The following is a 288,358-nucleotide window of genomic DNA, read 5'->3' as shown; positions in this document are numbered from 1 at the left end:
ATTAGCTGGCATATCTCACTGATGACCTCCTTTTGAAATCGCAGCCTCCTAAGGCACATGTTATCGGATAAGTCCAGGTATGATTGCTTATCCCTGTAAATGCATTGGGTGTAAGGTCTCCTCCTCCTCAGCAGTCTGCCACCTCTGTGATTGGGCACATAATGCTCTTCAATTAACCTTCTCCCATTTCTAGTCTGCAGCATGTGAGTAGTCATCAATACAGGCTGAGAAATTACAGGCCCCATTACTATAAATGCCTTATTATGTCTTCAAAATTATTAAATTGTCCTCTAAAAACACAATAGAAACTCAAAATTCACCACAATGTGATTAGGTGGTTATCAAGAGATTTTAAAAAAACCTTAAAAGCACTCACGAATTACTTCAATGTTCCTATGAACTTGAAGCAGCCTTTTATGAAAAGTCCTCCGAATTACAAAATGGCGTCCATACCGCTGGGTTAAGGTCAGGTGAGTGCAGCTTTTTTTGAGCGAGCGATCATTTGGGCGGTATATGGGCGAGATGTCGAAAGTAGCGCTCAGCGATAATTTGGGCAGTATTTTGCCGTTAGTTTCCATTTTAAACAGTCTTCTGGGCGGTGCACGAGTGATGATGTCAGATTTTATTTTAAAAAATATGGGTGGGCGGTTCAGCTAATTCCCGGTGTAAATTGTATGCTGAAAGTTACACCGGCAATAAATGGGCGATAATTGGTGTTAGTTTCCATTTATAATCAAATATGGGCGTTAAACTCAATCTCAGCGGTTAAATGGGTGGTAACTGGACAATCCTGATGGAAATCCTAGCCCATGGTCACCATAACTGATACTAACATTTTTTATTCCAGATTTATTTAACTAACTGAATTTCAATTCCCCAGTTGCCGTGGTGGGATTTGAACTCATGTCTCTGGATCATTAGTCCAGGCCTCTGGATTACTAGTCCAGTAACGTAACCACAATGATACTGTACCACTTGCAATAGACCTCAGAGGCGTATTCTTTTTTATTTTAATTGCAGCTCGGACTGAACCTGAGGTACATGTGGCCGAGTTGAAGATCACAAGGCAGGAAGAGCACAGACGCCTAAAGCGAGAGCAGTTCTGCCAAGTGATATGCCTTCCAAACTGGACTCTGTACAATTACACCTGTTATCGAAGTTTACCTGGGCTTTTTACATGGTTTGATGCCGAGGTAGGGTAGGCTGCAGGATTGCTTTTGTTCTGCTTGCACATGAGTGAAGGCGGGGGAGGTGGGTGGGGGGGAAGAGGGTGGAGGAATGCATCTACACACAGGAAAGAACAAAGTCATTCACGATTGAATTCACACACACACTCACACTTTTACTATTGGTCCCTCACTCAGTTATGTTCACACTACTATTGCTAAGTATAATTTACACAACTACTCATTCTAGTTTGTTGCGACTTTTATTTGCTTCTTGTTTCAATTTACTACCCTTATCCTTTCTTTCCTAAAAATGCTGACACAAGATCCAGTCACTGGTACTTTGTCCAGTGCCTCTCCCTTGACAGTGAGTGTGGGCAGACCATTCAAACATGGGGAGTAAAACCTTCACAGCTGATGCCAATTCTAACCTCATTCACATTTTCCAGCAGTGCTCATTGGATAGTGAGTGGGAGTAGCAATTCAGATGGACCTTTTTCCTTGGGTAGCCCTGTTGAGGGGGCGGTTGTTGAGCCGACTGACGTATGCACATTACTGCTGCAACTGAGATCAGCTAACAGAGAAATGGCCTGAATGGTTTCGTACCACACTGTTATTTTTAAATGTGTATTGAAGGAGCATGGAATTCTACGCAACAAAAAACGTACAAACTTCTGCTTTACGGGCCCGAAATTCAGTACGGCTGGAAAGCTGGTGCTCTTCCCACCTTTTTGTGGCCATTAGTGCCAAAATTCTTTCATGGCTGGATCACCCCATATTCAGCTCCAAAAGTGAACAAATAGGTTGCAGTGCTAATGAACCCTTCCAAAATGGATTTTTCAGCGGTGTGGCTGTCTTACTTTGAGCGTTATCACCACTGAGAAATTCAACACGCAGGTAAAGATTTGTAATGAGCAAGCTGCTCCCTGGCATTTTTAAAGGCCAGTGTTTGCAGCAAGGCCCTGAGGGGGGAAGGAGGTTGGAAGGATGGCTGGTGTATGAGCTGCAAGGAGAACCAACAGGTTCACTGATATGGAGCTGGAGGCACTGATGGACGGTGTGGAGGACAGAAGAAGAATACTGTTTCCTGACGTGGGGAGACCTGGCAGACAGGCAGTACATAATGCATGGAGGGAGATTGCAGGGGAGGTGTCAGGCACCTCGATATATGTGAGGACGCACTCTCCCAGGAGGGTGCTGGCTAGTCTACACCTGCCCTACCAGGGTGGCGATGGGTCGATGCCTCCTAGCTCTGGGGCAACAGGGATCCTTCTTCTCCTCCTCCTCCTCCTCAGGTGGTACTGCTGGCTCAACCTCCAGCGGCTGTCCCCTCATGATGGCCAGGTTGTGCAGCATGCAGCAGACCACGATGATTATGGAGAACCATTGAGGAGAATACTGCAAGGTGCCACCAGAGTGGTCCAGGCACCGAAACCTCTGCTTAAGGATGCCTATGCACTACTCGATGATACACCTGATGGCACAATGAGCGTCATTGTATGAATGCTCCGGCGCTGCCCTGTGGTTCCGCAGAGGAGTGAGCAGTCAAGTGGACAATGGATATCCCTTGCCCTCAAGCAGCCAATCGCAATCCTGATTTGGGCTGGTGAAGACGGCAGGCACACAGGTCTGGCACAGAATGAACAAATCATGGCTGCTGCCTCCCTTGCCCACTGCCTCTCTGCACGGTGCTGACGGCGACGCCTTCTCCTGCGTGCCGCCCTGCTTCTGAATAAGTGTCGCCCTCCCAACACTCCTCCCATTCTCAGGGTGAACTCTGCCAAGCAGGTCTCTGCAGCCCACAGGACTCCACTAAAGTGTCAGACCTGAAAGTTGTACAAAAGTACAGGGGTATGTGCAAACCTCTGAGCAGCACTCAGCAGGTTTAATGGAGCCAAAACAATTAATACAATTATGTGAAAGTTAAATACTGCACATGCTGGAAAGTGAAATAAAAACACTAATAAGTAATAAAACTATTTACCTACCAAAGGGTGTTGCGTTCGAGCACCGCATCGAAAACCTCGCGGGGGCACTGCGGGAAAAGTTCTATCTTTTCCTCGGTGAATTTTACTGTGGTAGTCCGTTTCCAGCAGCCCGCACGGCGGAAGTGAACACCGCTGAAATCCTCCCCGAGCTGACCACGGCGGCCGATCGATTTTTTTTTTACTTGACCGCCCAAACTCCGCAGTAACCGTCCCTTCGGGCACGGTGAATTTTGGGCCCTACTGCTCACCGGCATTTCTGTTTCACACACATTTTACATGGAGGGCCCTAAAGTATGTAGACCCTTTTAAAGGGGTGGAAGTGTGATAGGGTGGGTATAATGTATTTGCTTCAAAGGTTCTTTGCTTAAGAATTCATAGCAACACAGTGCCATTAAGAACTAGTTGGTTTATTAGCAAAGGTTTAACAATCACACTACACATGACTAGTTCATCCATCAGGCTCACAACCACCTGCCTCATCGTGGATCCCTCGAACCCAACTGGCTGGGGCTTTATTGACTCTTGTGAACATCACATGACTGGCTAAGCCACTCCCAACTTAACAGCTCAACAACTCTTTTGGGGGGGGGGGGGAACAAAATAGACATTAGATCAAGTGCCCCCCCGATCTGGGGGACACTCCAGACACTTTTAACTGCCCTCTTTTTTTATATTAACAGCTCAACAAACCTGTGAGCATACTCACAGGTGCGTACATTACAGTGGAACTTTTGCCCACCGCTTTGGCCTGCCCTTGACCAAATGATGGAGGTGGAGTCATTTATATGCTCAGAGCAGGCAGCCCATGCCTGTCTAGATGCAGCAGAAGTGTTCGCCCTGCCATGCCATGGGAAACTCACAATGGCACCCAGCCATTCCAAGTGAGGGAACCGAAGGCCCTTATCAGGCTGAAGATTTAATTAAAAATAAACTTCATTCCCCACAGGGAATGGTGCAGGTAGCATTCAGCAGGTAATCGATTACTTTTGGTCCACATTTTCTTTAGGAGGCATACAACAGTGGGATCTACTGGACCCAACAGGAATGAGCCAGGCAGAATTCCTGAAATAGCTGAGGGTTGGAGGAGGTCAGGTGTAATATTTCTTCCTTCCCTCTCCCAATCAGCACAGCAGTTGGGGCAGAAATCTGGTGGGTCCTGGTTCCACCCTTAATTGTGCCCCTTCTCCCTCGACAGAATCGTGCCACTTTTCTGTCCTCCCTTGCTCTCAGAATTTTGGGCCCAAAGTTTTTTTTGGCTCTGGTGGACTTTTTGATATCTCTCAAAATCTTTCCCCCAGCCACATCAAATTTTCATATCTTACAGAGAGACAATGCCAGTACATTTAATTCCTCCATGAATTTGGTTCGATAGTATTTTATCACATACTGACGTCCAGCTCTCCAGACTGGTCAGATGATTGCATACTCAGCAATGGTCTCCCTCAACTGGTGTGATGAACGCTGATATCTATATTTCTCTCCTATCTCAGCTACGCTGTCAGAAACTGGTTCTTGATGGCCACCTTGTCTCACTTCACAGTTTGGAGACAAGTGAGTTTGTTGCCGATCTGGCAAAGAGTACAATGAATGCTGATTATATTTGGGTTGGTGCCTCCGAGATATACAAGGTAGCTATAATTATTATATGGCCTTAGCCAATATAGTAGTTTGTTTCATATTTCATATTTAATTGCACAATACTTAACATTTTTCCCTTTTAACATTCACTCTAATTCAGCCAGGTACCTTCTTCTGGACAGATGGATCTCAGTGGGATTATTTCAATTGGCAAAGTAACAATCCCACCAGCGCAGAACTAAATAACTTCTGCATTCAACTCTTGTGTTCCGGTCTTGGTATGTTTTCTTCATTGAAATATGGGGACATGGGACCAGATTTTACATTTTTGTGCAGATTGCCTAAAAATGGGCGGTATTTCCAACGTGTGCGGTAAAAAGGGGTTTTCAGATCGTCGTCTTGTCGTCCATTCGCAAAGCCCCTAGTCATTTTTGAAATTGGGCGTTACCGCGAGCGATATGAAATGGCCGGTAGCGTTAAATCTCTCTGACCTCCTCCTGTAAAGTGTCGTCATCCTTAGCAACGGCATGGCGATGCTCCATTCCCGCGATTCAGGAGGTCAAGGGTCATCATGACATGCGCAGAAGAGGAGACGGATAGAGAGGAAGCTGAGAGGGAGTGAAGGCGTGTGTGGGTGTGGTGTGGCTGCTTTGGGAGGAAGGAGGAAGAGTTTTGAGTTTTAAGTAAATTGGAAAAACAAAATTAGCTGTTACCAACCAGATATTTGCCCAAATTTGGTGCCTATAATGGAGGGAGAGGAGGAGGTGACACAGCACGCTGTGGAGAGAGCAGTGAGCTGGGAGAGGAACACATTGGAGGGCGCAAAAGAGCGAGGAGGTTCTCGGACGAGGCAAATGCCTCCCTCCTGCAGGAGGTCGAGTTACGCTGGGGTGATTTGACCCAGGGAGGGCCTGGGAAGCCCACCCCAAAGGCCTATCAGAAGACATGGGCCGAGATAGTCGAGGTGGTCTCGTCAGCGACCAACGAGCTGCATGAGGGCAATCAATGTCACAAACGATGGAATGACCTTGTGGGATCCGCAAGAGTAAGTATTACACTTATTAACATGTACCTTATGTATTTATATAATTTGATTTGTAACAGTCATGAGTGACTATCATCAGATGTGAGGTCTTTCACTTTTACCAGGAATGTAGTCAAAGCCGGCGGTCATGGTGTACATCTTCAGGTAAAGACTGATAATTATCATAATAATCATGATTACATCTGTCGGTTATATGTTGTATCAGTCTCTGTGACAGTATCTAGCAATGATATCACGCAATGATCTCATGCCATGTCGTCCTGTCACCTTTTACAGAAGAAGCTATCGACGATGAGGTCCATGCAGAGGCGAACGGGTGGGGAGCCACCAGTCCCCAACAACATCACTGAGATGGAGGAGCGTGTGCTCACACGCGTGAGGAAGCACCCCCGGACAGCCACGCAAACATCTGCAGACCCTGAAGTGATGCAACGTGAGTAAAGTTTACAGCATTGCGTGATGTAAACTCAGTAGATGCCACACCCACTGATATCCGAACAATCATATATGAAAGATGATTTCTAAAATTGTCGTATAAATAATACCGGCCTAATGAAAATCATTGCAATGCAGAATGTGTTGATGATCATGAAATTTGATGTCTGTGATGATTTTGAGAGCGGTGGTGCTTTTACATAAGAATTAGGAACAGGAGTAGGCCATTTAGCCCCTCGAGCCTGCTCCGCCATTCAACAAGATCATGGCTGTCCTGGCCGTGGACTCAGCTCCACTTACCCGCCCACTCCCCATAACCCTTAATTCCCTTATTGGTTAAAAATCTATCTATCTGTGATTTGAATACAATCAATGAGCTAGCCTCAACTGCTTCCTTGGGCAGAGAATTCCACAGATTCACAACCCTCTGGGAAAAGAAATTCCTTCTCAACTCGGTTTTAAATTGGCTCCCCCATATTTTGAGGTTGTGCCCCCTAGTTCTAGTCTCCCCGACCAGTGGAAACAACCTCTCTGCCTCTATCTTGTCTATCCCTTTCATTATTTTAAATGTTTCTATAGGATCACCCCTCATCCTTCTGAACTCCAACGAGTAAAGACCCAGTCTACTCAATCTATCATCATAAGGTAACCCCCTCATCTCCAGAATCAGCCTAGAGAATCGACTCTGTACCCCCTCCAAAGCTAGTATATCCTTCCTTAAGTAAGGTGACCAAAACTGCACGCAGTACTCCAGGTGCAGCCTCACCAATACCCTATACAGTTGCAGCAGGACCTCCCTGCTTTTGTACTCCATCCCTCTCACAATGAAGGCCAACATTCCATTTGTCTTCCTGATTACCTGCTGCACCTGAAAACTAACTTTTTAACTTTTTGGGATTCATGCACAAGGACCCCCAGGTCCCTCTGCACCGCAGCATGTTGTAATTTCTCCCCATTCAAATAATATTCCCTTTTACTGTTTTTTTTTCCAAGGTGTCGTTCATACGCTGTGTGTAGCGCTGGACTCACCTTGTGACCCTAGCACCGCCTTCTCCTCTTATAACCTCATTTGTGTTTTGCAGCTCAGCCAGCAGCACAGCCCCAGGCAAGACCACAGAGGCCAGAAGGTGGGGGCGCGGGGCCAGACTCGCTGGACGATCCTACATCTGGTGCTGAGGAGCTCCGATTCTCGCCTGTTAATCCGCTGGGTCTGTTCTCTACAGATGAGAGCCCGGACGTCAAAGAACCTGCATCACCATGTTCCAGAAGCCATTCCACCCCAAGGCCATCTAGTGCTCCTCCAGTCATTCCCGCCTTCACTCTGGAGGTACTGGCCCCAAGAACCTCGCCACAGGGAACCCCATTTCTCCCCAGGCCGACGGCAACCCCACGGAGGTTTTGTGGATGTGGCAGGTCTGGTCCACGAGCGCTGAATGAGAGCGGAGAGATGGTACAGTTGTCCAGGAGGACTGCAGATATTGGTGACCAGATCCTCGATGCACGGGGGGGGGGCATATCCCGACAGCTGGCCACCATGACTCAGTACGTTCCACGGTTAGTGGAGGCTCTGGAGGCGATATCCAGGAACACTGCTGGCACAGGTCTCCCAGTGCTCCCGGAGCACAGCACTCCACCCCTAGGTTCCGCACCACCACTGCGAACGACAGATGAGAGGCAGGACCAAGATCCTGCTTCTGGATCCAAGAGGGTTCCCCCATCGGCACCCCCCGCTCCCGTACCCGTCCAACCACTGCCTCTGCCTTCATGCCCCCAAAGAGGCACCGTCTGAGGAGCTCCTCGGCTAGGTGGCGTGGAGCGAGGAGGGGAAGGGGTAGAGGTGGTGAGAAGAAGGCGAGGGGGGAAGGAAAGTGAGGTGCATGTCCGGAGGTGTTGGCTGTGTTATATCTCCACCTGGGTGTATGCAATTTGTTGTAATGTATGGGGGGAGAGGGCCACCCTCCTGCTTTGCCTTTGTATTCTGTGTTGCTGGACATGTTAACCATTTGATTGATGTTAACAGTCGAAAAAGTGGGGTGTGGGCGGGGGTTCTGAGTTTTTGCCCATGATACTGACCAATGGTCGTATAAAAAAAATATTATTCAACATAACGGGGAACAAAGAAATGGCAGACCAATTGAACAAGTATTTTGGTTTGGTATTCACTAAGGAGGACACAAACAACCTTCCGGATATAAAAGGGGTCAGCGGGTCTAGTAAGAAGGAGGAACTGAGGGAAATCCTTATTAGTCGGGAAATTGTGTTGAAGAAATTGATGGGATTGAAGGCCGATAAATCCCCAGGGCCTGATGGACTGCATCCCAGAGTACTTAAGGAGGTGGCCTTGGAAATAGTGGATGCATTGACAGTCATTTTCCAACATTCCATAGATTCTGGATCAGTTCCTATCGAGTGGAGGGTAGCCAATGTAACCCCACTTTTTAAAAAAGGAGGGAGAGAGAAAACAGGGAATTATAGACCGGTCAGCCTGACATCAGTAGTGGGTAAAATGATGGAATCAATTATTAAGGATGTCATAGCAGCGCATTTGGAAAGAGGTGACATGATAGGTCCAAGTCAGCATGGATTTGTGAAAGGGACATCATGCTTGACAAATCTTCTGGAATCTTTTGAGGATGTTTCCAGTAAAGTGGACAAGGGAGAACCAGTTGATGTAGTGTATTTGGACTTTCAGAAGGCCTTCGACAAGGCCCCACACAAAAGATTAATGTGCAAAGTTAAAGCACATGGGATTGGGGGTAGTGTGCTGACATGGATTGAGAACTGGTTGGCAGACAGGAAGCAAAGAGTAGGAGTAAATGGGTATTTTTCAGAATGGCAGGCAGTGACTAGTGGGGTACCGCAAGGTTCTGTGCTGGGGTTCCAGTTGTTTACATTGTACATTAATGATTTAGACGAGGGGATTAAATGTAGTATCTCCAAATTTGCAAATGACACTAAGTTGGGTGGCAGTGTGAGCTGCGAGGAGGATGCTATGAGGCTGAAGAGTTACTTGGATAGGTTAGGTGAGTGGGCAAATGCATGGCAGATGAAGTATAATGTGGATAAATGTGAGGTTATCCACTTTGGTGGTAAAAACAGAGAGACAGACTATTATCTGAATGGTGACAGATTAGGAAAAGGGGAGGTGCAACGAGACCTGGGTGTCATGGTACATCAGTCACTGAAGGTTGGCATGCAGGTGCAGCAGGCGGTTAAGAAAGCAAATGCCATGTTGGCCTTCATAGCGAGGGGATTTGAGTACAGGGGCAGGGAGGTGTTACTACAGTTGTACAGGGCCTTGGTGAGGCCACACCTGGAGTATTGTGTATAGTTTTGGTCTCCTAACTTGAGGAAGGACATTCTTGCTATTGAGGGAGTACAGCGAAGGTTCACCAGACTGATTCCCGGGATGGCGGGACTGACATATCAAGAAAGACTGGATCAACTGGGCTTGTATTCACTGGAGTTCAGAAGAATGAGAGGGGATCTCATAGAAACGTTTAAAATTCTGACGGGTTTAGACAGGTTAGATGCAGGAAGAATGTTCCCAATGTTGGGGAAGTCCAGAACCAGGGGTCACAGTCTAAGGATAAGGGGTAAGCCATTTAGGACCGAGATGAGGAGAAACTTCTTCACCCAGAAAGTGGTGAACTTGTGGAATTCTCTACCACAGGAAGTTGTTGAGGCCAATTCACTAAATATATTCAAAAAGGAGTTAGATGTAGTCCTTACTACTAGGGGGATCAAGGGGTATGGCAAGAAAGCAGGAATGGGGTACTGAAGTTGCATGTTCAGCCATGAACTCATTGAATGGTGGTGCAGGCTCGAAGGGCCGAATGGCCTACTCCTGCACCTATTTTCTATGTTTCTATGTTTCTATAACCTTGTTGCGCATTGTCTCAGATAGCTGGACCGTTACACACTGGTGATTCCTTAACATGAAAGGGTTAAATTAAACTTAACTTCAATCAACTTAAACTTTAACTGGCACCAAGGTGATGCCCACCATTGATGTCCGAGCTGCACACACACAGCAGTGTGTCAGCATTGTCACTCACAGCAACGTTCTTTCAGGCAAATCGTTCAGTTATGAGCTCCTGATGCAAGAGTCTTGGAGCTATGTAGCCACCACGGGCCCTTTTCTGCGGTCTGGAGGGGGTCGTGGGCATGGTTGCATAACCAGCCTGATTGTCTGGCCCTAGGTCAGCGTCTAACACCGCGTCCTCCTCTTCCTCTCTTTCCTGAGGTGGTGCATCAGTCCCTTCTGGCAATTCTTGTCCCCTCCTAATAACCAGGTTGTGCAGCATGGAACACACGACCACAAATTTAGCTACTTGCTCAGGGTCATATTGTAGCTCCCCTCGTGAGTGCTCCAGGCATCTAAAGCGCTGCTTAAGCACAGTTATTGTTTTCTGGACCACATTGCATATGTCTCTGTGGCTCTGGTAGTATCGCTTCTCGGCCTTAGTGTGGGTGTCACGCAGGGGGTCATCAGCCAGCTGGCTAGGCCATATCCTTTGTCACCAAGCATCCAGCATTGTCCTTGTGGCTGACTCTTAAACATGTCAGAGACAGTGCTCTCACGCAGGATGTGAGCCTCATCGAAGATGCCCGGACATTTGGCATTCGCTGCCATTATGATCTGGTTGTGGTCGACAACTAGTTGGACCTTCAGGAAGTGAAATCCTTTTCTGTTACGAAAAAGCTCTGGGTCCTGAGAAGGTGCCCGCATGGCGATGTGAGTGCACTATATTGCTCCCTGCAACCTGGGGAACTTAGCAATGTGGTAGAATGCTTCAGCCCTGTCAGTCTGAGCCTCCGTGGTCATGGGGAAGCTGATAAAGTCCATCCTACGAGCATACAGGGCCTCCGTGACCTGTCTAATGCAGCGATGTGTGGCATGGTGAGACAGAGGGGAAATGTCGACCGCGGAGGCCCGAAAGGAACCGAACGCGGTGACCTTGACCTCGACCGACAGTGATGTCCTGATGGCAGGCTGCATATGTGGCCTGATGAGCTCACATATTTCACTGATCACCACCTTGTGGAAGCGCAGTCTCCGAAGGCAGGTGTGCTCGGGCACGTCGAGGTAAGACTTCTTCTCTCTGTAAGTTCGGGGTGTGTATGGTCTGGACCTTGGGGACATAATGATGTGCATCAAACATTGAGCCATTTACACTCTGCAGCATCTGCGTATAAATCGATGCAGGCTGAGAAATGGCTGGCCCCATTCCAATGAAAGTATAATAGCGATTGATCAGAAGCAATGATTTCCTCACTAAAAGACACCTACAGTAAACCCCCAATAGTCCAGAATCTGAAAATATGTCTGTTGAGATAGTCACTTCACCTGAGAAGAACTCCAGAGTCAATCCAAACTCCCCCGAAGTTGAAGCCGCCTTTTGAATGAAGCGACCTGCGATTTAAAAAAATGGCACCTACACCACTGTGACTCATTCAGAACAGTTCCACTTTTTCTGAGCGGTGTTTTGGGTGAGCAATATTGTGGCCGATATGTGTGCGAGGTGGTGAAAGTGACGGTGGGTGATCTCCTGGGCATTAGTTTCGGCAAATGTGATCTTTACGACAAAAAAACGTGGGCAGTTGGTATTATTGAATCTCGGCGTTAATTATGTGCGGAAACTAACGCTGGCCGATATTATGGGCGTTGGTTTCGCCCATTCTGATGATTCCACCCCAAAAAAGTGGGTGGGCGGTATTATTTTCTCCCGGCGTTACGCACATGGGGAAAGTAACGCTAGGTGATAAGTGTCCGAAAAATGGGCGTCAATTTCCATTTTGTGGCTAAATGGGCGATATCTGGGCGTTTTACCTCATTTCAGTGGTAAAATGGACATTAAGTGGGCGTTATGCATGCAAAAAAAGTGTAAAATCTAGCCCTTCAACATTTATAGATACATGGGCTGATTTCATGAATGTCTTTTGCCGGTAGCTCACAATTTTCCATCCATAATGATCAGTAGCATGCATTTGTAAAACCAATCCCGTAACAGAGTAATAACTGTACTCTCTCTATTTGCATCCGGCACTGATATCCTTTCGCACATTAAACCACGCCCCTTCACTCTCTATTGTGTAGCCTTCTTTGGTTGTGAGTTCAAGTCCCACTCCAGGAACTTGAGCACAAAAATCTAGAGGAACACTCCAGTGCAGTGCTGAGGGAGCGCTGCACTGTTGGAGATGCTGTATTTCGGATGAGACATTAAACCGAGGCCCCGTCTGATCCCTCAGGTGGATGTAAAATATTCCATGGCACTATTTCGACAAAGAGCAGGAAAGTTATCCCCAGCTGAGAAACGGCTGGCCCCATTCCAATGAAAGTATAATAGCGATTGATCAGAAGCAATGATTTCCTCACTAAAAGACACCTACAGTAAACCCCCAATAGTCCAGAATCTGAAAATATGTCTGTTGAGATAGTCACTTCACCTGAGAAGAACTCCAGAGTCAATCCAAACTCCCCCGAAGTTGAAGCCGCCTTTTGAATGAAGCGACCTGCGATTTAAAAAATGGCACCTACACCACTGTGACTCATTCAGAACAGTTCCACTTTTTCTGAGCGGTGTGTTGGGTGAGCAATATTGTGGGTGAGATGGCCAATATTTATCCCTCAATCAACATAAAAACAGATTATTTGGTCATAATCACATTGCTGTTTGTGGGAGCTTGCTGTGCGCAAATTGGTTGCCGCATTTCCTACATTCCAACAGTGACTATACTTATATAAATACAAGTTGTTGTTGGTCAAATGTGTTTCATTGGCTATAAAGCGCTTTGGGTTGTCCGGTAGTCATGAAAGGTGCTATATAAATGCAAGTCTTTCTTTCTTTTTTCTTCTCTCTCTCTTATTCTATATCACTCAGTCTCTATTTTATAGACCTGCAGACTCATCTGAATCCTATAAATGCTCGGGCTCTCTCCCTATTCCACAGACCCTCAGACTCTCACTTTTTCTACAGACTCTTGGCTTCACACTCTATTCTACACACCTTGGGACTTGTTCTCAATTCCATTATAGACTTTTCATTCACTCCTTATTTTACAGATTCTCAAAATTGTTTCTTTTTTTACAGACCCTTCGATTTGCTCTTCATTCTATAGACTTCCCATTCTATATTCCTTCAACGAGATCAGGGAAAATGCTTAAGGTATTCATTAGGGATACACTATATGACTACTTAGACAGAGAAGGATGTATCAGGGATATCAGGGACACCCAAAATGGCTTCAGCTAAAAGAGGTTCTGGCTAACTAATTTGATTGTATTTTTTTGAGAAGTTATCAAGATAGATTCAGACACAAAAGCAAAATACTGCGGATGCTGGAATCTGAAATAAAAACAGAAAATGCTGGAAATCTCAGCGCGTCATCGACCTGAAACATTAACTCTGTTTCTCTCCACAGATTTCCAGCTTTTTCTGTTACGGTAGATTCAAATTTGGGTCTCTACACTAGGATTAGCAACTCTGGTTGGCGGCATTCCTGGACGTTTGATTACTTGTTATTCTGACCACGTGATATCTACAAATGTTATTGCATTTACCTTATAAAGGTTGGGTCCCCTGTAATTAAGTATCTTTGCACGTGGTTTCATGCTAGCAGCTGTTGTGCGAGAAGTTCCAAGAATCGGGAGACCGACCAGAAGCAGGCAAAGAGGGGAAGCCAAGGGTGGGAAGAGGAGAAACCAAAGGTGGGGGAGTGAGTCACAGATGGGAAACCAGAGTAGGGAGGAACTTTGATACTGATAACACTCAGATTCCCCTCATAATCTATAGTAATAGAAGAACTCATCGATAGTCTATATGTAACTGGTAGTAATAAGTGTAATGTCCCGATATAGTGGCAAGTAACATTCGTGCCACGCAAATGCCAGTCAATGACTATCTCCAACAAGCGAGAGTTTAACTACCTCCCCTTGACATTCAATGACATTACCTTCGCTGAATCCCCCATCATCAACATCCTGGGGGGTCATCATTGATCAGAAACTTAACTGGACCAGCCACATAAATATTGTGGCAACAAGATCAGGTCAGAGGCTGGGTATTCTGCGGCAAGTGTCTCACCGCCTGACTCCCCAAAGCCTTTCCACCATCTACAAGGTACAAGTCAGTAGTGAGATGGAATACTCTCCACTTACCTGGATGAATGCAGCTCCAACATCACTCAAGAAGCTCAACACCATCCAGGACAAAGCAGCCCACTTGATTGGCACCCCATCCACCACCTTAAACATTCACTCCCTCCACTACCGACATACCGTGGCTGCAGTGTGTACCATCTACAAGATGCACTGCAGCAACTCATCAAGGCTTTTTCAGCAGTACCTCCCAAACCCGCGACCTCTACCGCCTAGAAGGACAAGGGCAGCAGGCGCATGGGAACACCACCACCTGCAGGTTCCCCTCCAAGTCGCACACCACCCTGACTTGGAAGTATATCACCATTCCTTCAACATCGCTGGGTCAAAATCCTGAAACTGCCTCCCTAACAGCACTGTGGGAGAAACTTCACCACACAGACTGCAGCGGTTCAAGAAGGTGGCTCACCACCACCTTCTCAAGGGCATTTAGGGATGGGCAATAAATGCTGGCCTTGCCAACGACGCCCACATCCCAGGAATAAATAAAAATAAAAAATACATCCTACCTGTAACTAGTGGTTATCCTGTAATTCACTAATATTCACCCTGAAAGTACTAGAATCCCCCTACATTGCACCACCTGTGGTCAGGCTCGCCAGTCGATGCGACTTTTAGTAGGCCCAATCGCTCTCCCTATCTCCTTGGACTCTGGTTTGGACTCAGATTCCATATGAAGGTGACAACTCTGAATTGGAAATCTCAGTCAGGGCCGTTCTGTACTTGGACTTCACACGTCAAAACCGGTCGGCACAGATCAACCTGACCCAAACCAAGAGATCACACAAAGGGCAGTGGGCTCGGTGTTTGGGGTGTTTCTCACAGGACACTTCTTTCTAATCTCAGCTCAGCACTAACATTTCTAAACCACTCCCTGGGCTCAGATACAATAAAGGTGAGTTTTCATAGAATGATAAAAATTGCAACATAGGGGGAGGCCATTCATCCCCTGGTGCCTGTGCTGGGGCTGACGCTCTATCCTGTAACACCATTCCCCCAGATTGTTTTATATTCCTCCTTTTAAATGATTTTTTAGTCTCTTCCTCAATAGCCAAATAGCGAAGGATCCCCTAGTCCAATAGCCTTCAATAACCTTCTCCCTTGGTTCTTCCAGTGAGAATCCTCCCGCAATCTTCGGTCCTCTGACTGACTTTTTGTACATCCCCTCATTTTTTCATGGTGGAAGAGCCACCAGCTGCCTCTGCCCTATTGGTTTAAACCCCCTAAACTACTTTGGCACTCTTTGTCTCTCTCCACCTTTACATACCTTCACAAAATCCACCTTTTCAACCATGCTTTCGATCAGCCCTCCTAAACTTTGCATCTATCGACTGCATCCATTCCCTTATTTGTTTCCATCTATTTTCCTCGCTGTAAAGGCCTTTAAAATTATTTCTGTGTTAAAGGCATTAAATGGATATAGTTGTTGTACGTTTGTGCTTGGCAATATCTTTGTGTGTGTGTGTGTGTGCGTGCGCATGTGCATGTGCATGTGTGTGTGCGTGTGCATGTGTGCGGTGTGTGTGTGTGTGTGTGCGTGTGTGCATGTGAGATGTGTGTGTGTGTGTGTGTGTATGCGCGACTGTTTACGTCTGCCTGTGCAAGTCTTGCTTGTGTGCCTTTCTGGCTGATAATAAAACAACAAACAAGTGATCAATATTTGCAGACGGACTAACCAAAATTATTGTATGTCGTTTGTTCCATGGCTCTTTTTAGATATTTTCAAAATGAAAAGCATGAATTGTGAAGTACAACTTACTGCCGTTTGCGAGTACAAGCCTAATTTTGATTAGTCTACTTCTCCAACAGCAAAATGCATCTCTGCTGACCAGGCAAACCTCAGCTCAAAGACTCATCACGCTGCTTTATTAGTTACAGTTTCATCTCTGATAAGAACCTGTGCCAATTAAAGGCACCATGCCATCTGACGACCAGCATGAGTAACAAGTACAAATATGTAACGGATAACAAAATGCTCAGCTGCTAATGTAATGATTCTTGCCATGTACAAACAAGGGCAGTACAGGCAATGTAAGCTCCAAACCTCTATAAAAAGCTAACACCAGAACTAGCCTACCCCCTTCAAGCCATATAGTACAAAGTACTCAAACACACAATAAACCAGTAATAGAACAGATACAAATATCTCTCTCAGCTAAGAGAAGTGTAAAGCCTGTTGAAACAACAACTTGCATTTATATAGCACCTTTAATAGAGTAAAATGTCCCAAAGGGCAAATTTTCTGCTAAACTGCAGAATCGGACCAACATAGTAGCATCACGGTTAACGGATCTCGATGTATATTTTCTGCTGTTTGCTAATTTTAGCGAAAAAGTAGAAGCGAACATAAAGCAGGGAAACCCATCATCATCCCCTTTTATCTCACACGGCATTGACAACGTGCTGCAACTGAAAAACAATTACAATTAAGTCCAATGGTAAATTTGCCGATATTTCCACAATAGAGGTGTTTATTGTTCTACCAACCAAGTCTGATTCCCCCCACTCATCCCCTCACTACCATCATTTCGAGGCAATTATTTCTGACTGGATTTAATTTTCAAAGAATATTCGATGGCTCAAACAATTAATGCACTTCCTTATGTAGTACGCAAATCCAATGACCAGGAAGATTCCAGGCTGATTCCTGATTTTTCCTGACTGAGATGAATTCAGGCAGCCTCATGGTGGAGGAAATACAATTGACTTCAGTGTTCTGTGAGATACAGATTGGACAAATGAAGCAAGGGTTCCTGCTCCTGATCACTGTGCACTGGCACCAGCTGGAAAATTCACAGGTTTAGATGATCTTGTCATCAGCGTTCAGCTCAGCTGTGGGCAACACAACCTGTCGACATGCACTGCCTAGACTGACCTTATTGGTGAGGTACCAGAGGGCCACTCATGCCAGTGGAACCACATCCATGGATAAGGGAGAGCTTCAGGAGAAGAAGGGAGAAAAATGAGAAGATGAAAAAAATAAAGAGTGGAACTTGGGTGGGCTGCAAGGAGAACATTGGAGTCATTGAGCCAAGAGATGATGATGATGAGAAAAAGGTTTTAATGGCAATGGGAGTGAAGTAAGGGCAGAGACAGGTGATGTTCCACAATGGAAGTAGATGGTCTTGGTGGTGACTAGAAAGTGGGGTTTGAAACTCAGTTCAGGACATCAAGGTTGCACACTGTTAGATTCAGTCTGGGGGGGGCCATCCATGTGAGGGAAGTGGAAGCAGAGTTTTTGTCAGAATTGAGCAGAACTGCTGGGTTCTTGACATTGTTTCTTTGAAAAATGTTAACAGTTGGGCAACATAGTGGGGGTCGGGAGTCGAAGGAGATGTCAGAGAGGTAGAGACCAGTGTTAGCATATATGTGGAAGCTGACCCCATGCCAATGAATGATGTCACCGAGGGACGGAAAGTACATGAGGAAGAGAAGGCGGCCAATGATGGAACCCTGGGGCACAGCTGAGGCATGTGACACAGCACCACATGATCACACTGTACACTAAATGCTGCTCTGTGCTTGGGTAAGCTGAAGCATTAATCTCACAACGTTTCTCCACATTCCCATGTGTTTCAAAAATGTCTTAACTTCACTGTACTGTAGATCAAATAAATATTTGTAGCAATCACTCCCAGTTTTCAGGTCTCTTCTTTACTGGATTCAGTTTGGCAACTTTTTACTGGCCACATATAAACCCAGATTTATTTTCTGGAAGTGCTCCAGATATGGGTTTAGATGCAGTGCCATTGGATGGTGTATTTCATAAATATTCCATAACAAAATTTAAAAAAATTATGTGGAAACCAGATCAATCATAAACGGAATGCAGTTGAATGGATTGCTGATGTCTGCCTACACAGATGGATCAGTAACAATACCTCAAATGCACAGACAGGCAGGTGACAGTGCCCCTGAATGTATGGATGGATGGCTGATGGTGCTGCCCAGTGCACCGACAATATCTCTGAACAAACGGATTGGTGCCAATAACTCTGTGTATAGATGGCACAGAGAAGAGCAATGACAAGTAAAATACTGTTCAAGATAATCAACAAATGTAGTCATTATTGTTCCTACATTACAACACTTCAAAAAGTACTTCATTGGCTGTAAAGCATTTTGAGATGTCCAGTGGTCGTGAAAGGTGCTATTTTAGATTTTCTACTGGCGTCCGACCATTTTTGGGTTATGAATGAAGTGGGTGGCAATGAGAAATGAAGAGATCTTTAATGCCAGATTTATGCCCACTTTAGTGTTGGCTCCATTTTCCACCATCATTGCCAGCAGCTGACGAAGCACCTGCCCATTTTTGGATACATGCAGTGAGGTGATAATGGTTTTATAGTCTCATACATTCCATTAGTATTAAAACACTCTATCTAAATGCACGCAGCATTCGAAATAAAGTAAATGAGTTGACGGCACAAATCATTACAAATGGGTATGATTTGGTGGCCATTACAGAAACGTGGTTGCAAGGTGGCCAAGACTGGGAATTAAACATACAGGGGTATCTGACGATTTGGAAAGATAGACAAGAAGGGAAAGGAGGTGGGGTAGCTCTGTTAATAAAGGATGATATCAGGGCAGTTGTGAGAGACGATATTGGCTCTAATGAACAAAATGTTGAATCATTGTGGGTGGAGATTAGAGATAGTAAGGGGAAAAAGTCACTGGTGGGTGTAGTTTATAGGCCCCCAAATAATAACTTCACGGTGGGGAGGGCAATAATCAAGGGAATAATGGAGGCATGTGAAAAAGGAACAGCAGTAATCATGGGGGATTTTAACCGACATATCGATTGGTCAACTCAAATCGCACGGGGTAGCCTGGAGGAGGAATTCATAGAATGCATACGGGATTGTTTCTGAGAACAGTATGTTACAGAACCCTACAAGGGAGCAAGCGATCTTAGATCTGGTCCTGTGTAATGAGACAGGAATAATAAACGATCTCCTAGTAAAAGATCCTCTCGGAATGAGTGATCACAGTATGGTTGAATTTGTAACACAGATTGAGGATGAGGAAATAGTGTCTCAAACGAGTGTACTATGCTTAAACAAAGGGGACTACAATGGGATGAGGGCAGAGTTGGCTAAAGTAGACTGGAAGCACAGACTAAACGGTGGCACAATTGAGGAACAGTGGAGGACTTTTAAGGAGCTCTTTCATAATGCTCAACAAAAATATATTCCAGTGAAAAAGAAGGGCGGTAAGAGAAGGGATAACCAGCCGTGGATAACCAAGGAAATAAAGGAGAGTATCAAATTAAAAACCAATGCGTATAAGGTGGCCAAGGTTAGTGGGAAAATAGAAGATTGGGAAAATTTTAAACGACAGCAAAGAATGACTAAGAAAGCAATAAAGATAGGAAAGATAGATTACGAAGGTAAACTTGCGCAAAACATAAAAACGGATAGTAAAAGCTTTTACAGATATATAAAATGGAAAAGAGTGACTAAAGTAAATGTTGGTCCCTTAGAAGATGAGAAGGGGGATTTAATAATGGGAAATGTGGAAATGGCTGAGACCGTAAACAATTATTTTGCTTCTGTCTTCACAGTGGAAGACACAAAAACCATGCCAAAAATTGCTGGTCACAGGAATGTGGGAAGGGAGGACCTTGAGACAATCACTTTCACTAGGGGGGTGGTGCTGGACAGGCTAATGGGACTCAAGGTAGACAAGTCCCCTGGTCCTGATGAAATGCATCCCAGGGTATTAAGAGAGATGGCGGAAGTTATAGCAGATGCATTCATTATAATCTACCAAAGGTCTCTGGACTCTGGGGAGGTACCAGCGGATTGGAAAACAGCTAATGTAACGCCTCTGTTTAAAAAAGGGGGCAGACAAAAGGCAGGTAACTATAGGCCGGTTAGTTTAACATCTGTAGTGGGGAAAATGCTTGAAACTATCATTAAGGAAGAAATAGCGGGACATCTAGATAGGAATAGTACAATCAAGCAGACGCAGCATGGATTCATGAAGGGGAAATCATGTTTAACTAATTTACTGGAATTCTTTGAGGATATAACGAGCATGGTGCATGGAGGTGTATCGATGGTGTATTTAGATTTCCAAAATGCATTCGATAAGGTGCCACAAAAAAGGTTACTGCAGAAGATAAGGGTACGCGGAGTCAGAGGAAATGTATTAGCATGAATAGAGAATTGGCTGGCGAACAGAAAGCAGAAAGTCGGGATAAATGGGTCCTTTTCGGGTTGGAAATCGGTGGTTAGTGGTGTGCCACAGGGATCGGTGCTGGGACCACAACTGTTTACAATATACATAGATGACCTGGAAGAGGGGACAGAGTGTAGTGTAACAAAATTTGCAGATGACACAAAGATTAGTGGGAAAGCGGGTTGTGTAGAGGACACAGAAAGGCTGTAAAGAGATTTAGATAGGTTAAGCGAATGGGCTAAGGTTTGGCAGATGGAATACAATGTCGGAAAGTGTGAGGTCATCCACCTTGGGAAAAAAAACAGTAAAAGGGAATATTATTTGAATGGGGAGAAATTACAACATGCTGCGGTATAGAGGGACCTGGGGGTCCTTGTGCATGAATCCCAAAAAGTTAGTTTGCAGGTGCAGCAGGTAATCAGGAAGGCGAATGGAATGTTGGCCTTCATTGCGAGAGGGATGGAGTACAAAAGCAGGGAGGTCCTTCTGCAACTGTATAGGGTATTGGTGAGGCCGCACCTGGAGTACTGCGTGAAGTTTTGGTCACCTTACTTAAGGAAGAATATACTAGCTTTGGAGGGTGTACAGAGACGATTCACGAGGCTGATTCCGGAGAAGAGGGGGTTACCTTATGATGATAGATTGAGTAGACTGGGTCTTTACTCGTTGGAGTTCAGAAGGATGAGGGGTGATCTTATAGAAACATTTAAAATAATGAAAGGGATAGACAAGGTAGAGGCAGAGAGGTTGTTTCCACTGGTCGGGGAGATTAGAACTAGGGGGCACAACCTCAAAATACGGGGGAGCCAATTTAAAACCGAGTTGAGAAGGAATTTCTTCTCCCAGAGGGTTGTGAATCTGTGGAATTCTCTGCCCAAGGAAGCAGTTGAGGCTAGCTCATTGAATGTATTCAAGTCACAGATAGATAGATTTTTAACCAATAAGGGAATTAAGGGTTACGGGGAGCGGGCGGGTACGTGGAGCTGAGTCCACGGCCAGATCAGCCATGATCTTGTTGAATGGCGGAGCAGGCTCGAGGGGCTAGATGGCCTACTCCTGTTCCTAATTCTTATGTTCTTATGTTCTTATTTTCTATATATTCCAGCCTATTTTATATGGGTATGCAGGGATGTTGGGAGACATGGAGAAGGTGGAGGGAAATATTAAGGGCTCAAATTCAACATTAACAGGGACAGTTAAAGGGTTGTTTGTAAGTTATTTTCTTGATTTTTTTTTCAGCAGTTCCTAACTGTTTTGTCATCTGCCTTTGCCAAGCGACTGCCAATCTCCCCTCATTGTGAACAAACTTGCCGCCCATTTAAAATTGAGATGAGGAGGAATTTCTTTTCTCAGAGGGTTGTAAATCTATGAAATTCTCTGCCCCAGAGAGCTGTGGAGGCTGGGTCATTGAATATATTTAAGGCGGAGATAGACAGATTTTTGAGCGATGAGGGATTAAAGGGTTATGGGTAGCGGGCAGGAAAGTGGAGCTGAGTCCATGATCAGATCAGCCATGATCTTATTAAATAGCAGAGCAGGCTCGAGGGGCCAGGTGGCCTACTCCTGCTCCTATTTCTTATGTTCTTATGTAAAAATGAACAGGGCGATGCCAACCAGTCCATCTATATATTGTGCAGCCTACATGTACCATCAGACCTGCTCCTCCCACCCATGCACCACTCCCCCCAACTGTGGAAGAGGCAAGAAGGCAGAGGAAAAAACGAAGACCAATTTAGGTAATAAACTCCGGATCCAATTTTATATCAAAAACATATTGGGGGTGGTTTTCATTTCACTACCTGTTTCTCTGTGTGAACAGGGTGGTAGCGAGGCAAAACATTTTCTTAGCAATTACTGCTGACATCTTGTCTGAGACCTGCTCCACATAATTTTCGAGTGCACCTCAATTTAGGCAGCCAGCACTCCATCCCCAAACAGGCAAGAGCCTCATTAAAATATTTATAATCAAAATCCTAAGATTCATTTAGCACCCTGATACAATTTTGGTCTGCCTAGTGGATATGAGCATTGAGTGACCAAACCAACGATCCTTAAAAATCTTTTGCCACTATTCGAAGAAAAGCAAAATGTTCTCCCGAAGTCTTAGCCAACATTTTACCTTCAACCAACACCACAAAAACAAATTAACTAGTCATTGATGTTTATGGAACACAGAATGGTTGCATTGTTTACATACACAATAGTCAGAACACTTTGAAGTAACTTATTGTGTCAATGTGATAAGATGCTGATATGAGTACAGGTATTTAGTTAACTTCCAATACAGAGAAGTTCAAGCCACATACTTAACAAGTTATAGCTCGCCTAATCAAATGTAGGTCTGAGCCTCATTTGTATAGTTGTGACTTTACATTTACATTGACGGTGACTCTGTGATGAGTATTGTATTTCTCTCATCCTTTCCAAAAGGGGGCGCCCTTTATCCAAGTATCATTTCAATCCAAGTGACAAAGTAGTTCCTGTTTATTAACATGTACAGTGCAGAAGCACCCCCCCCAAGGAACAAATGATATGGGTTATCCAATAATCACCTCCCAATGTAAACAACCAGCCTAGCTCTACCATACTTAAAACTTAACAGCATAAGGGCTGGATTTTTGACTTTGCTCATTTCGGCGCAGTAATAGCAGTAGGGCAGTAAAGTTTGCGCCTGGGAACAATTTGCGCCTCAGTCAGCAAAATTCAGCAGCTGGGCCCTGAGTGTGGGGTGGAGTGCTAAGGGAGGCGTTACACAGCACTCTTAGAGTTCTAGGCTGGCTGAGCATGCAAAACTCCCGAACTAGACAGCCAGGTCGGAGCACTCGAAGAGAGACCTGGGGAGAAAAAACAACCTGAAAAAAAAACACCAAAAACATTCCCAATAAATAACTCATGCAACACAACATAAACCGCAAAAAAAAATAAAAAACAATCACACTTACCTGAGGTGGACATTATTTACCTCACTGCAGCCGCTACAGCTTGAACTGCCCATTTTCACAGGCGGTCTCAACACGGCACTCTATGGAGCGCTATGGATTGGGCAGAAGCCAAAAATGGAGCCGGTGTCACAACCAGAAGCATTGCACACCAGTCCGCCTCTCCCGGGCGGTAACCCGCTGTAACTGGCCCCGAAAATCCCGGCAGGGTGCTGGAAGCTGGCCACTCACCGGAAGAGCTTACCGTCACCATTGCCACCCCTCTGAGGTGAAAACAGAGGTGGCAACATGCTGAAAATCCAGCCCTAAATCTTTACAGGTATGTGCTAGAAATTGCAGCATCCAATTAATTTCATAAATTCATCATTCATGCATTCCCATATGTAAGAATATTATCAGGGCTGTGGATAAATGCTGATTATTCTGCTTCAAGAATTTTAATGTAGTGTTAATATCTATTTATAATAGATCTTGCTTGTTAAGAATCAATTTCCTGAAACAAAGAATTATCAAAACTACAGATTACAAGGGGCTCCCTGAGGGTTCAGTGGATTTGTCTACAGAGTTACTGAGCCAGGCAGATTGGGAGGGTCCAGATTCGAGCCTCACACTGTGTCGAGTTAGCTGTTCTAGGTTGGGGCAGCAGTATAGGCACTGAAATTAGCATCAGTACCCATTGGTTAGAGAGGGGAAGAGCAATCAAGGCACCTGCTCCTGACTACACCCTTCTCCCCTGCCCCCACCCCCCACCCTCAGTAGTGCACATCTGAATATTGGACTTGCCAGTGATACTCTCCACTGTTGAATAGCTTGCTTACACTCACTATTGCATCTCACATATGAATAACGGCCACTTGGATAAGATGCTGGGTGTCAGCTGGCATCCCTGGAATCTTAAATCAGTAATAAGTCAGTGTCTACAGGATAAGAGAGAGAGTGAGAAAATTGGCAAGAAAAATAGATTGCAGCAAGAGATTTATTCACCATTTTGCCAACAGATCGATATAGTGTCCACCTGTAGAAGAATCTGCTTCCTGGATACTGACCCTATGAGGTTTGTTTGTGAAAGGTTGTTGCTGAATGGTGGGCCTTCATTGTGTGAAAAGAAAAAAGAAAGACTTCCATTTATGTAACGCCTCTCACAACCACCGGACGTCTCAAAACGCTTTATAGCCAATACTTTTGGAGTGTAGTCACTGTTGCAATGCAGGAAATGCGACAGCCAATTTGCGCACAGCAAGCTCCCAACAAACAGCAATGTGATATTGACCAGATAATCCATTTTTGTTATGTTGATTGAGGGATAAATATTGGCCAAGACACTGGAGATAACTCCCTGCTCTTCTTCGAAATAGTGCCATGGGATCTTTTACATCCAAATAAGAGAGCAGACAGGGCCTCAGTTTAATGTGTCACCTGAATGACAGCACCTCCGACAGTGCAGCACTCCCTCAGCATTGCACTGGACTATCAGATTTATGTGCTCAAGTCCCTGGAGCAGGACATGAAGTCACAACCTTCTGAATCAGAGGTGAGGGTGCTGCCCACTGTGCCACAGCTGACACTATGTTCTAACAGTATGGTGATTGGGTCCAGGATGCAGCACATAATGGAAGGCTCCCTCAAATGTGTCTTAATGCAAGGAGTATCCTTAATAAGGTGGATGAATTAACTGTGCAAATAGATGTTAACAGATATGATGTGATTGGGATTACAGAGACGTGGCTCCAGGGTGATCAGGGCTGGGAACTCAACATCCAAGGGTATTCAACATTCAGGAAGGATAGAATAAAAGGAAAAGGAGGTGGGGTAGCATTGCTGGTTAAAGAGGAGATTAATGCAATAGTTAGGAAGGATATTAGCTTGGATGATGTGGAATCTATATGGGTAGAGCTGCAGAACACCAAAGGGCAAAAAGCGTTAGTGGGAGTTGTGTACAGACCTCCAAACAGTAGTAGTGATGTTGGGGAGGGCATTAAACAGGAAATTAGGGGTGCATGCAATAAAGGTGCAGCAGTTATCATGGGTGACTTTAATATGCATATAGATTGGGATAACCAAACTGGAAGCAATACGGTGGAGGAGGATTTCCTGGAGTGCACAAGGGATGGTTTTCGAGACCAATATGTCGAGGAGCCAACTAGGGGGGAGGCCATCTTAGACTGGGTGTTGTGTAATGAGAGAGGATTAATTAGCAATCTTGTTGTGCGAGGCCTCTTGGGGAAGAGTGACTATAATATGGTGGAATTCTACATTAGGATGGAGAATGAAACAGTTAATTCAGAGACCATGGTCCAGAACTTAAAGAAGGGTAACTTTGAAGGTATGAGGCGTGAATTGGCTTGGATAGATTGGCGAGTGATACTTAAGGGCTTGACAGTGGATGGGCAATGGCAGACATTTAGAGACCGCATGGATGAACTACAATAATTGTACATCCCTGTCTGGCGTAAAAATAAAAAAGAAAAGGTGGCTCAACCGTGGCTATCAAGGGAAATCAGGGATAGTATTAAAGCCAAGGAAGTGGCATACAAATTGGCCAAAAATAGCAGCGAACCCGGGGACTGGGAGAAATTTAGAACTCAGCAGAGGAGGACAAAGGGTTTGATTAGGGCAGGGAAAATAGAGTACGAGAAGAAGCTTGCAGGGAACATTAAGATGGACTGCAAAAGCTTCTATAGATATGTAAAGAGAAAAAGGTTAGTAAAGACAAACGTAGGTCCCCTGCAGTCAGAATCAGGGGAAGTCATAACGGGGAACAAAGAAATGGCGGACCAATTGAACAAGTACTTTGGTTCGGCATTCACTAAGGAGGACACAAACAACCTTCCGGATTTAAAAGGGGTCAGAGGGTCTAGTAAGAAGGAGGAACTGAGAGAAATCCTTATTAGTCGGGAAATTGTGTTGGGGAAATTGATGGGATTGAAGGCTGATAAATCCCCAGGGCCTGATGGACTACATCCCAGATTACTTAAGGAGGTGGCCTTGGAAATAGTGGATGCATTGACAGTCATTTTCCAACATTCCATAGACTCTGGATCAGTTCCTATGGAGTGGAGGGTAGCCAATATAACCCCACTTTTTAAAAAAGGAGGGAGAGAGAAAACAGGGAATTATAGACCAGTCAGCCTGACATCGGTAGTGGGTAAAATGATAGAATCAATTATTAAGGATGTCATAGCAGCGCATTTGGAAAGAGTTGACATGATAGGTCCAAGTCAGCATGGATTTGTGAAAGTGAAATCATGCTTGACAAACCTTCTGGAATTTTTTGAGGATGTTTCCAGTAGAGTGGACAAGGGAGAACCAGTTGATGTGGTGTATTTGGACTTTCAGAAGGCTTTCGACAAGGTCCCACACAAGAGATTAATGGGATTGGGGGTAGTGTGCTGACGTGGATTGAGAACTGGTTGGCAGACAGGAAGCAAAGAGTAGGAGTAAATGGGGACTTTTCAGAATGGCAGGCAGTGACTAGTGGGGTACCGCAAGGTTCTGTGCTGGGGCCCCAGCTGTTTACATTGTACATTAATGATTTAGACGAGGGGATTAAATGTAGTATCTCCAAATTTGCAGACGACACTAAGTTGGGTGGCAGTGTGAGCTGCGAGGAGGACGCTATGAGGCTGCAGAGTGATATGGATAGATTAGGTGAGTGGGCAAATGCATGGCAGATGAAGTATAATGTGGATAAATGTGAGGTTATCCACTTTGGTGGTAAAAACAGAGAGACAGACTATTATCTGAATGGTGACAGATTAGGAAAAGGGGAGGTGCAACGAGACCTGGGTGTCATGGTACATCAGTCATTGAAGGTTGGCATGTAGGTGCAGCAGGCGGTTAAGAAAGCAAATGGCATGTTGGCCTTCATAGCGAGGGGATTTGAGTACAGGGGCAGGGAGGTGTTACTACAGTTGTACAGGGCCTTGGTGAGGCCACACCTGGAGTATTATGTACAGTTTTGCTCTCCTAACTTGAGGAAGGACATTCTTGCTATTGAGGGAGTGCAGCGAAGGTTCACCAGACTGATTCCCAGGATGGCGGGACTGACATATCAAGAAAGTCTGGATCAACTGGGCTTGTATTCACTGGAGTTCAGAAGAATGAGAGGAGATCTAATACAAACATATAAAATTCTGATGGGTTTAAACAGGTTAGATGCAAGAAGAATGTTCCCAATGTTGGGGAAGTCCAGAACCAGGGGTCACAGTCTAAGGATAAGGGGTAAGCCATTTAGGACCGAGATGAGGAGAAACTTCTTCACCCAGAGAATGGTGAACCTGTGGAATTTTCTACCACAGATAGTTGTTGAGGCCAATTCATTAAATATATTCAAAAAGGAGTTAGATGTAGTCCTTACTACTAGGGGGATCAAGGGGTATGGCGAGAAAGCAGGAATGGGGTACTGATGTTGCATGTTCAGCCATGAACTCATTGAATGGCGGTGCAGGCTCGAAGGGCTGAATGGCCTACTCCTGCACCTATTTTCTATGTTTCTATGTTTCATATGTAGGCTTGCTGCTGCTAGCTTGGATTTCCAACTATGTAATCTTTTTGTATCTGTCCAATTTTCTTCCCTTCATTTGTTAGTTAACTCTCTTGTTGAGCTATAGTTGGGCAGCAATAGGCTTCCTTCACCTCGCCCAATTGGCCATTGTTCATGCATAAATCATCATAGTGATTGTCAGCAAGCTGCTTAACAGTCTTGCACGGCAGACTGGTGGGGATGAAATGCCAGTGTGATGCAGGTAAGTGGGACAGGTGATTCCTAGGCCCACTGTTGTTAACATCCACAGCATGATTTGGAAGTGTTTCCCTGGGAATTAGAAGAAACATACCCCCAATCCCATGTGCTTTAGTCTCTTGTGTGGGACCTTGTCGAAAGCCTTCTGAAAGTCCAAATATACCACATCAACTGGTTCTCCCTTGTCCACTCTACTGGAAACATCCTCAAAAAATTCCAGAAGGTTTGTCAAGCATTCTGCCCTCACTCACTTTTGTTAGGCCTAGTGGCTCCCATGTCTGCAGAGGGATCAATTACCTTCAGAATGCAGCCTTTCTGGTCCCCATGGGCTTGGAATTATTTATTTTTGAGTGATCTTAAGCCCAATAATGGCCTCTTGCTCCCTCCTCCAGAGTAGGTGAGTGCTGCTCTGAGTTGCCATGGCAAAGCAGGGCAAGCACCTCTGTTGCATGGCTACAGATACAGGTCACTCACCTCAAATATTAAATATATATATAGCTGAGATTTGGGATGTAGCAATGGGAAGGTCAAAGCAGAGTTCGGAAGTCCTCTCTACCACCCGAATAGGTTTGGGGAATTTGAAGCTTCACGACTTTACCAATGCTGGTAGTAGAAGTCCTAATGGTGGTCGATCTAATGAATCTGTGGGTCTTTCAATTTACTTCCCTGTGGCACTAATTTGGCAGGCTCTCTCCAAATGGTCACAATGATGGCTGGTATTGGAAATAGTGTTGCCAACTCTGGTTGGGCGCATTCCTGGAGGTGCAGAAGAAAGTTTACCTTTTATCTAGCCTATAACCTGACTTAGGAGTGCTTAATGTTGTCACTGGGGCAACAGTGGGAAAATGTTCCATTCACCAGCACCTGTACCTATCACAGTGCATAAATTTTCCATCTCCCCCCCCCCTGAATGTTTTTCAATGTTTATATATTTGGGCCTCGATATTTACTCGGAGACACGTTGGGAGCGGCGGGGGGGATCCAATACCACGTGGGAAACCCAAAAGTAAGTTCAGCTCGTCTGTCTGTGGCTTTTTAACACACACACCTCATTATCATTTTATTCTGGGCTTGCCGTACAATCCACGGCAGCGAGAATAGGTTTTTTATTCTGGGCTTGCCGTACAATCCACGACAGCGAGATGAGGACGCACGTGATGCAATCGCAACTTCAGTATTTAAAAGGCCAATCCAAAGATAGAATTTGGAGGAGTTTGGAGTTGGAAGCAACAGAGGAAGCAGTGTCCGTATGGAATCAAGACCCTCAAAGGCTGCGCCCTGCTTTAATCATGTCGCCCTTGATATGCTGCTGGGGTCAATGAGGAGCCAGAGAGAGATACTCTTCCTCAGCAATGAGAGGGAAAAAATCTTCTACTGACACCAAGAAGATGTGGCTGAAGGTGACCCAGGAGGTCAGCAGCAGTAATGTAGTGCCACGCTTATGAATTCAGTGCAGGAAGTGCTTTAATGACCTAGCCAGGTAAATGGAAAGGTGAATACAGTTGTTCATTCATCTACATCCTGCTGTGCGCATCACCCCACCCCGCACTCTGCCTTCTCAAGCCTACCCCATCACATCACTTACCTCGCATGCCTACCCAGCCTTCTCTTTCTATGCACTTCCTCAAATCCCATCTATCCATCCACCACTCCTAGTCACCCTCATCCTTATGTAATTTCATGCCCTGCCCTGATAGTCAACTCTCATCAAATGCACTGCATCCATCAAATGAACACTTGCCATTACACTCACTCATAGGTCTGTTCTTTCCCTCATTGCAGCAGAAGAGAGCACAGAACACGAGGGACAAGGAGCGAACTGGAGGTGGGCCTCCACGCATTTCCCAACTTACAAGTGCAGAGGAGGAGCTGTTGGAGATAAGTAGAGTTTTGTTCTCCCTAGCCATCAGAGATGGGTAGACAGGGAGCTCCCATTAAATATTAGCGACGCCCATGTCAGGTGACACCATTAAATATTAGCGACGCCCATGTCATATGGCACTCAGTCATGCTGACTTGATTTCAACAGTGAGTAAAATATGATTATCTTCATAATGATAACTTGCAACATATTCTTACCTTGCCAGGACTAATTCATGTCTTTTATCTCTGACGGGGCCTTTACACGTGTAGCAGAAGTCGCTGGAGGTTGCCGACGACAATTGCTCAGACGAGCTGAGTCCTTCTAAGGGTGCACCATCACAGGACTCATGCAGACCATGCACCAACTCAGATACTCACACTTCAGTGGGACCACGTAGAGAGACAGTTGAGTTTTCGCCTGGTGACTCGCAGGTGAGCAGCAGCAGATGGTGGAGTCAAGGACCAGTGGAGAGGCCACGTTGGAGGGCTCAGCCATCTCCAAGCTTTGCACAGCTGGACACAGGAGATGTACCCCTGGGGCCGTCGATGAAAAAGATGATTATTGAGCAGCAGCAGAGATTGTGTGATGCACTGACAGGCCTTCTAAGCACATTGACCACAATTTCCACACAGAATGGAGGAGTCAAGCATGAGTGGGTTGATGTGAGGATGTCTTCTTCCATGGATAGAATGGCCAACTCCATGGAACATCAATCGCAGAAATCAAATGTGTCCATGCACACCTTGACCATGTCCTTGCAGACTCTGGATGCCAACATGTCTGTCACCTTAAATAGGATGACAGATAGCTAAGCCTTTGCCCTACAGCGCTGCTCTGATCTGCTCCAAAGTGCTCTCCACCACAGTGGGAGCAGTAAAATGCCACTGTGCCATGAGAGAGATGAAGGCGAAAGGGATCATGGAAGTGGGGACTCCACTCAAAGCGCATCTATGTCTTACCCTATGCCACTGTCACCCCCCCTAACACCCTCTCAGTCAATACCTGACATGTTGCTCATCTCCCAATGGCTGAGTTGGCCCCTGCACTGGAGCAGTCTTTGGCAAGGCCCTATGACTCTCAGCAGTCATAGCAGGGATCTAAGCAGCCTGCCTCTACCTCTGCTGAAGCAACAGGGGTTGCACCATGTAGGAGTAGTCAGAAATGGAAGAGGAAAGCTTTGTAGTTGAGCAAGGGTATGCACAAACACACAGACACACACAGACACTCTCACACACACAGACACACACACAGACACACTCTCACACACAAATATACACACACAGACACACACAGATACACACACACATAGACACACTCACACAGACACACACACTCACACAGACACACACACTCACACAGACAACACACCCACACAGACACACATGCATACATAGGGCTCAATTTTCCCCAAAGCATTTTTTTGGCATACTTGAAGAGTTCTGCCCGATTTTTGGGGGCCTAAGTACGCCAAAAAAACATATTCTAAGTTTCCCCGTTGGATGTTTTCATTTTGGCGTGGCATAGCCCGACCTTTAGTTTTGGGGGTGGAGCCTCAGACTGCCATGGTAACCAGGGACACAATGCGAGCTGAGGCTGCAAAGTGAAGCATACAGCCAGCTCCCAACACATTAAAAGAATTGAAAAACACATTGCAGCAACTTACCTCCAACCCTGCCCGAAGGGCTTGCCGGTCTGGTCCCATTCTCGGTCCCTGGTTCGGTTCTCAAATATTCTCTCTCTCTCTCTCAAAGAACTGACCTAAAAAAAATCGTACTAACTGAGTTACGCTGGTGCAAATTGATTGGGGAGACTGTGGTTTTTCAACTTAGGCCAAAAAGAGCAGCCTGCTCCAAAAAAACGGCACAAATCACTGGGGAAAATTGAGCCCATTGATACACACATCGACACACAGATAGACACAACCCCACACAAACACACACACTCTCACATAGACACCCCCACACATAGATACACACACTCACACATACACACACAGGCACACACACACACAGACATACACATCGACACACGTAAATACACACACTCTCACATAGGCACACACACTCACACAGACACACATACACTCTGTAGTCAGGCCTGCAGGAAGAACACATTTAATGTAAAGTAAACCGACAGTTAAAGGTTTAACAGGCTGTACTATAAAGGCAGTTTTTTAAATTGAACAGCCTCGTATGAACATTTAAAAAACAAGCTGCCAGCAGGAAACAAATGCAGGAAGAGACACAGACATGATTGATTGACTTTATCAGACTACACAATGACATGTGTTTGTTTTAATGTAAAGGACTACTTGTTGATTGACCTCCCCCGGTGAGGCTGTTGGCAAGACAGGACAGGTGCTGTTCACGGTCCCACCAAGTCTGGAGAGGTCACCTTACCCTTTTGAAATGCTAATATCATCCTTGTTGCTGGAGTGGAAAACTAATTATAGACCCGAAACTGCCCATCAAAACACTTGCCTAGAAATTGGCCTTTTGGTGATAGCATTTGTTTTCTGGCATTTTTTGCCAAAAATCCCATTAAAAATACCGTTATTTTTTAAAGGGGTAAAATTGGCAACAAAATCGCCCGGCAGTAAAAATTGGCTTTGCACGAGTATTCGCGGTGGAATCCGCAGTTCGCATCAACTTTAGCCCGAGGCCTATTACCGCCAAAAAGATTTGAATCCAAATGTTGTAAGAACACAAGAACACAAGAAATATGAGCAGGAGTAGGCCATTTGGCCACTCGAGCCTGCCCCGCCATTTAATAGGATCATGGCTGACCTGATCATGGACTCAATTCCACTTCTCTGCCCACTCCCCATTATTCCCTTATCGCTCAAAAATCTGCATATCTCCACCTTAAATATATTCAATGACCCAGCCTCCACAGCTCTCTGGGGCAGAGAATTCCACAGATTTACAACCTTCTGAGAGAAGAAATTCCTCCTCATTTCAGTTTTAAATGGGCAACCTCTTATTCTTAAACTATGTCCCCTAGTTCTAGATTCCCCCACGAATGGAAACTTCCTCTCTGCATCCACCTTGTCGAGCCCCCTCAGTATCTTATATGTTTTAATAAGATCACCTCTCATTCATCTAAACTCCAATAAGTATAGGCCCAACCTGCTCATCCTTTCTTCATAAGTCAACCCCCTCATCTCCAGAATCAACCTAGTGATCCTTCTCTAAACTGCATCCAATGTAAGTATATCCTTCCTTAAATAAGGAGACTAAAACTGTACGCAGTACTCCAGGTGTGGCCTCACCAATACCCTGTACAGTTGTAGCAGGACTTCTCTGCTTTTATACTCCATCCCACTTGCAATAAAGGCCAACATTCCATTTGGCTTCCTGATTGCTTGCTGTACCTGCATACTATCCTTTTGTGTTTCATGCACAAATACTCCCAGGTCCACCTGTATTGCAGCATTTTGTAGTTTCTCTCCCCATTTAAATAATAATTTGCTTTTTTATTTTTCCTGTGAAAATGGATAACCTCACACTTTCAAACATTACACTCCATCTGCCAAATGTTTGCCCACTCACTTAGCCTGTCTATATCCCTTTGTAGATTTTTTGCGTCCTCCTCATAACTTGCTTTCCCACCCATCTTTGTATCATCATCAAACTTGGCTACATTACACTCGGTCCCTTCATCCAAGTCATTAATATAGATTGTAAATAGTTGAGGCCCCAGCACTGATCCCTGTGGCACCCCACTAGTTACCGTTTACCAACCAGAAAATGACCCATTTATCCCCACTCTCTGTTCTCTGTTAGTCAATCCGCTACCCAAACTAATATATTATCCCCAATCCCGTGAACTTTTATCTTGTGCAGTAACCTTTTATGTGGCACCTTATCGAATGCCTTCTGGAAATCCAAATACACCACATCCACTGGTCCCCTCTTATCCACCCTGCTCGTTACATCCTCAAATAACTCCAGCAAATTTGTTAAACATGATTTCCCTTTCATAAAACCATTCTGACTCTGCTTGACTGTATTATACTTTTCCAAATGTCCTGCTACTGTTTGCTTAATAATGGACTCCAGCATTTTACCAACGACAGATGTCAGGCTAACTGCTCTATTGTTTCCTGCTTTCTGTCTGCCTCCTTTTTTAAATAGGGGCGTTACATTAGCAGTTTTCCAATCTGCTGAACCTCTCCAGAATCCAGGAAATTTTGGTAGATTACAACCAATGTATCCACTATCTCTGCAGCCACTTCTTTTAACACCCTAGTATATAGGCCATCAGGTCCAGGGGACTTGTCCACCTTTAGTCCCATTATTTTACCGAGTACTTTTTCTTCAGTGATAGTGATTGTTTTAAGTTTCTCCCTCCCTATAGCCCCTTGATTATCTATTATTGGGATGTTTTTAGTGTCTTCTACCGTGAAGACCAATACAAAATATTTGTTCAAAGTCTCTACCATTTTACATAGAAACATAAAAAATAGGTGCAGGAGTAGGCCATTCAGCCCTTCGAGCCTGTACTGCCATTCAATAAGATCATGGCTGATCATTCCCTCAATACCCCTTTCCTGCTTTCTCTCCATACCCCTTGATCTCTTTAGTCACAAGGGCCATATCTAAATCTCTCTTGAATATATCCAATGAACTGGCATCAACAACTCTCTGCGGCAGGGAATTCCACAGGTTAACAACTCTCTGGGTGAAGAAGATTCTCCTCATCTCAGTCCTAAATGGCCTACCCCTTATCCTAAGACTATGTCCCCTGGTTCTGGACTTCCCCAACATTCTTCCCGCATCTAACCTGTCCAGTCCCGTCAGAATCTTATACGTTTCTATGAGATCCCCTCTCATCCTTCTAAACTCCAGTGAATAAAGGCCCAGTTGATCTAGTCTCTCCTCATATGTCAGTCCAGCCATCCCTGGAATCAGTCTGGTGAACCTTCGCTGCACTCCCTCAATAGCAAGAACGTCCTTACTCAGATTAGAAGCCTAAAACTGAACATAATATTCCAGGTGAGGCCTCATCAATGCCCTGTACAACTGCAGTAAGACCTCCCTGCTCCTATACTCAAATCCCCTAGCTATGAAGGCCAACATACCATTTGCCTTCTTCACCGCCTGCTGTACCTGCATGCCAACCATGACACCCAGGTCTCGTTGCAGCTCCCCTTTACCTAATCTGCCGCCATTCAGATAACATTCTGCCTTCGCGTTTTTGCCCCCAAAGTGGATAACCTCACATTTATCCACATTATACTGCATCTGCCATGCATTTGTCCACTCACCTAACCTTTCCAAGTCAACCTGCAGCCTCTTAGCGTCCTCCTCACAGCTCACACTGCCACCCAGTTTAGTGTCATCTGCAAACTTGGAGATATTACACTCAATTCCTTCATCTAAATCGTTAATGAGTATTGTAAAGAGCTGGGGTCCCAGCACTGAGCCCTGTGGCACTCCACTAGTCACTGCCTACCATTCTGAAAAGGACCCGTTTATCCCGACTCTCTGCTTCCTGTCTGCCAACCAGTTCTCTATCCATGTCAGTATATTACCCCCAATACCATGTGCTTTGATTTTGCACACCAATCTCTTGTGCGGGACCTTGTCAAAAGCCTTTTGAAAGTCCGAATACACCACATCCACTGGTTCTCCCTTGTCCACTCTGCTAGTTATATCCTCAAAAAATTCCCGAAGATTCGTCAAGCATGATTTCCCTTTCATAAATCCATGCTGACTTGGACCAATCCTATCACTACTTTCCAAATGCACTGCTATTTCATCCTTAATGATTGATTCCAACATTTCCCCCACTATTGATGTCAGGCTAACCGGTCTATAATTACCCGTTTTCACTCTCCCTCCTTTTTTAAAAAGTGGTGTTACATTAGCTACCCTCCAGTCCATAGGAACTGATCTAGAGTCGATAGACTGTTGGAAAATGGTCCCCAATGCATCCACTATTTCTCGGGCCACTTCCTTAAGTACTCTGGGATGCAGACTATCAGGCCCCGGGGATTTATCGGCCTTCAATCCCATCAATTTCCCTAACACAATTTCCCGCCTAATAAGGATATCCTTCAGTTCCTCCTTCTCACTAGACCCACTAGCCCCTAGTACATTCGGAATGTTATTTGTGTCTTCCTTTGTGAAGACAGAACCAAAATATTTGTTCAATTGGTCTGCCATTTCTTTGTTCCCCATTATAAATTCACCTGAATCCGACTGCAAGGGACTTACATTTGTCTTCACTAATCTTTTTCTCTTCACATATCTCTAGAAGCTTTTGCAGTCAGTTTTTATGTTCCCTGCAAGCTTCCTCTCATACTCTATTTTCCCCCTCTTAATTAAACCCTTAGTCCTCCTCTGCTGGATTCTAAATTTCTCCCAGTCCTCAGGTTTGTTGCTTTTTCTAGCCAATTTATATGCCTCTTACTTGGTTTTAACACTATCCTTAATTTCCCTTGTCAGCCACGGTTGAGCCACCTTCCCCATTTTATTTTTACTCCAGACAGGGATGTACAATTGCTGAAGTTCATACAAATGATCTTTAAATGTTTGCCATTGCTTATCCACCGTCAACCTTTTAAGTGTCCTTTGCCAGTCTATTCTAGCTAATTCACGCTTCATACTATCGAAGTTACCTTTCCTTAAGTTCAGGACCCTAGTTTCCGAATTAACTGTGTCACTCTCCATCTTAATAAAGAATTCTACCATATTATGGTCACTCTTCCCCAAGGGGCCTCGCACAACAAGATTGCTAATTAGTCCCTTCTCATTACACATCACACAGTCTAGGATGGCCAGCTCTCTAGTTGGTTCCTCGACATATTGGTCTCGAAAACCATCCCTAATACACTCCAGGAAATCCTCCTCCACCGCATTGCTACCATTTTGGTTCGTCCAATCAATATGTAGATTAAAGTCGCCCATGATAACTGCTGTACCTTTATTGCACACATCCCTTATTTCTTGTTTGATGCTGTCCGCAACCTCACGACTACTGTTTGGTGGTCTGTTCACAACCAACATTTTTCTGCCTTTTGGTATTCCACAGCTCCACCCATACCGATTCCACATCATCCAGGCTAATGTCCCTCCTTACTATTGCATTAATTTCCTCTTTAACTAGCAACGCCACCCCGCCTCCTTTTCCTCTCTGTCTATCCTTCCTAAATGTTGAATACCCCTGGATGTTGAATTCCCAGCCTTGGTCACCCTGGAGCCATGTCTCCGTGATGCCAATTACATCATACCCATTAACTGCTATCTGCGCAGTTAATTCGTCCACCTTATTCCGAATACTCCTCGCATTGAGGCACAGAGCCTTCAGGCTTGTCTTTTTAACACACTTTGCCCCTTTAGAATTTTGCTGTAATGTGGTCTTCTTGTTTTTTGCCTTGGGTTTCGCTGCCCTCCACTTTTGCTATTCACCTTTCTACCTTTTGCTTTTGTCTCCATTCTACTTCCCTCTGTCTCCCTGCATAGGTTCCCATCCCCCTGCCATGTTAGTTTAATTCCTCCCCAACAGCACTAGCAAACACTCCGATTAGGACATTGGTTCCAGTCCTGCCCAGGTGCAAACCGTCCGGTTTGTACTGGTCCCACCTCCCCCAGAACCAGTTCCAATGTCCCAGGAATTTGAATCCCTCCCTTCTGCACCACTCCTCAAGCCACGTATTCATCTGAGCTACCCTGCGATTCCTAATCTGACTCGCGTTTTAGTGATGTTGATCAAATGAAAAAAATACTGGCCAGGACACTGTGCATAACTCCCCTGCTTTCTTCGAAATAGTGCCAAATACATCCACCTGAGAAAACCTTGTGGCCTCAGCTTAACACATCATCCAGAAGATCTCACTTCAGACAGTGCAGCACTCCCTTGCTACTGCACTGGAGTGTCAGCCTGGATTTTTGAGCTCCAGTCTCTGGTGTGGAACATGAACCCACAGCCTTCTGACTCAAAGGCAAGAGTACTACCCACTGAGCCATAGACAAGGAAAAATCAGCCACAATTCCTGCTCCTGATTGCTGTTTAACAAACCTGCTAGAAATGGTTATGGTGGATGTTCAATGAGGGGCAAACATCCTGAAATCATTTAGGAATGAGTTGGATATGGTGACGGTTTGGGTGATGATGGCGTTGCTTATTTCAGGATGGATGAGCTGAGATATGTCAAATGTTCTTCTTCATATGTGTATACTTTGTGATTGTGTAATCTTGTGATAGCTTGTTGACAGTTTTTAGGTTCAGAAATTGAGCAGGATATTACATATTTAAATGGTGAAAATCCTGCCACCACACCAAGGCCTGGAAAAGGTCCACATTTCACATTGCAATGGGAGAGAATCAGCAGGGCATTGTGTGGTAAACTACAACTCCTGATAACCACTGCATTATATCCTTAGAAATGCTTGGCAGGGCCCAGCTCCTGCCTCGCTCTGATTTGTGACTTCAGGCATACAGTGCATTTACTATTGGACCTTATTGCTGTCAGTGGCATTGTGCTATTTCTAGTGTGTTGGTACAAAACAAAGAAACTGCAGTACAACGTATGTAAGGATGTCATTGGAGAAGGCAGCCATTTAAAAGGCTGCATTTTCCAACACGTCATTTGTTTCACAAAAACATTTACTAAAATAACATTGGATAACAAATTAACATAACTACATTGAAGAAAGATGTATAATACCGATTGAACTATTGTATTCCGGCATGATATGTGTCATGTATGTTTGCGTGGAATTATTAGCCACCAGGTGGCGCCACTGTTGGAGATCATTGGGCTGCACGCACGTGTGTGCGGCCCAGGTATAAAAGGCAAGCCATCATGTAATGTAATCACTTTGGGCCCTAATAAAGCAGAGCCAGGTTTGTACCTGTGTTAGTTTACAGTATTCAGTCTATCGAGTTATTACATGCATAACAATATGGATTGCCAAGTAAGATCATTTAAATAAAACATAGGGAAGCAATACAAATTCTGTACAATCACTTTACATAATTATGTATCTATCATACTTAAAAATCTTGCTATTACAGTCTGATAGCACCACTCACATTTATGACAAATTGCTGAGGAAAGTAAATTAAGGAGACTATTTACTGCAATGATGCGTGGATGATGATGTAAGAAATGGAGCAGCACTGCAAAAAGACATTTGAATCCTATTAATTCCTCTCCCAATAGCAGTGGCACTGTATGTCTGCACTGCAGTGAAGACTGAGAAATACAGATATAATGAATAGCTCTGCTTAAATAGCATATTTAATAATCATCAACCTAGTAGTAAAGAAAAAGCTACACAAATCAATCATAATACAAAGCAGGATTAAACCTGCATAATGGAAGGATGATGGGCCATATTGTGTCCACATTTTGTGGGTCGGTGTCCCACATTGTCATGGTCTGTGCCCTATATTGCAGAGTAAGGAGGCTGAAAGTTATGGAAGGAACAAAAGCTGTGCATTCCCTGTATGCAGACATTGGTCAGCACTAGTAACCCTACTAGTCAGTGCATTAAGGAATCAGGGTTAAACTATCTATCGATATCCATTCACTTTCACTTGCACTTCATCCCGATCCCATCACAATCCAGGTATGCCTGAGATCCAATCCAACTCATTTGTGATCCTTACCGAGTCATACTTGCTGTGCAATCTCTTGTTCAAATGCTGCTGTTGTAAAATTGTTGCCACAAGCTGCCGATCTGAATCAGACTTTATTAAAATATGAGTTCAAAAAATATATATATATCAAGATTTCAAGAATTCTGAACTGAAATTGGGAAACTGGGTTACTACAGTTAGATTTAGGAAGAGGAACACATTCTGTTGTTTTGTAGGAATGGAGTAATGTATTTTGATGTTTTCAATTCTGGATGGTCTCCAGCTGTTATTTTTAGCCCTCCACTTAACTTTTCACTCAATTGTTGGAGCAGAACCTACACTTAGTGTGTGGCTGACAAGATAATCAGACCCAGGTCATTCAAATATGACTTAGTTTATGTGGTTTTCAAAACAGCTCTAACATTAGAGTCTGTGTCGAAGATGGACAGTCCAGCACAGGGCAAAGCTCTGATTGTACTTACCCGCATACTCCAAATTATGGGGCAATATAACAAAATGAAATTATAGTTACGGAAGGAAATGAGAAATGCCAATGAGAACCCTAGTATTCATCTTTTATTTTTAATTGAGGCTGGGAAGTGCTTGAAAATCCTTCAATGTTTGTTTGCCATGCAGAAGTTATTTCTTTCCATACCTTTGGAACCTATTATCAGCAAGGGCAGACTTCGACGACAAGGTCCAACACCGCCTCCAGTGCACCATCGCAGCTTTCGGTCACCTAAGGAACAGAGTGTTCGGAGATCAGGCCCTCAAATCTGGCACCAAGCTTGTGGTCTACAGGGCTGCAATGATACCCACCCTCCTGTATGGCTCAGAGACGTGGACCATATACAATAGACATCTCAAATTCCCTGGGAGGATAGACGCACCAATGTCAGTGTTCTCGATCAGGCCAACAGCCCCAGCATTGAAGCACTGACCACACTCGACCAGCTCTGTTGGGCGGGCCACATTGTCCGTATGCCCGACACAAGACTCCCAAAGCATGCGCTCTACTCGGAACTCCTACACGGCAGGCGATCCCCAGGTGGGCAGAGGAAACATTTCAAGAGCACCCTCAAAGCCTCTTTGATAAAGTGCAACATCCCCACCGATACCTGGGAGTCCCTGGCCAAAGACTGCCCTAAGTGGAGGAAGAGCATCTGGGAGGGCGCTGAGCACCTCGAGTCCTGTCGTCGAGAACATGCAGAAAACAAGCGCAGGCAGCGGAAGGATCGTGCAGCAAACCAGACACCCCACCCTTCAATGACTGTCTGACCCACCTGTGACAGAGACTGTAATTCCCGTATTGGACTGTACAGTTACCTGAGAACTCACATTTAGAGTGGAAGCAAGTCTTCCTCAATTTCGAGGGTCTGCCTATGATGATGAGGATTTGGAAACATAGAAACCTAGAAAATAGGTGCAGGAATAGGCCATTCGGCCCTTCGAGTCTGCACCACCATTCAATTTGAGCATGGCTGATCATGCAACTTCAATACCCCATTCCTGCTTTCTCTCCATACCTCTTGATCCCTTTAGCCATAAGGGCCACATCTAGCTCCCTTTTGAATATATCTAACGAACTGGCCTGAACAACTTTCTGTGGTAGAGAATTCCACAGGTTCACAATTCTCTGAGTGAAGAAGTTTCTCCTCATCTCAGTCCTAAATGGCTTACCCCTTATCCTTAGACTGTGACCCCTAGTTCTGGACTTCCCCAACATCAGGAACATTCTTCCTGCGTCTAACCTGTCCAACCCCATCAGAATTTTATATGTTTCTATGAGATCCCCTCTCATTCTTCTAAATTCCAGTGAATATAAGCCTAGTCGATCCAGTCTTTCTTCATATGTCAATCCTGCCATCCCAGGAATCAGTCTGGCTGCACTCTTCGCTGTACTCCCTCAATAACAAGAATGTCCTTCCTCAGATTAGGAGACCAAAACTGTGCACAATATTCAAGGTGTGGCCTCACCAAGGTCCTGTACAACTGCAGTAAGACCTCCCTACTCCTATACTCAAATCCTCTCGCTATGAAGGCCAACATACCATTTGCCTTCTTCACCGCCTGCTGTACATGCATGTCAACTTTCAATGACTGATGTACCATGACATCCAGGTCTTGTTGCATTTCCCCTTTTCCTAATCTGTCACCATTCAGGTAATATTCTGCCTTCCTGTTTTTGCCACTAAAGTGGATAACCTCATATTTATCTACATTATACTGCATCTGCCATGCATTTGCCCACTCACCTAATCTGTCCAAGTCACCTTGCAGCCTCTTAGCATCCTCCTCACAGCTCACACTGCCACCCAGCTTCATGTCATCTGCAAACTTGGAGATATTACATTCAATTCCTTTGTCTAAATCATTAATGTATATTGTAAATAGCTGGGGTCCCAGCACTGAACCTTGGGTTCCCCACTAGTCACTGCCTGCGATATTTCACCTTTTTTGCTGGTAAAAGGTACTCACCAAAATTGGCCAAAGTTGTGCGTCGGCGGTTTTGAAATACGGCAGAAAAGCGGGCCGTCAGCATGCAACACCAAAAAAAAGCGACCACTTAAAATTGGCCTTTCGGCGCACCTGTACTCGGTGAAAAAAAAGGACAAAGGAAAGTCTGCGTTGAAGCCCCAGAAAATGAAGACCTACAAAAAAGGTAAGTTTGTAGTTTTTATTTTTTTATTCTTTTTCAGCGATTCGTTAGTTCAGTGTACAGTGAATGTTTTATGATTTTTTATTTTTTTATTTTTGCAATTTTTTTTGTGTTTTCTCCCCTCCAAAAACCGTGTTTTTGCCTTTTGTCTTCAAAACAGTGCGAGACCTGACCGCAGCAGCTGATCAGAGCAGAGATAAAGGGAGCGTGAGCAGAAGCCGAGGCCCAACCAGCACCAACTGACCTGAAGATAAGAAGTAAAAAGAACCAAACTCAAAGTGTGACGTCACAGGAAAGAAGGGAAGTGATTGGTTGGTGAGTTTTCTCTTTTCTGGGGCATTGGTTTGAATTAAGAGCTGGGATTAAAAACAAAACTTGAAAACTTAATTAACTAAATACATTAGAGATGGCAGGACAGGCAATGTGTTTCTGCTGTTATATGTGGGAGCTGGTTGACCCCATTGAGGTCCACGGCGACCACATCTGCAGCAAGTGTTTGCAGCTCAAGGAACTTCTGCTCCGTGTTGATGAGCTGGAGTCTGAGCTACAGACACTGCGACACATCAGGGAAGAGGAAGAATTACCTGGACGCCGCAATCCAGGAGCTAGTCACACCAATTAGAGTAATTAATTCAAATTTGATCAATGGTCAGGGACAGGAGGGTGTGATGACAAGTGAGGAAGGTATGGGGACTCAGGATGGAGTGATGGAGGAACTTCGGCCCTTGCTCTTGTCCAACAGGTTCAAGGCTCCTACTCCCTGTATGGATGGGAGCAGGGACTGCAGGGAAGATGAGCAAACTGACCACAGCACCGTGGTACAGGGGGCCATTCAAGTAGGGGAGTAAAAAGAATCATTGTAGTGGTAGGGGACAGTATCATTCGGGGGATAGATACTGTTCTCTGCAGCCAAGAGCATGAGTCCCGAAGGCTGTGTTGACTGCCCGGTGCCAGGGTTAGGGACATCTCCTGTGAGCTGAAGAGGAACTTGAAGTGGGAGGGGGGAGATCCAGTTGTCGCGGTCCACGTAAGTACAAATGACATAGATAGCACAAAGAAAGAGGTTCTGCTGAGGGAGTATGAGCAGCTAGGGGCCAAATTGAAAAGGAGAACCACAAAGGTAATAATCTCTGGATTACTACCTGAGCCGCAAGCAAATTTGCATAGGGTAAATATGATCAGAGAGTTAAACACGTGGCTCAAAGACTGGTGAGGGAGAAATGGGTTTTGGTTCCTTGGACACTGGCATCAGTACTGGGGTAAGAGGGAGCTGTTCCATTCGGATGGGCTCCACGTAGACCGTGCTGGGACTAGGGTCCTGGCAAATCGAATAGAGAGGGCTTTAAACTAATTTGTGGGGGGCGGGGGGGCGGGGAAGGATTCAGGTGGGCGAAAATTTAAAAAGTCAACGAATAAGGAGAAGGCAATAGAGCAGGGTGGCACTCGGGGAAAAGAAAACCAGAGTGTGACAGGAAGGGACAGAATGTATAAACATAAAGGTGAATCAGAAAGTGGGATCAAATCAGGAAAAATGGTAAAAGAACAAATTTAAAAGCTCTTTAGCTGAATGCATGCAGCATTCATAATAAAATAGATGAGGTGACGGCACAAATAGATACAAATGGGTATGATCTGATAGCCATTACAGAGACGTGGTTGCAAGGTGACCTGGACTGGGAACTAAATATTCAGGGGTATTTGACAATTCGGAAGGACAGACAGAAAGGAAAAGGAGGTGGGGTAGCTCTGCTAATAAAGGATGAGATTAGTGCATTAGTGAGAAACAATATTGGCTCAGAAGATCAAGATGTTGAATCAGTTTGGGTGGAGATAAGGAATAATAAGGGAAAAAAGTCGCTGGTGGGTGTAGTCTATAGGCCCCCTAACAGTAGTAAATCTGTGGAATTCTTTGCCTTAGGGGCGTGGTCATTAAACATCTTTAAGGTGGGGATAGTCAAGGGGCTATGGGGGGAAGAACACAATCACAATCACTAAGGAGGTGGTACTCAGTAAGATAATGGGACTAAAGGCAGATAAATCCCCTGGATCTGATGGCTTGCATCCTAGGGTCTTAAGAGAAGTAGCAGCAGGGATTGTGGATGCATTGGTTGTAATTTACCAAAATTCCCTGGATTCTGGGGAGGTCCCAGCAGATTGGAAAACTGCAAATGTAATGCCCCTATTTAAAAAGAAGGCAGACAAAAAGCAGGAAACTATAGGCCAGTTAGCCTAACATCTGTGGTTGGGAAGATGTTGAAGTCCATTATTAAAGAAACAGTAGCAGGACATTTGAAAAAGCTAAATTCAGTCAGGCAGAGTCAGCATGGATTTATGAAGGGGAAGTCATGTTTGACAAATTTGCTAGAATTCTTTGAGGATGTAACGAACAGGATGGATAAAGGGGAACCAATGGATGTGGTGTAATTGGACTTCCAGAAGACATTTGACAAGGTGCCACATAAAAGGTTACTGCACAAGATAAAAGTTCACGGGTTGAGGGTAATATATTAACATCGACGGAGAATTGGCTAACGAACAGAAAACAGAGAGTCGGGATAAATGGTTCATTCTCGGGTTGACAACCAGTAACTAGTGGGGTGCCGCAGGGATCGGTGCTGGGACTCCAACTATTTACAATCTATATTAACGACTTGGAGGAAGGGACTGAGTGTAACGTAGCCAAGTTTGACGAAGATTCAAAGGTGGGAGGAAAAACAATGTGTGAGGAGGACACAAAACATCTGCAAAAGGACATAGACAAGCTAAATGAGTGAGCAAAAATTTGGCAGTGGAGTATAATGTTGGAAAGTGTGAGGTCATGCATTTTGGCAGGAAAATTCAAAGAGCAAGTTATTATTTAAATGGGGAAAAATTGCAAAGTGCTGCAGTACAGCGGGACCTGGGGGCCCTGGAGCATGAAACACAAAAAGGTTAGTATGCAGGTACAGCAAGTGATCAGGAAGGTCAATGGAATCTTGGCCTTTATTGCAAAGGGGATGGAGTATAAAAGCAGGGAAGTCTTGCTACAGTTGTACAGGGTATTGGTGAGGCCACACCTAGAATACTGCGTGCAGTTTTGGTTTCCATATTTACGAAAGGACATAATTGCTTTGGAGGCAGTTCAGAGAAGGCTCACAAGGTTGATTCTAGAGATGAGGGGGTTGACTTATGAGGAAAGGTTGAGTAGGTTGGGCCTCTATTCATTGGAGTTCAGAAGAATGAGAGGTGATCTTATCAAAACGTATAAGATTATGAGGGGGCTTGACAAGGTGGATGCGGAGAGGATGTTTCCACTGATAGGGGAGACTAGAACTAGAGGGCATGATCTTAGAATAAGGGACCACCCATTTAAAACTGAGATGAGGAGAAATTTCTTCTCTCAGAGGGTTGTGGATCTGTGGAATTCGTTGCCTCAGAGAGCTGTGGAAGCTGGGACATTGAATAAATTTAAGACAGAAATAGCCAGTTTCTTAACCGATAAGGGAATAAAGGGTTATGGAGAGCGGTTATGGACCTGATCGGATCAGCCATGATCGTATTAAATGGCGGAGCAAGCTCGAGGGGCCGTATGGCCTACTCCTATTCCTGTTTCTTATGTTCTTACGTTCTTATAGACAGAATTTTGAGCGATAAGGGAGTGTAGAGTTTTGGGGAGTGGGCAGGGAAGTGGAGCTGAGTCCAAGATCAGATCAGCCATGATCTTATTAAATGGCGAAGCAGGTTTGAGGGGCCAAATGGCCTACTCCTGCTCCAAATTCTTATGTTCCAAAAGCAGATTATCTGGTCATTATCACATTGCTGTTTGTGGGTGTTTGCCGTATGCAAATTGGCTGCTGCATTTCCTACAATACAATACAGCAAAGTGCTTTGGGACGTCCTGAGGTCGTGAAAGGCGCTATATAAATGCATGTCTTTCTTTCTTTTTATCTCCCTCTGTAGAATGGGGATACAAGCTAATTGTACCAAACCCTTCACTGCCCTGGATGTGGTCAGCTAACTCAGCACACAGCATGGATCAAACCTGGGACATTCCTTTCTCAGTACAATATGGTCCATTTACTCATCAATTTGTGTTTCATGAGCTATTGCCCGAGGCTACAATGGTAAAAGGAACACTTCAAGCATTCAGGTCGCACATATCACAGCTTATAACTCTAGGCTCGATTTAAACTCAGTGTCAGAGGTGAAAGAACCATGTTCAAAGTCACTGGGATCGATTTTGATTTTTGGGTGATCAATCAGCCAATCACCCGTACACACAGGGAAGAGGTGACCGCGATTTTGAGATACCGACCCCATTAATATCAAGTTGGCAAGCTGCAGGGTGCCAAACAGGTGCCCAATATCGTGCCGGCTCAGGCGCTAGCACAGTAAGTGCGGGTGAGGTGGAGGGTATGGTCATGGAAGGTGTGAATCCCAGAGGGTCTCCTGCTCCTCCGGGGCCCCACAGGAATAATTCCAAACTTACCTTGGCCGTGCCTCTATGCCGTACGCTCTGACCAGTTCTGACCTAAAATGGCCATAGATCTCTTAGGACCACGATTTGCACCCATTCCTTTCAAAATGTAGTCAGCACTTTGTCAGTGTTAATGTGACAGTAAGGCCACCGACCCCAATTTGAGACTGATATTGCCTCGCCAATGCCAGGCGATAGAAGTGAAAATTGAACCCACTGTGCCTGCCTTGGCCTAGTATTATAATGGGAGATTCCCTTAAACACAATTAGTTGCCGGAGGAGATTCTTCTGACGGACGGCTTGATTTGGTAAACTCCAAGCTAATTGCCTGTTCACTTAGAGTGGATTGCTGTGATGCCCTAGCCCAGTACAACATGATTGCAGAGCCTTGATCATGTCCCCCGTAGGTGCATGCCTTCAGCCCTCAGAAGCGTTCTGTAATGCCAACTACCAATTATTTTTCAGTTTAGATTTAAATACATTAAATCTCTGCGGTGACAGGCAACGTGAGACCCCATTAGCAGCAATATTGCCAACTGCATTGAATCTCAGAGGATCACTCTAATTATTAAAACACAGCACATCTAGGATCAAACAGTGAGCACATGTACAAAGATTGAGCCTGATTTCAGTTTTTGGCCCCGATATTGGTGGCAGTCCCACCCACAGGTCCGCCGAGGTTCCGCCAGAAATGACGTTTTTTCCGGCGATTCCTCCAGTCCCGCCCATCTGCCGCCCACGTTCCGCCCGCCGCAGGATTGGTCCTGGAGGTTCCCCCGGGGCGCCGGCCTGCCGCCCACCCATACCAAAAACTGGAAATCCGGCTCTTTCCTCATCGAGGACCATCTAAGATCGCCCTGCCATCCACCAGAAGGACCCTGGCGTAAAGCTGGTCTGAGCTGGCTGTGAATCGGGCGGCAGGAAGCTTCGCTCAAAGTGCTGCAGTGCTGCACTTCCCGGATATCGTTCACATCCTGCAGCATTATCAGTGGCACAGAAATATTGAGAGAGTTCAGATATGTTACTCCCTATGACTCTGTTGAAGGGTCTGTTGTGGTCGAGAAAGCGGCAATGAGTTGCGGAAGATGGTGAGGGCTCAATGGAGATGCCCTGCAAGAGTTTGGAGACCATTTCATGTGGAACCTATTTAGTGACTGATGTGACTGCACAGATGGTATGAGCTTATGCCAGAGTTATTATGCGAAAGTGATAAGATGTCAAGCGATGGCACATAGCTGCAACTGATACTGAGAACCTCATGACATGAGGTGTGGAAGAGGGGAAAATACATATAATGGACAGCAATGTAGCTAATGAACATGTCATCTCAGGGGTGGCACTCCGCCATGTTTGGCATCGTAAAAAGTGGCTTGACCTGCACGCCTTCATGTGTGCCCGGCAAGTACTTCAAGTGACTCTCACTGAATGACAGCCTTTCTGCATTGGTCGCCCTTACTTGGTGACCTTACTGATGACAGAACCATTATACAGTGCAATCACATGTGGAGCGCAATATATTCCTAATGCAGCAGAACACCCGAGGGACAGCTGTGTGTTTCTCACAAGATATCACACATTATGTGGGAATGAGACACTGGCCAAGAAAGGCTGAACATTGTTACAGTATTTAAAAGTGCATAATTACAAAAGTGACATAACCTTATAGAGTCTACGAACATCTCCATCACCAACACCCACCCCTCTACCCGCTACCACCACCTCTCCTCCTCCCCACTGATGTGAGGCCCATTGTCCCCTTCTTTGCCCCGCCTTGAAGACGGCGTCCTGCACCCCTCCCCCTCCCGCCTCTGCTTGAGCAGGTTGTACAGGAGGGCAGCAGATCTCTGCAGACGTGTACGTCTTGGAGAGAAGACAGGGGGCGTCACTGAGGGTGTTGGGTCGGGGGCTTGCATGACATGCCCAGAAGCCATTGTCTGCCTCATCGCCTCAGCAGACTGGGTGTTGTACTCCACCGCACTAATGAGCCAGTCCATTCGGTCAGAATGATGCTGAGCGAGGGATTCGATGCTGTCACCTATCCCAGCCATGATGTGCAGCAGCTGGTGACCTAGGTCAATGCTCGTCCTCGATAGCTGCACCATCTCATGAATTGCTGAGAGCTGTCCTGCAACCTGAGCAGTTGGGTCGTTGTGGGTTGACGTGCCTTGATTGGGTCAGCTCCATGGTCTCTGCGCCTGGCAGCACTTGGGGGTGTTGCATCCGGTTCTGAGCCTGACGCCGAGGGTCTTCGGACAGGTGGCACACATGGCAGGAGGCTGGTGTCATCCTCTCCCAGCTCCTCTGCCTCAAGGGGCTCAAAGACGGGCCCTTCTCTCTCCTCTCTCTCCTCTTCTTTGTTAATCTGGGTGGCCAAGGTGGGTGCGGTGGGAATGGGTGATCTTGTGCGGGGGGGGGGGTGCGGCAGGTGGAGGAAGGAGCCGCTGTGTTGGGATGGGGACAACGTTGGGGTGGGAGACGCTGGGGTCACACTCCTCCTTTGAGTGCCAGAGGTGGATGGTGCATTGATCGGTGCTGTCCGACTCACCACCTGCAAGTAGAGGACAGCATTTCAGTCTATAGGGGGAGTGGTGGTTAGGTCACACTGACATGTGAAATGTCTCATCTCACAATGTGCCATCAAGGAGTTCCATCTCTACATGAGCACATCAATAATGGCGACAAACTATGTTAAAGCCATGAGTGTTACTCACACCGGAGATTATTATACCCTTACCATGCTCCAGCACCGAAGCGGCATCACCCTTTGTGCTTGCACGGTGACAGTCATCCACAAATGCCAAGGCACGCTCCTCCAGGCTGCTCAATTCTATCACCTCTGCTGGGCCCCCTCCCGTGGCATTGAGGCTTGCTGTTTTGGAAGTTTGTTTCTTCTGCAGAAAGAAAAGTTGAAGCCTTGACCCCTTTTGCTCATGCCCCACACACACACACCCACACACACACATATGGACCAAAACCTTTTGCAGTTGCACGGGAGGGGTCCCATAAATGTTTACTCACTCTTGCTGACACCATCACACCATTCCAATGTTTCCTACACTGATCTCCATCTCGCTCAATGTTGCCCATTGAGGACACGGCCTCACCAATCACCCTCCAAATGCATCTGTATTGGGCTGGTGGAGGCCTGCCACGATCTTCCCGGGTGAGATCTTTATACCTGCGTTCCACCTCTGATACAAGCACCTCCAGTTCCTCATCATTAAACCAGGGAGCTCTGGGCCTGGTCTGAACAGTCTTCTTTGAAGCTTATTTTTCACTCATGATAAATCACTTAACAAATAGATAATGAAAAGTTTGCAGCTCTGTGTCTCCTACACTCTCCCCTAGATAACTGGCAGGTGCAAGAGAGTGTTCAACATTTAAACACAGGCACAGATATCCCAGCAGCCTCAATCGCAGAAGAAATGCCGTCGGTGTGCTGAAAGAACTACAAAAAAAACAGATCTCACGCATGCGTGGTGCAGCGCCTCCAAAGTTCTCCGATTCGAGAGGCCTGCACCTCCTGCCCACTGATACCGCCGCCCGCCGACTCCCGCTGCCGCCCACAATACCGAGCCAAAAATGGATCCCAGCAGCAGTGGGCGCCAAAAATGTAGGTGCCACCTGGGGACCGCTGAAAAATGGGCGGGCCTTGCAGCTCATCAAAATCGGGGCCATAATGTTCTCAGTTTGCTACCAATCTGCGTGCATTTCCTGATGGTGGTGCCAGACGAGTCCCAATATCTCACCAATGATGGCAACATTTCTGTACCTCTGAAAAATGGTTTGACACAACCCAAAGAATAGAATACCAAAGTTAGGTTGAGCTGTAATTGTAATAGGTATGATTCTTTGTTATATGTACACGGACTCCAGATTAAACAATAAAATGTATTTCCAATTTGCACTTAAACATCTTTAATATAGAAAGAGTCTCAAATTGAAATTTTCTGTGAACTTGATCTCTCCCATCTAAGCCAGGCAGCGGCAGCCCTTTCACCAGCTCTACAATAAGATGGTATAAATACTGGTGTAAATATAGCAAGAAATTACAGCTTCCACTCCACGAGTTAATGAGTTAAAGGGACAGGCAACTAAGCCGATAGCAAAGGCTCAACTGAGTTGCCCATCACTGGTTATGTGGCCAGCTCTAATGTGAGTTAATGTATGCATAACCTCTTTGAGGGGGGACTTCCCTCTATCTGCTCCGAGGACTGATCCTGTCAGATCCATTCCCACTGGGTTTCTGCCTTCTTCTGTTATTTATTATTTCCTTTGCTCTTCTGAAGGGACTGACTCATGCCGAAGTGCAATTCCCTAGAGGTTGGGATCCTACAATAACTGCCTTAAGCAGCTGTTCTTCATGTATGTGTCAATAGATTATTCAACTGCAGCAGGTATTACAACTGAACCTGATTCTATTCTCACCTGTCATCCACACAGGCACACTTCCAGCAGAGGTCATCAAACAGTGTTGAGGAGCAACGGGCTCCTACCTCATTTAAAAAAAAATCTTCTCTCCCGACTCCAGGGTTGTTGGAGCCAATTATGGTGAACCATACTACCATCCCAGCCATTGTCAGTTAAATAAGCTGAAATTGATTGTAAAGTCCTGTCCCCTCAGTACAGATTCACACGAGGCATGTAGTGAAGTCAAGGTCACTCTGGACCTGCACCTTTATTTCACAGCTCTGGAATGCTGCACTTGCCTGAGACCTGTCCTTATATACCTGTCTCTTGCAAGTGCACTCCTGGTGGTAAGGTATGCTGGTGGTTACAGGTCATATCTTATTACAGTCATGTATAGCATGTTAGGATACAGTTATATATAATAATGTAAGATACATGACATCACCCTCCCCCAAAGTCTTATTGTCTTTATAGGTTCAGTCTCTGAGGTGGTCTATGCTCTCGCGTGGAGCGTCTGAGTTGTGGTTCAGTTGTTTGCCTTGGTGTCTGTTTTTCTTTGGGTGTGGTTGCTGGTATCTCACCTGGGCTGTCTGTTTTGATTGGTGTGATTGTTGTTGACTCACCTGGGCTGTCTGTTGGGATTGCCCTTTCCTCAGGTTGTTCCCTCTGTCTGTCCACCAGGTGTGGTGCGAGTTCCACATTGTAGTCTGCCTCTGGTTCTGCAGTGTTGTTGGTAAATCTGCTTTTGACTTGGTCTACATGCCTCCGGCAGGTTTTGCCATTGTCCATTTGTACTACCAGTAGCCTGTTTCCTTCCTTGCCCGTTACTGTCCCTGCAAGCCATTTGGGACCCCTGCCATAGTTTAGTACAAACACTTAGTCCCCTATCTCATTCCATCTCCCCCTCGAATTTCTGTCATGGTACTCAGTCAGCTTATGGCGCTTTGCCTCAACAATTTCGTGCATGTCTGGGAGGATTAATGAGAGCCTTGTTTTTAAAGTCCTTTTCATCAACAGTTGTGCGGGGGTGGTCCCAGTCAGTGAGTGCGGACGAAATCTGTATGCCAGCAGCAGTCGCGACAGGTGACCCTGCAGCGTGGGACCTTGGATTTTAAGCATGTCTTGTTTAATGATTTGCACTGCTCTCTCCACCTGGCCGTTGGAGGCCGGCTTGAACGGTGCCGTCTTGACGTGATTTATGCCGTGGTCAATTATAAAGTCTTGGAATTCTGCGCTGGTGAAGCACGGACCATTGTCACTGACCAATATGTCAGGGATTCCGTGTGTTGCAAACATGGTTGTGAGGCTCTCCACAGTGGTGGAGGTTGTGCTCGAGTTTAAAATGGTGCATTCGATCCACTTTGAAAATGCATCTACAACTACGAGGAACATTTTGCCCATGAATGGGCCCTCATAGTCTATGTGCACCCGCGACCACGGTTTGGTAGGCCAGGGCCAGGGGCTCAGTGGAGCCTCCCTGAGGGCATTGCTGAGTTGGGCACAAATGGTGCACCTTCGGACGCAGAGCTCCAAGTCCGCGTCAATACCAGGCCACCAGACGTGGGATCTGGCTATGGCCTTCATGAGAACGATCCCCGTGTGCTCGCGGTGGAGCTCCCGGACAAATGCCTCTCTGCCTCGCAGAGGCATGACTACTCGGCTGCCCCACATCAGGCAGTCTGCTTGTAGTGATAGCTCATGCATGCGCCTGTGAAAGGGTTTTAATTGCTCGGGGCAGGCATCGCGAGCCTCTGCCCAGTCACCGGTTAGGGCACATCTTTTTACTGAGGATAACGTGGGGTCACTGGCCGTCCAGGCTCTGATTTGGCGAGCCGTCATGGGCGAGCCTGTGGACTCAAAGGCATTGATTGCCTTAACTATCTCACAGTTCTGTTCGTCAGACCCTTCCGTGGTCGCCAGGGGTAGCCTGCTGAGCGCGTCGGCACAGTTGTCTGTGCCTGGTCTGTGCCTTATGGTATAGTCGTAGGACGCCAGCATGAGTGCCCACCGTTGAATTCGCGCTGAGGCGTTGGCATTTATTGCCTTGCTCTCAGATAGGATGGACGTGAGGGGCTTGTGGTCGGTTCCTAATGCGAACTTGGCCCCGAAAAGGTATTGGTGCATCCTTCTCTACCATTCCGTACCCGCGCTCTGCCCGCAAAAGTGACCTTGAGGCATAAGCTATGGGTTGTAATTTGCCCGCACTATTGACATGTTGCAAAACGCACCCGACCCCATACGCTGATGCATCGCATGTGAGAACTAGCTTTTTACCTGGGTCAAAGAAAGTCAAAACACTGTTGGAATACAGAAGGTTGCGTGCCTTATTGAAGGCGCGTTCCTGGGCATCCCCCGAAAACCAATCATACCCCTTCCTGAGTGGCATGTGGAGAGGCTCCAGCAGCGTGCTTAAGTTCTGCATAAAGTTCCTAAAGTAATTGAGTAGCCCGAGAAAGGTGCGCATTTCTGAGACATTCCGGGGCCTGGGTGCCAGGCGAATTGCTTCTGTTTTGGACTCTGTTGGGCGGATTCCATCAGCGGCAATCCTTCTGCCCAAAAATTCAACTTCGGGTACGAGAAACAGGCACTTGGATTTCTTGACTCGTAGGCCTACCCGATCCAACCGCTTTAGTACTTCCTCCAAATTACGGAGATGGGAGTCGGTGTCCCTGCCCATGATAAGTATGTCGTCTTGAAATACAACCGTCCCCGGGATGGACTTGAGCAGACTCTCCATGTTGCGTTGGAATATGGCAGCTGCCGACTTGATGCAGAATGGGCATTGATTGTACATGAAAAGGCCTCGATGTGTGTTGATGGTGGTGAGTAGCTTGGATTCCTCGGTCAATTCTTGCGTCATATACGCAGATGTGAGGTCTAATTTTGAGAAAAGTTTACCTCCAGCCAATGTGGCAAATAAGTCCTCCGCTCTGGGCAGCGGATACTGGTCCTGTAGGGAGACTCTGTTTATGGTAGATTTGTAGTCCCCACAGATTCGTACGGATCCATCAGGCTTCATGACTGGGACGATGGGACTTGCCCAGTCACTAAATTCCACAGGTGATATAATGCCTTCCCGCAGAAGCCTGTCTAGTTCGTGTTCAATCTTTTCCCTCATCACATAGGGTACAGCTCTGGCCTTGTGATGGACCGGTCTAGCATTCTGTGTGATGTAGATTTTGACTTTGGCCCCTTTGAAAGTGCCCACACCTGGCTGAAAGAGATGTTCAAATCGCTTTATAACTGTTGAGCAGGAGGTCCATTCCTCTAATGACATGGCATGGACATCATCCCATTTCCAGTTTAGTTTTGCCAGCCAGCTTCTCCCCAGCAGTGCTGGGGGGTCTCCGGGGACAATCCACAGGGGAAGTCGGTTCACTGTCCCTTTGTGTGTGACAGAGAGCATGGCGCTGCCAAGGACTGGTACGATTTATTTGGTATAGGTCCTTAGTTTGGTGTCGATCCTTGTGAGTTTTGGTCTGTCTCTTTTATGCGGCCACAGTTGTTCAAATTGTTGAGCGCCCATGAGAGATTGACTTGCTCCCGTATCCAGCTCCATGTTGACAGATATCCCGTTGAGTAGGACCCTCATCATTATAGGAGGCATCCTGTTGTAGGAGCAGTGGCCATTGATCATGTTGACCCGCTGTACATCGGTGTCCCGGGTACTGTCCCCACCATCTTCTGGTCCGCTTTCCGACCCATCCGATTCGTATACCAGCCGAGCTGCCGTTTTTTTGCACATGCGGGCCAAATGTCCTGTATATTCACAATTTCTGCAAACAGCCTGCTGAAATCGACATCCCCTTGATGAGTGCTCACCCCCACACCTCCAGCACAGACCTGTTCCATTGTTCAAAGTGTTTCCAAAGAATGAGCTGCGTCTAGCTGATCTCTCTTGAGCTTCTCTCAGTTTGTAGTTGATTGCTCGCATTGTGGGTTGATGAGGTGTGAACGGCCGTTCCTGTGGCCCTTAATGACTTCTGCCTGCTGTCGAGAGCCTGTTCTCCCGGTTTTGTCTGTGTGTTGGGGTAGCAGCTTATTTAGTGCTGTGAACTTCTTGTTCCGATATTTCGTTAGCTGTCGTACCTGCATTGTAAATCAACCTCGTTTCTTCTTCCCCTACCAAGAATGTCTGTGCAACCAGTGCTGCTGCCTCTAAGGTCAGGTTCTTGGTCTCTATGAGCTTTCGGAATATGCCTGCGTGGCCTATTCCTTCAATGAAAAAGTCTCTCAGCATTTCTCTCTTCAGTTCATCGGAGAACTCACATAAACTAGCCAACCTCCGAAGTTCCGCCACGAAGTCGGGTATGCTCTCTCCCACACAGCGTCTGTAGTTGTAGAACCTTTGTCTGGCCATATGTAGGCTGCTTGCTGGCTTCAGGTGGTCTCTTACCAGTGTGCTCAATTCTTCAAACGACTTGCTTGCTGGTTTCTCGGGTGCCAACAGATCCTTCATTAAAGCGTATGTTTTCGAGCCACAGCTGGTCAAGAGATGGGCTCTTCTCTTGTCTGCCTTATCGTCGCCTAACCAGTCTTTGGTTACAAAGCTTTGCTGGAGCCTTTCTATAAAGTCCTCCTAATTGTCTCCGGCATTGTACTTTTCATCTGATCCGTTGTTTGCCATTCTGTGGATTCTGTAATCCCGTAACTCGTCGCCACTGTAAAGTCCTGTCCCCTCAATACAGATTCACACGAGGCATGTAGTGAAGTCAAGGTCACTCTGCACCTGCACCTTTCTTTCACAGCTCTGGAATGCTGCACTTGCCTGAGACCTGTCCTTATATACCTGTCTCTTGCAAGTGCACCCCTGGTGGTAAGGTATGCTGGTGGTTACAGGTCATATCTTATTACAGTCATGTATAGCATGTTAGGATACAGTTATATATAATAATGTAAGATACATGACACTGATGTTCAAAGCTAACTCTTCCTGGTCCATATCATCCATTCAGAGCACTTGTCAATTGAGCAACTGGTGGAGCTATACACAGAGGGCTGGATTTTAATGGGGAAGGCGGGAGAACGGGTTTCCTGCAGGCCCTGCCGACTTTAACGGCAGGGCCTGATTTGCATGTGAGGCCTGTTTCCCACCCGCAGCCAGACAGATGGAGAGGTGGGTAGGCCTGCGGCACTCGGCTGCACAGAGAAGGGAGGATTGGGTGGGGGCCATTGTTGGCCTCCAGAGGATCGGGGTGGGGGAAGGGAAGATCAGGGCCGGAGGATCGGGGGGGAGGGGAGGGGGAAAGATCGTGGCCAGCCACTGGAGGATCCGGGGGGGCGGGGGGTTCCGGGAAGGCAATCAGAGGCCTGGGGGTGTCTCCTATCCCGGCGGGGGTGGATTAGGCAAGGACCCTGGATCCAGGAGGTAGTATAAAGGCACTTACCTCCTGTACGCAGCAGTCCTCACTTTGCTGTAACTGCCAGACCAGTGACAGTTAAATACAAAATAGAGGTTAAAGAAGATGCTTCCAGCCTCAATATATTTAAATTAATGTACCGCATCCTGGCAACGGGTTGGCTACCCGCCCCGGTTCCAGCTCCCGTGGCACCTCCGTTATAACCAGAAGTGGGCAGGTTGGAGGTGGGTTGAGGTTGGGATTCTGATTCTTAACAATTTAACTATTTCCATGCTCCTAACAGGTTTTACATTATGACAAAAAGCTATTAAAATGTGTCAATATTCATGGTACAGAGTTTAACCCATTACCATCTGAACAGTAAGATACTAACCCTTGCTGAGGGCACTACAGACATTCCCTTGTATCTGTGCTAATAAGAATGGAATGGCATGGTGCTTGGTAGAAATACTGTCATGTCTTGCCACATACAATAGCAGTAAGCAGGGCAGCCTTGCCAGATAACAATTACCCACTGGTTTTGAATTGGACAGTCCAGTATTAGTATGAATTGTCTAGAAATTTCAAATATATAGTCCAGGCAGCACAAAAAAATATATATTTTTGTTGTTTCAAAGTGCTAGTCCACTTTTTCTGCATCGCACAATGATGAGTCATAATGAGAGTCAATCGCATCATATGAACCAGAGTCACATGTCACAGATATAGCGATATTAGGTAACCCTCCCTGAAGGATGTTACTAAAGCAGTCGGGTTTTTACAACAATCCAGCAGCTTTCGGGATCATTTTTTCTGGTGCTAGTCCATATATTACCCAGATTTATTGGATCAATTCACAACTTGCCATGATAGGCTTTGAACTCACAACAGCTGGTCCTCGACCATGACAATTGCATTAGTGTACCCATAGAATGCAAGGGTAGTGGGACAGGATTATAGGAGGGACGGACAGAATTCAGAGGAGTGAAGGGGACCACTGCGTGTTAAGGGAAAGGATCAACTGCATGACAAGGAAGAGGGTGGGGGCAGAATGCATCGCAAGGGAGGGGGAGAACGCATGGGAAGTGAAGGGGGTGAATGCATGGCAAGGGGGAAATGGATGGGGAGGTGAGAGGAGAAATGGAAGGGAGCAGGAGTGGTAGCGATGAAAGAGGAGCTAAAGTGGATTTCAGGGAAGAGGAGTGGGAAGAGAAAATAAATGGCAAAAGGGGGGTGAGCTAAATGGAGTGCAATAGAGAGAGGGGGTAAATGATTGAATTGAAGGGAGAGGGAACCAATATCCTAGGGGGAGTGTTTGCTAGTGCTGTTGGGGAGGAGTTAAACTAATATGGCAGGGGGATGGGAACCAATGCAGGGAGACAGAGGGAAACAAAATGGAGACAAAAGCAAAAGACAGAAAGGAGATGAGTGAAAGTGGAGGGCAGAGAACCCCAAGGCAAAAAACAAAAAGGGCCATTGAATATAAAGGGGCTGCAGGAGGGGTCAAAACTAAAAACTGTGGATTAAAAACTAGGATTAAAACACTCTATCTAAATGCACGCAGGATTCGAAATAAAGTAAATGAGTTGACGGCACAAATCATTACAAATGGGTATGATTTGGTGGCCATTACAGAAACATGGTTGCAGGGTGGCCAAGACTGGGAATTAAACATACATCTGACGATTCGGAAAGATAGACAAGAAGGGAAAGGAGGTGGGGTAGCTCTGTTAATAAAGGATGATATCAGGGCAGTTGTGAGAGACGATATTGGCTCTAATGAACAAAATATTGAATCATTGTGGGTGGAGATTAGAGATAGTAAGGGGAAAAAGTCACTGGTGGGCGTAGTTTATAGGCCCCCAAATAATAACTTCATGGTGGGGCGGGCAATAATCAAGGGAATAATGGAGGCATGTGAAAAAGGAACGGCAGTAGTCATGGGGGATTTTAACCTACATATCGATTGGTCAAATCAAATCGCACGGGGTAGCCTGGAGGAGGAATTCATAGAATGCATACGGGATTGTTTCTTAGAACAGTATGTAACAGAACCTACAAGGGAGCAAGCTATCTTAGATCTGGTCTTGTGTAATGAGACAGGAAAAATAAACAATCTCCAAGTAAAAGCTCCTCTCGGAATGAGTGATCACAGTATGGCTGAATTTGTAATACAGATTGAGGGTGAGGAAGTTGTGTCAGAAACGAGCGTACTATGCTTAAACAAAGGGGACTACAGTGGGATGAGGGCAGAGTTGGCTAAAGTAGACTGGAAACACAGACTAAACGGTGGCACAATTGAGGAACAATGGAGGACTTTTAAGGAGCTCTTTCATAGTGCTCAACAAAAATATATTCCAGTGAAAAAGAAGGGCGGTAAGAGAAGGGATAACCAGCCGTGGATAACCAAGGAAATAAAGGAGATTATCAAATCAAAGACCAATGCATATAAGGTGGCCAAGGTTAGTGGGAAACTAGATGATTGGGAAAATTTTAAACAACAGCAAAGAATGACTAAAAAAGCAATAAAGAAAGGAAAAATAGATTTCGAAGGTAAACTTGCGCAAAACATAAAAACAGATAGTAAAAGCTTTTACAGATATATAAAACGGAAAAGAGTGACTAAAGTAAATGTTGGTCCCTGAGAAGATGAGAAGGGGGATTTAATAATGGGAAATGTGGAAATGGCTGAGACCTTAAACAATTATTTTGCTTCCGTCTTCACAGTGGAAGACACAAAAACCATGCCAAAAATTGCTGGTCATGGGAATGTGGGAAGGGAGGACCTTGAGACAATCACTATCACTAGGGGGGTAGTGCTGGACAGGCTAATGGGACTCAAGGTAGACAAGTCCCCTGGTACTGATGAAATGCATCCCAGGGTATTAAAAGAGATGGCGGAAGTTATAGCAGATGCATTCGTTATAATCTACCAAAATTCTCTGGACTCTGGGGAGGTACCAGCGGATTGGAAAGCAACTAATGTAACTCCTCTGTTTAAAAAAGGGGGCAGACAAAAGGCAGGTAACTATAGGCCGGTTAGTTTAACATCTGTAGTGGGGAAAATGCTTCAAACTATCATTAAGGAAGAAATAGCGGGACATCTAGATAGGAATAGTGCAATCAAGCAGATGCAGCATGGATTCATGAAGGGGAAATCATGTTTAACTAATTTACTAGAATTCTTTGAGGATATAACGAGCATGGTGGATAGAGGTGTACCGATGGATGTGGTGTATTTAGATTTCCAAAAGGCATTCGATAAGGTGCCACACAAAAGGTTACTGCAGAAGATAGAGGTACGCGGAGTCAGAGGAAATGTATTAGCATGGATAGAGAATTGGCTGGCGAACAGAAAGCAGAGAGTCGGGATAAATGGGTCCTTTTCGGGTTGGAAATCGGTGGTTAGTGGTGTGCCACAGGGATCGGTGCTGGGACCACAACTGTTTACAATATACATAGATGACCTGGAAGAAGGGACAGAATGTAATGTAACAAAATTTGCAGATGAAACAAAGATTAGTGGGAAAGCGGGTTGTGTAGAGGACACAGAGAGGCTGCAAAGAGATTTGGATAGGTGAAGCGAATGGGCTAAGGTTTGGCAGATGGAATACAATGTCAGAAAGTGTGAGGTCATCCACCTTGGGAAAAAAAATAATAAAAGGGAATATTATTTGAATGGGGAGAAATTACAACATGCTGAGATGCAGAGGGACCTGGGGGTCCTTGTGCATGAATCCCAAAAAGTTAGTTTGCAGGTGCAGCAGGTAATCAGGAAGGCGAATGGAATGTTGGCCTTCGTTGCGAGAGGTTTGGAGTACAAAAGCAGGGAGGTCCTGCTGCAACTGTATAGGGTATTGGTAAGACCACACCTGGAGTACTGTGTGCAGTTTTGGTCACCTTACTTAAGGAAGGATATACTGGCTTTGGAGGGTGTACAGAGACAATTTACTAGGCTGATTCCGGAGATGAGGGGGTTCCCTTATGATGATAGATTGAGTAGACTGGGTCTTTACTCGTTGGAGTTCAGAAGGATGAGGGGTGATCTTATAGAAACATTTAAAATCATGAAAGGGATAGACAAGATACAGGCAGAGAGGTTGTTTCCACTGGTCGGGGAGACTAGAACTAGGGGGCACAGCCTCAAAATACAGGGGAGCCAATTTAAAACCGAGTTGAGAAGGAATTTCTTCTCCCAGAGTGTTGTGAATCTGTGGAATTCTCTGCCCAAGGAAGCAGTTGAGGCTGGCTCATTGAATGTATTCAAGTCACAGATAGATAGATTTTTAACCAATAAGGGAATTAAGGGTTACGGGGAGAGGGCGGGTAAGTGGAGCTGAGTCCACGGCCAGATCAGCCATGATCTTATTGAATGGCGGAGCAGGCTCGAGGGGCTAGATGGCCTACTCCTGTTCCTAATTCTTATGTTCTTATGTTCTTATGTTCTTCTGAAAGGAGCAGACCCTAGCACTGAAAGGAGCAGACCCTAGCACTGAAAGGAGCAGACCCTAGCACTGAAAGGAGCAGACCCTAGCACTGAAAGGAGCAGACCCTAGCACTGAAAGGAGCAGACACTAGCAGTGAAAGGAGCAGACCCTAGCAGTGAAAGGAGCAGACCCTAGCACTGAAAGGAGCAGACCCTAGCAGTGAAAGGAGCAGACCCTAGCAGTGAAAGGAGTAGACCCTAGCAGTGAAAGGAGCAGACCCTGGCACTGAAAGGAGCAGACCCTAGCAGTGAAAGGAGCAGACCCTAGCAGTGGTGCTGGAGAGGCTGAGTGGTGAGGGGAGGAAAGAAACTGCCAAAATTACCTGAGAGTAAGTGGGGAAGGACAGTGCCAGCACAAACTGGTGCTCCGCCTCGATAGAGGGGCTCTCCTGGGGCATCTGCGTAGCGCTGATGCCCTACAATGCCCCAACCCTTCAGTTAAAGGGGAGGGCTGATGCGGACTCTGCAGGTCCTTTGGTGGCAGCCACTGGGCCACCAGGGATGCACTCAACCAGGCTAGCAGCCCGGCACCCTAAAGGCACCCTAAAGGGAGTGCCGGGCTGCATTATGGCGGCCCAGTCGAGGCGAGGGCCACCATTGTCGGGCTGACCGAGGAGTCAGCCAATAAAATAAAATGGTGGCACGGGGCGCAAGCGGCCTCCCCTTTAAGGAGCGCCCCAGGCGGATGCAGCGTGCTCACGAAGCTGGTGCAGACACTGGCCCATGTCAGCTTCACAGCTCTGGGGTAATTTCCCCCGTGGACCGCAAAGTGGTCGGCGCACACAGCAATGATGTCATAGCCTGTTGCACGCCGGCCCGGGACGCTAACCGCATGGCCCGGCGCTACCGGCAAATCGTTTCCAAAATATCTGGGGCAATTGTGCCTGAGACGCTACCGGCGCCCGTCACCGGGTGAAAAGGCCACTGCGCCCTGTTAGCACCTCGCAAAGGTGCTAACGAGGCACAAAATAGGGCCAATTTTGGCCCCTTGCTGTTTCGGTGTTCCTCTACAAGTGAACGATTATTGTGTATACCTAGCGCTTAAGGTACAAATCCAATGTGACTACTTATTTTCACATGTCACAGCTATTATTGAGTTATCAGCTTTTTGAGGATCTGACGAATTTTTTCTTGAAGTTACTAGTCAGCTTTTGCTAGTTTTCTAGCAGCACTGGTGTGAGCTCTCTCAGTACTGCGCTGGAGTGTCGGCCTAGCTGATGTACTCAAGCATTGGACTGGTTCTTGGGAGTTGGACTCGGTGCCACCAACTGAACCAAGCCAGCACTTGCAGAATGTATCATTAGCACAATTATGATAATAAAATATTGACTCTGCGTCAGTCTGAAGCGACTCGCACGCCTCGCTCATGCCAAATGGGTTAAACCTGCCTTGAAATTTGATAACTCAATTGTTTATTGATTTATGCCGGGTGACAGCCTGTGTTCCAGTACAGCTCATGATGATAGTGGCAGGATGCCTTGGTGCAGTGCTGGGCTGCCTGAGCATGCGCAGCGCTGAGTCAGTTGCACTCAGGGAAGGAGCTTGTTTATGAGTGTAGGGAGCAGCTAGTTGTCGGCTTGCTGTGTGTGAATTTTCAGCAGTTTTTACTAGATCGGACAATTTATCTACCTCCCCACCCCCCATTAGACCATAGTACACATCAACTTGCTGATTGATGAGAGTGCTCAGAGACACTGAGCGACTGCATTGCAAACACCCTGGGGAAGGGACGGAGAGGTCATTCAGATACTGGATAATTAGCCTTGTTAAAGGAGATGCTGAATAGCCTGTGAGCTATAGTTTACAGAGCGGCTGTGGGCTACACTTTGTGCACAATTATCCAAATTAAAATGTCTCATGTAAGTAGTTTTTTTACTATGTCAGTAATGCTGCCTGCCTCGTTTGTAACATTTTCTCCTCTATATTTGTTCACTCCTGTGCTTGCTGATCCACACTGGTCCTGGTCCTGGTTCAGCAATGCCACGATTTAAAAATTCCCATCCTTGCTTTCAAATCTCTCCATGGCCTCATCCCTCCCTATCTCCTCCAACCCTACAACCCTCCGAGATATCTGCGCGGCTCCAATTCTGGCCTCTTGTGCATCCCCGATTTTTTTCACTCCACCACTGGTGGCTGTGCCTTTTGCTGCCTAGGCCCTAAGCTCTGGAATTCCCTCCCTAAACCTCTCTGCCTCTCTCTCTGCCTTTAAGACGCTTGTTAAAACCTACCTCGCTGACCAAGCTTTTGCTCACCTGTCCTAATATCTCCTTATGTGGCTTGGTGTCCAAATTTTGTTTGCTTCGTTAATGGCACTATATAAATGTAAGTTGTTGTTGCTATTGTTGATTATGTGGGCATTCGCCTTGCTACCACCAAGCCTCCACCAATCGTACTCTATTGTTGCCGTTATATTACGGAATCACTTGTTTCTTTAATCTAGTCCGCTGGTGCTGCGGCATATATTATGTATACTGCAAGGCAGATTCCACAGCCCTGAAGAAATACACGAGTGACCACACTGCATAGTTTGTTAGAAAGCTATGATTTTCAAGTTTTGTTTACTGCTTATTAGTCATTTGCCGATGCTGAGATGCAGTCCAGTGAGGCAGGCGAACAGGACAGCAAGTTTGGTGGTTCAAACCAGCAAGGCTAAAGATGTGAGCCAAAGAGCAAGAAACTGCATTGCTAACCTACAGGTGAGCTGAATGCTCAAAATATAGCAGCTTGTGCCACCAGAGATACGAGCAAAAAGCATATCTTTATATGCATGCACCCCAGCACCTCTGGGGGCAGCAGCATTGCCTCATTTTCCTAACGCCAGGGAAGTCCTCGGGTACAGTGCTGTAAGTTAAATGCCCCATATCAAGACGTGCTTGAATGCAGCCTAGGCATGACTCCTTTTTTCTTTCTGCTCTTCCGGTCTCTCTTTATGCGCCAGTCCGCTGTGTCATCCAACAATGGGCAAAGCCAAGATCAGGAGTGCTCTGAGTGTGGGAGAATACATGGCACTTCAGCATGGCACACCATTTTAAGGCATCTGTCCATTTAAAATACCTCGTGTGGACCATTTAACTATGTTTATTTCAAGGGTAGACAGCACCACAAGGCACTTTATTATTTTGAATACTAACAAAAAGATAGTTTCAACACAGGTCGAGGGTTGCCTACTCTGATTGGACGTATTCCTGGAGGTTTCACCATAGGGCCTTCCACCTCCAACTGCCCCGCCCCGTCCAATGGCTTTATTTTCCATCATCAATATTTTTATAACTAATAACTGAAAATATCCAAAGAAAACGAAAAGAAACACATCATTTTTTTAATGCTGCAAGATTTTTCTCCTGGGTGGCTGGCAGCTGTGTCCAGTAGATGAATCTTGAATCCCTGGAGTCTCCAGGACAGTGCTGGAGGGGGAGCACTAGTCAGCGTCTTCCTTGATTGATCGAATACAAAGGAAGTCATTGCATCACCATCCCGATGTCATGCTACCACTCCCCGCCCCCTTGGAAAAATGCCAAGCTTGTAATAATTCTAGTGCGACGGGTTAAAAATAACTCGGCCACTAATTCAGTTATGAGAATGAATCGTGATGAAAATGCACGTGTCACTTAGCTGTCTGATATATTGCAGCCATTTACGGAATTAGGTCCTTCGCCTCCAGAGTGGAAAATAACTGCGGGTCTTGTGAGCCCAGAGCCTTGGTTTTGTACAGGAGGACCGGCAGAGCTCACGACTGTTGCCGTCCTCGGCAGGACTGCTCCCTTGTGTCGGGAGCTGTGTTCAGCGCCTCGTGGCTGAGCTAGTGTAGATGTCAGCGTTTTTGCTGCATGTTTGTTGGTTCTCGGATCATTCTACTGTGTGATGCAGCCATTTGATTAATTAAATTAATGTAATCATTAACCAAATGGGTGTATTACACAGCAGAATGATCAGGGAATGAACAAACACACAGAAAAAGGGCTGACATCTACTTTACCTCAGCGGTGAGCAACCCTACATCTCCACCTGTAGTATGTCAAAAATGGCCACTGGGGAAATGATTGCTACTATTCCAAGCGCAGTGTACGACAATTTTGCTATTCCTTCCTGTCCAATAGGCTCCACTCACTGCCTTCTGGCACACGGGAGGGCAAATGACCTGCTCACAGGCCTCGGTAAACCAGCTTATCGACTTGGTCATGGGTTTGCAGAGATGTGTAACCCCTCAAATTAATAAATAAATGTAATTAATTGTGAGAGCACTTGACAGCTGATTAACCAAATATAGCCAAAGCTATTTGCTAGCATTTACTGAGTCTGCCTTGCACAGTGTGCACTCTCTCTTATTCCTTCTCTTTCATTCTCATCTGTTAACTCTCAACAAGCTGCTTCTGAACTTCTACTTGTGCAAAAGGCCCTTTTACCTATTTCACTGGGTCTCCAGGAAGCTTGGGCTGCTCCTCGTGTTAAATTGTGATCTTTCTTTCTGCATCCCATGTCTGCCCATTGGAGGCTGATTTGTAGATTGGAGGCCTAGCATCATGATGTATCTAATGCCTGAAGGCCAGGTGGGTCTGAAACTAACATGAAGTCGGTTTACATTGTGACACTGTTTCATGCGACATAAATACATAGACACCTGGAACCAGCTCTGCACATTTAGTGGGCCAGAGCAGGAGATATGTAAACACAAAACCCATGAAGATCCAGGTCAGTGATGGTGTTCAAATTAATGGGAACACCACCACCTCCAAGTTTCCCTCCAAGTCACACATCATCCTGACTTGGAAATGGAGCACCGTTCCTTCATCGTCGCTGGGTTAAAATCTTGGAACTCCCTCCCTAACGGCACTGTGCAAGTACCTTCAGCACATGGACTGCAGCGGTTCAAGAAGGCGGCTCACCAACACCTTCTCAAGGGCCTTGCCAGTGATGCCCACATCCTGTAAACATCTCACTAAAGTAAAAATTCATTAGGAGCACAAATTAAGGTGACTGATCTTCTTCTACCTCTTGCCTGATTCACTGTGAGAGAATGATTAGCCAAGCACTCTACAGCACACTGAAATCACCTCTTAAATGAATGATAGCACTATGATTTAGAACAATTTGATGGGGTGTGGAATGTATCCACGGTGCTGTCATTGGATGGCGGCAATGCACTCACATCTTATGCTGCTTACCATGCTATTCAGGAGTTCTTGGTACCTGCTGTCTGTCGAGCAAGGATTAAAACTTATACTTATCAGTTGTCTAATGACCAACTAGTGATTATCTTTCTTGGGAGAGGTAAATGGGTTTCTTTGGGGCCGAGCTAGAATGAAGTCAATTGGACTACAGGTTTTCCCCAGTGTATTTCTCCGCATCAGTCACCTAGAGTAATCCCTTACCCTTGATCACTCTCCATAACTTTAAGTAGTCTTATTTTTCAAGCAACTATCTAATTCCCTTTTAGCCATTGACTTTTAATATAATACAAAATTGTCGTATACACACATTTCCTCTCTTGTTATAGGCAGATTTCTTGCAGCTGATTGGCTCATATGTAAATTTCTCCTAATATTTGGGGGAAAAATGCCAGTTATTAGGAATTTAGATATAAAAGGCTGCATGGTCTTTATTTTACTGCCCATTTCCGTACGGCTTTGGGGCTTTAAAGACAGTAAAAATGTGCAGTAAGGCCTGCTGCTGCAATGGTACTCCAGAAAAGTCACATCCTCCTCGAAATCCCCCAGTCTACAGTATCACCAGTCTGGAGCCAACCCTACCACATGTAATGGGAACGAGTTGTGTGACATATTTCCCCCATATATCCTAAACCCAAGCTCTCAGAAAACCACCACTATATAAGAGCAGTATCCCTGAGTCCAATTCTACCTTACAACATTGACTACATATCTAAAAAGTACCTCATTGGCCGTAAAGTGCTTTGGGACATCTTGACGTTGTGAAAGGCGCCTTATAAATGCAACTTTCTTTTTTTTAACATTAGGGAGGCCACTTTGGTTGAGATATCGGAAGCTTTGCAAAGTTTTGCCTGGTCATCGAATTTTTTCTGCTTATTGCTCTGGAATTTCTCTGAAGACTTTTGCTGACAGTTTTTATGAGTACTGAAGTCAGTTATTTTTTTAAACTGGAGAAATGGCTTTCTCAATAGGAATGCAATAGGAACTTAGAGGGAGGTATCACAGAATATATTTATTTCCAACATGTCAATTCCACGGGGTATATAGAGCCCTGCAGTACAGCCTAGCAAGAGTAGCCAGAATTATTGTAGCTTTCCGCATTCCACGTATGGCTTTACACAAAGGGTTGGTATTTCGGAAGTTGAAGAGGGTGATGAAGGTGAAAAAAACGGAGATGCTTGCTATTCCCTCATCAGTAAAAAGATGCACATGAAGGAGAGGAGATGGAGCAAGAAAAGCATCAGCTTGTAGCTGGAGAAATCATCTCATTGAATGGTGGCACAGGTTTAAGCGGCTGACTTACCTACTTCTATTTCTATATTCCTATAAACAGACTCTAGCGGCCAATATTTATGGGAGGCGAGGATGGAGCGGGGTGGTGGGTTCGTAGCAGCCGGGACCTGGAGGTCCTGCTGAATTTAACAGCAGGATCTTATTTAAATTTTTGTCTCCGTTTCCTGGCCAGCAGCCAGACAGATTGAGAGGCTGGCTGGCGAGCGGGAGCGGCTGCACTGGTAGGCCATAGTTGGAGGGTGGAGAGGGAGCGATCACGGAGGTCAGGGGGGAGATCGGAGGCATAAAATGTAAAGCCAGCCCAGAAGCGAGAGACGAGGGGGAGAGAGAAAAGCAGAGACAGGAATGGAATCAGGTATTTTATTATTTTTACATTCCAGATTCCTAATGTTGGTTAATTTAGATTCGGCGAGGCGCCTGCACCTGTCACTTTAGGCCTAGACAGGTTCACAGAAACTGCAGCATCTCGTTTAAAATTCATACAACATCGGAGATCTTAAAAAACTTCCATCATTCACTCACTAATTAAACCTTTACAATTATAGCCAGCCAATGCATTAACTGAGCTCTTGATTACAATGTAAACTACATATGACAATACCCAATAAAACGAGCCAAATCAGCTCTGGTACATACAAAATTTATATGAAAAAGTATGATATTTTTAAAACACTTCTCATTGCAGATTTTGCGAGTTTCAGAGCTGGATGAGGGTTGTTCATGAGCTGGGGAGATTGGAAATGCCAGGGAAGTCCAATCGCAGGGCTGAGGTGTCGAATCGCAGGGCCGGGGTGTCCAATCGCAGGGAGGGGGATCCAATCGCAGGGCCGAGGAGTCCAATCGCAGGGAGGGGGATCCAATTGCAGGGCCAAGGTGTCCAATCGCAGGGCCAGGGTGTCCAATGACAGGGCCGAGGTGTCCAATCGCAGGGAGGAGGATCCAATTGCAGGACTGAGGTGTCCAATCGCAAGGAGGGGGATCCAATCACAGGGCTAAGGTGTCCAATCGCAGGGCCGAGGTGTCCAATGACAGGGCTGAGGTGTCCAATTGCAGGGAGGGGGATCCAATTGCAAGGCCGAGGTGTCCAATCGCAGGGCCAGGCTGTCCAATCGCAGGGAGTGGGATCCAATCGCAGAGCCGAACAGTCCAATCGCAGGGAGGGGTTCCAATCGCAGGGCCGATGTGTCCAATCGCAGGGAGGGGGATCCAATCGCAGAGCCGAGGTGTCCAATCGCAGGACCAAGGTGTCCAATCGCAGGGAGGGGGATCCAATCGCAGGGCCGAGGTGTCCAATCGCAGGGAGAGGGATCCAATCGCAGGGCCGTGGTGTCCAATCACAAGGAGGGGGATCCAATCGCAGGGCCGAGGTGTCCAATCGCAGAGCCGAGGTGTCCAATCGCAGGGAGGGGGATCCAATCGCAGGGCCGGGGTGTCCAATCGCAGGGAGGGGGATCCAATCGCAGGGCCGAGGTGTCCAATCGCAGGGCCGGGCTGTCCAATTGCAGGGAGTGGGATCCAATCGCAGAGCCGAGCAGTCCAATCGCAGGGAGGGGGATCCAATCGCAGGGCCGAGATGTCCAATCGCAGGGAGGGGGATCCAATCGCAGGGCCGAGGTGTCCAATCGCAGAGCCGAGGTGTCCAATTGCAGAGAGGGGGATCCAATCGCAGGGCCGGGGTGTCCAATCGCAGAGAGGGGATCCAATTGCAGGGCCGAGGTGTCCAATCGCAGAGCCTGGGTATCCAATCGCAGGGCCGAGGTGTCCAATCGCAGAGCCGGGGTGTCCAATCGCAGGGAGGGGGATCCAATCGCAGGGCCGAGCAGTCCAATCGCAGGGAGGGGGATCCAATCGCAGAGCTGAGGTGTCCAATCGCAGGGAGGGGGATCCAATCGCAGGGCTGAGGTGTCCAATCACAGGGAAGGCGATCCAATCACAGGGCCGAGGTGTCCAATCTCGGGGAGGGGGATCCAATCGCAGGGCCGAGGTGTCCAATCGCAGGACCGAGGTGTCCAATCGCAGGGAGGGGGATCCAATCACAGGTCCGAGGTGTCCAATCGCAGGGAGGGGGAATCCAATCACAGGGCCGAGGTGTCCAATCGCAGGGCAGAGGTGTCCAATCGCAGTGCCGGGGTGTCCAATCGCAAGGAGGGGGATCCAATCGCAGGGCCGAGGTGTCCAATCCCACGGAAGGGGATCCAATCGCAAGGCCAAGGTGTCCAATCGCAGGGCCGAAGTGTCCAATGACAGGGCAGAGGTGTCCAATCGCAGGGAGGGGGATCCAATTGCAGGACCGAGGTGTCCAATCGCAGGGAGGTGGATCCAATCGCAGGGCCAAGGTGTCCAATCGCAGGGCCGAGGTGTCCAATGACAGGGCCGAGGTGTCCAATCGCAGGGAGGGGAAGCCAATTGCAAGGCCGAGGTCTCCAATCGCAGGGCGGCTGTCCAATCGCAGGGAGTGGGATCCAATCGCAGAGCCGAGCAGTCCAATCGCGGGGAGGAGGATCCAATTGCAGTGCCGAGGTGTCGAATCGCAGGGAGGGGGATCCAATCGCAGGGCCGAGGTGTCCAATTGCAGGACCGAGGTGTCTGATCGCAGGGAGGGGGATCCAATCGCAGGGCCGAGGTGTCCAATCGCAGAGCCGAGGTGTCCAATCGCAGGGAGGGGGATCCAATCGCAGGGCCGGGGTGTCCAATCGCAGAGAGGGGATCCAATTGCAGGGCCGAGGTGTCCAATCGCAGATCCGGGGTATCCAATCGCAGGGCCGAGGTGTCCAATCGCAGAGCCGGGGTGTCCAATCGCAGGGAGGGGGATCCAATCGCAAGGCCGAGGTGTCCAATAGTGGGGGGGGGGGGAAATCCAATTGCAAGGCCGAGGTGTCCAATCGTAGGGCCGGGCTGTCCAATCGCAGGGAGGGGGATCCAATCGCAGAGCTGAGGTGTCCAATCGCAGGGAGGGGGATCCAATCGCAGGGCCGAGGTGTCCAATCACAGGGAAGGCGATCCAATCACAGGGCCGAGGTGTCCAATCGCGGGGAGGGGGATCCAATCGCAGGGCCGAGGTGTCCAATAGTTGGGGGGGGGGGGAAATCCAATTGCAAGGCCGAGGTGTCCAATCGTAGGGGCGGGCTGTCCAATCGCAGGGAGGGGGATCCAATCGCAGAGCTGAGGTGTCCAATCGCAGGGAGGGGGATCCAATCGCAGGGCCGAGGTGTCCAATCGCAGGGCCGAAGTGTCCAATGACAGGGCAGAGGTGTCCAATCGCAGGGAGGGGGATCCAATTGCAGGACCGAGGTGTCCAATCGCAGGGAGGTGGATCCAATCGCAGGGCCAAGGTGTCCAATCGCAGGGCCGAGGTGTCCAATGACAGGGCCGAGGTGTCCAATCGCAGGGAGGGGAAGCCAATTGCAAGGCCGAGGTCTCCAATCGCAGGGCGGCTGTCCAATCGCAGGGAGTGGGATCCAATCGCAGAGCCGAGCAGTCCAATCGCGGGGAGGAGGATCCAATTGCAGTGCCGAGGTGTCGAATCGCAGGGAGGGGGATCCAATCGCAGGGCCGAGGTGTCCAATTGCAGGACCGAGGTGTCTGATCGCAGGGAGGGGGATCCAATCGCAGGGCCGAGGTGTCCAATCGCAGAGCCGAGGTGTCCAATCGCAGGGAGGGGGATCCAATCGCAGGGCCGGGGTGTCCAATCGCAGAGAGGGGATCCAATTGCAGGGCCGAGGTGTCCAATCGCAGATCCGGGGTATCCAATCGCAGGGCCGAGGTGTCCAATCGCAGAGCCGGGGTGTCCAATCGCAGGGAGGGGGATCCAATCGCAAGGCCGAGGTGTCCAATAGTGGGGGGGGGGGGAAATCCAATTGCAAGGCCGAGGTGTCCAATCGTAGGGCCGGGCTGTCCAATCGCAGGGAGGGGGATCCAATCGCAGAGCTGAGGTGTCCAATCGCAGGGAGGGGGATCCAATCGCAGGGCCGAGGTGTCCAATCACAGGGAAGGCGATCCAATCACAGGGCCGAGGTGTCCAATCGCGGGGAGGGGGATCCAATCGCAGGGCCGAGGTGTCCAATAGTTGGGGGGGGGGAAATCCAATTGCAAGGCCGAGGTGTCCAATCGTAGGGGCGGGCTGTCCAATCGCAGGGAGGGGGATCCAATCGCAGAGCTGAGGTGTCCAATCGCAGGGAGGGGGATCCAATCGCAGGGCCGAGGTGTCCAATCGCAGGGCCGAAGTGTCCAATGACAGGGCAGAGGTGTCCAATCGCAGGGAGGGGGATCCAATCGCAGGGCCGAGGTGTCCAATCGCAGGGCCGAAGTGTCCAATGACAGGGCAGAGGTGTCCAATCGCAGGGAGGGGGATCCAATTGCAGGACCGAGGTGTCCAATCGCAGGGTGGTGGATCCAATCGCAGGGCCAAGGTGTCCAATCGCAGGGCCGAGGTGTCCAATGACAGGGCCGAGGTGTCCAATCGCAGGGAGGGGAAGCCAATTGCAAGGCCGAGGTCTCCAATCGCAGGGCGGCTGTCCAATCGCAGGGAGTGGGATCCAATCGCAGAGCCGAGCAGTCCAATCACGGGGAGGGGGATCCAATTGCAGTGCCGAGGTGTCGAATCGCAGGGAGGGGGATCCAATCGCAGGGCCGAGGTGTCCAATTGCAGGACCGAGGTGTCCGATCGCAGGGAGGGGGATCCAATCGCAGGGCCGAGGTGTCCAATCGCAGAGCCGAGGTGTCCAATCGCAGGGAGGGGGATCCAATCGCAGGGCCGGTGTGTCCAATCGCAGAGAGGGGATCCAATTGCAGGGCCGAGGTGTCCAATCGCAGATCCGGGGTATCCAATCGCAGGGCCGAGGTGTCCAATCGCAGAGCCGGGGTGTCCAATCGCAGGGAGGGGGATCCAATCGCAAGGCCGAGGTGTCCAATAGTGGGGGGGGGGAAATCCAATTGCAAGGCCGAGGTGTCCAATCGTAGGGCCGGGCTGTCCAATCGCAGGGAGGGGGATCCAATCGCAGAGCTGAGGTGTCCAATCGCAGGGAGGGGGATCCAATCGCAGGGCCGAGGTGTCCAATCACAGGGAAGGCGATCCAATCACAGGGCCGAGGTGTCCAATCGCGGGGAGGGGGATCCAATCGCAGGGCCGAGGTGTCCAATAGTTGGGGGGGGGGAGAAATCTAATTGCAAGGCCGAGGTGTCCAATCGTAGGGCCGGGCTGTCCAATCGCAGGGAGGGGGATCCAATCGCAGAGCTGAGGTGTCCAATCGCAGGGAGGGGGATCCAATCGCAGGGCCGAGGTGTCCAATCGCGGGGAGGGGGATCCAATCGCAGGGCCGAGGTGTCCAATCGCAGGACCGAGGTGTCCAATCGCAGGGAGGGGTATCCAATCACAGGTCCGAGGTGTCCAATCGCAGGGAGGGGGATCCAATCGCAGGGCCGAGGTGTCCAATCCCAGGGAAGGGGATCCAATCGCTGGGCCAAGGTGTCCAATCGCAGGGCCGAAGTGTCCAATGACAGGGCAGAGGTGTCCAATCGCAGGGAGGGGGATCCAATTGCAGGACCGAGGTGTCCAATCGCAGGGAGGGGGATCCAATCGCAGGGCCAAGGTGTCCAATCGCAGGGCCGAGGTGTCCAATGACAGGGCCGAGGTGTCCAATCGCAGGGAGGGGAAGCCAATTACAAGGCCGAGGTGTCCAATCGCAGGGCGGCTGTCCAATCGCAGGGAGTGGGATCCAATCGCAGAGCCGAGCAGTCCAATCGCAGTGAGGGGGATCCAATTGCAGTGCCGAGGTGTCCAATCGCAGGGAGGGGGATCCAATCGCAGGGCCGAGGTGTCCAATCGCAGGACCGAGGTGTCCGATCGCAGGGAGGGGGATCCAATCGCAGGGCCGAGGTGTCCAATCGCAGAGCCGAGGTGTCCAATCGCAGCGCCGAGGTGTCCAATGGCAGGGAGAGGAATCCAATCGCAGGGCCAAGGTGTCCAATCAGAGGGCCAAGGTGTCCAATCGCAGGGAGGGGGATCCAATCGCAGGGCCGAGGTGTCCAATAGCAGGGCCGAGTTTTCCAATCGCAGGGAGGGGTATCCAATTGCAGAGCCAAGGTGTCCAATCGCAGGGAGGGGGATCCAATCGCAGGGCCGAGGTGTCCAATCGCAGGCCCAGACTGTCCAATCGCAGGGAGTGGGTTACAATCGCAGAGCCGAGCAGTCCAATCGCGGGGAGGGGGATCCAATTGCAGTGCCGAGGTGTCCAATCGCAGGGAGGGGGATCCAATCGCAGGGCCGAGGTGTCCAATCGCAGGACCGAGGTGTCCGATCGCAGGGAGGGGGATCCAATCGCAGGGCCGAGGTGTCCAATCGCAGAGCCGAGGTGTCCAATCGCAGCGCCGAGGTGTCCAATGGCAGGGAGAGGGATCCAATCGCAGGGCCAAGGTGTCCAATCAGAGGGCCAAGGTGTCCAATCGCAGGGAGGGGGATCCAATCGCAGGGCCGAGGTGTCCAATAGCAGGGCCGAGTTTTCCAATCGCAGGGAGGGGTATCCAATTTGCAGAGCCAAGGTGTCCAATCGCAGGGAGGGGGATCCAATCGCAGGGCCGAGGTGTCCAATCGCAGGCCCAGACTGTCCAAGCGCAGGGAGTGGGTTCCAATCGCAGAGCCGAGCAGTCCAATCGCAGGGAGGGGATCCAATCGCAGGGCCGAGGTGTCCAATCGCAGGGAGGGGGATCCAATCGCAGGGCCGAGGTGTCCAATCGCAGGTCCGAGGTGTCCAATCGCAGCGAGGGGGATCCAATCGCAGGGCCGGGATGTCCAATCGCAGGGAGGGGATATCCAATCGCAGGGTCGAGGTGTCCAATCTCGGGGAGGCGGATCTGATCCAATGGGGGACCTATCGCAGGGAGAGGGAGATCTGATCGCCAGACGGATGATTTGATCATGGGAAGAAGGGTCCGATCGTGGGGAGGGAGGTATCCAGTCATGGGGAGGAGTGTAATCATAGGACGGGATAGGGGATCCAATCCAATAGGGGGGCCCTATCGCAGGGTGGGAGATCCGATCCGACGGGTAAGGGGGTTCCAATCCCGGGGGGTGGGAGGAGGGGGTTCAGATGATGGGGAGGGTGTCCAATCACAGGATAGGGGTTCCAGTTGTGGACACACTCCTGCTCCTCCTTTAAAAGCACTTACCCACTGGATCAGTCGTTTTTGCCTCCCTTCAGCTGTTAGGTTTCCCGATCCCTGGGAAACCAGGCCCACAGCACTTAAATTTAAAACTGGTAAAAGTTGAAGCACACAGCTTTATTAAAATATTTGAATTCGGAACCCGCCGTGTAGAGCAGGTTAATTACCTACCCCGTTAAGCCTCCACTAAAACAGGAAGTGGATGCAGGTTGGGGCCAGAATTCCGATTTTTCCCATTTTAACCCTCTTCTGCCTGTCTTGAAGGATTAAAATTCACCTCGAAGGATTCAAATATTTTTGTTATTTTGGTTTCAAAAAAATGATTTAAAGCAAGTTCAATGCTATCGCTCTTTATCTGGCGATTTATTTTGCTTCTGTATGAATCCTCATTTAATAAACATTTTTTGTATTTTTGCATTTAATCTATGGTGCATAAGTAGAGTATTTTTCTGCCGGTTCAAGAGGTCAGGTGCGGGCATATGGGCTACTACTAGAGTATAGCCTAGGGATTCATGGGTAGATTGTTAACCTGCGGCACATTATCCCAGGCCCTTCAGCATAACGCTAAACTTATAGGAGGTACATATAAATATGAGATATAGGCCTGCCTATGATCTCTGGGGTGAGCACAGATAAAGACTGTTGGGAGAAAGCTGAATTTGAAACTGTCATGTATTCAACCAGCATTGTAACCCATGTATAATCTGACCTAAGTTGTACACTGTGAGAACACTGACCACGAGGTGGTGAACTTGTGGGAGACATTCCTAACCTAGACCTTCAGATATAAAAGGGGAAGCTCCACCCACTTCCATCACTTGAGTGCTATGAAATAAAGGACAGGTCACAGACTGACCTTCTCTCAAGCATGGGCCTCGTGTGTATTTATACTGTATAGTAAGGACGTATCAATGGCGACAAGAAACTGGGATTTAAACCACGCGAGCATGGCCACTAGCAGAACAGATGAGAGGTACTGTGTTAAGGAATGGTTGGGACAGAGATTCAACATTGTTAAAGCAGCACACAGTTCTCCGGGCAGACAAGGGCAGTCGGGCATGCCCCAACATGTAGTTGAACCCAGAGGGGGAGTTCGACAGAGACAATGGCAAGCTGAACGGCGATTCACGCCATTGCAAGGAACAATGCGGCCAGTAATGGGGCCATCAACACCTGTTAATGGCGCACTCAAGGGCAATAACGGGGCAGTCAGGGACGATCGACTGGCAAGGGACCTTTTGTTTCCAACAACAGCTCATGTTGGAGGCGTGGAGGCACACACTCAACCGGAGTTTGCAGAGATGAGCAAAATACCTGCAGAAATTGCAGAAATGAACGCTGGGGGAAATCGCTGGAAGCTGAAGTTCAGCGAGTTCATGTGGAGTACATATACAGTTCATACACCAGAACGCCACCAATAATGATGAAAGTGCTCCTCAATGGCATCCCAGTATCAATGGAGCTAGATACGGGGGCCAGCCAGTCCCTGATGGGTATCAAACAGTTCGAAAAGTTGTGGGCATCCAAGGCCAGGAGGCCAAAATTATCGCCGATTGACGCACAGCTACGGACTTACATAAAGCAGATCATTCCGGTGCTAGGCAGCGCCACGGTAGTTGTGACCCACAAAGATTCGGAGAACAGGTTGCCACTCTGGATTGTCCCAGAGGACGGTCCCGCACTACTGGGGAGGAGTTGGCTTGCTGTCATGAACTGGAAATGGGGCGATGTCAATGCAATTTCCTCTGTGGAGCGAGTATCATGCTCACAAATTTTGGACAAATTTGACTCATTATTTCAACCCGGCATTGGCACTTTCATGGGACCAAGGTAGTGATTCACATAAACCCGGACGCCAGGCCAGTACACCACAAGGCTAGAGCGGTGCCGTACGTGATACGGGAAAAAATAGAATGCGAATTGGACCACCTGCTGAGGGAAGGCATCATCGCGCCAGTCGAATTCAGTGACTGGGCGAGCCCGATTGTGCCGGTGCTCAAGGCGGATGGGTCGGTCAGGATATGTGGCAATTACAAGGCCACCATCAATCGGGTGTCACTCCAAGACCAGTACCCGCTACCGAGAGCGGAGGACCTCTTTGCGACGCTATCCGGTGGCAAACTTTTTTCAAAATTGGACCTGACCTCAGCTTACATGACCCAGGAGCTGGCGAGTGAGTCGAAGAAGCTGACCACCATCACGACACACAAGGGGTTGTTTGAGTACAACAGATGTCCGTTCGGGATTCGCTCGGCCGCCGCGATCTTTCAACGAAATATGGAAAGCCTCCTCAAGTCGATTCCAGGGACGGTGGTTTTTCAGGACGACATCCTCATTACGGGTTACGATACTGAAGAACACCTCCACAACCTGGAGGAGTTGCTACGCAGACTGGACCGGGTAGGGCTGCGACTGAAAAAGGCGAAGTGCGTCTTCCTAGCTCCAGAGGTAGAATTCCTGGGGATGAGGGTAGCAGCAGACGGGATCAGCCCTACTGCGTCCAAGACGGAAGCGATCCAGAGAGTACCCAGATCCCGTAACATGACGGAGCTGCGTTCATTCCTGGGGCTCCTGAACTATTTTGGTAACTTTCTTCCCAAATTGAGCACGCTGCTAGAGCCGCTACACGTGCTCCTACGCCAAGGTCGCGAATGGGTCTGGGGGGACAGCCAGGAAAGGGCTTTTAATAGAGCACGCAATTTGTTATGTTCCAACAATCTGTTAACGCTATATGACCCATGTAAGAAACTTGTGTTAACGTGTGATGCGTCGTCCATTGGTGTCGGGTGTGTGTTGCAGCATGTCAATGCCAAGCATCAGTTACAGCCGGTAGCTTATGCCTCCAGAAGTCTGTCCCAGGCAGAAAGGGGCTACGGGATGGTAGAAAAGAAGTCACTCGCATGTGTATATGCGGTAAAGAAAATGTACCAGTACCTGTTTGGCAGGAAATTTGAGCTGGAGACAGATCACAAACCCCTAACGTCCCTTTTGGCCGACAACAAGGCCATAAATGCAAACGCATCGGCCCGCATACAGAGGCGTTAGCCGCCTATGACTACACAATTCGGCACAGATCGGGCACCGAAAACTGCGCCAATGCACTCAGCAGGCTCCCACTAGCCACCACTGAGGGGGCTACCGAGCATGCTGCTGAGATGGTCATGGCTGTTGAAGCTTTCGGAAGCGAAGGCTCACCCGTGACAGCCCGTCAGATTAAAGTCTGGACAAATAGAGACCCGCTATTGTCTCTAGTCAAGAAATGTGTCCAGAATGGGGACTGGGCAGCCACGTACAGGGCATGCCGTGAGGAATTTAAACCATTTCACAGGCGCAGGGATGAACTCTCGATTCAGGCCGATTGCCTACTGTGGGGAAACAGCGTAGTCATGCCCAGATGGGCAAAGAGGTGTTCATCAGAGAACTCCACAATGAGCACCCGGGCATTGTCACGATGAAGGCAATTGCCAGGTCACACGTTTGGTGGCCAGGGATAGACGCAGATCTGGAATTTTGTGTTTGCAGGTGCAACATGTGTGCCTAGCTGGGCAATGCGCCCAGGGAAGCCTCCCTTAGCCCCTGGCCATGGCCCGCCAAGATTTGGTCACGCATCCATGTGGACGACGCAGGTCCTTTCATTGGAAAAATGTTTTTGGTTGTAGTAGACGCCTACTCCAAATGGATCGAGTGTGACATTTTAAATTCAAGCACATCCTCTGCCACGATAGAAAGTCTACGGGCAATGTTCGCCGCCCACGGTCTACCGGACATCTTGGTCAGCGACAATGGCCCGTGCTTCACAAGCACTGAATTCCAGGACTTCATGGCAGGCAATGGAATTATTCATGTTAGAACGGCACCGTTCAAGCCGGCCTCAAACGGCCAGGCGGAACGAGCAGTGCAGATAATCAAACAGGGGATGCTCAGAATCCAAGAGGGTTCCCTACAATGCCGCTTATCACGCCTCCTGTTGACCTACAGATCCCGACCACACTCGCTCACAGGGGTTCCACCCGCAGAGCTGCTAATGAAAAGGACGTTCAAAACCCGGTTATCCCTTATACACTCCACCATGAAAGAAATTGTCGAGAGCAGGCGCCAGTCACAATATGACTACCATGACAGGAATGCAAGGGCGCGATGTATTGATGTAAATGACCCTGTTTTTGTCCTCAACTACGCTGCAGGGCCAAAATGGCTCGCAGGCAGTGTGGTTGTCAAAGAGGGAAACAGGATTCTGGTAGTTAAACTTACCAATGGACAAATCTGCCGCAAACATGTGGATCAAACAAAAAGGAGGTTCAGCAACGCCATAGAAGAAGCAGAGGAAGAGCACGATATAGAGTTCACTCCACCACAGGTGACCGAACACCGGAACCAAAGGGAGGAGAGCCCAGTCACTGTGGGTAGTCCGGACAGGCCTGAGGCACCGCAAACAGCAGACACTCAGGCCAGCGCCCAACAACCGGAGCCCCAACTCAGGCGCTCTACAAGGGAGCGTAAACCACCAGAGAGACTCAACCTGTAATCCCAATAAGACTTTGGCGGGGGAGGTGATGTCATGTATTCAACCAGCATTGTAACCCATGTATAAACTGACCTAAGTTGTACACTGTGAGAACATTGACCACTAGGTGGTGAACTTGTGGGAGACACTCCTAACCTGGACCTTCAGATATAAAAGGGGAAGCTCCACCCACTTCCATCACTTGAGTGCTATGACATAAAGGACAGGTCACAGACTGACCTTCTCTCAAGCATGGGCCTCGTGTGCATTTATACTGTGTAGTAAGGACGTATCAGAAACAATCTGTTTTGGAGATGTTTTCATTTTCGAAAAGTGCGAAAAGAACCTTACAGTCATCCTCCTGCTACTCACTCAGTGATGCTAGCATCAGCCAATCACAGAGTACCAATAAACCTACACAGCACATGCTGTGATTTCACCTCAAATAAAATAACATTTCTCTCAGAGATAAGATTCAATTCCAAGCATAGTCCTTTTCAAATTAAGCTATTTGTTTTCATTTTAAACCGGCCACATTCATCGGCTATCATTAGGGTTTCAAACAATGTTGCAATCAGTCTGTGCACGTCAACAGAAGCACTGTGCTCTGGATACTCCTTGTTCCCCAAATGTAGTTGACTTGTGGTGAGAAAGCTTTCTGTGACTCACCCCAGCCTGACTTGGGCTGGCTGTTTACAAAGTTTCACTTCTGCAAAAACAGTTGCCGACCTCACTGTCTTTACTTAAGAAACTCCCGCTGACTTCTCTCAGGACACTGCCACTGTCCTCTCTCAACATGTTGGGTGGGATTTTCACCCACCTGCCCAGAAACTAAAATAGTTGTGCAAAGACCTACCGCCTTGTTCTCGCTTATTTCCCACCCGGAAGTCCTGCTCAGTAGGCCATGAAAATTGCATCGGGGCCCTAAGTGATCGGACTCTTTTGCATATTATTATGAGGCTGCCGCCTGAATCCAGCATGTGTCTCAATGCAGCAATCAAACATTGTACACTACTTTCATTTTAACTCCTGTTTCGTCCTTTATTCTGCGGGTGGAGGGAGGCAAAATTCTGCTGTCACGTCCTGTCTCAGAACATTGGGGCCGAAATTCAGCTCCCGAACAAGGCCGGCTACTGCCGGACTGCGGCGGCCATGCGGCGGAGTCGAGCGGCCACCGATTTCTGATCGAATGGCAACCGCAAGCTAAATTTAGCAGGGATGTTTTTCTGGCGGTCCCCACTTCTGCCCCACCACTGCCGAGTGGCCGTAAGTGTATCATCAGTGAGCGCACCGCCGGACCTCCCACCTCCCTCGAAATTCAGCCCGAAAAATCTTATGCCCGCCGAGCGGTGCCCCCCGACAGCTTTCTCTGTCGGTGCTCCTTGTATTCCCCCTGTCAGCCCTGTCTGCGCAGCGGCCATTAAAGGCAATGGCCCAATGCCACGGCCAGAATTGTTTTTTTGCCGGCCGACTTCCATGTCGGCCGGACTATTGTGCCCTCGGTCCGGTCGAAACCCTCGCTGGTGGCCCAGTGGCCGATCCTAAATAATCGCCGATTCTCACCCCTTTAAAGGAGGGGGGGTACAAGGTGGTGCAGACGCGCAATGACATCACCACCGCTCCGCTGCTGAGTGACAGCGACAGAGAATCCGTCCCGCCTCCACTTCCGCCCCTCACCAGCAGTTAACGCCACACTTCCGCCCCCATTATGACCGACTTCCTGGCCGCTTAAAAAAAAAGACAAAGAGCTGAATTTTGCAAAAGTGGTGACCTCATCCGAAACAGTGGTAAAAACACTTTGAAAAAGGTAGGTGCGCCAGGTTTCCGGCGGGACTGAATTTCAGCCCCATTCATCATCATCATCATAGGCAGTCCCTCGAAATCGAGGGAGACTTGCTTCCACTCCAAAAATGAGTTCTTAGGTGACTGAATAGTCCAATACGGGAATTACAGTCTCTGTCACAGTCATTGAAGGAAAGGGAGGGTGGGACTGGTTTGCCGCACGCTCCTTCCGCTGCCTGCGCTTGGTTTCTACATGCTCTTGGCGACAAGACTCGAGCTGCTTAGCGCCCTCCCGGATGCACTTCCTCCACCTAGGGCGGTCTTTGGCCATGGATTCCCAGGTGCCGGTGGGGATGTTGCATTTTATCAAGGAGGCTTTGAGGGTGCCCTAGAAAACTTTTTCTCTGCCCATCTTGCGCCCGCCTGCCGTGTAGGAATTTCGAGTAGAGCGCTTGCTTTGGGAGTCTTGTGTCGGGCATGTGGACAATGTGGCCCGTCCAACGGAGCTGGTCGAGTGTGGTCAGTGCTTCGATGCTGGAGATGTTGGCCTGATCAAGGACCCTGCACTCTCTAATGACACTACCATTGTCCTTTCTTGAAACACTCGGGGGACAAGGCGAGTGGTAGCAGATTGGCCGCCCATTGTACACCCCGCCTGATTTTCCTTTCCATTCACTTAATCGTCCTGGCTTGGAACACTACTGCTCTCCTCTCTCAGGACACTATCAATTCTCTCTCGGGACATTACTACTGTTCTGTCTTGGAACACCATCACCATTCTCTCTCAGATTAGTGTCCCTGTGCTCTCTCAGGACCGTGTCACTGCCTTTATTGGAGACTCCATGAACTGTTCAGTTTTGTAAAAGCAATCACTGTCCTCATTTGGGATAATGGTCAGTTGTTTTGATTTTCACTGTCCTTACTATCACAATCCACTCAGTAAGCTTCTTATTTCTGCATATGTAGCAAGACACTTGTGCCAGTGCCTGGACTCCTTACGAGAGTCTGCTATTGCTGTCGTCTATTCAGCTTCAGGCTGCATCTTGGTTTATAACAGGCAGTGATGCTCAGCTGTACTCTGCCGAATATCTGGCTGTTTCCACTATCTTGACGGTGACAGAGGTATAGACCCTGCAGTGCTATATCACAATTCCACTCAAATAAATCCTTAATTTGCTCTTGTTGTTTTGACAGAGGGTTCCCCTGTTCAGGAGATTGGTGCAGTCCAGAGAATGCTGTCAGGATGCGTGCACACACACATGCATAGTCACACAGCACTGACCAAGAGGAAACAGCAATAACCACTCACAGATGCTTATGACTGGATCAGGCATGACTGAGGATTTATTGTGCCTATCACATTCCTTGCAGTCTGTCATCTGAGCTGCACTTTAGACTCTTGTGTATTCAGGAAGGGATTTATCTCCCAGCTCCACACACCCGGTTCTCTTTTCTTCCTTCCAGCCTGTCAGTGTAACAGGGTCCATTGCTGCTCCAGCCTCACAGAGGACTCTTTTGAAAAACACTGCAGAAGACTGACAGCTCATTCACCATGACTCTAAAGTCCAACAAGAGTGAGCCCCTTGGCCCTTTCGCTGCCTTCGAGAGTATTAATAGTTGCCGGACCCCACTGTCTGATCTGTACCTGGAGCAGCTACTGCAGAGCAAAGGCAAGCCTGAGGTGAGTACAGTGAGTCAGGCAGTCCCTGCATTCAGCCCTCTCCTTTACAGCTCCCGGTGCTACTGCTGTGTTCATGCTTATTGTTCCCTATGGTGAATACAGAGAGCCCTTTTCCTACCATCTTCTCCAGCCCTTGCTGCTGCTGTGTTAGTGATGGTGAGTACAGGGCTTGTGCATTCAGCTGACTACTGCTGCTGTTTAGTGCTCCTCATTCCCAATGGCTGGGTGATTCTCTGTTCAGCTGCTCCATATGTCAGCGCTAAGAATAGAGTGCATCGTTAAAATATTGTGAAAGTGTGGCCTGTATCTTTGGACGCCTGTGAACTGCTCAATAGAAAACTGAATCGTGTCCTGGAAGAGTTCTGCAGGTGAAACCACTGGTAGCCTGGGCTGTCAAACAGTAAATCCTAGTCATACCGATATGGATGCGAGGTAATCACTAACAGCAGGCACAGGCACATATGGGGACCATTACTGTTTGTTTCTGTTTGCGGAATAATGTTTATTCACTTCAAAGCAATCTCTCAAGAATGGTCTCAGTGCCCAGACTGAGAAATCAGTCAGGGTTCCCGCGACTAATCACAGGGTGTATGGGTGAGGACAGAATTAACTTAGCTGTAATGTCTCCATGTAGAAAAGCTGGATATTTAAAGAAAGACTTGCATTTATATAGCACCTTTCCCGACCACCAGACGTCACAAAGCGCTTTACAGCCAATGAAGTACTTTTGGAGTATAGTCACTGTTGTAGAATAACACAGTGTAATGTTAGTAAGAATTCAATGCTGAGAGATTTCTTAGTGCCTTTGATTGAAATGGAGTCAGCCTTGGCTCAGTGTTAGCACACTCACCTTTATGTCAGAAGGTTGTGGGTTTGAGCCCCACCCCAGAGACCAGCACATAATCTAGGCCTGAAACGTCACTGAAAAAAATCCAGATTATTTGGTCATTTACCCTTTTGCTGTTTGTGGGATCTCACTGTGCACAAATGAGATGCTGCGTTTCCCTACATCGCAACAGTGACTACACTTCCAAAGTACATCATTGACAACGAAGCACTTTGTGATGTCCCAAGGTTATGGAAGACGCTATATAAATGGAAGTTCTTTCTTTACGTGTTTCACCTCTAAAGCAGTTGTTATTGTGGTCACACTGCACATTATGTGAATGGCGAATGTATGCAATTGGAGCCATAAACCTGGCTGACTGTAAATAAAGAAAGACTTGCATTTATATAGCGCCTTTCACAACTAATGGACGTCGCAAAGCGCTTTACAGCCAATGAAGTACTTTTGGAAGTGTAGTAACTGTAGTAGCAATTTGAGCACAAGCATGCTCCCACAAACAGCAATGTGATAATAACCAGATAATCTGTTCTTGTTATATTGATTGAGGGATAAATATTGGCTAGGACACCAGGGATAACTTCCCTGCTCTTCTTCGAAATAGAGCCAAGGGATCTTTTACATCCACCTGAGAGGACAGACATGCCTTGGTTTAAGGTCTCATCCAAAAGACAGCACCTCCCACAGGTCAGCACTCCCTCACTTCTGCACTGGGGCATTAGCCTAGATTTTTGTGCTCCAGTCCCTGGGGTGGGACTTGAACCCACAACCTTCTGATGCAGAGACAAGAGTGCTACCCACTGAGCCACAGCTGACCACTAGCAGAAATAGCAGCAGGAACAACTGAACAGAGGGACCAAATCAACAGAGGGGTTGGAGAGCAGGAATAGTTTTGAGATCGATGAACAGAGGCGATCATTAGTGGTGTCGCTTATACTGAGACACTTACAGCAAACCTGTGCAGAGGCTGCACATCCTTTGGCTGTGGTCTGTCCTAGGGTTTCTATAAGATCAGTTCATGTCACTGGGAAATATTAGGATTTGGAGGAAATTGGTATTTGGAGGATTTAAACTTTAAAAATTGCAGATTAAACAGCTGAACTATAGTGAGCAGTATAGTAAGCAGTGTAGATGCAGGGTAGTATCAGGAGGAATATGTATGATTTTCATGAACAACAAAGATCAGAAAGAGTGATATCCAGAGCTTCTATATAGCTCAATGGTTTAATGTACTGCCTGATGTGATCCTCAACTATGCTGAGACGGAAGGGCACAGGTTTGATCCTAGCTAACTGATAATAGCTACAATGGGCCTTTGTGCCCCTGAACTATGTTTGGTAGAAGGGGGAGGGGGATGGAAATCAGTAAGAATTCTTGTTTTAAATTGCTATCCAGTGACTCTTACTGAAAGATGTCAGGTGAGGAAATGGGTCAGTAGAGTGTGATGAATCCCATGGAAAATAGCCCACTGATGCTCTCTGGGCCCGACAAGGAGCAGCATCTTTAGGGGACAAAATTGGGCTAAACAGAAGAGTGACAGACATCAAAATAGGACACATTTTTAAACTAAAATGAGCATCATCACTCCTAAGTAATGTTACTGGCCAGATTTGCACAGGGTCTCTGTTGCGTGTTATAATACATTGCTGCAGATCAATGTAGTACAGGTACCATGTAGAGTAACAGTGCAGCTAAACCGTACAATGAGCTGCAGTATTTGTGCTAATTTTATTTCATGGCAACTTTCCTTTATTCCCCTCTTGTAGTCTCTCTATTATCAGGTACCGTCTGCGGCTGAGGCAGATTACGCGCCCCTTACTAACCCCACTGGATTTTCCTTCCATCAATTTAAATGAAAGGGAAATCAGCAGTGTTCTGTTACTGGCGGCGATCGCCCAGTGTAATGTCTGTAAGCTTGTAATGTTTGTAGCTCCACACTGTGGATGTGGACGTATTGTGTACTGCAAGTGCAGGGTTAATAATAAACAGCCCCCAGGCAGATTTCCGGAGACTTCCGCAAGAGCTGCCTGCCATGTTAGGAGCTGTGTGTGCTGTGCTCTGTGAAAATATCACACCTGTAAGATTTTCCTCCCTGCTTAGGTGATGTTTAATTGCTAGGTAAAAATGTAAATCTATCCCAAAATGTTCTCTTGTTCATTTTGGAAGTGCCAAGAATGATTTGAAATTGCTGTTTCTTTGCGTCAGCGCTGCTATGGAGACACCTATCAATCTAATTTAGCCCTAGCTTTTAGGTTTTGAGAGCTAGAAGCTTGAGTTCTAGAATCGCTGTCCTTTAAACTAGGGCACTGCAGTAGTCGGTACTGAGAAGCCAGAACCCCAGTAAATGCTGAAAAAGTTAACTGTAGCAGCAAGTGCTGATGTGTGCGGATTTGGTGCAGGAACCACCCTGCAATCCTCTCTTCCTCCACTGGCTCTAATTGCAACATATAAATCGCTTGCACACTTGGCCGTTCTCTAGTTTGGGCCGGATCCATGTGTTATGTTGCTAAAATTAGCTTCCTTATCCTGACAATTCTGTTAACAGGATAAAGGAGGCAATTTTGCAGACATTACCAGTCAGCACATAAATGTCAGTCCCTTGTGTACTGAGCCAGAGAAACACCAAGTGTAAAAACACTTTAACTTCTGGTAGCTGGATTCCATTCCCCAGTTTATCCTTGTTATAACGCATTGGGGATTAGTATGTGGTTAGGTTCAGAGTATATCTTTCTGTCATGTGGTCCACGGTTTGTGGAAATCCAATATTCTATTTGGCACCATAAATGCCTTGAATTAGATTCTGGTTCAGCACTGATGTAAACCAGGCCAGGTAGGTCTCACACATGTGACAATTCAGGAGATGGTTTGACATGATGGTCATTAATGCTCCTTGCTGGCCGTGTGACCATGTGTGTCGTGCACTGTGTTTCCAGTTGTCTGGATCTAGCTCAGGGGTCAATGTGTTGAGATCAGTTCTGATGAAATCTTAAGTCGAAACTCCAAATCACAGTCCACGCCATGAATTGTTGTGTTTTGCTTTGAACTTTTAATGTAATTTTCTTTCCTGATCAGTATGTTCTGTCATGAAAGGCTTGTAAACATATAATCAAATTACTTGTGCTGGATCATTGAATTATAGCACAGGAGGAGGTCATTTGGCACATTGAGTCTGCACTGGTTCTTTCGAAGAGCAATCCAGTTCATCCCACTCCGCTGCTCTTTCCCCATATCCCTGCAGTTTTTTTCTCTTTTGAAGGCTACTGTTGAATCTGTATCCACCATCCAATCAGGCAGTGCTTTCCAAATCCTAACCACTCGTTGAGTAAAAATATTTTTCCTCATGTCACCTCTAGTTCTTTTGAGAATCACCCTAAATCTCCGCCTCTCCGGTTATCGACCCTTCAGCCTTTGGAAACAGTTTCTCTTTATTTACTCTATCTTATCCCTTCATGATTTTAAACACCTCTGTCAAATCTCCTCTTAGCTTTCTCAGCTGTAAGGAGAAAACCTCCAGCTTCTCCAGTCTACCCTCATCCCTGGAACCATCCTAGTAAATCTCTTCTATACCCTCTCCAAAGCCTTCACGTCCGTCCAATATGATTAGTTTGAAGAGTGCCAGTTTAAATTAAAGTTTTTGAGATTTTGTTCAATGCACTGATTGTGTCTGATTTCATCTATCTTCTGATGTCAAAAGACAAGAATGGGACCAAGTGACAATGGGTCACACGGAATAAAGTTGGGATAGTTGGAAAGATCTGAATTCACCACAATACAGAAAGGCAGACCCTTTCTCAAAAAATACTTTTACGTTTCCTTGATTCATGTGCTGAAGGCATGGCTAATAGTTGGTAGAATTCAATAGCCCGCCATATTTGCCCAGACTGCCATTCTTCCAGAGGCGGCCCTGACAGTGAGTGTTTGTCGTCGATTTAATCATCAAGTTTGAAAATGACTATTATCTATGATGACCTCCTACGTGTCCATGTAACAGACAAACAAAAGAAGTGGTAGTTGGACTTGCTTTTCACTTTATCAGAGATGCAATAACTCGATGAAGATTGCAATCCTGCCTTGCCAATGGCTCAGCAAATTTATCCAGTGACTAGCTGAACCATACGGACTTGTAAGCTTTTGTTCTAATTTAGCTTATCTGAGCTGAGGCAATGGTGAAGACACTGCAATTGACCTCAATACCCCACGTGCTAGGGAGAAGGTTCTGGCTCTGTTCAGGATGTGAGCATGAGTGGACAGTAGATGTGGGTGGATCAGGCTTGTTTGTGATGTGCCATGTAGTCACACAACCTGCTGGCACTCACTGCCATGGCTCACACATAGAATTGGAGACATTTCAGCACAGAAGGAGCCCATTTGGCTCATTGTGACTCGCATCGCAACTATTTTTTTTCAACCCTGATATTACCCTAGTAAATATATATTTTTCCTTTCTATAATGGGGTGCCAATACTGCACGGAGTATGTGCCTAACCAATGCAGTGTAATCTAGATATAGCACTTAATTTGGTAAATAGCACAAATGTGCAAAATATCCAACAGAGCACTATGAGCTCTTGCAACTCTTTCATCAATGGAAACATAGATAAGCTGCAAGTAATATACCCAGGATAACAAACAAAAAAACTTTCCAATAATTATTTTACCTGCGGGAATTAATCAGTACCTCTGCAGAATTTTCTTATGTCTTCAATAAGCTATAGAGTATCACATCAGACCATTTTATGTTTAAACTGCCACAGTAATTTATTGAACAAAAGTTGAACAAGTTAATAAATAACAGTCATATAATACATGTATGATATCCCCAGTATCGAAGCACTGACCACGCTCAACCAGCTCCGTTGGGCGGGCCACATCGTCCGTATGCCCAACACGAGAATTCCTAAACAAGCGCTCTACTTGGAACTTCTACACGGCAAACGAGCCCCAGGTGGGCAGAGGAAACATTTTAAGGGCGCTCTCAAAGCCTCCTTGATAAAGTGCAACATCCCTACCGACACCTGGGAATCCCTGGCCCAAGACCGCCCAAAATGGAAGATCATCCGAGAGGGTGCTGAGCACTTCGAGTCTCGTTGACGAGAGCATACAGAAAGCGTCGACAGCGGAAGGAGCATGCAGCAAACCAGACTCCCCACCTACTCTTTCCTTCAACCATTGAGTGCCCCACCTGTGACAGAGACTGTAATTCCTGCATTGGACTATACAGCCACCTGAGAACTCACTTTTAGAGTGGAAGCAAGTCTTCCTTGATTGTGGGGGACTGCCTATGATTACAGTAAAAATTACACGAGGAAAATAATGAAAGGTCACAATACCTAATCTAAATTACTGTTCTTTTGAATTAACATCTTATCTATAGTGATTCGTTTTATTTCTTTATTTATTACCACCATGGAAGCTGAACTAGCCTGACTTAACTCGTAAAATTTTCAAATAAATGTTCTCATCTCAATTCCAATTAGCTGCACTCCGACATATATATATTCCACCAACAGTGTGGATTTGAATAACTGACAGCCAGATTCAAAAATAACTCTGTCACACACATAACTAAACAGATCACACAATGTGTCTGTCGAATGTGGCTTTGCTCCTGCCCATAAACTTCAAAAGCCAGTTCAAGCCATTCTTGCAGCATTTGTGTTGATCTAGGCTGGGACATTGAACCTAACTGCAGCTGGCTTTTAAACTCCTGCATTCTGACTGGATTTAAATAGACAGCCACGGATTCTAAACATAGAAACATAGAAACATAGGAAATAGGTGCAGGAGTAGGCCATTCGGCCCTTCTAGCCTGCACCGCCATTCAATGAGTTCATGGCTGAACATTCAACTTCAGTACCCCATTCCTGCTTTCTCGCCATACCCCTTGATCCCCCTAGCAGTAAGGACCTCATCTAACTCCTTTTTGAATATATTTAGTGAATTCGCCTCAACAACTTTCTGTGGTAGAGAATTCCACAGGTTCACCACTCTCTGGGTGAAGAAGTTCCTCCGCATCTCGGTCCTAAATGGCTTACCCCTTATCCTTAGACTGTGACCCCTGGTTCTGGACTTCCCCAACATTGGGAACATTCTTCCTGCATCTAACCTGTCTAACCCCGTCAGAATTTTATATGTTTCTATGAGGTCCCCTCTCATTCTTCTGAACTCCAGTGAATACAAGCCCAGTTGATCCAGTCTTTCTTGATAGGTCAGTCCCGCCATCCCGGGAATCAGTCTGGTGAACCTTCGCTGCACTCCCTCAATAGCAAGAATGTCCTTCCTCAGGTTAGGAGACCAAAACTGTACACAATACTCCAGGTGTGGCCTCACCAATGCCCTGTACAACTGTAGCAACACCTCCCTGCCCCTGTACTCAAATCCCCTTGCTATGAAGGCCAACATGCCATTTGCTTTCTTAACCGCCTGCTGCACCTGCATGCCAACCTTCAATGACTGATGTACCATGACACCCAGGTCTCTTTGCACCTCCCCTTTTCCTAATCTGTCACCATTCAGATAATAGTCTGTCTCTCTGTTTTTACCACCAAACCACCAAACTAAAAGTACTTATTTTTTTGTCACAGTGACATCCTTGCACAGATGGGGGCAACCCATGTGGAGATGAGAGTTCCTCGAGAGAGAGAGAGAGAGAGAGAGAGAGAATCCCTATTCTTCAAGATGTGGGTCTTAGTTGACGTGACATCCTTGCAGAAATGGAACTCCCTGTGGTGACAGCATCCTTATACCCACAGGGAAAAATAACAGAGTACCTTGAGAAAGAGGAGGTAGTGAGATGAAAACACTTTTTTTTGAAGTAAAGGATCATCTAGTAAATTTCCTGTGTTCAGAATCTATTCCATCTCCAACTTTGAGCATTAATCTAACTTTAGAAAGCACTTGCAAGTGGACTCAAAACACATCAATCAATGCAATGTGTTTTGGGCTTTTGACATTTGAGCATTACATCTGAATTATAAAGACAACTGGTCAGCATTACATCACCTCTTTTAGCATTCAAGGCCCCATATATAAAACCTAAATTCCCATTTGCCCTTTTATACTATTTTTTGCATCTGTAATTCTGTTGTTAAAGATTCCCTCTGTTCCTTCATTCCACTCAGAATTTTACTGTTTGGATTAGAATTCCATTCTCTGTTCTTTCTCCCAAAATGTACTTCCTCATATTTATCTACTTTGTCACAATCTCCTCCTAACCTGCCTATGGCCTTTATTGTCTGTATGCTTCCTCACCGTTAGCCATGGCGAGCCACCAAATTTGATTCTCAAATTTTGAGATAAGAAATAAGCCCATCTCCAAATCATAAACATGTGTACATATATGGAGAACCAGGGAGCTTCTAATATAAATCCACAGAGTACATCATTAGCTACATCTTGGCAATCCAAGAAACATCCTTTTACTCCTAATGTGTGCTTATATCCTTCAGCAACCCTTTATCCACGCTGCCACTTTACCTTTAATACCAACTTCACAACAAGCATTCTGAATAATGGCCCATGGGAGGGTTGTTCACAGCTGATTAACCATTCCTAGTAAGGAATCAACACCTTCAGGAGTGGAAGCAAGGGCAGAAAATTAGCAAAAAACGTGGTTTAAACTGTAAAAAATGAAAACGCCTTCCGGCCCAACCCGACATGTCCATTGCCGTTTCTATGGCGGCGGGCAGTGTACCGTGCGCGTGTCCCACCCGCGAGAGGTGAGACAGTTCACGATCATATTTATATCAGGCTCCCACAGTGCAATTGGGATCTGGATCTACATTTGACAACTACCGGCTGGGTATCGCAGGGCTCAGAAGAGCCGGGAGCTGCTGCCTCGAGCAAATAAATGCTTTTTAAATGCTCCCCTCCTCCGGGCTCCCCAAGCAAACCTCCGGCCTCCCTTCTGCTGATCACGACCTCTCTCTCCCCCCCCCCCAGCCAGGATCAGCGACCTCCCACCTTCGGCCCTGTAATCGGCCGAGCCCACCCTCACTGAAGCCTGACCCGCGATCATGATTGCCAGGGACCGTCCCCAAGGGTCCTCGGCTGCGGCCTCCTGCCACTGATTTCCTGCCCAGCAGTTGGCCAGCCTGTCAACTTGTCCAGCCGTCGGGCGGGAAACAGAAGAAGACAATTAAAAGGAGGTCCTGTCATTAAGTTTGGCAGGACCTTGCCAGCTTTCCCTTACATTCCCCCGCACCCTTCCCATAACTATTGGGGCCAATATATCCTGCCTTGATGGGTGTGCTGGTATTGCTTAAATACATGTCTTTTATTGCTTGCTGTTATACAGTTGTTGATTGCTTGGGATTTACAAGTGCAATGTAATGGCATTATTCGGCATTTAATATTTTATTGAACTATAAATTCCTTTCACTATCAGATCAATAACTGCAAATACGTGTGCTGTGCACCATGTGTAAAATTGTGATAGACCTTCATACGAAGCTTGTTCATTTGGTTTATGAACAGCAGAGCTGACAATGCAATTTCATTTTCACAATCCAGGACTGACTCTGGGAGCTTCCTGGGCTGTATGGTTAAGTATCACACCAAGCAGGCACAGTGGGGCCATTACAATCAGATTCCTGGGCTCGAGAGGAGAAAAACATTGGTCAGGATTTCCTCTCCTGGTAGCTATTCATGTCTCCTTGTGTGAGCATTTGTTGAGGGCATGTTGTCTGTGGATGTGATGCACACCAGGATAATTTAGCCTACTGACACTAACTATCTTGACTCACATAAAGATTTACCAGTGTGGCGAAGTGCTGGAGAGCTGTTGACGCCCTTTGAAATCATACATCAGTGAACGTTACTGCCTTCAGGAAAAGAGGGGGAGAAAATAATGACATTGGATTACCATTTAAAAAAACAAACCCATGCTTTGTTGTGTGATTTTTTGGCCCTCTTTAAATGTCCTGTCCTGTTAAGCCAAACTGCCCTTTCCTCTCCCTCATTCTATGAATATGACTGGTCAACTGGTTTTCCTAATTTTCAGCAGCTTGACTGCAAGACCAGGGGACATGGTTACAAAAGTGGTAAGACTCTAATGGCACCAGAGATTAGAAGAAACATAAGAACATAAGAATTAGGAACAGGAGTAGGCCATCTAGCCCCTCGAGCCTGCTCCGCCATTCAATAAGATCATGGCTGATCTGGCCGTGGACTCAGCTCCACTTACCCGCCCTCTCCCCGTAACCCTTAATTCCCTTATTGGTTAAAAATCTATCTATCTGTGACTTGAATACATTCAATGAGCTAGCCTCAACTGCTTCCTTGGGCAGAGAATGCCACAGATTCACAACTCTCTGGGAGAAGAAATTCCTTCTCAACTCGGTTTTAAATTAGCTCCCCCATATTTTGAGGCTGTGCCCCCTAGTTCTAGCCTCCCCTACCAGTGGAAACAACCTCTCTGCCTCTATCTTGTCTATCCCTTTCATGATTTTAAATGTTTCTGTAAGATCACCCCTCATCCTTCTGAACTCCAACGAGTAAAGACCCAGTCTACTCAATCTATCATCATAAGGTAACCCCCTCATCTCCGGAATCAGCCTCGTGAATCATCTCTGTACCCCCTCCAAAGCCAGTATATCCTTCCTTAAGTAAGCTGACCAAAACTGCACGCAGTACTCCAGGTGCAGCCTTACCAATATCCTGTACAGTTGCTGCAGGACCTCCCTGCTTTTGTACTCCATCCCTCTCACAATGAAGGCCAACATTCTATTTGCCTTCCTGATTACCTGCTGCACCTGCAAACTAACTTTTTGGGATTTCATGCACAAGGACCCCCAGGTCCCTCTGCATCTCAGCATGTTGTAATTTCTCCCCATTCAAATAATATTCCCTTTTACTGTTTTTTTCCCCAAGGTGGATGACCTCACACTTTCCGACATTGTATTCCATCTGCCAAACCTTCGCCCATTCGCTTAACCTATCCAAATCTCTTTGCAGCCTCTCTGTGTCCTCTACACAACCCGCTTTCCCACTTAGTGTCATCTGCAAATTTTGTTACACTACACTCTGTCCCCTCTTCCAGGTCATCTATGTATATTGTAAACAGTTGTGGTCCCAGCACCGATCCCTGTGGCACACCACTAGCCACCGATTTCCAATCCCGAAAAGGACCCATTTATCCCGACTCTCTGCTGAAAGAGCAATTGATATTTTTATTAATTTATTTGTTCATGGGATATGGGTGTCACTAGCAAGGCCAACACTTATCAAGTAGATGGTGGTGAGCTGCCTTCTTGAATACAACTGAGCTAGGCCATTTCAGAGGGCAGTTAAGAGTCAACCACATAGCTGTGGGTCTGGCATCTCTGGAGTCACATATAGGCCAGACCAGGTAAGGACAGCAGATTTCCTTCCCTAAAGGATATTAGTGAGCCAGATGGGTTTTTACAACAACCCAGTAGTTTCATGGTCACCATTACTGATAACAGATTTATTTAATTGAATTTAAATTCCCCAGATGCTATGGTGGGATTTGAACTCATGTTTCTAGATCATTAGACTAGGCCTCTGGATTACTAGTCCAATAACATAACCACTATGCTACCGTTCCCTATGGTATGTAGAATAGATGCTCATCTAAAGCAGTTAATTATTTCAATTCATGTGTTTTTTTTACATATATAAAAAGAGTTTGATAAATGTCACTATATACACCAACCATCCACGTTTGATGTGGAATCAGCATTATGGGGGCTGGTTATTGTGTTGACATTCATGGACAAGAATCACTGGAGATCAGTCCCTTTCCCTCCTCAATGCCACTTTGAGGCAACAGCCCATTAGTTATTGTTGTTGTTGCTGTTGCTGTAAGTCGAATCAATTGAACATGGTTGCATAATTGTTAGAATTCTTTTGAGATCAGAGTTCCCACCCAAATGATGCAACGGCGTTCAATTGCTTCAGATTACAGCATCAGGAAATATAGGACAGTAACACACACACACACAGAATGTGAGGGCACCAAGAGAGGCATTGAAGAGGTAGAGCTGGGTGTCATTAGCATATAACCTCCTTGTTGGCGTATAATTTCACCAAGGTACAGCATGTAGATGAGGAAGAGGAGGGGGCCAAGGACAGACCATTGGGGGAGTCTGGTGCAAAGGTGCAGGAGTGGTGCACCATTGCTGGAGACGCTGTGGCTACAATTGGATAGTTTCCAAAGATAAGTACCAGGACAAATGAGAAATACTTTGCAGAGTGTAGCTGCCTTGATGACTGAGATAAATGTTTCCATCTCTAAGCCATTCGGACCAGGAAGGTCCCAGAGTTGATTCCTCGCCCGTACTGAGTTAGCTGATCTCAGCTTGTTTGACGTAGCAGCAGTGATCCTACTTTATGGAATGGAAAATAGACTCGCACTCCTGCTCCTAATTGCTATAAAGCAACCTCCCCCGCCCACCACTGCCAATACATGTCGGTGGTCATTGGGTGAGAATAGGGCTGTGATATCCTCCACAGTCAGATAGTCTACTGGCACTCACTGTCAAAGTTCACCTGAAATGAGATAAATTCCTTTTGTATTTATATCCCAGTATCTTCAGGAGCGGAGTACGTAGGGAGAAAGTGGAGGAGAGAAAATAATTCTGTTGAGGCCATGGGAATTTCATGTCTGGAGGACGTGGTCAGAGTTGAGTAATAAAAGCTGTAACATTAGATTGAATCCTGGATTTCAATAAAATTCATGAGTCCTGAACAAATTTCACAAAGATTTCTGTTCTTCAAAGATTATCTACAGTTATGCACATTCTTCGTTCCTCCATATCTCCTTAACCTCCTCCAGCCCTATAATCTTCAAAGAACTTTGTGTTTCTCCAACTCTGCCCTCTTGTGCATCCCACACTTCCTTTTCTCCACCATTGGCAGCAATACCTTCAGCCATCTAGGCCTTAAGCTCTGGAATTCCCTCTCTAAACCGCTTTGCCTCTTCACCTCTCTCTCCTCCTTTAACTAAGACTGCCTATTTCCACTTCTGTAACTTCACCCGTCTCCGCCCTTACCTCAGCTAATCCGCTGCTGAAGCCCTCATCCATGCCTTTGTTACCTCTAGACTTGACTATTCCAATGCACTCCTAGCTGGCCTCCCACATTCTACCCTACGTAAACTAGAGGTGATCCAAAATTCAGCTGCCCGTGTCCTAACTTGCACCAAGTCCCGCTCACCCATCACCCCTGTGCACGCTGACCTACATTGGCTTTCGGTTAAGCAATGCCTCAATTTCAAAATTCTCATCCTTATTTTCAAATCCTTCCATCATCTTGCTCTTCCCTATCTCTCTAATCTCCTCCAGCCCCACAACCCCCCGAGATGTCTGCGCTCCTCTAATTCTGCCCTCTTGAGCATCCCTGATTATAATCGCTCAACCATTGGTGGCCATGCCTTCTGTTGCCTAGGCCCCAAGGTCTGGAACTTCCTGCCTACATCTCTCCGCATCTCTACCCCTCTTTCCTCCTTCAAGACGCTCCTTAGAACATACCTCTTTGACCAAGCTTTTGGTCACCTGCGCTAATTTTTACTTATGCAGCTCATTGTCAAATCTTTTTTTTAAATCTCATAATACTCCTATGAAGCACCTTGGGACATTTCACGATGTTAAAGGCGCTATATAAATACAAGTTGTTGTTGTTAAGACGCTCCTAAATACCTACACCCACCTGTCCTAATGTCTCCTTTGGCTGAGTCAATTTTTTATCTGATTATGTTCCTGTGAAACGCCATAAGATGTTTTACTACATTAAAGGTGCTATATAAATACAAGTTGTTGTATTTAATGAATTGGAGACCGTCTGCAATACACCAAATTATACACGGTCTGTTGGCTGAAATGAGATTGATACAAAAAGCCTTCTCTTGTTCCATAATTCATGTTGTTATGAAATGGTCAATGGTCCTCTATTTCCGGTATGTATGTTAATCAGTCAGCCCATCTGTTTGTGGTTAATAGGCCTTTGTCTGAGAATTTGTATATGACATTGATTTTTATAATTTATTCTTTCTCAGTACTTCAAAACTGTGGAATTCCTTACCTCCCTTCGTCTTCCCTATAAACATCAAGCTTTTAAAATGCAAGTTTAACTTGCAACTAATCATTACATTCTGACTTATCTTTTCTATGATAATGATGTATATGAGTGGATGGTCAATAGGGTATATACAGGAATGTGTAGTAAATCTTCCCATCTTTCTTTTTTATTTCTCCTCCATTGCTAAATGCTGCCTTGAAGAAGATCAGTTTCCTCTTCCATGCCAAATAATTATTTTTGTTCAGCAACTTTCAACTCTCTAAAAACCCAATTTCATCCAAGATGTGATTACTGATCCCATGTCTGGGAGGGTCTTCTCATACCCCTCTCTCACTCCTGGGCAGAATACAAGAAAAAGCTTATAACCTGTAAGCTGAAACCTCTCTGCTGCCACCTTTATTGACTTTCCCTTTTAATTATATTACTTGGGTCAGTGCTCCTCTACACTTGCCTTTCAAGCCAAAAATATGCCATCCCATACATTTTTTTAATTGTTCTCAGTATGTGCCCTGAGAAGTTGGTGGGACATTTAAAGGAGAGAGCATCAATGACGGACCTTGTGTCCAAGTGCTCTGGTTAGCATGTCAGAACTTCAAAACACTGTAACACCAATCTGTCCAAGGTAGACATTTCCATATCACATAAGGCTTTATAACCTTGTACTGCCTACACCACAACCACTGAAAATGTAACAACAACAACAACACGTATTTATATAGCAACTTGAACATAGTAAACAATAAGAACATAAGAAATAGGAACAGGAGTAGGCCATACGGCCCTCGAGCCTGCTCTGCCATTTAATACGATCATGGCTGATCCGATCATGGACTCAGGTCCACTTCCCTACCCGTTCCCCATAACCCCTTATTCCCTTTTCGTTTAAGAAACTGTCTATTCTGTCTTAAAATTATTCAATGTCCCAGCTTCCACAGCTCTCTGAGGCAGCGAATTCCACAGATCCACAACCCGCTGAGAGCAGAAATTTCTCCTCATCTCAATTTTAAATGGGCGACCCCTTATTCTAAGATCGTGCCCTCTAGTTCTAGTCTCCCCTATCAGTGGAAACATCCTCTCTGCATCCACCTTGTCAAGCCCCCTCATAATCTTATACATTTCGATAAGATCACCTCTCATTCTTCTGAACTCCAATGAGCAGAAGCCCAACCTACTCAGCCTTTCCTCATAAGTCAACCCCCTCATCTCTGGAATCAACCTTGTGAACCTTCTCTGAACTGCCTCCAAAGCAAGTATATCCTTTTGTAAATATGGAAACCAAAACTGCACGCAGTACTCCAGGTGTGGCCTCACTAATACCCTGTACAACTGTAGCAAGACTTCCCTGCTTTTATACTCCATCCCCTTTGCAATAAAGGCCAAGATTCCATTGGCCTTCCTGATCACTTGCTGTACCTGCATACTAACCTTTTGTATTTCATGCACAAGTACCCCCAGGTCCCACTGTACTGCAGCACTTTGCAATCTTTCTCCATTCCGAGGCACTTCACAAAAGTATTACAAGACATAAAATGTGACACTTAAGGAGAAATTAGGGCAGGTGACCAAAAGCTTGGTCAAAGAGGTAGGTTTTGAGAAGCTTCTTGAAGAAGGAAAGAGAGGTAGAGAGGTGGAGAGGTTTAGGCAGGGAATTGCAGAGCTTATGGCCTAGGCAACAGAAAGCACGGCCGCCAATGGTTGAGTAATTATAATCAGGGATGCTCAGGAGGGCAGAATTAGAGGAGCGCAGACTACTCAGAGTGTTGTGGGGCTGCAGGAGATTACAGAGATAGGGAGAGCTGAGACCATAGAGGGATTTGAAAATAAGGATGAGAATTTTGAAATTGAGGCGTTGCTTAACATGGAGCCAATGTAGGTCAGCGAGCACAGGGGTGATGGGTGAGCGGGACTTGGTGAGAGTTAGAACATGGGCAGCCGAGTTTTGGATCACCTCTAGTTTATGTAGGGTAGAATGTGGGAAGCCAGCTAGGAGTGCATTGGAATAATCAAGTCTAGAGGTAACAAAAGCATGGATGAGGGCTTCAGCAACAGATGAGCTGAGGCAAGGGTGGAGACGACGATATTACAGATGTGAAAATAGGCGGTCTTAGTTATGCTGCGGATATCTGTTCGAAAGCTCATTTCAGTGTCAAATATGACACCAAGGTTGTGAACGGTGTTGTTCAGCCTCAGACAGAAGTTGGGGAGAGGGATGGAGTCAGTGGCTAGGGAATGTAGTTTGTAGCTGGGACCGAAAACAATGGCTTTGGTCTTCCTAATATTCAATTGGAGAAAATTTCTACTCATCCAGTACTGTATGTCGGACAAGCTGTCTGACAATTTGGAGACCGTGGAGGGGTCGAGAGAAGTGGTGGTGAGGTAGAGCTGGATGTCGTCAGCGTACATGTGGAAACTGATGCCGTGTTTTCGGATGATGTTGCCAAGGGGCAACATATAAATGAGAAATAGGAGGGGGCCAAGGGAAGATACTTGGGGGACGTCAGAAGTAACGATGTGGGGGCAGGAAGGGAAGTCATTACAGGTGAGTTTCTGATTAGATAGATAAGAATGGAACCAGGCTAGTGCAGTCCCACCCAGTTGGACAATGGTGAAGAGGTGTTGGAGAAGGATAGAGTGATCAACCGTGTCAAAGGTTGCAGATAAGTCAAGAATGAGAAGAAGAGATAGTTTACCTTCATCACAGTCACAAAGGATATAATTTGTGACTTTGATGAGAGCTGTTTCGGTACTGTGGCAGGCGCGGAAACTGAATTGGAGGGATTTAAACATGGAATTGCGGGAAAGATGGGCATGAATTTGGGAGATGACAATACGTTCAAGGACTTTACAGAGGAAAAGGAGGTTGGAGATGGGGCGGTAGTTTGCAAGGACGGAGGGGTCGAGGGTTGGCTTTTTGAGGAGAGGGGTGATGACGCAGATTTGAGGGAGAGCGGGACAGTATCTAAGGAGAGAGAACTGTTAACAATGTCAGCTAACATGGGAGCCAGAAAAGGAAGTTAGGTGGCCAGTGTTGTGTATCTGTAAAGCATGCACTCCCATGTTCCGCCACCAGGGAGCGCATTCCCTGAAGTCCCAGGGGATCCTAGCATCCCTTGGGAGCACTGTATATAAGCCGGCCCCTAAGGTCTGTTACTCACTCTGGAGTGTCTTAATAAAGACTGAGGTCACTGTTACTTTAACCTCCCTGTGTGCAGTCTCATCTGTGTTGAGAACACAATAACTGGCGACGAGTATACGAATCCAATGCAAAGATGCAGTAAACTGTGGGCATCCTGGAGAAGTTCTCAGAGGGTGAGGACTGGGAAGCCTATGTCGAACGGCTAGACCAGTACTTTGTCGCCAACGAGCTGGATGGAGAAGGAAGCGCTGCAAAAAGAAGAGCGGTCCTGCTCACGGTCTGTGGGACACCGACCTACAGCCTCATGAAGAATCTTCTGGCTCCAGTGAAACCCACAGATAAGTCATTTGAGGAGCTGTGTACACTGGTTTGGGAGCATCTTAACCGGAGGAAGAGCAAGCTGATGGCGAGGTATTGGTTCTATACGTACCAGCGATCTGAAGGTCAGGAAGTGGCGAGCTACGTCGCCGAGCTATAAGGCGACTTGCAGGACAATGTGAGTTTGATGGCTACCTGGAGCAAATGCTCAGAAACATTTTTGGACTGGGCATTGGCAACGAGACCATCCTACGAAAACTTTTGACTGTAAAGACACCGACCCTCAGCAAGGCCATTGTGATAGCACAGGCGTTTATGTCCACCAGTGATAACACCAAACAAATCTCTCAGCACACAAGTGCTAGCAATTTTCATAAATTAACTGGAAATGTGCTTGCGAGCAGAAATGTACAGGGCAGAAACCATGAATCTGCAACTGCCGGCAGGCCTCGGGTGACCCAGATGACTCAGAACCCTCTGTAATATTGACACACAAAGGATGAATGCAAGGCAATTCAGACCTTGTTGGTGTTGTGGAGGCTTCCATCCAGCCTATTCATGCCGCTTCAAAGGGTATGTTTGCAAGAGCTGTGGAACAATGGGGCACTGCAAAACCTCCTAACTACCACGTGGCAGAGGGAGATCGGTCCATAGTGGATCAAAGCAATTTCGAGCCTCAGAGAGAGGAGCAGATGCTGAAGTACACGGGGTGCACAAATTTTCGACGAAATGTCCACCTATAATGCCAGATGTAAAATTGAATGGCTTACCCGTAGCCATGGAACTGGACACTTGCGCTAGCCAATCCATCATGAGTAAAAAGATGTTTGAGAGACTGTGGTGCAACAAGGCACTCAGACCAGCCCTGAGCCCCATCCACACGAAACTGAGTACATACACCAAAGAGCTTATCACTGTCCTACGCAGCGCCATGGTCAAGGTCACCTACGAGGGCACGGTGCACGAACTGCCACTCTGGATTGTCCCAGGCAATGGCCCCACACTGCTTGGAAGGAGCTGGCTGGGCAAAATCCGCTGGAACTGGGATGACATCCGAGCGCTATCACATGTCGATGAGGGCTCATACCCAGGTTCTTAACAAATTTCCTTCCCTTTTTGAGCCAGGCATTGGAAACTTTTCCAGGGCGAAGGTGCGGATCCACTTGGTCCCAGAGGCACGACCCATTCACCACAAGGCGCGAGCGGTACCTCACATGATGAGGGAGAGAGTGGAAATCGAGCTGGACAGGCTGCAATGTGAGGGCATCATCGCCCCAGTGGAATTCAGCGAGTGGGCCAGCCTAATTGTTCCAGTACTCAAAAGTGATGGCACGGTCAGGATTTGCGGCGATTATAAAGCAACTATTAATCGTTTCTCGCTACAGGACCAATACCCGCTACCTAAGGCAGACGACCTATTTGCGACGCTGGCAGGAGGCAAGACGTTCACCAAGATTGACCTGCCTTCGGCCTACATGACGCAGGAGCTGGAGGAGTCTTCGAAGGGCCTCACCTGCAACAACACGCACAAAGGACTGTTCATCTACAACAGATGCCCGTTTGGAATTCGGTCAGCTGCAGCGATCTTCCAGAGAAACATGGAGAGCCTACTCAAGTCAGTACCACGCACGGTGGTTTTTCAGGACGACATATTGGTCACGGATCGGGACACCGTCGAGCACCGACAAAACCTGGAGGAGGTCCTCCAGCGACTGGATCACGTAGGGCTGCGGCTGAAGAGGTCAAAATGCGTCTTCATAGCAACAGAAGTGGAGTTTTTGGGGAGAAAGATCGCGGCGGACGGCCTTCGGCCCACAGACGCCAAGACAGAGGCTATCAGGAACGCACCCTGGCCACAGAACGTCACGGAGCTGCGGTCATTCCTGGGACTCCTCAACTATTTTGGTAAATTCCTACCGGGGTTAAGCACCCTCTTAGAGCCCCTACATGTGTTATTGCGTAAAGGTGAGAACTGGGTATGGGGAAAAAAAAACAAGTAATTGCTTTTGTGAAAGCCAGAAACATTTTATGCTCCAACAAGCTGCATGTATTGTATAACCCGCGTAAAAGACTTGTGCTAGCATGTGATGCGTCGTCATACAGAGTCGGGTGTGTATTATAACAAGCAAACGTTGCGGGGAAGTTGCAACATGTCACCTATGCCTCCAGTAGCTTGTCTAAGGCCGAGAGGGCCTACAGCATGATTGAGAAAGAGGCATTAGCGTGTGTGTTCGGGGTAAAGAAAATGCATCAGTACCTGTTTGGCCTCAAATTTGAGCTGGAAATCGATCACAAGCCCCTCATATCCCTGTTCGCTGAAAACAAGGGGATAAATACTAATGCCTCAGCCCACATACAAAGGTGGGCACTCGCGCTATCAGCGTATAACTATACCATCCACCACAGGCCAGGCACCGAGAACTGTGCGGATGCTCTCAGTCGGCTATCATTGCCCACCACGGGGTTGGAAATGGTGCAGCCTGCAAACTTGTTGATGGTGGCGCAGCCCGCAGACTGTTGATGGTCATGGAAGCGTTTGAAAATGATAAATCACCTGTCACGGCCCACCAGATTAGGACTTGGACCAGCCAAGATCCTCTGCTGTCCCTAGTAAAAAACTGTACTGCATGGGAGCTCGGCCAGCATCCCCGTTGAAATGCAAGAGCTAATCAAGCCGTTCGAGCGGTGAAAGGACGAGCTGTCCATTCAGGCAGACTGCATGTTGTGTGGTAATCGCGAAGTGCTACCCAAAAAGGGCAGGGAGACATTCATCTCGGATCTCCACAGCACATACCCGGGTATAGTAATGATGAAAGCGATAGCCAGATCCCACGTGTGGTGGCCTGGTATCAACTCTGACTTAGAGTCCTGTGTATGACAGTGCTCAGTTGAGCAACGTGCCCAGAAAGGCACCACTAAGTTTGTGGTCCTGGCCCTCCAGATCATGGTCGAGGATCCATGTCGACTATGCGGGCCCATTTCTCGGTAAAATTTTCCTGGTGGTGGTGGATGCTTTTTCAAAATGGATTGAATGTGAAATAATGTCGGGAAGCACCGCCACCGCCACCATTGAAAGCCTGAGGGCCATGTTTGCCACCCACGGCCTTTCTGACATATTGGTCAATGACAACGGGCCATGTTTCACCAGTGCCGAATTTAAAGAATTCATGACCCGCAATGGGATCAAACATGTCACCTCGGCCCCGTTTAAACCAGCCTCCAATGGGCAGGCAGAGCGGGCAGTACAAACAATCAAACAGAGCCTCAAACGAGTCACAGAAGGCTCACTCCAAACCCGCCTGTCCCGAGTACTGCTCAGCTACCGCACGAGATCCCACTCGCTCACAGGGGTGCCCCCGGTTGAGCTACTCATGAAAAGGACACTTAAAACCAGATTCTCGCTGGTTCACCCCAACCTGCATGATCAGGTAGAGAGCAGGCGGCAGCAACAAAATGTAAACGTTGGTCGCGCCACTGTGACACGGGAAATTGATCTGAACGACCCTGTGTATGTGCTAAACTATGGACATGGTCCCAAGTGGATTGCGGGCACAGTGATAGTTAAAGAAGGGAGTAGGGTGTTTGTAGTCAAACTAGACAATGGACAAATTTGCAGAAAGCACCTGGACCAAATGAGGCTGTGGTTCACAGACTGCCCTGAACAACCTACAGCAGACACCACCTTTTTCGAGCCCACAACACACACCCAAAGGATCAACGACACCACCCCAGACCAGGAAATTGAACCCATCACGCCCAATAGCCCAGCAAGGCCAGGCTCACCCAGCAGCCCTGCAGGGCCAACAATACGCCAGCCCAGCGAGGGCACAGCCAACAAACCAGAACAGACATTTGTACCGAAGCGGTCCATCAGGGAAAGAAAGGCTCCCAACCCCCTCACCTTGTAAATAGTTTTCACTTTGACTTTGGGGGGGGGGGGGGAGTGATGTTGTGTATCTGTAAAGCATGCACTCCCATGTTCCGCCACCAAGGGGCGCATCCCCTGAAGTCCCAAGGGATCCCAGCATTCCTTGGGAGCACTGTATATACCCCGACCCCGAAGGCCTGTTCCTCACTCTGGAGTGTCTTATTAAAGACTGAGGTCACTGTTACTTTAACCTCCCTGTGTGCAGCCTCATCTGTGTTAGGAACACAACAGATAAATGTACGTGACGACCTGGTTCTCAGCTATACAAATGAGGAACAACAACTAGCATTTGCAGTTCATTTAATGATTCCTCAGATATCACAGGTTCTTGTTTTGTGCTGTGATTGCACCTTGTCTTTTGGTTATTTGTTTTTATCAAGCAACATGATCAATTCTGGGGTGAACTTTGCTCGTTGGAGACATTGCTGGTCTGAGAAAGTCCCATTTTGATCCCTTATCTCTGCAGAGTAAGATGAACCTTTTTGGGGAGGCAGTGCAGTTGTCCTCAGTGTCCTTGTGGTTAGGATTCTTGCTGTTCATTGCTATCAGTGATCTCTTCTGGAAAGGGCATGTTTGTGGACAAAGGGTGAAGTCAGGATTGGGCTCAGCTGTAATGCCCCCCACAGTTGAATACCCTGCCAATACTTGTCCTTCAGGTACACATATGAAGATGGCCACTTGACAAAGTACTGGAGAGTTACCAACACCTGTAGACCCGTACCAGATGCTATCTTCAGAAAAGGAGAAAAAAACTGGAAAAGCGAGTAAATCTAAAAAAAATTGAAACAAAGGACAAAGACGTCATTATGATGAAAACTTGCAATGTATTTATTACTGTTCTTTGAAGAACCATGGGACCTGGGTGTAACTTGCAGTCAGATTTGCTGCAGTTCTAAAAATCCTTTATCTCAAACCCAGTCAGTTTACTGCTCTCCAGGTTGCAGTTCATTTAGTGCAGAGTTCAGATATTATAGGTCATTGCTTTGAGCTGTGATTGCATCTTACCTTTTTGCGTGTCTAATTAAAATGTTTATTCATTTTTTATCAGGCAACATGATCAAGTCTAAGGTGACCTTTGCTATTTAGAGTTAAAATGCGCTGACCCACGATGTCTTGCAATAATTCAATTAGGCTGGGTGCTCTGAACTTTGTACTGCTCTGAAGTACCTTCCTAACCGTTGGCTAGTTTCTCAAAAGTAATCTTGTAGTCAGCAGCTACTAAGGTATTTACAACAGTGAGATAAGGGCCCTGATGTGGAGTCAGCACTTGGATGTGTACTTAACATTGTTCCAGCTCAATAACACTCAACGCACAGGATTTCAGCAGTTCTTAGCAGCTCCATATGTGAGTCTGAGCACAACAATCAATATTGCACAGCAGGCAAGCCACTGTAGGATATCTGTTTCATATATAGGGAGGAGGGATAGTTTTTGTTCAGTCTGTGTACTGTGGTGTTGGTTTCCTTCAGTGCCATAGATTGGTATTATTATGGGGCGTTCCCTTCCATTGGTCTGGCTGTATGTACAACACCGAACTGAAAAACAATCCTAAATAAAGCTATGGCTAAGACCACTGCTTCAAGGTAACTGAATAAGTTAAATTCTTTTTAATTAAAACATTGGATTTTAGAATTCTTATGTGTTTCGGGATCACATGCTGCAATTTAGTTTGTTTTCCTGTGAAAAATTGCTTTTCATTCACTTCCACCCTGAACTACCTCTTCATCTCCTCACCATTACTCAGTACCAGGTACATTTTCCATGTGAATTTGGATGGTTAACGATTTAAAGCTGAATGTCAGAGGTTAACTGTCCTCAACATTAAGGTAGCATTCAACTAAGTGTGGAACCAAGGAACCCTAGCAAAACTGAGGTCAATGGGGGCCAAAGGCTGGAGTTATACCTGCCACACAGGAAGATGGTGTGGTTGTCAGAGGCTAATCAATGTAGCCCCAGTGTACACTGCAGGAGCTCCTCAGGGCAACATTCAGGGCCCAACCATCTTCAGCTGCTTCATCATAAGGGCATTGTTGATGATAATTCTACTGTGCAACAAAGTAGCTAATAAAGCATATGGAATCCTGCGCTTTATAAATAGAGGCATAGAGTACAAAAGCCAGGAAGTTATGCCATACATAATAAGAACATAAGAACATAAGAAATAGGAATAGGAATGGACCATTTGGCCCCTCGAGTCTACTCCACCATTCAATAAGATCGTGGCTGATCTGATCATGGTATTTGAACGTCAAAGCTGACATTGGAGCAGCAAGTTTTAATCATAAAGTTTATTGTATTTTAAAATAAAGAAGGAAAGAAGAGCATTTACAATATTTCTAAAATCCAGCATAGTGAATCAATATTAAACATGAATCTAATGTAAATGCAGCCTATTCTTGCAGTATATTCTCATATACACGAAGACATTGATTAGAAAAGTTCTTTTTTATCTGGTGTAAACAAAAAATCCAACCTTGTGGTTAACTGAAGGCTGAAAGTATATTCTATGTTACTTGGATATCCTAGATGATTCTATCCCACTGAAACTTAAGTAACTTGGCCGCCCAGTTAGTAAGGCATATATTACATGGAAGGGACAATGCTGAAAGCACAATGGTCCAAACAGAATTTGTGTCAATAGCTCTGAAGTAAATCTGGCATCCAGTCCATTTAAACCTTTTAAATCTAACAGTAAGCAAAGGGTTGGTAGCTTACTTGTATTGTGTTAAATGCTGTTGGAGTCAGGGGATGGTTATAAAATATTTACTGATTTCACTGAGGTAAGTTGGACAATTTTGTGCTTTAACCTCCACAAACACAATCCAGAAGAATGATATATTCAGTTGCAACTGATGGTAGAATTGAATAGTTTAGATTAATTTTAATGGGGAATGGATAAATTTAGTATGGTGGCCTTTCACTTGTGGTGCCTGGATTCAGTTGTAGCCCAGCCTGACAGGACTTTTCCTCTCTGGCTGTTCTATGGAAAATGGCTATAAACAGTTTCAACCTGGTTCTATTGGGCATGTCCCCAAATGACAAAACTGCTAATATTTGCTGCAACTTGGCACTAAACTGGCAACCTCACAGATGTAGGGCATGATAAACAAAATTGCACTGGCACAGTTGGAGATGCTTTTCTAAGATGGAGGATAGTGCATGTTATTGGGGCAGAGCAAAGGGATGTGAGAATGCTTGATGCGAGAGTCTCAACATAGAAACGTTCCCTTGCAGAGCATTTCTTGAGGTACACAAAAACAAAATACCTCACATATTTGATGAAAATTAATTTTGAGTCAACAATTGATGATGCTACCTTACCAGGACGAGAAGGGCATGTTCCCATCTACATATCCCAAAACCTGATAGAAAAGGGATGGTTCCAGCTCACTGGTGATAGATGGATCCAATAGAATTAAAAGCAAATGTGGCATACAACTTCTTTAATGATTTTAGTTGCTGATGATTTTCATGTTTTTTTGTAATTTTCTACTCTCTGCCAGGTGAATTTTGCTGTATTATGGTTGAATAGTAAATAGTAGTGCTCTGGTTTTTCCTCCAAATGGCCATTCTTTAAGGTTAAGTCCAGACTGTCAGAACTGGAAAGCTATTCATCATAGCTGCACACGATCGTATTCTACCCAATGTACACACATGCCATTGGGAGAGATGCAAGGGTATGAGATGTGTGGCCAGGATACTGGTTGTGTGTCAGGGCACAGATAGAATGGCAGGCACAGGGACTGCAGATAGAATGACCAGGGCACCATGAGTGTGACCAATGCACAGAGTGCGGGGCAGGATATCAGAAATGTGGCCAGTAACAAAAGATCTCACATATTTGATTTAAAATAATTTTGAGTCAACAATTGATGCTGATACCTTACCAGGACGAGAAGGGCATGTTCCCATCTACATATCCCAAACCCTGTTCAATAGTAGCCTGGTAGAGAAGGGATGGTTCCAGTTCACTGGTGATAGATGGATCCACTGTAACTAGTGGGGTGCCACAGGGATCAGTGCTGGGGCCTCAACTATTTACAATCTATATTAATGACTTGGATGACGGGACCGAGTGTAATGTAGCCAAATTTGCTGATGATACAATGATAGGTGGGAAAGCAAGCTGTGAGGCAGATGCAAAGAATCTGCAAAGGGCTATAGATAGGCTAAGTGAGTGGGCAAAAATTTGGTAGATGGAGTATAATGTGGGAAAATGTGAGGTTATCCACTTTGGTAGGAAAAATAAAAAAGCTAATTATTATTTAGTTGGGGAGAGATTACAAAATGCTGTGGTACAGAGGGATCTGGGAGTCCTTATACATGAAGCACAAAAAGTTAGCATGCAGGTACAGCAAGTAATTAGAAAGGCAAATCCAATGTTAGCCTTTATTGCAAGGGGGATGGAGTATAAAAGTAGGGAAGTCCTGCTACAACTGTACAGGGCATTGGTGAGACTACACCTGGAGTACTGCGTACAGTTTTGGTTTCCTTATTTAAGGAGGGATATACTTGCATTGGAGGCAGTTCAGAGAAGGTTCACGAGGTTGATTCCTGAGATGAATGAATTGTCTTATGAAGAAAGGTTGAGCAGGTTGGGCCTATACTGATTGGAGTTTAGAAGAGTGAGAGGTGATCTTATTGAACATATAAGATTCTGAGGGGGCTTGATAGGGTAGATGCAGAGAGGATGTTTCCCCTCATGAGGGCATCTAGAACTAGGGGCCATAGTTTCAGAATAAGGGGCCGCCATTTTCTCAGAGGGTCGTAAATCTTTGGAATTCTTTACCCCAGAGAGCAGTGGAGGCTGGATCATTGAATATTTAAGGTGTAGATAGATAGACTCCTGAACGATAAGGGAGTCAAGGGTTACGGGGAGCTTGCGGGGAAGTGGAGTTGAGGCCAAGATCAGATCAGCCATGATCTTGTTGAATGGCGGAGCAAGCTCGAGGGGCCAGATGGCCTACTCCTGCTCCTATTTCTTATGTTCTTATGAAATGAAGAGCATGGCTAGGGCACAGGGAGACTGGCTATGGCATGGGGTGAGTGGCCAGTGTTGGGAAAAGCAGTCAGGGCACCACTTTGAGGGAACACAGAAAATCAAACATAAGCTTCAGAGATTTTAGAAAGCAAGGCTGACAATTATGTTCTGATCATCACTGGGCACAAAGGTTCTTATTATGATTTCTAGCATCATTTGACTGAGTCATAGACCCATGAGTGCCAGTAATTGCCATAATGACCAGGGAAAATTATGTTGTTTGTTGCATTAAAGGTTTGTGCTACACTTTAGCATACAAGATTACAGTTAAAGAAACTACTCTCTTGATGGCAGAAGCAATGTCTATACCTTTTTTCCTGTATTTGTCCCCTCTTGTCCATTCTGCAATATAGTTCCAGGAACAATTGCAGCCCACCGATTTCTCGCTCAAACGGCCATTCTCCAAATATGAGAACTAACAGTGAGAATGGGCAGGATATTCAACTGTGGAGGGCATTGTGGTCAGGACCAATCTGGTTTCACCCAATGTCCAAGCATGCACTTTCAAGCAGGAGTTACTGGATCGCAGTGGGTGGGAAGCCAGGCTGATATTTCCCGGAGGAACACTCAGGGTTAAAGGAGACCGTTGATAACACTGAGGGGGAGAAATTCAGGAACGTCCCATCTGGGCGTTAACTTTTAAAAGTAGAAAAAATTAGCGGCAGGCGCTAATCTTTTTCTACTTTTAAAACATTTGGGGTCAGCGCTCCAGGAAGGAGATGGAGCACTAAATCAGGCGCTCCACTTCCTTTCTGGAGTGCAAGAGGCAGCAGGCAGGACGGAAGGTGTGCAGCGCTGCACACTGGGCTATGCAGCTCTGCCGAGGTGGAAGGCTCCTTCCCTCCCTTAAAGGGAAGGGCCATCGTTGCAGGATCTGCAAAAGAAAAAAAACTTACCTGGACCCCGACAGCAGCCTCGATCCGGCCCAATCAGCCCAATACACTGTAGCAGAGTGCCGGGCTGATCGACCGAGGGCAGGAACCAGCAACACAACCTGAAAGAGAGGATTTAACATTTTTCCCACTTACCTCAGCTACCTCGCCTTTGAGCATCGCCCCGAAGTGCCCGGCCTCCCAATGAACGCCTCCTGTAGCTCCCAATGAACCCAAGTTCGTGTCCATGGGACAATGCGCACGGCGGTGACGTCATGATCTCCGAGCAAAGGATATGGGAGCGCAACACCGTGCCACCATCGCAAACCTCCTGATATATATGATAGGCGTCAATGTTATTGCCGTGCCCAGTCGGTACCTGGTTAGTGACCCATTATTGCTGCCCCCCCACACCGAGGCAATAACGAGAAGCGCTAAGGAGGTCAATTTCTGGACCTGAGTGTTTTTATCCATCCACCTGTTCAAGGAGTTGTTACAACTTGGGAGTAACTGGAGATTATTTGAAATTGTGTACCTAGGGATTATAGCCTGTGCTGTTGTTATTAAAATCAAGTAAGTCCCCTCTGGGCTCTGCCTGCCCCAGTGGAGCTTTTCCTCCCTCCCTGCCATTAGAGTGCTGACTTGTTTGGTTGCTCTTTAATACTGCAGTAAATTTATAATCCACGTGTCACCTGAGATTTCCACCCCAGACTATTGTGTGACACAGTCTTGCCTATGTAGGATGATTGCTAAGAAGTTGCAATCAGTAATGTTGTACTGTAACACAACCTCTGGCTTATGTTCCCTCAACTGGTATCACAAATTTTCAATTTTTAAACCGATTAAGTTTGACTAATGAATGTGTTGGTTTGATGAGGTATCATTTGTTTTACCTTGCCCTACAAGTACCACCCATTCAATATCATTCTAGTAAGTTTTTTGACAATCTGTGGATCCTGATAGAGAACTGGCATTAAAAAACGCACAACTTTTCCATGCACAGAGTATAATATTTAAAGGCTGGTTTCTGTGTTCGCGGAGTTATTTGTTTTGTCAGCAACTACACAGCATGACTAGTTGCTTTTCTAGCCATCTCCCATCACCAAGTTTTTCCCCTCTCTCTTAAAGGCATGATTCATAAAAACATAGGAACAGAGTCGGCCATGCAACCTGTTATGTATGCAACCCTATGTAACCATCTTGGGACTCCAACAGATACGTCCTCTACTGCCACTGTTGGAGTCCCAAGGGATCCCAGCATCCCTTGGGAGCACTGTATATAAGCAGGCCTTTCCATGCTGTACCAGCACTCTGGAGTTAGAATAAAGAGACGAAGGTCACACTTACTCACGTCTACAGTACTCAATCACATTATTTTATTAAGGACATAACACAACCATTCTGTCATTCTGTACCTCAGCTCCATTTACCTACTGTTGCTCCATATCCTTTGATACCCATACCTGATGAAAAAATCTATTGAGCTCAGTCTTGAAAATGTCAATTGACTCAGCATCCACAGCCTTTTGGTGGAGAGTATTCCGGATTTCCCCTCCCCTTTGTGTGAAAAAGTGTTTCCCTATTACACTACTAAATGGCCAAGCTCTAATTTTAAGATTATGGCCCCTTGTTCTGGATTCCCCCACTAGAGGAATTAGTGCCCAAAGCTCTGCAATTAACTTTGCCACTTTTCCCAGATATTCCTTCTCCAGTACATAAATATCCTTTCAAAGGTAATGGGCCAGAATTTGCAGTGGGTATGATTGCGCACTCTGAGAGTACGCTCTCATACTGCCTTTAAAATGAACCACAAGGTCGGAATTTCCGCATACGCTTGTGGATGTGCTAAATCCTGAACTTGCGACCGATCAACATACGCGTTGACAGATCATCTGCACGGCCGAAGAAAAAACAATTGCTGGTGCAGAATTGGGCTATTTGCCCACCGACTGGCTAGCAATTGAATGCGATTGACGCAAACAGGCACAGGGGATACGTCAGGGATGTTTTAACCATTTTCATTTCAGAAATCAGATAATTTAATTGTATCAAATGAGTTTTTCCTTTTTTCTGCAAAGATTGGGGTTTTAATGATGTCGATAATTATTATCAGCAAAATTAAATTATTTATAACAAACCAAAGATGTAGTGAAGTTGCTGGAATGAAACTAATTAGGAATTAAATTCCAATCCTATAAAGTAATTATAATTAAATCTGACTACGGGATTCCAGTCTAAAATAATGTAAAATATAATACTGTTTACTGATTGGAGGACCAGGCCCACGTGATCCCAGATACGATTCCGCACAGGCTGGGATCTGTGGGCCATTACGTTGGCCTCCAGTACACAGCGCCAGAGAGCATGTTAATGATGGAGGGGCCCCCATCAGATAGGTCCCTATTCTTTTCACAGGTCTGCAGCCTATTCTAGAGCTACACTGCAGACTGCAAATTTTGGGCCTTTATGTCTAAAATTTCACAAAATAGGTATTTTATCACATTCGCACTGATAGTACAGGACGTCACCTGCTGCTGACACAGATCATAAAACCACGAACATGCAATTTTCTAATATGCGCTATTAGTGGATGACAATGCATACTTAGAAAATTACCCCATATATTGTAAATCATGTCTTCAGCTTTCATTATTGAAACAAAATGGTACAGTCTGACTCTACAGGTATTGGCAGCTCTCCTCTACTGCACCAAGTGGGCATTCTTTATGTGCAACTCTAAACAGTGAACATTGCAGATCACTATGGCCGTGGGGAGCTTCACAGTTGAACCCAATCCTTTCCTCACTCATTGTCCTCATTCCACACCCATTGTCCACACCCTTTTCCACAGGAGTTACTAGGCAACACTGAATGTTTTCCTGAATGTTGCAGTGAGGGGCAGGGGTATGGAGAATGTTACAGTGAGGGGCAGGGGTATGGAGAATGTTACAGTGAAAGGCAGGGGTATGGAGAATGTTACAGTGAAGGGCAGGAGTATGGAGAATGTCACATTGAGGGGCAGGGGTATGGAGAATGTTACAGTGAGGGGCAGGGGTATGGAGAATGTTACAGTGAAAGGCAGGGGTATGGAGAATGTTACAGTGAAAGGCAGGGGTATGGAGAATGTTACAGTGAAGGGCAGGAGTATGGAGAATGTCACATTGAGGGGCGGGGGTATGGAGAATGTTACAGTGAGGGGCAGGGGTATGGAGAATGTTACAGTGAAAGGCAGGGGTATGGAGAATGTTACAGTGAAAGGCAGGGGTATGGAGAATGTTACAGTGAAGGGCAGGAGTATGGAGAATGTCACATTGAGGGGCGGGGGTATGGAGAATGTTACAGTGAGGGGCAGGGGTATGGAGAATGTTACAGTGAAAGGCAGGGGTATGGAGAATATCATATTGAGGGGCAAGAATATGGAGAACGTTAGTGAGGGGCAAGTGTCTGGAAAATGTTAGTGAGGGGCAAGGATCTGGAAAAAGTTAACAGAGGGAATGAAGAGCATTACAGAGAGGGACAGGGGTATGGAGAATGTTAGTGAGGGGCAAGAGTCTGGAGAATGTTAATAAAGAGAATGAAGAACATTACAGAGAGGGACAGGGGGTACGGAGAATGTTAACAATGAGGGGCAGGGGTATGGAGAAGGTTAGAGTGAGAGACAAGGTGCTTGGAGAGCGTTATAGTGATGGGCATGGGGTATGGGGCACAATACATTGAAGTTGCAAGGTACATTAGACAGTATTGAACTAAGGAGTGCTTTGTGCATTAGAATACAAGTGGTGTGAGATAATAGTGTTACAGTGAGAAGTGTGTGCTTATCAGAATGTCAAAGAGGGTTACAATGAGAGGTGCAGATATATCAGGGAGGTGTGTGAGGTATTTTGGCCAGCCGATGAATGAGTTCAGTTAAAAATTTTGTGAAAAGTTATGAAGCTGTGAATCTACTTAATACCGCGCATGATCAAATGGCATCCTTAGTAGATTCAGAAGTAAAACATGTCACCGTAAAGCCGCATATGAGTGTTGTCAGCCATAGCTATGAAGAGACCAAGCACTAAAATATAGAGGGGGCACCACACAAGGCACTGCTTTGAAACCGTATTCATGCAACAAGTGAACCCAATGCACTATAGTTGTGAATGTTGCGTCTGTGAGTCAAAACAGTATTGCACTGGGACCCACGTGGTGCATTATTTGCGTAGTGACAGATCTGAGAAACTTCAACCCTCTCATTTTATAACCACTATTTCCTGTGTGGGTTTTGTTGGTTTTATTACACTTCTGTGCAGGTACCTAACAGACTCCAGCAATAGGGTCAGGCTCGAACTGTTGCTGAGGTTCTTTGCAGTTCGGTGATGCATGGTGTTCCACTGCAGGTTCTACATTGGTCAGTGGGTTGCTGTCTGGATACTAAAGCTGTTTGCTTATTTTTGGTGTATGTCAGTGAGATGTACAGCAGCTGAACAATCAATGTGGGATGTAAGGAACATGTGTGTTAATGTAGCAAAGTAATGTTTCTTTAATGGATTACATTTTTTGGTTGCTTTTCAGTTATTTGAAGAGATCAACATAACAATGGCCTCAAACATCAGCCATTTTCTGAGTAATGGAGTGCACAATAAAGAGGTTTTTATATTTCACTGAAGCCTTTTTACAAATCATCTGTGGTTTACCTGACAGTGCCTGACAGCTCTGGTTTGTAATTTCACAAGCTCCCGAGAACTGCTTCAATCACACTTCCATCGGGTCACGGGTTGTGTATTTACAAGGAAAGGGATGAGATTCATGTGAAACATCTAATATGAAACCATCTTTGGGAGCTCAGCGATAAAAGCACTGCTTGGTATTGAACTGCCTCATATAAACAAGTAGGCCTCAGGTTCCATTTCCAGCCTATGCTGAGTTAATGGATCTCAGCAGGGGCAGCAGTTGGTGTGCTACAATTGACTTTGGTGCCCTTGAGTTAAAGAGGGAGAAATCATCCATGAGGGCCAATTTTAACATAACCCTCCTGGCGGGATAGTGCCGAGATCAGATCAACCACTCGTTTTACACTCAGCCCCATTTTATTTCAGTGGAAACTAAAATTAAGCAGGGTGTAAAATGGGCGACCGATCTGATCCCATCAGCTTCCTGTTGGGCGGATTAGCATAAAATGACCCCTGTGGTTCCTGCTCCTGGTCACTATCCAGTGGCTGTTGCTGAAAAATGTGCATGTATGTCAGGTGAGGATAAGGTTGGAGTCAGCTGTGATGCCACCCACGGTAAAAATGCCTGCTGACACTTACTGTCCAGGCTTGCACATGAAGAATGGGCACTTGGGGAGGTATCAGAGGGCAGCCTGAGCATGTGGTGTATCCTAGCCTAAGTCAGTGTCTTCAGGAAGGGAGGGAAAAGAGAAGATCCTCCATACATCCTGGTTATATATGGCAGTAGATTGATGAAAATCACCCATGGAGTCAGGTGAGTTCATGTGAAAGGATTTCCTGCTGATTCTGACCGCCAAACTATTTTGGGAACAAGGTGCACAGCTACTCAAGCTGCTGAAGCAGCATGTGTGTCTCTTTAAAGACGCCTGGAGAGATTTGGCTGTTAAAGAGTGTTAATGCAGAAGCTATTTAATACCCTCAGTCTGGATTGGGTCAGGGCCCCTTCACTGCCCTTCTGATGCAGGCTATCAAACTGTCATGTAAACCACGGGCACCAAATGCTATCAAATCCAAATCAGAAATATTCCTACACTCTAATGAAGTTTGATTGTGATCAACTTGCAATGTAATTGATAGACACAAATTCAGAAAATAAATCTGAATCACACTTTGCAGTGGTGGCTTGATAATCAGACCTCATTTGAGGGTGACTGCTCGCAATGCCCAAGGAAAGTAATCCTTTCCCCAACCCATCTTAAACACACAACTCTGAAGCATACATGATTTTAATTGGAATATTTTGCCTAATTATTTCCACTACCACCTGAAGTAGGTGCCTTTCCCAACTCCTCTTAAAATACCCACTGGTTTATTGGGTAAATGCACAGCCAAGTGTGGCATTGAGCCGTAAAACCAGACAGGCCCCAGGTTTAATTCAAAGTTAGTTCATCTCAGCTGGGGCAACAGCTGGAGTGTTACAATTGGCCTCAGTGCCTCTGGGATGGGGCGGGAGGAGGACAATCCTATTGGAAAGTGCATGTATACTAATGTTCAGGCTCAACTACCATGTCTCCCAAGTTTGAGTAAGCTGCTGGCAGTGTCTAGGACGGCACATGGCAACATGGAAGTGACCAACATCCACAAAATAATCCCAGGAAGATTCAGGAAAAAGATGAGCAGAGATCAAAAGAGGAAAAACACCTGCTTTTGTAACATCTGTTTTCTGATTTCTGTGGCAGGAAGCTAAACTTTCTTCACCAGAATATTAAAGCTCATTCTGGTTGTATACAAGATGTTGGACTGTCTATATTGGACCAATTCAATACTGGGGCTTCAGTTAGTGATGGTCAGAGTAACAAGCCACCCTGTTGTATTAACCTGTTAATGATGATCTGCATGAGGCTCTGATTTTGATGACTGCACTATTAGATGATGGGCTCAGAGACTGGATAGTATAGCGAATTGTAACATAAGAACATAAGAATTAGGAATAGGAGTAGGCCATCTAGCCCCTCGAGAGATCATGGCTGATCTGGCCGTGGACTCAGCTCCACTTACCCGCCCATTCCCCATAACCCTTAATTCCCTTATTGGTTAAAAATCTATCTATCTGTGATTTGAATACATTCAATGAGCTAGTCTCAACTGCTTCCTTGGGCAGAGAATTCCACAGATTCACAACCCTCTGGGAGAAGAAATTCCTTCTCAACTCGGTTTTAAATTGGTTCCCCCATTTTGAGGTTGTGCCCCCTAGTTCTAGAATCCCCGATCAGTGGAAACAACCTCTCTGTCTCTATCTTGTCTATCCCTTTCATTATTTTAAATGCTTCTATAAGATCAACCCTCATCCTTCTGAACTCCAACGAGTAAAGACCCAGTCTACTCAATCTATCATCATAAGGTAACCCCCTCATTTCCGGAATCAGCCTAGTGAATCGTCTCTGTATCCCCTCCAAGGCTAGTATATCCTTCCTTAAGTAAGGTGACCAAAACTGCATGCAGTACTCCAGGTGCGGCCTCACCAATACGTTGTACAATGGCAGCAGGACCTCCCTGCTTTTGTACTCCATCCCTCTCGCAATGAAGGTCAACATTCCATTCGCCTTCCTGATTACCTGCTGCACCTGCAAACTAACTTTTTGGGATTCATGCACAAGGACCCCCAGGTCCCTCTGCACCGCAGCATGTTGTAATTTCTCCCCATTCAAATAATATTCCCTTTTACTGTTTTTTTTTCCAAGGAGGATGACCTCACATTTTCCGACATTGTATTCCATTTGCCAAACCTTAGCCCATTCACTTAACCTATCTAAATCTCTTTGCAGCCTCTCTGTGTCATCTACTCAACCCGCTTTCCCACTAATCTTTGTGTCATCTGCATATTTTGTTACACTACACTCTGTCCCCTCTTCCAGGTCATCTATGTATATTGTAAACAGTTGTGGTCCCAGCACCGATCCCTGTGGCTCACCACTAACCACCAATTTCCAACCCGAAAAGGACCCATTTTCCCGACTCTCTGCTTTCTGTTAGCCAGCCAATTCTCGATCGATGCTAATCCATTTCCTCTGACTCCGCGTACCTTTATCTTCTGCAGTAACCTTTTGTGTGGCACCTTATCGAATGCCTTTTGGAAATTTAAATACACCACATCCATCGGTACACCTCTATCCACCATGCTCTTTATATCCTCAAATAATTCCAGTAAATTAGTTAAACATGATTTCCCCTTCATGAATCCATGTTGTGTCTGCTTGATTGCACTATTCCTATCTAGATGTCCCGCTATTTCTTCCTTAATGATAGCTTCAAGCATTTTCCCCACTACAGATGTTAAATTAACTGGCCTATAGTTACCTGCCTTTTGTCTGCCCCCTTTTTTAAACAGAGGCGTTACATTAGCTGCTTTCCAATCCACTGGTACCTCCCCAGAGTCCAAAGAATTTTGGTAGATTATAACGAATGCATATGCTATAACTTCCGCCATCTCTTTTAATACCCTGGGATGCATTTCATCAGGACGAGAGGACTTGTCTACCTTGAGTCCCATTAGCCTGTCCAACACTACCTCCCTAGTGATAGTGATTGTCTCAAGGTCCTCCCTTCCTACATTTCCGTGACCAGCAATTTTTGGCATGGTTTTTGTGTCTTCCACTGTGAAGACCGAAGCAAATAATTGTTTAAGGTCTCAGCCATTTCCACATTTCCCATTACTAAATCCCCCTTTTCATCTTCTAAAGGACCAACATTTACTTTCGTCACTCTCTTCCGTTTTTATATATCGGTAAAAGCTTTTACTGTCTGTTTTTATGTTTTGCGCAAGTTTACTTTCGTAATCTATCTTTCCTTTCTTTATTGCTTTCTTAGTCATTCTTTGCTGTCATTTAAAATTTTCCCAATCTTCTAGTTTCCCACTAACTTTGGCCACCTTATACGCATTGGTTTTTAATTTGATACTCTCCTTTATTTCCTTGGTTATCCACGGCTATCCACGGTTATCTCACCGCCCTTCTTTTTCACTGGAATATATTTTTGTTGAGCACTATGAAAGAGCTCCTTAAACACTGGCCTTCCACCTCTGGGTTGTCTTGATGGGTCAATTTGATGAACCCTTATTATGTCATAGATTACAAAAGAAAATTTAATGGAAAACAAGATGAACTTACTCCTGAGCAAAATTTCTAAAAGTCAGCTTTGCACTAGTCCAAGGCATAAGCAGGGAAAGAATTCTTCCTGAAGGTGGAGTGATGCCTGACATGTAAAGCTGAAATGAGCCCCTTTGGCTCTGGAATACTCTGGAGTTGTTTCAGTGACTCAAAATGTGCAGTATAGTAGCCATATTAGAGAGTATACTCAGTATTGTGTACAATAATACTGCATGAGGTGCTATGGGAATTGCTTTCATATGAACCTAAAAGTTACAATTGCGATATTAGCAGATAGATGCTTAACATGTTATTGATATTCCTTTGCCTGCTACTTTAGTGGAGGCACTTACCTATTTAAAATAAATGGGTTTATGCCTGTGTTAAAATAGTGGACAGGTGAATGTCACATGAAGGCATTCAATGTTTGTCAACTAATATCCTCGACAGTCATTTCTAGGCTTTGTCTCTTATGTAATTGCCATGCTGACAAACAGCAGCCTCAAAATTGCATAAGGCCTTGGCTAGTACTCTATCTGAAACCAAGCTTACCTTACAGGGATGACTTATGTGAAAGGGGGAAGGGTTCCTTCAGCTCTACCTGACTGTTTTTCCAGAGGAATTTCCAGAACTTGGATCAACTCCTCAGAATCACTGCAAATGTCCATTGCAGGTTGGACCTCATTTCATCTGAAAAGTTGGACCCTCTTTACTGGCGACACTTGAAAAATTGTCCCAGGCTTACTACCAAATTTAAAACTTCCTGTGATGAGCAGGGCTTCCTGCTGGTGATTAGACATGTAGGGCCCAAGTTTCAACTGTTAGTTAGAACAGTGCACCTCCGAGAGAGGCGCCGAGTTTGTAGAATTAAAGGTGCGCCTAAAAAGTACCTCGGTATTCTGGACGGTCTGCAGGCCTCCATTCCACTTGGCTTGGCACAGCAGATCCAGCGGGGGGGCGGAGCTACAGCCCTGCGCCGAAAAGACTGCCGGAAGCTGCGCGCGTGCGCAGTGGAGTCTGCGCGCGCGCGCAGTAGTTCCCGGCCCTCCTAGCGCGTCCTGTCTCTGGGCAACCCTATCTCTGGCCGTCTAACTACTTGAAAATGTAATCAGACAGGCAGGTAGGGCTGCATGTGCTGCTGGAGGGCTCCCAATGCTCCCAAACGAATAGGTGCTGCAGTAGGTGAGGTAGGAACTTATGATTTATTGATTTATTGATTGATTTTTAATTTTTGATTTATTGATTTATTGATTGATTGATTGATTTATCATTTATTATTGATGATGGTCTTTTATTTTTAAAAGTGAAAGTGTTTAGTGCTCCCTCTTCCCTTCCCCGCGCCCCCCGCCCCCCCAATCTCTGGCTAGCTGCGCTGATTCCTTAACTCTACACAAGGTTTTTCTGAACGTACAAAAGTGGACACTTACTCCATTCTAAGTTAGTTTGGAGTAAATTTTCGCAGTCTAAACTTGCAAAACAGGCGTAAGTGGCTGGACACGCCCCCTTTTGGAAAAAAAACTGAACTAAAACTAAACTAAACTAACTCACTGAAACTGGAGCAAACTAAATGCGCAGAATTGCAATTTCTAGGTTACGCCAAAAAAAACTAGTTGCTCTAAAAAAATAGGAGCAAATCCAGTCGAAACTTGGGCCCGTAGTATTGGGTAAAGGAGGGGTGAGTGGCTGGTGAACAGAGTAAATGAAAGCTCAACATTGGAACATTGTTTGCAATTCATTCAGATTCTACAGGAGCTTTTCTGTTGCTTTGGAGATAAATTCTGATATTAAAAAATGAAAAGATTTCCACAACCAATCATACTGCATGGCAACATACCTACTGAATAAAGATAATATGCAGAGCTGCTGCACAGTGCAATGTTCAGCGATGTTACATAGTGCAAAAACAGATATTTTGCAAAATGAGCTCTTGCACACAGTACAATTTGATAAGATATGGCTGCCTTTGACCTGTTAATAAATTTGTCACCGCACTGCATGAATCTGCCAATAGCTCCATTCAAATGTACAAACATCACTGTCTTTCATAGATAAATGGATGGATTGATATATTCAGGTAACAATTCGAACCCCCACAGGATAATCTTCTAGACAGAAAAGAGCTTCCCAAAATACACTGAGGGAGGGGATGCCTACACATTATAGAAAATTAAGAAGCAAAAATTAAAAGAAATTAGAAAAAAATCCCCTATTGTATTTAAGTGGAATTTAACTTCAAAGGAAATGGAGTTCACATTTTAGGTCTTTTGACTTTTGGAACTTGGCTGAAAAAACACACCTTTGCCTGAGTGAGAATCTATTTCCAGTCTTGCTTATGTCTGACATGTTATGTTTTATTCTTAGGGTTACCTGTTGACGTACAATGGTGCTGCCCAGGAAGTCTATAGCAATGGCAGTGCCAACTCCTCCCCTTACATGAATGGTAACAGTAAAGAACACGAGACTCCGAACGCAAAGAAGATCCAAATGATTACATTCCAGAAAAGTTCAAGTGAACCCATGGTATGCCAGCATTCTGGGAAGAAAAATAATTTATGCTGCCCTTCCAAGATAAACTTTAATACAGAGTTATCCTCCTAAAGGGGAACAATCCCCTCTCTACAACTCTTACTGTGCTATCAGACTTCCTGTCCAACATTGTTATGAATGAACCAAACCTTCTGCAGCTCAGCATTGGCAAGACTAAAACCAATTTGTTCAGCCCCCACCAGATATTCGAGCCCCCAGGAAATTGCCATGGGGTTTGCGGAGGTGCTGTCACGGCAGCGCCGCTCCCCACAGGTAGCAGTCCCAGGTCACCTCGCAACCGCCGATGACATCATCGCCATCCGCGGCGATCCCTCAGTGCCACCACCAACCCCTTTCCACCCCGCTGGGGATATTGCCCCCCACCCCGTGAGGCTGGTGCGAGCAGATGTCAGCATCAGATTCGCTGATGGGGCAGACACTAAAGGGGAAGTTGCCAGTGCCCTGCACTACCATCTTTAAAGCTTCATCAACTCTCTGGTCGGCTCCCTCGAGTGGGCTGGGCTGCTATCGTGCAGCCTGGCATTCTGTTTTGGGTGCCTGGCTGCAGGCCCAGTATCACGCTGCCCTGGTGGTCCATCAGAGGTCTTGCAGAGTGCGCGGCAGCCGTCCCCTTTAAGCAAAGGGGATGGGTATATGCGAAGTATAGCGCCGCTGGTCCCACCCTAGCAAGAAGTGGAGCACGCAGGATTGCGCTCCACTTCCTTTGAGGGGCAGTAAGACCAATTCAGCAGAAGGGGCGGGATATCTCTTTCTAACCGGGACGCAGGACAATTTCACCCCCATAGAATTATAGAATCATAGAACGGTTACAGCACAGAAGGAAGCCATTCGGCCCATCAAACCTGTGCCTGCTCTCTGCAAGAGCACTTCAGCTACAGCCACTCCCTTTCATTTTCCCTGTAGCCCTGCAAATGTTTTTCCTTCAGGTAGTTATCTAATCGCTTTTTGAAAGCCACAATTGAATCTGCCTCCACCACCTTTTCAGGCAGTGAATTCCAGATCCGAACCACTCGCTGCGTAAAAAAGTTTTTCCTCATGTCGCCATTGGTTCTTCTGCCAATCACCTTAAATCTGTGTCCTCTGGTTCTTAAACGACTTCATTTTACTACATTTCTCCCACCTTTAAAGTTGTACTTAAAAGATATCTCTCTGACAGTGCTTTCAGCCCTCCCCTAATCCCTTCTTACTCCTGTTCAGTTATGAACCCCAAATTATGAAGTGCCTTGGGATGTTTTGCTCTGTTAAAAACCGTATGTAAATGCAATTATTATTCTTGTTGTTGTTAAGACACTGACTCTCCCAAGTGGCCTTGCTTCATTTGAAAGCCCAGACAGTAATAAACAGGCTATTGACCATAGGTGGGGAGAATATCACAGACAAGCCTGATCCTGACCTTGGTCACACAGCTACCTGCAGGAGTCATTGGTCAGCGATCAACATTGTAAACCCTGCATAATTCTCCCCCCTCCCCCCCTTGATAAACAAGGGACACTGAGGTCCTACTGCTACTCTGGCTGAGATTGGGTCGAGCAGCAAAGAGCAAGAATCAAACCTGGGAACATTCTGATTGTGTGCTTCATGTGTGACTGCTTTAACTCACTGGGCCATGAGGGGAGCATGCCGAACTCGTAATGGAATGAAATTGAAACTGGAATGCACATGACTATTGTTGGAGACTTGGTTCAGCTAGCTAAAAGGAAGAGCTGCCAATTACACACAACCTCCCTGGCTCTTTGCTTCGGCTGCACATTCAGACTGTCCTGATCAAAGCTTTCACCTTTTTCATTTTAATTCAAGGTTTTAGAGAGTGTTCCAGCAATACCTTTTGGAACTTTCATTGGTTATAAAATATCAGCCTTGAGGCAAACATTCCCCATTGAACCGGATTAATAAAACACCAGTGATGACTTTGTAATAGGATTTTGCTGTCACTGAGTAACTTTTATGATGGTCACCGATTAAGTTACAATAAAGACACTTTGATTTTCTACAGTTTCCGGATTGCTGGAGAGTGCTGGCTATGACTCATGAGAATCTGGGTCTACAATTCCACTATTGGGATCGGGGACCCAGGTGTAGCAATTTAAATGTAGGGAGTTGATGCACAGATATCACTGGCTGGGGTCAAAATTACAGAAGCAGCAAAAGTAAAAGCCCTTTAACAGTAGGACCTCCCAGTACCCAAGAACCATAACAAACTCACCTTAAAACTGTGCTGAATGCAACCCTGAAACATGCTACACTGTATTTAAAATAAGTGCCGTGCGTGGTACAATAGCTATTAAACATTTGTGTGAAGCCTGATTGCTCAATGAGTAAATGAGCCACCTGCCTCAGTATTGAGCCACAAAATTTACGAGTCCCAGGTTCAGTCGTTACTCTGCGTTGAGTTAGCAAATCTCAGGCAGGCATTGATAGGGAAATGACAACTAACTCAATATCCTTGCTAGGGCGAAGAAATGATTGCTTCATAGTGACCTCTACTGGAAGTGAGAGAATGTAAATTTGGGGCAAGGAAAGGAACGGGCTCAGCTGCGATGGTCTCCATACTAGAAAAGCCTGCTACTTACTGTCCAGGCAACACAATGATCACTATAGCAAGACACCATGGAATCGTATCCCAACATTAATTACTCCTCCAGGAAAGGATGGATAAGAGGAAGACTTTTAGGAATTGTTGTCCCCTGAAACTTCACAGATGTGAATTAATGGAAAAAACAAAGAAATGTATAATTTTCTGCCTTGAAGGTGGTGATTCAGAGGACACCTCAATGAGGCATAAAAAAAAGTGAACAGTAAAAGAAAAGTAAACACAGAATACCATTTCAAGTTCAATTGTGACAGAATGAATGCCAGTTTTTTTCATCCGTCATCATTATCATCATAGGCAGCCCTTCGGAACAGAGGAAGACTTGCTTCCACTCTTAAAATGAGTCCTTAGGTGGCTGAACAGTCCAATATGAGAACCACAGTCCCTGTCACAGGTGGGACGGATCGTCGTTGAGGGAAAGGGTGGGTGGGACAGGTTTGCCGCACGCTCTTTCTGCTGCCTGCGCTTGATTTCTGCATGCTCTCGACGATGAGACTCGAGGTGCTCAGCGCCCTCCCGGAAGAGTGTTCAACACATGGAATGGATATCTGGCTGTGGTAATGGAGAAAAAAATCTCAACGAATTGAAGGACTTATTTGGATGCTGTGAATGAAGGGACAGTAGGGTCTTTCTGGGTGGATGAGCTATGTAGGCTAAATGGCCTTACTTGTATGAAGGCTGTAAATGAAGCTTTTGACAAGCAGCAGATCTTCAATCAGTAATACTGTGACCAAAAACAGCCAGCTTGGTTACCCCATCCAGTTATGGTCTCAGTTGAATCAAATGATCTACTCAGGTAGTGACCGGTTGCTGGTAATCTGCTCCCAAGGGCTTTCTTAGAAGAATAGCAAAGACTTCTACAGTTCACTTGTGATCCAGTCCTGATTTTACCATGCTGGCCTATACATCCCTTTATGTACACATACACACACACACACACACACACACACACAGTCCTTAATGTGGTACAAGAATATTACTTGCACTCTACATTTTGATGCCAGTTTGATGATTCATGCACATACCATTTGGAGAGATATTTAATTTCAATTTTTGTAATCCACAGGGAATTACACTGAAATTGAATGACAAGGGACGCTGTGTCATTGGAAGGATCCTGCATGGAGGAATGATTCACAGGCAAGGTGTGAAACCCTCACAGATGCTGCCATTTCCTCCTCTAACATACTGTTTACCTGTTTGAGACTTAAATATTTCATTTTCTTTTCTCCTCTTGCTGCGGTACAGTTCCATGAGCACAGAGGTCCCCTCCAGGACCTCACCTAAGTGGTCCAGCATGATGGGTGGACTGTGACGGGGGGCGGGAGGGGGGGGTGGGGGGCAGGCTAATCCACTGCCATGTCTGATCCTGTCCTCACCTGAAATTCACATACCAGGTCAGAAGCAGAAACCCAGGTTGATTTCATTTCCCTAAGCCAGGGAAAGCTGAAGCAAATTGTTGCACCCCACAGTTATACCCAGCTGAGATTAGCCTTGAAGGATTAATGACTCGGCATTGAATTTAACAATGCTGGGGTGTTTGGAGCTCAGTTCCTTACTGAGTATGCTTACTGATTCATTCTACTAGTGCAAGTACATCCGGAATGAACTGCCTGAAAGGGTGGTGGAAGCAGATTAAGGGAAAGGGATAAATATTTGAGAAGGAAACATTTGCAAGGCTATGGGGCAATAGCAGAGGAGTGGGGCTAATTGCATAGTTCTTTCAAAGGGTTGGCACAGTCATGATGGGCTGAATGGCCTTCTTCTTTGCTATGATTTAAATTCTCATTGTTGGCAGAGAGGTGATTAGGGAAAGGGCAAGCTAGGACAAGTTGGAGAAAGTTGATACCGTGATGTGCAGTACTGTGATTGTTAGACTATTGTGAGGGAGGAGAATTGAATGTTACAGGATGCAAAGTTATTGGGCCCAAGTTTCCACAAGAAAAAAAACGGGCGCCCCTCCGAGCTGGGCGCCCGTTTTTCGCGCCTAAAACAGCGCCTAAAAAAATCCTCGGTATTCTCCACCTACTTACAGGTCCTCTGGCCGTAGGCGCAGCCAGCACGAGCTGTGGGGGGGGGGGGGGTTGAGCCAGGTCCCGGCGCTGAAAACAGTGCCGGGACCTCTGCACATGCGCGCTACAGTCGGCACGCAAGTGCAGTAGCTCCAGGCGCCGAACTGTGTGGGAGGGGCCCGAAGCACACAGCCCCTAGCCCTGGCCCAATGGCCTCACTGGGGCTGCGTGAATGAGGCTCCTCCCACGGCCAGCTCCTGCTCCCTCCCACGGCCAGACCCGACACTCGCTCCCCCCACCCACCCCCCGCCGACCAGACCCGACCCGACACCCGCGCCCCCCACCCCCCCGCCGACCAGACGCGACCCGACACCCGCTCCCCCCCCCCGCCGACCAGACACCCGCTCCCACGCCCCCCCGCCGACCAGACCCGACCCGACACCCGCGCCCCCCACCCGACCCGACACCCGCTCCCCCCCCCCCGACTGACCCGACCCGCACTCCTGTTCCCCGACCCCCCCCCCGCTCTCTCTCTCTCTCTCCCTCCCTCCCCCTCTCTCTCCCCCCTCTCTCTCCTCTCTCCCCCCCTCCTCTCTCTCCCCCCCTCCTCTCTCTCCCCCCCGCTCCTCTCTCTCTCTTCCCCCCTCTCTCTCTCCCCCCCCTCTCTCTCTCCCCCCCCTCTCTCTCCCCCCCTCTCTCTCCCCCCCTCTCTCTCTCTCCCCCCCTCTCTCTCTCTCCCCCCCTCTCTCTCTCCCCTCCCTCCTCTCTCTCTCCCCCCCCTCCTCTCTCTCTCCCCCCTCCTCTCTCTCTCCCTCCCCTCCTCTCTCTCTCTCCCCCCCTCCTCTCTCTCTCTCTCTCTCTCCCCCCCTCCTCTCTCTCTCTCTCTCCCCCCCTCTCTCTCCCTCTCTCCCCCCTCCTCTCTCTCCCTCTCCCCCCCCTCCTCTCTCTCCCTCTCCCCTCCTCCCCTCCTCTCTCTCCCCCCCTCCTCTCTCTCCCCCCCTCCTCTCTCTCCCCCCCTCCTCTCTCTCCCTCTCCCCCCCTCCTCTCTCTCCCTCTCCCCCCTCCTCTCTCTCCCTCTCCCCCCCCTCCTCTCTCTCCCTCTCTCTCCCCCCCTCCTCTCTCTCCCCCCCCTCTCTCCCTCCCCCCTCTCTCCCCCCTCCCTCTCTCCCCCCCCCTCTCTACCCCCCCTCTCTCCCCCCCTCCTCTCTCTCTCCCCCCCTCCTCTCTCTCTCTCTCTCCACCCCCCTCTCTCTCTCTCCCCCCCTCCTCTCTCTCCCTCTCTCCCCCCCTCCTCTCTCTCCCTCCCCCCCTCCTCTCTCTCCCTCTCCCCCCCCCTCCTCTCTCTCCCTCTCCCCCCCCTCCTCTCTCTCCCTCTCCCCCCCCTCCTCTCTCTCCCTCTCTCTCCCCCCCTCCTCTCTCTCCCCCCCCCTCTCTCTCCCCCCCCCCTCTCTCTCCCCCCCATCCTCTCTCTCCCTCCCTCTCTCTCTCTATCTCCCCCTCCCGCTCAGCGGCACGAACGGCTGCAGAATTCTCCCTGGCTGAAGCACTTTCACACAGGTAGGAAGATGGTTTATTTAATCTTTTCTTGGCTTATAAATGTTTATTCAGGTTGGATTTATTTGTATAATATTTGTAGAAGTATAAATAAGGATTTATTGTCGAATTTAATGAGTTCCCTTCCCCCCCCCACCTCGTTCTGGACGCCTAATTTGTAACCTGCGCCTGATTTTTTAATGTGTAGAACAGGTTTTTTCAGTTCTACAAAAATCTTCACTGGCTCCATTCTACTTTAGTTTGGAGTACATTTTCACTGTGGAAACTTTCAAATCAGGCGTCAGTGGCTGGACGCGCCCCCTTTTGAAGAAAAAATTCTGTTCTAAACTAGAACTGTTTTACCTCACTAGAACTGCAGAAAAATAAATGTGGAGAATTGCGATTTCTAAAATAGTCCGTTCTCCACCAGTTGCTCCTAAAAATCAGGCGCGAATCATGTGGAAACTTGGGCCCATAGTCCCAGATTACAGCAACCATTTAATGAACCTGTGCCTTTTCCAACGTTTTTGTGTATTGAATAAATCAATAAATGCTGCAATAGGTTTTTGGGTGGCAAAGTGGGTTAGAATACTCTTTATTGCCTTGCGACCTGTTTTAAATACAGCCCAGAAAAATGGGTGGGTGTCTGCTCTCTCAGACCTTTGCTTTGTAGCCAATAACAGGCAAGTGCAGACCCACTGCCTCACTGAAGGCTGGAATCACTCTTCAGCCATCATGCTGAGAGAAGAATGCCTTGCTGACAGATGAATTCAGCCCTGTCAGGTCTATTGCTGGGTGTAGCTCTGCATCTTTGGAAGTGACAGGAAAGTGCAGACCTCCTGCCTCACTGAAGCCTGGTTTCAGCACTGCATCTATCATAGTGACAGGAAGGTGCAGACTCCATTGACTTATTAATGGCTGTATTCAGACCTGCATCTTTTGAAGTGACATGGGGTGTGGTCCTCCTGCCTCACTGAAAGCTGCAATTCGTCTTGTGTCTTCTGCAATGACAGGAGAGTGCAGGCCCCTACTTCACTGGGTCACTTAGTCCCCAAGTATGTTTGCATTGCCCAGTGATGTTGAAAACGTGTTGTTTTCTTGAATCAACAGGCACACTCCATGTTGGTGATGAAATTCTAGAAATAAATGGTAAGAGTGCAGCAAATCAAACAGTGGAGCAGCTGCAGTTGGTGCTGGTAAGTACTGAGCTCTACAGAGTCCAGTCCGATTCGAGACAAACCCTCAATCATCAGCAACACTTTTACACAACATTAAAGTAATGTAGTATTCAGACTGATGGGATGAAAGTCTCCTCTCTCAACCAAAGACCTAGTGGCTGTGGATCCATAGTATACATCCCTACATTCATTTTTTCGCAGCTGCCACTAGATAGTGAACAGGGGGCCAAGCTTTGATGACTATTCTTCTCCCTCAGCCTGCACTAATTCAGCAGTCTTCCACAAAGACCAGCCAATCAGGGTGCCTAGTTTGTCAATGGAAATGTGACATCCTTGCAATAAGGAATGCTGCCTGAGGCTAAGGCACATTATTGGAGCAAAACAAAATAAACTTGATTCTGATATCAGAGTTCTCAATCGAATGGACATACACACTGAAGGATTGGATGGAGATAGACGCATAGAGAAATTGGTAATAGAGGGTAGACACACTGAGCAACCCTGATGTATATGAATACATGTAAATCATAGACAACAATGTGTTATTCAAGTCTGATGTAATTGAGTAGCAGTTTATGATGAATGGACTTCATATTTACTATACACTATACACATATCCGTGGCATAACTAAAACCGTCCATTTACACCTCCATAACATTGCCCATCTCCACTCCTGCCTCAGCTCGTTTTGCTGCTGAAATCCTTATCTTTGCCTTTGTTACCTCGAGGCTCAACTATTCCAACGCACTCCTGGCTGGCCTCCCACCTTCTTCCCTAAGTAAACTTGAGGTGATCCAAAACTCGGCTGCCCGTGTCCTGATTTGCACCAAGTTCCACTAACCCATCACCCTGTGCTCGCCGACCTATATTGACTCCCAATTAAGCAACACCTCAATTTCAAAATTCTCACTTTATTTACAAATCCCTCCATGACCTCACTCCTCCCTATCTCTGTAATCTCCTTCTGCCTCACAACCCGCCGAGATGTCTGCACTCCTCAAACTCTGTCCTCTTGAGCATCCCTGATTATAATCACTCAACCATCAGTGGCCGTGCCTTCAGCTGCCTCGACCCCAAGCTCTGTAACTCCCTCCCTAAACCCCTCTGCCTCTCCACCTCTCTTTCCTCCTTTAAGAAGCTCCTTAAAACCTACCTCTTTGACCAAGCTTTTGGTCATCTGCTGTAATTTCTTCTTATGTTGGCTCGGTGTCAAATTTATTTGTTTTGTATTAAAACACTCCTGTGACGTTTTACTACGTTAAAGGCGCTTTTCAAATACAAGTTGTTGGTTTTTATCAGACCTGCTTATAAGGAAGGCAGCTTGTCTCACTCTGTTGGAGAGTAGCTGTCCATTTGCATGAACTTCTTTCTATTTATATTACAGAAAGAAATGATGGGAACCGTCACCTTACAGGTTCAGTCCAACTATCATTGCAACCCTCCATCCTTTGAGGTGAGTGAGTTCACCATATGTAAAGCTTAAACCCTTACTTACAATCGCTGACTCTTTTAAGTCTTTGCAGAGTTAACCTACCAACATATTTTAATTATATTAGTAACAAGGAGTTGTATATAGTTGGGGGAAACATTGACACATTGCATTAGGTGCAGATCATTACATTACATTAGACTTTAAAAATAATCAGAAAAGTTAACACTGATTGGTTTCCAACAAGAGCCAAGGATCTCCAGTGCTGTGAGTTACATACTTCATGGAGGAGAAACAAAAATAGTTTAAAAGATATATATGTTTTTAATCTATGAGACAGAAGTGACAGTCCTTTCCCTTAATTGACCATTACCTGTGTGTACAGTGACTGTACAAGCTAGACAGAGCTTGGGACAGTCGAGTTGGAAAATATCAAGCACGGGGGCCTCAGCAGAATGAGGAGGAAGGGCTTCAAGTTCTGCATAGATACTTTCTCTATTTATAACAAGTCATGGAAAGACTGAGGTTTGCATGTGTCTGCACAATAGCAATCACAAATGTGTCTCTTTCTGGACATGCACATACACATGGGTGTACGTGAATAGGTGGGTGTATGTACACATACCTGGTGCTAAGATTCCTCTTAAATATAGTGTTGAGAAACTATTTTTCTGGCTGCTGTATGACTACTCCCAAGAATCCATTCCATCTCTTCTATAAACCACAGTGTCCTGGGTGTTCTCAAAGCCTGACAAGTAAAGGTACCAGAGCAAAAAATCCACGGCCCTTCTGATGCACCAGATATATGTCTGGCAGAACAACTGCAAATTAGGGCAGGACCATGATACCACAGGCTTCTGACAATATTCAATCCGCCTTGCTGGTCATGGAGCCTCCACTTGTCTGAAAACAAGGACATTGACATATGAGAGGACGTAGCTGGGAACTCCCAGGCTGAGAGTTTTAGTGTCCCTGGTGTAGCTTTGGTAAGCCAGTACACCAAGTGGAAGAAAGTGTACCCACCCACCTGCCAACTGGTGGTTGTGGGGCCAGAGATGGCAGTTAGCTGGATTCTCACAGATAAAGATGATTTTTGTTCAGTATCCTTATAAAGGGGTCCAATGGGCACACCCAGAGTTTCTTATAGGGGGTGCCCCCACCCTGCCCCCCCCACCCCCACCAACCGCCGGATCTAGCACCCTCGGCTGAAATTCGTGGCTCTCGAGTTAAGTAGGTTCCCAAGACATGCCCCTAGTTTTGCAAAATTAAGTTTCCTTCTCCTGACCCCCAAAATATTGGTAGGGTCAGAGCCAGAGGTCACCATCGGGCAGATGTTAGCATTTACACCTGGATCAAAGGCTTTCAGGTTTTCGATCCTGCCATATCTGACTCATGGGGACCAGGAAGGTTTCAGTTTGACCACTAGTTTTATTGCGTTTGGTGGTCTCAACTGGAACAGAGGTAGGGGTGTTACTTTTGTGAAGGAAAAGCAACCATAGGATCAGGCTTTGTGTCACTATCCAATGGCCACTGCTAGCAGTACCAGTGCATGGATATCAGGTAAGGTTAGGTTGTAACATTCTCTGTAGTTAAATAGCCTGCTGCAAGGATGTCGTGAATAATGGCAACTTGGGTGAGTGCCTCAGCAAGGGTCAATGCTTTCAAGAATAACCAACTCAAGATGTCTCAAAAGAACTGCTAGTGCTTGTTTTCCCTACCCTAAGGACATATTTATGAGAGAAATGGGTGGTGGTCATTTTTCCATTCATTACTATATGTACCAAGGAGGGAGAGTCACCTTCTAGTGTTCTGAACTAATTTCTCAGGTTTCTCCCTTCTTTTACTGAAGGCTGGGATAAGATCCTACAGGTGTAGGATACCCTTCTGTACATCATCCAAATGGTCATTCTTTATATATAAACCTAGACAGTAAATGGCATCAAGTTATTTGACAATGCAGGACATCACAACTGAGCCTAATCTAGTCCAAAGTCCACATAAGTGCTCATTCAAGCTATATCATCAGGTAAGTGATCAGGAGTGAGAACCCTTGCAGATTTATTTCCACTAAGCCCAGAAACACTGTATCACTCACACTCCTTGGGTTAAAACCACATAGCACAGTACAAACCAAGAACAAAACCTGAGATCTTCCTGGCCTACCACACCATGCAATGTAATGAAATTACCAACTGCACCTAACCATAACTGTTTAAGAAATGGATATGTATATCTACAAGGCAGCTGTGAGAATGTGTTGTTGAATTGAGTGTTTCTCACTGGTTTTTGCTTCACAGGCCATAAATTCTAATCAGCCACCACCATGAAAGGTGAATATTGCCTCCAAATCCTCTTCTACTAGATGCTGTCATTCTTTCCATTTCACCCCGCTGGTCCCGGAACCACAGTGACATTTTTGTATATCGCAAGCCGCTTTTACCATTGCTGCTAGACTTTTAGAGGGTATTTTAGTTTTAACAGAGCCCTGTCAGATGTTAGTTTTCAATGCTTAGAGTAACCCTTTTACCAGCTTACAGTTATAACTATTTGAGAAAACTGCTCCAATCAGCATTAACCGATAGGTGTGCAACATTTTGTGGATATTGGCCCGGATTTTGCTGTAATAATAATGGTGAGGCTATAAGCACTCACCGTTATTACTGGGTAAATCTAACAGTAATTCTGGCGTCTGCACATGCGCAGTTAAATGTGAAAATCCAGAAGTTGCTGTCAGAGATACCTTGCTCCTTCATGATAGACTTGGCACTGAAATCACTGTAATGGTCTGAACTTGGAGTAATTACCCACTAGTTCTGCACTAAAAATGGCTAGTGCATTCAGGAGTAAGTGGGTTTTTATTGGCGTAATAAGTGATAATTACTGCTAAACAACCTCTCTGGCCCTGAAAAATGTATTTCACAAGTGTGGAGTCTCATTCCCTCAGAAGAAAATTAATACTTGAGAATTTTTTTTAATTAAATATATTTTTTAAAGTTTTTCTGTCTGTCTCTTTTATCTCTCTCTCTTTCAATCCCATTTGTATTTCCCAATCTTTATTTTGCTTCCTGTACATGAATTAAATGTAATTTATATTTCCTGTTTTTTACTTCCTGGTTTAGACTACATAGCTCAGTAAGTTTTCTTCAATCTGATTGGTTGAAGAGCCTCGCTGTTGCTTTCCCTGTTCACAGCCTCCACAAATCCCCCGTAAAGGGTGCTGCATTGAAACAGACGGTGGATTAGTAGAAATCTCTGCTGACAAGCCCTCAAAACGTTTGTGGGCAACTGTACATGAGGAGAATGGTGAAAGCCACCGCTGAGATGAAAATCCAGGACAATGTGAATGAGATTCAGCAAGAAGTTATTATCCAGTTATAGCTGAGGAAAGCAATGTTAGGGGGTAACTGTGCTTTGGAACTCTCCTCTTGCTGGTCAGAGGGTTAGTCTATTCATCATTTTTGCTTGGTTTTGAAACAGACAGACATGCTTAATATTAATAATTAATATCATTAATAATGTGAAGACTTTTATCCCTCCAATTTTCTCGGCACCTGAAGTTTCTCAAGATAAAATACATTCCAGGGGTGCTGGACACCCACTGGTAGCTTGCCCAAGTGACCTTTCTTCATTAGTAAGCCAAGCCAAAACACCTAATTTAACCATGGGAACCATCACGGCTGCGCTTGATATTATCCTCATCCAACATCCACTGATGGACTTTCCAGCAGGAGTCACTGGATTGTGATCAGTAGCAGAAACCTTGGCTTATTCACTTTCTCCCCTTCCTAGCCAAGGGACGCTGAGATTATTTAAAGTACCTCTCCTGCTGAGATCAGCTAACTCAGCACAGACCGAGGATTGAACCTGGGCCTTATTGACCTGTATGGTTCAGCTCCACAGATAGCACTTAAGTTGTCCACTGAGCCATTTGGGAAAATACTTTATTTACAATATTCTGAGAGGATTTAATGATTAAAGAACATGTCCAAGCACAGCATTGGTTGTGCAATGCTTGCAATATTCATTCAGGATCCAGAACTGATTGATTATTTTGCCTCTCTTTTTCAGATGTACATGCGAGCTCAGTTTGATTATGACCCAAAGAAGGATGATCTGATCCCATGCAAGGAGGCTGGATTAAAATTTGAGACTGGTGACATCATCAAGATAATCAGTAAGGATGATCCCAACTGGTGGCAGGGCGCTGTGGAAAACTCAGGCAAAACAACTGGACTAATTCCCTCCCCTGAACTGCAGGAATGGTACGTGCTGTTCTTACCAAGCTAAAAGAGAAAAGGAACCATCTGTCAGAAGCAGATGGGTGGGGGAATACAGCGATAGAATTGGAGAGAATATCTTTAAAGTACTGGGGGCCAAAATTGTCCATCGCCTGAAACAAGTCACACCTTCTGTTTTCAACGTGTTCCGTCCGCCCCAATGCATGCGGCATCCAATCGGGAGAAATTCAGCACTTTGTGCTTTTTTTTGAAGCGGGGCGGAAGTGTGGTCGGGTCGGAGTAGCGGTCATTAGCGGGGCGGAAGTGGGGACGGGGTGAAGTGGCCACCGCTGCAAGTCATCAGCCCTGCACTGATGATGTCATCGTGCTGGTGCGTCACAACGTCCCTCCCCTTCAGTTAAAGGGGAAGGCCGCTGCGAACTCTGCAGCCACTTTAGTGGCAAACACTGGGCCACTAGGGAGGGTTATAGCCATGAAGGAGTGCCAGGCTGCCTGTTGGTGGCTCAGCTGAACCCGTGGCCATAATTGTCGGCCCAACCTGGCAGTTGGCTGACAAAAAAAAGAACGTGGAGTCGCCGGTAGCGCCACCTCCCCTTTAAGGGTGGCCGCCCCGCCAAGCCACAGAAAGGGGAAATTTAGGGAATTTGTCTGTCGGTTGGTAAGGGGTCGGCACGTGCACGAAATGGCAGGAAATTGGGCGGAGCGGTCCCCTCTGCGGAGGGTGCAGAGAAGATATACAAGGCTGATACCAGAAATGCGAGGGTATACATATCAGGAATTGATGAACAGGCTGGGTCTCTTTTCTCTTGAAAAGAGAAGGCTGAGGGGTCTTTAAAATAGAGGGCTTTAAAATCACAAACGGTTTTGATAGAGTAGATGCAGAGAGTGTTTTCACTTGTGGGGAAGAGCAAAACTAGAGGCCATTAATATAAGATAGTCACCAAGAAATCAAATAGGGAATTCAGAAGAAACCTCTTTACCCAGAGAGTGGTGAGAATGTGGAACTCATTACCAATAGTTGAAGTGAATAGATGCTTTTAAGGGGCGGGTAGACAAGCATATCAGGGAGAAGGGAATAGAGGGTTATGGTGACAGAGTTGGATGAGGAAAGATGGGAGGAGGCTTGAGTGAAACATAAATGCCAGTATGGACTGGTTGGGCCGAATGGTCTGTTTCTGTGCTGTATATCCTATGTAATCCGATGTAACTTTTTGTCTCGCTCTCACTTTTTACACCTGTCTGTTGCTGTCTGTTCCTCCGATACTGTTATACAAGTTTCTCAATAAAGAGAGTTTTATCATTTTAATATCTATGTAAACCATTAGGTGAATGAGCCAAACAGTAATAAATCTTCTATCTATTAGATATAAGCTTTTTTTAAAGCAATTATAAGTAGTTACGATAAGTATTGGTTTCATACAGTATTGTTCATTGTTCTTGCCTCAGAAATACACAACAAAACAGATTCCATCTGGAGGGAGGGAGTGGATGGTTTGTAAGGTGGATGTCAGCCCACTGCATCCTCAGGGAATGCCTATTTCATTCCAATAGGTAGATCGGTTGCTTCTGAAGGCGGATATTTTAGAGCAGTTTTTTTTAAAGCAAGAGCTGCCTCTCAAACTGTTTGAGCTTAGGAAGTGGATGCAGCTTGCTAACGGGGGGACTCCTCCACTTTAAAGGGGAACGTTACTAAAAGTAATTGAAAAGGCTAATGGAATGTTGCTATTTATCTCAAGGGGATTGGAATACAAAGGGGAGTAAGTGATGCTTCAGTTGTACAGAGCCTTGTTCCGAGCCCATCTGGAGTACTGCGTTGAGTTTTGGACACTGCATCCTGGGAATGAAATACTGGCCTTGAATGGTACAGAGCAGCTTTACTAGATTGATACAAGGGCTTAAAGGGTTAAAATATGAGGTGTAAGGGGAGCGTGGGGCGTGGGTTCGAATTCACAGTCCCCTGAGGTTCTGTACGTGCGATTTATGAGGATGGGTGAGTAATGAGGCACCAGATACAGTGGGTAAGAGTACAAAATGGCTAATGTTGTTTATTTAGAATAGTAAACACAAAGATAGAGGGCATAGGAAGAAGTCGTAAATAGCAGTAATGGCACAATCTCACTCAACAACATGAAAAATTATCGCAACAGGGAAGGGGAAGATAAGAGGTTGAAACATTCCACTCACACACAACCACACCTCCCACTTCCAGCCTTCTTCCCAATTCCTATCCTAAATTGAGTCTGTGAGGGGTTTGGGCTATACTCTCAATCCTATCAACTCCGGGGTTCTGGGGGCACTTATTTCAGCTCGGGGTCCCTCGGGGTGGGCTTTACATTGTTGGTCGGTTCGGTTTTCCTCCTCGATGTTGCGTCGGTTTCTTTTATTTGCCTCTCAGTTGGCTCCTAAGCAAAAAGCTGCTGGAGTTAAGCACACCTTCCCCAGAGCGAGGGCCCTGTGAAAATCTGACTCAATTCCCCTTTAACTCAACTCAACCACAACGAAAACTGACTCCCACCTTCTTAACTCAACTCTACAACTCAATGCAAAAGCTGACTCCAAGCTCCAACTTCCAACCTCCAACCTCAAAACCCCCCTTGTGTGTTTTTGCAGCCTTTCTTATAATCCGTTCATCATCGCGCCAAAACTGCATGTCATTGTCTTGGGTCTTCCTTGAATAAAATGGGGTGTGAATTGCAGTTTGTTGTGTATTGATCTGTCTGGAATGGGAGATTAGCCACACCTCCTATATCCTGTCGCTCACTGATGGGGTGAATGAAGATGATTGTTCACTATCTCGACAGAGGTGCCACTCTGTCTGGGCTGGCCAAAATGATTGCATCAGACCTGTGGGCCTTTGTTTAATTATTCAAACTGATACCCTTTGTGTTGCCTTATGTATTACTGGGGAGAATTTGCCTAGATATGTTGCCTCTTCTGTGAGGATTTTACACGAAAAGCTGGAGAAATGTCCTTTTAAAATATAAAGTTGCCTTGTATCCATTTTCCTGGAAGAACTGAATGTACACACTTCCCCCTTATGGTAGCTGGCTCGTCCCCCGTCCGGTTCCGTGCCCCTGCAACACTGTCTGTTACTGTACAGGGTGGCCAGAGTCCCATCATCCTCCGCGGTTTGCAGGCTGTTGGCTGCAGTTGGTCATTTTAAACATGGCATCTTCCCATTCTCCCTGCCACATGTCTCCGTGGTTGGTTTTGCAGAACCTTACAGAGGGCAGGTTATATAACCTTGGCTTGTACTCCCTTAACTTGATCTAATCGAGATGCTTAAACAGAATTGGATAGAGTAGATGCAGAGGACCTACTTCCTCTGGTGGGGGAATCCAGAACAAGAGAGCATAAACTTAAAATTAGAGCTAGGCCGTTCAGGAGTGAAACCAGGAAGCACTTTTTCACACAAAGTGTGGTGGAAATACAGAATTAATTTCCTCAGAAGGCTGTAGATACTAGGTCAATTAAAATTTTCCAGACTGAGAGCGACAGATTTTTATTAGGATATCAAGCGATTTGGATCAAAGTTGAGATACAGATCACCCGGGATAATGAAAACACTATTAAAATTATAACACTCATGTAGACGTCCAGGGGTTAAGAATTCCTCCGGGCTCAGTGTGTTGTGACATTGTAACTGCATCTATGAACATTACTTTTGTTCAGTATTTCTGATAAAATTATAAACACATTCTTAGCACATAATGGCCAGAGGAATATTTACCCCCAGAGGAACCTATGTGAAGGCCAATTCCACACTCCTATCCTTCCAGCTTGCACAAGGAGCATGTTGTGGAAATCAGTAAAAAAATCCCATAATTTTCTGTTCATTAAAATTAAATTGAGTTTCGCTAATGAGAGCACAGTATTGGCCCCATTATACTTCAATTGTAAGATCTTGAAGCTTGTCATTACTTGTGAGATGAAACAGAGTGATACCTCAGTAACTGGTTGAAGTGATCACAACAGAAGACCACGGGGAAACGTTCCTCAGACACGTGCACTTTTCCCAGTGACATTGTCAAAATAACATACCGAGGCATCACAATCTTAGTGTTATTCATTGCTTATCTATACTGTTACAGGCGGGTGGCCAATAGGAATACAGCTAATCAGGATGTTACATCAGGCTGTGGTGTGTTTGGGAAGAAGAAAAAGCAGTGTAAAGACAAGTATCTGGCCAAGCACAGTGCAAGTATGACTCTCCATCACTGTTTATGTGGCATTGTTTGTTAATGTTTGGGATACAGTGGGGAAACTTCCTGTCTGCATGTTCACCTTTTTGATCAAGGAATGGGGTGTAATTTGTGGTATCTAAAGAAAAGAACAAAATAATGAGCAAGTGAAAGATGTAAACTTAAAAAAATGTTATTCCAGAGGTGGACTGATTTTACTGTTATGCTTGGAGCCACATGGTCAGCTCCCTATGTCCTAACTAAAGGAATTGGATACTGAGCTAATATTATTGCAATTGTCACATAGTTGGTATTATTCCTACACACTGAAATTGGCTACTGTCTGAGGCTGAACCAGGCTGTTCGTAATCTTGAGCTGAGCTTCCTCGCATCTCCATTCCATAACCAAGACCACCTACTTCCAGCTCTGTAACATCACCCATCCCTGCCCCTGCATCAGCTCATCTGCTGCTGAAAGCCTCTCCGTGCCTTTTTTACTTCTAGACTCGACTATTCCAGTGCTCTCTTGGCTGGCCACCCACCTTCCGTATACCTGATCTCATCTAAAATTCTGCTGCCCGTGTCCTAACTCGCACCAAGTCCGGTTCACCCATCACCCCTGTGCTCACTGAAAGCAATGCCTCGATTTTAAAATTCTCACCCTTGTTTTCAAATCCCTCTATGGCCTCGCCCCTCCCTATCTTTGTAATCTCCTCCAGCCCTGCAACCTCTCGAGATCTCTGCGCTCCTCTAATTCTGCCCTCTTGTGCATCCCCGATTTTCTTTGCTCGACCATTGCCACCCATGCCTTCAGCTGCCTCGGTCCTAAGCTCTGAAATGCTTTCCCTAAACCTTTCTGCCTTTCTACCTCTCTCTCCTCCTTGAGATCTACCTCTTGGACCAGCTTTTGACCAACTGTCCTAACATCTCCTTATGTGACTCAGTGACAAATGTTGTTTGATAGTTGCTCCTGTGAAGTGCCTTGGGATGTTTTACTATGTTAAAGGTGCTACATAAATGTAAGTTGTTGTTGTTACTGCTGTGTGCACTGAAAGCTAAAGAGCTGCTGTCACAGTACTACTTCACTATAGCTGTTCTTGCTACATAAGAGTGACAGCTGTCACTTTATTATAGTTCAAATTTCTAACTCTTGGCTTCAATATTTCTCCACAGTCTTTGATCGGCTGGATCTAGTCTCATACGAAGAGGTTGTACAACTCCCTGCATTCAACAGAAAGACTCTGGTGCTTCTCGGTGAGCATTGGTGGTTAACAGTAACTGAATTCTTAATAGCACATTCTACAGATGTTTCCAGTCTGTTTTAGAGGATTACCAAACTCTTATTAAATATTAATTATAATTTTATCTAATTGGAAAGTTCACTATATCAGGAAAACTAGACCCAGGCCCACTGGGATCGCTACTTGTACAGCTGATTGAAGAGAAAGAAGACATGCAATCCTTGCTATATGTGCAGTGGCACTTTGTTTTCACAGTAGATTGTATGCTGATGTTTGTGAGAATTTATACAGTGCCTAACCGGCTCTCCCATCTTGTTTCAATATTGTTAGAACAAGCGCAAGGAAAAGGCAAACTCAACACAAACGAGAGAACACTCTTCTACACAGCATCACATCTACTAATGCTCACGAGTGCACTAAAATGCTTCTTGTTTTGTTTATTTGTAGGAGCTAATGGAGTTGGTCGAAGTCACATCAAAAATGCTCTGATTACTAAACACTCAGACAAGTTTGCTTATCCAATTCCACGTAAGTGCCATGCAGAAGGCTATAGGAGACACAATGATAGTATTATGGCTGTTAGAGTGAATTCAACTTATTTCCAACATCTATTCATAGAGGCCACTATTTATTGCATCTATTTACCACGAGGGTACGTCCCACTGCCTGAACCATGACCAGTCCTACTCAAATATATTTTAAGCGTTGCAATGCTAATTTCTTTGCCATCTGTTATAATCTTTGGTATTTTATAGAATGGTTTTCTCCCTCAACAATTTGTGTAAGCAAACACTACATCGAGATTCAGAAGCTATGTTTTTATTGATAATTACATGACCCAAAGATTAACAATTACTTCTACTTGTAGTAATTTGTGTCAATGATTTAGTGTTATCCAAATATGGACCAGAGATTTTACATGTTAAAGCAAAAAAAATTATAAAATGAAAATATGAATCATAAGAATTTTGTAAATATTGTTGATATAATATACCACAGAAATATCATGACAAAACTCTAATAGGTTCATTACTCCTTTAAATACTTCAACCAAAGACATTTAAAAATATTTTCTACTTTGAAAAACAAAGTTCCAGCTGTCCTAATAGCTCAGAGGTTAGTTCTCCATCTCAACCAAGATCTTAAAGAGATTTCTGCCATCTCCTCTTCAGGTCTCTTATGCCCCTTTAAATACTTGGCCACCTCCTCTGGTGAGGCAGTGGTTCCACTGCAATATTGCCGGGATTTTTCTGCCTTGCAATAAAAGGGATTCCACCCTGCATCTATAATGACCTCAACCCAGGAAAATGGGTTAGAATTATAGAATCATAGCACAGAAGGAGGCCATCGAATCTGCGCCGGCTCTTTCGAAGAGCAATCCAGTTAGTCCGACTCCCCCATTCTTGTGGAGGGCAGAAGTCTATAAAGAAAGCTGCTGCTATAAAGAAAGCCCAGTCCAAACTCTCCCTAATGAGGGAATTTTTGGACTGATACAAGATGATTACTTTAAGAAGCACGACCCCATTCAAACTATGGATTGTTTATCTCAAACCATATGTCCAGTTGTTACCCGAGTCGCAAGGAATGTCAGAGTTATGGATGTAAATGATCTGTGGCATAATTGGGGAGCAGAAGTACTGAGCTATTCACATGTGCACAATAGGAAAATCTTTGGACCTGGAATTCATTAGCTATATCAGGGATTGCTTTTCCGTTTTGATGTTTGCTGAGAAGTTACAACATTTCTTTTTCTTGCTCTCGGACCCCTAAATCCATCCTGGAGGTCTGAAAGTAAATTAGAAATCAACCACGCTCCTACATTGAGAGTAGCGATAGTGCACTGCCAAGGCAACTGCATGGTCTGCAAGGTGTTCCACTAGGAGAAGTACAATGTGATAGTTACTGATGGATATACTTCACCCAGTACATCCGGTACAAAGCCAATCACAACTGAAAGATACACTAGGAGTACGCTTTTTGCCTCATGGGTTAATGCACTTGGGACTGCTTTTGAAGAGCATAAGGTTTTATTCCTTTATTGTGGAACTTGTGGAACTTCTCAATTCAAATTCCTTTGCAGGCTTAAAAAGCTCAAAAGCAATATATCGCTAGGGACAGATGCTACTACCAGAGAGGGCTAAGTGAGACTAGGCATAAAATCTACAAAGTGCTGAGGGAGTCAATCAATACAGGAGAGTTCCCACTGTATTGGAAACAAGCCAATGTGGTACCTGTTTTCAAGAAAGGTGAAAAAACAAACCCAGGTAACTACAAATCCATTAGATGAGCTGAATGACCTCCCTCATCTGCATTTAACTTTGTGAGTTGTGAGGCTTCACCAAGGGAGGAAGGATTTGTCTCCCTGTTCCCGTAAACAACCTAATTGGGACTGGCAAAAGGAACCCCCTATGCAAAATGTGAGATTGGATTGCAACTTGATGTCAGGAGTCCAACATATTCATGCTAAAGTAACTTAAAATGGCTAGATTATTGGCTAGTTTCCCACACAGCAATATACCAGGGATGGAGGTATTTTACTTTAAGGGTCAACTGATGAATTCCGAATCTGACCAAATCCAGCAACAAAAGAAAACCCAGCTTTCCCCCCCCAAAACAATAATGAACCTGCTATAAAATATTCTTTCCTCCTCCACTAGACACCTCCAGGTCACCAAAGCAAAATGAAGAAGACGGAAAGAACTACTACTTTATTTCCAATGATGACATGGTGAAGAACATCACCTTGAATGAATTCCTAGAGTATGGAAGCTTCCAAGGGGCCATGTTTGGAACAAAGCTGGAGACAATCCGCAAGATCAACCAAGGCCAGGGCAAAATTGCAGTGGTGGATATTGAGCCCCAGGTATGTCCCAATAACTAAGTAGAGGATCACCAATACTTTCTGACTGACTGGGAGACATTCAGCAAGAATATATGCACTGGCACCAATGCTTCCCCTCCTCCCTGCCTCCTCTTGACATATGCAGAACACCCACTATTTATGTAATGAGTACAGCACTGCTCATTGGTTGTTCGGATTCCATGGGGCAAATAACGCAGCCCCAGTGCGGCACCACCGTCTGCACATGGAAGACTTCACCTTGGATGCTGGTGTGGTCAGCTCATTTAAATAATTTGCTAGCACTCTGTGGACATCTATCATGGCAGATTGTGTGATCTGATGCCAATGAAGGGCTACTTGCTGCCACTGTGCAAGTGGAACTAGTGCCAGGATGCAAAGGACAGAGGTAGAATCATAGTCATAGAATAGTACAGTACAGAAGGAGGCCATTCGGCCCATCTGAGAAGTCAGAGCTCCAGTAAATGCTGAAAAAGTTAACTGTAGCAGCAAGTGCTGATGTGTGCAGATTTGGTGCAGGAACCACCCTGCAATCCTCCCTGCCTCCACTGGCAACATATAAATCACATGCACACTTGGCCGGTTCTCTAGTTTGGGCCTGATCCATGTGTTATATTACTAAAATTGGCTTCCTTATCCTAACAGTTCTGCTAACAGGATAAGGGAGGTAATTTTGCAGACATTACCAGTCAGCACATAAAACATCAGTCTCCTGTGTACTGAGCCAGAGAAACACCAAGTGTAAAAACACTTTAACTTCTGGTAGCTGGATTCCATTCCCCAGTTTATCCTTGTTATAACGCATTGGGGATTAGTATGTGGTTAGGTTCAGAGTATATCTGTCATGTGGTTCACATTTTGTGGAAATCCAATATTCTATTTGGCACCATAAATTCCTTGAATTAGATTCTGGTTCAGCACTGATGTAAACCAGGCCAGGTAGGTCTCACACATGTGACAATTCAGAAAGAAATGGAGATGGTTTGATAATGGTGGTCATTAATGCTCCTTGCTGGCCGTGTGTCCATGTGTGTTGTGCACTGAGTTTCCAGGTGTCTGGACCTAGCTCAGGGGTCAATGAGTTGAGATCAGTTCTGATGAAATCTTAAGTCAAAACTCCAAATCACAGTCCTCCCTGAATTGTTGTGTTTTGCTTTGAACTTTTAATGTAATGTTCTTTCCTGATCAGTATGTTCTGTCATGAAAGGCTTGTAAACATATAATCAATTACTTGTGCTGGGTCATTGAATTATAGCACAGGAGGAGGTCATTTGGCACATTGAGTCTGCACTGGTTCTTTCGAAGACCAATCCAGTTCATCCCACTCCCCTGCTCTTTCCCCACATCCCTGCAGTTTTTTCTCCTTTAAGTATTTATCCAATTCCCTTTTGAAGGCTACTATTGAATCTGTATCTACCACCCGATCAGGCTGTAGATTCCAAATTCTAACCAATTGTTGCGTAAAAAAGTTTTTCATCATGTCGTCTCTTTTTTTTGCCAATCACCTTAAATCTGTGCCTTCTCGTTATTGATCCCCTCAGCCACTGGAAACAGTTTCTCTTTAAGTACTTTATCTAAACCATTCATGATTTTAAACACCTCAAGCAAATCTCCTCTTATCCCTCTTTGCTCCAAGGAGAAAATTCCCAGCTTCTCCAGTCTATCCATGTAACTGTAATCCCTCATCACTGGATCGAATCTCATAAATTTCTCTCCAATGCCTTCACGTCCTTCCTAAAGTGTGGTGCCCAGAATTGGACACAATACTCCAGCTGGTGCCGAACTCGAGTTCTATATCGGTTTAGTTTAACTTCCTGCCTTTTGTACTCGATGCCTCTATTTATAAAGCCCAGGATCCCATATGCTTTATTAACATCTTTCTTAACCTGTCCTGCCACCTTCAAAGTTTTGTGTACAAGCACCCCCAGCTCTCTCTGTTTTTGCATCCCTTTAAAATTGTACCATTTAGCATGTATGACCTCTCCTCATTCTTCCTACCAAAATGTAACACCTCAGTTTTCTGCATTGAATTTCATCTGCTATGTATCTGCTCATTCCACCAGTCTGCCAATGTCTTCTTGAAGTCTTTTACTATCTTCCTCACTGTTTACTACACTTCCAAGGTTTGTGTCATCTGCAAATTTCAAAATGTGCCCTGTACCCCCAAGTCTAGGTCATTAACGTAGCTGAATTTATATATTTATTTTTAAAACTTTAAAAGCAGCCTCCCCCTTCAATGCCCTACTAAATGGGGACTGCAGGACTGGAGCATTGATCAGACATTAAAGCCACATTATGGGATGGGCATGAGCGTCTATCTTAAGTGAAAGTGGTGGACCTAATGACCTAGAACATAAATTGATATACTGACCCCTTTGTGCTTGCTGTCCACATGGGATGTTGATGTGCTCTGGGCCTCCATGCTCGTTTTTCAGGGAGCTGCCAAAGTGCTTCTACACAGCGGGCGGTTAGGAGTATTATTGAACCTATGTGTGGGATCGGGTTCAAGTTCAATCATTAAATGGCGAGTTTCATCTACCAACTCAACAGGGTGAAGATTACCCGTAGAGAATAATCCTGTGACACTGACATACAGGCTTAAACATATAATGGCAGGAATATCTTTCTCATGATGTTGGCTGAGAGATAAATGTTGGCCAGACTATTGCAGAAAACACCCCTGCGCTGCTTTGAAATGGCACCATGGGATCTTTTATGTCCACCTGAGAGAAACTCAATTTAACATCTCATTTGAAAGACAGCACTGCTGACAGTGCAGCCCTCCCTTAGTACTGCACTGATATGCCAGTCTTGATTAGGTCCTCAAATCTCTGGAGTGGTGCTCAAACCCACAACCTCTGATTCAGAGGTGAGGCTGACACCTAATTTATAGTTGGACTTTATAAAGTAGTTTCAACTGCAATTTTTTGTAATGCACAGGCACGATGGGCCGAATGGCCTCCTTCCGTGCTTTGTAATTCCATGATTTTAACACACTCAGAACCTGCAAAAAACACTGGCCATGATTTTGAACAATATGTGGTTATGTATCTTGGTTATCTATCACCTGTCTCCGCCCATCCCCCAGCTCATCCGCTGCTGAAAACCTCATCCATGCCTTTGTTACCCCTAGTCTTGACTATCCCAACACATTCCTGGCTGGCCTCCCACATTCTACCCGACATAAACTTGAGGTGATCCAAAAGTCGGCTGCCCGTGTCTTAACTCATACCAAGTCCTGCTCACCCATCACCCCTGTGCTCACTGACCAACATTGGCTCCCGGTTAAGCAACGCCTCGATTTCAAAATTCTCATCCTTATTTTCAAATCCCTCCATGACCTCGCCCCTCCCTATCTCTGTAATCTCTTTCAGCCCCACAACCCCCCGAGATGTCTGCGCTCCTCTAATTCTGCCCTCCTGAGCATCCCTGATTATAATCGCTCAACCATTGGTGACCGTGTCTTCTGGTGCCTAGATCCTAAGCTCTGTAATTCCCTGCTTAAACCTCTCCGCCTCTCTACCTCTTTTGCCTCCTTTAAGACACTCCTTAAAATCTACCTCTTTGACCAAGCCCTGCCCTAATTTCTCATGTGTCAAATGTTTTGTCTTATAACACTCCTGTAAAGCGTCTTCGGATGTTTTACTACGTTAAAGGCGCTATATAAATCCAAGTTGTTGTTGTTGAAAATTCAGTCACAATTTTTTAAGGAGGTAACAAGGAGGGTCGATGAAGATAGTATGTTTGATATAGTGCATAGGGATTTTAGCAAGGCTTTTGATAAAGCCCCACATGACAGACTGGTCACGAAAGTGACCATGGGATCGGTTATATATGTAAACCTGTAAATACCTTGTTTAGCCACCAGAGGGCTCATCCCCTAGAGTCCCAAGGGATCCCACAATCCCTTGGGAGCACCTGTACATAAGGAGGCCTCACAGGCTGGCGAGGCACTCTGGAGACCTGTAATAAAGGACTACGGTCACACATTACTTTAAGCTTACAGTATCTGGTCAGATTCTTTATTCAAGACATAACAACTGGCGATGAGATATAGATGACGAACCCCACTGCAACAATGCAGAGAACCGTGGGCATCCTGGAGAAATTTTCGGAGGGAGATGATTGGGAAACCTTCGTGGAGCGACTCGACCAATACTTCGTGGCCAACGAGCTGGAAGGAGAAGCGAATGCTGCCAAACGAAGGGTGATCCTCCTCACCGCTGGCGGGGCACCAACGTATGGCCTCATAAGAAATCTGCTCGCTCCAGCGAGACCCACAGAGAAGTCATACGATGATTTGTGCATACTGGTCCGGGAGCATCTAAGCCCAAAGGAAATCGTTCTGATGGCGAGGTACTGGTTCTACACGTACAAGAGGTCTGAAGGCCAGGAAATGGTGAGCTACGTCACCGAACTAAGGCGCCTTGCAGGATATTGCGAATTTGAAGGACAATTGGAGCACATGCTCAGGAACTTCTTTGTACTTGGCATTGGCCATGAAATAATACTGCGCAAATTTTTGACTGTAGAGACCCCAACCTTGAGTAAAGCCATAGCAATAGCCCAGGCGTTCATCGCCACCAGTGACAATACCAAACAAATCTCTCAGCACACGAGTGCTGCTGCAAGTACTGTGAACAAAGTAATGTTGTTTTCGAATCGTAATGTACAGGGTAGGACTCACATGCCTGCAGCTGCACGTCTGCAGATGTTTCAGAGTCCGCCATCAAGGGTGGTGAATGCAAGGCCATTAACACCTTGTTGGCGCTGCGGAGGTGATCATTGTTTTCATTCATGCCGCTTCAAAGGATACATTTGCAAGGGCTGTGGAACAATGGGATACCTCCAACGTATGTGCAGGTGAGCTGCAAACCTTGCTAATCCTGTAAACCACCATGTTGCAGAGGAGGACAGATCCACGGTGGATCACGACAAAGCAGAGCCTCAGACTGAGGAGGCAGAGGTATATGGGATGCACACATTTACCACAAGGTGTCCCCCGATAATGCTGAAGGTTGAATTAAATGGACTCCCAGTGTCAATGGAGTTGGACACGGCCGCAAGCCAGTCCATAATGAGCAAAAAGACTTTCGATAAATTGTGGTGCAGCAAGGCCTCAAGGCCAGTCCTGACTCCCATTCATACTAAACTGAGAATGTACACAAAGGAACTGATTCCTGTAATCAGCAGTGCTACAGTAAAGGTCTCCTACGATGGAGCGGTGCACAATTTACCACTCTGGGTGGTACTGGGCGATGGCCCCACGCTGTTTGGCAGGAGCTGGCTGGGAAAGATATGCTGGAACTGGGACGATGTCCGAGCTCTCTCGTCTGTTGACGACACTTCATGTGCCCACGTCCTAAACAAGTTCCCCTTGCTGTTCAAACCGGGCATTGGGAAGTTCCAAGGAGCAAATGTGCAGATCCACTTGATTCCAGGGGTGCGGCCCATCCATCACAAGGCGAGAGCAGTACCGTACGTGAAGAGAGAGAGGGTGGAGATCGAGCTGAACCGGCTGCAACAAGAGGGCATCATTTCGCCGATCGAATTCAACAAGTGGGCCAGTCCAATTGTTCCAGTCTGCAAGGAAAATGGCACCATCAGAATCTGTGATGATTACAAAGTAACTATCAATCGTTTCTTCCTGTAGGATCAATACCCGCTACCAAAAGCAGACGACCAATTTGTGATGCTGACGGGAGGAAAATCTTTCACGAAGCTGGACTTGACCTCCGCCTACTTGATGCAGGAGCTGGAGGAATCATCGAAGGGCCTCACCTGCATCAACACACACAAAGGTCTCTTCATTTACAACAGATGCCCGTTTGGGATTCGATCGGCTGCGGCGATATTCCAGAGGAACATGGAAAGCTTGCTGAAGTCGGTCCCATGCACCGTGGTCTTCCAGGACAACATCTTGGTTACAGGTCGGGACACCGTCAAGCACCTGCAGAACCTGGAGGAGGTTCTTAGTCAGCTTAATCGTGTGGGGCTCAGGTTAAAACGCTCGAAGTGCGTTTTCCTGGCACCTGAAGTGGAGTTCCTGGGGAGCAGAATCGCGGCGGACGGCATCAGGCCCACCGATTCAAAGAAGAAGGCAATCAAGAACGCACCGAGACCACAGAACGTGACAGAGCTGCGGTCGTTCCTAGGACTCCTGAACTACTTTGGTGACTTCTTACCGGGTCTTAGCACACTGTTAGAACCACTGCACTCTTTACTGCGTAAAGGAGATGAATGGATATGAGGTAAAAGCCAAGAAAATGCCTTTGAGAAAGCTAGGAAACTATTATGCTCAAACAAATTGCTTGTGTTGTATGATCCATGTAAGCGTTTGGTACTAGCATGTGATGCGTCGTCATATGGTGTCGGGTGTGTATTGCAACAAGCTAATGAATCTGGGAAATTGCAACCGGTTGCTTATGCATGCAGAAGTCTGTCTAAGGCTGAGAGGGCCTGCAGCATGATCGAAAAAGAAGCATTAGCGTGTGTTTACGGGGTAAAGAAAATGCATCAATATCTGTTTGGGCTCAAATTTGAATTGGAAACCGACCATAAGCCACTTATATCCCTCTTTTCTGAAAGTAAGGGGATAAATACGAATGCATCGGCCCGCATCCAGAGATGGGCGCTCACGTTGCCCGCATACAACTACGCCATCTGCCACAGGCCAGGCAAACTGTGCCGATGCTCTCAGTAGGCTGCCATTGCCCACCACAGGGGTGGAGATGGCACAGCCTGCAGATTTAGTTATGGTAATGGAAGCATTCAAGAGTGAGCAATCACAAGTTACCGCCCGAAAGATTAGTACCTGGACAAACCAGGACCCTTTACTGTCCTTGGAAAAAAAACTGTCTGCTCCACAGGAGTTGGTCTAGTGTCCTGTTAGAGACGCAGGAAATGTCCATACAGGCAGACTGCCTTCTATGGGGTAATCGGGTAGTGGTGCCAAAAAAGGGCAGCGACACTTTCATTCGTGACCTCCACAATACCCACCCAGGCATTGTAATGATGAAAGCGATAGCCAGATCCCACGTGTGGTGGCCCGGTATTGATGCAGACTTAGAGTCCTGTGTGCACAAATGTAATACAGTTAAGCAATGCACCCAGGAAGCCGCCACTAAGTTTATGGTCCTGGCCCTCCAAACCTTGGTCCAGGGTCCATGTCGACTATGCAGGCCCATTCTTGGGAAAAATGTACCTTGTGGTTATAGATGCATACTCCAAATGGATTGAATGTGTGATAATGTCGGCAAGCACGTCCGCTGCCACCATTGAAAGCTTACGGGCCATGTTTGCCACGCACGGTCTGCCTGATGTCCTTGTAAGTGACAATGGGCCACGCTTTACCAGTGCCGAGTTCAAGGAGTTCATGACTCACAATGGGATCAAACATGTCACATCTGCCCCGTTTAAACCAGCATCCAATGGTCAGGCAGAGCGGGCAGTGCAAACAATCAAGCAGAGCTTGAAGAGGGTAACTGAAGGCTCACTGCAGACTCGCCTATCCCGAGTCCTGCTTAGTTCCCGCACAAGACCCCACTCGCTCACTGAGGTTCCTCCCACTGAACTGCTCATGAACAGGGCACTGAAGACAAGGCTCTCATTAGTCCACCCTGATCTACACGAACAGGTAGAGAGCAGGCAGCTTCAACAGAATACATATCATGATCGCGCAAATGTGTCACGCGAAATCGAGATTAATGATCCTGTATTTGTGTTGAAATATGGACAAGGTCCCAAGTGGCTTCCCGGCACTGTCGTGGCCAAAGAGGGGAGTAGGGGTTTCTGGTCAAACTTTCAAATGGACTCACCTACAGAAAACACTTGGACCAAACCAAACTCAGATTCACAGACTATCCAGATCAACCCACAATAGACTCTACCTTTTTCGATCCCCCAACACACACACACAAGTGGCAACCGACCTAGCGGTTGACCACGAAGCAGAGCCCATCACCTGCAGCAACCCAGCAGGACTCACCACACCCAGCAGCCCTGTAAGGCCAGCTGCACAGCAGCCCAGCGAGGGCCCAACAAACGACTCACCAAAACCAGCATTTGCACTGAGACAATCAACCAGGGAAAGGAAGGCCCCAGATCGACTCCCATTGTAAATAGTTACACTATTGACTTTAGCGGGGAGTGTTGTTATATATGTAAACCTGTTTATCCACCAGAGGACTCATCCCCTGGAGTCCCAAGGGATCCCACAATCCCTTGGGAGCACCTGTACATAAGGAGGCCTCACAGGCTGGAGACCTGGAAAGGACTACGGTCACACATTATTTTAAGCTTACAGTATCTGGTCAGATTCTTTATTCAAGACATAACAGGATCCAAGGCAAAGAGGCAAGTTGGATCCAAAATTGGCTCAGAGACAGGAAACAAAGTGTAATGGTTGATGGGTGTTTTTGTGACTGGAAGGCTGTATCCAGTGATGTTCCGCAGGGCTCGGTAATGGGTCCCTTGCTTTTTGTGATATACATCAATGATCTAGACTTGAATGTAGGGGGGCGCTATGATTAAGTAGTTTGCAGATGATACAAAAATTGGCTGTGTGGTTATGAAGAAGAAAGCTGCAGACTACAGGAAGATATCAATGAACTGGTCAGGTGGGCAGAATAGTGGCAAATGGAATTCAATCCAGAGAAGTGTGAAGTAATGCATTTGGGGAGGGCTATAACAAGGCAAGGAATACACATTAAATGGTAGGACACTGAGAAGTGTCAAGGAACAAAGGGACCTTGGAGTGCATGTCCACAGATCCCTGTTGGTAGCAAGACAGGTAGATAAGGTGGTTAAGAAGGCATACGGAATACTTGCCTTTATTAGCTGAGGCATAGAATACAAGAGCAGGGAGGTTATGCATGAACTGTATAAAACACCAGTTGGAGTACTGTGTGCAGTTCTGGTCACCACATTACAGGAAAGATGTGATTGCACTAGAGAGGGTGCAGAGGAGATTTCCGAGGATGTTGCCTGGACTGCAGAATTTTAGCTATGAGGAAAGATTGGATAGGCTAGATTTGTTGTCTTTGGAACAAAGGAGGCTGAGGGGATACCTTATTGAGATGTATAAAATTATGAGGTGCCTGGATAGAGTGGATAGAAAGGACCTATTTCTCTTAGCAGATGGGTCAACAACCAGAGGGCAGAGATTAAAAGTAATTGGGGGGGAAGTTTAGAGGGGCATTTTTTCACCCAGAGGATAATGGGGGCATGGAACTCACTACCTGAAAGGATGGTAGAGGCAGAAATCTTCACCACATTTAAAAAGTACTTGGATATGCACTTGAAGTGCCGTAACCTGCAGGGCTACGAACCAAGAGCTGGAAAGTGGGATTAGGCTGGATAGTTCTTTACCGGCTGGCGTGGACACGATAGGCTGAAATAGCTTCCTTCCATGCTGTAAATATGATTCTGCCATATGTACTGTACTAATATTGCATGTATTCCCTTTATTGCCAGGCCTTGAAGGTACTCAGAACAGCAGAGTTTGCGCCACTGGTGGTATTCATTGCTGCTCCCGTTGCTACTCAGCCAGACATTCAGGTAAGGAGATTTCTATTGAGCTCAGCTGTCTAGGTTAATAGAGTCAATTTGGGAGAGGTGATATCTGCTAATTGTAGCAATTTTTAGAAACAAATAGAACTCCTTCAAATAATTAGATTTACTCGGCCTAAGTGACAGAATAAAACCATCATAACCCCACACCCATAGTGGTCATTGCAATAGATGTCTGTGAATCCTCAGAGATTATCCCCGTATTTATGAAAATGGAAGTGTTTTAGCTAGAGACATCAGAAAGGTTTTGCATTCAATTCCCAAATCGTGCTTATCTCGGTGGCAATAATGGCATTGGCATCCTCATCCCAGGGAATGGGAAAAAGCATCAGATTCTGCTTGTGAACTATCCAGGTTACTCCCCAGATCGGCCACCACAAGGCAGTATCTTTAGAAGAGCAGTGGGGAAAAATATTTTAATATACTATTCGATCTCCAGTGTTGCACATTGGAACGCTAAACTAAGTGCAGCTGTCAGGTGAAGCAGGGTCAGAGGGTGGAACAGAGTACACAGACGCAGCTGAGACCCAATTTTAAAGTCAAACATAGAAACATAGAAAATAGGTGCAGGAGCAGGCCATTCGACCCTTCGAGCCTGCACCGCCATTCAATATGATCATGGCTAATCATTCAATCTCAGTACCCCACCCCAGCCTTCTCTCCATACCTGATCCCTTTAGCCGTAAGGGCCATGTCTAACTCCCTTTTGAATATGTCAATAAACTGGACTCAACAACTTTCTGTGACACCTCAAGTCGCTGGAGAAATACCACCAATGATGTCTCCGCAAGATCTTACAAATCCCCTGGGAGGATGGACACACCAACATTAGTGTCCTCGACCAGGCCAACATCCCCAGCATTGAAGCACTGACCACACTTGATCAGCTCCGCTGGGCAGGCCACATTGTTCGCATGCCAGACACGACCGCATGCCAGACACGAGACTCCCAAAGCAAACAAACATCCTGTCCTTTTTAAAATATATATAAACAGCAGAAACCACATAAACTAAAACAACAGGTGACAAAGTGTGACCAGTAGTGGTGTTGGGGGAACATGTCCCCAGTTTCACTTCCTAACCTGGTGTGGGGGCAAAGTCACAACTGTAACAGAATTAGAGACAATAGTGAAGTGGGAGTGAGATGGGGATAACCCATATTAGTCTGTCTGGTCTGTTATTCTACTGAAATTATTTTTTGACATTTATTTTCATTAACCTCAACTCAAGTGGTGTTGGGAAAGTTGCCAATTTGTATCCACACCAACCTCCCTTCAGTACTGGGTTTCAAAACAAGACACGTGCAGATTAGTAATTTTGTCCCTAAAACCTTCACTTTCCTGTGGAATAAATGTTACCTGCCTTCCTAGTTAGTCCTCACACACCCCACCTTGGATTGGAGCCCCAGCTGCTCTCCCTGCCTTCTTGTCGTTTATTCTGGGGGCAAAGCATTTTTTTTTCAAACAAATACTGAGTGGGGTGGTCATAACTGGCGGGCTAACAGCCTGAACAGGCAAGACTGGCTGCTGCCAATAACAGGGGAGGTGGGTTGCTGTAGCATAGAAACATAGAAAATAGATGCAGGAGCAGGCCATTCGAGTCTGCACCACCATTCAATATGATCATGGCTGATCATGCAACTTCAGTACCCCACTCCTGCCTTCTCTCCATATTCCCCGATTCCTTTAGCCATTAGGGCCACATCTAACTCCCTTTTGAATATATCCAACGCAGTGGACTCAACAACTTTCTGTGATAGAGAATTCCATAGGATCACAATTCTCTGGGTGAAAAAGTTTCTCCTCATCTCGGTCCTAGATGGCTTACCTCTTATCCTTATCCTGTGACCCCTGGTTCTGGACTTCCCCAACATTGGGAACATTCTTCCTGCATTTAACCTGTCCAATCCCATCAGAATTTTATATGCTTCTATGCGATCCCCACTCATTCTTCTAAATTCCAGTGAATAAAAACTTAGTTGATCCAGTCTTTCTTCATATGTCAGTCCTGCCATCCCGGGAATAAGTCTGGTGAACCTTCGCTACACTCCCTCAATAGCAAGAATGTCCTTCCTCAGATTAGGAGACCAAAACTGCACACAATACTCAAGGTGTGATCTCACCAAGGCCCTGTACAACTACAGCAAGACCTCCCTGTTCCTATACTCAAATCATCTCGCTATGATGGCCAACGTGCCATTTGCTTTCTTTACTGCCTGCTGTACCTGCATGCCTACTTTCAATGACTGATGTACCATGACACCCAGGTCTCGTTGCACCTCCCCTTTTACTAATCTGTCACCATTCAGATAATAATCTGCCTTCCTGTTTTTGCCACCAAAGTGGATAACCTCACACTTATCCACATTATACTGCATCTGCCATGCATTTGCCCACTCACCTAACCTGTCCAAGTCACCCTGCAGCCTTTTAGCATCCTCCTCACAGCTCACACTGCCACCCAACTTAGTGTCACCTGCAAACTTGGAGATATTACATTCAATTCCTTTGTCTAAATCATTAATGTATATTGTAAATAGCTGGGGTCCCAGCACTGAACCTTGCGGTACCCCACTAGTCACTGCCTGCCATTCTGAAAAGGACCTGTTTATTCCCACTCTCTGCTTCCTGTCTGCCAACCAGTTCTCTATCCACGTCAATACCTTACCCCCAATACCATGTGACTTAATTTTGCACACTAATCTCTTGTGTGGGACCTTGTCAAAAGCCTTTTGAAAGTTCAAATGCACCACATCCACTGGTTCTCCCTTATTCACTCTACTAGTTAATCAAAAAATTCTAGAAGATTTGTGAAGCATGATTTCCCTTTCATAAATCCATGCTGACTTGGACCTATCCTGTCACTGCTTTCCAAATGCGCTGCTATTACATCTTTAATAATTGATTCCAGCATTTTCCCCACTACCGATGTCAGGCTAACCGGTCTATAATTCCCTGTTTTCTCTCTCCCTCCTTTTTTAAAAAGTGGGGTTACATTAGCTATCCTCCAATCCATAGGAACTGATCCAGAGTCCATGGAATGTTGGAAAATAATTACCAATGCATCTATTATTTCTAGTACTACTTCCTTAAGTACTCTGGGATGCAGACTATCAGGCCCTGGGGATTTATCGGCCTTTAATCCCATCAATTTCCCTAACACCATTTCCTGACTAATAAGGATTTCCCTCAGTTCCTCCTTCTCGCTAGACCCTCGGTCCCCTCGTATTTTCGGGAGGTTATTTGTGTCTTCCTTAGTGAAGACAGAACCAAAGTATTTGATCAATTGGTCTGCCATGTCCTTGTTCCCCATTATGAATTCACCCGATTCTGACTGCAAGATTAGTCTTCACTAATCTTTTTCTCTTCACGTATCAGTTTTTATGTTCCCTGTAAGCTTACTCTCATACTCTATTTCCCCCCTCCTAATTAAATCCTTAGTCCTCCTCTGTTGAATTCTAAATTTCTCCCAGTCTAAAGGGAGGGAGAGAGAAAACAGGTAATTATAGACCGGTTAGCCTAACATCAGTATTGGGGAAAATGTTGGAATCAATCATTAAGGATGAAATAGCAGCGCATTTGGAAAGCAGTGATAGGATTGGTCCAAGTCAGCATGGATTTATGAAAGGGAAATCCTGCTTGACAAATCTTCTGGAATTTTTTGAGGATTTAACTAGTAGAGTGGACAAGGGAGAACCAGTGGATGTGGTGTATTTGGACTTTCAAAAGGCTTTTGACAAGGTCCCACACAAAAGATTGGTGTGCAAAATCAAAGCACATGATATTGGGGGTAATGTACTAACGTGGATAGAGAACTGGTTGGCAGATAGGAAGCTGAGAGTCGGAATAAACGGGTCCTTTTCAGAATGGCAGGCAGTGACTAGTGGAGTGCCGCAGGGCTCAGTGCTGGGACCCCAGCTCTTTACAATATATATTAATGATTTAGATGATGGAATTGAGTGTAATATCTCCAAATTTGCTGATGACACTAAACTGGGTGGCGGTGTGAGCTGTGCGGAAACGCTAAGAGGCTGCAGGGTGACTTGGACAGGTTAGGCGAGTGGGAAAATACATGGCAGATGCAGTATAATGTGGATAAATATGAGGTTATCCACTTTGGGGGCAAAAACACGAAGGCAGAATATTATCTGAATGGTGGCAGATTAGGAAAAGGGGAGGTGCAACGAGACCTGGGGGTCATGGTTCATCAGTCACTGAAAGTGGGCATGCAGGTATAGCAGGCAGTGAAGAAGGCAAATGGTATGTTGGCCTTCATAGCTAGGGGATTTGAATACAGGAGCAGTGAGGTCTTACTGCAGTTGTACAGGGCCTTAGTGAGGCCTCAGCTGGAATATTGTGTTCAGTTTTGGTCTCCTAATCTGAGGAAGGACATTCTTGCTATTGAGGGAGTGCAGCAAAGGTTCACCAAACTGATTCCAGGGATGGCTGGGCTGTCATATGAGGAGAGACTGGATCAACTGGGCCTTTATTCACTGGAGTTTAGAAGGATGAGAGGGGATCTCATAGAAACGTATAAGATTCTGACGGGACTGGACAGGTTAGATGCGGGAAGAATGTTCCCGATGTTGGGGAAGTCCAGAACCAGGGGACACAGTCTTAGGCTAAGGGGTAGGCCATTTAGGACTGAGATGAGGAGAAACTTCTTCACTAAGAGAGTTGTTAACCTATGAAATTCCCTGCCGCAGAGAGTTGTTGATGCCAGTTCATTGGATATATTCAGGAGGGAGTTAGATATGACCCTTACGGATAAGGGGATCAAGGGGTATGGAGAGAAAGCAGGAAAGGGGTACTGAGGGAATGATCAGCCATGATCTTATTGAATGGCGGTGCAGGCTCGAGGGGCCGTATAGCCTACTCCTGTCCTCTATTTCTTATGTTCTTACGTTTTTTGCTTTTTTTCACCAATTTTTATGCCTCTTCCTTGGATTTAACATTATCCCTAATTTCCCTTGTTAGCCACAGTTGAGCCACCTTCCCCGTTTGATTTTTACGCCAGACAGGGATGTACAATTGTTGAAGTTCATCCATGTGATCTTTAAATGTCTGCCATTGCCTATCTACCGTCAACCCTTTAAGTATCACTCGCCAGTCTATCATCGCCAATTCACATCTCATACCATCGAAGTTACCTTTTTTAAAGTTCAGGATCCTAGTCTCTGCATTAACTGTGTCACTCTCCATCTTAATGAAGAATTCTACCATATTATGGTCACTCTTCCCCAAGGGGCCTCGCACGACAAGATTGCTAATTAATCCTCTCTCATTACACAAGACCCAGTATAGGATGGCCTGCTCTCTAGTTGGTTCCTCGACATATTGGTCTAGAAAACCATCCTTAATACACTCCAGGAAATCCTCCTCCACAGTATTGCTACCAGCTTGGTTAGCCCAATCTATGTGTAGATTGCAGTCACCCATGTTGACTGCTGTACCATTATTACATGCATCCCTAATTTCCTGTTTGATGCGATCCCCAACCTCACTACTACTGTTTGGTGGTCTGTACACAACTCCCACTAACGTTTTCTGCCCTTTGGTGTTTCGCAGCTCTACCCATATAGATTCCACATCATCCAAGCTAATGTCCTTCTTTACTATTGCGTTAATCTCCTCTTTAACCAGTCTCGCTATCCCACCTCCTTTTCCTTTCTGTCTATCCTTCCTGAATATTGAATACCAGGCGGGGATATAGTGGAGCTCGGCAGAGCAAGAGGCCAAAGCAGACTCAGGATTGAGCCTTAGATTTACATGTAAATAGAAATTTGAGCCGCCAGAGTTTAAATGGCACCACGGCAGTGGGGTATGGGTGGGGTAGGAAAGAGGCCAACGTCAGGAACCCCACTATAGTGAGTGGGGAAGAGGAAAGCCTGAAGGAAAAAATAATCGATACTAAGAAAATAAAGTTCAATAATTAAGCTTAACTTGGAGAAACAAAGCCCAGAGCCCAAGCCAACAAAAACAGGTAAAATGTCTGCTCTCAAGCAGTGCTCAGCACCTACAGTTGCAGAGACCTCACATGGAGAGTTATAGCCAATGAAAAAATCCTGCTGGAAATGTAGGCAGGCATCACCAGGTGTGGACACAATTAACATGGAAAAATCCATATGGTATATTGACATGGGCCTTTTTAAAATTGGAATACACCACAGCATTTTAAATATTTAATTAAAGCTATCTAAAAGGGGAAATTTTCCCAGCACCTCAAAAATGAACCATCGCATCTTAGGATTAAGATCTGTCCTTAATAAGTACCCTTTCCGTAAGGTGGTAACTCTGATACTTTGTATAAGTATCATGGCTGATTACATCCCCTGGAAGATATCACGGCCAAGCTCAATCTTATCCGCACCAAAAGGTGTAGCAGGACAGTAAATTAACTTAAAAGTCTTTATTATTCTCGTCAGGAAGGCTACTGAGTTCACAGTGCTAACACTACTGCTTTCTGAGAACAGAGAGGGCTCACCCTCCCAGGTTAGGAGTGCTCACACTGCCGAGTTCAGATAGGAAGGGGTGAGGCTATAGAGCAATTTTAACATGAGGATGAGAATTTTAAAATCAGAGTTAATGGACGTTCCCCGTTTTTTGGTTGCGTGGTCCCTTTAGTGGGCTGTACGGCCCATTCAAAATTTCTCTCATGCGTAAAATCACCCATTCAAAGGTCAGTATACGGCCTGCACAGGACCTCCAGACAGCTGTGTGGTTATGACCAATGTAGATCAACAAGCACAGAGGTGATGGGTGAATGGATTTGCTGCATATTAGGATACGTGCAGCAGTTTCAGATGAGCTCAAGTTCATTGAGAGTGGAAGATGGGAGGCTGGTCAGAACATTGGAATAGTTGAGTCCAACAAATAACATACATGTAATGCTATGCATTTTGTAGGATCAACACAGAATACTTTCTCATTTTTTAAAATTAATTTATCTATTGCCCATCCCCAGTCGCCCTCGAAAGAGTGGTTGTAAGCTGCGTCCATGGCGGCGTGCAGGGGGAGAACTTGGTGCAGGTGTAAAAGGGGTGGGGTGGAAGAACGTGATCCAGGCCTAACATAGGGCAGGTGAACATGATCCATCTCTCATTCTCCCCCCCACCAAAATCTCCTTTAGACCTGGATCATCCTCATTGCCCTCTCCAGTTGTCACTGTGCTCCCCAACAAGTTTCTGACCTCCCACCCAGAGTTCCAGATCTTCCCCCACCGCTTCGATCCAGTCTTCCTTTTCTACCTAACCCCCCTCTCTTCAATCCTGACCTTGTCCGCATGGAGCTAAGGAAAGTGTGCCGCACCATTTAGTACTGCGCATGCACAACCGGAACCAGAACCACTGGAAATAATCAGAGGGGGAAAACTGATGACAATTGTCACACCCCAGAGATCAATTAAATGATAGACTGGGGCCTTTTTTGGTCAGTACAGCTCAGTTTTACACTGAACATATCTTTAAGCCAAATCAATGTTCTCTTTTTCAGGCCGAGTCTCTCAAGAAGATACAAAATGAGTCAGAAATCCTACAGCATACCTATGGACACTGGTTTGACCTGACACTGGTTAACAACAAACTTGAAGATACAGTGCAAAACCTGGTGGAGGCAATTGAAAGTGCATGCACTACAGCACAATGGGTACCAGTTTCATGGGTCTACTAGTCAACTGTATCAAAATCAATACAACAAATAAAATATTCATGTACTTTTTAAGAATTCATTTAATCCCAAATCTGAATGAAGTTTGGAGCCTGCCATTTTTAACCCCAAAACAGCTTGAGTCTATTTCATCTGTACATCATTCTCCACAGCTGTCACTCATGTTTTATATTTAAAAAAAACAAGGACTATCTATTAATGGGATATTTACAATCAAGTTCAATACTTGAGTATTTCCAGCATATTGTTTTTATTTCAGATTTCCAGTATCTGCAGTATTTTACTTTCCTCAATACTTTGGCTATGTTGCTCAGTATGTAATCTTCATTTGTCTTACTCTTCTACAACCACAATCTGCCTGTATTTATCCCTGTAACCTACATAGCATGGTATTTTAGTAAATTTGCATCCCCCATGCCACATGGCGTTGTTGAAATTATCACTTGTTGTGTAGTCAACTCATGAAACCATTTTAATGCAACAAAAAACAAACCACGCCATATCTAGACATAGGCATACATGAACGATGAATCAAATGCATGGAAATCTACTGATCCCAAATTAAGCATCACAGGATTGTTCGCATTACCAATAGGATGGGCTATATAGACAGACAGATTCATTTAGAAATACAGGAACACTGAACAGGGGTCATGCACCCCATCGAGCTTCACATATGAATTGAACATCCCTGATACTGCAATGCAAAACTTGCCACCTGTAAATTAACTCTGGTATAATGGATTTCTACAGTATAGCAAGTTATAAATCACACTTCTATTAATACCCCTTCACTGAATTTGCAGACTTGTCATCTTCACCTTGGCTTCATTAACTCCATTTAGTACTGGAGGAACTGGAATTCTACTCTTAAATACACCCCAACCCCCCCCCCCCAGTCCTATTTCAATTGAATATTGCAGCATTTGCACAATGTAGAGAAAAATTAAGCATCGCAATTTCACCAGCAGGTTCAGTGGGACTTGCACAGGTCATTGGGCTACCCTCAAAATTCAGAACCATGCCCATCAGACCACATTTGAACAGTATCCGAGGTTGAATTTAACATTCAGACATGGCCTCCCTGTAAGGCCATGTCCAACATTTGTCTGCCCATTCACCATACCAACAGAGCTGAGGTTCATGTCTTAGTAAGGAGAATGAAGTATTAAGTGCTCCAAATTCTCTATTCAACTTCAATTTTGAGGCAAGATTTTAGGTGCTAAATATTTAACTGCAATAGCAAAACATACAATGCCAAGTTATGTAATTTTCTGGTCCGATGGAAATGCTAGTTATTTGAATAAAGGCATTTACGTACTCTCTGAATTACTGGAGTAAATTATAGTTTTTTTGATGTGACACAGCAAATCATGTTCCTGGAATATTCAAATACTTGCAGGATCACACCACAATCTTGGACGTAGAGCTGATTCATTAGTCCAAGCAACTGTGGAGACTGGACTCTTGGTACAACAGGCCTACGAGATGGATTATAAACAGGAATGTTGCTTATTGGACCACCACAGCACAGATGCAATTTTAGAGTTATATTATTTTTGACTGGAGACAATTGGTATTTTTTTTTATTTAAATAAATTGTTGACATCAAGCCCAATATCTGATGCATACTCAGCTACATATCCAACTTAATCTGCCTTGTGACCTGAACTAAGGTAAGACTAGTTTTCTGGGGTTGCAGGGAGAGTAATGCCCAATGTAAAGCCTCTTGATATGGCTATGGAATTAAGGTTGAGAGTGGAAAAGCAGATGGGAATACTTTGTACCTGGAAGAGATCCTTCCAAATGTATTTATAAAATATGAAAACAGATTTAGTGACATCCAGTAAAGGCACTTGAGCTGCTGATGTTTCACAATCAGCCTGTCTACTTGCATGTCATTTGCTGCTGTGAACCAGCCTTGGGTAGAAAAATGTAGAGCACTGTTAAAAGTATACCCATCAAATTTTTTAAAAATGAAATTTTTATCCAAAAACCTCGACTCAAATGTAGCCAATATGCAGCACCAGTGATCAACTTGCTAATTATATATTCTGCATCCATATTCTTCTGCAAGAGATAATTTGGGCAAACTTTTCAAAAAATATATACACAAGAACAGCAAGTAGAAAGCCATTTTTAAAAAAAAATGACTTAAGTCTGTTACAACAGTCAGACATGCCTATTATATATAGCACTAGACTCAGAAACTGGTTGAATCCAAACCACAGCACATGTGGAAAGGCAAAAGTTTATTGGAATAAAAAAAAAAACTGCATTTACGCTCATTACAATGTACCTTAACTATTGTGGTAATCTAGATTACCAATATAAAAAGTTGAAATATTCATATTGGAAATAACCTCCAAATTCATCCCATTATAGGGAACTCTTGCCAAGATGGATAGAAACAAAGTCTTCATTGTTCAGCCTCTTCTGGTTAAATGTCCAACTCAGTTAAGGGCCAGCAGCAGCCTGTTGCATTCGTCAATGAAAAGTCAGACCTCATTTAAACCAAATGACAACGAATTAACAAAACAGCCAGGAAAGCAAAACTTGCTTTTTGTATACCTGATTTAGCTGTGGTTTCAATCCAGGCCAATTTTGTCATTCAACCCACATGGACATATTTTACCATTAATTCTTCACCCAAGTATAAAACTTTTATAACAAAGCAGTCACAGATCAGTTACAGCCAACATTCCGTCTAAGCTTCGGTGCGCACCGAGGGTCCGACTTTTGCAATGCGAAATGTCGCACGTGCACAAAACTTTGAATGGGCCAAGCACCCAAATTTTAAAATTAAGGGGAACATTGGTAACAGCCCGAGACTCCCTGACACCAAACATTAGGTAGATGCCAGATTCAATGTAGAGGTGCTGCACCAATTCAATTACCACTACCACCATTAATATTGAAAAAGTGTCCCTTGTACAAAGGAATTGGCATTACTCAAAATACTCCCATCAGTAATGAGTCAATGCTAGCTACTCTTTATACGATGAAGTACTGACAGCTGCTGAAAGCATACGCTAGTCCTCTTCTGCCCCTGAATATTCCTTCCACTTCAGAGCAATGCACCATCCCTAGAGCATTAGCTATGAACATGAGTGCATCAGTTTATGAATATCCCTTGACTACTACCCTTACAACAGGATAGTGAACAGAAAGTGGGAGCAAGAACCTAGTTAAGGTTGCACATAAGTGTGCAGGCCATTCGAACACAGCACAACTTTAATGTCTCTGATCATTGGGGTGGAAATCATTAAGGCAGTGCATTTTCATCAGATTCTGTCCCGCATCGAACATTCCTCCCTCCGTCAGCCACCGAAGGTTTGTGAAAAATCAAATAGTTCTGAGCCGCTTCGTTACTCGCCAGTTGCAGCTTTTTCCTTTTTCTTTTTCTTCTTTTTCGAGCTTTCAGTGCCCTGTGGATGATTAATGCCATTAGCAAACAAAATAGCTGCAACAGTTACACTATTGAGCAATTTAACTGCTACAGCGAGAGTACCCAGTCACCTCCATCTCCTATTCCAAATGAACAGCCAAATGATCACAAGATAAAAGTTCATGGGGTTGGGGGTAATATATTAACATGGATAGATGATTGGCTAACAAACAGAAAAGAGAGAGTCTTGATAAATTCTTCATTCTCGGGTTGGCAATCAGTAACTCGTGGGGTGCCGCAGGGATCAGTGCTGGGACCCCAACTATTTACAATCTATATTAACGACTTGGAAGAAGGGACTGAGTGTAATGTAGCCAAGTTTGCTGACGATACAAAGATGGGAGGAAAACCAATGTGTGAGGAGGACAAAAAATCTGCAAAAGGACATAGACAGGCTAAGTGAGTGGGCAAAAATTTGGCAGATGGGAGTATAATGTTGCAAAGTATGAGGTCATGCACTTTGGCAGAAAAAAAATCTAAGAGCAAGTTATTATTTAAATGGAGAAAGATTGCAAGTACTGCAGTACAGCAGGACCTGGGGGTACTTGTGCATGAAACAAAAGGTTAGTATGCAAGTACAGCAAGTGATCAGGAAGGCCAATGGAATCTTGGCCTTTACTGCAAAGGGGATGGAGTATAAAAGCAGGGAAGTCTTACTACAAGCTATACAGGGTATTCGTGAGGCCACACCTGGAATACTGCCTGCAGTTTTGGTTTCCATATATACAAAAGGATATACTTGCTTAGGAGGCAATTCAGAGAAGGTTCACTAGGCTGATTCTGGGGATGAGGGGGTTGACTTATGAGGAAAGGTTTGCGTAGGTTGGGCCTCTACTCATTGGAATTCAGAAGAATGAGGGGTGATCTTATCGAAACATGCAAGATTATCAGGGGACTTGACAGGGTGGATGCAGAGAGGATGTTTCCACTGATGGGGGAAACTAGAACTAGAGGGAATGATCTTAGAATAAGGGGCTGCCCATTTAAAACTGAGATGAGGAGACATTTCTTCTCGGAGGGTTGTGAATCTATGGAATTCGCTGCCTCAGAGAGCTGTGGAAGCTGGGACATTGAATAAATTTCAGACAGAAATAGACAAGTGTCTTAAACGATAAGGGGTTATGGGGAGCGGGCAGGGAAGTGGAGCTGAATCCATGATCAGATCAGCCATGATCTTATTGAATGGCGGAGCAGGCTCGAGGGGCCGTATGGCCTACTCCTGCTCCTATTTCTTATGTAAGAACTTTATAAGTTAGCAGCAAGGAGTCATTGGAAGCATTTGCCAATTGCAGACAAAGTCTTGTGCGGCTGTCACAATTTACATGAAAGACAGCTTGATACCACTGTATTTACACTGAACAAATATAGACCCACTTCAGAATAAAACTCCACGAGAGCAACAAATGGACACTTTCTCGTAAAAGGCAGACCCTATTTGTGACTCAAGTACACACCTGGGTCATCTAGTATGACATCCCAGCTGCTGCAGTTTGTTCTCCATAAAGGAATAATAGAACATTGCCAGACAGGAAGATAAAACCTATTCATTTGTTTTGTAACAATAAAAGTTGAACAAACCCATGAGATTTTTTAACATTTTTTTAATTGCCACTAAAAGCACTTACCCCAGTCCCAGATTCTCCCATTTCTATCTCTTTTTTCTTTTTCTTCTTCTCTTTCTTGCTCAGTTCTGGATTGGACTTGGGCGTCACCGGGGTGGATTCCGGACCATCGCTTTCCGCCTATACAAAGTTAAAGACATGTAAACATAACTTGGAAGTACACGTGAACAATGCCTTCAAGTGGAGGAAGAAAACACCAAACAGCTCCAGTTTGGTAATTTGAGCATTTACAGAAAACAAAGCTCTCTGAAACCAGCAACTTTCTGTAACATATTATACACACTGCACTGAAGAAACAAAAGCATTGCAAGTACTACAACATGGTCTGAAAAAAAATTCTTGTTAAATCAGTCACAACTTAATCCAGAATAATTCACCAAATTAATCCATTCCCACATAGTTGAAGGAATCTGTAAAGTGAATTAAAATTGATTTGTTACTTCTCTGCTGGCCCTTACTTCAATATCCTGTAGTAACTTTCGCTTCTTTTCTTTCTTCTTTTTCTTTTTGTCTTTCTTACTCTGCTCTGGCTCGGATTTTGGTGTTGCTGGGGTGGATGGGACTACTGGCTCGTCACTCTCGCTTTCACTCTCTCTTTTTCGCTGCAGAACATATACAAAATGATATCAATGAGTGGAATCAGCGTCATCACACCTGGCTCCATTAAAGTGAAGACCCCATCAGGCTAAGGTCACCAACTACTCACATGCTATTATGTATTCAACAGTTACCCAGTCTCAAATACACAGGGTACCCATTTGATTGGGAGCATGTAAAGATGGCCAATGTTTTCAAAGCAAGACAGATCATCTATCCCAGTGAATTTACAATTTCAGATGTAATATCATTGGAAAGCCGAGAACGGTGTCCTCCTCCACCTGAAGTGAATCACCCACTATCAGTCTGCACCAACTTGCAGATAGAAATCATCCATCGCTAGCAATGGCCTGGTAGAGGCAACAGCTTCAGGGGATGTAAAATGACTCCAGGGTAAAAAGTCCCACGGCATTATTTGTTTTTCTCTGGTGGCCAATAAGTAATTAGATTCAGCAGTAACCCCCTCGATTTTAATCACATACGTCCACACAATTCTTCCACAGGATTCGGAATGAGGAAATTGCTAATCACAGCACTGCAGAAAATTGATTTTTGAAGAACTTTAACATGAGTAACAGAATTAATTAACTCCAGGTGATTTGCATATCTCAATTAGCTTGCAACAGTCATTGGAACATTGTCACCCATCACAGCTAATCCCAACCCACATATTAGCACTTACCTTCACTGACTGGATTTGCGCCACATTGACAGGTGCTGCTGCGCTTCCAGGACTAAAAAGAAAACATTTTTTGCAAGATTCAGTATGTATTCTTGATTTGACTTTTGCACGTCTGTTACCTCCTCCAAATGGGTCACTTTCACATTAACTTATGAGTTACATAATATACACACACACTATTGCCATCACTCATCTGAACATGTTAGGAAATGCTGAATCCAACACAGTCTCATACTGGGTTGAAATGAAGATGCAATTCCATTTCCTCTTGCAGACTGACTCCCTCTAAAGCCACACCAGGCTGGAAAGGGATAACTGTCTGCTATCACACAGCTCAGTATGACTTCCAAGATAATCGCAAACCAATTTATCACTGTCCAACAACTCGTCAGCCGTGGCTCAGTTGGTAGCACTCTCGTCTTCAGTTAGAAGGCTGTGAATTCAAGTTCCACTCAGACTCGAGCACAAAATCTCAGCTGATTCTCCAGTGTAGTACTGCTGCACTGTTGGAGATGTTAAACCGCAACCCCGCTTGCCCTCTCAGTCGTAAAAGATCCCATGGCACTATTCCCTAAGAGAGCAGGGGAGTTCTCCCCGCTGCCGTGGCCAATATTTATCCCTCGATCAAGATCACAAACAAATTTTTATGTCATCACTCTGCTGTATATGGGAGCCTGGTGTGCACAAATTGGCTGCCATGCTTCCTCCATTACATCATATTGCCGTCACCCAGAAATAGGTGGACATTAGAACTGCAACACGGTGTGCTAGACAGCTCACCAGTCTGTCATTTTTATGTAGTCTGTAATAGACTTGTTTAAAGGCAGGATCAAATACACAATATGGGTCACTATACATTAGTGAGTAGAGTGCACCACCTAGTGGCACAATGATAATATAGGTCATTATACTGTAGTAAGACAAGTGCACCATCTAGTGGCATAGCCACAATATATACTAACAAATATACAGAATGAATTGAGAATTGAACTCAAAGTTAGGCCAGAAATTCTCCCAATACAAAGCGCTCAACTGAAAAACACTTCCTTACGTAAAATCTACATAGTCCTTTCTCCACGCTTCAGGAGTATTTCCGTTTGGTTTGCCATGTTTATCTAGCAAACCCTGCTTAATCATCATTTTCTTCTTACTTGCCTTTAAAATAAAAGCAGAAATAAAAAAAATGTGTTTACAGCAAATATTTTACATACAACACTAACTACAATGGAACTTAACCAGAGATTCAAAACTAACCATTGGCCACTGATCTAAATCTCTAGCATTCTCCCCATTAAACCCAAACCCTCAGAAAGGAGGGCACCAGCCTCCAACACTCTTGAGAATTAAAAATATGGTACTTCCTGAGAATCAGGAACTTTTGCATTGCCTCTTCCCTTTTCTGTAATTAGACAGTCTGCAGTTTTAGCCGATCAATTAAAATGCATACAGCGTCTACTGTACATGCAGACCGTCATTCATATTTCAAAAAAGCAAGAGCCCCTTTTCTGCCTTTTAATGCATCTGTGTTGCTATCTCTGCACAACTTTTAAGTGAATGATCAGTTGGCCAATCTTCTCAGAAATCACAGCAAATCAGATATTTTACATCTGAACCAAGCCAGCTGGACTAGCCATCAATCAAGGGTGATAGCATATTATGCAAAGATGACTTTTATCTAAGCGTTAACTATTGATCATCATGTGGCTAGACCATCATGCAAATAATCTTGGCTTACCTTTGGTCCCAAACCCCACTTGCGTGGGTATGTGTCCCGCTCCATGATGACCCGCTTAATCTTTGCCATAACACCATGGTCACATGTCGATATCACTGCTGTCGTCATTAATGCAACACCTGCCACCACAAGCAAAGCATACAAAATGCAACACGAGTTTTACAAATATCCCTTTTAACAGGAACATTTAGAAAATACATGGTAGTATTTTTCTGCCCGTAGCCAACCATACAGACCCATGTCCAAAATGAAAATTTGAAAGGAACATACTGAACACATAGATAAATAGAACAACAACTATCCAAGTTATAAGTACTAAATACATTAAATGGACTACACAAAACATAATGATTTCCAAATGATCTCACAAATCATAACATTTAATTCCAGGTTTTATTACCGATGCAGATTGCTTCTCCCTTTGTTGTGATGATAACAATCTCCTGGTTCACCTCAATCCCATCTTCGTAACGAAGCAGACCTGGGAGCATGATCTTAGCACCATAGCAGATAGCATTTACCTAACAACAGAACAAATCATTTAATGAGACAGCCCGGATTAGAGGCAAGAAACTCAGCATGACTCAGACTTTGAGACAGCCTCAGAAGCTTATTGGCCTCTTCAGATGTCTCAAAGAATTGGCAGCACTTAAGATGGGACACAGAAATGAGGTACACATTAAAAATAAACAGGGTCAAGTTTCTTTAAACTATTTTAGTTGGTGTGAAGTACTATCAGATTTACTGGTCCATCTTAGCAGAGAACAATGGTGCATTAATTTAGGGTTCCCACCAATGCTTCCGTTAATTTTTTTTTGGGTGCATGGCCCATTCAAAATACTATGCACGTGTGGTTTTTCCCATTTAAAAAGCAATGGGTCAGCTGCGCGGGAGCTCCAGAACGCTGCACAGCTTAAAGGGAACATTGGCTGCCATTGCAGTCCAGCACCCCAATCAAAGCAAGAGTTGCAATCATTACCCAACATGTTCCATTCTGCCATTAGCAGTTTCAGTAAAGCTACATTATTGTGGGCATAAACATAAACCAGCATTTAGAAACACATCTGGTCCATGAGCATTGCAAAGAGAAAATTTGGTTTAACATTTTGGATTTAAACCCTTCATCACAATTGTATTGTTTCAAGTTAGAAGCGCCCCAAGATGTTGTCTTTGCCATCCAGTTAGTTATCCATCTCCAACAGCTTCAGCTTGTTTCACATTAAGTGTGTTTTCTCTACTCACTGCACTGTCCTTCATAACGATCCGTTTGTGGGTTGCCATCAGTTTCTCAAGAGGATAGATGACACGGCGCAGATAGCTCTCATCCTTGTTGTGGTCATACTGCCACTGTGCATCCAACACGTCATGCATTGTTACCATGTTATCCTAAAGTTACAAAGCAACATTCAACATTTAAGGTACCAACAAGTATACAAAAAGATTTCCAAATACAACTGTCAGCCAGGAGTCTCCTGGTGGACACAGGTGTTACCACCATGTGCAATGACCCCCTTGCTTTTCACTTTTCCAAAGTTTAATTGGCAGAACAGGGGGAAAGCAACCTGTACTGAACTCAACACTTTGGGGTAAACCAGGACATAAAAGGAGGCACGGGTGACTTGTGTACTGCCTCGTCCCAAAAGGATTAGAGAGGGGGGTATTCTTACCTTTTCACCATTCACACCAGATCGTATCCTTCTTAGCTCCTGCATCTGACCGCCAACTCCAAGCAACAGGCCAAGATGTACACACAGTGTTCGGATATATGTCCCTGCTTCACAATTCACCCAAAAGATTCCTGCACGGTCACAAAAACATTAGTTAAACATTACAGTACACATTTAGGCAGTTTTAAATCTGGTAATCTAAATTGCAAGGCAAATCGCCAGAGTCAATTTTGCCATATAGAACATGAAACAATATATTTACAACCTATGTTGACATAGCTTTTAAACAAGCCAGTGTGTCAGCCATCAGTCAAGGGTGATAGATAGAAGTCATCTTGGCACAGTGTGCTAATGTCATCTATTCAACATCATGTGGCTAGAAAGCAGCTTGGCAGTTTATTCTGCAAGATTCTCTTTCTCTGGATGTTTCTAACCATACACCACCTATCTGTAGGCAGTTAATTAGCTTCCGCTTGCCTCATCTAAAAGGTGCATAGTTCCACACCATTCAGTTGCTACATTGTCCATAACAGAAACCCTCATTCATGCCTTTACCTCTAGACTTGACTATTCCAATGCTCTCCTGGCCAGCCACCCACCCCATCTTCCACCCTCCATAAACTCTTGCTACCTGTACCCTAACTGGCACCAAGTCCCATTCACCCATCATCATTGTGCTCGCTGACCTACACTGGCCCCGATGTAGCAACACCCAAGATTTTAAAAATCTCCTCCAGCCCCATAATCTCTCCCTTCCCTGCAAGATCTCTGCGTTCCTCTAATTCTGTCCTCTTGCACATCACCAATTTTAATCGCTTCAGCATTGGCAGCTGTGCCTTCAAGTTCTGGAATTTCCTCCATAAACATCTCCCTTCCCCAAGATGCTCCTTAAAACCTACCTCTTTGACCAAACTTTTGGTTACCTGACCTAATAGCTCATGTGGCTCAGTGTTGATAACCCTCCTGTGAAGTGCATTGGGACGTCTTACTACGCTAAAGGTGCTATACAAATGCAAGTTACAGAAAACACTCACCTAACCGTCTCTCTGGATCATACTCAATCAGTTTACTATCGTAGATGGTCCGGACTCTCAACTGTCTCTTGACAGCAGCAATCAGAGGAGGGCGTTGGAATAAAGCTCCAGTCAACATCTCCATTCCCTGAGTGCGGAACTTGTGTTTAGTACAGGCAGTGTTGAATATAAACCTAGCTCCACCCTCAGTTAAAACTTTCACTGGTGAATTAGTCATTCACAAAGTAGAAATTATTTTTGAAATTTCCACAGAACCACCCCCTCCCTCCCCCAATAAAATCGCAACGTACTTGTTGGAATCATCAATTTGACAGATGCAAGGACAAATACAATCCAGTGTTTCACATACACTGTGGAAATTTCTACCAAAAATCTCCCTATACATAGGCAACAATAATGATTAATTATAACTATTTATGTACGTGATCAGACAGCATCACTCATCTTTGTTAAGTTGGATCCCAGAAGGGGCCCAACTTTGCCAAACCATCTCAAATCCACATACACCCGATCAGGGACCAACAACTTCTCAGCAGAACGCCAATAAGTCATGGCACAAGACGAATGTAATTCACTCAGAACCTAAAACAGGACTCTGTGTGCTGTGAAGCAAGTGGTTAGCGTCACTCGGCGAATGGATAAACTTATTCATCATTTCACGTACAAAGTAAAGACACCAACCACTTACAGAAACAGCAGTAAATATATACACTAGGGACAAGTGTGACAGAACAAGTCAACCTTGCAATAGACACGCAGATTGCATGAAGATCTTCAACTGCAGAATTTCCAGGTAAGCGCAGAGGCAACGCAAACCTCAAGTAATTTAGAAACTTTGCTGAAACTTATTCACCCTGATCACGAAGAACACTTTGCACCCCCCCCCCCCCCCCCCAAATCCAGTGTTACCCGCCAGTTTGGGCACTCTGTAGAATCAGTGAATAGGAAGCCTCTCAGCTCCAACTCCCAAATGTCATTTTGATTCTAGAGCCCTCTGGAATCTCAAACCATTCTGAGATTTCTAACTGGGAATGAACCCTTAATAGGACAAAGCGAAACAGGCTTACTTACCCGGATAAGCTGAAGCTCACTTTCAATAGCATTGTGCAGCCGAACAATTCCCACGTACTCTTTGCCTACAATTAACAGCAGAAGAGTCGTCAGGACAGGCCACGCCAGTTACTGTATCACAGATTGTGACATTGAGAGGCTTCAAATAAATCCCCTCTACATACAATGCTTGGACACCCCAAACCCACTGAGGGATCACTAATGCCTATTAGTTAAAAATACCCACATTGCACCCAAAGTCATTTAAATCCCAGTGAAAGGCAAACCCAAGAATGTTACTACACTTCCTACTTTGAGAGCTGAAGCTTCAGATTATTAGTTTCAGTTTTCTACATTATAGAAACAAATGGAGAAATGAGTAATCCTCCATATAGTTTAAACTTAATGCAATATAACTTGGGATTCTACTAAATGCAGCTGTAACGTGCTGCATATAGACCGAGATGGACAAAGAAAATCACTTACCAGCACTCTGCTGTGATTTGACTAATCGTGTTGCCCGCTCTATACACACAATAAGACACCCTGTTACTTTAGGATCCAGCGTTCCACTGTGACCGGTCTTTTCTACCCGCAGAATCCTGCGTATCCATGCCACCACTTCATGTGAGGATGGGTTTGCTGGCTTATCGAGGTTAATGAATCCAGACCTGCCAAGACACACTCCTGATATCAGTAGGCCTTACAATAGCCAATTAAAGCATCTAAAATTTTATTTCTGGGGAAAAATGTAACCTTTTCTGCTCCCTCCCCACGATAAACGTCAGGTACAGACAAGACAGCTCAGATGCATACTAGGCCTCAGCTATCTTTCGTGTTGAGTTATGAACTTACCGTACATAGTCAGCAATTTCCCTCTTGAGAGGGGAGCAGCCACTTGGAAGGGGCGTGTAATGTGCAGTCCGTACATTGAGTTTGTCAAAATTCTGCAATACAAAGATTGGGTTCAAGAGAAGAACTTGTATTTTTTAAGCACCGATTGTGCTCCCAGGCTAAATCGGAGCATTCTACGTGCAATAAATCACCATTATTGTGTAGGTAAAAACTGCAGTTAATTTGCATACAGAAAGGTCCCACACTCAGCAATCATATAAATCAGAGTTCTCAACTGGAGAAGGTTTTAAAGGGTTTGACAAAAACAACCAAATTCTACACAACACCCCACTCCTCTCACAATCCGATTGGTTCGAGTACCTGCTTGGCCCACCAGTTGATCTGGAGCGCACGGGCAGTGTGACCTGAGCATGTGTGGGCAGTGCTCGCTGGCAAATCGTCTGGAGGGAGCAGGGAAGGGCTCCCGGGTCCGCCGTGGCCAGAAAGCAGGTAAGCGCCAAACTCTGGGAGCAACAGCAAGTGCATGCAGGGAACTCTTAAGGAGCATCTATAAATGATGGAGAAATTTGTGACGGGTAAGAGACAATGCCTCCCCCAAAGTTCAGACCATTCAGATTTTTGCGCACACACGGAATCTACAATGTGAAAGATGGAGTGTGGCCTGTGCAGAATCTTCTAGATAACTGTACGGCCATGCAGTTTCATGGGAACACTGCCAGAAACTGTAAAATCCTAAACGAAACACTAATGTCAATCCCTAACCCCAAACGTCGTTAATCCCTACATTTTATGGCCCGGAATTTGCAGTCCCAAATGTCGAAATAGCAGTATTCGCCGCCATTTCGCCTTTGAAACGGACCGCAACTTCAGGATTTAGCGCATGCAGAAATCCTCAAGTTGTCACCTGTCATTTACTGATACTCCACAGGCAGGGCTGTGCCCCCCACCCCATCAGATCTGGCAATCAGTGTAACGTCTCAAATCATGGAAATTGACCAAATCTTCTGCAGTAATTATGCTGTTAAAAACCCCACAAAGTTAGACTCTAGGTGTAATTGTGGTTTTAACAGCATTATTGACTGCTCTGACCTGCGAGAGAGCATCAACGGCAGGTCAGGGCCATAAAAGGAGCGGCGACCTGGAGCAGCATATCACTGCAAGGTACAGCGCAGGCTGGTGCAGGACGGCGACTGGATTGGACATCATCAAGGTCCAGGTCGCTGATTGGAGCGTGGGCAGGTACAGCAGTAGCGGCAAGTGATCAGGGAGCGACACGATCAGAGCCCAGGAGAGGCGCGAGTTTGGGGCCAGAAGAGGCGAGGGCCCAGGGGCAGCACTGTGATTGTGTGCATACCAGGTTCGTGCAGCAGAGCTGGTCTCCAGTTGTCTTGGTTAATCCTTGCAACTGGATCAAAACTTAGCTGTCAAGCCCACATGTTAAAAAAATCCACGTACAGGCATCTTCCAATCTTCAGGATGTAGTTTGGGACCTGGAATATTAGGTCCTTCATTGAAACACCTGTGAACTCGTCCCTTTTTGGAGTGGAAGCAAGACATCCTCTATACGAGGGAGCGCCTATGATGATTGCTAAGAAAAGGTTATGGATCTGCAAAATTATTTTAAATTTTGTTGAGTGCCAAATTTATCTATTTTAATCCAAATTAAAACATTGATTAATTCAGGTTTGCCCTTTCCCCAACCTTTTTAAAATGGTTAGATACAAAAGGAGCTTACCCATTTCCTGGTTCACTGTCTGAGAATTTTGCCTCTTGGTTGGCTGCTTAGAGAGCTTGATGTCACAGCAGCTCTGCTAGGAATCCCAATTAGCATTAATTTCAATTACGCATAGGAAAACCCGAAACTCTCACCAGAGATCGCGAGATCTTTGCGCAAAGCTTGCAGCAAAGGCCATTGCGTTTAATTGCTCAAGTTTTCAAATCCCTCCCTGGCCTCGCCCTTCCCCATCTCTCTAATCTCCTCCAGCCCTTCGAGATATCTGCACCCCTGCAATTCTAGCCTCCCAAGCATCCCTAATTTTAATCACTACCACTGGCAGCCGTGTCTTCAACTGCCAGCCCCTCAACCTCTGGAATTCCCTCCCAAAACCTCTTTTTCATCCTTCAAGGCACAGCTTAAATAAAATCCACCGTCATCCGCCCCAATATCTCCTTATGTGGCTCGGTGTCAAATTTTGTTTGATAACACCTGGTGAAGCATCTGGGGGCATTTTACCATGTTGAAGGTGCTATATAAATACAAGTTATTGCCATTGTTTTGTGTTGCACGTAGTCTGTGGAATGTTTTAGAAAATGAGAGGGGGCCTTCAGAAGCAAAGGTCCTGGTGGTGTTACAAGGCTAAATGTTAGCCAGGACACCTGGAGAACTGCACTGCTCTTCAATTAGTGACATGGGACATTTGAGCAGGCAGAGTTGGGTTAGCTCTCTGAACACCTGACAGTGCAGCATTCCTTCAGTACTCCATTCAAGTACAAGACTATGTGCTCAAATCTGGAGTGAGCTTGACAATCTGCAACTTGACATTTAGATCATAACCATACTTTTGAATGAGATTACCTTCAGCAACAAGGGCCAGTGAGATGTCTCTAATTTTGCTGTCTTTGACTCTGGTTCAATCAGAAAGTCTGTCGTCTGCTGGATGTTCTGGAAGTACAAGAGAGAACATTGTCTTTCAAATCCTATTTGCAATTTTGCAGAACACAATGTGTAAATACACTACACTCTGCCCACTAAGTAGTTCTTCAAAGAAGACTACAGCCAAAAACCCTGACCCACTCTCAAAGGCCAACAGCTGTCTCAAACCCACAACCCCAGACAGGTCCTGGTTTTTTGATCTTTGCTATGGGGATTTGGTATCACTTCTACAGACATTTTCACCCATCGAAGCATAAGTTAATAAGCAAAACAAAACAGATGACATGATTTCTCATCAGTATTAAGTGGATGATCAACCGTTACAATGGCAAAGATGTTTGTAATTAAATATGGAGTCCCTGCAGCCAGTGCATCTGGACTCTTGAACCAGTACCTTGTCCATTGAGAACTAGCGTGTGGCGCCTTGGATATTACACTCTTGTATGCTGTTACCAGCAATACAAGGTTAAAATCAAATATCAGCAAAAATCCCATTTTGCCATTAATAATTTTGTAAATAAATTTACAAACAAAACAGGCATGAAACATCTGCTTCTCAAGAAAATTCAGCAGTAGTGTGAATTCATATGTAGTTCAGAACAGACCAAAAAATGGGTTAAATACATACCCCAATACCTTCCCCCGTTTTCTTCCTAGGCTTTTTTTGTTTCTTAGCAGATGCTGCAAGAGGCAAATAAAGTTTGTTAGGACAATTTCTCCTTTGCCTTTCTGAATGAACCTCTACTTTTGGGAGATTTCATGAAAGTAAACGGTGCTGTACCAAGTGGATTCTCTGCACCCATGTTTCCTGTAGCGTATTACATGCCCTAACAACCCTCAGTGTTATTTTTTTTAAATCTCCTAACTGCTCCTTTCTTTTGGTGATGATATTAAATTTATCTCCCTGGTTTCCAACTCACCAACCAATGAAATGAGACCTGCATACAGGTAGGGAAATGTGTGTACAGGAGCACCATGTCTGCAGTTAGAGACAGGTGTATACAGGGCTTTAACTACAGACTCAAGCCTCAGTCCATTAAATATTTCCATCTCACGCACAACCTTATGGAGGTCTGGGAAACCCTTTCTATGTCACTGAATTATGCTATCAAAATGGACATCTACTGGGGGGGGGGGGTCATGTGGAGGAGAGTTTGAACAGAGAGAAATAAATTCAATCCCATCATTCCTTGAAAAGCCTCAGGAGAAAACAGGTAGTTGCTGAGAAGTTCATATCTAAACATTAAACTTTGTCTGAATTCTATCAAAGATCAAGGGGTATGGCGTGAAAGCAGGAAGTGGGTACTGAAGTTTCATGTTCAGCCATGAACTCGTTGAATGGCGGTGCAGGCTAGAAGGGCTGAATGGCCTGCTCCTGCACCTATTTTCTATGTTTCTATCTTGATTTTAAAATGTCAGATGAATGCCTCATTGTTGCACTTTTAAATTTATTAATACTCATTCTTCTAGATAAGACCTGAAGTTGCTTAATATGTGACATAAAAATGTTATCTTGGTAATTATTATCCTGTGGGTTGCCAATTTTTTTTCTGCTCTGGTGATAAAGAGCAACACTGGATTTTATGCTAACGGTATTTATTCTAGAGCACTCCTGATGCCTTGGTTGGTGAGCCCAGTGTGGAACTGGGTCATTTAGTCCAGGAAGTACCCAGGTTTGAGTGAGGGGAAGAAACAGCCAGAGTTTCCACTCCTGATTACTGTTTAATCTCCCTTGCTGGTAAACGTGTGTGGTTACCTTACCAGGTGAGGACAAGATCAAACTCGGTCGTGACGCTTTTAGCAGCCAAATAGCCTTTTGATACCTACTGTTCAAACTTGCATCTGAATGGGTGGCTGACAAAGCGAGTGCAGCTAGTTGGAATTCTGCCCAAGCCAAAGGGGTTTCTTTGGCAGTTGTTGGGGTGGGGGTGATGGTATCTTCGCAACACAAATGTTGATAACACAAATCTGACCAAAACTTAATTTTTTAAAAAGTCTGCATTCAATTTTGTGTTTGAATGGCAGGTTGGATCACCAAGGAGCGGCGGGCAGTATGTGATTTGGTGCCTGAACGTTCCACTATTTCCATGCTGTGATTAGTGCGCATATTGGCAATTATGAATAAAGGAAGAAAATTATTTTTTCTGAAGGGAGAAATTGTCCATTTTCAGCAATGCTTGCTAGGGTGTTACTGAAAAAGGATAATTTCTATCCTCAAAAAATTCCACAGGAACTGGCAGCCCAGCTGCAAAGAAAAAATGTGGATGTCTGCAGCACTTTTCATGACCTCAAGGCGTCCTAAAGTGCTTTACAGCCAATGAAGTACTTTTGAAGTGTAATCACAGTTGTAATGTAGGGAAGCACTGCGATATGTGTGCGCACTAGATCCGTGCAGTAGAGCTGGTCTCAGTCACCTTGGGTAATCCTTGCCACTGGACCAAGACCTAGCTCTGTCAAGCCCATGTGGTGGCTGGTGTGCAACGACCATCACACATTAAAAAAAATCCACGCAGAGGCATTTTCCACCCTTCATGATGTAGTTCGGGTCCTTCATTCGAAACACCTGTGAACTCATCCTTTTTCTGGCGTGGTAGCAAGTCATCCTCATTTCGAGGGACTGTTTATGAATGAATGACCAAGTGCACGTCGTTGTTGCTGGATTGTAACCCTCAACTATTACCAAGTAATGCATTGACCCTCTAAGCGATCAGAAACGCTCATTAAGTTGAAATCCCAGCATTTCTCCAATCTAATATTAATCTCTGTCTGACAATAAAGCATAATTTTTTTTAAAAACTCATACACACTTTTAACTTTCCCAGACAATCGAACCCTAAAGAAAATACCTTATCAGTCATATACGTGTATTTTTTCAGTTGTACTGTGGCGGGTGACCATTTAAACGAAAGCCAGCCAAATCAAGGCTCTTGGCCAACGGTATACATTGTCCACTGACCAGAGTTTAAAATGAAATAAATTCTCAACTTCTAGTATAAGCGTATGCTCATGTAGACAGGTAATGCCCCCAAAGTCTTGCTACAAAACCGAATTCACTGCAGCACGGGAAAGTCTACACGAAACCTAGTGCTGATACAGCAGTTATATAGTCTGAAACCATAGTACCAACTCTTATACCATACAATCTTGTAAAGACGCGAGTACAAGGTATAACGGCAATCTGGCAGTTACAAGACGCAAGTTAAGTTTACAGTTTGAAATGCATGCTGCAGTTATGGTGTGGGGAGAGGCGGGAGCAGCGAAGCAATAAAATCCAGGCCCATCCTGTGGGTCCGCCGCCACGCGGTGCCCGCCACGTGCTCGCCACCAGGCCTCGGCCTCGTGCGCCACCCAGAGATCGCTGAGAGCCCAGGCAACGCACGTCAGCGGGCAGGAGCCCGCTGAGATCCGATCAGAAACAGAGACACGGTGTGTGGGGTGGAGAACAGGACCTGCAAATCCCGCGGCAACCACAGGCCCGCAATCCGCGGCCTGCGCCGCCCACACTGCTGTTTAGATTCCCGGGCTGCAAGCGCTGTGCCACCCACCGCTGCCGAGCTACCGGCTGCACCCCGGCTCCCGCACCCTTGCACTGTTGCAAGTTCGCCCCCCGCATTGGGCTCGGCTATGCTCGCCTCTTACCATCACCATCCGCCATCTTCTTGCTCTTCTCGCCAAATGAACGAGCGCGGCCCCGATCCGCGCAGGTCTAGTGCAGCGCCCGATCCCACAATGCACTGCACCACCCCACACCTACCAATCACAGCGCGGCGGCGCATACCCATTGCTTGTTCACGCGCCGGCTGACTAAGCTGCATATATTACTTATTCCCGAAGATGATTGGCCAACTCCCCTGCCAATCACGCCTGGATCGCGCACTGCTGCCACGTGACTGGGATTGATTGATTTGGAATTTTTGTGGTCAGCTGGAGGCCGGACAGGCTGGAAAAGTCGTCACCTCACAACTATTTTAGTAAAACTATAAACTAAGTGCCCCACAACCGACAAATTAACAAATAAAAACGTTTACAGTTACTGAAATCAAATTAGAATGTGGTTTCAACTCACATTACTGGGAAACCTGCACCCAGTTGTCGTCTCTCCGTTAGCTCGGTTTGCCAACTCTCATTGCACGTTTTCCCGGAGGTTTCATCACAGCATCCTCCTGTCTCCAACAACCGCGACAAATCAAGCAGCCTTTTGTCCATCTTTTTTATTTTTATAATTAATAATGAAAATTTTCAAAGCAAGTGGAAAAACATTTTTTACACAACTATGATTTTTTTTCCTCCTGGGTTGCTCAAAGCAGTGTTCAGGGATTGGTTATTCTTTCATTCCTGCAGACTTCAGGACAATCCGGGGGGGGGGGGTTGGCAACACTGCAGTTTACCCAACATGGTGCCCGCGCTCTCCCCATGGATCACGTATCATTTAGGAGACCCAAATTATATGTTGCTACAGCCAAGGCGTGGGGACCCCAAGTGTATATATGAGTACAACCAGCTAAAACCATGCAATTTACCAAGCTTGTCCAGATAATCTGTCTGCAACCAAGTGGGTAAATGTCAGCAGCCCAGTGACAGATCCATCCTTTCAGCTTCCATTAGTGAGCTTGACTAACTGGTCAATCATTAACAGTACCCTAGAGTACTGTAGACTTGCCAGATTCAGGTAGTAGAGTCTGCCACAGAGTTGTGACATTGTTCCAAGCTTTAAATAAAAACAGACTAACACGTCCTTACTATACAGTATAAATGCACACGAGGCCCATACTTGAGAGAAGGTCACTCTGTGACCAGTTACCTTTGACTACTCAGTTTCCCCACAGTAGGCAATCGGCCTGAATCTAGAGTTCATCCTTGCACCTATGAAACGGTTTAAGTTCCTCAGGGCATGCCACGTTCCTTGACCAGCTGAAAGCTTTCCCCTTTTGTATTAATTTGATCTTGTGTTGGTCTTAACTATTATTCCCTCATCAACTTTATTCAATTCATGCTTCCCTCATTAGCTTTATTCAATTGTATTCATGGTTAAGATACTGAATGAGAGGTCAGGTTTTCCTATTGACGGAATGGTCATAAATGTTTGTGTAGATAAACTGTGTTAACCTACAGTTTATGGTATTTTAAAGCATACAACATTAATGACAGTTATTATGCAAAGCCTAGTAAAAGCACAATATCTTATCCATAGCAATGCAGTCTTTATAGTTATAGAAAATGATTAATGGGAGGAAAATGCCAAATTACATCGAGTACATATCACTGACATAGACTTTTGTTTCTTTGTAAGTGGTGACAGATTGATCAGCAGACTCAACTTGTTCCAGGAACACATTTAGATTTAAAGTTGAGGCAGGTTACAAACTGGCAAACTGTAGCTGAGTTTAAATGAAAGCACTGTACAATTATGAATGTTGTTAAACGACGCAGTGAGGAGTAGAGAGCACATCCCAGGCCCTGTTGTACAAGATAAGGGTAATAACAAACAGAATGCGACAGGGACAGAGCGCATATACATAATAGTGCATCAGAATTTGGGGTCAGAGTAGGGATAAATGGTAAAAAGACAAAATTAAAAGCTCTTTATCTGAATGCATGTAGCATTCATAACGAGATAGATGAGTTGACAGCACAAATAAAAATAAATGGGTATGATCTGATAGCCATTATAGAGACATGGTTGCAATATTCAGGGGTACTTGCAATTTCAGAAGGATAGGCAGAAAGGAAAAGGAGGCGGGGTAGCTCTGTTAAGAAAGGATGAGATCAGTGCAGTTGTAAGAAATGATACTGGCTCAGAAAATCAAGATGTAGAATCAGTTTGGGTGGAGATAAGAAATAATAAGGGAAAGAAGTCACTGGTGGGAGTGGTCTACAGACCCCCAAACAGTAGCCACAGTGTAGGACAGAGTATAAATCAACAAACAATGGAGGCTTGTAAGAAAGCTACGGCAATAATCATGGGTGATTTTAATCTTCATATTGATTGGACAAATCAAATTGGCAAAGATAGCCTTGAAGAAGAGTGTATGCGGAATGGTTTTTTAAAACAATACGTTGTGGAACCAACCAGAGAGCAGGCTATTTTAGATTTGGTAATGTGTAATAACACGGGATTAATTAATGATCTCGTAGTAAAGGATCCTCTTGGGAAAAGTGATCCTAGCCTGATAGAATTTCAAATTCAGTTTGAGGGTGAGAAAGCGAGGTCACAAATTAGTGTCTTGAACTTATATAAAGGCAATTACAAAGGTATGAGGGCAGAGTTGCCTAAAGTGGACTGGGAAAATAAATTATAGGGCAAACGTTTGAGGCATAACTCTCAGCAAAGCTATATAAATCCAGTGAGAAAGAAAGACCCCAAGAGAAGGATGAACCATCCATGGATAACTACGGAAGTAATTGAAAACAAAGGCATACAATGTTGCGAAGAATATGGAAGGCCAGAGGATTGGGAAATTTTTAGCAAAGGGTGATTAAAGAGAGAGTAAACTAGCAAGAAATATTAAAAACAGACAGTAAGAGCTTCGACAGGTATATAAAAAGGAAGAGTAGCTAAAGTAAATGTTGGTCCCTTAGAGGATGAGACCAGGGAATTAATAAATGGGAAACAGCAGAGACTTTGAACAAATATTTTGTATCGGTCTTCACCGTAGAAGAAACTAAAAGCATCCCAAAAATTGATAATCAAGGGGCTATTGTTGGGGAGGGGGAAGAAACTTAAAACAATCACTATCACTGGAGAAAAAGTATTAGGCAAACTAATGGGACTAAAGGTGGAGAAGTCCCCTGGACCTGATGGCTTGCATCCTCGGGTTTTAAAAGAAGTGGCTGCAGAGATAGTGGATGCATTGGTTGTAATCTACCAAAATTCCCTGGATTCTGGAGAGGTCCCAGCGGATTGGAAAACCGCAAATGTAACGTCCCCATTTAAGAAAGGAAGAGACAGAACGCAGGAAACTATAGATCAGTTAGCCCAACATCTGTCATCAGGAAAATACTAGAGTCTATTATTAAGGAAGTAGTAGCAGAACATTTAGAAAATCATAATGCAGTCAAGCAGAGTCAGCATGTTTTTATGAAAAGGAAATCATGTTTGACAAATTTGCTGAAGTTCTTTGAGATAACGGGCTGGGTGGATAAAGAGGAAGCAGTAGATGGTGTGTATTTGGATTTCCAGAAGGCATTAAATAAGGTGCCACATAAAAGGTTACTGTACAAGAGCTCTCAGGGTTGAGGGCAATAGATTAGCATGTATAGAGGATTGGCTAACTAACAGAAAACCGAGTCGGGATAAATGGGTCATTTTCAGGTTGGCAAACTGTGGACTAGTGGGGTGCCACAGGTATCAGTGCTGGGGCCTCAACTATTTACAATCTATACTAATGACTTGGATGAAGGGACAGAGTGTAATGTAGCCAAATTTGCTGATGATACAAAGATAGGTGGAAAAGCAAGTTGTGAGGAGGATGAAAATAATCTGCAAAGGGATGTAGATGGGCTAAGTGAATGGGCAAAAATGACAGATGGAGTATAATGTGGGAAAGTGTGAGGTTATCCAATTTGGCAGCAAAAATAAAAAAGCTAATTATTTAAATGGGGAGAGATTACAAAATGCTGCGATACAGAGGGGTTTGGGGGTTCTTGTACATGAAACTCAAAGTTAGCATGCAGGTATAGCAAGTAATTAGGAAAGCAAATGGAATCTTGGCCTTTATTGCAAAGGGGATGGATTATAAAAATAAGGTAGTCCTGCTGCAACTGTACAAGGCTTTGGCGAGACCACACTTGGGAGTACTGCATACAGTATTGGTCTCCTTATTTTAAAAAAAAGAGATATACTTGCTTTGGAGGCAGTTCAGGGAAGGTTCACGAGGTTAATTCCTGAGATGAAGGGCTTGTTATATGAAGAATGGTTGAGCAGGTTGAACCTGTAACTCATTGGAGTTTAGACGACAGAGGTGATCTGATTGAAGACTGAGAGGTGATCTTATTGAAATGTATAAGATTCTGAGGAGGCTCGACAGGGTAGATGCAGAGAGGATGTTTCCTCACGAAGGAGTCTAGAATTAAGGGAGGCGGCATAGTCTCAGAATAAGGGGTCGCCCATCTAAAATGGAAATGAGGAGTTTCTTCTCTCAAAAGGGTCATGAATCTTTGCAATTCTCTACTTCAGAGAGCAGGAGGCTAGGTCATTGAATATATTTAAGTTGGAGATACAGATTTTTGAAAAATAAGGAAGGCAAGGGTATGGGGAGAGGGCAGGGAAGTGGAGTTGAGGCCAGGATCAGATCATCCATGATCTTATTGAATGACAGAGCAGGCTTGAGGGGCCAGATAGCCTACTTCTGTTCCTATTTGTTTTGTTGTATGATAAGAACATATCCTTGAATGATTCCAAAACAAAACCTTTACTGTGTACAGATAGTGACAGTGATGAATTCCATAACTGGAATAAATGAACTTCACTCGCCTATTTAGGAACAATAACCAGATTTAGGGGGCGGTGGGGGGGGGGGCGAAAGCACGCGCAAGACAATAAAAGAGGAAGGTGATAGAGTGTTGCAAGGTGACTAGATATGTTTAAAGCTTAAAAAACCCACACTTATGCAAAAGGTTTTTAATTAAGGAAAGTAAAATAGTGTCATTTATACTTCATTGAAAAAAAAGTATCAATCTGTGCACCACCCGCAGTTAAAGTTCAAAAATAAATCTGCCAGAATTCTGAACTTTGAAGATGACTATTTGTGTGGCAGTGTTTTCAAATTTCGATGCCAAGAAATCTTGCGGTGTTGAGCACATCATCTCTCATCAGATAGCAGCCACACAACCGTCGGTAGCCAGTGAATGCATCACGACCATGCAGGACTCTCCAATTATCCACAAATAGAACCTGTAGTAGACACAGTAGCCATTAAACCTACTATTTCAGCACATGTGGAACAGAGTTTGGACTTCCCAGTATGGAGCAACTATTGCAAAAGAATTAACAGCATTGTTCTTCTCCCCATCCCAAAGATTTGTTGCCATAGGAGCGATGTAGAGAAGTGTTCAGAATCTAAATGCAGCTTTAGTATACAGCAGATTCAGTTGCACATGTGGACAGTGTACTTGTTGTTCCTCTATACAAATTGCAGTGAAATTGGAGGGCAAATAAAACAACTTCCATTATTCATCGACCAAGTAGGACAACTCCAGCCATCATACACAGCAGGCAGAGTGGTCAAAACAAATATAGAGTTGCTTTTGATGTAATTATGTTGCCCTTGAACAGCTGTTTAGTAATTTAAATCAATGTTTAAACCATTACATGTGAAGAGGTTTGAGTTAAAAAAAAATTGAAGTCAGCCACTTAAATCAGAGTAAATGAAGCTGTTAAGTTTTTTCTAAAAAAGGCCATTAACGAAATGCCGTGCAAGTATAGTCCTTAAATCCATGCAAAAGGGAGGTGGGCAAGGAATACTTAAGGGCATGAAGCATAATAAAATTGTTTGCCACAAAGTACCCTATAATACTGTCCTGGAGACAGCATTCAAATAAACTAGCTTACAAAAACACAAGAAATAGGAGCAGGCCATTCACTCCACTACCCCATTATCCAAAAATCTATCAATCCCTGCCTTGAATATACTGAGCCTCCACAGCCCTCTGGGGTAGAGAATTCCAAAGATGCACCACCCTCCGAGTGAAGAAATTTCACATCAGTCCTAAGTGGCCAACCCCTTATTCGGGGATATAACCCCTGGTTTTAGACTCCCCAGCCAGGGGAAACATCCTCCTTGCATCTACCTAGTCAAGCCCTGCAAGAATTTGGGATGTTTCAATGAGACCACCTCATTCCTCTAAACTCCAGGAATATAGGCCAAGTCTGTTCAGTCTCTCCTCATAGGACAATCCCACCATCCCAGGAATCAGTCTGATAAACCTTCATTGCACTCCTATGGCAAGTATATCCTTCCTTAGGTAAGGAGACCAAAATTGTACACAATACTTCTGGTGTGGTCTCACCAGGGCCCAATATAATTCAGGAAGACATCTTACTTTTGTACTCAAATCCTCTTGTAATAAATGCCAACATAACATTTGCTTTTTTAATTGCTTGCTGTACTTGCAGGTTAACTTTCAGTGATTTGTGTACAAGAACATCCAAGTCCCTTTGAACACCAACATTTCCCAATCTCACCATTTAAAAAATACTCATTTTGCTATTTTTCCTTCCAAAGTGGATAACTTCACATATTCCATTTACCATGTCTGTATCCCCTTGAAGCCTTTTTGCATCCTCCTCACAACTTGCATTCCATCTAGCTTTGCATCACCAGCAAACTTGGATATATTACATTTGGTCCCCTCATCCAAATCATTGATATAGATTGTGAATAGCTGAGGGCAAGGCACTGATCCTTAGGGCACCCCACTAGTTACAGTCTGCCAACCCAAAACTGACCCGTTTATTCCTATTCTCTGTTTTCCAAAATCAGTTAACCAATCCTCAATCCATGCTAGTAGATTACCCCCAATCTCATGAGCCCTAATTTTGTTTAATAACCTCGTGTGGCACCTTATTGAATGCCTTCTGAAAATCCAAAAATACCACATCCTATTCTGCTAGTTACAACCTCAAAATGAACAGATTAGTCAATGTGATTTCCCTGATGGGAACAGTAAACCTCAAACTTAAAAATTTGCAGTTAAAAGGCACGTTGCAGCCAGCATTCTATGACAATATCCACCATAGAACCTTTGCACTCAATATGCCTTTATAGGGTCAGTGGAGCACGCCTTTCATTGGGCCATGCCCGTTTCACCACTGCCCAAGATGAATGAATGGTGTTTTGGATTAAGCTTATGCCCAGTGGAGAATATTCACCTATCGGAAATCATCTCCTTCAATGCAAATAAAAGCCCAGCAGCAGTCGGTGAGCGAGCAGTGCGGGGAGGAGCAGCATCAGCGGCAGTCCGGGGTCAGCAGCCTACAAAGGCCCAGCGGCAGTCGGTGAGCGAGCAGTGCGGGGAGGAGCAGCATCAGCGGCAGTCCGGGGTCAGCAGCCGACAAAGGCCCAGCGGCAGTCGGTGAGCGAGCAGTGCGGGGAGGAGCAGCATCAGCGGCAGTCCGGGGTCAGCAGCCTACAAAGGCCCAGCGGCAGTCGGTGAGCGAGCAGTGCAGGGAGGAGCAGCATCAGCGGCAGTCCGGGGTCAGCAGCCTACAAAGGCCCAGCGGCAGTCGGTGAGCGAGCAGTGCAGGGAGGAGGGACAAGAAATCAAAGTGACGTCACAGCCAAGCTGGTAAGTGATTGGCTGATGAGTATATCTTTGATTTTGTGTTCTAATAGACAAGAGGATAAATTATTAAATAGCTGTTTAGTGTGTGTAGTGGGAGTCAGTGTTTTTGCTGGGTAATTTAAGGGTAACTAGTGGGATGGCAGGGACAGCTCGTTCAAACGGAATGCAACACCTGTGCCATGTGGGAATTCCTGGCCGCTTCCTGCAACGGGGATGACCACATGTGCAGGAAGTGTCTCCAGCTCCTCCAACTCGCGCGCCGAGTCTCGGAGCTTGAGCGAGGACTGGAGGCACTGAGGAGCATCCAAGAGAATGAGAGGTACGTGGATAGCTCGTTTCAGGCTTTGGTCACCCCACAGATTAAAAGGGTATAGGAGGATAGAGAATGGGTGACCATCGCACACAAGAGTATGGCGAGGCAGGTAGTGCAGGAGTCCCCTCAGGCTTTCCCGCTCTCCAACCGGTACTCTATTCTGACTACTAGCGAGGGCAGTGATGCCTCTGGGGAGTGCAGCCAGGGTCAAGTCCACAGCACCGTGGGTGGCTCAGCTGTACCGGGGGGGGGGGGGGAGGAAGAAGACGGGAAGGGCTATAGTGATAGCAGATTCAATAGTTAAGGGAGCAGATAGGCGCTTCTGCGGCAGCAAAGGTGACATCAGGATGGTGTGTTGCCTCCCTGGTGCAAGGGTCAATGATGTCACTGAGCGACTGCAGGGCATTCTGGGGAGGGAAGAGGATCAGCCACTGGTTGTGGTCCACATTGGTACCAACGACATAGGTAGAAAGAGGGGTGAGGTTCTGAAAGCAGAGTTTAGGGAGCTAGGAGTAAGATTGAAAGCCAGGACCTCAAAGGTGGTAATCTCGGGATTACTGCCAGTGCCACGTACTAGTGAGGGTAGAAATAGGAAGGCTAGTCAGATAAATACATGGCTGGGGCATTGGTGTAGGAGGGAGGGCTTTAGTTTCCTGAACAATTGGGACCACTTCTGGGGTAGGTGGGACCTGTACAAGTTGGACAGGTTACACCTCAACAGAGATGGGACCAATGTTCTCGCGAGTGGTTTTGATAGTGCGGTTGGGAGGGCTTTAAACTAGCTTGGCAGGGGGATGGGAACCCAGGAGAGGGCTGTGAGCTAGTTAGAGTGGGTGAGAGCTTAGATGAACAGAACCCCAAGAAAGAATGCAAAAGGCAGAAGGCAACAGAGCAGAGTAGCACTGGGATAAGTGTAAACCACAAGGTGATAGGAAGGGACAATATGTATGAATATAAAGGGGCTGCAGGAGGGGTTAAAACTAAAAATCATGGTTTAAAAACTAGTATTAAAACACTTTACCTAAACGCACACAGCATTCGAAATAAAGTAAATGAGTTGACGGCACAAATCATTACAAATGGGTATGATTTGGTGGCCATTACAGAAACGTGGTTGCAGGGTGGCCAAGACTGGGAATTAAACATACAGGGGTATCTGACAATTTGGAAAGATAGACAAGAAGGGAAAGGAGGTGGGGTAGCTCTGTTAATAAAGGATGATATCAGGGCAGTTGTGAGAGACGATATTGGCTCTAATGAACAAAATGTTGAATCATTGTGGGTGGAGATTAGAGATAGTAAGGGGAAAAAGTCACTTGTGGGCATAGCTTATAGGCCCCCAAATAATAACTTCACGGTGGGGCAGACAATAATCAAGGGAATAATAGAGGCATGTGAAAAAGGAACGGCAGTAATCATGGGGGATTTTAACCTACATATCGATTGGTCAAATCAAATTGCATGGGGTAGCCTTGAGGAGGAATTCATAGAATGCATACGGGATTGTTTCTGAGAACAGTATGTTACAGAACCTACAAGGGAGCAAGCGATCCTAGATCTGGTCCTGTGTAATGAGACAAGAATAATAAACGATCTCCTAGTAAAAGATCCTCTCGGAATGAGTGATCACAGTATGGTTGAATTTGTAATACAGATTGAGGGTGAGGAAGTAGTGTCTCAAACGAGCGTACTATGCTTAAACAAAGGGGACTACAGTGGGATGAGGGCAGAGTTGGCTAAAGTGGACTGGGGACACAGACTAAACGGTGGCACAATTGAGGAACAGTGGAGGACTTTTAAGGAGCTCTTTTAGTGCTCAACAAAAATATATTCCATTGAAAAGGAAGGGCGGTAAGAGAAGGGATAACCAGCCGTGGATAACCAAGGAAATAAAGGAGGGTATCAAATTAAAAACCAATGCGTATAAGGTGGCCAAGGTTAGTGGAAAACGAGAAGATTGGGAAAATTTTAAACAACAGCAAAGAATGACTAAAAAAGCAATAAAGAAAGGAAAGATAGATGATGAAAGTAAAATTGCGCAAAACATAAAAACAGATAGTAAAAGCTTTTACAGATATATAAAACGGAAAAGTGTGACTAAAGTAAATGTTGGTCCCTTAGAAGATGAGAAGGGGGATTTAATAATGGGAAATGTGGAAATGGCTGAGACCTTAAACAATTATTTTGCTTCGGTCTTCACAGTGGAAGACACTAAAACCATGCCAAAAATTGCTGGTCACGGGAATGTGAGAAGGGAGGACCTCGAGACAATCACCATCACTAGGGTGGTAGTGCTGGACAGGCTAATGGATCTCAAGGTAGACAAGTCCCCTGGTCCTGATGAAATGCATCCCAGGGTTTTAAAAGAGATGGTGGAAGTTATAGCAGATGCATTCGTTATAATCTACCAAAATTCTCTGGACTCTGGGGAGGTACCATCGGATTGGAAAGCTGCTAATGTAATGCCTCTGTTTAAAAAGGGGGACAGACAAAAAGGCAGGTAACTCTAGGCCGGTTAGTTTAACATCTGTAGTGGGGAAAATGCTTGAAGCTATCATTAAGGAAGAAATAGCGGGACATCTAGATAGGAATAGTGCAATCAAGCAGACGCAACATGGATTCATGAAGGGGAAATCATGTTTAACTAATTTACTGGAATTCTTTGAGGATATAACGAGCATGGTGGATAGAGGTGTGCCGATGGATGTGGTGTATTTAGATTCCCAAAAGGCATTCGATAAGGTGCCACACAAAAGGTTACTGCAGAAGATAAAGGAACACGGAGTCAGAGGAAATGTATTAGCATGGATAGAGAATTGGCTGGCTAACAGAAAGCAGAGAGTCGGGATAAATGGGTACTTTTCGGATTGGAAATTGGTGATTAGTGGTGTGCCACAGGGATCGGTGCTGAGACCACAACTGTTTACAATATACATAGATGACCTGGAAGAGGGGACAGAGTGTAGTGTAACAAAATTTGCAGATGGCACAAAGATTAGTGGGAAAGCGGGTTGTGAGGACGACACAGATAGGCTGCAAAGAAATTTAGATAGGTTAAGCGAATGGGCTAAGGTTTGGCAGATGGAATACAATGTCGGAAAATGTGAGGTCATCCACCTTGGGAAAAAAAAAACAGTAAAAAAGGGAATATTATTTGAATGGGGAGAAATTACAACATGCTGCGGTGCAGAGGGACCTGGTGGTCCTTGTGCATGAATCCCAAAAAGTTAGTTTGCAGGTGCAGCAAGTGATCAGGAAGGCAAATGGAATGTTGGCCTTCATTGCGAGGGATGGAGTACAAAAGCAGGGAGGTCCTGCTGAACTGTACAGGGTATTGGTGAGGTCGCACCTGGAGTACTGTGTGTGGTTTTGGTTACCTTACTTAAGGAAGGATATACTAGCTTTGGAGAAGGTACAGAGACGATTCACTAGGCTGATTCCGGAGATGAGGGGGTTACCTTATGATGATAGATTGAGTAGACTGGGTCTTTACTCGTTGGAGTTCAGAAGGATGAGGGGTGATCTTATAGAAACATTTAAAATAATGAAAGGGATAGACAAGATAGAGGCAGAGAGGTTGTTTCCACTGGTCGGGGAGACTAGAACTAAGGGGCACAGCCTCAAAATACGGGGGAGCCAATTTAAAACAGAGCTGAGAAGGAATTTCTTCTCCCAGAGGGTTGTGAATCTGTGGAATTCTCTGCCCAAGGAAGCAGTTGAGGCTAGTTCGTTGAATGTATTCAAATCACAGATAGATAGATTTTTAACCAATAAGGGAATTAAGGGTTATGGGGAGCGGGCGGGTAAGTGAAGCCGAGTCCACAGCCAGATCAGCCATGATCTTGTTGAATGGCGGAGCAGGCTCGAGGGGCTAGATGGCCTACTCCTGTTCCTAATTCTTATGTAATTATGTACTTATGATCTGAATCCTTTGCAGAGTTAGTAATGTAAAGTTTAGAATTAATGGATAGTGATGCCATTAAGTGTATTGAAACATTAACATGAACACTGTGCAAACCCTAGTTCTTATATTTGGTGGTGTGGTGGTGTCCATTACCTAAATGTATTAATCTATGACAGAATGCAAGACTACTCCAAAACTGTCAAGTTGAGATCACTTAAGGCATTATGCTGTATCCCAGACAGTAGGTGGGTTGGGCCATTACTAAAATCCAATGTGGTAAATGGATCTTGCACTGACAAACTAACTCACCCAGGCTTGGAAACTGCCACATTTTTAAGTTGTACAAATTTGCCTTACAATAGGAAACAGTTCTGCTGATTCAAGCAAGTGAATATACTGGTCCGATTGCCATCAGACACCGGTACTCCATTTGTCTCCTTGCTGTGTAAATGCAAAGGTCACTACAATACCAAAAGAGGGATTTGTAACACTATTTCGAACCTACACAGTTCAACATCCAAACTGTATCACCATCTGCTCACTTACCTTTCCAGGTTTGAGTTTTACCCAGATTTCATTCTCTGGCTTCCTGAGTTCTTTTGTAAGGGCTCGGTGTGCAACATACCATTGGTGGACTACATCATGAGGTGCTGTGCTTATGACCGTTCGGTCATAATTGTTATACCTGCAGACAAAGCAATAGTTTAAAAGATGCTGCCCGTTAGGAAATACAAAGATTTGAAAAAATGGTGCTCTTTGTTGGAACTTTTAACAAGGTGATTTGATAAAAGTTTGAACATTAGTAGGACAGTAGGTAGAAACACTGTTTCCAATGGTTAAGGAATCTATTAATAAGTGACAGATATAAGAGCTTTAGAGTGGAGCAGGAGAATCTTTAAAAATTATCAAAACACAGAATTTGATTTTTAAATATATATATTCTTTCATGGGATGTGGGTGTCCCTAGCAAGGCCAGCATTTATTGCCTATCCCCAATTGCCCACGAGATGGTGAGCCACTTTCTTGAACCGCTGCAGTCAGCATGGCGAAGGTACTCCACTAGTGCTGTTATGGGTAGTTCCAGAATTTTGACCCAATGGCGATGAAGGAACAGCAATAAATTTCTAAAACAGGGTAGCATGCGGCTTGGAGGTGGTGGTTTTCCCATGCACCTGCCCTTCCAGGTGGAAGTCGCGGGTTCGAGAGGTGCTGTCGAAGAAGCCTTGACTCGTTGCTATAGTGCAACTTGTAGATGGTATACACTGCAGCCACCATTTTCTGGGACACTCCTGTGCTAGGGAAAGAGGAAGCCAAGGTTCCTGCTCATTGGTGACCCTAAATTGAACATATGCATTTCAGGTAAGAATAGGATAGTCCTATGCCATGCATGGTTGAATAGCTACAATTCAGCATCTAGATTCACAGAAGAATGGCTATGATACTGGAGGGCCACTGGCATCTAGAAATTTACGTGTCGGTGTTCCAGGGTGGGGGAAAAAAAAAAGGGCGAAAGGAAATTAATCTGGAAAAAGTTATTCTGAAAGTCAGTTAATGTGAAGCTCAAACCAGATTACAGTTCATCCCAGTCTGAACCATCTTTTGAGATTACATTACAGCAATCCTTAAAAAGGAATGTATTCATACAATTTAAGGGGCAATACCACTGAATCATCAGTCCAAACTTTGTCTGGAGAAGAGTAAAAGGGATGCCAAGAGAAGTCAGACACTTCCTTACTGGAAACTCATCGCCACCTGCTGAAGTGTCTGAGTAGTCATACATATGCTCCTTCAGAGAGGAGGACAGAAAATTAAACATTTGTTGCTTGCTCTCACCTAATCAGGTACAATTCGTTATTCCATGGATAAACATTCAGAACTGGTCCAATTCCAATCATGTGATTGTGACATTGTCCTACATTCTCTATGTATTCATGTTTTATTGGTACTTTAGTAAGTACTTCAAAGTTGTGTGGATTTTCTTTTCGTACATTGTTTGCAGCATTAAACCCATCCTCCAACAGAGTTCTTCCACCTGTTCCATCATGCCTCAGACAATGGAACAACTGAACTCTAAAAGAGAAGAAGAAATGAGCAGGATACATGACAGACAACAAATTAATTTAGGGCTCAGATTAGGTTTGTGACTGGATATTAAACTGAACATCTCTTCATCTCCAGGAAGAGTGCTGGAATATAATCCAGAATTAGAGAAAATTATCTAGTTCTTAGCCCAATACCCCTTGCACTGCAAGTTTCAGATGGTTATTTAACAAAATTAGGCACCATCCCTGCCCAACATCCACAGTTCTAACAGGGTTCAGTAGATAATGATCATGTGTTTTTTTTCCCCCTTTGAACTCCAACTGAGATCAGTAACACCAGGCAGGGGTTCAAATCTGGAACATTACTGGTCTGTCTCAGGGTAATTAGCAGAGATTGCATTGGATTGGATTCCAATGTCATTTTTAAAAGTTAGAACTCTAAATTTCACCTCAGTTTAAGGATTATGCTACTCCCTTTTTTTTAAAAAAAAAGGGGTGGGCAATACTTCATGAGAGAATAAAATCTTTTGGTTTCCTCCCTCCCCTCCCCTACCACCAGCACCACCACAGGAAGGAAAGGCATACAAGTGGACTGGTAAGCCTTAAAGGTGGTGTCAGTAGAACTACAGACCCAGCAGATCAGCAGCCTTAAATCTTAGCTGGGAAATGGTGGACGACGAGGAAAATTAAATTGAAAAAGAAAATACCTAGTAATATTACATCCAACAAGTAATGCACATACCCACATGGTTCCTGAAAATAAGTTGTGTCTATATGCCGATCCAGTGCCACTTTTGTGTAAGCAGTGTCACTACGAGAGAAGTCTGAAGTAAAATCCCACATTCGGCCGTAAATAGATTCCCTGTAGCAATAAGAAAGCCAATTTACAATCATGTCAAAGTACACCTGGAAGAAAATGTAGGGTTTTTTTTGTTGCTTGTGTTCACCAAACATTACTGAAATACTGGACAGCTGCAAGTTGCTTTCTTTTTGAAAATACAATAGGAATTCTAACCGTATAACCAGAGGCTGTTAGCAGCAGGTAGCATTTGAGGGCCACGAGCCCCCGACTGCTGTTGCACTGACTACATCTTTTAACACCAACGCTATATTTAAGATAATGTTCCAGTTTCTAATCATTACCCTTACTTAATTCAGAATCCTGAACTTGGTCTTGAAAGCCAACATTAATTTTTAAAATGATTTTTTTTTCCAGCAAGTTTTAATTTAAGTCAGTCAATGCTTAAGATAATATACATCATATCTTATTACTCAGCATGAGGTAGAGGCAGGGCAAGAGACCAATCTTCGAAAAAAATGCCCAACAGGTGATGGTTGGCAACTCCTTAAATCAGCAACCGATCAGCCATTGAGTGGGACCCTTCAGTGAACCAATGTTAAACACAAAAACAAACAATTATGCTCCAAAACCAGGAGACCACCAAGTAATAAATGGCATAGGCAATAAAGACAACATAACGACAGATTCATGGGTTCTGAACTTTCTCAGACATTTGGTTGGGCATCAGAATCCTGAAGAAGTCGTCCTCAATGTTTAAGGTAAGAAAGGAAGTAAGTTAATTAGCCAAATAAGAATTCCTCTACCCATTCCTATTTTACTCAATTTAAAATACAGCATTAACCATGAACGTTAATATCTTCTGCAGTTTGTTTTTGTGAAAATGTAAATTAATTGCACTGGTCAAAGTATGTGTTTGTACTTTTCTGTAGATTCACAAGTATTCCATTGAGCATGAAGAAACAGATTAACTTGGTACATTCTCTTTTCTATTCAACATAGCCTCCTCTCCAGGTATAGATGTGTAAACTGATGAGCAATGCTCTCCGGAAAGACTGCCCAATAGCAAGTGAGAAAACACCACATTGATATCCTTTTTGGATTATATATAAATCTAATTTGAAATTTAAAAACAAACTATTCACCTCTAACCACTCCAGAGTTGAAGCACTGAGACAACTTTTAGCTTTCCAGCAACATACGGTTACAGATGGTAACTTTTCAGTTACTCCTCAGACTTTTCCACTATATTCAGATAGCTTGTTTCAGTCTAGTGATTAATCCTACTCTAGTAAATTGAGATAGTGCTGTGTTTGGAAAGACTAACAGCGTAATTTGGCTATAGAGAAAACAAATATAGGGTTTTAGTTGCATAGCTATGACCGAAGTATTACTTAGAGGACTACACAAGACTTTGGAACATTGCACTGGAGTATTATTTCTAGTTTTGGTATGGATTCGCTGCTGTCCTTTAAAAATATATTTGCAACAGTAAATACCATCATTAATAAATTAGATCTAAAGGCATTCAAAAATAAGCAAGATAGGACAGCCAAGACTCCCTGCAATTCACATGCCATGTGCAAACTCCAAGGCGCTTCAAGTGTTCTGGATAACCTATGTGCAGGAAGTGTCTCCAGTTGCTTGAAGGAAGCTCAGGGTTGGAGCTTCAAGAGTAGCTGGAGTCCCTGTAGGGCATACAGGAGACAGAGAGTGTCCTGGAGTGCATGTATCAGGAGGTGCTCACCCTGCAGGTCTGGGGGGCGGGAGGAGTGGAGATAGTAAATGGGTGGGCAGGATAGGATGAGGCAGGCAGTGCAGGAATCCTCCTGGAGTGTGGCACTCCCGATTTTCAATGCTGAATACCAGAGGGCGATGACACCTTGGGAGAGTGCAGTCTAGAGCACATCCATATGGGGCAAATGACTGCACATGCAGTGGTCATTGTGGATTTGATGGGTAGGAGGATAGATAGGCATTTCTGCAACCGCTGACCCCAGTCCCACATGATGTGTTGCTTCCCTGGTGCCAGGGTAAACAGCCAGAAGTTGTGGTCCATGTGGGAACCAATGACCTGGAGAAAAAAAAAAAGATTCAAGGTCCTGCATTCTGTTTCAGCAGCTAGGGAGGAAGCTAAAACGCAGGACCTCAAAGAGAAAATAATCTCTGGATTACTCCCAGTGCTAGTGAGTATAGGAATAGTGGGATAAAATGTTACCACATGGCTTGAGAAATGGTGCAGGAACGAGGGCTGTAGAATCCTGGGGACTTGGAGCTAGTTGCTGGGGCAGGAGGGACCTGGTTACACCTCGGAGCTGGGATCAATGACCTTGAAGGAAGGCCACTGTGGGGGGAGGGTTTAAACTAATGTGGATGGGCATCAGGATGAAATATTCGGGGAGATACAAGGTGTACAGAGGGGTGGAAGAGGCAAATAGCACTGGATTGTGGAAATAGAAGGAATCAGACAGGGGGCAAATACAAAAAAAAAAGTCCAAGATGGGTTTACAGTGCATGTACATAAATACATGCGGTGAGCTGCAGGCACAAGTTACCACATGGAACAGCAGCAATAGCAGACCTGGCTCAAGAAGAGGAACTTAATATTCCTGGCTACAAGGTATTCAGGAAAGATAGGAAAAGAAAAGGAGGGAGTGCTGGTGGCAGTATTGATCAAAGAACAGAGGATGGGACGACCTTGGATCTAGCCTGGGGGCGAAGGAGGTTGTACGGGTTCCCATTGGTTCTATAGTTTAGACTCACTCCAGCAGGGAGCTTGTTGAGAGTGAGATACAGCATTGCAATGAGGATGATCGAGAAGAGCGTTGGTGCGATGACGCAGCCCTGCTTGACCTCGGTCCGGACGTGGATTGGGTCTGTGGTGGCTCCGTTGGTCAGGATCACTGCTTGCATGTCGCCTTGGAACAGGCAGAGGATGGTGACAAACTTTTGGGGACAGCCGAAACGAAGGAGGACGCTCCATAGTCCCTCACGGTTGACAGTGTCAAAGACCTTTGTGAGGTCAAAGAAGGCCATGTACAAGGGTTGGTGCTGTTCCATGCATTTCTCTTGTAGTTGTCACCCTCAAAGCCTCCTTGATAAAGTGCAACATCCCCACCGGCACCTGGGAATCCCTGGCCCAAGACAGCCCCAAGTGGAGGAACAGCATCCGGGAAGGTGCTGAGCACGTAGAGTCTCGTCGCAGAGCGCATGCAGAAAACAAGCGCAGACAGTGGAAGGAGTGTGCAGCAAACCAGACTCCCCACCCACCCTTTCCTTCGACGTCTGTTCTACCGGTGACAGATTAATTCCCATATTGGACTGTACAGTCACCTGAGAACTCACTGAGAGTGGAAGCAAGTCTTCCTCTATTTCTTGGGACTATCCATGATGATGATCAAAGAAACGATTATAGCACTGGAAAGGGATGATGTAATTGAGACAGTCTATTTGATTAAAATTGAGTAACAGAGGAGCTATGATGCCACTGGGTGTGTACCATAGGCCACCAAATTAAAGAAAGATGCAAGAACGACAGAGTGGTGATAATGGGGGACTGCAATATCCCAATATAGACTGGGATAATAACAGAATAAAGAGCAAAAAGGGGGATGAATTCCAGAAATGTGACTTCCTTGATGCGTTTCCAGCCCAACAAGGAAGGAAGCAGTGCTGGATCTAGACTAGGGAATGATGTGGGGCGTGTTTCAGGGAACAATGTAGAATAGTTATGGAAAAGGACAAGGTACAATCAAGCATAAAAATACTTAACTGTAGGAGGGCTAACTTCAGTGACTTGAAAAGGGATCTGGCATAGGTGGATTGGAATGCAAAACCGTAATTAAACAATGAGAGATGGTTTGGGTATAGAGTAGATATATTCCTAGGAAGAGGAAAAGATAGGGCATCCAAAACTTTATCTTCAGTTATTCCAAGAGCTTGAGGTTAAAATGAGACAGAAAAAAAAAGGAAGCTTGTGACAATTGTAAAGGTTAATAATACAGTACAGTAGAGAACTAAGCTGAATAGAAAGTACAGAAGAGATCTAGAAAAAAGGGAATAGAGGGGCAGAGTGGGTAGGAGAATAGATTAGCAGCTAATGCGAACCCAAAAGTCTCAAACTCAGTGAGGAGTTAGTTAGTCAAAGGAAGGGTGGGGCAGTTGAGGGACCAAAAAGGAGGCAGAGGACATAGCTGAGATTCTAAATGAGTACTTTGCATGTCTTCACTAGATAAGAGGATGCTGCCAATGTAGCAGTAAAGGAACATGCAGCACCGATATTGGTTGGGATAAAAATGAAGAGAAGGTACTTAAAAGGTTCTTCAAAGTAGAGAAGTCACTTGATCCAGATGGGATGTATCCTAGGTTACTGAAGGAGGCAAGGGTGGAAATTAGAGGATCTGGCCACAATCCTCCTTGGATATAGGGGTGTTGCCAAGGGACTAGAGGATTGCAAATGTTAAACCCCAGTTTTGAAAAAAATCAGCATCTACAAGCCAGTCAACTCAAAGTGGGGACACAGGCAATAATCTGGGACAAAATTAATTGGCGAATGAAGGAAAGTAAACACCGATTTGTTAAAAGAACTGGGAGTTCCTTGATGAAGTAACAGAGGGTTGATGCTTATGAAGTTTTAAAATGGCATTTAACAAATACCACATTATAGACGAGTTAGCAAAATTAAAACCCATGGGATTAAAGGATAGTGGCAGCATGGATACAAAATTAGCTAAGGGATAAAAAAAAGTGAACATTTATTTATTTTTAATAGGATATAGATGTCTTTGGCAAAGCAAGCATTTATTGCCCATCCCCAATTTCCCTTAAAGGTGGTGATGAGCCACCTTCTTGAATCAAAACGCTGCAGTCCATATGTTGAAGGTACTCCCATAGTGCTATTGGGGAGGAGGTCCAGGATTTTGACCAAGCATTCATGAAGGAACTGCATACATTTCCAAGTCAGGATGGCGGTGCTCCCATGTGCCTGCTGCTCTTGCTCTTTTAGGTGGTAGAGGGTTTGGGAGATGCTGTCAAAGAAACCGATGAGTTGCTGCAGTGCATCTTGTAGATGGTACACTGTGCGCTGGTGGTGGAGGGAGTCAATGTTTAAGATGGTAGGTGGTGAGCCAATCAAGTGGACGCCTTTGTCCTGGATGGTGTCGACCTTGGACTGTTGTTGGAGCTACACAAATCCAGGCAAGCGGAGAGTATCCCATCACACTGCTGACTTGTGCCTTGTAGATGGTGGAAAGGCTTTGGGGAGTCAAGAGAAGAGACAGTTGCCGCAGAATATCCAGTCTCTGACATACTCTCGTAGCCACAGTATTTATGTGGCCTGGTCCATAAGTTTCTGGTCAATTTTGACCCCCAGGATGTTGATGGTGGGGGGGGGGGGGAGGGGATTTGACTATGTTAATGTTGTTGACCGTCAAGGAGATAGTTAGACTCTCTTGTTGGAGATGGTCATTGCCTGGCCACTTAAGTGGCAAGTAACATTGTTACCACACATCAGTCCAAGCCTGAATGTTGCCCAGGTCTTGCTGTATGCAGGCAGGCATGGACTGCTTCATTATCCGAGGAGTTGTGAATGAAATTGAACACTGCAATCAAAAGTGAACATCTCCACTTCTGACCTTATGATGGAGGGAAGGTCATTGATGAAGCAGCTGAAGATGGTTGGGCCTAGTACACTGCCCTGAGGAACTCCTGCAGCAATGCCCTGCGGCAAAGATGATTGTTGGAGGCCGACCACCATCCTTTGTGCTTGGTATGATGTCAGCCAGTGGAGAGTCCCTCCCGATTCCCATTGGCTTCAATTTCCTTGATGCCATACCTCGGTCAAATGCTGCCTTGATGTCAAGGGCAGTCACCCTCAGCTCACCTCTGTGGTCCATGCTTGGACCAAGGCTGTAATGAGATCTGGAGTTGAGGGGGCCCTGACAAAGCCCAAACGGAGCATCAGTGAGTAGGATATTGGCGTGCTTGTGCCGCTTGTTAGCACTGTCAAAGACACCAGTCATCACCTTCATGATTGGGAATAGACTGATGGGTAATTGGCCTGATTTAAGAACATAAGAAATAGGAGCAGAGAATAGGCCATTTGGCCCCTCGAACCTGCTCCGCCATTTACTATCATGGCTGATCTGATCATGGACTCCGCTCCACTTCCCTGCCCGCTCCTCAACCCTTTACTCCCTTATTGCTCAAAAATCTGTCTATTTCCACCTTAAAAATATTCAATGACCCAGCCTCCACAGCTCAGAGAATGCCATAGATTTACAATCCTCTGAGCAAAGAAATTTCACCTCATCTCAGTTTTAAATGGGCAGTCCCTTATTCCAAGACTATGTCTCCTAGTTTTAGTTGCCTCCATGAGTGGAAATATCCTTTCTGCATTCACCTTGTTGAGCCCCCTCATTATCTTACATGTTTCAAGCAAGTATATCCTTCCTTAAATACAGAGACTAGGAAGTCAGGTGTGGCCTCACCAATGTCCTGCTACAACTGTACAGGATTTCAGCTTTTATACTCCATCCCCCTTGTGAAAAAGGCCAACATTCCATTTGCCTTCATAAGTACTTGCTGTACCTGCTTACTAACTTTGTGTTTCATGCACAAGAACCCCCAGCTATCTCTGTACTGCAGCACTTTGCAATTTTGCGCCATTTAAATTATAATTTGCTTTTCTATTATTTCTGCCAAAGTGGATAACCTCACATTTTCCCACATTATGGGCCCAAGTTTCCACATGATTTGCGCCTGATTTTTAGGAGCAACTGGTGGAGAACGGACTATCTTAGAAATCGCAATTCTCCACATTTTTTTTTCTGCAGTTCTAGTCAGGTAGAACAGTTCTACTTTGGAACAGAATTTTTTCTTCACAAGAGGGCGTGTCCGGCCACTGACGCCTGATTTGAAAGTTTCCACAGTGAAAACGTACTCCAAACTAAAATAGAATGGAGCAAGTGAAGATTTTTGTAGAACTGAAAAAACTTGTTCTACACATTAAAAAATCAGGCACAGGTTACAAATTAGGCGTCCAGAACGAGGTGGGGGGGAGGGGGGGGGGGAAGGGAAGTCATTAAATTCTATAATAAATCCTTATTTATACTTATACAAATAAATCCAACCTGAATAAACATTTATAAGCAAAGAAAAGATTAAATAAACCATCTTCCTACCTGTGTGAAAGTGCTTCAGGCAGGCCTTTCGGGACCGAAGGCTGAACGGGCCGGCCCGAGACTTCAGACAGGGCCCGTCCCCAGCACCAGATTTACAGGTAGGTGGCGTTGGGTTGGGTTGGGTCGGGGAGGGGAAAAAGAGAGAGAGAGAGAGAAAGAGAGAGAGAAAGAGAGAGAGAAAGAGAGAGAGAAAGAGAGAGAGAAAGAGAGAGAGAAAGAGAGAAAGAAAGAGAGAAAGAAAGAGAGAAAGAAAGAGAGAGAGAGAGAAAGAGAGAAAGAAAGAGAGAAAGAAAGAGAAAGGTCGGATCCAGTCCGGGAGTCGGGTCGGGTCCAGTGGTGGGGGGGGGGGGGGGGGGGGGGTCGGGTCGGGGGAGCGGGAACAGGAGCGCGGGTCGGGTCGGGGAGGCGGAGAGCGGGAACAGGTGCGCGGGTAGGGTCGGGGAGCGGGAACAGGAGCGCGGGTCGGGTCGGGTCCAGTCGGGGGGGCGGGGAGCGGGAACAGGAGCGCGGGATGGGTCGGGTCAGTCGGGGCGGGGGGGGGGTGCGTGGGTGTCGGGTCTGGTCCGGAGGCAGGGAGCGGGTGTCAGGTCTGGTCTGGTCCAAAGGCAGGGGGGGGGGGGGGGGGGGGGGGGGGGAGAAGCGGGTGTCGGGTCTGGTCCGGAGGCAGGGAGCGGGTGTCGGGTCTGGTCCAAAGGCAGGGGGGCGGGGAAGCGGGTGTCGGGTCTGGTCCGGAGGCAGGGGGGGGGGGGCGGGGAGCGAGTGTCGGGTCTGGTCGGGGGGGGGGGGAGCAGGAGCTGGCCGTGGGAGGAGCCTTATTCATGCAGCCCCAGCGAGGCCATTCAGCCAGGGCTAGGGGCTGCGTGCTTCGGGCCCCTCCCACACAGTTCGGCGCCTGGAGCTACTGCACTTGTGTGCCCACTGTAGCGCGCATGTGCAGAGGTCCCGGCACTGTTTTCAGCGCAGGGACCTGGCTCCGCGCCCCCCACAGCTCGTGCTGGCTGCGCCGAGGGCCAGAGGACCTGCAAGTAGGTGGAGAATACCGAGGATTTTTTTAGGCGCACTTAGTGGCGCGAAAAACGGGCATCCAGGTCGGGACTGCGCCGTTCTCGGCGCGTGTGGAAACTTGGGCCCTATACTCCCATCTACCAAATTTTTGCCCACTCACCTAGTCTGTCTATATCCCTTTGCCGATTTTGTGTGTCCTCCTCACAATTTGCTCTCCCACCCATCTTTGTATCAGCAAACTTGGCTACATTACACTCAGTCCCTTCATCCAAGTCATTAATATAGATTGTAAATAGTTGAGGCCCCAGCACCGATCCCTGCAGCACCTCATTGGCCACTGTTTGCCGACCGGAAAATGACCCATTTATCCCAACTCTCTTGTTAGTTAATCAATCCTCTATCTATGCTAATATATTACCCCTACCCAGTGAATTCTTGTGCAGTAACATTTTATGTGGCACCTTATAGAATGCCTTCTGCAAATCCAAATACACCACATCCACTGGTTCCCCCTTATTCACCCTGCTCATTACATCCTCAAAGAACGCCAGCAAATTTGTCAAACATGATTTCCCTTTCATAAAACCATGCTAACTCTGTTTGATTGAATCATGCTTTTCCAAATCTTTCGCTACTACTGAATTGGCCTGCTTTGTGGACAGCACATTCTTGGGCAGTTTTTCACATTGTTGGGTAGATGCCAGTGTTGTAGCTGTAATGGAACAGCTTGGCTAGAGGCACAGCTAGTTCTGGTGCACAAGTCTTCAGCACTATAGCCAGGTGGTATCGAGGCCCATAGTCTTTGCTGTATCTAGTGTGCTCATCCATTTGATACCATGGCTGAAGACTGGCTTGTGGTGATGGGGTCCTCAGGAGGAAGCCGAGATGGATCATCCAGTCGACACTTCTGACTGAAGATGATTGCAAGTGCTTCAGCCTGGTCTTTTGCACTTGCGTGCCAGGCTCCCCAATCATTACGGATGGGGATATTCATGGAGCCTGCTCCTCCAGAGTCCACCATTCACAACTGGCTGTGGCAGGGTTGCAAAGCTTTAATTTGATCTGTTGGTTGTGGGATTGCTTGGCTCAGTTTATAATGCCGGTTCTGTTTAGCATGCATGCTGGAGGGAAGCACAGTGGTGGGCCAATATTAGGACCACAGCTTTTTTTTGTTATACATTTAATGACCTAGGAGGAGTGTACAGGACATAATTTCAACATTTTCAGATGATACAAAACTGAAATGTAGTGAACAATGAGGATGATAACAGACTTCAGGAGGGACAGACTGGTAAAATGGGTAGACACATGGCAGATGAAATTTAATGCAGAGAAGTGTAAAGTAATACACTTTGTAGGACAAGCAGAGGCATTATGAACAAATTGGTACAATTTTAAAGGGAGTGCCGATTTTAAAGCATGGAGCAGGAACAGAGACTGTTCACAAATCTTTGAAGATGGCAGGTCACGTTCAGACAGCAGTTAATAAAAGAATACAAGTTCCTCATTAAGAGGGGAACAGAGTACAAAAGCAAGGATGTTATGCTAAGCCTTTATCAATCCCTGGTTAGGCCTCAGCTAAAGCATTATGTCCAATTCTGGGCACCGCACTTTTAAGGATATCAAAACCTTGGAGAGGGTACAGAAGATTTTTACTAGAATGGTACCAGGGACAAGACACTTCAGTTTATGTGGAGACTGGAGAAGCTGGGGTGGTTCTCTTTAGAGCAGAGAAGGTCAAGGAGAGATTTGATAGCAGTGTTCAAAATCTTGAAGAGTTTTGATGCAGTAAATAAGGAGAAACTATTTCCAGTGGTAGAAGGGTCAATAACCAGAGGTCACAGATTGAAGGCCATTGGCAAAAGAACCAGATGCAACATTACTTTAATATAAACATAGCAAGTTGTTGTGATCTGGAATTCACTGCCTGAAAGTATGGTGGAAGCAGAAATAGTAACATTCAAAATTGGATAAGTACTAGAAGGAAAATAAAACTGCAGGGCGATGGGGCAAGTGCAGAGGACTGGGATTAATTAGATCGATCGACCAAAGAACCAGCACAGGCACGATGGGTAGAATGGCCTCCTCTTGTGCTGCATTATTCTATGATTCCAAGAGGTATTTTCCAATTGATAGAAATTGCAATTGAGGATTTATTCAGCTGTGTTTTTGTGTCTCCCACGAGATTGGATGGGTAGGTCAATGGTGCATGTGCCATGTTTGGATGGATATTTCTCCCCCCTCCCTCCCCCCCACCTCTCCTCCTCCCCCCTGCGCAACATGTAGTTTATAGCCCATATCTAAATAACACAAAAAGTAGGAACAGGAGTAGGCCAGAGTGCCCCTCGAGCCTGCTTCGCCATTCAATAAGATCATGGTTGATCTGATCTTGGCCTCCACTTCTTTCCTGCCTGCTCCCCATAAATACACTTGAAGCACCTTTCACAAATTACAATCCAGAATCCAACTTCAACCTACTTAGCTACCAAATGACTACAATAATATCTTGATGCATTACTAATTGGCTGCAAGGTGGTACATTTCACAACTGTAGGGGCGACATTGAATGGCCTATACAATTTTGAGAGACATTACAACATTTTCTCAATACATAGAATATTAAACAGCCTGAAACTATACCAGATAAAAAGGATACTGGTTATTTCAGGACTTCCATCTGCCAATCAAAAATAAATTACCTAAACAAAATCTCACCTGATCAAGCCAACACGTAAAGCTACAGCTTCTGTTGCCTCAACACTCACAGGGACTTCATCAATAAAAGAGATGCCATAAAGCAGGAAGGTCTCCAAGAATTTTTTTAGTTCCTCATCAGACTCCATCATGGCATTATAAGTGACATAAGGCATTTGGGCATCTTTATAAACAGCAGCATTCCAAAAGATACGAGGTTGAACTGTCTGCGTCTGGCCTTCGAAAGAATATTTTGCCAACCATGACAAGCCATACTTTGTCATATGATTATCTGGCCCTGCAAATGAAACAGAAAAGAGACAAAATTGATAAGAATCATGCCAAAAGCATGCTCACAAGGAACTTGTATTACAAGCCAGCATTACATAAAGTACAAAAAATATTCTCAGACAGGATGAAGGTCTCCCAATTGTTAAGTAGTAGCTTTACTAAAAAGACTATGCACAGAAAGGAGTAATTTAAGTAACTTACAGGTTATGTAGATCGTATCATTATCTGAACGTATTTTCATTGGCTTGATGGCCAAATCCACCTGGGCTGTATCTAAGCTCCGCTGATTGGTCTTTGGGTTGTAACACGATGCAGAGCGGCAATGATCTCGTAGCCAAACATAATCTAAACGCATCACCAAGTCAGAATACTTCAATTCTGTAACAGTAATAGGAAGAGTTCTTTAAGCAGGTTGACAAGACAAACATTTAGGTAGCTTCATTCAGATATTAAGTCAAATAAATGCAAGGTTATTAATGTGAACAGAGGGAAGAGAATAGAGCAAAAGACAAAACATTTCTTAGGGGCCATTGGTTTTTAAACCAATAATTGGCAAACAACTCAAATGAGTGCACCAATACAAGTTCATTGAACTGGTCAGATTTTACATTAAATGTCTCACTTCACACATCAAAGCTTACTTTCTAGTCCATAGGTTCATGGCAAAACATCAGCATTGTGCAGGATCTGTGCAGTAGGATCCTGCACATTTTAGAGCTGCTGTGTTGAGAGTCGGTGCCTGCAGCCAACATGCAAAGTTTCACAAAATGATTATTTCTCATTTTTCAGACAGAAATTACAGTTTAGGAATGTGGAATATTGTTCAATTAACTAAATGGGTAAATGTTATAATTTTTGTAGGAATTGTGCTTATGATACAAATGTTAGATTCAGGTGCATCAGAAATCAAGATGGTAAAAGTGATGCAAATTCCAGCCTTTCAAATGCTTGCTTTGTGGAAACTTTGCTTATCTGCATTTCAGTAAATTATGGTTAAGTTGCTCATTTGAACCAATAAAAAAAAAAGAGCCTTTCTTCAATGGACAGATATAATGGGCCATCCTACATATTTAGTATGCAACACAATATTCATGCCATTTAATTATAATAGATAAGATTGTTGCCTCACGTGGTTTAAAAAAAAAAAGAGAGAAATGCTGTAAAGTGTGCTTTCTTGGTGATCCTCAAGTACAGACAGATTATGGCACCACCACCACCATTCACATTGAGCCAGAACAGCTCCCATACCATACCAGACTTTAAACCCAACTAAAAACACTAGGTCAGGCACCTGGGAGGGATTTATCAACAAGCTATTGTCTTAAAAAGGACCTTTGGAGCCAGTTATACACTAAAAATGCTTCAGATGTAGACACATGTACATTAAGTTAACCTAAACAAGACAGCAGGATGCAGAGGTAAAGTGTGCTGAAAATACCATAGAAGATTAGAGATGGCTGGCACATCCATGACCTGGAGTTTCCTTGGAAACTGCACATTTATTTTTCCTAGATCCAAGGAAAGTGCTTAAATCAAAATATTTTGTGGCTGAGATAGCAAACCAAATCTATTACCATTATTGCTGGAGCTCTAAATGTTACCAAACTTAAAACAAAAATTCCCAACACCTGCAAGTTCTGGATTTTGGCCAAAGCCACCACCTTCCACAGCTTCTTCAAAAAAAGTACTCTCAGCCCAAAAAGACTTTCATTTATATAGCGCCTTTCACAACCACCGGACGTCTCAAAGTGCTTCATATCCAATGAAGTACTTTTGTAGTCACTGTTGTAATGTGGGAAACGCGGCAGCCAACTTTCACATAGCAAACTCCCACAAACAGCAACGTGATAATGACCAGATAATCGGTTATGTAGATTGAAGGATAAATATTGGTCAGGATACCAGGGATAACTCCCCTACTCTTCAAAATAGTTCCATGGGATCTTTTACATCCACCCAGTTTAACGTCTCATCTGAAAAACGGCACCTCTGACAGTGCAGCACTCCCTCAGCACTACACTGGATTGCCAACCTAGATTTATGTGCTCAAGTTCCTAGAGTGGGACTTGAACCCACGACCCTGACTCAGGAGAGCGTGCCACCCACTGAGCCACAGCCCAGTTGAAAAGCACAAACAGCCTGGGGCCAGCTTACCCACCTAGCTGGCCAAGAGGAGAAAGAACATCAAACCAAGAGAACTGTTGCAGAAGTGGTGTTTGGAAAGAGGATTGAAATAAACAAACCCACAGCAATTCTTGTATCCAAACTCAATCCAGAACCTTCGACACCTTACCCAAATGATTATCATGCATCAACCACGAACAGTTCAAAGAGTCTGGAACACCATGTAGCCACCGTCGTACAGTTACTGAAGGTAGAAGCTTCCTTATCCGACTTTGCCATAGTCTCGGTCCTTGAATGTCAGCCCTCAGCAGATGCTGTACACCGACACCAAGACGCAGTAAACGGTCCCAAGACATCTTCGGGAAACAAAACAGGGCATTTAGGAGTATGAAGTTGATGCCCCCAAATTACTCGAGGTACTAGCATACAAATGCTTAATGCATTCTGAAGTTCCCTTTTCCGCTATATTATAATAATAAATAATAAATCAACAACAACACTGTTGGTACAATTTCAGGGTTGTTTTCTTATCTGAAGTAATGCAAGTATGTCAAACACATGTTAGATTACAAACTTACAGGAGCCAATTACATGAATACATTTAAATGCCTGAGGTTTGATCACGTGAAAATGAAGTCAGTCAATGCAAAATTAGCATGTTCGAGTCCAAAGACTATAAATTTGCCGTAGTCGACCAGTCGCCCTGTTGCCAAGTGTTAAATAAGCATTGAGAAAAAAAAAAAGTGGGGGGGCGCGGGGGGAGGGATTGCAGGAAGGGAAAGGATGTGTTGGAAGAAATTGGACTTGCCTTCTTTGAAGCACATCCGTTGAGCAAAAATGAAAGATTTGCTTTGATGCTTCAAGTAGGCAGATTACAGCACTATCAAATGGAGGAAAAGCTCTAAAGCAGTTTTCTTTTCTTAAGTGTATTTGTACCAACCCTGATCCAAGTGCATGAACAGGAGTGAGACACCTTCAAGATATTTCACATCCACCATGAGCCAAGGAATGGCACAAACATAGAAAATAGGTGCAGGAGCAGGCCATTCGGCCCTTCGAGCCTGCACCACCATTCAATAGGGTCATGCAACTTCAGTACCCCACTCCTGCCTTCTCTCCATACCCACTGATCCCTTTAGCCATAAGGGCCACATCTAACTCCCTTTTGAATATATCCAATGAACTGGACTCAACAACTTTTTGTGGTAGGGAATTCCATAGGTTCACAATTCTCTGGGTGAAAAAGTGTCTCCTCATCTCGGTCCTATATGGCTTACTGCTTATCCTTAGACTGTGACCCCTGGTTCTGGACTTCCCCAACATCGGGAACATTCTTCCTGCATCTAACCTGACCAATCCCGTCAGAATTTTATGCGCTTCTATGAGATCCCCTCTCATTCTTCTAAATTCCAGTGAATATATGCCTAGTCGATCCAGTCTTTCATATGTCAGTCCTGCCATCCCGGGAATCAGTCTGGTGAACCTTCGCTGCACCCCCTCAATAGCAAGAATGTCCTTCCTCAGATGAGGAGAGCAAAACTGCACACAATATTCAAGGTGTGGTCTCACCAAGACCCTGTACAACTGCACCAAGACCTCCCTACTCCTATACTCAAATCCTCTCGTTATGAACGGCAACATGCCATTTGCTTTCTTAACTGCTTGCTGTACCGGCATGCCTACTTTCAATGACTGATATACCATGACACCCAGGTCTCATTGCACCTCTCCTTTTACTAAATCAGTCACCATTCAAATAATAATCTGTCTTCCTGTTTTTGCCACCAAAGTGGATTAACCTCACATTTATCCACATTATACTGCATCTGCCATGCATTTGCCCACTCACCTATGCTGTCCAAGTCACCCTGCAGCCTCTTAGTATCTTCCTCACAGCTCACACTGCCACCTAGCTTGGTGTCACCTGCAAACTTGGAGATATTACATTCAATTATTTTGTCTAAATTTTTTTATATATATTGTAAACAGCTGGGGTCCCAGCACTGAACCTTGCAGTACCCCACTAGTCACTGCCTGCCATTCTGAAAAGGACCAGTTTATTCCCACTCTTTGCTTCCTGTCTGCCAACTAGTTCTCTATCCACGTCAATACCTTACCCCCAATACCATGTGCCTTAATTTTACACACTAATCTCATGTGGGACCTTGTCAAAAGCCCTTTGAAAGTCCAAATACACCACATCCACTGGTTCTCCCTTATTCACTCTACTAGTTACATCCTCAAAAAATTCTAGAAGATTTGTCAAGCATGATTTTCCTTTCATAAATCCATGCTGACTTGGACCGATCCGGTCACTGCTTTCAAAATGCACTGCTGTTTCATCTTTAATAATTGATTCCAACATTTTCCCCACTACCGATGTCAGGCTAACCGATCTATAATTCCCTGTTTTCTCTCTTCCCTCCTTTTTTAAAAAGTGGGGTTACATTAGCTATCCTCCAATCCCATGGAATGTTGGAAAATGACCATCAATGCATCTACTATTTCTAGGACCACTTCTTTAAGTACTCTGGGATGCAGACTATCAGGCCCTGGGGATTTATTGGCCTTCAATCCCATCAATTTCCCCAACACCATTTCCTGACTAATAAGAATTTCTCTCAGTTCCTCATTCTTGCTAGATCCTCGGTCCCCTAGTATTTTCGGGAGGTTATTTGTGTCTTCCTTCGTGAAGACAGAACCAAAGTATTTATTCAATTGGTTTGCCATTTCCTTGTTCCCCATTATGAATTCACCTGCTTCTGACTGCAAAGGACCTACATTAGTCTTCACTAATCTTTTTCTCTTCACATATCAATAGAAGCTTTTGCAGTCAGTTTTTATGTTCCCTGCAAGCTTACTCTCATACTCTATTTTCCCCTCCTAATTAAACCCTTCGTCCTCCTCTGTCCTTAATTTCCCTTGTTAGCCACGGTTGAGCCACCTTCCCCATTTTATTTTTACGCCAAACAGGGATGTACAATTGCTGAAGTTCATCCATGTGATCTTTAAATGTCTGCCATTGCCTATCCACCGTCAACCCTTTAAGTATCATTCGCCAGTCTATCCTAGCCAATTCACGTCTCATACCATCGAAGTTACCTTCCTTTAAGTTCAGGACCCTAGTCTCTGAATTAACTTTGTGTTCATCTGTCAGATTTCAACCAGCACTTGAAGCAAGAATACCTCAAAAAAGGATGAATCGAGCATTCTCTCACAATTCTGCTCTCATTCCACACGGTCTACACGCAGTCCTTCAGTAGTAGAAAAAAATCTTAGACAAGTGTGAACATAAAGTTTTGCAGGTTAACAGGCAGCTGGAGTTAGGGACATGAGTTCTACTGGGGATCATCATTACAGAGATAACAAATAGGGCGAGACTCAAAGATGTAGCATGTTGACTAAATAGTGCTGCAACAAATATGCAAAACAGAAAGTTGATAACTTACTGTTGCAGTAAGCAACAATGGAATACTTATAAAAATCAAAACACCAACATAAGTTAAAACCGCAACTAAAAGCAGTCAGAATAAACAATATTGTCCGGTGTTTAAAATTACCGGCATGTTCTGAATACTTGCATGCAAAAGCCCAGAAGCCAGTTCCACACACAAAGGGTGATCTTACATGTGAAGGAAACCAGCTTCTGCCTTGCCAGATATTCCAAAGGCGTTAGAGAAGAGCTCATGCATAAGGTGGTGAACGGTCCAATGACCCATTACCCAAGTAAAATCTCAGACTGTATAGATGCGGCTTAAAAATCACCTCATTGCGGTGGGTAGCATGTCCGAATACGAGGCAACCCAACATTCTAAGAGGACATCCCAAAATAAATTAACTTGGAAAGTAGCCACCAACTGCATATTGTGCTCGACAGGGTAGATGCTGGTTGGGGAGTCTAGACTTAGTGGTCAGTCTCAAAATATGGGGTCGGCCATTTAGAACGGAGATGAGAAGAATTTTTTTCCACTGAGGGTTGTGAATGTTTGGAATTCCCTACCCAAGAGAGCTGTGGATACTCAGTCAGACATCAATAGATTTTGGGATATTAAAGGGAATCGAGGGATATGGGGATAATGTGGGAAGGTGGAGTTGAGATAGAAGATGGGAAGAGCAAGCTTGAAGAGCCGAATGGCCTACTTCTACTCCTATTTATGTTCTTCTCTTCCATTAAAAGGAATGAGTTGTATTAAATTTATCTTTATACCCACCAGTCAGTCATTGTCCAGACCACACCCAAACAACTCATATCTACAGTTATTGCATGTTTTTATAAACAGCAAAAAAAGTGCTTTTGATAACTGAAATGTTATCGTTTTAAGTGCATTATAAATGTCTTTACTTCCTCTGTGTACAACAGACATTTCCTTTCTAATGTTTAGTTCAGAGGACAGACAGTGCTGCTCATCATATGCTTCTGCAAACAATTTATAAGCGGTTACTGTGAATCAGTGGCACATCATATCCACTGGTGCCAAGCTAAACCAGTTACAAGAGTCCAAATACATCAAAAGGAGCAGTCAGACCATAAAATGATCAAAGATCAATCCTCATTTACAAATTCCTTCATGGCCTGGCTCCACTCTTCTTGCAGACTGCAAAAAGTTTATATCCTCCACTTTTTCCAACTTTGGCCTACTGTGCATCCCCACCTTCCTCTGCTCCACATTTGTGGCAGAGTCTTCAGCCATCATGGTCGTTCACTCTGGAAATCTGTTCCTAAACCCCTCCAACTTGCTACATCTATTGCCTTCAAAAGCCTCTGCATGTTAATACGGATTCTTTTTCCCTCAATCTGTTTCAGCGAATACACTGACGTGAACACCTTCTCGCCTTTTCTGTAAAAGACCTTTATTGAAGATTCTCCGGCCGGGACTTGTCAAGACAAAGGAACACTCTCAATTTGAGCTGGTTCATCTGCCTCTGGACAAGCCCCTTTACAGCGCGAAAAGCACAGTAGTTATACATTTTCAAAACATAACACATTTGATTAGCACTTGGTCTATCCACTACCTTTCTTCCTCCCCAGAGTATGTCCAATGGCAGGCGAGGAGGTCTCCTAATTAGAGCTGGCCCCGAAGTCAGCTTGTTTATAGCCTCATTAAATTCTTCTTCCTTATCAGTAAAACCCATTTCCCTCTTATCAGTAAAAACCATTACGTTCTTCTATCCGTGATTGCTTTTTCTTTCCCGTGACCCGTGTTTAACCTCAACTCTCAGTAACCCCTTTTTTTTCTGTTGATTCTGCAATTGTCAGCATCTTGACACTTCTTTAGCTATTTTCCCCATGATTCCCTATCTCCATCCCTCTGCCACATTCACAATCCTTCTGCCACATTCACAATCCTTCTGTACACATCCTCATGCACACCTATCTCCGTTTTCAGTCATTCTCTCCATGTTCAGTTCCTCTCTCCTTCCCCTCCTCTCCCCCCCCCCTCTCTCCTCCCCCCCCCACTGTAAAGCACTATGGAATGCTATATAATTTATGTAACTTGCTGCTCGAAGAGCCGATGATTCAAACATGAGGGAAACCAATGGAGGCTTTTAAATCCACGTGCTGATGGTAAAATACATGTGGGCAGCCTCTGTTCAATTGAATCACTAGTCTTGTACGCCATGCACTCAGGATGACATTTGACTAATATTTAGACACTTCAAGAAGCAGTTGCTTCCAGTGCATTGCCATTGGTTTCATTTATATTCCATTACACCAATATGTGGAGCAACAAACAACTGATCACAGTTTAAAAGGTGCGATTCACAACTATTTGAGAGGTAGTCAAAATCATGACTTCCCAGAAACCGGCTGAGGTATCTACAAGTCAAATGGGCACTGTACTGTAGTGGTTGTGTTACTGGTCTAAGTTATCCACAGGCCTGGACTAATAAACCAGAGAATGAGGGTTCAAATCCCACAAAGATAAACCCAGCAACTACAGGCCAGTCAGTTTAACCTTGGTAATGAAAAAGTTAAGAAATTATAAATCAGCAAAAAAGTTAAGCCATTTGGACAAGTGTGGATTAATTATGAAAAGCCAGCACAGATTTGTTAAGGCAAAGATGAGGTGACAGAGGGTTGATGAGGGCAATGTGGTTGACATGGTGTACTTGGATTTCCAAAAGGCATTTGATAAAGTGCCACATAATAGGCTTGTCAGAAAAGTTGAAGCCCATGGAATAAAAAGGGGCAGTGGCAGCATGGATACAAAAGTGACAGGAAACAGTAGTGGTGAACAGTTGTTTTTTTTGGACTGGAGAAAGGTATACACAGTGATGTTCCCCAGGGTTCAGTACCAGGATCACTGTTTTTCTTGATATACATTAATGACTTGGATGTGGGTGTACAGGACACTTTCAAAATTTGCAGATGACAAAACTTGGAAGTATTGTGAATAGTGAGGAGGATAGTGATAGACTCAAGGAGGACATACAGGCTGGTGAAATGGGCAGACACGTGGCAGATGAAATTTAACGCAGAAGAAAAAGTGTTGATACACAAGAAAGAATAGAGAGAGGAAATATAAACTAACGGGTACAATCTAAAGGGGGTGCATGAACAGAGAGGGGGTGCATTGAAAGAGGCAGAGCAGGTTGAGAAAGCAATTAAAAAAGCTTATGGAATCCTGGACTTCATGAATAGAGGTACAAGAGGACAACAGCGTGGAAATTTTGATGAAACACTGGTTCGGCCTCAACTGGAGTATTATGTCCAATTCTGGGCATCACACTTCAGGAAGGATGTAAAGGTCTCAGAGGCTGCAGAGAAGATTTACGAGAATGATTCCAAGGATGAGGGACTTCAGTTACTAATAGACTGGAGAAGCTGGGGTTGTTCTCCTTAGAGCAGAGAAGATAGCGAGGAGATTTGATAGAGATGTTCAAAATTATGAGGGGTCTCGACAGGGTAGAGAGAAACTTTTCCCATTGGGAGAAGTGTCAAGAACTAGAGGGCACAGATTTAAGGTGATTGGCAAAATCAAAGGCAACATCAGAAAAAGCTTTTTTTTCCTTTATTTTAAAAATGCAGTGAGTGGTAAGGATGTGTCTGAAAGGGTGGTGGAGGCAGACTCAATCATGGCTTTCAAAAATGGAGCTGGACAAGTACCTGAAGGGAAAAAAAATTGCAGGGCGACAGGGAAAGGGCAAGAGGGACAAGCCGAAGTGCTCTTGCAGAGAGCTGGCACAGACTCGACATGTCTAATGGCCCTCTTCCATGCTGTAACCATTTGACGATTCAAATGAATGGCAGTTTGAGACTTTAGTTCGGTTTTTAATTAATTAAAAAAAAGTGTATAACTAAAAAGCTTGTGTCTGTAAAAGAGACCATGAATTTGTCAGATTGTCATAAAAACCCGACGGTTCATTCATGACTTTTAAAGGAAACCTGCCATCCTTACCCAGTCTGATTTACATGTGACAGTACCACACCAATGTGGCTGACTTAAACTGCCCACTGAAGTGGCCTAGGATTGCACTCTGTTGTATCAAACCACTGTAAAGAACATTATAGGAATACCTTCCATCACGCGGTTCAATAAGGCCCAACACCATCACCTCACGGTATCTAGTGATGGGCAATAAATGGCAACCTCGTCAGCAACACCCACAGCCTGAGAATGAATACTGGAAGTCACATTGCTGGCCTGTGCAGGTAGACCGGGCCATGCAGTCACTTGGCCGCAGGGGGGGGGGGGGGGGGGGGGTGGGCGGGCAGATAAACACCCTCTGTATCCAGAAGCAATATTTGCACTTGCGACTAGGTTGCTGCTGTTTCTGGGAGCATTGACTAAACCCCTCATTAGATGGGTCTCAGAATCTCCCAAGTCAAATTAGTGCAAAAAAGATGAAACAATATATTTACATGCTTACATTATTCTAAATCAAGCAAAGTGGCACTCAATATGCATATCTGTCAAACAGCCTGATTGTTGGGCAAAATTATTAGAGAAACTGCCGAACTTGGCAGCTTTTCTAGTATTGAAATTACATAACCTTGCTCTTTTTAAACTTGAATAAAACTTTGTTCCTCACTGGTTGCAATTACAATGAATCTCATGTGGAATTGAAGCAAATGGAAGACTTATCAGCTCCAGTTTGTCTCACTCCAGAAGCAAATGCATTGGACCAGAATGATACAAGATGGGCACTATAAACTGTAATTAGATTCTTTCAGGTACTTCTTTTAAGAATTACACTGTACTTTGAACTCTTTAAAATAAAATACACCCAGCAATAAAAGTACCACACGGATAATTACACTGACAGTTCAGTGACCTACTCAAAATTACATTTAGCAAGATAAATCAATAAGAGACCACATTCTGTCCAATTTGCTTTTCTTCTCCCCCTTCCCAAGTAACCACCACCACGATGGGCATGATTTTTGTGCAAACTTTGATCATGAAGGTCAGTAGTGTTGGAGACATCAGACAAGCCAACTTTGGTTCTGATCAGTCAGCCAGTCATTTCCAGCAAGACTCTGGACTAGGAAGGTTGACTGCGTTCTGGCTAGGAAAGGGAGAAACAAAGGACAATCAATCCTAGGTCCTCCAACTGCATTCAGCTAATTCAGCAAAAGCAGAGATCAAACCTAGGAATGTTCTGAATGACTTAGCCACTTCAATAAACTCACAGCCATCACTGGGTCAGATGGGGTGGTGGGGAGAGCGGGGGGCAACCGCTACATTATTAAAATACAATTTTTAAAAAATTACTCGGCTTGTGGCACGCCCAAGAGGACTGGAGTTGAGCTACTTGTTAAATTTGGAGTTGATTAAATTCATGTCATGATCCATCTCTAATCATCATTTTACTCAGCACTTTAATACAGAACCAGGTAGGAATGACTACCTGGCTCTGTTTTAAAGTGCTGAGTAAAATGATTAAATTCACGTCATGATCAACTCCAAAAAATTAACGCTACTATAATAATTAGCCCCACTTCAAGGCATTTATAGACTGAAAGCAGCTCTTCAGAGTGTCTTGATCAACGAGCTGACATAATTGGTTAGCTAGTCAATACCGATGACAAACAAAAGCTGATTTAAAAAAACTAAACAAAAACAAACGACTCCCACACAGTCAACTAGTCGTTTTGGAGTCAGCTGCTGCAAGCTGCATTTAGTGAAGCCTCCTTACAATCTATCAAGCAATACGGTGTAAAAGGCCCAGAATGTCCGAGGAAATTTCCCCATGCAAAAGACCAGTGAGCACAACTTTCTTGCAATTATTTGCACCAGTTCTGAACAGGCATACATTTAAACACAGCAACAGCCAAAGTTTTATAGCATTTTTAAAGAGTTTATCGTTACTGAGATATGCACTGTATTTCCTAGATCTTCAAATGCTTCTAAAAAAAAGACATCAGAATCAGTTATACAAAAAAAAAGTTGCCACAAACGCAATGTGCATAAATGGTTTGAACTTTAATTTTCATAAAATGCCATCGTGTACGGTGGCAACTGTAACGTCCATTAATATAAACACTGGAAAGTTAATCTCCCATATGTGATATTTCCTGTCGCAAACATCATTAAAGCCGATTTGCAAGAACCAAAATCAGACGCAACCCCTGCCTTTCCCCCTCAGCCCAGGTCTCTCCCGTTTCCCAAGGACGCATAGGTTTTCCCAACGGGGGAAAACACACGACTACAAAGCTGTGGGGTCAGGTCGGGGTCTTACACCAGGCCCTGCCCACCTCCCAGCAACAGCGGCTCCTCGACACTCCGAAACAACAAGGCACAATTCAGCGGCTAAAAGCAGCCGCCACGATCACATTACAGCCTTACCATAAGCAACTCCCCTCCGCAGCCACACTACCAACAACAGCTGAGATAACCAGCCTTTCCCCCTTTATATAACACCATCGCCGCCGCCTGTCACCTTCACTGCACATGCGCGCCCTGCCCTCCTCTCCACAGGGGCTGTCAATCAAACACCATTCCCATCATCGCTTGTAGGAGAGCCAAGAGAGGGCATTCTGCATGTTCAGAACTGGAGACCTGCCCATGTGGCATTAAAATTTTGTTCCATCATTTTTTATGAGCCCAGTTCATATTTCCACACTGCCTTATTTGACCGTCTGAATTCCATATGCTTTCCTACAATTGCAAGTGTGTCTCTCTCTCACCCTGGCCGTTCCCCCTGGTACGGATCACATCTTCGCTCCCTCAAGTCCAAGGGACGCAGACTTGAATGGATATGGCGGACAACTGGCAGATTTGACTGGACTATATAAAGCATTATCGGGTCCAAATCTTGTCTGCCAAAACTGCTCACTATTCAATACTATTCTGGAATGCAAAGATAATCCCCGGCTTCTATTTTCTGCTGCTAACTGTAATATATATATAGCTCCCCCAGTGGACCACTGTGGCATTGCAACCATTGCTGTTTACAAGACAGGTCAGGTCACCTGAAAGGCTTCCTGAAGTTATCAGCAATCTTAGAGCCTGTGTGTGTTTGTGAGGTTGTACCAAAAACATAACATTATTTGGACCTAAATTTATTTGGTATAACCACTCTTGTACCCTACATGACACAATCTTTATCGACTGATAATTCATTCCGACGAATGAAGAATGGATGAATATTTTTGTTACCTGGTTTGGACAGCCATTTGCGATGTAATCAGACACTTTTGACATAACTGGGTCACGTTTGGTTACTCTACCAATCTCGTCAGCTGTGACTGGCAGTTCATCAATGTATGAAAAATAGAACAGTTCTTCACTATCGCGTGTAACTTGTGATGGGGAAAGCAATCTAGACATAGCATCAGCATTGCTGTGATCAGTTGATCGTCTGTATTCAATATCATATGTATATGCTGACAAAATCAAAGCCCATCTCTGCATTCGGGCTGCAGCTAAGGTTGGAACTGGGAACTTTGGATGGAAGATTGCTGTCAGGGGCTTATGGTCCGTAATGATGGTAAATTTATGACCACACAAGTATTTGTGGAACTTCTTGACCTCAAAAATTAATGCCAAAGCTTCCCTTTTGATTTGCGTATAATTACGCTCATTGGCACTGAAAGTGCATGAAGCAAAAGCAATTGGTCTCTCCTTTCCATGATGTATTACATGAGAGATCACTGCTCCAACTCCATACGGAGAGGCGTCGCATGCTTGCTTGATCTCATTAGACACGTCATAGTGAACTAATATGGTGCTATCTACCAATTGGCTTTGACACTCCTTGAATGCTGTGTCACATTCTTCTGACCAGTCCCAATGTGTTATGTATGTAACCCTTGGCAACCTGTATCACACCACCACCAGAGGGCCTACCTGTTGGGATCCCAGCATCCCTTGGAAGCACTGTATATAAGCAGGCCTCCGACGCTGTACCAGCACTCTGGAGTTCAATTAAAGGAGCTAAGGTCACACTGACTCATTGCATACAGTACTCAGTTTCATCCTTTATTGTGAGCATAATAATTGGCGATGAGGTAACGAACAACCGCGCGAAAATGCAAAGAACTGTTGGTATCCTGGAGAAATTCTCAGAAGGGGATGATTGGGAGGCCTTCGTGGAGAGACTCGACAAATACTTTGTGGCCAACGAGCTAGAAGTGGTCGAGAACGCTGCCAAACGAAGGGCGATCCTTCTTACTATCTGTGGGGCAACAACCTTTGGCCTCATGAAGAATCTTCTAGCTCCGGTGAAACCAACAACCAAATCCTATGAAGAATTGTGTACGCTGGTCCGGGAGCACTTAAATCCGAAGGAAAGTGTTTTGATGGCGAGGTATCGGTTCTACACGTGTCAACGGTTGGAGGGCCAGGAAGTGGCGAGCTATGTCGCAGAATTAAGGCGCCTTGCAGGACATTGCGAATTCGAAGGATTCCTTGAACAAATGCTAAGAGACTTTTTTGTGCTTGGCATTGGTCATGAGATTATCCTTCGCAAACTATTGACTGTTGAAACACTGAATCTGAGCAAAGCCATAATGATAGCCCAGGCATTTATGTCCACCAGCGATAGCACCAAACAGATTTCGCAGCATAAAGAGGTTTCGGCTAGTACTGTGCACAAAGTAACATCGTTTTCAAGCAGGAATATACATGGCAGAACGTATACGCCGGCTGCTGCATGGCCTCAGATGACCCAGAGTCCGCCATCAATCGTTAATGTGAGGCAGTTAACACTTTGTTGGCACTGTGGAGTTGATCATCGGGCCCATCAATGCCGCTTCAAACACTATGCGTGCAACGGCTGTAGAACAATGGGACACCTCCAGCGAATGTGCAGGCGAGCTGCAAACCCTGCAAACCACCACAATGCAGAGGAAGATCGATCCATGGTGGATCAGGCTGAACTAGAGACTCGAACCGAGGAGGCAGAAGTGTACGGGGTACACACTTTACCACGAAATGTCCACCAATTATGTTAAAAGTTGAACTGAACGGAATTCCAGCATCCATAGAACTGGACACGGGTGTGAGTCCATCTATAATGAGCAAAAAGGCCTTTGACAGGCTGTGGTGCAACAAGGCATACAGGCCCAAGCTTAGCCCCATTCACACCAAGCTAAGAACTTACACCAAAGAGGTGATCCCTGTAATTGGCAGCGCAAAAGTAAAAGTCTCCAATGATGGAGCAGTGCATGAACTCCCACGATGGATCATGCCAGGGGATGGCCCCACACTGTTCAGCAGAAGCTGGCTGAGGAAAATCCGCTGGAACTGGGACGACATCCAAGCGCTTTTGTCCGTCGACGACGCCTCATGTGTCCAGGTTCTGAGCAGATTACCATCGTTGTTCGAGCCAGGCATTGGAAGTTTCTCAGGGGCAAAGGTGCAGATCCACTTGGTTCCCGGTACATGATCCATCCTCCACAAGGCACGGGCAGTACCATATATGATACGAGAGAAAGTGGAAATTGAGCTGGACAGGCTGCAGCGAGAAGGCATCATCGCGCCGGTGGAATTCAATGAGTGGGCCAGTCCGATTGTCCTGGTACTCAAAGGTGACAGCACAGTCAGAATTTGTGGGGACTATAAAGTAACGATTAACCGTTTTTCGCTACAGGACCAGTACCTGCTACCCAAGGCAGACGACCTATTTGCGACCCTGGCTGGAGGAAAGACGTTCACCAAGTTGGACCTGACCTTGGCCTACATGACGCAGGAGCTGGAGGAATCTTCGAAAGGCCTCACCTGCATCAACATGCACAAAGGTCTGTTCATATATAACAGATGCCCGTTTGGAATTCTGTCGGCCGCGGCAATTTTCCAATGGAACATGGGGAGCCTGCTAAAGTTAGTTCCATGCACCGTGGTTTTCCAGGACAACATACTGGTCACAGGTCGGGACACCATCGAACACTTGAAGAATCTGGAAGAGGTTCTAAGTCGGCTAGATCGCGTGGGACTCAGGTTGAAACACACGAAGTGTGTTTTCCTGGCGCCAGAGGTCGAATTCTTGGGAAGAAGAATCGCAGCAGATGGCATCAGACCCACCGACGCCAAAACGGAGGCCATCAAGAACGCGGCGAGACCACAGAACGTGACGGAGCTGCGGTCGTTCCTGGGACTCCTCAACTATTTCGGTAATTTCCTACCCGGGTTAAGCACCTTGCTAGAAGCCCTACATGTGCTACTGCACAAGGGAGACGACTGGGTATGAGGGAATTTACAAGAGGCTGCCTTTGAGAAAGCCAGAAATCTGTATCGTTCAAACAAACTGCTTGTTCTGTATAACTCATGTAAACGATTAATGCTAACTTGCAACGCATCGTCATACGGGGTCGGGCGTGTGTTACAACAGGCTAACGAATCGGGGATTTTGCAACCAGTCGCCTATGTGTCCAGGAGTCTGTCCAAGGCCGAAAGGGCCTACAGCATGATTGAAAAAGAAGCTCTGGCGTGCGTTTACGGGGTGAATTGTTTGTTTGGTCTCAAGTTTGAGCTAGAAACTGACCATAAGCCGCTCATATCGCTATTCTCAAAGAGCAATGGGATTAACACCAATGCCTCTGCCCGCATCCAAAGATGGGCGCTCACGCTGTCGGCATACAACTACGTAATCCGCCACAGACCGGGCACAGAGAACTGTGCTGATGCTCTTAGTCGGCTACCATTGCCCATCACCGGGGTGGAAATGGCACAGCCTGCAGACTTGCTCATGGTGATGGATGCATTCGAAAACGAAAAGTCACCCGTTACAGCCCGCCAGATCAGGACCTGGACCAGCCAGGATCCTTTACTGTCCCTGGTAAAAAACTGTGTCCTCCATGGGAGCTGGTCCAGCATCCCAGCGGAGATGCAGGAAGAGATTAAGCCATTCCACAGGCAGAAAGACGAAATGTCCTTACAGATGGACTGTCTTTTGTGGGGTAATCGTGTGGTCTTGCCCAAGAAAGGCAGCGAAACGTTCATACACGACCCACACAGCACCCATCCAGGCATAGTAATGATGAAAGCCATAGCCAGATCCCATGTGTGGTGGACCGGCATCAACTCAGATTTAGAGTCACGCGTGCGCCAGTGCAACACTTGCTCTCAACTGAGCAATGCACCCAGAGAGGCACTGCTTAGTTTGTGGTCGTGGCCCTCCAAACCGTGGTCTAGGATCCACGTTGACTTTGCGGGCCCACTTCTAGGCAAAATATTCTTCGTTTTTGTGGATGCTTATTCAAAATGGATTGAATGTGTAATAATGTATGTAAGCACGTCCATCGCCACCATCGAAAGCCTACGAGCCATGTTTGCCACACATGGCCTGCCTGATGTCCTTGTCAGCAACAATGGGCCGTGTTTCACCAGTGCTGAATTCAAAGAATTCATGACCCACAATGGGATCAAGCACATCATATCTACCCCGTTCAAGTCCGCATCCAATGGCCAGGCAGAACGGGCAGTTCAGACCATCAAGCAAAGCTTGATACGCGTGTCGGAAAGCTCCTTGCAGACCCAACTGTCCCGAGTTCTGCTCAGATACCGCACCAGACCCCACTCGTTCACAGGGGTTCCCCCAGCTGAGCTGCTCATGAAAAGGACGCTCAAAACAAGGCTCTCTCTTGTCCACCCTGATCTCCATGATCACGTCGAGGGCAGGCAGCATCAACAAAGGATGTACCATGATCGCGCAAACTTGTCACGCAATATTGAGGTCAATGATCCTGTGTTTGTATTCAATTATGGACATGGTCCAAAATGGCTCGCTGGCACGGTCATAGCCAAAGAGGAGAGTAGGATGTTTCAGGTCAAATTGGCCAATGGATTAACATGCAGAAAGCATTTGGACCAAACCAAATTGCGGTTCACTAACAGCTACAAACCACCCGAAGAGGACACCACCAACTTCGACCCTCCAACACACACACAAGTGGCAACCCACATCATGGTTGACCACGAAGCCAAACTCACCATCCCCAGCAAGGCCAGCTGCCCAGCAGCCCAGTGAAGAACCAACCAACTCACCCACACCTGCATTTGTACCGAAACGATCGACAAGGGAGCGAAAAGCCCCAGATCGTCTCACCCTGTAAATAAGTGTACTATTGACTTTACGAGGAAGTGGTTATGTATGTAACCCTTGGCAACCTGTATCACACCACCACCAGAGGGCCTACCTGTGGAAGTCCCAAGGGACCCCAGCAACCCTTGGGAGCACTGTACATAAGCAGGCCTCCCACGTTGTATCAGCACTCTGGAGTTCAATTAAAAGAGCTCAGGTCACGCTTACGCATTGCATACAGTACTCAGTTTCATCCTTTATTATGAGCAGAGCCTAATACAATGGACCTGTTTTTTCAATTGTTCATTCAGTGGATGTAACACTGTAGCCAAATTTGGTAGGAACTTCCCATAATAGTTGAAAGGAACCAAAAATGATCGAAGTTCAGTGACATTCTTGGGAGTGGTTGCTTTTCTGATTGCATCCAATTTTCCTTTGGTGCAGTCACTCGTACTCTGCTTCTCTAGCCGTTTGAGGATTTCATTCAATATGTTATTATGAATTTGTCTGTTTGGTGCTGAAATGAGTATGTCATCTAAATAACATACTACTCTTTCAATACCTTGCAGAACCTGGTTCATCACCCCTTGAAATATGGCGGGGGCGGAAGATACTTCAAATGGTAGCCTATTAAATTGATATAGGCCTAAATGAGTATTTAGAGTCAAGCATGACTTGGACTCCTCATCTAGTTCAAGTTGTAAGTATGCATTTGTAAGATCTAACTTTGAGAAGATCTCACCACCTGTGAGCATTGTGAACAAATCTTCTACATTTGGCAATGTATTAGGGAGATTACCCTCTAGAACCTGGTTTACAGTTTCTTTATAATCACCACACAACCTTACCATCTGACTTAGATACAACAACGTGTGTTGCCCAATTACATAGATTTATCTTAGAGATAATGTTCTCAGTCTCTAGTCTTTTGAGTTCTTGCTCAACTCTCTCATTGAGTGCATATGGTACGGTTCATGGCTTGCAGCAAACTGGTCTATCGTGCCTCTGTACACTCACCTTGAAGCCTTGGACCTGACATCCTGTTTCACAGAACACCTTTGGATACACCTTGATGATGTCATCCTTCGAAGCAAATCTTGTTTCAACACGAAAAATCTCATTGCAATCCAGCTTCAGTGATCCCAACCAATTTCTTCCTGGTAAGGCAGGCTTGTTTCCTGCCACCACTAAGAGAGGCAAGTTCTGAAATTGATCCTTGTATTTCACCGGTACGGTGATACAACTTTCCACACGAATTTGCTCTCCTGAGTAGTCTCAAAGCTCTGTCTTGGATTTCGCCAATGGGAAATCACTCAATTTGTCGAGGTACAGTGATTCCGGTACTACAATCACGGATGCATCAGTGTCAATTTCCATGGGTATCTTGTTTCCTGCAACATCTACTTGGATGATGATACTTTTCGAATTACTGTTAGATATCCTCGTGCTCCTGATGATGTGTATCTCTTCATCCTGCTGCTTTTCTTCCATGCTATGTAGTCTCCAGGGATTTCTACTTAAAGCTTTGAAAGTTGGTTTACTGTTCAGTCGGCATGCCTTCGCAAGATGCCCAGTTTTCCTGCAGAAGATACACTCTGCCTTCACATATGGACAACTTTGAGCAATGTGTTATCCCAGGCACCGATAGCTTGACTTCAATGTATTGTTACCTTGGCTAGTTGCTGAGAACTTGGGGCCAACTTCCTTTTACTTTTAATCTGCAGGTGATTCAGCTCGGTTGTCTGATGACTGGAAATGGTATGAAATTCTTGGGAATATTGGTTGGCCATGTCCATTAACATAGCTGTCTGACAAGCTAAATCAAAAGTCAAGTTAGGAGTTGTCAACAACGTCCTCCTGATTTCTTCATTTGCCATCCCACAAACAAAGCGGTCACACAATGCTTGGTCCTGAAAGTTTCTGAAATGACAGTTAATGGATACATGTTTTAATGCTACAATGTACTCATTGATACTTTCGTCGATTAACTGATCTCGTATTCAGAAACATAAGATAAGATAAGATAAGAAATAGGAACAGGAGTAGGCCATCTAGACCCTCGAGCCTGCTCCGCCATTCAAAAAGATCATGGCTGATCTGGCCGTGGACTCAGCTCCACTTACCCGCCCGCTCCCCATAACCCTTAATTCCCTCATTGATTAAAAATCTATCTATCTGTGATTTGAATACATTCAATGAGCTAGCCTCAACTATTTCCTTGGGCAGAGAATTCCACAGATTCACAACCCTCTGGGAGAAGAAATTCCTTCTCAACTCGGTTTTAAATTGGCTCCCCTGTATTTTGAGGCTGTGCCCTCTAGTTCAGTGGAAACAACCTCTCTGCCTCGATCTTGTCTATCCCTTTCATTATTTTAAATGTTTCTATAAGATCACCCCTCAACCTTCTGAACTCCAACAAGTAAAGCCCCAGTCTACTCAATCTATCATCATAAGGTAACCCCCTCATCTCCGGAATCAGCCTAGTGAATCGTCTCTGTACCCCCTCCAAGGCTAGTATATCCTTCCTTAAGTAAGGTGATCAAAACTGCATGCAGTACTCCAAATGCGGCCTCACCAATAACCTGTACAGTTGCAGCACGACCTCCCTGCTTTTGTACTCCATCCCTCTCGCAATGAAGGCCAACATTCCATTCGTCTTCCTGATTACCTGCTGCACCTGCAAACTAACTTTTTGGGATTCATGCACAAGGACCCCCAGGTCCCTCTGCACCGCAGCATGTTGTAATTTCTCCCCATTCAAATAATATTCCCTTTTACTTTTTTTCCCCCCCCAAGGTGGATGACCTCACATTTTCCGACATTGTATTCCATCTGCCAAACCTTAGCCCATTTGCTTAACCTATCTAAATCTCTTTGCAGCCTCTCTGTGTCGTTTACACAACCCGCTTTCCCACTAATCTTTGTGTCATCTGCAAATTTTGTTACACTACACTCTGTCCCCTCTTCCAGGTCATCCATGAACGATAACGTTCAGCAATTTCCAGCAGCTCAGGACTGTAGTGCTGTTCTGCTTAAGTGATGTGTCCTTTGGCATGACAGGCATAAGCAAATTTTTCAGAGTTTCATACAACTCGGGGCCTGCTTCAGTTAAGAAAATAGCCTGTTTTCTTTCCAACACCATCCGGTTATGGTTTTCATCATCGGGGACTTCAATGATACTATTCGCGGTGAAAAACATTTCTGGCCTCTCCACATATACTCCAAAACTTTCACGGTTGCATTGAAACTCACCCAAGCGCCCTGTTATTTCCATAGGCGCTGCATCTGGACTCTAGCAGTTCAGCCAAGTGTGCTTGTAATTTACCTTCGATTTGTAGCTGTTAATCAAAACGGAGAAGCTCTCAAAGTTTCTCGGTCAGTTGGCTGAATCATCCACCAACAAAAATTTCAGCTTTGTAATCCGATTATCCTATCATTCATCGCCAATGTTATGTTTTCGGTACAACCTCACAAGGATGGTCTTAAACCCCTCTCCCCTGTCTCCTCCACTCTCACTTCCACCAACAAGTGTTGAATGGAGGGCGATGGTGCCTCTGGGGAGTGCAGCCAGAACCAAATCCATGGCACCATGGGTGACTCAGCTGCACAGGGGGGGAGGAAGAGGAATGGAAGAACAATAGTGGTAGGGGATTCGATAGTCAGGGGAGCAGACATGCGTTTCTGCGGCCGCAGACATGACTCCAGGATGGTATGTTGCCTCCCTGGTGCCAGGGTCAAGGATGTCACCGAGTGGCTGCAAGACATTCTGTGGGGAGTAGGTGAACAGCCAGAGGTCGTGGTCTATATTGGTACCAGTGACACAGGTAGAAAGAGGGATGAAGTCCTGCAGTTGGAGTTTAGGGAGCTAGGAGGTTAAAAAGCAGGACCTCAAATGTAGTAATCTCCGGTTTACTGCCGGTGCCACAAGCGAGTGAGTGCAGAAATAGAAGGATAGAAAGATGAATGCGTGGCTGGAGAGATGATGCAGGCGGGAGGGCTTTGGATTCCTGAGGCATTGGAACTGTTTCTGGGGGAGGTGGGACCTGTACAAACCGGACAGGTTTGCACCTCAATAGAGCCAGGACCAGTATCCTCGTAGGAGGGTTTGCTAATGCTGTTGGGGTGGGTTTAAACTAGCCTGGCAGGGGAATGGGAACCGGAGAATAGATTCATTGGTGAGAGAAGCAAAGCTGGAATTGGGCAGCAGAAAAGTACAAAGTGAATTTAGAAGACAGAGGGAACAACAGCTGGAAAATAGACAACAAGGGAGTTTGGCACCACTAAATGGTGTATATTTCAATCCAGGGAGTATAGAGAATAAGACAGATGAGCAGAGAGCACGATATTATAGCAATTGCTGAGACATGGCTGAAAGGGCAGGGAGAGCAGCTCAACATTCCTGGTTACAGAGTTTTCAGACGGGATAGAGAGGGAGGTTAAAAAAGGAGAGGGGAATCGCAGTATTAATTCAAGAAACAATTGCAGCTCAGAGAAGGGACAATATGTTAGAGGGGTCATCAAACAAGGCCATATGAGTTGAATTGAAGAACACTGGAAAGGGTGCAGAAAAGATTTACAAGAATGTTGCCTGGACTGGAGAATTTTGACTATGAGGAAAGATTGCAGATGCTGGGTCTGTTTTCTTTGGAACAGAGGAGGCTGAGGGTAGACATTATTGAGGTGTATAAAATTATGAGGGGCCTGGATAGAGTGGATAGAAAGGGCCTATTTCCCTTGGCAGAGGGGTCAACAACCAGGGGGCATAGATTTAAAGTAATTGGGGGGAGGTTTAGAAGGGATATGAGGGGATATGTCTTCATCCAGAGGGTGTTAGGGGTCTGGAACTCATTGCCTGAAAGAGTGGTAGAGGCAGAAACCCTCACCACATTTAAAAAATACTTGGATGTGCACTTGAGGTGCCGTAACCTACAGGGCTACAGATCACAAGCTGGAAAGTGGGATTAGGCTGGATAGCTCTCGATTGGCCGGCACGGACACAATGGGCTGAAATGGCCTCCTCCCGTGCTGTAAATTTCTATGATTCTATGATTCTATGTGTGAGGAGCTCATGGACATCTTTGACTCGTTAAGATTTTGACCATCCGATCAGCTGCCTCTGCCACTTCCCTTCCTTCCCCTAGACCACCGGGCCAAACATCCTCTCAGGCTCACCCCTGCCCTAGTTCTGAACTTGCATCTTTCTCCAGTTTCTCTCTGATCTCCCCTCTTGACCTCTTCATGCTCATCTTGTCCATGACCCACTTCCTGCTCCCTCAACCCTATTTCTACTAAACTGCTGATCATCCAACTTTCTTTTCTGGCTCCCATGTTAGCTGACATTGTTAATGGTTCTCTCTCCTCAGGTACAGTCCCCCTCTCCTTCAAATCTGCCATCATCCCCCCTCTCCTCAAAATATCAACTCTTGGCCCCTCCTTCCTTGCAAACTACCGCCCCATCTCCAACCTCCCTTTCCTCTCCAAAGTCCTTGAACGTGTTGTCGCCTCCCAAATCCGTGCCCATCTTTCCTGCAACTCCATGTTTGAATCCCTCCAATCCGTTTCCACCCCGCCACAGAACCGAAACGGCTCTCTTCAAAGTTACAAATGACATCCTTTGTGACTGTGACAAAGATAAACTATCCCTCCTCGTCCTTCTCGACATGTCTGCAGCCTTTGAAACGGTTGACCACTCCATCCTCCTCCAATGCCTCTCCACCATGGTCCAGCTGGGCGGGACTGCACTCGCCAGGTTCCATTATCTATCTAATTGTAGCCAGAAAATCACCTGCAACGGCTTCTCTTCCCACTCCTGCATCGTTACCTCTGGGGTTCCCCAAGGATCTATCCTTGGCCCCCTCCTATTTCTCATCTATATGCTGCCCCTTGGCGACATCATCTGAAAACATGGCATCAGTTTCCACATGTATGCTGATGACACCCAGCTCTACCTCGCCACCACTTCTCTCGACCTCTCCACGGCCTCGAAATTGACAGACTACTTGTCCGACATCCAGTTCTGGATGAGCAGAAATGTTCTCCTTGTCTTCAGGCCCCACCACAAACTCTATTCCCTAGCCACTGACTCCATCCTTCTCCCTAGCAACCTTGGTGTCATATTTGACGCTGAAATGAGCTTCCGATCACCTATCTATGGCATAACTAAGTCTGCCAATTCCACCTCTGTAACATCGCCCGTCTCCGCCCCTGCCTCAGCTCATCCACTGCTGAAATCCTCATCCGTGCCTATGATACCTCTAGACTTGACTATTCCAAAGCCCTCCTGGCTAGCCTCCCACATCTTATCCCACGTAAACTTGAGGTCAGCCAAAACTCGACTGCCCATGTCCAACTTGCACCAAGTCACATTCACCCATCATCCCTATGCTCACTGACATACACTGGCTCCTGGTTAAGCAATGCCTCGATTTCTAAATTCTGATTCTTGTTTTCAAATCCCTCCTTATCTTTGTACTCTCCTTCAGTCCCACAATGCCCCCCGAGATATCTGCGCTCCTCAAATTCTGCCCTCTTGAGCATCCCTGATTATAATCTCTCAACCGTCTGTGGCTGTGCCTTCTGAAACTCTATCCCTACACCTCTCCACCTCTTTCCTCCTTTAAGTCGCTCCTTAAAACCTACCTCTTTGACCAAGCTTTTGGTCATCTGCCCTAATTTCTTATTTGACTCGGTATCAATTCTTTTGTCTTATAACACTCCTGTGTAGCACCTTGGGATGCTTTACAATGTAAAAGGGCGCTATATAAATACAAGTTGTTGTGTTGAATATATTAACAGCAGCTGGTATTTATATACAACCTTGAAATTAGCAAAACACACCAAGGCACTTCACTATAAATAAAGAAAACTGGGGAAATATGACCAAAGATACGTGCAAAGAGGCTTTAAAGGGACCTTTGAAGTTTGGAATAGATGTCACAAGGAAAGTGGTTTACAAAAAATCCAGAGTGCATTGTTGAAGGCTCTGGCATCGATAGGCTAGATTTGCAAGAGACGTTTCCAGAGGTTGGGTAGACAAGGCATCAGTGATTTGTAAATGAGGGAAAGAATCAATGTTAAAGCAGTTTAGCATACTGTATTCATGGCGAGGAGTGGAGGTTGGTGTGATATCTTCTTTACGACCTCACAAACACACAGGCTTTAAGATGGCTGATAACTTTAGGAACCTGTCAGGTGACCTGTTCCATCTTTATTGTTGTAAACAGCAATGGCTGCATTACCACAGTAGTCCACTGAGTGGAGCTATATATATTACACTTCTCCCTCCTTAATGAAGAAGCAATTATAACATCATCATACATAATTTGCATGGTTATGCATAACAAAGGATATGGACTTATTTTGCCATATTTACAAATCAAGCTTGTTTTCTGTTTCGAAGAGGATACCTTTGCACTCGAACAGAACCTTCCAAACATGGTGTCAAACTTAGACTCATTCTAGGCTGATCCTGAGAAAAGTTTTCTTACAAGGGATGCCCTTGATTTACATATGAACTCTCGACAACGTCTGACTGTTTGACTGACTCGGACTCAGACTTAAATTCTGACTTTTTCTTCGACTTGTTTCCAGTACATTTGAGTAGGATATGCTACTGGTACTCTATTTGTATCAAACCTACCTGATGAGTCAGGAAATAATCGAATCATTCCAACATTCAACTCCTTTCACATATGTAGGTAAAATATGATCAATGTGAACAAACCTAACCTTTCCATGATCAAACACCTTGATCAAATATGTGCAAGGACCACATATCTTCACCACTCTTCCTGGTAACCACTTAAGCCATTTATGGTGATGGTTCTTCACTCTCACCTTCTGATTTAATTTCACACTTCTCTCTTTTACTCTACCTCTATCATGATTCTCTTTCTGTCTTCATTGTTTCTCTTCTACGGACTGTGCCAAGTTTGGTTTTAACAACGAGAATCTGGTTCGTGGTTGTCGTTTGAGAAACAACTCTGCTGGTGTTCTACCAGTAGTTGTATGAGGAGTGTTACAATACGTAATTAGAAAATTAGGCAATTTGTGGTCCAATGACAACTGTTGTTTCTTTGGATTTGGATCCAAAAGATGTTTGATGAGGGCATGTTTTACAATTTGTACTGTGCGCTCTGCTGCATCACTTGAAGCAGGGTGGTACGGTGGAACCTTGGTATGTTGCACACCATTTTTGCTTGTGAACGATGCAAATTCTTCTGAACAAAATTGTGGTCCATTATCAGACAATTTCTTCTGGGTGGCCATATGCAGAAAATAATCTTCGCAAAACGTCTAATATTTTACTTGTTATTTTCCGCATTGGAAACACCTCTACCCACTTCAAATGGCTATCAATCATAGTGACCAATTGCTGTCCTTCTAACTCAGCAAAATCAATATATAACCTTTACCACACCCTGGGAGGCCATTTCCATAGCTGTAATAGTACTGATGGTGGTTTCTTGCTTATCGATTGACATGTTGTACACTGACTAACGATGTACTCTATATCTTTATCTAGACCTGGCCACCATAAGTAACTGCGTGCAAAACTCTTAGTCAAGCACATTCCCAGGTGTTGGTCATGAAGAGTTCCTAATAATATGGACCTGAATTTATTTGGTATAACCACTATTGCACCCCACATGATACAATCTTTATCGACTGATTATTCATTCCTACAAACGAAGAATGGATGAATATAAGAACATGAGAAATGGGAGCAGGAGTAGGCCATTTGGCACCTCGAGCCTGCTCTGCCATTTAATAAGGTCATGGCTGATCTGATCATGGACTCAGCTCTACTTCCCTGCCTGCTTCCCATAACCCTTTACTCCCTTATCACTCAAAAATTTGTCTATCTCCACCTTAAATATATTCAATGACCAAGCCTCCACAGCTCTCTGGGGCAGAGAATTCCATAGATTTACAACCCTCTGAGAGAAGAAATTCCTCCTCACTCAGTTTTAAATGGGTGGCCCCTTATTCTGAGACTATGTCCCCTAGTTTTAGTTTCCGCTATGAATGGAAATATCCTCTTTGCATCCACCTTGTCGAGCCCCCTCATTATCTTATGGCTGCGTCTATTTGTACCAACTGAAAGGCAGCCGTTTCTCTGATAGGCTCTCCATTTTCACATAACCTATTGCTGATTGGTCCCCTTAGAGGATAAGCCACACCCTGAAGTTCCTCTGGAATGTGTAACTGGAATCGCCCAGCCCAAGTTCTGAGTGACTTTCCAATTTGTAATTCGATTCATTTTGACTTCAGAAGCCACAGAGGATAGATCTCCCCAAAAGCCACCAAATTCCAGCCGAAGTCTACTAACCCAGCGCAAGTGCATCCCTGCCCAGCTGATGTCCCTTACCGCAGCACATGTGCTGCCTCCCACAGCCAAGTTCCAGCCGAAGTCCCTTACTCCAGCGCAAGTGCATCCCTCCCTAGCCGAAGTCCATTAGCCAAATGCAAGACCTTACCACCCGCCTCCCCTCCTCCCCCCCCCCCACCCCATTGATGGGGCATTGTAAATAGATTTATTGGGTATGAAGTGAATAGTGACAGTGTTGTGACTTCTGGATTTTATCCACTCCAATGATGTCTCTTGTAACACACCCTGCGAGCTTGCATGCATCAGGGGGTTGGAAGAACGTGATATATCTTCTCTTAGTTCCCTCTCACCCCTCTGATTCCCCCCCCACCTGTGTCTTTCTCCCCCCTCCCTCCAAAGCTCTCTCTCTTCACCTGCCGCCCCCGCCCCCAGGCTCGCTCTCTCCCTCCAAACTCTCTGTCTCTCCCCCCAGGCTCTCTCTCTCTCTCTCTCTCCCCCTAGCTCGCTCTCTCCCTCCACCCCATGCTCGCACCCTTTTTCTTCCCCTCCCCCCAATAAGCTCTCTCTCCCCTCCCCAGTCTTTCGCTCTCTCTCTCCCCCCCTCCCCTCCCGCAGCCCGCTTGGGGCTCGGCACTGTGGGAGGCGCGGGGCCTGCTTGTGGCTTCAGTAGGCTAGGGGGCCATTTGAGGCTTGGAGCCTGTGGCCTGCTCGGGGCTCGAATCTCTTCAGCTGTGACTGGCAGTTCATCAATGTATGATCACTTCTTCCCTATCGGGTGTAACTTATGATGGGGAAAGTAATCTAGACATAGCATCAGCAGTACTGTGATCAGCTGATCATCTGTATTCAATATCATATATATATGCTGACAAAATCAAAGCACATCTCTGCATTCAGGCTGCAGCTAATGTTGGAACTGGGGACTTGGGGCTTATGGTCTGTAACGATGGTAAACCTGCGACCATATAAGTATTTGTGCAACTTCTTGACCCCAAAAATTATTGCGAAAGCTTCCCTTTCGATTTACGCATAATTACGCTTGCTGGCACTGAGAGTGCGTGAAACAAAAGGAATTGGTCTCTCCTCCCAACTATGTAGTACATGAGAGATCACTATCTCAACTCCATACGGAGAGACATCATATGCTAGCTTGATCGCCTTAGATACGTCCTAGTGAACTAAAATGGTGCACTCTACCAATTGGCTTTTACACTCTCTGAATGGTGTGTCGCATTTTTCTGACCACTTCCAATGGACCTGTTTTTTCAACAGCTCATTCAGTGGATGTAGCACTGTAGCCAAATTTGGTAGGAACTTGCTATAATAGTTCAAAAGATCCAAAAATGATCGAAGTTCAGTGACATTCTTGCGAGTGGTTGCTTTTCTGATTGCATCCAATTTTCCTTTGGTGCAGTCACTCGTACTCTGCTTCTCTAGCCGTTTGAGGATTTCATTCAATATGTTATTATGAATTTGTCTGTTTGGTGCTGAAATGAGTATGTCATCTAAATAACATACTACTCTTTCAATACCTTGCAGAACCTGGTTCATCACCCCTTGAAATATGGCGGGGGCGGAAGATACTTCAAATGGTAGCCTATTAAATTGATATAGGCCTAAATGAGTATTTAGAGTCAAGCATGACTTGGACTCCTCATCTAGTTCAAGTTGTAAGTAGGCATTTGTAAGATCTAACTTTGAGAAGATCTCACCACCTGTGAGCATTGTGAACAAATCTTCTACATTTGGCAATGTATTAGGGAGATTACCCTCTAGAACCTGGTTTACAGTTTCTTTATAATCACCACACAACCTTACCATCTGACTTAGATACAACAACGTGTGTTGCCCAATTACATAGATTTATCTTAGAGATAATGTTCTCAGTCTCTAGTCTTTTGAGTTCTTGCTCAACTCTCTCATTGAGTGCATATGGTACGGTTCATGGCTTGCAGCAAACTGGTCTATCGTGCCTCTGTACACTCACCTTGAAGCCTTGGACCTGACATCCTGTTTCACAGAACACCTTTGGATACACCTTGATGATGTCATCCTTCGAAGCAAATCTTGTTTCAACACGAAAAATCTCATTGCAATCCAGCTTCAGTGATCCCAACCAATTTCTTCCTGGTAAGGCAGGCTTGTTTCCTGCCACCACTAAGAGAGGCAAGTTCTGAAATTGATCCTTGTATTTCACCGGTACGGTGATACAACCTTCCACACGAATTTGCTCTCCTGAGTAGTCTCAAAGCTCTGTCTTGGATTTCGCCAATGGGAAATCACTCAATTTGTCGAGGTACAGTGATTCCGGTACTACAATCACGGATGCATCAGTGTCAATTTCCATGGGTATCTTGTTTCCTGCAACATCTACTTGGATGATGATACTTTTCGAATTACTGTTAGATATCCTCGTGCTCCTGATGATGTGTATCTTTTCATCCTGCTGCTTTTCTTCCACGCTATGTAGTCTCCAGGGATTTCTACTTAAAGCTTTGAAAGTTGGTTTACTGTTCAGTCGGCATGCCTTCGCAAGATGCCCAGTTTTCCTGCAGAAGATACACTTTGCCTTCACATATGGACAACTTTGAGCAATGTGTTTTCCCAGGCACCGATAGCATGACTTCAATGTATAATTATCTTGGCCAGTTGCTGAGAACTTGGGGCCAACTTCCTTTTACTTTTAATCTGCAGGTGATTCAGCTCGACTGTCTTGATGACTGGAAATGGTACGAAATTCTTGGGAATATTGGTTGGCCATGTCCATTAACATAGCTGTCTGACAAGCTAAATCAAAAGTCAAGTTCGGAGTTATCAACAACGTCCTCCTGATTTCTTCATTTGCCACCCCACAAACAAAGCGGTCACACAATGCTTGGTCCTGAAAGTTTCTGAAATGACAGTGAATAGATAGATATTTTAATGCTACAATGTACTCATTGATACTTTCGTCAATTAACTGATCTCGTATTCAGAAACGATAACTTTCAGCAATTTCCAGCAGCTCAGGACTGTAGTGCTGTTCTGCTTAAGTGATGTGTCCTTTGGCTTGACAGGCATAAGCAAATTTTTCAGGGTTTCATACACCTTGGGGCCTGCTTCAGTTAAGAAAATAGCATGTTTTCTTTGCAACACCATCCGGTTATGGTTTTCATCATCGGGGACTTCAATGATACTATTCGCGGTGAAAAACATTTCTAGCCGCTCCACATACACTCCAAAAGTTTCATGGAGACGCTGAAACTCACCCAAGCGCCCTATTATTCCCATAGGCGCGGCTAGCTGGACTCTGACAGTTCAGCCAAGTCTGCTTGTATTTTATCGTGGATTTTTAGCTGTTAATCAAAACAAAGAAGCCCTCAAAGTCTCTCTGTCGGTTGGCTGAATCATCCGCCAACAAAAATTTCAGCTACATTATCCAGAAATCCTATCCTTCATCGCTAATGTGATCTCTTCTGTACGACCTCACAAACACACAGGCCTTAAGATGGCTGATAACTTCAAGAACTTGTCAGGTGACCTGTTGCCTCTTTATTGTTGTAAACAGCAATGGGGTTGCATTACCATAGTAATCCACTGGGTGGAGCTATATATATTTATTACAGTCGGGACTGGTGAAGAGCGGAGGTCAGGACCGACGAAGAGCGGAGGTCAGAAACGGCGAAGAACAGAAGTCGGGAGTGGTGAGGCCCGGAGGAGCGGCAAGATCGAGGCTCAGGAGTGGCGCAGTGTGGACCAGTAGTGGGGTCAGGGCCCAAGGAAGGAGCGGCATGGGCCAACAGTGCGGTCGTGAGGACTCCACTGTGTCATATAAATTCCAGGGAGAGAGGTCTTGTGGGAAGGAGGACAGTAGGAGTATGGTTGTGTGTATGTACTAGGCCCGTGCAGGAGAGCCTAGTTTCCAGTCATCTTGGATCCCCTTTCGACTGGACCAAAACCTTGCTCTGTCAAGCCCGTGTGGTAGCTGGTGTGCAATGACCACCCCACATTAAAAGAATTCACACACAGGCACCTTCCACCCTTTAAAATGAAGTTCGGGATCTGGAACATCAGGACCCTCATGGACAACCCCAACAGCAACAGACCGGAACGCCATACTGCTATCGTTGCCTGGAAACTCAGACGTTTCAACGTAGACATCGCTGCCCTAAGAGAGACCCGGCAGGCACGGGAAGGCCAGCTCAAGGAACAAGGTGGTGGTTATACCCTTTTCTGGAAAGGTAAACCAGAAAAAGAACGATGCCTCCATGAGGTACGCTTCGCTATAAAAAATGAGCTAGTTGGCCATCTCAGAGACTCCCCTGCGGTATAAACGAAAGCCTCATGACCCTTCGGCTCACCCTAGCCCAGAACCAGTGCACTATGGTCATCAGTGCATACGCCCCAACACTGGAAGCTACAGGTGAAAACAAAAAGGAATTTATTCCAGCCTTGAACAATCCCTGTTCCTTGTCCCAACAGGAGACAAGCTGATCCTCCTTGGCGACTTTAAAGCCAGATTTAGAAAGGACATAGACCTCTGGGGAAGTGTGATCGGCAGAGATGGGGTAGGGAAAACCAACTCCAACCGTACCCTCCTCCTCGCGAAATACTCAGAACATGGCCTTGGCATAACCAACACCTTGTTCCGTTAAAGAGACAAGTACAAGGCTTCATGGCAACACCCTCACATCAAGCACTAGCATCTGCTAGACTATGACAACGTCAGAGCGAGGGACCGCAGGAGCTGATGACTGCTGGATAGACCACCGCCTAAGCCACTCTATCATCTTCATCAATGTAGCCCCAAAACTGCGGCGGCAACAGAAACAATGCTGCAAGAAAATCAATGCTGGAGCACTCAAAGACCCTGCTAAGAGAGCTCTATTCAGCCAGCGCGGCACTACCAACCTGACGACTCCCAGTGATCCAGAGACGCAGAGTGTCCGCAGCGCCTGGTCTGCCCTCAAGGCCTCCATAATTAGCACCTGCGAAGAGATGCCCAGTCATTCAACTAGGAAATACCAAGACTGGTTCGATGAGAACAACCAGGAGATCCAAGAGCTAATTAGCTGCAAGCGCAAGGCATTCTTGAACTGGAAACAGTAAGACAACTCGAGCACAAGAAAGCAGCTCTACAGACGTCTGAAGGCCGAGATCCAACAAAAAACTCGCGACCTAAAGAACAGATGGTGGGTGGAGAAAGCGCAGGAGATCCAGCAACTAGCCGACAGCCACGATGTGCGTGGATTCTTTAGCGCAGTCAAGACCACATACGGCCCAAGCACACAAGGTCCTACCCCACTGCGGGACAAGACGTAGAGGTACTCATCAAGGACAGAGAGGCAGTCAGTGCCCGCTGGAAGGAGCACTTCGAAGATCTCCTTAACTGAGACTGTCTTCGACGTGAGTGTCCTCGATTCCATCTCACAGCATGCTACCCACCACCATCTCAGCACAACCCCAACCCGGCATGAGGTTGAAAAGGCCATCCGACAACTGAAGAACAACAAGGCCTCAGGAGCAGATGGAATCCCCGCCGAAGCACTACAACATGTCAGAGAAGCATAGAAAATAGGTGCAGGAGTAGGCCATTGGGCCCTTCGAGCCTACACCACCATTCAATATGATCATGGCTGATCATGCAACTTTAGTACCCTATTCGTGCTTTCTCTCCATATCTCTTGATCCCTTTAGCCGTAAGGGCCACATCCAATTCCCTTTTGAATATATCTAACGAACTGGCCTCAACAACTTTCTGTGGTAGAGAATTCCACAGGTTCACAATTCTCTGAGTGAAGAAGTTTCTCCCCATCTCGGTCCTAAATGGCTTACCCCTTATCCTTAGACTGTGACCCCTGGTTCTGGACTTCCCCAACATCGGGAACATTCTTCCTGCATCTAACCTGTCCAATCCCATCAGAATTTTATATGTTTCTATGAGATCCCCTCTCATTCTTCTAAATTCCAGTGAATATAAGCCTAGTCAATCCAGTCTTTCTTCATATGTCATTCCTGTCATCCCGGGAATCAGTCTGGTGAACCCTCGCTGCACTCCCTCAATAGCAAGAATGTCCTTCCTCAGATTAGGAGACCAAAACTGTACACAATATTCAAGGTGTGGCCTCACCAAGGCCCTGTACAACTGCAGCAAGACCTCTCTGTTCCTATACTCAAATCCTCTCTCTATGAAGGCCAACATGCCATTTGCCTTCTTCACTGCCTGCTTTACCTGCATGCCAACTTTCAATGACTGATGTACCATGACACCCAGGTCTCGTTGCACCTCCCCTTTTATTAATCTGTCACCATTCAGATAATATTCCGCCTTCCTGTTTTTGCCACCAAAGTGGATAGCCTCACATTTATCTACATTATACTGCATCTGCCATGCATTTGCCCACTCACCTAACTTGTCCAAGTCACCCTGCAGCCTCTTAGCATCCTCCTCACAGCTCACCCTGCCACCCAGCTTCATGTCATCTGCAAACTTGGAGATATTACATTCAATTCCTTTGTCTAAATTATTAATATATATTGTAAATAGCTGGGGTCCCAGCACTGAACCTTGCAGTACCCCACTAGTCGCTGCCTGCCATTCTGAAAAAGACCCGTTTATTCCTGCTCTTTGCTTTCTGTCTGCCAACCAGTTCTATATCCACGTCAATACATTACCTCCAATCTCATGTGCTTTAATTTTGCACGCTAATCTCCTGTGTGGGACCTTGTCAAAAGCCATTTGAAAGTCGAAATACACCACATCCACTAGTTCTCCCTTGTCCACTCTACTAGTTACATCCTCAAAAAATTCTAGAAGATTTGTCAAGTATGATTTCCCTTTCATAAATCCATGCTGACTTGGACTGATCTTGTCACTGCTTTCCAAACGCGCTGCTATTACATCTTTAATAATTGATTCCAACATTTTTCCCACCACTGATGTGAGGCTAACCGATCTATAATTCCCTGTTTTCTCTCTCCCTCCTTTTTTAAAAAGTGGGGTTACATTAGCTACCCTCCAATCCATAGGAACTGATCCAGAGTCGATAGACTGTTGGAAAATGACCACTAATGCATCCACTATTTCTAGGGCCACTTCTTTAAGTACTCTGGGATGCAGATTATTAGGCCCTGGGGATTTAATCGGCCTTCAATCCCATCAATTTCCCTAACACAATTTTCTGACTAATAAGGATTTCCTTCAGTTCCTTCTTCTCGCTAGACCACTGCAAGTGACCTACATTTGTCTTCACTAATCTTTTTCTCATGCGGCAGATCGGGAGGCCAGCATCACGAGAGCGGAGCGACGCAGGAAGATAAAGGGCGGCAGCAGCAACTGGGAACGGCGGCAGATCGGGAGGCCAGCTGCAGCAGGGGCAGAAAGTAAACAAAGAAGCAAAGAGAAATCGAAGTGTGACGTCACAGTCTAGCGAGTAAGTGATTGGCTGGTGGATTGACGAGTATTTTATCTTTTTCTTTTCTTATCAGTAGGTAACCTTTGGCATTGTTGCCAAATTAAGCTAATTTAAGGGTTAAGTCATTGCAGGAAAGCCCAGACCTGCGTCATGCTCCTCCTGTGCTATGTGGGAAGTCAGGGACGCTTCCAGTGTACCTGACTACTATGTGTGCAGGAAGTGTGTCCAGCTACAGCTCCTGACAGACCTCATTGCGGCACAATGCTGAGGATGTCGTGAATAGCACTATTGGCGTGAATACATTAACTCATTTCTCTTATTTGGAAGGAGGAGCGCATACCAGGGGATCCCAGAGATGCCGTAATTGTGACCATCGTCAAGAAAGGGACAAGTTCAATTGCGGTAATTACAGAGGAGTTTCCCTGCTGTCTGCCACAGGGAAAGTCTTCACAAGAATCCTCCTCAACTGCCTTCTCCCTGTAGCTGAAGAGCTCCTTCCAGAGTCGCAATGTGGATTCCGCCTACTAAGGGGCACAATGGACATGATCTTCACCGTGCGTCAAATTCAAGAGAAATGCAGGGAACAAAACCAAGCCCTGTACATGGCCTTCTTTGACCTCACAAAGCCTTTGACACTGTCAGCCATGAGGGATTATGGAGTGTTCTCCTCAAGTTTGGCTGCCCTCAAAAGTTTGTCACCATGCTTCGCCTGCTTCACGATGACATGCAAGCCGTGATCCTGACCAATGGATCCACCGCAGACCCATTTTAAATACGGACTGATCTTCCTTATTGCAATGCTCCACCTCACCATCAGTAAGTTCCCCATTGGATTGGAGCTAATCTATACAACAAACGGGAAACTGTTCAACCTCCGTCTCTTCCAGTCCAGATCCAAGGTCTGTCATTGAATTACAGTACGCAGACGACGCTTGCATCTGCGCACACTCGGAGACCAAACTCCAAACCATCATCAACACCTTCACTGTGGTGTACGAGAGCATGGGTCTTACACTAAACATCCGTAAGACAAAAGTCATCTACCAACCACCACACGGTAGTGCCTCACAATTATCAAAATCCACGTCAAGGCCTTAGATAACATGGATCATTTTCCATGCCTCGGGAGCCTACAAGGGCAAATGTCAATGACGAAGTCCAACACCATCTTTAGTGTGACAGTGCAGCCTTCGGTCACCTGAGGAAGAGAGTGTTTGAAGACCAGGACCTCCAACCCAGCATCAAGCATATGGTCTACAGAGCAGTATTGATACCCGCCCTCCCATATGCTTCAGAGACATGGACTATGTACAGCAGGCACCTCAAAGCACTGGAGAAGTACCACCAATGCTGCGTCCGCAAGATCCTGCAAATCCATTGGCAGGATAGGCGCACCAACCTCAGCATTCTCGCTCAGGCCAACATCCCCAGCATCGAAACATTGATCACGCTCGATCAGCTCCAATGGACGGGCCACATTGTCCACAAGCACAAAACGAGACTCCCAAAACAAGCACTCTACTTGGAGCTCTCACACGGCAAGCGAGTCCAGGTGGGCAGAGGAAATGCTTCAATGACATCCTCAAAGCCTCCTTGAAAAAGTGCAACATCCCCACCGACACCTGGGAATCCCTGGCCCAAGACCGCTGAAAGTGGGGGAGAAGCATCTGGGAAGGCGCCGAACACCTTGAGTTTCTTTGCTGGGAGCAAGCGAAGGCCAAGCGCAAACAGCGGAAGGAGCACACGACAACCCAAGCACCCCACCCACCCGTCCCTTCAAACACCGTCTGCCCCACCTGAGACAGAGACTGTAGGTCCCAAATCAGACTCATCAATCACCTGAGAGCTCATTTTTAGTGTGGAAGCAAGTCTACCTTGACTCTGGGGGAGTGCCTAAGAAGAAGAGTCACTGCTCACGTTGCGGTCTCCTCTACATTGGGGAGACCAAACCGCAGATTGGGTGACAACTTTGCGGAACACCTCCGTTCAGTCTGCAAGCGTGGCTCCGAGCTTCCGGTTTCCTGTCAATTTAATTCTCCACTCCGCTCCCAGTCTGACCACTCCGTCCTCAGCCGCTTATACTGTTCCAACGAAGCTCAATGAAAGCTTGAGGAATAGCAAGTTCGATTGGGCACTTTATAGCCTTCGTGGCTCAACAGTGAGTTCAACAATTTCAGATCATAATCTCTGCTCCCATTTTTTCAAATGGCAGCTGTTGATGATTTTGCTATTCCCATTTACACCGCTTCTTGACCCATCTTTTGTTTCTTTCCTCGTCCCATAACCATCTCCTTTTGCTTTGTACAATCATACCGTTTGTCATTTAATCTCTCCTGCCTTCCACCTGATCACAAACCTTCCCTTTTGTTCTTTCCTCCCTTCCCCTGCTTCTGCATTTGCTTCAAACTTGTTATATCTCTAACTTTTTCATCTTCTGATGAAAGGTCATCCACCTGAAATGTCAACTCTGTTTCTCTCTTCACAGATGCTACCTGACCTGCTGAGTATTTCCAGCATTTTCTGTTTTTATATCAGATTTCCAGCATCCGCAGTATTTTGCTTTTGTTGAGTCAATTCCTCTCTGGCTGTCAAGGATAAGCTCCAGGAAACAGCAGTTGCCGATAACTCACAACAATTGCAACAAACTAGCAATGTATATTTGGGAGTGTCCGTGCATCCATTTACTGGACTGTTATTTTGAAAAGAGTACATTCTTCTAAGCATCAACTCTTTGTTGCTCACATTGTTCAGCCTCAGATTCGAGCATCATTCCAGTTAAATTAGCTTTCCAACGGAAGTAAGTTCTATTTGGTGTTTTTTAATGTGGAGGTTGATACATTGAACGTAGAGTCATTTCTGCAACAGACATTACCAGAAACATGCTTTGCGGCTCTGTCGCAAATAGTCCCACAGTGAACAGGGAAGGGAGAAGACGCGCCGTAAAGTGGTCGCTATGTAAATGACGTAAGAGAAGCGCGTGACTGTGGCCTGTTGTGATCTAGAAACCCTGCAGCTGCGGTGTAGAGGTGAATACAGTGCAGGGAAAGCCTGGGATAAATCAGGACATTCTGCAGGCGGGGGATGCCGAGCACAGCCATGAAGAAAAAGGTAAAGCCCAACTATACGCTGCTTGGGATATAGCGGGATTTGAAGAAAGAGCAAGACCGCGGGGTTACCAGGGCAACAGAATGAAGGTAACGGGAAGCCCCTCTTCCAACCTCTCCTTTCCTCCAGCCTTCCGTCCAGTAGGGGTAACAGTGGAATAAAGTCCTTCGTTTGTGGCAGTTACCTGGGAGTCAACAGTTCTTTTCCAGGGGCATCCCAAGTAGGGTAATCCCAGTAACTTCCTCCTCCCATGTTTGATTTGTCATCAAGACCACTTTCACTGCTGTAACATAACCTGCCTCTAAAACCGTAATCCATACTTTTATCACGTTGTGGCTGCAGTTCTCCAATGCCCACCTTTGGTACATCTCCTTTTCTGTTACCATTCAGAAATTATAAACCACCCAGACTGCTATGGTCCATGGCCTCATCCACAGTAAGGTTTACATCCACATCACCCCTATCCTTGACAAGCTTCACATGTTTTGTGTTCCAGAGAATGAACTGTTAAGGTCTTTGTCCTAACTTCAATTCTCTCTCTAAACTTACACCTTTTCCTCCCTCCGAGTGACTGCCTGGTGTGTTCTCCAACACTGACTGGTCTGTCTCTTTATTGTACCATTGGCTGCTGCTTCACTCATGCCCTCTGGAACTCTCCCTCCCCCTTTCTCCCTTCTTTCCCTAACCCTGCTGTGTTGGAAATAATGAAACTCTCCTTGAGAGGGGATTTTGTTGAGTGCCTTTAACAAAATGTGCTGGTAGTGATGTAGCTTAATGCAATCCCTCCTGTATGAAGAACAGTGTGCTTTAGCCATTTCCTACTTAGCATGGTAGGTTAAAATCTTTGCAATTATTGAGATGAAGGAACAGTTAAGGAATGGGATGGCACAGTGATAAGACACCTGCGCTGTTATTCGGCCCTCAATGTTGGCAAAAAAATTACCCATGGCATCAGGAGATAACGGAAAGAGAAATAGCAAAGACGAGAGAATCAGTAGATGAAGGAAGAAATGCAGAAAAGTAAGCAGTGAAAAAGAGGAACAGAAATAGAGATGGGTGAATTTAAATAATGAATAGAAACAGTGCAGGTGGAAAACTCTTTAGAGGGAATTTTCTGAATATTTAAATTTATTATAGTGTTTGAAATTGTGACTTTTCTTTTCTTTGGTGCTGTTTGAATTAACAGAAGTGACAGCAGGAGTGCGATACCTGATCATGTGAGTGTGACTGTCAAAATTATTCCAGGGCGAAAGTGGTATTGCACTCTTAAAGGAAGGAGACAGAGGGAAAACTGTAGGTGCAGATCATCTTTACCAGTGCTAGGTGTCATGTATTCGACTATCGTTGTAACCCATGTATAAGCTGACCCAAGTTGTACACCTTGAGAACATTGACCACAAGGGGTTGAACTTGTGGGAGACACTCCTAACCTGGACTTTCAGGTATAAAAGGGGAAGCTCTACCCACCTTCATCACTAGGTCTTGGTAATGAAGGTAACTGATCACAGTGACCGTCTCTCAAGTATGGGCCTCGTGTGCATTTATACTGTATAATATAGTTCAGCCATGAACTCGCTGAATGGCGGTGCAGGCTCGAAGGGCCGAATGGCCTACTCCTGCACCTATTTTCTATGTTACTAATAAGGACATATCATTGGCGATGAGAAACTGGGATTTAAACCACGCGAACATGGCCACTAGCAGCACTGAAGAGAGCTACTGTGTTGGTGATGATTTGGACGACTTTATTGAGAGACTACAGCAAAGTTTTGTCACTAAGGAATGGTTGGGACAGGATTTGGCCGACAAACGCAGGGCTCATCTACTGACGGTTTGTGGATCCAGAACGTACTCCCTGATGAAGGACCAGAGAAGCCGGCAGACAAGACGTTCGAAGAGCTCAGTAAGTTGATCGGGGAACACCTTAAACCGGTGAGCAGCATGCACATGGCGAGACATCAGTTTTACACGCACCGGCGGTGAGAAGGGCGAAGCGTTCCTGACTTCGTGGCAGATCTCCGGCGACTGGCGAGCCTATGTAAGTTCACAGATGCATGTAGAGCGGAGATGCTGCGAGACTTTTTTTATTGAGGGCATAGGGCACGCTGGTGTTTTCAGGAAACTGATTGAGAATAAAGACTTGACCCTGGAAATGGCGGCTCTGATAGCCCAGACATTTATCTCTGGAGAAAGAGACCAGAATGATGTATGACAGAAATCTTGGCTCAAATGTGGCAAACGACCAGGGAATCAACATTGTTAACATGGCACACAGTTCTCTAGGCAATCGGACATGCCCCAGCATGTAGTCGAACCCAAAGGGGGAATTCAACAGAGACAATGGCTAGCTGAATGGTGATTCATGCCATCGCAATGGATAATGTGGCCAGTAATGGGGCCTTCAACACCTGTTAATGGTGCACTTAAGGACAGTTACAGAGACAGTCAGAGACGATCGACTGGTAATGGACCTTTTTGTTTCCAACAACGGGGCCTCCAGCTCATGCTGGAAGTGTGGAGGCAAACACCCAGCCAGAGCTTTCAGGTATCAGCAATATACCTGCAGAAACTGCAACGTCAGTGGTCACTTGGCGCGTATGTGCAGGAAGCCTGCAGCCAGGTTGATGTACGAGGAGGACGGGCCCGATGTAAGCCCTACGAGGCCAAATGAATACTGGGGGAAATCGCTGGAAGCTGAAGTTCAGCAAGTTCATGTGGAGTACATATACAGTTCATACACCGGGACACCACTGATAATAATGAAAGTGCTCCTCAATGGCATCCCATTATTAATGGAGCTAGACATGGGGGCCAGCCAGTCCCCGATGAGTATTAAACAGTTCGAAAGGTTGAGAGTGTCCAAGGCCAAGAGGCCAAAATTATTGCCGATTGACGCACAGCTATGGACATATACAAAGGAAATCATTCCAGTGCTAGGCAGCGCCACGGTAGTCGTGACCCACAAAGATTCGGAGAACAGGTTGCCACTCTGGATTGTCCCGGGGGACGGTCCCGCATTACTGTGGAGGAGTTGGCTGGCTGTCATGAACTGGAAATGGGGCGATGTCAATGCAATTTCCTCTGTGGAGCGAGTATCATGTTCACAGATCCTTGACAAATTTAACTCATTATTTCAACCCGGCATTGGCACTTTCATGGGGACCAAGGTAGTGATTCACATAAACCCGGACGCCAGGCCAGAACACCACAAGGCCAGAGCGGTGCTGTACGTGATGCGGGAAAAGATACAATGCGAATTGGACCGCCTGCTGAGGGAAGGCATCATCTCGCCAGTCGAATTCAGTGACTGGGCGAGCCCGATTGCGCCGGTGCTCAAGGCGGATGGTCGGTCAGGATATGGCAATTACAAGGCCATCATCAATCGGGTGTCACTCCAAGGCCAGTACCCGCTACTGAGAGCGGAGGACCTCTTTGCGACGCTATCCGGTGGCAAACTTTTTTCAAAATTGGACCTGACCTCAGCTTACATGACCCAGGAGCTGGCGAGTGAGTTGAAGAAGCTGACCACCATCACGACACACAAGGGTTGTTTGAGTACAACAGATGTCCGTTCGGGATTCGTTTGGCCGCCGCGATCTTTCAGCGAAATATGGAAAGTCGCCTCCAGTCGATTCCAAAGACTGTGGTTTTTCAAAACGACATCCTCGTCACTGGTCGTGATACTGAAGAACACCTCCACAACATGGAGGAGGTGCTACGCAGACTGGATCGGGTAGGGTTGCGATTGAAAAAGGTAAAGTGCGTCGTCTTGGCTCCAGAGGTAGAATTCCTGGGGAGGAGGGTAGAGGGTAGCAGCAGACGGGATCAAACCTACTGCATCCAAAACTGAAGCGATCCAGAGGGCACCCAGACCCTGTAACACGACGGAGCTGCGTTCGTTCCTGGGGCTCCTGAACTATTTTGGTAACTTTCTTCCCAAATTGAGCACGCTGTTAGAGCCGCTACACGTGCTCCTACGCAAAGGTCGTGATTGGGTCTGGGGGGCCAGCCAGGAAAGGGCTTTTGATAGAGCATGTAATTTGTTCTGCTCCAACAAACTGTTAATATTGTTATAACGTGCGATGCGTCGTCCTATGGGGTCGGGTGTGTGTTGCAGCATGTGAATGCCAATGGTCAGTTTCAGCCGGTAGCTTATGCTTCCAGAAATCTGTCCCAGGCAGAAAGGGGCTACGGGATGGTAGAAAAGGAAGCGCTAGCATATGTATATGCAGTTTTTAAAAAAATGCACCAGTACCTGTTTGGCAGGAAATTTGAGCTGTAGACAGATCACAAACCCCTAACGTCCCTTTTGGCCAACAGCAAGGCCATAAATGCGAATGCATCGGCCCGCATACAGAGATGGGCACTTGCGTTAGCAGCCTATGACTACACGATTCGGCACAGACCAGGCACTGAAAATTGCGCCGATGCACTCAGCAGGCTCCCACTAGCCACCACTGAGGGGGCAACTGAGCATGATGCTGAGATAGTCATGGCTGTTGAAGCTTTCGAAAGCGAAGGCTCACCTGTGACAGCCCGTCAGATTAAAGACTGGACAAATAAAGACCCGCTACTGTCTTTAATTAAGAAATGTGTCCTGAATGGGGACTGGGCAGCCACGTATGGGGCATGCCCTGAGGAATTTAAACCGTTTCATAGGCGCAAGGATGAACTCTCCATTCAGGCTGGTTGCCTACTGTGGGGAAACAGTAGTCATCCCCCAGAGGGACAGAGAGGTGTTTATCAGAGAACTTCACAGAGCACTCGGGCATTGTCATGATGAAGGCAATTGCCAGGTCACACGTTTGGTGGCCAGGGATAGATGCAGACCTGGAAGTTTGTGTTCGCAGGTGCAACACGTGTGTTCAGTTGGGCAACGCACCCAGGCAAGCTACCCTTGACCCCTGGCTCGCCAAGCCATAGTCACGCATCCATGTGGACTACGCAGGTCCTTTCATGGGAAAAATGTTTTTGGTTGTAGTCGATGCCTACTCCAAATGAATTGAGTGTGCCATTTTAAATTCAAGCACATCCTCTGCCACAGTAGAAAGTCTACGGGTAAAGTTCATCACCCATGGTCTACCAGATGTCTTGGTCAGCAACAATGGCCCGTGCTTCACAAGCACTGAATTCCAGGACTTCATGGCAGGCAGTGGAATCAACCATGTCAGAACGGCACCGTTCAAGCCAGCCTCAAACGGCCAGGCGGAACGAGCAGTGCAGATAATCAAACTGGATGCTCAGAATGCAAGGGGGTGCCCTACAAAGCCGCTTATCACGCCTCTTGTTGGCCAATAGATCCCGACCACACACGCTCACAGGGGTTCCACCTGCAGAGCTGCGAATGAAAAGGACGCTCAAAATCAGGTTATCCCTTATATACTCTACTATGAAAGAAATTGTTGAGCGCAGGCGTCAGTCACAATGTGACTACCATGACAGGAATGCGAAGGCGTGATGTATTGATGTCAGTGACCCTGTTTTTGTCCTTAATTACGCTGCAGGGCCCAAATGGTTTGCAAGCACTGATTGCCAAAGAGGAGAATAGGGTTTTGGTAGTTAAACTTACCAATGGGCAAATCTGCTGCAAACATGTGGATCAAACTAAAAGGAGGTTCAGCAACCCCATAGAAGAAGCAGAGGAAGAACACGACGTAGAGTTTACTCCACCACAGGTGACCGAACACCAGAACTAAGCGGAGGAGAGCCCAGTCACTGTGGGCAGTCCGGACAGGCCTGAGGCACCACAAATAGCAGACACTCGGGCCAACACCCGGAGCCACAACTCAGGCGCTCTACAAGGGAGCGTAAACCCCCAGAGAGACTTAACCTGTGATCCCAATAAGACTTTGGGGGGGGAGGTGATGTCATGTATTCAACTATCATTGTAACCCATGTATAAGCTGACCTAAGTTGTACACCTTGAGAACATTAACCACAAGGGGGTGAACTTGTGGGAGACACTCCTAACCTGGACTTTTGGGTATAAAAGGGAAGCTTCACCCACCTTCATCACTTGAGGTCTTGGTAATGAAGGTAACTGGTCACAGGGTGACCTTCTCTCAAATATGGGCCTCGTGTGCATTTATACTGTATAGTAAGGACATATCACTCTGTGTATGGTATTCCATTGTCCATTGTCCATGGCACATGGCCATATTAGCTGAACTGCATACATCTGTGAGTGACCTGTATGAATTACTTAAGTTCCGTGAGCTCCCATGAAAGGCAGTGCAAGATGTGGTCCTCCATCTTATTGGCACAGTTGGTATGTAGCGGAAAAATAGGAAAATCAGTGCTTGTAGGTTGCGAGCTTCAAGTTTTAAAGAAACAACAAGGCGTGAGTATTAAATAGGAAAACTTGTTTTCTACTAATGCAAAGTAGAAGGAGGAATTAAATAGGGGAGAAATATTTTCTGCAAATGATTTTAAGAGCAATGGACCCAAATGGGGACAGAAGTTGAATGTCCCTTTTCTCTCCTTGCCTCCCCTCTCTAAACTCATTTTTTTCATATTATGGAAAGTGTAAATGCCAATCCTAACTGCAACTGCTTTCATTATTTAGCTGATCTGTGGATTTTATCTGTACAAATATCTGAAGGGTGTGTAGATGTTTTATTGTTGCTCCCAAAACACTTCCTTATACCTAGTGTTGATGGCATGTCCTTTCTCTCCCCTATAATTAACTTTAAAGAGCATTTGTCCTAATAATAACTATATTGCTCCCTTTAGTCTCCTTGTCATTAGAATGTATTGTATAACATTACTGCACGGACCCTTCAGATTCAAAGCTTCTTGTGTAATTGAGAGCTGCCACCTTCCTGATTTTGTGCTTACTGGTGTCCATTGGAGAAATCCTGTGAGTTAGGTTGTGGTAGGTATCAAATGAGACTAGTCCTCCTTGCCTAGTTGTAATATGCCGCCAGTAGCTGTTGCATGGCTTCTCTGATCCACAAGTAACTGATTCTTAAATCCATTTGCTAATGTTCAGCCAGGAACCTTAAAAGCCTTGCATATTTTTATTAATTAAGAGGCTTGTGTTTTAGTCAGGTTTACAATGAATATATTGGCTAGCAAATCCGTGAAGAGTTAGTAAATTCTGCTGCATTGAGTCAATTGTGCACCAAATCACTTTAGGTAGGACCACTGTTTTTATGACTCAGTAAGTCAACAAGCATTTGCATTTATATAGCACCTTTTTAATGTAGAAAAATGTCCCATGATACTTGACAGAAACATAATAAAAAAATATGATGAATCAAAGAAGGAGATATTCAGAATGATGTCCAAAGGCTTGCTTTTAAGAGATGAAATATATTTAAAGGAGGAAAGGGAGGTGGAGGTGTTTAGGGAGAGAATTCTAGGGTGTGTGTGGCCTAGGCAATTGAAAACATTCTCTCCAATTGTAGATGCACAGGAGACCAGAGTCAGCGGAATGGAGAATGAGGGGGATGGGTATTCTAGGGCTGAAAGAGATTCGAGAGTCAGAGGAGCAAGGCCATCAAAGGATTTAAGCACAAGGATAAGGGGCTGAATTTTCACCACCATTCTGTTTTTTTTTGGCCTACGCTGTGTTTTTTGAGGCAGACTAAAATCTGCAAGTTTCACCAAAGTTTCTGCGCCATCTTAAACTACTTGCGGCCATTTTTTTTTCAATTTCTGATTTTTTTTACATCACTGGGGCTGTTGTCTGCCATTTCCGGCCATTTTAAGCGAGTTTGGCCAACTAGGATTTTTTTCAAAAACAGCACAGTGCACCATTCTGAAAAACCTTACCTGCACTTAAGAAAATCAGCACAGAGAAGAGAAAATAAGCGCAGAGAAGACGCCATTGTTTTAGCCGAGCTGAAGACACGGGGGTGAGGGGCCTTTCGGACCGGGATAGCAGCGGCACCTGGGGTCGTCGAGAATAAATTTGTTGAATCCCAGAAACTATATGAAACAACACAAGGGTACAGAATAGAACTCCATTTTAGAATTAGATTTTTTTCACCAGCATTTTGAAATATTTATTTAAACTTACCCGGAAAGTTTTTTTTAAGGTAGTACAATGAATCCTGAATTGGAGTAGGAAGATAGCACAGAATCTCAATGACTAACTTAAGAATCATCTGAGTAAGAAATCTCCCAAAAATATGTAAACCCTGGGAGCATATATTTGTCAAATAGGCAATAACAAATGTCACGTTCTGATCGTCACGGCACAGTCCCTTGTTACCCTGGCAGCCTCAGTTTTTCGGTGCAGACCTCAAGCTCCACCCACAAAGCTTAAGGACAATCTGCGCCGTTCCAAAATGAAAGGTTATGCCTGCGAAATTTTGAATTTTTTTTGGCGCAGTCAGCCACTAAAAAGAAATCAAACGTACCTCTACAACTGTACCAAAAAAAGTCCATGTGGAATTTTGGTGCCCAAGAATTTTTAATTTAAGGAGTTGGGGAGCCGAGAGCCAATGCAGATTAGGACAGTGAGGACAGGGTGATGGGTACACAGGTTGTTGTGGGGTAGGATATGGGCTGCATAGTTTTGGAAGAGCAGAAATTTACAGAAGGTGGGAGGTCAGCCAGGAGAGCATTGGAATGATCAAGTCTGGAGGTCACATGGATTACAATTTCAGCAGTTTATGGGCTGAGGTGGGCGAAGTCGGCAGTCTTTGTGATGGAGAGGATATGGGGAATGAAGCTCAGCCCAGGGTTGAATAGGATGCCGATGTTGTTTCAGGCTGAATCAGACTTCTTGCAACAACATAGGCAGTCCCTCGAAATCTATGTTTCCACTCTAAAAGTGAGTTCTCAGGTGACTGTACAGTTTAATACGGGAATTACAGTCTCTGTCACAGGTGGGACAGACAGACAGTAGTTGAAGGAAAGGGTGGGTGGGGAGTCTGGTTTGCCGCACGCTCCTTCCGCTGTCTGCGTTTGGTTTCTGCATGCTCTCGGTGACGAGACTCGAGGTGCCCAGCGCCCTCCTGGATGCTCTTCCTCCACTTGGGGCAGTCTTGGGTCAGGGATTCCCAGATGCCAGTGGAAATGTTGCACTTTATCAAGGAGGCTTTGAGGGTGTCCTTTGAAACATTTCCTCTGCCCACCTGGGGCCCACTTGATGTGTAGGAGTTCTGAGTAGTGTGCTTGCTTTGGGAGTCTCGTGTCGGGCATGCTGATGATGTGGTCCTCTTAACCATGTGTGTGTGTGGTCTAAGTTGCACCCTGAAATAAGTCAATCTTGCCTGCATATCCACATGTTCCTTCAATGATGAGTTAAAAAGCAAATCTTTCCTGGCAGGTTAAGAGTGGACCAGAATCAGATTCTTATGCTTTTTGCGTGTCCTGTTACATGCCCATTGATTTTACCATGATGTTGCTGTTCTTTCACTAGGTGCTGTTGATGGGAAAGAGTGGGTCTGGTAAGACCAGCATGAGATCCATTATCTTTGCAAACTACATAGCCAGAGACACACGGCGTCTTGCAGCTACAAGTAAGTACTGTGTGAGATCAGAGCTTGGGCGTGAGAGGAAACCTTTTACAACTAAAACAACATTGTTCTTTTGTAGTGTCTTTCAGCATGCAGTGGCTGTAAAAGTAATTCGGTCAAAGAAAATGATTAAATTTTATTGAGGCTTTTTAAAAAAAAAAACCTGCTGTTTAATATTCACACTGATCAGCATTTTACATCCATTACAATACTTTTAATTTAAAAGCAGTCACGTATGACATATCAAGAACTTGCAAAACTTGGTAGTATAGAATGGCTTTTTGCAGCACCTAATGTTAAGCCACAAAGGGCTCCATGATAAGATACTTTAGATAATGTAACATGATGATTGTGTTGTGGCGTCTGAAATATCTCTTCTCTTTTTCTAGTTGATGTGGAACATTCACATGTCCGATTCCTGGGGAATCTGGTCCTGAATCTATGGGACTGTGGTGGGTAGGTGTTTTACTATACAATCAATGCTAGGAAATTGAGAGCATTTCTGTCCATCTCTCTCTCCCCTTCTCCCCCCACCCACCCAATTACATTTTTCTGTCATTTTGACACGGAAAATCTTGAACTTATTTGGACACTTCAGATTAAAATAAACACAATAGAGGAGTGTGATACATAAATGGAATTCACCACGCACTGGAGAATGTTGAATTGGTGCACAATGAATTTGACACAGTCTCACCTGTAGACAAAGTAGCTTCCTCCCTGCAAAAACAAATGGGCAGTGCATACATTGCAACACTAGAAAAAGTGAAATACATGCTAAGTACTGTAATGTGGTATGTATGTAATGGCTGCCTTAAAGTGACGTACAGGCTGTTAGTTAATCAAAGGGATTTGGATAGTTTATTTGTACGGAAGTGGATGCCCGAGAATGACATTGTTTTGGCTTTGCTGAAAAATCTTTGCTGACTCCCATTTTTTGTGATGTCACTTGTGACAAACATCGGGACTTACTTTACCTTTGGTGTGTAATTAGGTCCTCATTGAAGGGGTACATTAACATTAATTTTTTCAAGGTTTATTGAGTGCTCACCTATAGTTAATAAACCAATCAACAGCCAATATGTTTTTTTTAAAGTATGGGATTGATTTAAACTCTAATCATGTGGTCCTAACATTTATGGATCATTCTGGTTCTGCAGTGATAGTTTATGCCTTTAATTAGTTTACTAGCTTGTAATCTCTCTCATTTCTGTGGAAGGTGTAAAATATTGGCCTATGTTAGTATTAATGTTAAAGTCTTATTGCATACTGGCCGATTTCCTGTGGTATTGCACATATAAACTCGCTCCCAAGAACATCATAAATAGGAGCAGGCCATATGGCCCCTCGAGCCTGCTCCGCCATTTAATACGATCATGGCTGATCCGATCATGAACTCAGGTCCACTTCCCTGCCCGATCCCCATAACCCCTTAATCCCTTTTCGGTTAAGAAGCTGTCTATCTCTCAAATTTATTCAATGTCCTGGCTTCCACAGCTCAAAGGCAGCAAATTCCACAGATTAACAACCCTCAGAGGAAATTCCTCCTCATCTCAGTTTTAAATGGGCAGCTCCTTATTCTAAGATTATGCCCCCTAGTTTTAGTCTTCCCTATCAGTGAAAGCAGCCTCTCTGCATCCACCTGGACAAGCCCCCACATAATCTTATACGTTTCAATATCACCTCTCATTCATTCTTCTGAATTCCAATGAGTAGAGGCCCAACCTACTCAACCTTTCCTCATAAGTCAACCCCCTCATCTCTGGAAATCAACCTAGTGAACCTTCTCTGAACTGCCTCCAAAGCATGTATATCCTTTCGTAAATAAGGAAACCAAAAATGTACGCAGTATTCCAGGTGTGGCCTCACCAATACTCTGTATAACTGTAGCAAGACTTCCCTGCTTTTATACTCCATCCCCTTTGCAATAAAGGCTGAGACTCCATTGGCCTTCATGATCACTTGCTGTACCTGCATACTAACCATTTGTGTTTCATGCACAAGTATCCCCAAGTCCTGCTATACTGCAACACTTTGCAATTTTTCTCTATTTAAATAATAAATTGCTCTGATTTTTTTTTCTGCCAAAGTGCATGACCTCACACTTTCCAACATTATACTCCATCTGCCAAATTTTTGCCCACTCACTTAGCCTGTCTATGTCCTTTTGCAGATTTTGTGTGTCCTCCTCCCACATTGCTTTTGCATCCATCTTTGTATCGTAAGCAAACTTGGCTACGTTACACTCGGTCCCTTCTTCCAGGTCGTTAATATAGATTGTAAATTGTTGGGGTCCCAGCACTGATCCCTGTGGCACCCCATTAGTTAGATTGCCAACCCGAGAATGAACCATTTATCCCGACTCTCAGCTTTCTGTTCGTTAGCCAATCCTCTATCCATGCTAATATATTACCCCAACCACGTGAACTTTTATCTTGTGCAGTAACCTTTTATGTGGCACCTTGTCAAATGCCTTCTAGAAGTCCAAATACATCACATCCACTGGTTCCTCTTTATCCACCCTGTTCGTTACATCCTCAAAGAATTCCAGCAAATTTGTCAAACATGACTTTCCCTTCATAAATCCATGCTGACTCTGCCTGACCGAATTTTGCTTTTCCAAATGTCCTGCTACTGCTTCTTTAATAATGGACTCCAACATTTTTCCAACCACAGATGTTGGGCTTAACTGGTCTATAGTTTCCTGCTTTTTGTCTGCCTCCCTTTTTAAATAGGGGGGTTACATTTGCAGTTTTCCAATCTGCTGGGACCTCTCCAGAATCCAGGGAATTTTGATAAATTACAACCAATGCACCCACTATCCCTGCCGCTACTTCTCTTAAGACTCTTGGCTGCAAGTCATCAGGTCCAGGGGATTTATCCGCCTTTAGTCCCATTAACTTACTGAGTACCACCTCCTTAGTGATTGTGATTGTGTTAAGTTCCTCCCACCCCCATAGCCACTTGACTATCCACTGTCGGGATATTGTTTGTGTCCTCTACCGTAAAGACTGATATAAAATACTTGTCTAGAGTTTCTGCCATCTCCATCTTCCCCATCACTAATTCCACGGTCTCGTCCTTTAAGGGTGACTCTTTTCCTTTTTATATACTTATAGAAACTCTTGCTATCTGTTTTTAATATTTTGTGCTAATTTACTTTCATAGTCTATCTTCCCTTTCTTAATCATTTTTTTAGTCATTCTTTGCTGACTTTTAAAAGCTTCCCAATCTTCTGTCCTCCCACTAGTTTTGGCCACTTTGTATGTCCTTGTTTTTAATTGGATACCATCCTTTATTTCTTTAGTTAGCCACGGATGGCTATCTTTTTTTCTTTTACACCCTTTTCTCCTCACTGGAATATATTTTTCTTGAGTTGTGAAATATCTACTTAAATGTACGCCACTGTTCATCAACCGTCCTACACTTTAATCTATTTTCCCAATCCACTTTAAGGCAACTCTGCCCTCGTACTTTCATAGTCTCCTTTATTTAAGCTTAGTAAGCTGGGTTGAGATCCAACTTTCTCACCCTCCATCTAAATTTGAAATTCAACCATGCTATCTCTCTCGCTAGCACGCGCGCTCTCTCTCTCACTCTCTAATAATGGCATAAAATTGGCACAGGAGTGATAGCGAGAAGTAAGGTTTCAAAGACTGGAAGTACGTAGAGATAAAAGGTTATGAATAAGCTATCTAGATATTCAGGGATGCTTTCAACTGCGTTTACCAAATAATCACAGGGGTGAATGAGAGAATCATTGTTTGCTTTATCCTTGGAGTATTGTGACTTACTGTATTTTTTAGACCAATGGACATGTCTTTTTTTTTGTTGAATCTCAGCCAGGACACTTTCATGGAAAACTATTTTACCAGTCAACGAGACAACATATTCCGCAATGTGGAAGTTCTTATTTATGTCTTTGATGTGGAAAGCCGTGAATTGGAGAAAGATATGCACTACTATCAGTCATGCCTGGAGGCAATTCTTCAAAATTCTCCTGATGCCAAAATCTTCTGCCTTGTCCACAAGATGGATCTTGTGCAGGAGGATCAGCGTGACCTGGTAAGCTGCGGTTAGCTGCCCATCTTGTAACGTTCTGCTAACGCAGGTCAATATTTTACACCTTCCACAAATGTAAAGAATCACAACACTGGGTAGTGCTTTGAGGCTTGGGTTTCAATTTACCAGAGCCCGGAATTTGTGGTCTGCGGCAAAGCAAAGGTGTTTGTCGCTGGCCCCGAAGAAAGCTGCCAATGTGATCTTTGTGGAGAGAAGTCTGCCTTTTTCGACATGCAAAATTGAGATCAGTGTAGTGTAGTGGGAATCCCATAGCGCTATCTGCTGTGGCGTCAACAAGCTGTCGAAAGCAGCCAATTACACTGCAGAAGTCTCAGTGAGGGAAGCAGGATGTGAAGAAGTTGCTTTTATTTTGATATTTTTTAAATGTTATAGAGAGTAAAACAAAGATTTAGGCCTAGAAATTTGGCGATTTTGCGACTGGGTTTTTGGTGCTATTTCAGTTTTTTTGGCGCAAACCCCGTCGATGGAAAATTCGGTGACGTTTTGCGGTGTCTGTTTTCAAATACTGCTGGGGAGAGGAGCGCCGCCATGCAAGACACACAATAGTGTTTTCGTCAAAAATTTGGCTCTGTGCACTCGTATTTTGCACGTAAAATACCGAACTGTACAAAGCTGCATTGTAGCCCTTGGAGCAGTGGTAAGTATAAAGACCTGTAAAAAAGGTAATTTTTATTTTTTAATTCTCTTGCAGTGATTCGATAGATAAGTAAGTGTCTTGTAAATGTTTTGTGAATTTTTTTTTCCAATTTATTTTTAGGTATTTTTCCGCCCTCCCAAGGCCCAACTCGCAGCGGTATCGGCCTGGACTAAAGTTGACTAGGATCGCGGTTTGTGCCGTGAATCCTCGTGCCACGCCGATTTTTACTGCTGCATAAATTAAAGCTTGAATTTCCGGCCTGATAGCGATAACAATTTTGGCACAAAAATACCGTTATTGATGAGAACCAAATTTCTAGCCCTTAGGCTCTCGCATGGGGAAATAGGTAAACCTAAAATAATTATGAACTTAAAAAAAATATACCGTATATACTCGCGTATCATGCGACTTTTGAAGACCTAAATTGTAACCTAAATTTGGGGGGTAGCATGATACGCGAGATACAAAATTTGCGGGTGTGAAGTGCTGGCCAAGATTAGGCTGTTAGGCTGTTAAGCAGACCGTATCCATTTACGGTAAGTCAAATAGTATATCAAGTAAAGATGATTTTGATAAAACTGCTGTTTTACTTGCTGATACACACGTAATGTTTACGCTTTCCAAACAACCGTAAAATGTGTCTTTTCATGCCCTGTAGTTTTGATAAAAATACTTTTCTCGCCGACTTTATTAACGGTTGAGTTTGATGGCATATCAAAATTCACGGGTGTCTCATCCATATTTCCAATGCACGATAACTTATAGCTGTTAGCTTTGCGATGTTTGATTACAAATGTTTGAAAACTAGTCACTTTTTCTTCTTCTTTTGGGAGTTTCTGTGCAATCTTTGTTTTTCTTCTTAACACAAAGTCATGTCTTTTCATGAACCGAGTACACCATCCGGGACTTGCAGTAAACACACGAATGCCCATTTTTCTTGCTTCTCGTAAAGCATAAAGTCTTATTTTAGATCGTGACCCGCGATTTGCGCATTTATAGGAAGGAGTTTCCTTCAATTTTTCTTTTTGTTTTCTCCAGTTTCGGACACAGCTTTCTCCGACACCAAACAGCTTTGCAGCTTTAACGTTGTTGCTTTGTTCCGCTTGTTACGTGTTGGGTACTTGTTAAACTTGTTTGAAAGCCTAGCCTAGTGTCATCTGGTATCTCAAAAAAGTGACTCGCATGATACATGAGATATATGATAAAATCATGTTTTGGGGACGTAAATTTAGGGGTCGCATGATACGTGAGATCGTAGGATACGCGAGTATATACTTTAAATTAAAGTTTCTTCATTGTAATTTTGATTTTATAATGGAGAGATTTGACACACTAAAAAAATTAAAATGAGTTTTTCAAGGCCGTAACATTTGTTCAGTAGTCAATACGCTGTTAAAAGCCCAGTTAAACCTAATCCAACAAGGTCTACCTTGAAAAGTTATCGATTTGAAATGTTAACGCTATTTATCTCTCCACAGATGCTGCCTGACCTGCTGAGTATTTCCAGCATTTTCTGTTTTTATTTCAGATTTCCAGCATCTGCAGTATTTTGCTTTTGTGTTAATACTTTTAATGGAGTATTTAACAGCGATATTACTGCAAAAAAAGCCCAAATTATCATCAGTTTCACTGATTTCCCTGATTACACGGAGTGCTGATTTATGAGGGGGCGGCCACAGCGCAGCCTGTGTTGGAGCAGTGAATGACTGACTGCAACTTCAGGATTTCCGCGGTAGGATGCGAATGTGCAAAATCCTGAAGTTGCGGTCAGTTTCAAAGGAGTAATAACAGTGAATGCTGTTCATTTGCTGTTAATGCCCCTCCCGCAAATTCCAGGCCATTGTATTAATGAAATGAAAGGCTCCTTTTTCTATGTACAATAACTTTGGTAGTTTCAACTTAATTCTTAGTGGGTGTAGACCCACAGCACAAAATGTTCTGCAATTCAACTCACATAGGATCTCTGTTGGTGGTCTCTCTGAGGTTAGAAATATGGCTGGTGTTGGAAATGGAAAATATCATACCAGTGCTCATCTGTAGTTAGGTCTTAAGCTCATTGTTAGAAAAGTGAGAACCCCTCAGAATCTACCGAATGCTATGCCTGACCTGGGAGTACCTTGAAGCTGGCGCTGGATGTTGGAAATGGAAAAGAGTTTGATTCTTTCATTGATATCCCTCAGTTTCATGAGCCAAAAATGAACTTGCCAGAATACAATTTGGCAATGATGTAGTTCTAGTGCAACACTGATGAAAGTTGAACTTACACAAACCAGTAGTTTAATTTTCATGTTTAATTTTTGAGATTGGTAGATTTGCCTAAAGACTAAACGTTATTAATCTCTGTAGTTTTGTCTTACCAGTTCCCAGCATTGTAGTTGCTGAGTGTAAATTTTACATTCATTCCTCAGTTGGAACAGAGAATTGAGATTAGAATAAACAGCTTCAGTTGATGAGCTAATACCGATATAATGGGGCTAATGGCCGCCTTCTGTTCAAAGTCTGTCCTAATTTACTTCCATTTCTTGGTTGTTTTGTAGATTTTTAAGGAGCGTGAAGATGACTTGAGGCGCTTGTCCCGTCCTCTAGAATGTACCTGCTTTCGAACCTCCATCTGGGATGAGACCTTGTACAAAGTAAGATTCCGTTAAAGTGACAAGAACAGCTCACAGCACATGGATCATAAGAAATTCAATTTTATTTTTGCTGTGTGGTTTTTAAAAAATCCCATGTCCCATCTGTCTCTGGTGCTTTATCACATTGTCCCTATATATATTTCTTGAATTTCCACCTCTGTAAAATTGCCTGTCTCCGCTCTTGCCTCAGTTCATCTGCTGCTGAAGCCCTCATCCATGCCTTTGTTACCTCTAGACTTGATTATTCCAAGGCACTGCTGGCTGGCATCCCACATTCTACTCTACATAAACTAGAGGTGATCCAAAACTCGGCTGCCAGTGTCCTAACTCGCACCAAATCCCGCTCACCCATCACCCCTGTGCTCACTGTCCTACATTGGCTCCCGGTTAAGCAATGCCTCGATTTCAAAGTTCTCATCCTTGTTTTCAAATCTCTCCATGGCCTCGCCCTTCCCTATCTCTATAATCTCCAGCCCCACAACCCCCTGCGATTCTGCACTCCTGTAATTCTTCCCTGCTGTAATTCTTCCCTCCTGAACATCCCTGATTATAATCGCTCAATCATTGGTGGACGTGCCTTTTGTTGCCTAGGCCCTAAGCTCTGGAACTCTCTGTCTAGAACTCTCCGCCTCTCTACCTCGCTCCTCCTTCAAGACGCTTCTTAAAACATACCTCTTTGACCAAGCTTTTGGTCACCTGTGCTAATTTCTACTTGTCTCGGGACTTACAGGAGAGGATAAAGAAAAAAAGGGAAGCTTATGTCATATACTGACGGCTAAATACTGTAGAATCTCTGGAGGAATATAGAAAGTTCAGAGGTGAAATTAAAAAGGATGTTAGGAATGCTAAGAGAGACCAAGTAAAATCAGGAAAAACCCAAAGATGTTCTATAAATATTTTAAGAGCAAGAGGATAACTAAAGAAAAGATGGGGCCTATTGGAGACCATGAGGGTAATCTGTGTGTGGAGGCGGAAGATGAGGACACAGAGAGGCTGCAGAGAGATTTGGATAGGTTAAGCGAATGGGCTAAGGTTTGGCAGATGGAATGCAATGTCGGAAAATGTGAGGTCATCCATCTTGGGGGGGAAAAAAAACAGTAAAAGGGAATATTATTTGAATGGGGAGAAATTACAACATGCTGCGGTGCAAGAGTCCTTGTGCATGAATCCCAAAAAGTTAGTTTGCAGGTGCAGCAGGTAATCAGGAAGGCGAATGGAATGTTGGCCTTCATTGCGAGAGGGATGGAGTACAAAAGCAGGGAGGTCCTGCTGTAACTGTACAGGCCGCACCTGGAGTACTGCGTGCAGTTTTGGTCACCTTAAGGAAGGATATACTAGCTTTGGAAGGGGTACAGAGACGATTCACTAGGCTGATACTGGAGATGAGAAGGTTACCTTATGATAGATTGAGTAGACTGGGTCTTTACTCGTTGGAGTTCAGAAGGATGAGGAGTGATCTTATAGAAACATTTAAAATAATGAAAGGGATAGACAAGATAGAGGCAGAGAGGTTGTTTCCACTGGCCAGGGAGACTAGAACTAGGTGGCACAGCCTCAAAATACGGGGGAGCCAATTTAAAACCAAGCTGAGAAGGAATTTCTTCTCCCAGAGGGTTGTAAATCTGTGGAATTCTCTGCCAAAGGAAGCAGTTGAGGCTAGCTCATTGAATGTATTCAAATAACAGATAAATAGATTTTTAACCAATAAGGGAATTAAGGGTTACGGGGAGCGGGCGGGTAAGTGGAGCTGAGTCCACGGCCAGATCAGCCATTATCTTTTTGAATGGCGGAGCAGGCTCGAGGGGCTAGATGGCCTACTCCTGTTCCTAATTCTTATGTTCTATGTTATGTGGGTATGGTTCTTAATGAATACTTTGCGTCTGTTTTCACAAAGGAAAGGGGCAATGCAGATACTGCTATTGAAAAGGAGTGTGAAATTCTGGATGAAATAAACAGTGAGAGAGAAGATATTAAGGGGTTTAACAGTTTTGAAAGTGGATAAGTCCCCAGGCCCAGATGAAGTGCACACCAGGCTGTTGCGTGAAGTAAAAGAGGAAATAGCAAAGGCCTTGACCATCATTTTCTAGTCCTCTTTGGATTCAGGCATGGTGCCAGAGGACTGCTAATGTGGTACCCTTGTTTAAGAAGGGAGAAAGGGCTAGGCCGAGTAAATTACAGGCCTGTCAGCCTAACCTCAGTGGTGGGAAAAGTATTGGAAAAAATCCTGAAGGAAAGAATAAATCTACATTTTAGAAAGGCAAGGATTAATTGGGGATTGTCAGCATGGATTTGTTAAGGGAAGATCATGTTTTCACTAACCTGATTTAATTTTTTGAGGAGATAACCAGGAGGGTTGATAAGTGTAGTGTGTACGATGTAGTGTATATGGACTTTAGCAAAGCTTTTGATAAAGTCCCACATGGCAGACTGGTCACGAAGGTAAAAGCCCATGGTATCCAGGGCAAAGTGGCAAGTTGGATCCAAAATTGGCTTAGAGGTAGGAAGCAAAGGGTAATGGTTGATGTTTTTGTGACTGGAATGATGTTTCCAGTGGGATTCTGCAGGGCTCAGTACTGGATCCCTTGCAATGATCTAGATTTGAATATAGGGGATATAGAAACATAGAAATTAGGTGCAGGAGTAGGCCATTCGGCCCTTTGAGCCTGCACCACCATTCAATAAGATCATGGCTGATCATTCCCTCAGTACCCCTTTCTTGCTTTCTCTCCATACCCCTTGATCCCCTTAGCCATAAGGGCCATATCTAACTCCCTCTTGAATATATCCAATGAACTAGCATCAACAACTCTCTGCGGCAGGGAATTCCACAGGTTAACAACACTCTGAGTGAAGTTTCTCCTCATCTCAGTCCTAAATGGCCTACCCCTTATTCTAAGACTATGTCCCCTGGTTCTGGACTTCCCCAACATCGGGAACATTCTTCCCGCATCTAACCTGTCCAGTCCCATCAGAATCTTATGTTTCTATGAGATCCCCTCTCATCCTTCTAAACTCCAGTGAATAAAGGCTCAGTTGATCCAGTTTCTCCTCATATGCCAGTCCAGCCATCCCTGGAATCAGTTTGGTGAACCTTCGCTGTACTCCCTCAATAGCAAGAACGTCCTTCCTCAGATTGGGAGATCAAAACTGTACACAATATTTCAGGTGAGGCCTCACTAAGACCCTGTACAACTGCAGTAAGACCTCCCTGCTCCTATACTCAAATCCCCTAGCTATGAAGGCCAACATACCATTTGCCGCCTTCACTGCCTGCTGTACCTGCATGCCCACTTTCAGTGACTGATGAACCATGACACCCAGGTCTCGTTGCAGCTCCCCTTTACCTAATCTGCCGCCATTCAAATAATATTCTGCCTCCATGTTTTTGCCCCCAAAATGGATAACCTCACATTTATCCACATTATGCTGCATCTGTGATTAAGAAGTTTGCAGATGACACTAAAATTGGCTGTGTGGTTGATAATGAAGAGGAAAGTCATGGACTGCAGAAGGATATCAATCTACTGGTCAGGTGGGCAGAACAGTGGCAAATGGAATTTAATTCAGAGAAATGTGAGGTGAGGTACTTTGGGAGGGATAATAATGGAAGGGTATACATATTAAACGGTAGGCCACTTAGAAGTGTAAATGAGCAAAGGGACCTTGGAGTGCTTGTCCACAGATCCCTGAAAGTAGCAGATCAGGTGGTTAAGAAGGCATACGGCATGCTTGCCTTTATTTGCCGAGGCATAGAATACAAGAGCAGGGAGGCTATGCTTAAATTGTATAAAACACTGGTTAGGCGACAGCTGGAATACTGCGTGCAGTTCTGGTCGCCGTATTATAAGAAGGATGTGATTGCTCTGGAGAGGAGCTTTACGAGGATGCTGCCTGGAATGGAGAATATTGGCTATGAGGACAGATTGGATAGACTTGGTTTGTTCTCCTTGGAACAGAGGTGGCTGAGGGGGAGACCTCATTGAGGTGTATAAAAATCATGGGGGGGGCCTGGATATAGTGGATAGCAAGGGCCTATTTCCCTTGGTGGAGGGGTTAATTCCGAGGGGGCGTGGGTTTAAGGTGGTTGGTGGAAGGTTTAGAGGGGATTTGAGGGGAAGCTTCTTCGCTGCTTGGAAAGGTGATAGAGGCAGAAACCCTCACCACATTTAAAAGGTGCTTGGATGGGCACTTGAGGTGCCTTAACCTGCAGGCTTATGGACCTAGAGCTGGTAAGTGGGATTAGACTGGATGACCTCTTGTTAGCTGGCGCAGATATGATGGTAAGTACTTCAGGAAATCTAATACGGCCAGAGTGATCTCCTGGAGTAGTTTCAATCACCTGGATTCCCAGATTTTTTTTTTCCCCAATTGGCCTGGGGTTTTATCTTTTTTTGCCTCTCCCAGGAGATCGCATGACTCTGGGTGGGGTGGAGTGTAAAACATTGCGATGCATGGGGTGTCGCAGTTGTGTGGGGTTGGACTGGTGGGACTGGATGTTCTTTACCTGTCCGCCATTGTACATAGGTTTATATGTAACCTTCAGAGCTGCTGACCGAGGGCCTTGTGGCTCTTTGGCCAGCGCGGACACGATGGGCCGGAATGGCCTCCTTCTGCGCTGTAAATTTCTCTGTTTCTTGTGCGGCTCGGTGTCAAATTTTTATCTCAATACTCCTATGAAGTGTCTTTGGATGTTTCACTATGTTAAAGGCGCTATAGAAATACAAGTTGTTGATGTTGTTGAATTTGGATAAATTCAAACGGACTTTTATGTAATGAAAGATTTCAATAAACTCTAATGAAAAGATATGGCTGAGGAGTGCCCTGATTGAGGTCTTTAAAATTCGATTCGGTAGACATGGAAAAGATGTTTAAACATGGGACCATATATTAAAAATAAACCTGTACCCAGAGAGTGGTGGTAATGTGCAAGATGCTACCACAAGGATTAGTTGAGGCAAATAGCATGGATGCATTGAAGGGTGGTTAGATAAACACGAGCGAGAAAAGGAATCGAAGGGTATGCTGATAGGGTTGGGTGAAGAGGGGTGGGAGGAGGCCCGTGTGGTGCATAAACGCGGCATAGACCATTTGGGCCAAATCACCTATTTGTGGTGTAGACTCGATGATGTAATGTACTAATGAGAGAGGTCAGCACAGAACACACAAAACTCTTGCCAATTTACATCTTTGGATCAGATTGTAAAGCCTGTTGAAATTATTCAGTTATGACTCATAAGGGGAGCACACCTCTCCCCCTAATACAGTGAAACATTGCTTTCTCTTCCACTGTCCTAACTGCTGCACTACTGCACTTTTGTGATGTGTAGCTAAACTGCCGTGAAGTAAATTGGAGAAACTCTATATGCTTGGAAGCAATCCATGGTTGCTGTATGGAAATTGTTTGGTTAGTTTCATCATCACCATAGGCAGTCTCTCGAAATCGAGGAAGACTTGCTTCCACTCAGTGAGTTCTCAGGTGACTGTACAGTCCAATGTGGGAATTACAGTCTCTGTCACAGGTGGGACCAGACAGTCGTTGAAGGAAAGGGTGGGTGGAGAGTCTGGTTTGCCGCATGCTCCTTCCGCTGCCTGCGCTTGTTTTCTGCATGCTCTTGGTGACGAGACTTTCAGCACCCTCGCAGATGCTCTTCCTCCACTTAGGGTGGTCTTGGACCAGGGATTCCCAGATGTCGGTGGGGATGTTGCACTTTATCAAGGAACCATCGTCAATATCTTCACCGAGGCGTACGAAAGCATAAACCTTACACTAAACATCCGTAAGACACAGGTCCTCCGCCAACCTGACCCCGCCACACAGCACTGGCCCCCAGTCATCAAAATTCACGGCGTGGACTTGGACATAGAAACATAGAAAATAGGTGCAGGAGTAGGCCATTCAGCCCTTCAAGCCTGCACCGCCATTCAAGAAAATCATGGCTGATCATTCACCTCAGTATCCCTTTCCTGCTTTCTCTCCATACCCCTTGATCCCTTTAGCCATAAGGGCCTTATCTAACTCCCTCTTGAATATATCCAACGAACTGGCACCAACGACTCTCTGCGGTAGGGAATTCCACAGGTTAACAACTGAGTGAAGAAGTTTCTCCTCATCTCAGTCCTAAATGGCTTACCCCTTATCCTTAGACTATGTCCCCTGGTTCTGGACTTCCCCAACATCGGGAACATTATTCCTGTATCTCACCTGTCCAGTCCCCTCAGAATTTTATATGTTTCTGAGATCCCCTCTCATCCTTCGAAACTCCAGTCTCTCCTCATATGTCAGTTCTGCCATCCCAGGAATCAGTCTGGTGAACCTTCGTTGCACTCCCTCAATAGCAAGAATGTCCTTCCTCAGATTAGGAGACCAAAACTGAACACAATATTCCAGGTGAGGCCTCACTAAGGCCCTGTACAACTGCAGTAAGAGCTCCCTGTTCCTATACTCCAATCCCCTAGCTATCAAGGCCAACATACCATTTGCCCTCTTCACCACCTGCAGTACCTGCATGCCAGCTTTCAATGACTGATGTACTATGACACCCAGGTCTCGTTGCACCTCCCCTTTTCCTAATCTGCCATTCAGATAATATTCTGCCTTCGTGTTTTTGCCCCCAAAGTGGATAACCTTACATTTATACACATTGTACTGCATCTGCCATGCATTTACCCACTCACCTAACCTGTCCAAGTCACCCTGCAGCCTCACAGCTCTCACCACCACCCAGTTTAGTGTCGTCTGCAAACTTGGAGATATTACACGCAATTCCTTCATCTAAATCATTGATGTATATTGTAAGTAGCTGGGGTCCCAGCACTGAGCCCTGCGGCACTCCACTAGTCACTGCTTGCCATTCTGAAAAGGACCCGTTTATCCCGACTCTCTGCTTCCTGTCTGCCAACCAGTTCTTTATCCACGTCAGTACATTACCCCCAATACCATGTGCTTTAATTTTGCACATCAATCTCTTGTATGGCACCTTGTCAAAAGCCTTTTTGAAAGTCCAAATACACCACATCCACTGGTTCTCCCTTGTCCACTCTACTAGTTACATCCTCAAATTCCAGATTTGTCAAGCATGATTTCCCTTTCATAAATCCATGTTGACTTGGACCGATCCTGTCACTGCTTTCCAAACACGCTGTTATTTCATCCTTAATAATTGATTCCAACATTTTCCTCACTACTGATGTCAGGCTAACTGGTCTATAATTACCCATTTTCTCTCTCCATCCTTTTTTAAAAAGTGGTGTCACATTAGCTACCCTCCAGTCTATTGGAACTGATCCAGAGTCGATAGACTATTGGAAAATGATCGCGAATGCATCCACTATTTCTAGGGCCACTTCCTTAAGTACTCTGGGATGCAGACTATCTGACCCCGGGGATTTATCGGCCTTCAATCCCATTACTTTCCCGAACGCAATTTCCTGCCTAATAAGGATATCCTTCAGTTCCTCCTTCTCACTAGATCCTCGGTCCCCTAGTACTTCCGGAAGGTTATTTGTGTCTTCCTTCGTGAAGAGAGAACCAAAGTATTTGTTCAACTGGTCTGCCATTTCTTTGTTCCCCATTATAAATTCACCTGAATCTGACTGCGAGACCTACGTTTGTCTTCACTAATCTTTTTGTCTTCACATATCTATAGAAGCTTTTGCTGTTAGTTTTTATGTTCGCGGCAAACTTCCTCTCATACTCAATTTTCCCCTCCTAATTACACCCTTTGTCGTCCTCTGCTGAATTCTAAATTTCTCCCAGTCCTCGGGTTTGCTGCTTTTTCTGGCCAATTTATATGCCTCTTCCTTGGATTTAACACTATCCTTAATTTTCCTTGTTAGCCACGGCTGAGCCACCTTCATCGTTTTATTTTTACTCCAGACAGGGATGTACAATTGTTGAAGTTCATCCATGTGATCTTTAAATGTTTGCCATTGCCTATCCACCATCAACTCTTTAAGTATCATTCACCAGTCTATTCTAGCCAGTTCATGTCTCATACCATTGCAGTTACCTTTCCTTAAGTTCAGGACCCGAGTCTCTGAATTAACTGTGTCACACTCCACCTTAATAACAAATTCTACCATATGGTCACTCTTCCTCAAGGGGCCTCGCACAACAAGATTGCTAATTAGTCCTTTCTCATTACACATCACCCAGTCTAGGATGGCCGGCCCTCTAGTTGGTTCCTCGACATATTGGTCCAGAAAACCATCCCTAATACACTCCAGGAAATCCTCCTCCCATTGTATTGCTACCTGTTTGGTTAGCCCAATCAATATCTAGATTAAAGTTGCCCATGATAACTGCTGTATCTTTATTGCACGCATCCCTAATTTCTTGTTTGATGCTGTCCCCAACCTCACTACTACTGTTTGGTGGTCTGTACACTACTCCCACTAGTGTTTTCTGCCCTTTGGTATTTTGCAGCTCCACCCATACCAATTCCACATCATCCAGGCTAATGTCCTTCCTTACTATTGCTTTAATTTGCTCTTTAACCAGCAATGCTACCCCACCTCCTTTTCCTTTCTATCTATCCTTCCTGAATGTTGAATACCCCTGGATGTTGAGTTCTCAGCCTTGGTCACCCTGGAGCCATGTCTCCGTGATGCCAATTATATCATATTCATTAATTGCTGCCTGTGCAGTTAATTTGGCCACCTTTATTAAGAATACTCCTCGCATTGAGGCACAGGGCCTTCAGGCTTGTCTTTTTAACACACTGTCCTTTTAGAATTTTGCTGCAATGTGGTCCTTTTTGATTTTTGCCTTGGGTTTCTCTGCCCTCCACTTTTACTTTTCTTCTTTCTATCTTTTGCATCTGCCCCTATTTTATTTCCCTCTGTCTCCCTGCATAGGTTGCCATCCTCCTGCCATGTTAGTTTAACCCCTCCCCAACAGCACTAGCAAACACTCCCCCTAGAATATTGGTTCCGGGTCCTGCCCAGGTGCAGACCGTCCGGTTTGTACTGGTCCCACCTCCCCCAGAACCGGTACTAGTTCTAGTCTTCCCCATCAGTGGAAACATTCTCTCTGCATCCACCTTGTCAAGCTCCCTCATAATCTTATACGTTTTGATAAGATCACACCTCATTCTTCTGAATTCCAATGAGCAGAGGCTCAACCTTTCCTCATGTCAACTCCCTCATCTCCGGAGATCAACCTAGTGAAACTTCTCTGAACTGCCTCCAAAGCAAGTATATCCTTTCGTAAATATGGAAACCAAAACCGCATACTTGGAGGGTTGACGGTGGATACGCAATGGCAAACATTTAAAGACCACATGGATGAACTTCAACAATTATACATCCCTGTCTGGAGTAAACATAAAACGGGGCAGGTGGCTCAACCGTGGCTAACAAGGGAAATTAAGGATAGTGTTAAATCCAAGGAAGAGGCATATAAATTGGCCAGAAAAAGCAGCAAACCTGAGGACTGGGAGAAATTTAGAATTCAGCAGAGGAGGACAAAGGGTTTAATTAGGAGGGGGAAAATAGAGTATGAGAGGAAGCTTGCCGGGAACATAAATACTGACTGCAAAAGCTTCTAAATTGAAGGGGAAGTCATGTTTGACAAATTTGCTGGAATTCTTAGAGGATGTAACAAACAGGGTGGTAAAGGTGAACCAGTGGATGTGGTGTATTTGGACTTCCAGAAGGTACTTGACAAGGTGCCACATAAAAGGTTACTGCACAAGATAAAAGTTCACGGGGTTGGGGGTAATATTAGAATGGATAGAGGATTGGCTATCGAACAGAAAACAGAATCGGGATAAATGGTTCATTCTCGGGTTGGCAATCAGTAACTAGTGGGATGCCGCAGGGATCAGTGCTTGAACCCCAACTATTTACAATCTATAAATGACTTGGAAGAAGAGACCGAGTGTAACGTAGCCAGGTTTGCTGACGATACAAAGATGGGAGGAAAAGCAATGTGTGAGGAGGATGCAAAAAATCTGCAAAAGGACATAGACAGGCTAAGTGAGTGGGCAAAAATTTGGCAGATGGAGTATAATGTTGGAAAGTGTGCACTTTGGCAGAAAAAAAATCAAGAGCAAGTTATTTAAATGGAGAAAGATTGCAAAGTGTTGCAGTACAGCGGGACTTGGGGGTACTTGTGCATGAAACACAAGGATAGTATGCAGGTACAGCAAGTGATCATGAAGGCCAGTGGTATCTTGATCGGATCAGCCAAGATCGTATTAAATGGCGGAATCGAGGGGCCGTATGGGCTACTCCTGCTCCTATTTCTTATGTTCTTATGTAAAGGTAATAATCTCTGCATTATTACCTGAGCCACAAGCAAATTGGCACAGGGTCAATAGAATCAGGGAGATGAATGCGTGGCTCAGAGGTTGGTGTGGGAGAAGTGGATTTCGATTCGTGAGGCACTGACACCAATACTCGGGAAAGAGAGCTGTTCTGTGGGGACGGACTACATCTGAATTATGTTTGGGACCAGAGTTCTAGCGAACCAAATAACTAGGGAGGTAGACAGGGCTTTAAACTAAATAAGGGGGGTGGGGTGAGGGGAGAGGACGTTCGCAGTGGAGAGAAATCTCGAATGCTAAAGAGAAAAGAAAAGGAAGCAATGCAGAAAAGTGATTGTGGTAAGGATAACCAGATTATGTTAGGAAGGGACAGAGCATACAAACAAGAGTGCACTAACAAATAGGGTCCAGGTAAGAAAAAATAGCTAAGACAAATAGGGCTATAGCACAAAATCATCATCATAGGCAGTCCCTCGGAATCGAGGAAGACTTGCTTCCACTCTAAAAATGAGTCCTTAGGTGGCTGAATAGTCCAAAACGAGAACCACAGTCCCTGTCACAGATGGGACAGATAGTCGTTGAGGGAAGTAGGGTCGGGGGGGTGGGTGGGACTGGTTTATCCTGCGCTTGATTTCTGCATGCTCTCAAAATAATATGTCTAATAATGTTAAAAAAACAAATTTAAAAGCATTGTATCTGAATGCACGAAGCATCTGTAATAAGGTAGACAAATTAACAGTGCCAAATAGATGTAAACAGATACGATATAGTTGCGATTACGGAGACATGGTTGCAGGGTGACCAGGGTTGGGAACTGAATATCCAAGGATATTCGATATTTAGGAAGGACAGGCAAAAAGGAAAAGGGGGTGGTATGGCGTTGTTAGTAAAGGATGAAATCGGAGCAATAGTGAGAAAGGATATTGGTTCAGAAAATCAAGATGTAGTCACAGTCTGGGTGGAGCTAAGAAGCATCAAGGGGCAGAAAACATTGGTGGGAGTTGTCTATAGGCCTCCGAACAGTATTGGTTGTGTAGGGGATGGCATCAAACAGGAAATTAGAGATGCATGTAACAAGGGTACAAGTTGGGCATCCAAAATCCGGAATGTTCTGGAATCCAGACTCCGGATCAATTGGTGGCAAGGTCGTCTGGAATCCGTAAAATGTGCTGGATCCGCTGATCCTGCCGACCTCTGGGCCCTGCCGTTGCCCAACCTCTGGCCTCACCTTGCTGCCGCTGACCTTAGCCTGCCGCCGCGTGCCTCGCCCCACTCGCCGCCGCTGCCCTTACCTCAGGGCCTCCTCACTGGTCCACCCTAACACCTACTCTGCGGCGAGGCTCGCCAGCAAGACTAGCTCCACGGCGGCGGGGCCCTGCCCGACGACCTCCTGGATGGGGCCGGCGACCCGAACAGCTCCTTGGAAAGCAACCCCTTCCCCTTCCTTTCTGACATTCCGAAATCCGGAAATACCCGAACCTGGGCTCGGGTGTTTCCAGATTTCGGACATCAAACACATTCCGAAGTCTGGAAAAACACGAAAACCGGCTGTGCCTTGGATCCGAGGATGCCGGATTCGGGATGTTCAATCTGTACTACGGTAATCGTAGGTGACTTTATTCTACATATAGACTTGCCAAACCAAATTAGTAATAATACTGTGGCAGGTGCATTCCTGGAGTGCATATGAGATGGTTTTTTAGACCAGTATGTTGAGAAGCCTACTAGGGAACAGGCTATCCTAGATTGGGTATTGTGTAATGAGAAGGGATTAATTAACAGTCTTGTTGTGCGGAGTCCTTTAGGGAAGAGTGACCATAACATGATTGAATTCTTTATTAAGAATGAAAGTGAAGTAGTCCAATCCGAAACTAGGGTCCTAAATCTAAACAAAGGAAACTACGAAGGTATGAGGAATGAATTGGCTATGATAGATTGGGAAGATTCATTAAAAGGCATGATGGTGCACAGGCAACGGCTAACATTTAAGAAACGAATGCATGAATTGCAACAGTGATACATTTCTTTCTGGCGTAAAAACACAAAAGGAATAGTGGCCCAACCATGGCTAACAAAAGAAATTAAGGGTAGTATTGGATTCAAAGAGGAGTTATATAAAGTTGCTAGAAAAAGTAGCAAGCCTGAGGATTTGGAGCAGTTTAGAATTTAGCAAAAAAGGATCAAAAGATTGATTAAGAGGGGAAAAATAGAGTATGAGAGTAAACTTGCAAGGAACATAAAAACAGACTGCAAAAGTTTCTACAAATACGTAAAAAGAAAAAGATTCGTGAAGACAAATGTAGGTCCTTTACAGACAGAAATGGGAGAATTTATAATGGGGAACAAGGAAATGGCAGAACAATTAAATAAATACTTTGGTTCTGTCTTCAAGGAAGAGGACACAAATAACGTCCCAGAAATGCTAGGGAACCAAATGTCTAGTGAGCAAGAGGAATTAAAGGAAATTATTATTAGCAAGAAAATAGTGCTGGAGAAACTAATGGGATTGAAGGCCGATAAATCCCCAGGGCCTGATGATCTGCATCCCAGGGTACTAAGAGGTAGCCATGGAAATAGTGGATGCATTGGTTGTCATCTTCCAAAATGCTATAGATTGTGGAACAGTTCCTGCAGATTGGAGGGTGGCAAATGTAACCCCACTATTTTTTTTTAAAAAGAGGGAGAGAGAAAATGGGGAACTACAGACCGGTTAGCCTCACATCAGTAATGGGGAAAATGCTAGAGTCTATTATAAAGGATGTGATAATGGCATACTGAGGTAATATCAACGGGATTAGACAAAGTCAACATGGATTTATGAAAGGAAAATCATGTTTGACAAACCTACTGGAGTTTTTTGAGGATGTAACTGATAGAATAGATAAGGGAGAACCAGTGGATATAGTGTATTTGGATTTTCAGAAGGCCTTTGATAAAGTCCCACATAGGAGGTTAGTGTGAAAAATTAAAGCACATAAGATTGGGGGTAATGTACTGGCATGGATTGAAAATTGGTTAACTGACAGGAAACAGAGTAGGAATAAATGGGTCTTTTTCTGGGTGGTGGGCAGTGACTAGTGGGGTACCATAGGGATCAGTGCTTGGGGCCCCAGCTATTCACAATGTATATAAATGATTTGGATGATGGAACCAAATGTAATATTTCCAAATTTGCTGACGACAAAAACCTAGGTGGGATTGAGAGTTGTGAGGAGGATGCAAAGACGCTGCAAGGCGATTTAGATGGGTTGAGTGAGTGGGCAAACACATGGCAGATGCAGTATAACATGGATAAATGTGAAGTTATCCACTTTGGTAGGAAAACATAAAGACAAAGTATTATTTAAATGGTGATAGCTTGGGAAATGTCGATGTACAGAGGGACCTGGGTGTCCTTGTACACCAGTCATTGAAAGCAAACATGCAGGTGCAGCAAGCAGTTAGGAAGGCAAATGGTATGTTGGCCTTCATTGCAAAAGGATTTGAGTACAGGAGCAAGGATGTCTTATTCCAGTTATACAGGGCCTTGGTGAGACCGCACCTGGAGTGTTGTGTGCTGTTTTGGTCTCCTTACCTAAAAAAGAATATACTTGCCATAGAAGGAGTGCAGCGAAGGATCACCAGACTGATTCCTGGGATAGTGGGACTATCGTATGAGGAGAAATTGGGTCGACTCGGACTGTATTCACTAGAGTTTCGAAGAATGAGAGGGGATCTCATTGAAGTGTATAGAATTCTGATGGGGTTGGACAGCCTAGATGCAGGGAGGATGTTTCCCCTGGATGAGAAATCTAGAACAAGGGGTCACAGTCTCAGGATAGGAGTTAGGAAATTTAGGACCAAGATGAAGAGAAATTTCTTCACTGAGGGTGGTGAACCTGCAGAATTCTCTAACACAGAAGGCTGTGGAGGCCAAGTAACTGAATATATTTAAGAAGATAGATAGATTTCTAGACACAAAAGGCATCAATGGGTATGGGGAAAAAGCGGGAATATGGTGTTGAGATAGAGGATCAGCCATGATATTGAATGGCGGTGCAGGCTCGAAGGACCGAATGGTCGCCTACTGCTATTTTCTATGTTTACATAGGTGTGTGGCTGATTACCAATGTTCAGTAGGTTTCTTTTAGAAAAAGAATGTCAACCCATATTGTTACATTCAAGTCTGCACATAAATTTCATAGAAAAACAACAAAAAAAAGAAACAAAAATACACTAACGATTTTACAATGCCCAAATTCATAGAATGTTGTAGCACAGGAGGCCATTCAGCCCATCATGCCTGGGCCGGTTCTTTACAGAAGCGGTCCAATTAGTCTCTTCTGGAGAAGACAAAAGGTGGGGGGGGAATAAGTAACACAAAAAATTGAGATTGGAAGGCCATTATAACTCTACAGCACCATCATCAAAAAAGATGAGTGTTTATGAAGATCACTGGACCCAAATTTACCCAGGAATTGCGAAGTTTTTTTTTGGAGCAACTTGATTTTTCTGGAGTATCTTTTTAGTTGCAGTTCTGGCCATTTAATTTGCGCCAGTATAAGTGAGTTTGTTGGGTTTTTTAGTTTTTTTTTTCCAAAAGGGGGCAAACCTAGCCACTTATGTCTGTTTTGGCCATTTAAGCGAGTTTGGCCAGCAAATAGTTGCTCCAAACTAACTTAGGCCATGGTATGTTGCCACTTCTGCCCGCATAGAAAAACCTTACCTAGAGTTAAGGAATCTGCGCACGTAACTACATTTAAAGCACCACCAAGCACCAAACAAAGCACAAAAAGTAATAAGCATTCAATAAAAAATAAAGAACCGGTAAATAATTAAATGAACAAATAAAGAACTGAAGTAAATCCTACCTTCAACTAAACTCGGCAACAGCTGGCCGTGCGGGAGTCCCTTCGGCTTGGGATAGGGGAGGGAGAATGCGACATCTGAAGGAGTGGGGGGAGAAGGCTCAATGCGTCAGGCTGTTGGGGTGGGGGGTGCTGGGGATGGTGAATGCGGCATCTTAACGGGGGGGGAGGGAGAATGCTCAACGTGGCGGGTGGGGATGGTGGGTGGTGAACGTGGCATCTTAAGGGGAGGGGGCGGAGGGAGGGAAGAGATCCACACTGGGCCCCCCAACCCCCCCCCCTCCGGTTAACTCTTTTCCCCCCCCCCCACCCCCTCCCGAAAACACTTCACCCCCACCAACCTGTCTCTTGTAGCCCTCAACGCGGGAAGGCAGCAGCCGGCCTGTGTGGCGGGCCACTCGGCCCAGGATAGGGTCGACGAATATCGCGTTGTCCTTTCGGCCAGGGATAGGGTCGCCCGAAGCCAGGACGCGCTGCGGACGAGCACAGCTGCCAGCACTCTTTTCGGCGCAGGGCTGTAGCTCTGCCCCCACGTGTTCCGATGAGCTGCGCCACAGGCCTGGAACCAACGGGGAGAATACGGAGGTAAGAAATCAGCGCCGTTTCTGTACTACAAAGTCCGCGTACCTCATGGAGGTGCGCCGTTCTAATAGAGGGGGCAAACTTGGGCCCAGTATCTTTGCTATCAGGAAGATAGTTGATTTAATATCCTAAATAATGCAATAAAATCTATTCCGAATGGTGGAAGTAGTATTCTACATCTATTTCAGGTGTTTTCATTAAGCTGCTGATGTTTTCTAAAACTCTTGAGATTTTCTTCTCTTAGGCTTGGTCAAGCATTGTGTACCAGCTGATCCCTAATGTACAACAACTGGAAACCAACCTGAGGAACTTTGCTCAGATTATTGAAGCTGATGAGGTGCTACTTTTTGAAAGGGCCACATTTCTAGTAAGTGCTGGAGATTTTGGTTTTTTTCCTTTGTCAATTGATGGTTGTTGATTTGTAGTAGTGATGTGTGGTTCCTCAGGTGCTGGTTACTTCCTGATATCTGGCCCAAGTGAGCCTGGGGAGTGAGTGTTGGTGGGCTATTTGATTATCAGCCAAGGTAGGATTTGAACTCGTGTTCTCTGGCTTAGTCCAGGCCTCTGGATTGTTAGCCCAGTAACATAATCACTACAATACTGTACCCAGTTTAGTGAATTTATCCTTTTCTGTTTAATTCAGCAAGCTCAGATTTTTGGGTGTAGTTACTTTATTAAGCTGAGTTTTCCCTCGTGAGGTCATCTTGTATCTGTGATTCAGTAGAAATGTCTTAAAGACCTTTGTTACAAAGAAGGATTTTAACCTTCTGGTAGCACATTTCATATGAAAAGCACAAACCAGTCATGAGAAAGAGGTTCTGATTTAGGTCTTGGTCTTTTTAATACCAGTTTGATGTTTTTACAACATTTGTAAAGTCTCTTGGATGATGGCATAACATAAGTAAGGTACATTAACGTGTATTATACATTACAGATTGCATAGTGCTTTCTGATATTATCCTAATAACATTTAGATAGTATTACTCACTGGGACTAACAGTTCATGAGAATGCATGTGTGTATTGAGAGGGAGGGAGGAGAACAGCACTAGCTTTCAATGTTGGAATTTTAATAGGGTCTTTACAAATCTCAGTTTGACAGTATGTTATTGGGTCAGAAATTTGCTTTCTATTATAGTGTACTAATTATTTGGGTCCAGAAAAGGCTAATGTCAAAGTACATTTTGTTCAGTTAGAACTACAGAAGCCTAATCCTTGTACATAAATCTTGAATGAGGAAGCGCGAGTGAAATGTACAAATTTTATTCTGAGGATCTGCCTAATTTCTGTTGCTTCTGACAAAGATGCCTGTACAAGGCTTACAAGGCCCATTGTACTGCAAGATTCTAAATCGGGCTAAAATCTCAACACAAGGAAAAGGGCATAGATTTTTGAGAGTAAATCATGTTCTTCTCCGAACTATCTGCTATAGTCATTTGTTGCTCGCAGGGCAACTCCTTATTTTCATTTGCTTTTAACATGTTTTTTTGTTTCCTGCAAATTGAGCTAAATGCATTGTATTTGGTAGATGTCATCTCCTTTTTACAGATATTACTGTGGAGCAAAACATGGGGAAATGTATGAATTAATTCTTGTGTTTATATGTACCAAATCTTTAAACTTAGTCGCAGTTGGCACACTGTTCCATTTTTCATCCTGCTGTTGCATTGTTGTAAACGTCAGTACACTGATTACAATGGGCTCATTTTTCCCCAGTGATTTGTGCCATTTTTTTTGGCCTAAGTTTTTAAAAAAAAACGTCTCCCCAACCAATTTGCACCATCGTAACTCTGGTTAATTACAATTTTTTTTTAGGGACTTTTTTTTTCAACCAAAGCGGGTGTAACCTGCCACCCATGCCAATTCTGGCTATTTAGGGAAGTTTGGCCAGCTAAGAATTACTCCAGTTCTTTTTAGGCCAGCATATGTGGCCTCTGCAGAAAAACCTTCTGGAGAATTAAGGAAATTGAGAGAGAGAACGAGAGAGAACCGGGAGGCCACTCTGGGCTAGGGAAGAGCGGGGGAGCGGACCTGGAGGCCTCTAGGGGCGGGTGGAAGAAGCAGACCGGCAAGCCGCTAGGGGCGGGCAGGGGAGCAGACCGGGAGGCCTTTCGGCCTGGGATAGGGGCGGACATTGGTGGGGTGGGGGGGGCACTTTAATAATTGGAAGTAAGTTGCTGCAATGTATTTTAATGTGTTGCGAGCTAGCTGTATGTTTCACTTTGCAGCCACAGCCCGCATTGTGTCCCTGGTTACCGTGGCAACCTTATATTTTTGCCGCAAATCAAAGCTCCACCCCCAAATCTAAAGGACCGGTTAGGCTGCGCCAAAACAGGGAAACTTAGAACATTTTTTTTTGGCATACTTGGACCCCCCCAAAAACAGGCGTAACACTTCAAGTACGCCAAAAAAAAGCTTTGGGAAAAATTGAGTCTGATAACTGGATATGGGTGTATTTGATGTAAAAATGTTTTAATTGAGATTTTTTGTTTGACCTTGAATGCCAGTGAGATATTCTGACAATGCATTTTATTTTTCTCATTTTTTTCAGGTGATCTCTCACTATCAGTGCAAAGAGCAGAGGGATGCACACAGATTTGAAAAAATCAGCAATATTATTAAACAATTTAAGCTAAGCTGCAGGTATACCTTTTTTTAAATTTGTCTGTGGAGCAGAAATTTTTGTGCTCAGCAAAATTAGAGATATGTGCCAGGGATGTAGTATAGCTTGTCAGTACAGAGCATTCCTAAATGAGAAATGGCAGATTAAATGCAGGTTAAAGCTCCCTCTGAATCATCCACAGTGTGTCTTGCTTTCAATCTCTCAAAAGCTTGCCACATCAGTGTAGCATTTCAATATTCTGTACCAGCTATCATTATTTCCTCTTTGTGCATGTCTCTACCAAATTAAAATTGAATATGGGCTTTTTTTCTGTTCAGGGATTGTTAAAACTCTGCAGCTAAAACTAAGATGTTTGTAATCCATATTCTGACTTGACTTAAGAATGCACAATAATGCCTTAAACCTGGTTTTGATCAGTGATTGGGTCCTGGGAATGACAGTCCAGAGCCATTGCTTCAGTAGCTATTAGAGATACTTAGTCACAAATGGAAATAGGGTGGAGTTTGTAGAGGTTATTGCATTCATTGTCCTTGGTGTTGCAGCATTTAATGAATATGTTTTGCATACTGCTCTTTCTATAGTAAACTGGCTGCATCTTTCCAAAGTATGGAAGTTAGGAACTCCAATTTTGCAGCATTCATTGATGTCTTCACATCCAACACATATGTGATGGTAATCATGTCAGATCCCTCTATACGTGAGTAGCCAAAATTCTTTCCAATTTGTTTCACTTATTTTATGCAAGTTTAAATCCTTCATGATAATTCCTTTATTTGCTTTAAGTGACATGATGCAAGATTTTTTTTGTAACCAGTTTGGATGACTAATGCAAACTAACTCAAGATGGCGTGGTATGAGCTGGAACTTAAGGCAAAAACAGCTGTGAACACATATTTATATAAATGGCCTAATTTGCTTGCAGCTTGATTGTCGACATTAAGATTTGCAAATCAGTATTGAGGTTCAGGAAACCGAGCCTGAGGTGTTAGAAATTTTGACTAGGAGATGACTAGTCCCTATTAAATCAATTACACTCACCCTGCCTGTTCCCTCCGATACAGCCCTTGCCTTCGCTCCCTCAAGTCCAAGGGACGCAGACGTGAACGAATATGGCGGAGAGCTGGTTTACCACATAAAGCATTATGTCCTGTTCTCATCTGCCAAAATTGCTCACTATTCCAGAATCTTTCTGGAATGCAAAGATAAACCCCGGTTTGTATTCTCTACTGCTAACCATCTTCTTAAACCTGTCTCCTCCACCCTTAACCTCTGACAACAAGTGTGAGGAGCTCATGGGACTATCTCTCAAGATTGAGACTATCCATTCAGCTGCCTTGGCCACTTCCCTTCCTTCCCCTAGCCCACCGGGCCAAACTTCCTCTAAGGTTCCCCCATTCCCAGTTTCTCTCTGATCTCTCCTCATAAGCTCTTCACGTTCATCTTGTCATGAGACCCACTTCCTGCTCCCTCGACCCTATTCCCACCAAACTGCTGAGCAGTTTATGTGGGACTTTTATCAAATGCCTCCTGAAGGTCCATATAAATAACATCCATAGACATTCTCCTATCCGCTACTTTAGTCACCTCTTCAAAAAATTCAGTCGGGTTTGTCAGGCATGATCTACCCATTACAAATCCATGCTGGCTCTCTCTGATCAACTGAAAAGTTTTGAGATGTTCAGTCACCCTATCCTTAATTGTAGACTCTAGCAAATTCTCGACAACAGATGTTGGGCTAACTAGTCTATAATTCCCTGGTTTCCCCCTCACCATTTTAAATAGTAGAGTGACATGCGCAATTTTCCAATCTAAAGGAACGGTTCCTGAATCGAGAGAACGTTGGAAGGTTATAGTTAGGACACCTGCAATGTGCTCCCACACCTGGGATGGAAACCATCTGGTCCTGGGGATTTGTCACTCTTTAGTGCCATTGTTTTTCTTCATTACTGTTATTTTACTTGCATTCATTTTATTGAGACCCTGTCCCTGATTTAGTTTCCTTGGGATTTCTGGTATGCTGCTACTTCTACTGTAAATACTGATGCAAAGTAATTATTCAACATGTCCGCCATTTCCATATTATCATTGATAATATCACCACTTTGACCAGCCAACTTCATTTTCTGGCTTCCATATTAGCTGACATTGTTAATGGTTCCCGCCTCTCCATCACCCCTCTCCTCAAAAATACAGCCCTTCACCCCTCCGTCCTTGCAAACTACTGCCCCATCTCCAACCTTCCTTTCCTATCCAAAGTCCTTGAATGTGTTGTCGCCTCTCAAATCCGTGCCCATCATTCCCACATCTCCATGTTTGGATCCCTCCCGTCCGGATTTCGCCCCTGCCACAGTACCGGAACGGCTCTCGTGCCAAAGTCACAAATTACATCCTTTGTGTCTGTGACAAAGTTAAACTATCCCTCCTCGTCCTTCTTGACTTGTTTGTAGCCTTTGACACGGTTGACCACTCCATCCTCCTCCAATGCCTCTCCACTATCATCCAGCTGGGTGGGTCTGCATTCGCCTGGTTCCATTCTTATCTATCGAATCATAGCCAGAGAATCACCTGCAAATGGCTTTTCTTCCTGCTCCCGCATCATTACCTCTGGTGCCCCCCAAGGATCTATCCTTGGCCCCCTCCTATTTCTCATCTACATGTTACAGGTACAGTGTCGAAAATATGGAGTTCTGGAATGATCCGGACTCCGGACCGATTGGTGGCAGGGTCATCTGGAATCCGTAGAATGTTCCGGAAACTGGACCTGCCGACCTCTGGGCCCAGCCGCTGCCCTTACCTCGGGGCCTCACCGCCGGCTCGCTCGAACAGCTCCTGCACGGTGGGGCCCCACCTGAACAGCTCCTCGTTGACAGGGCTCCTTCCAAACAGCTCGTCAACGGGGCCAGCCAGCCCGAAAGCTCCTCGGCAGGGAGTGCTCCCCCACCCCCTTTCTGACACAAATCAAAAGGGGCCACGTTACAACATAATTCAAAAAGGACAAAGGGTATTAAAAAAAAAAAAACAAGCCTGAAGGCTCTGAGTCTCAATGCGAGGAGCATTCTTAATAAGGTGGATGAATTGACTGTGCAGATAGTTGCTAACGGGTATGATGTAATTAGGATTATGGAGACATGGCTCCAGAGTGACAACGGCTGGGAACTCAACATCCATGGATATTCAGTATTCAGACAGGAAGGAAAAGGAGGTGGGGTAGCGTTACTGGTTAAAAAGGAGATTAACGCAATAGCAAAGAAGGACATTAGCTTAGATGATGTGAAATCTATATGGGTAGAGCTGCGAAACACCAAAGGGCAGAAAACGTTAGTGGGAGTTGTGTACAGACCACCAAACAGTAGTAGGAAGGTTGAGGATGGCATCAAACAGAAAATTAGGGACATGTGCATTAAGGGTACAGCAGTTATCATGGATGACTTTAATCTACATATTGATTGGGCTAACCAAACTGGTAGCAATACTGTTGAGGAGGATTTCCTGGAGTGTATGAGGGATGGTTTTCTAGACCAATATGTCGAGGAACCAACTCGAGAGCAGGCCATCCTAGACTGGGTCTTGTGTAACGAGAGAGGATTAATTAGCAATCTGGTCGTGCGGGGCCCCTTGAGGAAAAGTGACCATAATATGGTAGAATTCTCCATTTTAAGATAGAAAGTGATAGTTAATTCCAGAGACTAGGGTCCTGAACTTAAAGAAAGGAAACTTTGATGGTATGAGATGTGAATTGGCTAGGATAGACTGGAGAATGATACTTAAAGGGTTGACGGTAGATAGGCAATGGCAGACATTTAAAGCTCACATGGATGAACTACAACAATTGTATATCCTGTGTGGTGTAAGAATAAAAAAGGGACGGTGGCTCAACTGTTGCTAACGAGGAAAATTAGGGAAAGTGTTCAATCCAAGGAAGAGGCATATATATTGGCCAGAAAAAGCAGCAAACCTGAGGACTGGGAGAAATTTAGAATTCAGCAGAGGAGGACTAGGTTTAATTCGGAGAGGGAAAATAGAGTATGAGAGTAAGCTTGCAGGGAACATAAAAACTGACTGCAAAAGCTTCTATAGATATGTGAAGAGGAAAAAGATTAGTGAAGACTAATGTGGGTCCCTTGCAGTCAGAATCAGGTGACTTCATAATGGGGAACAAGGAAATGGCAGACAAATTGAACAAATACTTGGTTCTGTCTTCACTAAGGAAGACACGAATAACCTCCAAAAATACTAGGGGACCGAGGGTCTAGCGAGAAGGGGGAACTGAGGGAAATCCTTATCGGTCAGGAAATGGTGTTAGGGAAATTGAAGGGACTGAAGGCCGATAAATCCCCAGGATCTGATAGTCTGCATCCCAGAGTACTTAAGGAAGTGGCCCTAGAAATAGTAGATGCATTGGTGGTCATTTTCCAACATTCCATGGACTCTGGATCAGTTCCTGTGGATTGGAGGGTAGCTAATGTAATCCCACTTTTTAAAAAAGGAGGGAGAGAGAAAACAGGGAATTATAGACCGGTTAGCCTGTCATTGGTGGTGGGGAAAATGCTGGAATCAATTTTTAAAGATGTGATAGCAGCGCATCTGGAAACCAGTGACGGGATCGGTCCAAGTCAGCATGGATTTATGAAAGGGAAATCATGCTTGACAAATCTTCCGGAATTATTTGAGGATGTAACTAGTAGAGTGGACAAGGCAGAACCAGTGGATGTGGTGTATTTGGACTTTCAAAAGGCTTTTGACAAGGTCCCACACAAGAGATTAGTGTGCAAAATTAAGGCACATGGTATTGGGGGTAATGTATTGACGTGGACAGCGAACCAGTTGGCAGACAGGAAGCAGAGTGGGAATAAATGGGTCCTTTTCAGAATGGCAGACAGTGACTAGTGGGGTGACGCAGGGTTCAGTGCTGGGACCCCAGCTATTTACCATATATATTAATGATTTAGACGAAGGAATTGAATGTAATATCTCCAAGTTTGCAGATGACACTAAGCTGGGTGGCAGTGTGAGCTGTGAGGAGGATGCGAAGAGGCTGCAGGGGGACTTGGACAGGTTCGATGAATGGGCAAATGCATGGCAGATGCAGTATAATGGCCTGCTCCTGCACCTATTTTCTGTGTTTCTCTTCCGAATCAGGAAATAGTCGAACCTGGGCTCGGGTGTTTCTGGATTCGTGATATCAGAAAAACAACCGAAAGCCCGGCATCCGTAACGGCCCCGGTCCCAAGGGTTCCGAATTCTCGACGCTGCACCTGTATCCAGAAAATGCAGCGTTAGTTTCCACATGTACGCTGACGACTCACAGCTCTACCTCGTCACCACTTCTCTCGACTCCCTCCACTGTCTCAATTGTCAGACTGCTTATCTGACATCCAGTTATGGATGAGCAGAAATTTATTGCAATTGAACATTGTGTAGACCAAAGCCATTGTTTTCAGTCCCCGCCACAAACTCCGTTCCCTAGCTACTGACTCCATCCCTCTCCCCAACTTCTGTCACTGTTCACATCCTTATTTGACCTAAAATGCGCTTTCGACCACACATCCGCAGCATAACTAAGACCACCTATTTCCATCTCCGTAACATCACCTGTCTCCGCCCTTGACTTAGCTCATCCGCTGCTGAAGCCCTCATCCATGCCTTTGTTACCTCTAGACTTGGTTATTCCAAAGCACTCCTGGCTGGCCTCCCACATTCTACCCTATGTAAACAAGCAGTCATCCAAAACTCTGCCCATGTCCTAACTCGCACCAAGTCCCGCTCACCCATCACCCCTGTGCTCACTGACTGACATTGACTCCCGGTTAAGCAACGCCTCGATTTCTCATCCTTCCATGGCCTCCCCCCTCTCTATCTCTAATCTCCTCCAACCCCACAACTCCCCCCGAGATGTCTGCGCTTTTCTAATTCTGTCCTCTTGAGCATCCCTGATTATAATCGCTCAACCATTGGTGGCTGTGTCATCTGTTACCTAGATCCTAAGCTCTGGAATTCCCTCCCGAAACCATCTCCTCTCTTTCCTCCTTTAAGACGCTCCTGAAAACCTTTGACCAAGCTTTTGGTCATCTGCCCTAATTTCCCCTTGTGTGGCTCAATGTCATTTTTTTTGGTCTTGTAATTCTCCTGTGAAGCACCTTGGGATGTTTTACTACATTAAAGGCGCTATAGTCGTAGCAGTATGGGGTCACAAGCTCAGCTTGCAGTCAAATAGGTTGCTTATCAAAAACTATACTAGTGAGTAAATAGGAAAATAAAGTACTTGACCTTCCATGGATGGATGGATGTGTACCAAAAGAACTGGTGGCTTCACATCTTGGAGTGGCCTGAAGGTATAATGATAGAATAGTCCGAGGACTTGATAAAAACCACCCCAAATAGGTGGTAATTACTTTTATTGTTGCAAATTCTCTCTTTTTTGTCATGTAGTAACCCATTTGGTTTTAACTAGTTAACATGTAAATTAAAATAGTGGATGAAGGAATTTCATATTTACTCAATCATTTCGTCATTAATTTTGCAAACTAACTTCTAAAGTATTTTTTTAAAGTCTCTCCAGGGAAGTAGTGGTCCATTCAGGTTTGCAATATCAGACTTGCTGTGTTTGAGATGAGTACTATTGTCATCCCACCATTATTATTCTGCCCTTTCATTAACAAGTAACTCTTTAAAATTAAAAATGACAGACATAGGGAGTAGGTTGGTGCTTTGGTCAGTGATGCAACATAATGCTCTAAGTATTGTGCATTGTTTCCTTTTGAAACTAAGAGTTCAGAAACGTGCATACACGGGAATGGACTAAAGGTTAAGTCATTGTTTTGGATTGCCCCTGTCAGTTATAGTTAGGGCAATAACCTGCTGAATCCTTCATGAGCCTGTTTAATTTGATACTGTGCCGCTGAATAAATTCCATGCTGGTAGAGTGTGGTCAGTGCTTCGATGCTGGGGATGTTGGCCTGATCGAGGATGCTGACGTTGGTGCGTCTGTCCTCCCAGGGGATTTGCAGGATCTTGCGGAGACAACGCTGGTGGTATTTCTCCAGCGATTTGAGGTGTCTACTATATATGGTCCATGTTTCTGAGCCATACAGAGGGTGTAAATTCCAGGTATCATTACAGCCCTGTAGACCATAAGCTTGGTGCCAGATTTGAGGGCCTGATCTTCGAACACTCTCTTCCTCAGGCGACTGAAGGCTGCGCTGGCGCACTGGAGACGGTGTTGAACCTCATCGTTGATGTCTGCCCTTGCCGATAGTAGGCTCCCAAGGTATGGGGATCCCGAGGCATCCCCAGCCATCGAAGCACTGACCATACTCGACCAGCTCCGTTGGGCAGGCCACACTGTTCGCATGCCTGACACAAGACTGCCAAAGCAAGCGCTCTACTCGGAACTCCAGGTGGGCAGAGGAAACATTTCAAGGACACCCTCAAAGCCTCCTTGATAAAATGCAACATCCCCACTGATAGCTGAGAGTCCCTGGCTAAAGACTGCCGTAAGTGGAGGAAGAGCATCTGGGAAGGCGCTGAGCACCTAGAGTCTTGTCACAGAGCGCATGCAGAAAACAAGCACAGGCAGCGGAAGGAGCATACGGCAAACCAGACTCCCCACCCACCCTTTCCTTCAATGACTGTCTGTCCCACCTGTGACGAAGACTGTAATTCCCGTATTGGACTGTTCAGTCACCTGAGAACTCATTTTGAGAGTGGAAGCAAGTCTTCCTCAATTTCGAGGGATTGCGTATGATGATGATTATGATGAATAAATTCCAGCTCATGAAATCCTCATCTTTGAGGCAGTTTACGCCTTTGCCCAGGTGTTGACCTTTTTAATTTTAAGATTTTTGTTTTGCTTGGTCTACCTTACTTTGTTAGTGCACTACACATGATTTGTGGTCAATAATGTGGATGAGTAACCTACCTTATCCTTCCTCCCAAGTGCTGTACTTAAACCTGCTAGAAGCCACTTCCAGAACAGCCTTGGGGTACTGCACCCCCCCGCCCCACCCCCTGCAGTCCTGTCCCGTCCCCATGGGAATCTCTTTCTGTTGTGGCAAGATTAAAATCGAGAATTTGTCAATTTTGGATCATGAGGACATGACCCCTTCCTATCATCACATTAACTATCGCTGCATCTACTGATTGTTTGTGTGTTTGTCTGTTTTAAGTTGCAGTGCTGTTTTTCAAATATTGAATTAACTCTGTTTTCTTCTAAACTCTTCAGCTTCAGCTGCTACACTCATCAATATTCGTAATGCCCGGAAACACTTTGAGAAGCTGGAGAGAGTGGATGGTCCCAAACACAGCCTTTTGGTGCGCTGAAGGCCAACTTTATTATAGACTGGATATCAGATGGATGTACGATGAATTGATATTTCTTGATATAATTCTTTATATCGTGTCTGTTTTTGAGTAATTTTGCTGCAGTTGTCACATTTTTTGTGACCTTGAGCATCTTGCCACGTAATTCGTGTCATCTCCTGAAAGCAGCAGGACCTCTTTATTCCAGACTCTGCTTCAAAACTCTTGCAATGAAACATTTTACCTGATCCCAGTAGAAGCTCCATTTTTATGGTAATCCATGCAGGAGCTGAAACCTTTTGAAAAGTGCTGTGTGGGAGTCTGTAATAACAAGGTTTTTGACTTTAAATTCTGCATGTAAAATATACCCTGTCTTTCTCTTTCTGACCTGACAATCTAACTTGTGATCTCTTTCTCCCCCTCCAAAAAAAGCGCAATATTTGTATCTCTGATGAAAATCCTGTCCGAGGTAGTGATATCACTACTTACTAAGGAGATGTGAAGATAATCACTTCCTGTAATATTTATCCAATGCAAGTGCTGAAACGAATGGCATGGCTACTTTCTTCCAACCACTCTCCCAAAATTGAGTTCCAATAAAATAATATAAAATAATATTAAAATATATGCTGTTTACCTGATGTGCTATTTTACTTGAACCTCCCAAATGGTAGCTTTTTAAAGTTGAATTACAGGTGGTCTGTTGCCAGAGCTGTTTGTTGCATCATTGCACTTTTTCCTCTATTCTCACAGTTGAGCTTGTCTTTGGTGGGTTAGGATGAGCTAGTGAGATTTCCTCTATTTTCTTCCTCTCCTTCCTACTTCTCATGACCTGGGAGAAGCTGTCGCTAGTCTTCCTGGACTGCTCTTGCACAGTTCCCAGCATTTGGTGTGCAGATGTCTGGGAATAGATTCCCTGTCTGCTCCCTATTTAAAAATAATGCAAAGAATTTAATAAAATCTGTTTCAAAATCAAATCATGTTGTGTTGAACTATTTTAGGGTTACTCTGCAGTGTTCATTTTTGTCAATTGCTCTTTCCAAAGCTACACCTTTTAGCTGACTAGAAGGTTATGTGCATCTTTGTGTAAATAATTACGGTACTTTTGTTTTAAAGCTAAATATTAATAGTTTAACCCATGTGATTCAGATATTTTGTTTGCAAGTCTCACAGGATTGGTTCTCTGTTCTTCTAGCTGCACATGGCGATAGTTCAGTTGTGGTCTATTGCATTTTCTCTTGTCCACTCCAGCATACAACTTAAAAAGGAAAAAATGACCTAAATAAAACAAAAAAATCTTTAAACCATATAATCAGTGAGAGTGAATAAGTGTGAATTTCTTTTCTTACACATCTATGACTTTTCACCATGAAATGTATCACTCTTTTCACTTTGGATTTAATTTTTCAAATAGTTTCTATTCTTGGTGTAAACTGTTGATGTTATTTTGGGTGGCTGCCTTGTAATTTTTAACAATGTTCTTTTACTGAAAACATGTCTGAGGGGGACACGAGAACCTTTTTTTAAAAAAAAAAACTCCAATACATTTTCCAGTTTAAACCCTAAGCTGAGTGTATACGGATTAAAATGTATTGATCTTTTAGCGTTCACTTTAAGCACAAATACCGAATGTGCACATACTGAGAAATTTTTGGATTACTGGGTGCAGAATGTTCTATTACAGAATACCATTTTCCAGATGTTTCTGCGGCATTAATGTTTCAAAAAATGCAAGAGACTCTGAACTGAGTAACATTTGGGTATATTTGCAAGGGTTCAGAGATGATCTAATTGCAGCTTTTCTTGCACATTCCCCTCCCAAGTCCCTGCACATACCTCGTGGTTGAATGTAACTATTGGCTAGTTCTATCATTTCCTCATTCATACACTGTATAGTCAACTGCTGACTTTTTTTTGGGGGGGGTTGGTGGGGTGGGGCGGGGCAGGGGAGATGGTTTGTTCACAATTCACAACTGAAGACCAATAGTTCTCCAATATGATTGCGGGCTATTCTTTTGTTTAAAGCATAGATGGTAACTTTCTGCCATTGTTTGAAAAAATATCTGCCTTTTGTATTTCAATAAAGTAATATAGAAGTGTGTGGTATTCCCTTGATGTGTTACTTGACTAGCTTGTCATCCAAGTTCCCAAGGTTGTAGATGGTCTGCTGCCAGAACTTATTGCATTGTTACACTTCCTTCATCCTCCATTCCACATGCAGCATTATATTTTGCTGGGTTGCCCCTCCGGGTGGACCAGCCTGGATCATTCTTTCACACTTCCTCGCACCTTGGTGTGCAGAAGCCGGAGAATACATTCCTGCTGGAATGATGCAACATGGTTAATGACAATTATCTCTAAAATGGAGAACAATCAAATATCACCAGTTTCTAATGCCAATTCACTATTATCCTGGCATACTACACATCAAAATGTTGCTGTTCACTGCCTGCTTATATGAATCTTAAATTGAGTGTTTTTATATGAGTTAATTGGAAGTGTGCAAAGTGCAGGAATGCCCTCTGCATGTGTTCATTTTAATCATGTACAAGGGTGATTCCAGTAAGAACTTGGCCCACATACAGAAAATGAGTTTACATTTCTTCAATTGTTTCTCACTTGATTCTTTTGCCCCTCTTTTCCATGGGCATGCCATTTGATAGTGATCTGTAGCTGGAATGGTACCATGTTGGCTGATCCTGAATTAGGCCAGACCTCCAATCATGCTCTCAAGCAGAATATGCAGTGGTTAGCTGCATCTTGTATATTGCAATTTCCTAAAATAGTTACATGTATTGGAAAGCAGAGAGAGGTTTACCATTCCACAGCTCAGTTTGGCAGCAGCAAAGTTTGTTTCTTCTCCATTGGGTTACATCTTCGATAACTATCCTACCCTACTGGTCTTGGGTATGTGGGGGAGGGGGGTGGAGAGAAAGAGAAGGAGGCATTACAAACTAAGTCTTTAAATATGTGTGTGTATATTATGAGTATGTATTATA

The 288,358-nt window shown here is 45.1% G+C and overlaps 4 protein-coding genes and 3 non-coding genes across 13 annotated transcripts; 2 read left to right on the top strand and 5 right to left on the bottom strand.

The window, feature by feature from the left end:
- The first annotated feature begins 82,236 nt into the window (after window positions 1-82,236).
- Window positions 82,237-160,971, top strand: mpp1 (MAGUK p55 scaffold protein 1). 3 transcript variants are annotated; one of them, XM_070882985.1, is made up of 12 exons: window positions 82,237-82,627; window positions 120,960-121,118; window positions 124,802-124,880; window positions 128,391-128,476; window positions 129,844-129,912; window positions 133,957-134,150; window positions 138,218-138,327; window positions 139,481-139,561; window positions 139,996-140,076; window positions 142,206-142,411; window positions 151,883-151,966; window positions 159,469-160,971. In XM_070882985.1, exons 1-12 carry the CDS (start codon window positions 82,499-82,501, stop codon window positions 159,643-159,645), a joined length of 1,455 nt encoding a protein of 484 aa, XP_070739086.1. In that variant the 5' UTR covers window positions 82,237-82,498; the 3' UTR covers window positions 159,646-160,971. The 3 variants fall into 3 exon arrangements, with proteins under 3 accessions (XP_070739086.1, XP_070739088.1, XP_070739087.1); XM_070882987.1 differs by lacking the exon at window positions 82,237-82,627 and adding an exon at window positions 82,994-83,059; XM_070882986.1 differs by lacking the exon at window positions 82,237-82,627 and adding an exon at window positions 114,360-114,430.
- Window positions 160,972-161,856: 885 nt separating this feature from the next.
- Window positions 161,857-178,710, bottom strand: dkc1 (dyskeratosis congenita 1, dyskerin). Its single transcript, XM_070882984.1, has 16 exons — window positions 178,625-178,710; window positions 175,614-175,666; window positions 174,908-174,994; window positions 172,333-172,424; window positions 171,964-172,148; window positions 171,499-171,563; window positions 170,428-170,554; window positions 169,394-169,524; window positions 168,969-169,112; window positions 168,127-168,247; window positions 167,727-167,845; window positions 167,043-167,146; window positions 165,992-166,043; window positions 165,171-165,314; window positions 164,716-164,832; window positions 161,857-163,070 (listed from the first exon to the last, which is right to left on the bottom strand). The coding sequence occupies exons 1-16, from the start codon at window positions 178,638-178,640 to the stop codon at window positions 163,011-163,013; spliced, it is 1,617 nt and encodes a 538-aa protein (XP_070739085.1). The 5' UTR covers window positions 178,641-178,710; the 3' UTR covers window positions 161,857-163,010.
- On the bottom strand, window positions 169,179-169,313 carry LOC139266484 (small nucleolar RNA SNORA36 family). Its single transcript, XR_011593728.1, has one exon. It is a non-coding gene; the product is annotated as a small nucleolar RNA SNORA36 family (small nucleolar RNA).
- Window positions 169,695-169,770, bottom strand: LOC139266476 (small nucleolar RNA SNORD83). The gene has a single exon (XR_011593720.1). It is a non-coding gene; the product is annotated as a small nucleolar RNA SNORD83 (small nucleolar RNA).
- On the bottom strand, window positions 170,850-171,087 carry LOC139266487 (small nucleolar RNA SNORD17). Its single transcript, XR_011593731.1, has one exon. It is a non-coding gene; the product is annotated as a small nucleolar RNA SNORD17 (small nucleolar RNA).
- A 4,880-nt stretch (window positions 178,711-183,590) lies between the features above and the next one.
- On the bottom strand, window positions 183,591-234,583 carry tmlhe (trimethyllysine hydroxylase, epsilon). 3 transcript variants are annotated; one of them, XM_070882982.1, is made up of 9 exons: window positions 233,408-234,583; window positions 223,107-224,009; window positions 206,791-206,977; window positions 204,699-204,875; window positions 204,228-204,504; window positions 193,270-193,389; window positions 192,319-192,555; window positions 191,032-191,170; window positions 183,591-183,878 (listed from the first exon to the last, which is right to left on the bottom strand). In XM_070882982.1, the coding sequence occupies exons 3-9, from the start codon at window positions 206,975-206,977 to the stop codon at window positions 183,747-183,749; spliced, it is 1,269 nt and encodes a 422-aa protein (XP_070739083.1). In that variant the 5' UTR covers window positions 223,107-224,009; window positions 233,408-234,583; the 3' UTR covers window positions 183,591-183,746. The 3 variants fall into 3 exon arrangements, with proteins under 3 accessions (XP_070739083.1, XP_070739082.1, XP_070739084.1); XM_070882981.1 differs by lacking the exons at window positions 223,107-224,009; window positions 233,408-234,583 and adding an exon at window positions 216,413-216,501; XM_070882983.1 differs by lacking the exons at window positions 223,107-224,009; window positions 233,408-234,583 and adding an exon at window positions 208,471-208,492.
- Window positions 234,584-241,776: 7,193 nt separating this feature from the next.
- rraga (Ras-related GTP binding A) lies at window positions 241,777-286,671 on the top strand. 3 transcript variants are annotated; one of them, XM_070882978.1, is made up of 9 exons: window positions 241,777-241,922; window positions 251,293-251,392; window positions 251,779-251,845; window positions 255,232-255,454; window positions 258,647-258,742; window positions 274,684-274,806; window positions 276,990-277,081; window positions 277,643-277,758; window positions 285,283-286,671. In XM_070882978.1, the coding sequence occupies exons 1-9, from the start codon at window positions 241,896-241,898 to the stop codon at window positions 285,378-285,380; spliced, it is 942 nt and encodes a 313-aa protein (XP_070739079.1). In that variant the 5' UTR covers window positions 241,777-241,895; the 3' UTR covers window positions 285,381-286,671. The 3 variants fall into 3 exon arrangements, with proteins under 3 accessions (XP_070739079.1, XP_070739081.1, XP_070739080.1); XM_070882979.1 differs by lacking the exon at window positions 241,777-241,922 and adding an exon at window positions 241,929-242,008; XM_070882980.1 differs by lacking the exon at window positions 274,684-274,806.
- Window positions 286,672-288,358: the final 1,687 nt, after the last annotated feature.

The sequence above is a fragment of the Pristiophorus japonicus genome, chromosome 6, assembly GCF_044704955.1.
Source record: "Pristiophorus japonicus isolate sPriJap1 chromosome 6, sPriJap1.hap1, whole genome shotgun sequence".
In the NCBI taxonomy this organism is placed as follows: Eukaryota; Metazoa; Chordata; class Chondrichthyes; family Pristiophoridae; genus Pristiophorus; species Pristiophorus japonicus.
This window is presented reverse-complemented; position numbering and strand designations above follow the sequence as displayed.

Excerpts from the sequence above, each read along its gene's own strand:
- mpp1 (XM_070882985.1), top strand. The coding sequence starts at position 82,499 with ATGACTCTAAAGTCCAACAAGAGTGAGCCCCTTGGCCCTTTCGCTGCC. Across the intron at positions 128,477-129,843 it reads AGCAGCTGCAGTTGGTGCTG|AAAGAAATGATGGGAACCGT; the intron begins GTAAGTACTGAG and ends TTTATATTACAG. Across the intron at positions 140,077-142,205 it reads GTTTGCTTATCCAATTCCAC|ACACCTCCAGGTCACCAAAG; the intron begins GTAAGTGCCATG and ends CTCCTCCACTAG.
- dkc1 (XM_070882984.1), bottom strand. Across the intron at positions 170,555-171,498 it reads GTGAGCTTCAGCTTATCCGG|GGAATGGAGATGTTGACTGG; the intron begins GTAAGTAAGCCT and ends TTCCGCACTCAG. Across the intron at positions 164,833-165,170 it reads AGTTACTACAGGATATTGAA|GCGGAAAGCGATGGTCCGGA; the intron begins GTAAGGGCCAGC and ends AACTTTGTATAG.
- tmlhe (XM_070882981.1), bottom strand. Across the intron at positions 191,171-192,318 it reads AACGAATTGTACCTGATTAG|GTATAACAATTATGACCGAA; the intron begins GTGAGAGCAAGC and ends CTTTGTCTGCAG. Across the intron at positions 183,879-191,031 it reads TAAAACTCAAACCTGGAAAG|GTTCTATTTGTGGATAATTG; the intron begins GTAAGTGAGCAG and ends TGTCTACTACAG.
- rraga (XM_070882978.1), top strand. The coding sequence starts at position 241,896 with ATGCCGAGCACAGCCATGAAGAAAAAG. Across the intron at positions 251,393-251,778 it reads ACGGCGTCTTGCAGCTACAA|TTGATGTGGAACATTCACAT; the intron begins GTAAGTACTGTG and ends CTCTTTTTCTAG. Across the intron at positions 274,807-276,989 it reads TTGAAAGGGCCACATTTCTA|GTGATCTCTCACTATCAGTG; the intron begins GTAAGTGCTGGA and ends CATTTTTTTCAG.